This window comes from Trachemys scripta, chromosome 11 (assembly GCF_013100865.1).
Source record: "Trachemys scripta elegans isolate TJP31775 chromosome 11, CAS_Tse_1.0, whole genome shotgun sequence".
Classification (NCBI taxonomy): domain Eukaryota; kingdom Metazoa; phylum Chordata; order Testudines; family Emydidae; genus Trachemys; species Trachemys scripta.
Genome location: NC_048308.1, coordinates 38,854,822 through 39,143,179, shown reverse-complemented (window position 1 = coordinate 39,143,179; position 288,358 = coordinate 38,854,822). Strand labels below are relative to the sequence as shown.

The 288,358-nt window shown below is 41.1% G+C and overlaps 1 protein-coding gene and 1 pseudogene across 3 annotated transcripts; one reads left to right on the top strand and one right to left on the bottom strand.

Moving 5' to 3' along the window:
• Positions 1-66,276: 66,276 nt before the first annotated feature.
• Positions 66,277-261,276, top strand: LOC117884984 (annotated as a pseudogene).
• Positions 261,277-266,254: 4,978 nt separating this feature from the next.
• Positions 266,255-278,837, bottom strand: CDCA7 (cell division cycle associated 7). Of its 3 annotated transcripts, none has more exons than XM_034786230.1 (10): positions 278,666-278,837; positions 275,178-275,300; positions 274,662-274,772; positions 272,998-273,246; positions 272,506-272,583; positions 271,365-271,553; positions 270,696-270,836; positions 270,316-270,465; positions 268,980-269,116; positions 266,255-268,611 (listed from the first exon to the last, which is right to left on the bottom strand). In XM_034786230.1, the coding sequence occupies exons 1-10, from the start codon at positions 278,729-278,731 to the stop codon at positions 268,581-268,583; spliced, it is 1,275 nt and encodes a 424-aa protein (XP_034642121.1). In that variant the 5' UTR covers positions 278,732-278,837; the 3' UTR covers positions 266,255-268,580. The 3 variants fall into 3 exon arrangements, with proteins under 3 accessions (XP_034642121.1, XP_034642122.1, XP_034642123.1); XM_034786231.1 differs by lacking the exon at positions 278,666-278,837 and adding an exon at positions 278,380-278,431; XM_034786232.1 differs by lacking the exon at positions 274,662-274,772.
• Positions 278,838-288,358: the final 9,521 nt, after the last annotated feature.

Here is a 288,358-nt window from a genome sequence, read left to right as displayed (position 1 = left end):
AATTAAATTTGAAACTGAAAACCTATGTTAAGGCATTAAATTACCTATTAAGATCATTTAAATTAAATACAAAAATAATATTAAGCAGTACAAGTTTGCTGCCAAGTTTTAAAGAAAGTCAAATCACTAAACTGGTGAAAGTCACTGGCTAAGCACCTGGAACCGGACTTGTTTGTTGAAGAGCTCAATCAGCATTTGACAGGAGTAGCCTGTTTTCCTCTTCCAATCTATGAATAAAAGCTAGGTATGAAAGGCTGAGATTTACTAGTTCTAAAATCTTGAAGGGCATAGGGAACAGAACCAATCAGTTCAATTTACTAACTAGAGATAATACTTCCTTTGTTTAATACATCCATTAGTTTTAAATGCACAATATATTTTAATAAGGAAAAAAGCTTATGTACCCAATACTTTTAAGATAGTTTTATTTAATAAAAAAATACTGTCTTATGAATTTTAATTTAATTTGAATTTCCACGTGAACAGAGCTTGGGGGAAAAAAATCACAAGTAAAAATTTCATCATCTACTAAATAAGAACCGTATTATTCACCATTCTCTAACAAAAATGTAAAAATTTAAGAATCTGAGTAAAATGTCAGTTAAACTATATAAGTGCTTCAGTAAGTGTATACTTATAGTGTATCCTCCTGGTTAGCAAATCAGAGCAGTAAATTTAGGGCTTGTCTACACAGACTTGGCTACACTTGTGAGTTACAGCGCTGTAAAGCCACCTCCAGCGCTGTAACTCACTCCCTGTCCACACTGGCAAGGCATTTGCAGCACCAGACAGGACATACGTGAATCTGTGATTGCACAGTTCCCCACTCCACCCCCTTGCCCTTTCTGATTCCCAAGCAGTTGTTTCTTTTCAATAAATGGATTTTTTGCCTTTGAAAACATTCTTTATTATTGCATAAAGTAAAAGATTCCTTAGCCCTGCAAGTCTGCTTAGCAAACACTGATTCCTAAAAATTGGAACTACTGCACTTCACTCCCGTGCAGGGCACCAGATATCACTGCACAGCCTCAAATTGCTCCCTCAAGACATCCCTAATCCTTGCAGCCCCGCGCTGGGCCCCTGTAATAGCCCTGCTCTCTGGCTGTGCAAATTCAGCCTCCAGGTGTTCAACCTCAGAGGTCCATGCCTGAGTGAAGCTTTCACCCTTGTCTTCACAAATATTATGGAGGGTACAGCACGCGGATATAACCGCGGGGATGCTGTGTTTAGCCAAGTCCAGCTTCTCATACAGAGATCGCTAGTGGCCCTTTAAACGGCCAAAGGCATACTCCACAGTCATTCGGCACCGGCTCAGCCTGTAGTTGAACCGTTCCTTGCTGCTGTCAAGGCTCCCTGTGTAGGGTTTCATGAGTCACGGCTTTAACGGGTAAGCGGGATCTCCAAGGATCACAATAGGCATTTCAACTTCTCCTACTGTGATCTTCCGCTCTGGGAAAAAAGTCCCAGCCTGCAGCTTCCTGAACAGTCAAGTGTTCTGAAAGATGCGTGCGTCATGCACCTTTCCGGGCCAGCCTGTGTTAATGTCAATGAAATGCTCACGGTGATCCACAAGCACCTGGAGAACCATAGAGAAATACCCCTTCCGATTAACATACTTGGATGCTAGGTGGGGTGGTGCCAGAATAGGAATGTGTGTCCCATCTATCGCCCCTCCACAGGCAGGGAAACCCATTTGTGCAAAGCCATCCACTATGTCCTGCACGTTACCCAGAGTCACGGTTCTTCTGAGTAGGATGCGATTAATGGCCCTGCAAACTTGCATCAACACGATTCCGGCGGTCGACTTTCCCACTCCAAACTGGTTTGCGACTGACCGGAAGCTGGCTAGAGTTGTCAGCTTCCAGATTGCAATAGCCACCCGCTTCTCCACTGGCAGGGCAGCTCTCAATCTCATGTGCTTGCGCCTCAGGGTGGGGGCAAGCTCCTCACACAGTCCCATGAAAGTGGCTTTTCTCATCCGAAAGTTCTGCAGCCACTGCTCATCATCCCAGACTTCCATGACGATGTGATCCCACCACTCAGTGCTTGTTTCCCGAGCCCAAAAGCGGCGTTCCACGGTGCTGAGCATGTCCATGAATGCCACAAGCTATTTTGTGTCGTACACGTTACGCGGCTCGATAGCATCATCGGACTCCTCACTCTCACTGTCACTTTGGATCTTAAGGAATAGTTCAGCCAAACATGATGTGCTGGCGAGGCTCGTCAGCATATGCCTCAGCAGTTTGGACTCCATTTCCCGCAGATAGATCACGCTGCACAGAAACTGTTGAAAGATGGTGCCAAAGGTGGATGGAAACAAAGGGATTTCTGGGATGCAAAGCGATGCATCACGGGGCGCTGGGACAGGACCCAGAATCCCCCGCACCCACGCCCCCTTCCCACAACCCACGGCGCCAGAATGGGAAGAGGTGATCTGTGGGATAGTTGCCCATAATGCACCGCTCCCAATGGCGCTGCAATTGCCGCAAATGTGGCCACGCCAGTGCGCTGGGCAGCTGTCAGTGTGGACGGACTGCAGCGCTTTCCCTACTCAGCTGTACGAAGACAGGTTTAACTCACAGCGCTGTACATCTGCAAGTGTAGCCAAGGCCTAAATCTGTGGCAAGTGTGTTGTGAATCTACCATGCACTAGTCTGCTGCAGACTATCCATGTTAACCCTATTGACACACATTAACAGTTTGTTAATGCACTTTGGTTTAAAGGACTAGATCAAACCACATTAACAAACTGTTAATGTGTCAGCCAGTGCATACAGGTAGTTAGTCCCTGGCAGGCTAGTGCTGGGATACACATCCCAGCTTTGTTCCTGTAGGCAAGCCAAAGTGTATAGGCTATGTTTAGTTGCAAATCAACATATTTTAATAGTTCTCAGCTAATGAGACTCAACCGTTCTTCAGGAAAATAACTAAAAACTACAAATGAAAATCAAAGTTTCCTGCTTGCTGATTTAAATTAATCCACCCTGCTTGGAACAGGCTACTGTTTATACATATCACATCTCTGTCAGAAATAGGCCATAACCGAAGCCCTGGGTCTAAACACTGAACCATTGAATAATCGTTTTGTTTTTTAAAAATATGGATCTAAAGTTTGCTGTGTGAGTTAAATGTTCCTTTTTGGGGGTGAGCTGTTGCTTTTTGGCTTATTTAATATGTGAACTATGCTAGATCCGTTATGTATCTATTAGAGTGAGAATTCATGGTATACTGTTAATAATATAAACACATTTTTCAGTTTTATGATACTGTAATTGGAGGAATGAAATCCAAACTCTGTTTATAAAATTTTTTAATAGAAAATAAGGTTAAATCTTTATTTGTTTTCATTATGAATGGTGAAAATCTGGTATTTTTGTTCCAAGATACTTTCCATTTAAACCACTCCACTATATTCTATTGGCATTATGGTAATCCAGTGGAGTCATCAGATATGTGATGTTTTAAGACAAGATTCAGCACAAATTATTTTACCGGGAGAAACCTCTGGATCTTCTACAGAAACAGAGATTTGGCAAATCCAAAAGGAAAACTTATTTGGTTTTTATGATCAGGTAAAATATAACTTTTCAAAAGAACTTGCAGTCTGCTTTGGAACTTTCATAACAGTAAAATAATAAACCATGACAGGGATTAATTGGCTTGATTTGAATAGGAAATGTGCCAAATTACCAACTTGATGAGATTGATGTTTTTGGTTAAAACTAGAATGAATGTACGATTGACTCCTAGCAGCAGTAACTTTATTTTCCAGGATTACAGCATTAATACTGTGAAGTTTCTTAATTGTTTTAGCCATGTGTGGCCAGCTCACCAGTTCTACATCACTGGGCAACTAAACAACAGAGTCTGTGTTTCATACAGTATGTCTCTCTTTGATCTTTTTATTTTTTACCCTCAAAGCACAGATGACAATAATTGTGTAATGTAATCCCCAAACTAAAATGACTTGCACAGTTGGAATCAGTGCATCTGCGCTGAGTTAGGGCCCAATCCTGCAAACACTTGTGCACAGGCATGACTTTGCTCATGCGTGTTGGCAGGAGCAGGCCCTCGGAAAGTAGGTCTCTGAAATGTCTCTTCTCAGTGATTCCCATTGCTCTGCACAAGATAATTGGTTTCAGTAGTGGCTAACCACTGCCAGCTTGCCTTGTATCAGCAGACACGTGCTGCAGCTCTACCTGCTATGTGATATTTGGTTTTCTATATACCCCTTTACATTGCATAGACCAATGAGAATAATAGTGTTATGTATGCATGTTTGTATCTCAGTTACTGTGTGCAAGGCTGCATGACATACAGCAAAGTGACATACATACAAGGTATACCCTTGTATCTGTCGCTTTGCTATACTAAATATCTTTTTTAACAATTTTACCATAGTTATAAAATCCAAAGATCCATAAGATAAGGGGGGAGATAAGGGAGAAGGAATAGCTCAGTGGTTTGAGCATTGGCCTGCTAAACCCAGGGTTGTGAGTTCAATCCTTGAGGGGGCCACTTAGGGATCTGGGGCAAAATCAGTACCTGGTCCTGCTAGTGAAGGCAGGGAGCTGGACTCGATGACCTTTCAGAATCCCTTCTAGTTCTATGAGATAGGTATATCTCCATATTATAATAGAGATCCTAAAAAGATCAAGAAGCAGCTATTATCTCAGTTTCAAACAATTTATCTTAACGGTTGAGAAGATATGAGGTATTGATTTTTTTTTATATATACGTGCTCATTTGCAAAGCATACAAAGGAATTTAGATTACATATTAAGAGTTGATATGTTTTGATGCTAAATTTCATTAATCTTTCTCAATAATACAGTTGTCTGAATCAATTTAGAAAAATGTTTTCATCCCTATTATTCTTTTTTACATCTTTTAGCAGTTTCAGAGGCTCAGGATATTGATTTGTATCTTGGCCTTAAAAGGTTACATTACCTTCTTGGAAGAATCAAACTTCCCAGATATTGAAAGTCTCACTGAACCCCTTTGCCATGCCATCTGTCTGGTCTGGACCCATTCCAAATACTACTGCTTTCCTGAGAGAATGGTTGTCTTGCTACAAGAGTTTTGCAATCTTTTAATTGACAAGGTAAGGAAAATGCACTTTGTTTCCGCTAACAAGTCGTATGTTTCTTTCATAGAGGATTTAAATACTGACATATGCCCACATAAATTTGCAGTTTATGGATCCCAAGTTGCACACACAAAATCTCTCGCTGTTCATCAGCAATTCCAAATTGTACTTTATCTCATTGAAAAGCTGACATTCATTGATAAAAAATGTTTGTATTTTCTGTCAGTATGTTACATATTACTTTGTTTATGATCACAGTGATTTTATTATGGTATCTGTTTATTCTTACAGTACAGATGTTTTGAAATCTGGTTGGCTGATTAAAGAAAAGTTCCAGATTATATGCAGCCTGATAAAAATGTTAATTAAATACAAAGACTAATGGCCATAATTTTCAAAAGCGAAGAGTAATTTTGGGAGCCAACTTGAAACACATTAAGGATAAGCACCTGGCCTCTGGAAATTGGGGCCCTTTACAGGTTTCAAGTTGGGTACCCAAAATCACTAACTTTTAAAAAACGTAGCCAACATCTTGACTATTCAGCAAGAAGCCTTAGTCTTATTTAAATGGTATAAAGTAGGCCATATATCACCCTCAGCTGGTGTGCAGCATTTCCATAGATATCCAGGGGAGATGTATGAACAGAGGAAAGGTAGCACATAGATCTAAGAGAATGGGTTGCACCATTAAAGACCTACGTAAAGGAATACTTACACGTGAAGTAAACTCACTATATTTTTATATAGACAAAAAACATGAATTATTTAAAAGATGAGGTCTTATTTACATTCCTGCCTCTTATGCTGAAAGTGCTTCCAGACTAGTAAATATAGTGCCTTTTACATTGAGCAACTATAACATAGGCCCATCAGACACACACAACTTCCTGTAAGAAAAGCGTGCTATGTTACTGTTCAAAACTACATAGATTGACTCTGGACTATGTTAGGATTTCTTGGCAAACAACAACTCCACAAATCCCAGTAGACCCTAGACAAAATCTTTTTCTTCTGGTTTTCTTCTTCTTTTTTCTTATCTATCATCAGTTTAAGAGAACCTAAGTCTGTCTTCTTGGCTGCAGTCTGAGAGAGAAGTACTATAGCATTCTAGGCTGCTTGCTGTATTAGCAGAGCTTTCTATCCCTAGAATTTACAAAGATGGGTAAATATTAGCAGGCAGGCAATATTGTACTGATGGTGAAACTAGGACGGAGAGAGTTTGAGTGACTTGGTCAAGGTCACTCAGTGACATGACTAGAACCCAGCTCTCTGGTTTCCCATTGTGGGGCCATGTCCATTGGATCATGCTGCCTGGCGAGGGACAATTCCAAATTCCTGCCCAGGGATTTGAAACAACTAACACAGGCATGAGATTGAACCTGTCCCAAGAGAATCAGTCCCAGTGAGTTCACTGTATGCTGGGACAGAAGATTGGGAGCTTAGTCAGCTCTGTGTGAGTGTACCTATGTGGTGAAATTCACCATGATGCACAGGGCCAGTCACAAGGCCGCTCTACCATTTAAGTCTCACTTAAGCCCTGTTTTGAGGATAGAATGCCTGACTTTCTTTTACATTAAGGCCACTTGCCACTGCTCTGGCAGTGGAAAAAGTGCCTGAAAGTGTGTGCAAATGTAACTTCCCCCTGCTTTAAGGCAAGTAGACTTCAGTGTAAATGAGAATCAGGCCCTGAAGCATTACATAGGTGGTGCTAATGCCTTGGGCTGGCTCTTTGCAGAGAGGCGAATTTCACCCAAAATGCAGACGTGTTCAATAAAACTCACAGGTTAAATATTTTGCTACTGAGTCTCTGTGCCTTGATGAATGAAAGGACTCCCTGATGACATAGGACATAGTATTCATTTTCTGTTCTTCCGCTTGAATTGCAGAAAGGCATATTTCTATCATTAGTGTTGGTTTCTGTTACAAGAAAAATCTGCTGTTAGTGGTGAATATGTGAAGTTTTAAAAGCATTTTACAGTTTTCTGAAGTTTACTCATTTTCATTGGTGCTGTGCTGATACAGTATTTGCAAGATTCTTTTTAAATGAGTGGCATTCAGTGTAACTTGATGGAGTCCTGTCTGGATTCTATTTGATGGAGTCATGATATTGCTTTACTGTGTTTTCTTAACGAAATAGACATTCAACACCTTATGGTACAGGGATTGTATTACAGCCAATGCTGACTACCAGATGATATTTGTTGCTCTAAAAAGCTATTTTGGGGGTGGGGGAGGGAGGGATATTGTTTTTATTGTTTTTTATATGAACTTGAATATAGTCTCATGCAAATTCCACAAAGAGAAATTGGCAGAAGTAACAAGTATGAAAATATGGAGGAGAGTCTGTTTTTGCTCCTTTTGCGCACTCTGCCAAAGTCTGTCCCCAGGCCTCAGAGCAGATTTGTTGCAGGGTAGTATTTTGTTTTTACTGTGAAACAGATGTATGTTGCCTGACCTGGTTCCCAGATACTGTATGTATTATGTATGAACAAAATAGGATCAATCTTTCTCTAGCTAACCTCAATGAGAGATTTGCCATTGGCTTCTATGAGAGGAGAATCAGGTCCTGTATTATAAGAGAATCTACTTTATTTTGCTGATATGAATATGATCTAAGAGCACAAATCACTGACGTCTGTGTATTGACAAATGGTTGAGATGGAGTGGAGTAGTGATTTTTGAATGTATTGTTTTAAGGGGTAGTCAGTAGTGTTGTAACACAGTCCTGATCCTTATTCTTCATGGGACAAATCACGTGATTACAAAAAATTTGCTTACAGGGGAAATTTAGCTGAAAAGGGGTTTCAACCAAATAAGTATTTTATCTTTTATTTTGCAAAAGGGAGTGGAGATTTTTTGGGGGGGGGGGGGGGGGGGGGGGGGGAAATAGTGGTTTAGTTAGTTATGGACTTGTAACAAATGCAGACATTTACCAGTGTTAGATGCTTTTCTAGGATCCTAAATGTAATGGAATTTGACAAGTGATTAATCCATAACATGGTCTTCTTGCTGTATTACTGCTATGGTAGTGCTTGGAGACCCTGATCTGTACTGGGGCTCTGTTGTCCAAGGCCTTACAAAAATTCCTATTTATTTTTGGAAAAAGACTTCCAAGTGGGGAAGAAGTCCAAGTGCCGATGGGATTTTTATATGGATTTTTATTGCTGAAGATGTAGCCTAAGTCAATGTGCTGGAGTAGTGGGTGTGGAACTAAATCCTCGCCCCCAGGTTGTGTAGTGGTAGTAGACCTGCTCTCAACAGCTATTATTACAGCCTCAGGTAATAGTCCTGCATCCATCCCCGGATGGGGAATTCAGCATGGTTCCATTGTTCATTACCCCCACTTTCAAAACACCCCTTCACTGCAATGGTTGAAGCTCCAGGGAGCACCGTTCTGCAGCAAGCAGGGTGTTGCACATCCCTGCCCTCCTGCATTCCAAGTCCCTCCTCCTCAGCAGAACTTTGTTACCTAGGCTAGGTCTACACTACCCGCCTGAATCGGCGGGTAGAAATCGATCTCTCGGGGATCGAATTATCGCATCTCGTCAGGACGCAACAATCGATCCCCGAATCGATGCTCTTACTCCACCAGTGGAGGTGGGAGTAAGCGCCGTCGACAGGGAGCCGCGGAGGTCGATTTTGCCGCCGTCCTCACAGCGGGGTAAGTCGGCTGCGATACGTCGAATTCAGCTACGCTATTCGCGTAACTGAATTTGCGTATCTTAAATCGACCCCCCCCGTAGTGAAGACCTGCCCCTAGTCAGTTGTGTGTGCTGCTGAGGCAGGGATCTTCACTAGGAGCTCAGTCATACCCTCTTATACCAAGAGAATACAGGTCTTAGGTGCATTTAACATATGTGATTTCAGCTTTACGCGGTCGGCAAAAACAAAACAACAAAAAAGAGAAAAATAACAATTTAAATACTGTTTCTGTAGTGCGGGCGATTCTGCCCGCCATTACACTCAATGTAATTTTGACTATAGGCGATTTTCGCTTTAGACGCTGACTGCGGAACGTAATCCCAGTGTAAGATGAGACAGACCGTACCTGTACTTTGGGCCCGATCATGCAAACACACATGCACATACTTTAAGCATGTGAATAGCCCCACTGAAGTCAATGGGATTGCTCACCATGCATAAAGTCCAACTCTGCTAAGAGCTTGGCGGATCAGGATTTTCTTTTTAAAATCAGCTGTGCTTATGCTTGGTTTGGGTTCCAAAGAATTCTTAGAGAGAAATGCCTCTCACAGCTGGAGCCATTGCTGTGTATCATCTGAAAAGCCAGCACAGCGCAGCAAGTCAGTGCTGCTGACATCTGTGAAAATTTCACACTTATGCAAGCAGATCCTTGAAAGGGCAGAATTTGGCCATAATACTCTTCCATACTTTTGTTCTCCCATCCCTTGCCTTTTTTGTTTCTTTAACTGTCTTTGGTAAAATAACATTTAAAACCACAAATTAAATGAAGTTTGTAAACAACAGGAGGGGGCAGGCTTAAACTAACAAGATTGGGAAATCAGACTTGCTTTAAGTCTGAAACTCACTGTACATGCCAGAAATGCAGTACATATTGCATGTAAAATTACCTAGTGTTAGTGATCCCTGGTGCACCGTGGCACAATGGAGAAAAGGACAGAGATTCAGATTGTAACCCTCAGTTGTCTGGTATAGATTAGTTTTAAACCAGACCCCCATGCTGGTTTATATTTTACAATTGAAAGATATTAAAAAATAGGATTTCTATCAATTGCTATCATGTTAATACAAAAATTTAGTTTGGCTCTGAAAAGAATTACTATGATGTAAAATGATCACTGTAGCATAAAGAAGAAATATACAGTGATGTAATTGCCATATTTCCTACAATAATCAAAATCAAATATTGTTATAGTGACACAAGGCTACATACAGCTCTTTGCTAAAGATGTTTCTGATCTAACGCTTTGCACTGATCACTGTAACAGGGTGGCTGGCCTGGGGCTAAGCCATCCCTGATTACAGGATGAGCCACACCTGGGTTGAATCAGGTGATGCAGGGTAAAAAGAGCAGGCAGTTGCAGTAAAGGGGGAGGGTTGCCAGGTGTCCAGTTTTCAACTGAACACCCAGTCGAAAAGGGACCTTCCCTAACCCAGTGAAAATGGGCGAGAGAGTGAGGGTGGGGGAAAGCGAGTGACAGAGGGAGTGGGCGGGGCCTCAGAGAAGGGGCTAGGCAGAAAGTTGGAGAAAGCTCTTCAGGCAGGGAGGGCGGGGGACCTTGTCCAAGCATGGAGAGAGACTACAAAGGCTGAACTTGAAAGGCCTATGAAGAAGGACAAACTCCAGGTGGAAGTTACTGGGAAGCAGACAGGCAGACCCTCAGGAAGGAGTGGCTGAGTCCAGCTGAAACTGGGGTAAAGAGTGTGAAAAAGTTTGTTTTATTTTCAACTTTGTGTTATTTTGGACTCTTGGAGGGGGGGAGAGTGAACTAGGGTTGGAGGGGGAAGTGTGTTCAGTGGCCTAAATAAATAGGACCCCTTATGGAGAGTGTTTGAATGACTTTTGAACTGTGAGTTCTTAGAAGACCCTGTAGAAGTGAGGGGGAAAACAGAGGCAGGGTGCTAATAGACCAGTGGTCTGGTTTTCAACCTTTTTGTTTTTTTTTTTTCATTTGTGGACCCCTAAAAATTTCAACTAAGGTGTGGACCCCTTTGGAAATCTTAGATATAGTCTGCAAACCCTCAGGGATCCATGGGCCACAGGTTGAAAACCGCTGCTGTAGCACAACCTTTGGCCACAAGTGGGGCTGGGGTGGGGCGTGGGGGGGACTGCACTGCTACAATCACCCTTTTAAGTGAGCATCTCAGTGTGCTTTATAGACATTAAATAAGCTTCACAAAACTCTTTTAAGATGAGCTAAACCATATTATACATATTTTACAGTGGGGTAAATTGATGCACAGGGAAATCCAAGTGATTTCCCCAATCTCTCACGCAGAGTCGTGAGGGGAGGTAGAACTCAGGAATTCTTAGAGCCTTGAAAAGCCACTACACATTACTACCTCACAGCCATTAAAACTTGGACACATTTCCAGTCAGTTTTTCTGTTATGATTTTTTTGTATGTTGCATGCACTTCTAGGACAAAATATTAATGATCTTAGTTATTGTGCATCAAGCTCTGAAGCACAAAACAACATATATTTTTGTTTCATCTTATCATAATATAATCACAAACATGACACTACACAGCCATCCGATTAAGTGATGTAGTATCTTTTAACTATGTTATGTTAAAAGTAAGATTTCAAAATATGGTCTTAGAAATAATTAAATTTGTTTTGTTGAAACAGGAATTAGAAACATGAAAGCCTGAGGAGATTTTCAAAGGGGATCTAGAAGAAGGAATGGAAAAATCACAGCAAACAATACATATGTTCAGAAGCTTTAAGAAGACTTTCTTTGTTTATCAGGAGAAAACTGCTCAAGATCAAAAAATGGCGAAGATATAAAGCTATGGGACTTTCCCTCTCAGCTGTTTACTTCTACGACAAAATCCTTGAGTTGTTGCACATCAAGGTAGCAGCTTAATTCTGAAGACTGATTTATAGCTAAACAATTGAATAGGACACTCAATTTAATTTTGTTCTTATTTTTAAAAAAGTAAAATGGCAGTGAACAAGGCGCACAGTACACCGTCAGTCACCTGCATTGTGACAGGGGACAAGTATGTTCAGATAACCAAGATTTTTTGAAATTGGGGGTGTTTTTAGTATGATTAACTGAAGCTGTAGGGACGTAATTTATTTCTGCGAATGGGCTGTTTTAAGAGAGTTGAAAATGGATAATCAAAGTTGTGCTGTAATCAGACTGGCATCTAGCAATCTGTTTTTAAGAGCAGCTTCAGTTCATGCCACGTTGGTTTCTAAGGTGCTCTTAAGGGTTTGAAGACTAGACCCCATTTCAGCAAAGCATTTAAGCATGTGCTCAACTGTAAGCAGGTGAGTAGTCCCAAGTCAGTCTAGACTGTAAGTCTGTTGAGTTTTGTGGGACTACTCACCTGCTTACAGTTGAGCACATGCTTACTTGTTTTGGATTGGAGCCTGCGTGCTGGAAATGAAGAAGTAGTTGGTTCAGGATTATAAATGATGAGCATTTTATTTGCATTTAAAATGATTTCAAACATTTCATTTTAAAATGCAGCTATTGAATAGATATCTTTGGGAAATAAGAGCAGATACATGCAAATGTAAATAGAAAACCTAGAGAGGAGCCAAACCTCAAGCCTCTGATCACAGTATTTCTAATTTTGGTGGGGATACTGGATTAAAATTCTTGGATCTGAATCCATCATTAGTCCATGATTCCATGTCAGATCCAAGTCTGGATGGGCTTGTTTTCTGGTTCTGGTTTGGATGTAGCTGTAATCTTCCTAGAATATCTGATTTTGTGAGACTTCCACCAGACCTTGACACCAGCGAATGAACTCTGAATGAATGAAACCTGAACTCTGGCTCCAGTACACCTGCAAAGCTACACCCCAAATCCTGGTCTGAAACCAGCCTGTCTGAGCATAAGCGCCTTAGTTTATCTTTCATGAAATCAGATAAACTAGAGGTTCACACACTTGGTTGCTTCTATTGGCTGAGCTCATTGCACATTCCATTCCCGCACTTGCCCCGCAAGCTCCTTGCTTTCTTCCATTCTCTCATAGGCTGCCTTCTGCCACCTTCCCATCCCTTTCCATTTCTGGTACTACCTGCAACCTCCCCACAATGGCAGGGGCTCAGTGTACCACCTGGCAGGCAGTTCTATGTCCCCCCTTCTACCATTGTCTCCCTTTCTTCCTCCTTACACCAGGCATTCTGTGTGCCCTCCATTCCTCTTCCCAATCAGGCACGAGGACTTGCAGGTGTGCCTGCTCAGTCTCTGGGTGGCCTAGGTGCACAGCTCAGCCATAGCAGGGCTGCCTTATTGACCACTTTGCCTGGTTGCCCAGGGAAGTCAGCAAGCCTGCTCTTAAACCCAGCAGTGACCACTGATCTCTGGCTGCTCGACGCACATGCCTGCAGCTGCGAACTCTCCTCTGCTTACCTTGCTTTAGTCCTGATCCAGCCTTGCTCCTGTCCCGCTCCCCTGCTTGGTTCCTGACTCTGGCTTGGACCTTCAGTGCTATTTCTGGCATCTGACTCCAGTTCTGACCACTAGGCATGACTGCCCAGTCCTGGTTTGTGACAATTCTCTATCATACTAGGGTCCCCCATTCTCTTCCCCCAGCCAGGGGCTCTGTGTGCCTCCTTCCCCCATACTCCCCATTTTCTCCCCCAATCATTCAGAGGGCTTGTCCCTATCTTGAATTAGTGCACGGCAAGCCAGGGGGTGACTCTACAGAGCACCAGCTTGCCGCTCACTAGCTCGCCATGTAGACAAGCCTTTATTTCTTTTCAGTCTGGGAGGTAAGTCATTCATGGGCACAGCTGACGTGGTGGTGTGCATGTGTTTTGCTGGAAGGTGTAAGGGCCGTCATCAACTGGTTCTTTGATCTGTAGATAGTTACAGTTGTGGTTGAAACTGCTGGGTCTGCTAGCCAGACGCGAAGGGCTGTGTGTTGGCATCCCCCCACCACCAATTTTTCCCTTCCAGTGCTCACCAAAATCAATGAGGTTCTGCTCATTACTGCCTAGAACATGCCCTGAAATTTTGGAATTGGTTGCATGCAGCATTCCAATTATTGTATCACATACAAACAGAGAAATGCAGTCGAGTGTAGGGCCTCACTTTGCTCAGCCAATGAAAGATATTTAGTGTACAATACCTTCAAGTCCATTTTAATATAATATTTCTATAACGGACTTCGCTTCTGCATTAACATCTGAGCAACTGAACACTGACACATGTAGAGTTCATAACATACAACCCATAAAAAAGGACATCACTTTCACTTATAAGAGACAGAGGAAAAAGCCTAGAAATTGTTTTGGTTTTTTTTGTGCCATGATTAGAACTAGTAGATTGTTTTCAGTAAAAAAGCTATTTCAGTGGTAAATGACAATTGTAGAAATGGATGAACTCCTGTTTTCAATGAAATTTTTTGGTCACTTTTTTGGAGAGAGGGGACAACTGAAAATGGCAACATTTTGGATGGTTAGGTGAACTTTTTGGCGTCTAAAAAGTATTTTTTCTTTAATTTCAGTTTTTGGTTGTCAAAAACAGAAAAAAACAAAAACAAACTGCTTTTCACTGAAAACTGAAATTTTGATGAACACAACAAATTTTCACTGAAATCTTTTTTTACAAGGAGCAATAAATCATTTCCGGACCCATTATAACTATGATATTTGACATGATAGCTATTATTGATATGTAAGAATTTAGCACTTGGTGCATACATAAATAGGACTAAATAACAGTATGGAAGTGCAGTTAAGTGTCAGAAGTCCCTGGATAGAATGAAGAGTGTGTGTGTGTGTGTGTGTGTGTGTGTGTAAAGTTATGGAACCCTTGGGTGAAATTCTGGTTTCATTGAAGTTAGTAGGGGTTCTGCCATTAATTTCAATATGGTCAGGATTTCACCCCTTGATTCCAAGACAAAACTCTAGCCTCAGTTATGAAATTGAGCAAGTTATTCATAAATAATAAACCTGAAAACCCTGGCCTGACTCCCAGTATTTACAGTAAATTGTAACTTGTGTAGTAAGCTCAACTCAAGGGTAGGAGAATTGAGAACTTTGGTGGTAAATGGGTGAAATTCTATGGCCTCTGTTATATAGATAATTTAGTAGTCTTTTCTGGCCTTAAAATTTATTAATCTTGTTTTTTGTACGATCATTTAGTATATAGAAATAGAGAACCATTGATTCAAACTCTTTTTGTTTAAAGGAGCCCACTGACTTTCTCAAGTTATAGAAAACAGAGGTTGGGGGGGCTGAGGGGAAAGATTCTCCGTGAAGAAATCACTGCATGAATCAAGAATTTCATGAAAGCTTGGAGGGAAGCAGTGCAAGTACAGCAGTCTTGTCCGGTACACCATATCAGCAAGATATTTATAGCCGGTACGCTGTACTGGAAAGACACAAGAGGAGCAGAACGGCTCTGCTCCCTGCCCTTCCACGGAGCTACGTCTCCTCCCTCTGTACAGCAGCAGCCCCACCGGAGGAGCTGCCGGCGTTCTTCTCCTTTTCCCGTTGCGCTTAGCGAGGAAAGGAGCAGAATACCGGCAGCTCCTCTGGCACAGCTGTACCAGCCCTACCCTCCTAGCTCTGTCCTCCAGTGGGGCTGCTGCTGTATAGACGGAGAAGACACAGCTCTGTGGAAGGTCAGGGAGCAGGGTTGGGGGGCGATAGAGCTGTGCCGGGGGAGCTGCCCAGTGGCCCCACGTTCTGCTCCTTTCCCCACTGCAGTTCCAAAGTCTCTGGCACAGGAGGAGGAGGACAGTGCCTCCCCCACCAGGTAACATAGGATGGATCATGGGGAGGGGAGGAGAAGAGCGTGGGGGGCCCGGGCTGGGGGCGGGGTGGGGAGGAGTCACATGGAGAGTCACCTGCCCCTCCTTTGTCTGTCTCCCCCCCCGCCACCAGTAAGAAATGTTGGATGGTCATGCAAGAAAGTAAATACAACTCACTGGATTAAAGCAATATGGTAAATATACACGTGCAGTACTTCAAGATGATGCTTTTTGCATTGTACTAATTTATCATTTTTAATTATAATTACTTTAGCTACCCCTTTGTGCTTTCAGCTTGCTTTGCAAATATTAATTAAGGTTCTTCGAGGTAGGTAAAATCGTTAAAACAGATTAAGATTAATTAAGATTTCAGAAAATCTGAAACAGATGTCCAAGATCAACAGAACAAGTCAGTCATTGCCACAGCTGGGATTAGGACTCAGGAGTTTCTAGCTTCCAGCCTATGCTCAGAAGACTAGGCCCTGGCCTTCTTTATAGTAAACACTCTTTCATCTCTTAGGACTAATTATGCATTTATGATTAACATCACTTCTTTAGCTCACAAGGGTGTTGAGAATTAAGAGGGCCCCTCTAACTCCCAATGAATTCACATTGGCAAAACTCACATAGACATCACTGGGAGTCCACCCAGGGCTGATTTTTGTAAAACACTTTGGGATCCTCTGATGAGAGGCCCTATATCCGAGTGAATTGCTGCTGCTGCTAGTTGCATATGGATAATCTCTGTGCATTGGGGTGAAAACATAACTCAAAGTGTTTCTTTAACCTCTTGATGCCAGGATTTGGATTTTCTCAGCTTGCAATCTGTTGCAGATAGAAAATCAGTCTGGGCACAGGGAGTTGAAATACTTTTCTCTTTGCAAGTGTCACATTTTCTGCTGCTTTTGTTATACACCCATATAAAATTGTAAAAGGTTAAATAGACACTGTCAACAATACAAGGAATATCGACATGAAAGAATAAGCTGCTGTACCTGAGCACTTTTTAGATACTTTATTATTTCTATTCTGACAAATTCAAGGGTGTGGGTTGGCAGATAAACTCACAGCCAAATAAATCGATCTCCTAGCTGGCAGTATTTCATATCTCTGAAGTAGAGTGATGAGAAGAGGGTTACATCTTACAACCTCCCTCTTCACCATTGAAGTAATTACATTAGAGGAGTCTTATTTAGATGGAAGGTAAAATAGCAAAATATTTGCTTAAAGTCAGGCTGTTCCTCTAGGAGGAGACCAGTACAGATTAATGGGCATTTTCAACTTTCTCTAACGTCCTAGCTGGCAACCTTATTTGTGAAATTGACTAGGTGCAGTTATTAAGTTTGATGGCACTACAATAATACACATAGTAATAATAATAGCACACAGGTGCAAGTTCCAGAAGTGAGAAAAAGCATGATACTACTTCATTGTATCCAATATAATACTAGCATGTCTGCTTTTTCCCCACCAACACATTTTGTGATACCAGCTTACACCTAAAAGCAAGAACCCTTAGCCATAACCCTTTATTGTAAGAGTCCAAACTTTTCAATATTGAGTGCTGTGTAGGCAAATTGCCAGGACTCCAAGAGGCACACTGAATTTTCATAGGTATTTGCATATTGCTTTTATCACAGATTCATGCACAGTAGCATATTATTTGTTTGTACTTAGGTATTTACTGAACGATGAAAGGAAATTCGTTTTTTTTACTAGCAACAAAAACCTGCAGTTGATTTCTCCCCACCCCCACCCCCAGATCCCTTTCATTTATGGGGAGAGGTTTGTAGGATTCTGTGAGACACAGTTAGCCCTCAGACTTTAAGCATTCCTGGACAGCTGTGCCAGTACTCATGCCCCTTTATACTTGTATAGTTGGTAAAATAATCCAAAATCAATTTAGAAAGATACATTTCCATCTTTTGTACCAAGACCAGTTTGAACGTACTCTAGTTTACTATTTATTGACATAATTGACGCTAGTCCACTTTTATTCTGTAGATTTTTATCTATGTAGCTTGTAACAACTCCTATGAAGCTGTCACACAATCTGTTGTATCAAAACTTACTTACAGGCGCTGTCGTTCAGGGATCATTAAAATGATAGACTGTTACGGTCTTTCCTAGTAATGTGTGCTTAGGGAGTCCTTCATTTACATGATACACTTATGCAATTTTTGGTGAAAAGTAGTTATTAATCCTGCACAGAAGACACATTTTCAATTTAGATAAGACTTGCTATTTTAAACAAAATGTCTAAAAGGTAATTTATCCATCTCAGGATGGTAGTATGCAGTACAGAGTTCACCCTTAAAAACCCTAACACCTTAGATAATTAAGTACTTTTACCTCAGTATTGAAATATAAGTACTTCATATAAGCCTAGAGTGTGGAGCTACCATGAGCCCTGAGTCAGGGGCAGCTGCCTCAGAAGCAAACCACCACTGAATAGTGTCAGAGTTGTGGTTAAGTCCTTGCTCCCCCCATGTGCTAGTGTGGGGAAGTAAGCGCTGACAGCTCCAGATTACTGCCCTTTCTGTACCAGCTCAGTCTGCTCACGTGTGCGGGAGTGGGAATCCTCTCCTATCTCAAGCCCATGCAAGAAAGTAAGGGGTGTCTTCTGAGCCCCTTAGCATCTCTATTTGGGATGATAACACAGCTTATTATGAGTAATAAATATAAGACTATTCGAGGTCAGTGCTACTCCTATTGGACCAGTCAATAATATTTTCAATTAACTCCCTCTCCTAGGGTATAGTTGGTTACAACTATGCATAGGTGCTGGAGCTAAGGGTGTTGGGGGTCCTGTAGCACCCCCTGGTTTGAAGTCGTTTTCATTATATACAGGTTTTACAGTTTGGTTCAATGGCTCTCAGCACCCCCACTATACAAATTGTTCCAGCACTCCTGCAACTATGCAGTGCTGGTTTTAGAGCCCAGTTCTGTGGGGCATTGAGGTTCCTCTACATCCATTGCAGTCTGTGACAGCTGAGAGCGCTTGGCACCATGGACTTCGGTCCATAGAGTTTTTTCACTAACTCATTTGTAAAAAGGAAACTGGGGGCCTGATTTTGCAACCCTTTCTCACCTGAGTACTCCTTTGTCAAGCAGATAGTCCTCTTGTCTTTAATGAGACTACTATCTGAGTCAGCACAAGTGTGATTAAGTTGCTGTAGGATCAGGGCCTTCAGGGAGAAACCTAGACTAGTAAATTATCGGCCTGGTCCAGCAACTGTCATCTCAATCTCATTGCCTCTAATGGGACTACTCATGAATACAGCATATTTGCCTGAGTAGTAATTGTAGCATTGGGCCATATAACTATATGTAGTTATTGCCCTAAACAAAGATCTTTGCTAATTTGTTTAATAGACATAGCATCTTCCATTTACCCCCAATGTCTTAACCTTATCTTAACAATGACTGGTGCCTTAACTTTTCCAGAACTATTTTGTTTTAATTTCTTACCAAAAAAATTAGGTTTTCTTTTTGTAATTTAAATATGGCCAAGGATGACATTTTCTTCTAACATTGCAATTGAAATTCATAGACAGAGATCTTATATGCCAGGTTTTTTTTGCTAGACTCGGAGCGAATTTGCGTCTCAAATTTCAAACCCCATTTAAGGTAATTGGACTGGCAAATGGCTCGGGACCAATGAGGAGAGGGACAGACATCTAGAATTTTGGCCAAGCAGCTACAACTTATTTATCTGTAACTCAGACAGGATAACTCTTGGAAGGCAGCTTGTCCTGACAGCAGAAGGAGAGGAGGAGAGTGGATGCTGCCCAAACTATCCCTGTCCCTCCTCAGTAGAGGCTTGAATCCAGAGCCTCTCAAATTCTTAGGGCATAACCAATCCACCTTAACATTGGCTCATGCAAGCCCATTTACTCTGGGATCTTCCAGGCTTGCAACCTGGTTAGGCTGCTAGCCAGAAAACATCACTGAGCCCTGTGAAAGTGCTTGTGGATCTCTGACTCCAATCTCTTCCTCCCCTTTGGTGACCATGGTCCTTACTTTTTCGCTCTTTGACCCATGCACCACCTGTTACCTGCCATCCCTGAAAAAGGGAAAGGCTAAAGCTCCGTTGCCAGGATCCATCATTGAAATCCTGTGACGTGATAAATGCGTAACAATGCCTAGGACCCTCACCAAATCTTTACCCAGACACAAACATATAGACTGACCAGATCCATCCATAAAGTCAGAACATGAAGCCAGGGAACTAAACAGACAGAGGATTCAGGTAAGTTAACCTAGGACATGCTCCAAAACTCATCGTGGGAGAGGAGGGCCCTTTGGGAAAGCAGTGTAGTGAGAGATGCAGGATTCATGTGTGGGTAGTTGCTATTTTTATTAGCTTAGCTAACAGTGTTCTATGGAGTGATGTTGTAGCTATGTTGGTCCCAGGATATTAGAGACATAAAGTGGGTGAGGTAATATCTTTTATTGGACCAACTTCTGTTGGTGAGACAGACAAGCTTTTGAGACGATGCAGAGCTCTTCCCCAGGACTGATATTACCTCATGTACCTTTGTCTCTGATAGTATTATGACAGCCTACAGCAGATTTGCGTTGAGCAGTCTTTAGATTCATGCATGATTTTCTATATTTTGTTGGCATAAAAGCACCTAGAACTACAGAGAGGAGCTTCAAAGACATAAAGCAAATGGATGGTATTAGTCAATTTTAGTGAATACATTGAGCCTATCTTGCAGTCTTTATTTGCATGAATAATTCTTAGTCACACAAACAGTCCTATTGATTTCAATGGGACTATTTGCATGAAGAAGCGTTATGGGAGTATAAGTTTCAGAATTGGCTCATATTTTTAAAACGGGTGTATACAGCAACAGAGCATGCAATAATTTGGTTATACCTTTAAGTGTGATCTGAAATTAAAACGCTTTATTTTGGAACTGTTGCTCTGAGTAGAAAGTGTGGATATTTGTAAATGAATTTTGAGATAGAACATCCAATGTATCAACATGTAGGAATTTCTCTCTGACTGTGAGATACACTCAGCAGAAGAATGACTTTGATCCCCACTCTGGAACAATATTAAATCATTCATTTCAAGAGCCAAAGGGACTGGAATCTGCTTTTTAAGGTAAAATATTTAATTCATTTTCTTTCTCAACATTCAACTTTCTGTAGTCTGAGGTGCCTAAACTGAGAAACATTTCAAATATTTGAGTATGTGACATGATTAATTTGTATTTTAATCGTACTTTGATCTAGCATAATTGACTTCAGGGGGACTACTTGAGAGTAAGGCCCCGATCCTGAAAACTGTTCCACGGGCACAGACTTCCAGTAAAGGCTTCACCTGCATGGAACAGTGTGCAGGACTGGGAGCTAAAATACTACTTCGTGTGAGGAAGGGTGGCAGAATGATAGTAAATCTGTCTTCTGCCAACATAATTTCCATGCCTACAACTTTGGAAACGTTAGGGTTTTTTCCGCTTTGTACATATGACGCTGGAATTTCTTCTTTGCACTTGGTTCACTTTCAGTTTTAGCATTCAGATAATTGAATATAAAATCAGGGGAAATGAATTATTTCAGAGGATATTCCATTTTTCGGTCCACAAGCTATTGGTTATGCATAAAAGCTCTCAGCATTTAAGATGGTAGAATGTTCTCATGTGAGTGTCCTCTGAGACAAGAAAAATTGCAAAGCAGGAAAAGAAATTCTGAAAAATATAAACAGATGAATGAAGTGTCCCTCCCAAAAAGCCAAAACTTATGCTAGCAGTTGAAAAACGTTCTGCATCAGAGCTGTATAGTAGCATTAATGCACGTTGGCATAATAAGTATCAGTCAGGAGAAGTGCATTGTGAATGAAACTCTCTCCTGTTTACTTCCAGGGACATTGACTTCAATTAGATCCTGTTTGAGTAAGGCGTGGGTGCAACTAGAGGGCTAGATCATGCTATTTGCACACAGCCCATAATAAGGAACGTGCATAGGCACCCCACCCCAGGGGGAACACACAGAGGCACAACTCCTTCTTGGGCATCTGTGTGCTCCACCCAATGCCTTTATGGAGAGCTGCTTACTCTCCTTCATGGCGCGCAGCTTTCCAGGCTAGCATATAGAAGGTGAAACTGTGGCTCTGCCTAATCTCTGCTCCTCCCTACTCAATTGCACCTGGGGATAAAACATCAGGGCTGCAATTTTACCACATCGGGGGGTAAATCCTTACTAGTTCCTATTTCCCTGTGCAGTTGCATAAGGGCTTGTCATAGTCTTGTCCTAAATGAGGATCTAAGGGTTTAACCTGCACTCAATATGGAATTTCACATTAGGAATATTCAGCAACCACCTGGCTTAACCTGAAAAACAAATGTGGTAACTAGCTAAACACCATTGTTTTCAGTTCTAGTGGCTTTCACAAATCCATAGTAAAAGGTTAGCTGTGTGGAATGAAAAACAGATAATAAAAATCACTAGGCTTGGAGCCGCTACCTTTAGGTTCAAACCAGGCTAATTTGTAGCTTAAAACCACTGCTAGGAGAAAGCAGATTGCTTAGCTGACTAAGTACACCAATTAATTGTAGTCCTGATTTGGTTGGGAAAAATTGAACAGAATTAAGATATAGAAACACTTGTGGAAAATGACAGAAATAATGTCTGACACTTTGAGTAAAAATGGGAATTTTCTCTTGAATGAATTAACGACAGTCTGGCAGAGTTAGATAATAGTCTTAGCTTCATTATTAATTTCTGTTAGAATTTAGAGAATTTAAATTGATATGTCCAAATATTGTAATGAAGAACTAGATTTAGATATTTTTGATAGCAAAGTCATACATTCTTCAAGATTTGTACACAGAATCAGAAGGCAGGAGACCACTGGATGTAAAGATAAAACCAAGGGCAAAATCTAGCCACGTCTCAAGGGAGGTAAATGACTAATCTTTATCAATTTCTTATAAGACAGGAAACAGGGCTCAAATGCTCAAACTTACATGAAAATCTCTTCTTCCACCCCACCAGGTATTCGAAGCCATAATGGTGTGAGATCATGAAAGAAAGAGTTTAGCCTTGAATATGTTCTTCTTTTAAAGAAGAGAGTCTAGATTCTGTTATAAAGAAGGAACAAAACATAATTTAGGGTCTCGGCTATTATTATTTATCAGAGTTGCCTGGGATTTAGCCACACAACTCCCATTAAAGTCAGTGGGAGTTATGAAAGTCTATGTGCCTAGATGTCTTGCAAACTCTGAAAATTTAGAGGAAAATGACAATCCAGATAATGGAAAATAACAAATATAAAGTAGCAGACAAGATATTACATGAGAAAATGAGCAAAATGTCTAACAAAATGAAAAAGCTGATGGAAAAGAGAAGATGGATGGAGAAGAGATGGTTGAATACATTGAGTTATGTAAGATTGTGAGAGAGAATTCATAGGATTTCGGAAAATACAATTTCATCAGAAGCTGAAGGAAAATGAAAAGGAAGACAGCAGGTGTAATTGCTGTGAGGAGCAGCTTCCTGCTGAGACAGGAGAGTTTTACCATCAGCTCTACAAGAACACATCCAAACAAATACATTTTTTGCTATGTTTGTCGTATAATAAAATCAAGAAGGTAGGACAAAAGGGCATAAGCAGACATGCCATATACACTGGAGAAGAAGCAGAGCAAAGGTTGACTAGAATGACAGTAGGCAGAGATGTGAGAAAATGACCTGTTCATGGATATTGTACAGTAGCAGAGGAAGAAGACAAGTCGAAGATGCTCAGACTATATAAGGATAAAGAATATGGTGAACTATGTAATATATGTGCACAAGAAAAATGATGCTGGAGAACTAATCAGCATGTCCTCTGCAGTTTACATTTTTTTTTACCAAAGCATCAAGAATTTGACTCATTGCAGCATTGCATTTTAACCAACAATGGGGCTCTATAACCTTACCATTTCTATTAATCTGGGAATCTGACCTGCAATCTTAAACTGCAACAGGGGAAATTAAATGTGAGAGAAAACACTGCCTAACTTTTGATAGTTAATGTAACACATTGCAAAGTGAAGATGTGGAATTGCTATCACTGAGGATGGTCAAAAGTAGTCTAGACATTCACCATTTAGTCTAGATTAGGAATAGTGAAACCAGTGCTTCTGGAATGCCACTGGCTGGACTAGAAGGTCTACCAGAGTTTCATTCTGACCCAATGATTCTACTATTCTAGGAATCTCTGAAGAGATTTCAAGAAGCAAGTAACAAAGATAGAATGTAGGTAAATGGAGAGGTGCTGAACCACAGACCAGTTCAATTATGAAGACACATTGGATTTACTTTTAGACAACATTAACGGTGACATTTTAGACATGAAGACGAGCTCCGTGGAGCTTGAAAGCTTGTCTCTTTCACCAACAGAAGCTGGCTCAGTAAAAGATATTACCTAATCCACCTTGTGTCTCAATTTTATTGATTAATTTAACCACCGTGTTAACCTGGCTTTACACCATAATGAGCAACTCCACAAGTCGTGCTTCACAAGTAACTAAAAACAGGTGATTTATAACTGTGTTTATCACTGGCAGTTATCCTATGGTCAGAGAGACCATTCATCAAGAAAATAGGAAATAATTTGGTGTCACTTGGCGATGGCAAAATAATTGTTACATAACGGCCTAACTCTCTAAACTAATGAATTGGGTAGCAAAAAAAAAATAAGAGACTGTTAAGGTTATAAGGCAAAACAAACTGCAAAAGACACAGAACAGTTTGCGAGAAGGACAAACAGCAGGGGACACAGGTAAAGGTTTTGAATAGATGCCAAAAACTAGTAGGCACAACAGAGATAAATAAAATACACAGTGAAGATGCAATATAATAAAATACTGTAATTTGGACTGTCAGCATGAAGGTAGAGAGTTCAGAATAGAAGAGACTGAGTTAGCTTTTATGGGCTATTTAACCATGAACCACCAGAAGTCGAAGCTGCCGCTGGTAATACATATTCAGATAAAACAAACATATTATTGACAGAAATGTTATAAAATCACCCTATAAAGTTTTTGGTTGCATTTGTTGTTTGTCCACAAAGTATCTGCAATTTATTTGTTTGAAGACTGCATTTATTGACATCAGAAAAAGTGGTAGCTGGCATGCTGTGCCCCACAATATCCCAGACAAGGACTCTACTTCTTCCTACTAAGGGACATTGTTTTGACCTGTATACACTTACATAGAAGTATATTGGATTATCATAGGGCCCCTACAGAGGAAAGACTAACACAATGATCAGGAAGCCCACTGAATAGCTCTTGCAACACTTTGTCTAAATTGTCCTATTTAGGAGCTGAGGTTAGCAAACTGTCCTGAAGAAGAGATGTGGTTCTGTTCTCTAAACCCATCAAAGATTTCTCAGGGGATCTCAGGGACAGGCACGATCTGCAGATGTCTGGTGCCTTAATACAGCTGCCCTGCTGGCCCCACTCTTCCCCTGCCAGCACAATTTCTTCTGGAGCCAGGCTGCTGCTGGCTGGCTGCCCCCATGGTTATGGAATAGCAGTCAGTGGGAGGCCCAGTTAATGTTAATGCAGTCTGAAGCAGCTTTAATTCCTGATCAAATATCCACTTGGAGATACAGAGGGCCAGCAAAAGATGCTGCTGCAAACTGTTTTTGCTCCACTATCCCACAACTGTCTGTAGAGACACTATTAATCATAGGAACACAGAACTGCAAAGGATCCCCTATTCCAGTCTGCAGAGAGTAGATCTGGACTCTCCACCACAATAATGTAGTCCATGCAAATTAGAGATGGGCAAAATTTTACAGCAATAGTCTGTCTATTCTCCCATTTCTCCAGTTAGTCTAGAATAGCTCTCTGATGTGTGTCTTTGAGTATTTTGTCCAGTCTAGTTTTAAATAATTCAAGTGATGGGACTTTCACCATTGCCACTGGGGGACTATTCCATTGTTAAGAGACCCCACTAATAATCAGCCATAATTTTTTTTTCTTGCTCAATTTTCTCCCATTATGCTAGTTATATATCCTTATAGTAAAGGTAGCAATGTTTTTTTTTTTAATATATTGGGTATACAATAGCTGACATTTAGTTTCATTCCATAGTTAAGTGCTTGTGAAAAATTCTGGATCATAGTGTCTACAACCATTTATGAAACACATTAATAATGAGTGTAAAGAGGCAATGAATTCTGTGATAAAAATAGAATGCCCCATAAAATCTATAAAGATAATCCCCCATTTGCCTTTCAAAGTTGCATATCAAAAATACTTTTCAAGGCTAACTACACATGGACACACACAAAGTATTCAGCAACAAAATTAAAAAATTGTTTTCATTTTAAATGTGTATAACAATCTAAATGTGCAACCTCCTTTCCCCAAAGGAGATAGCAACTGAGGTGGTTGTTCCTTAATGAGTTCTGTGTAGGTTGTGCTGATTTTTAATACTCTTTTGGAAAGGTCTGTCACCAGTTTTTGCCTTTAGCCAAATTTTGCTGCTGTTCTTTCAATATCTGAAGAGGCTGCTACGAACAAATACCTGCTACAAACAAATTTTTGACAATCAAAGAGAAAAAGTGGGTGTTCTTCTGTGCTCTTAATTGTTATTGTATAAGCTGTGTGTGTGTGTAATTTTTTTTTTTTTTTTTTTGGAGAGGAGTATTATAATTTTATTCTGTTTGGTGTTTTACAGAGGCATATGTCATTAATGATGCACTTAGCACTTTTTAAAAATAGGTTTTATGCTCTCTGTAGTTTGACACGCAGTCTTAGAAACTTCCTTCACAAACTGGAAACCAATTCTGTAGACTGGAAGTGTTGGTAAGGGGATTGGGCTCTTTTCACTTACAACAGAAATCCTCAAATAGAAGAAATTTGCAAGGTGAAGTTGTTTCTTACAATAGAAGTCTCCATCCCTCTTGCTGGCAAGGCATTGCTTAGTAGAGCGCTTTTCTTCCCCCAGACCACTCTGCAGTTTAGTTATGTCCTCATTTGCGTTTGCTATCCCTTCCTCTCTGAAGTCATCCATAAATGTGTTCATAGTTGAATTCATGCCAAAGGAACTTCCAATAAGACTTAAAGCAGGTAGCTAAGGTTCAGAGATGTGTTGTCTTTTTCTTCAGTAGGCCAAAATAGCTTCTGCAAGCCCAAGGAGAGCCTTGTGCTGGCCTACAGCCAGCAGAGAGCCTCACTGCTTCACCACTGTGACAAAAGCAGCTCCATGAACCAACTGAAGTGCTTCTGTGGACCACAAGTTGAGAAGCATTAAGAGTCAAAACCTGGCTTTGAAGCCAATGGGAATTTTGCCCTCTCCTGTAGTATTGTGGGCCTGAGCTTGTTCCCACTGAAGTCAATGGGCGGGGGGGGGGGGGGGGGGGGGTTACATTGAGTTGCAGATGTGGTGCAGATGTGGTGCTTTATTTGCAGGTTCCATGCAGCACTTGAGTTGTACCGGAACGTTCCAGAGCTCCGTTCCAGCACTTCTTTTGGAAGCCAGAACAGCGTTCAGGTACTTCTGATCATGACAAAGTAAACCAATTATTAGCACTTTTTCAAAAATCTGGAACCCTCCCCCCCCTGTTAGTTCAAAATTTTCTTCTTGTTGAAATGGTTATGTCCCAGCACTTCTTTTTCTAGGGCTCGAGCACTGGTTCTGTGATGGTAAAACTGGCAGCCCATCACCATAACTGCGGCTGCTTGTTTGAGTTAAGGAATGAATGTGCTGCACTTCATGAAAACATGCCAGTGGCTGCAGGCAATACGAAATACTCTCAGGAGTATTACGAGAAAGGCTGCTGAAGCACAGAACACATTTTAGGCACATCAATCTGTACGTATTGTTGTAAAACATTGTACAATGGGGCTTAAAACACTTTGTGCCTTCTAAAGTTATAGTCACACCATGTACCTAGAAACGACATTGAGATGAAATCTCTGCTGTCTCTCTGGAATTCTCCAGATGGCGGAAACTAATTTTGTTTTCCCAATATATGAGAGCATGTTAGCATGTTGTTGGGTAGATATGATGAAGAAATTTACTTCCTGGGCACAAGATCTGAACCTTCTCTGTGTATCACAACTTAATCAACCCAGTCTCAAATGTGATGAGACTGGATTGTCCGAAGTAAATTTTAATCAAAAGGTAATACAGTGGTAAATCTTATCTGTGCTGATTTAACATTTATTTTATTTTTAACAGCTATCATTTGTATAGCAAAATTTTCCCTTGCACTACAGATAAGAGCTCCACAGTGTGGATCAGACTTGAGGATTTTGACCACAAAGTATAAACAATTATATACATTTCCACTAAAAATATTTCATGAGACACATACATATGAAAATACTTATTCTCCTGGATGCATTTGCAGATTATTTAGTTTAAAATTAAAGAAACATTGTGTAGCTTTTCTTTTCTTTTTAAAATGCGTATTATACATGCAAATATAAATGTGAATAATTTAAATATAAAGTACACTAACGGCCAAGTCTTGCATTCCTTACTGTGAGAAAACTTCTGTTGAAATCAATGGGTACTTTGCCTAAACAAATCCTGCATCATTTTACCCATGCGTGGTAATTTGAAACAGTTTCTTACTTTGTTAGATACCAACAGCTATCTTTTGAATAACAAAACGTTCAAATCTTATATATCTGTTGTAGCTTTCTGCTCTTCTCTGGGAGATGAAACATCCAGTTGTACCAGAAGCTGCAATGCACTTATATTCCAAGAGAGAAACCCTTTACAAGGTAACTACAGAAGATTCTGTATGAGAAATGTATGTGCATATAAAGACATGGAAGACAATTGACGTAACAGCACTAATCTATTTAAGTCTTCAAGTACCCTGAACCAAAACCAAAGTGTGCTCAGCTATTTTTCTGAATTATGTCTGATGGATTATAGTTACACTGTAGTTTGTAGCTAATCTTATATTTTAGTCTTAACTGAATATACCTATGTGTTCCTTTTGAATACAAAAGGGCCTGTTTCCCCCTTGATGCATTAGTTTGTGGATGTAATGGCAGAACAGACTCCTCAAATCAGCAATTTCCGAAGTTGAAGGAGCAGATGGCTTATGGAAGTGCTTCTCAACCATGGGTCTGGGGCCCACTGGGGGGCCATGAGCAAATTTCAGGAGGTCTACCAAAATAAGTCAGAGAGCAGGGCCAGTATGAGACTCACTGAGGCCCAGGGCAGAAAGCCAAATCCCAAGCCCTGATGCTTGGGGCTGAAGCCAAAGCCCGAGCCCCTCATCCCTAGGCTGAAGCCAAAGCCCAAGCAACTTAGTTTTGTGGGATTCTCTGTGGCATGAGGTCTTGGGCAGTTTCTCTGCTTGCTACCCCTAACGTCAGCCCTGGCTTGTAATCTACTGAAAAACAGTTGTTGTGCAGTGGATAGACTGTGGAATTTTTATAGCATATTGGGGTGCGGTCGGGGAGAGGGGAGGAGGGGCTTCAGAAGGAAAAAGGTTGAGAATTCCTGGCTTATGGGACTTGGGAATGAGTGATGAAGCTGTTCTCCATCACTAGTTCACATTTGGTCTAGGTCAACAGTTATCACTTTGGTCATGAAAAGCTGATTAGTGGTCTGTGTGAAATGAATTGATGATTTTAGTCCACCCACATGACGGTAGCCACTACTATGGAAAGTAGAAACTGGCAGCCTTGCTGGCAACTTCTGTTGAGACCAAAAATATGACATTTCTTAACCCTGGTCTGCAATACAAACTTATGTTGGTATAACTGTGTCGCTCAGGGGTGTGGAAATCGGAGCTATACTGACCTAACTCCTGGTGTAGACGGCACTATGTTGACAGGAGGACTTCTGCTGTTGACATAGTTACTGCCTCTCAGGGAGGTGATGAGAGAAGCTCTCCTGTGGGTGCAGATAGCATCTTCTCTATGCTCTAAAGCTGCTGCAGTGCTGTAAGTGTAGACAAGCCCTTAGAAACAGAACTTTTCTGATAGTGGAAGTTGCCCCTCAGAGCCTGACTGAGACACATTGGACTTGTCTATGCACACAAGTATGCATAGTGTGATTTTTGTACTGATTTTGCTGAACTGGTGTGACTTTGTGTATGGACATTGTTACATAGGTTTAAACTGGGCATACATTGATTCAGGGACAAGCTAAACTGATATAAGCCCAGTTTAAACCAATGTGTAGTGTCTGCACATTATGCTGCACTGGTTTAACTAAATTGGTGCAATATCACGTCATCTTTAGTTAAACTGGTACATACTTGTGTGCAGACTATGCCATTGATGAGGGCAATGTGGGGAATCACTTATGCAAAAGCAGGGTCTTATGAATAAACAGAAGTCTTCAGTTTCCAAGCTATCAATCTAGCACTTTTTGCTACCAGTAAGGGCCAGATTTTTAGCCACTGTAAATAGATGCATCTCCATTGACTTAACTGGAGCCACATTGCTTTACACTAGCTGAGAGTCTGGCCTTACATTATTTTAAAATACAAGCTGAAGTGTTTATGATTCTTGCCTGTTTTATATTTTGAGAAGATAAAAAAACCACAGTATATTTAAACATTGCATGCGAATCTACATTTCAAAGAGCGATGGAATCTGTGGTCAGAAACATTTCTGATTAATTTATAAAGAAGAATATGATATTTCTCCCCTCAGTATATTGGAAATTTAAATTTAATTACCAAGAGGTACAATAGGTTATTGAAAATCATTCTACAAGTGGAAGTAGAACTCACATTACAACAAGTAAAGCCTGCCCTGGCAGAATGAAGAACTGTGGGATTATATGGAGCAGATTAGGGATCTTGTTCAGAATGTGGACCTCAGAATCCAGAAAACCAACTGTAATTAAGTATCAGGGGGGTAGCCGTGTTACTCTGTATCCACAAAAACAACAAGGAGTCCGGTGGCACCTTAAAGACTAGCAGATTTATTTGGGCATAATCTTTCGTGGGTAAAAAACCTCACTTCTTCAGATGCAACGGATGCATCTGAAGAAGTGGGGTTTTTTACCCATGAAAGCTTATGCCCAAATAAATCTGTTAGTCTTTAAGGTGCCACCGGACTCCTTGTTGTTTTAACTGTAATTCAGTGACTGCTGTACATACTGAGGAGAACCTCCTTTTGTGTCAGGGAAAATTGTGGAAATTCTTCCCTTCTTTGTCTTGATGGTAAAAAGAGAATTTCCAAATTGCACTGGATGGTCCAAGAGACAGGATCTACCAGCTAGACCAGGTGATAATCGTTATAAATCCAGTACACTTTTGGCACTGGGAGAACCAATTGTTAATAAATAGGTTGAGATAATTGGGAAAGCTGGGATTCAGTAGTTTACAAAACTCAAATGTTTTTAAATACACTTGGCTAATGCAAATCCAACTCTAAAAGGAAATAGCTTTTAGCAATTGGTTCCAGATGTGCTTGTAAAAGTTACAATGAAAAGATAATGAAGTTGTAAATAGTGGGAAAGCTTTTCTTCATCAAAGTGAGAGTTCCTTTACTCCTGAACTGATCAATTAGCAGGGATAAAGAATCCACATAGGGAAGAGCAATTCTAAACCCTGTTGCCCATTCTGTAAATTACCTGTTTCAGGACAATCAGACCTTGCTCCAGGCAGATCCTCTTTCTGATGAATGGAAAGCCTACACTGAGTACATAGACCACATGATTTTAGATGGGCTGATCAAAGCTATCAAGTGTTCTCTTAAGTATCTGATTGAAAACACCAAGACATCATTTAAGTCCACTCCTTTATTTGAAGTGCAGCTTGTCCTTAATAGCAGTGAAACAACTTTTAAACCTTCTTTGGACCCTAATGTCAATGGCAATTTCTCTGATGTGGAGGGACTAATCAGAAACATTTACAGAATTGCATCATTTATTAACCGAATTGCCAAACAACCCGGAAAAGACACTTCCCAGGCATTATTACTAGCTAGTATCTTTCCTTAAAAAACAACCGGTTGACCCTTCCACCAGGCATTTAAATGTGATTGTTTTCCCCACCCAAGTCACCTGCATTCAGTGACTTATGGAGAAGTGAAAGGCTTTTACACGTGTATTTATTGTGAGCTGTCATTTTCTACACGCCTTAACCTCTTCCTCTTTCCTTCTTGGATTAGTGCATCCAGTACTTCCCTTCAGCCACCAGAAGGTGCTCTTGAAATTGCACTGCATGTTTGTATTTATTTAATTATTTTAACCCTCTCTAGTTTGCTTGCCCAACTTACAGCATTATGGCCAGTTCACACTGAAGTCTGGAGCTGGCTGACCTATTTGCAGAGGACAATTTCTTTAATGGATTTAGCATCTGCTTTTGTTTGTGAAGAATGCTCCTGCGGTCTTGGTGTTTACAAATGGATTCATTAATTAGACTTTTGTGAGCAATAGTTTATGCAATCATGTTTCAGCTTGTATAAGTCTTCAGAACTATTTGCTTTGCTACGGTTATTAGTGTGAGTGTGCTCTCTGTGCTGTGATTGGTCGCATAGGTCACCTGATGTTGTTTCTGCTCCCTGCTACCCACAATCCTTATTAGCATGAATGTTCACCACAGTTTCTCTTCCTACAGATAAGTATAGGTTTGTGGGAATGTTCACAGACAGTAAATCAAACTGGTCTGCAATAATATTAAAACAATTTTGTAGTTTTAATTTTAGTGAACATTTACATATGTTTTGTGCCCAACTTTGGCTTCATTTCCTTTTTCCACAATGTATTTATGGTAGTCACAAGCAAGTGCTAAAGTCCAATCTCAGATATACAGGCCACCGAGAAAGAACAGATAAAATGTAAGTAGGTTACAGCCATATAAACTGTACAGAAGCAGCAATGTTGTGAAATACATCGTGAAGGTTAAACAAAAAACGTTTAAAAAGCAACTAAATCAAGCAAAGCTGATGAGAATTGATATTTTAGGGACTAACCCTTGGTTGCAGCTAAGGAGCTTCACAGCTCAGGTTGGGCTGGGGATGTGCAAAGGTGGAATAAAGCTCACCTTTGCATTTCCCCACACCTGGCCCAACTATGTGCTGGGCCAGTCCCCTGAGTAAATTAGAACAACCTGTTTGTTGTTGTTTGGAGGCTGTTTGCGCTGAGTTGTACTGGTTCCGGAGGCCTGAATGTCAGTGGAATTGGTGGAATTTGGGAAAGATCTGGCCACATCTCCTGTTCTGCCACAATTGCCCTGATGTTGGCTGAGGTGGGAGGGATAGATGACATAAGAGCCAATAGACCAACTGTGCCACCAGAACATCCTTCACATTTTGGCCAGCTCCACAACCAGATTTCATTTGTTGAGCAGCACAAAGAAGCTGTACAGAACCCAAGAACAGTATTTTTTATTAAATTGACCTTATGTCCTTTGCTGCTGATTTGGGTATTATTTATTTATGTATTTACTTAATATATATATATTACAGTAGCCCTGAAGGGCCAGTTGAGAATAGGGCCCCATTGTGCTAGTCAGTGGCTGTTTCTGCCCTGAACAGCTTAAAATTGAAATAGATAAAACCAGTATTGCTAACCCCCACATTCAGAAATCATGAGTCAGACCCCCAAAAGTCGTGATATTGACTAAAAAATCATTTGATTATTGACAAACCCCACACACATTAGCTTCTTTTTATTTGCTGTCTGGTTTCTGAGCCTTTAGGGTGCACTTAGTCACATTTTCAAGGGTTTCTCTGCAACCATGAAGGCTTGACATTTTTTTTTAAAAAATCAGAGCTGAGATTCTCAGGCAATCTCCAGCTACCAGCAACTGGGGGTTTAAGAAAACCAGTACATGTAAAGAGATGCATTTAAACTCTGAGAACTAGCAACACTGAAAGAGAGAGACAGGGTGGGGAAAGGGCCACAACATACAAGTAGGGTAAACAATGTGATGGTTTTGAAAAGCCACATCAGTGCCAAGTGGTTTAAAGGGTTTTTGGAGGCTCTTGGAGGTTTTTAATTTGGTGGGGTGGGGTTTTGTTAGGAGAGGATGAGGTAACCAGAGAGAAGAAAGGAAAGGGGACATTTGGGAAGGGAAGGGCGGGGAAAAGAAGGGAGGGCAGCTGGAGCGTGAGTCTGAGGAGAAGAAAAGGTGAGGGAAGGGGCTTGAATACAGCCTTCAAAGCCAGTCACAGAGCGGAGCCTACAATATGGAGAGACTGAGCTTTATGGTCACCATTGTACCTGCCGTTATCGCTTCAGTCAAAATAATCTCTCACCAAGATGATGTCACATCAGTCACCCACTTTTGCTGTCTGTCTGCAGGGACTTAAACCCTGTGCTCGGGCAACAGGGAATTCTTGGTGCGGGGTCCGAGGACCCTGTCTCTGGAATTCAGTCTCTTGAGATCCAGCAGAGGCTGACTCTGGCGGCATTTAGGACTTGATTGAAATAAGGCTTTTTATGTTTTATATAGGTCAACAGCTAGGTGGGTAACATCTCAGTAGGTATTGGCAATAACAGCGGTATGTTTTGTGGTCAGTTGATGACAAATCGACACTAACTGATTTGATTTTTTTCTAAGCACTTAAAGATATTGGCCTGGTGGATAAAATAGAAATTACTAAACCCCAAGCAATCACGTTCAGTTTATTCAAGCAGCAAACCGCCAACCTGATTGCTAACTGGCATGTTAGGTTATTCACTTGCCACTGGGCTAACTTCTTGGGTCCTTGCAGGGACCTTATGGTTTGGCTTCCTGCCCACCTCTTCTTCATTTAAATTAAATCACTGGCTCCACTCACCCTTCAATTTTATTTGCACTTTAGCAAGATGTGGATCAGATGGATACCCTAGAAGAAATCATGAGCAGAGTGCAATTGGTCACTGTTAATGTTCAGGAGAATCAAAGCCACTTTAACAAATACAGCTACTTATGGATGGATGATAAATCTGAATTTATGAAGCGGTTCTTGTTCTGTGAAAGATTTCTTAATACCGAAGAGCTGGAATTGTATGCAGAATATGAGCTTCAGAAATGCTTGCCCAAGTTAGCACACTTTAAAGAACAAGTATTTGTTTTTGTGGTTTGTTGTACTTCTCTTTCTCGTGCCGATAGAACAGCTATGAAATCATTACATTATTTGGTAGATTAAATTAAAAATGCTAATTATATTTTTTCTTTAACATCAATATTTATGTAACACTGTACAAGGAAGTTAGTGAATTTGAAAATCAGACTTTCAGTGGCTGGTTCCTGGTTGATATTAAGCCTTTAGAAATATCTTGGATGAATATTATTAAAAATGGAGTTGGATATTTAAGGAACATCTGCTCAATCATGTAACTCACAGGTAAACTACTCTGCATTCTCTTAACTGGTTTTGTTGGAAATTTGATCCTTTGGCCAAAGAAGGGAGAGGAAGACTGGAAGCAGAAAAACAGAGTGACCCCAGCTCTGTCATACACTTGGTATATGACCCGAGGCAAGGGACATAACTTCTTTGTGCTTTGTGCTACCTCACCGAAGTTACTTCTTATTTATTTTTTATTCTAATGGTGTTTTAGCTTGCCACAAGTACTATGGATTTCTAATGCTTCTGCCATTTGCCTATTATGTGTTTATGGCTGAATTAATACTTAAGAGGCAGAGCCATGCTGGTGAAAGAGCGGGGGTTCACCACCTGAGCAGCAGCGGATGGAGGCATGCTGGCTAGGTACAACAAGAATACAAATAATAATAAAGGCATAATGAATGCTTTGAGTAACACAGAGAAAAGAAGTATGAGCTGACAGTTTTAAAAGGTGTAACTTGCATTCTCCCCAGCTTAATCATTCTGTATAGGGAATGGACCCTGATGTTGCACGTCCCCTCTCTAGATGCCTTTCTGGATCATTCACCACAACCGGTAGTGCTAACTAGCTCCTTCGTCCTCCACTGGAGGACTTGGAGCTAGCCCCTGGCTGCCACCTGAGCAGGTACACTGGGAGAAGAAAAAAGGGGAGGCAGGGCCAGATGGTACCACATCTTGCCCATTGAGAGAGCTGCTGTCATGCATGCGAAATGCCGTTCTCATCTTGTAAAAACTTAACACAATGCTTCTACATTTGATTTGATTGCATTTACTTGTTCATTAATATAATTGATGTGTGTGGCTTGCCTTAAGTTTTCACAGGCTCCATGCTAATTAACTGTTGACACTTTCTCACATTATATATCATTAGTGTTACTGAGCTAGAGAAATTCATTCATGAAACTGAAAAAGGTTTAGCTAAGACAGTGGAAGAAGGAGGCTACCCCATTCTGGTTGAAATACTGGGGCGTCTGATGGCTATACAGGATTGGCAGTCCACATTATAACATTTTCAAACCTTTAAAATCAACTGCTGAGCTACTCAGAACCTATGGGCAGCAGCTACCAAAACAGATCTATACAGAATTGGAGGTAAGGACTCTGTGTAACACACACAACACTTTTTGTCATACTTGTACAAAACTTTTTGTTATTTTCTACCATTGTTAGCCTAACTTTGAGAGAGATTAAACTTGGATCTGTATTTTTAAAAACCAAACAACGGATCATAGGTCAAAATGTGCAGTCCTTTGTCACAATCTGTGCAAAACTCCCCCTTACTTCAATGGGTTGGTATGTATGGGGGAGAGGGGGAAGATTCACTCCAGTGAGGATTTCCAGGATCTTGCCCTATGTTCTTCAACTTCCTTCGCCATTTTAACAGTGACCTGCTTTCCAATAGTGTTATCAGTGTATTCCAAGGATAAAGTTCAATGAATAGGTCTGTGGGTGGGTAGGTGGGATAGCTACCCAAAACAGTTATAAATTAATGGTTCACTAAAGAATTAATATATCTATTTAAAGGTGCTGTGCTCGTAGTATTAACAATGCCTCAAGTTACAGAAACAGAAAGGATTTTGAAAATGTAATGTGTTTTCAACCATTTATGCTTTTTGTTTCCCTTCTGCATTTCACTCTGCTGGAATAATTAAACTAGACTAGGTGGTTCATGAATACATAGATTTGAAGGCTAGAAAGGGACCATTAGATCATCTGACCTCCAGTATATCACAGCCCATAGACTTTCACCTGTTATCCCTGAATTGAGACCATTCACTTTCAAGTTCTAGCTCTCATGTAATCAGACAGTATTATTGTGTCTCCATTTCCAGGGCTGCAGAAGAAATTTTACATTAAAAAGCCATTGGAATTTTTTTTGTAAAAGCTGTGGGCCACTGCAGCCTCTACTGGTTGGATGGGTGCATGGTCAGTAGAGTCAAAACTCTGCCCCCCAATGCATCAGCAAGCACAGCTAAGTCTTCGCCAAGTTTGCTCCAGCTATAGTGCTGGTGCAGATTAGTTTCCCCTCTGGAGCTAAGGGGGAACCAGGAGTCCCAATCTGGTCAGCTCCTGGGGCAGCACAACTACATGGTGCCCCTTACTCGGAGATTGTACAATGATGCTCTTGGCTTTAGTGGCCATGCTGTGAACGAGGTGGGCATCTCTTCACTGTCAGGGCTGGGAGGAAGGAATTCTTCTCCCCATGACTCCCTCAGTCATTAAAGGCAGCGGAACTACTCTGAAATCCCTCTGGCTATCATGGTAGCCTTGGTATCTGGTGTGCTCCCCATCACAGACTGTAATCCATAGTGGATCTGCTTAGTCACCAGCCCTGCCAACAACCTTTCGTACACTGTGGAGCAGACAGGAAAGAACAATTCACAGCTAAAACTTTTGGACAGACCAAGGCTGCCGTGTTTGACTGTGAACTTCCCAAAGTTCTAATCAGTTAGAATAAAACCACCACAACAAATAGTTTATTGAGTTTTATGGAATTTTATTAATTCATGTAATAACAATTTTAGATTAAAAACAATTTTGATTGAAAAAAGAAAAGAGATGTATCTAGCTTTTTGTCCCCCCCCCCACATGTTCTGATTACCTCTAATAATTACTCCAAGTAATGCACTGAAATTATTACATGTAACAATAGTGTATTCAGTATAAAGTCATGTTTCACTTGTGCTGAAGAGTTTTAAAGTTCAGTATCTTAATTGTTCTGTAGTATGTTTATCAAAATAACAAAATCAGTTATTTCAAACTGAACACAAACTTTTGTGGTATTTATGTAAAAAAACTAAAAGAATTTTTGAGTTGCAAAAATGTAGAGAAACACTTGAAAAATTTAATTTCCATTTTTGTGTTTATATTTAGGTTTTAATTAAATCTTGATAAATAGGGAAAACATTTTAAAAATGTTCCAAGGCTAAGAAGTTGTGTGTTAATTTCATCTCAATGTTAATTTTTATGATAAGACACCTAGAACTCCATTTCAAAGGGGTTTCAACTTTGCTGTGGTTTTTGCAATGGGAAGTTTTCTGTGCACAACTGTTGGATTGGGCCCTGATCTTGCAAAGATGAAGTTTTGCAGGATCCGGGCACCACTTGTTTGTATATGCAAATTGAGTAAGTTGGTGCCTGATTATCTCATTTGCATGAACAAATATCTGTTTGAACACACACATGCAGAAACTGTGGATAAATGATCTGATTTTACGTGTGCTAATTGAAAGGCCACTATTTGAAAAGGTGGGCCATATTCTGTAATATAGGGGTTTGTTAAGAAAGTTTTGTGTACCAAAAGTTAAATCAGTGTGGATGTCATGATTATAATATTAGATTGGGTGTTTTACAAGTTAGAACATTCTCTGTGGAACTGGAACCTTGCTTTCATCCTCATTTTTCAAAAGATCAAAGCTTTGTGCATGAAACAGGTTCCCCCTCTCCCCCCCAGCACAATTTCCAGGAAATTTGTCGATCTGTGCTGGGTATGAAACTGAGAGACCTTTCAAACTGATTGCTTTACTTTTCAATTCTAATCTTTCAGGCAGTCTAAATACTTGTTGGAAAACATGATTTTACTATGGAAATGTGTTCTTTAATGTGCAATTTATAGACAGATTTCTTTGTGTCCTTATTTATGGATGTATTGTCAATAGATTGCTTGTGTTTATTAAGCTTGTAGCCCAGGTAAATGTCAAATCTTGCATCAAATAAGAATCAGAAACTCATTTTTCAGCAATACAACTCTGGAAAGGCAATGTGGTCTAGTTACAGTAAAGAGCTGGTAGTATGGGGTTCAAGCCAAGGTTGCTCTCAAGAGCATTGTCTGTGCGACCAAAAAAAAAAAACCCCAACAAAAAACAACAATTTGCTTTTGTGTAGCTGCCTTTAACCTGCAGGGGTTGACCATACGTAATGAAACAGTGCTAAACATGTCTCATCCTTGGGTACACTTACAGCTTATCTATGTTCAGCATTACTTCAGCTGCACCTGTTTGCTGACATCTGTTGTCAGCAACGGGTATTTTCTGTAGTGAAGATAAGGTTTGGGGATCTGTGGAACTCAGGCAAGTTATGTGACCTCTTTGGGCTAGAAGAAAAATTGAGAACAAGCAAATCGTTGCTGAAACACAGGTGAGTTTCTGGATATGGGAGGGCCAAATTCTGAAAGCACTTCTTATTGGATGTAGTGCTTACTACTGGGAGTTCATGGGAAGTACAGTAACATCCAACACCAAGTGTTTGTAGCTTTGAGCCCTAAATTATATAAACCAAATAAGTAAAAATCTGTTAGTCTTTAAAACCAACCTAATGAATAGTGTGTTGTTGTAAAATTGATGTGTTTGGTACTGCCAAAGTTTATTTTCAAAATTAAAATACATAATCATATTCTAACTAGAAAATCCAGAATATTATAAATACACTTTATTTTTGCCATAATTTATGTTTTGGAAATTACCATGAGTAATGAGTCCATGTTTGGTACTAAATAAGAAGGTGAAGAGTGAATGATCCAAAGTCAGCTAGAAAAAAGAAAAGGGGTTGGGGAGTGTGAATGTGTGTGTGTGTGTGTGTGTTTCTGTGAGGGGAGGGTTATTTGAGGTACAAACTGACACACAATATCTGTTTGTAATGTGGTTAGGCATTACCGCAAAAGTGGAAGCACCTTAAAAAAGATTGCCTTCACTGTAAAGCATGAAGTGGCACCTCTGCAGTCCAATGAAGTATCTGTTATCAGAAGAAAATGTGTACTTTTTTGAGGTGAGATCAGTTCTGTGCTCTGAACCAAATGATTTTTCGTTTTTTGTTCTGATAACAAGCTGGTGGTAAGCTTCACTGAACTGAGAAATTGTAAACTCTTAGAAAAGGCTGTCTAAAGATAACAATTCAATGTTTCTTGGTAATGTATTCTGGATGAATCTGATAATTTAAAGCCCACTTCACCAAAATGGGAGTGACGCTTGCGTCCTCTTTATCTTCAATTATGTCTAATCTGTTTCTAATTCAAACGTGGTGCTGCTGTTGTCAGATCAAATATAGATTTTAAATGTTTTATGCTTCTCCACTGGGAATGTTTTAAATGTATGCGGGCTGTCTGTCAGGGCTGTACAGGCTGAATCTAATAAAATTTTAGGTAAATTTAAAGGAAATAAAAGTGTGCTTAAAAATGAAATGATTCATGGTTCATGAGATGGAACATATTTAATGAATGGCAGCTAAGGAAAAGTTATGGGATAGTCTCCATGGATCACCTCCTTAACCTCTAAGGAGCCCTACTTCAGTAAATACATTGTATCTTTCATGTTAAACAGCATGAGTTTAGCATTAGATTTAAACATGAAGTCCTATTTAGGTTTTGCTTACAAGTATATGGATAAGGTAAAAAATATCTATTGCTTTTATAAATTACTGTGACACTTCCATCACTGTAAACAGTCTGGAAAACATAGTTGCAGCCTGCAGTCAGTATACAGCATACATTAACATCTATTGATGTACATAGCCCATTCTTTCAAGCACCCAAGTGCTTTATAGTGTAACAATAAATAATATGACACATAATTGGGTTTATCATTTAAAAACAGACCTTTAAACAAAGGGATTTACTCAAGTATCTGTGACCAGGAATGTCTGTCCCCAAGACCCTGTGGGAGAAACACTGTCTTGAAGAAGATTCCCAAATCTTTTTCTGAACTTGACAATCAGTAAATTAAGGTGACATGAATTTCTTCCTCAAAATACTGTAGTCTGTAGATTTGGAGAGGGAGAGTCTAGTTTCATTCTTTTAAAATGTTGCTATTGAAGTATGTTCCTGATTTTTAAAATAAATTTTAATTACAAGGTTGGTTGTGATATAAAGCCTAAAGGTGGACGTCTGTTATCATATCAGCGTTTCCCGCCCCCCCACCCCCTTCCAATTGGTTTGTTGCTCCAGGGTTGCTTGGGAGAATTGGGCTTCAGGTCTTGATTTATTTTTTTTTCATTGGGGCGAGGGGGGAAAGCATTTGTTTAACCCCACCCCTTCCAAGCTCCTGGGCCAAATTCTGGTTCAAAGTAGGTAAGAATCATGTATCTGCTTCTAAAGGGACAGAGTGACTGGCCCTTGCAGAGAAACTGGGAGTTGGGAGGGACAATACTTCTTGTATACTCAGTGCAAGGGTCAGTCACAATTGCCATCTCTGCACTTGAAGGGAACAACTCTGACTGTAAAAGTAGCCTCTGGAGTTGGTGGGTTCTGACTCAGCTGCATGACAGGGATGAAACACTTTGTGTCAGTGACCTGTATCATGTGGCTGGGATCTGGAAATAAATATCCATCTCTTACTGGTACTCTTGAGTGTTACACTTTTGTTAGACCCTCTGTATATCGCTATAGGTGCACCTCTTGCCAAAGGGATGAGGAAATGGTGAGTCCCTGTCCCCTTTTTCCCTCCTCATGTTTGTGTGGACCACGCCCAGTACAGTGGGGAGGCCATCTACCTCCCACCCCATAATGTTTCTCCCACTGGCAGGCACTGAATATATTGGAAGAATGACTTTTCCTGATGAAACACCTCAGTGTGATGTTCTGATCTTCCCTTTTACTCTGGGATAAGATGCAGGTCATTTTCCCATCCCCACCATGACACCTGCTCATGACATAGAAAGGTAGACAGATGGAGCAGAATTCTGGGCAAACCAATCTAGAGTCTCTTAAAAAGTATATGCAAAGCATTAGTCCACTGTTGGTAAGATGTTCTAAAATTACATCCTTATAGACCCTGAAAGACATTGCAAAACTGGAGGTTGAGTTGAAAAGTCTTCAGGAAACTTGCAGACCTTTTTGAAATAAGCGTGCCAGAATATAAACAGCTGAAACAATCCATGCTGATGTCATTCTACTGAAGTCTGTGTGGGACATGGTGTTTTTTATATACAGGTAAGGCCTCATCTCTGCAGTTGTGTTCATAATGGGAAATACAGGCGCTAATCTTAATTCTTACTTCCTGCTTCACTTAACAAAAGAGGAGAGAGAACTTCATGATATGAGTTGTGGTTTGATTTAGTTGGAATTAGGGGCCCTTTAGACCATTTTCTTAAGAATTAATAAACAAACCCTTAAATTAATCCCATTTTATTTCTATTTAGTGCCATATGGTTACTGCATGTTTTTTAAGACCATTTTTCTCATTTGAATAACGGTATATTTTTGAATGAACATGTAATCAAAAATGATTAAAAATAGATGGTGGAGAAATAAATCAATATGCTGTTTGATGATCTGTTTTTTACCTGATTTTAGAAAAAGAGGGATTCTGTACTTCTTGGTAATGAACATTCAGGAAGGAATTAAAAGAGAAGTTTTTATTTCCTTCTGTCTTTGCTTCATGTGTCTGTGCATATCTGTACTGTGTATGAGTATGTACATACATAATAATTAAATGGAAGAATAAGGGGATCTGCCTTTAGGGCAAAGCCCTCACATAGTCTGATACAATTATCCCCTTGCTTGGTCTTGCTATGGTGAGATGCAGGCATAGCTGTGTGAAGAAAGACTGTGCAGTGACTGACTTCAACTTCCAGCGTCTTTCCTTCACTTTCATGAAGACTCAAAGATTCTGACTCCTAAAAACTGATCTCTCAGGGTAGCAATAGTAATGGTATGAGGGAGACTCTGGGTCTGTTTGTCAAACTGTTTAGAGTGGCTCATGACTGAGTGCGCCTACCTCAGGGCAGACTGTCAAAGAACGGGGCACAAACTGCAAACTGGTTGTATGTTCTATAATTAGATTTCACCAACCCATTAACAAATGTGAACTCCTAAATTACTATAACAGCCTTAACATAGTGTCCCCGGGGGCACTCTGGTCTATCTTGCCACCCTGGAAAGCTTGTCTCTGTGATAAATGGTACCTTACACCAAAAATCACAATAATATTCAGGATACTCCCAGTCACTTACCCTAGGTCACTGTACTTCAGATTTCAAACCAAAGACAACGTTTGTGCCAATCATATAATAAACAATCTAAAGATTTATTAACTAGGAAAAATAAATGAGTTATTTACAAGGTTAAAGCAGATCAACATACACACAAATTAGTAGGTCTCTACCAAATTCGTGGCCATGAAAAACGTGTCACAGACTGTGAAATCAGGTCTTTTGTGTGCTTTTAGCCTATACTATACAGATTTCATGGGGGAGACCAGAGTTTCTCAAATTGGGGGTCATTTACTGTACTTTAGGGCTAACCCAAGCTAACAGCTGGGGACCCCATGCTTATGCTTACATCTTTGCCCCTCAGCCTTCATGCAGCCCAGGGATAACAATTTATCTTTAGCAGGCATTTTTATTCCCTTTCCCCAGTGTTCAAGCTGTAATGGGACAAGGGCTTGTGCATGTATCCTCTTCAGGGGTGTGGGAGAAGCAATCAACAGAGTCTTTTGTCAACAATGGCTCGGCTGATGTCTGTAGACCTTTTTTTTTGTAGGGGAGGCGATAATACCGCTTGTGGAAAACTAGTATTTCACACGTGGTAATGCTTCTCCCCTGACTGTGGGGGATTTACAGTCTTAGTGAATGTTTTTATAGTTACAGGGCAAACATTTAAACATTACCTTATAATATGGGCTACCAATGTTGTAAGTAGGCTTAATACATGCAGCATCCTAAAAGCATTTCATAAAGTTCAAACACACTCTTATAACTTCTAATATCTATTTTAACAATACTAACACTTGGGTGAGCCAGACTGGTTTCCAGCTGTGCATTTGTTACTGTTCAGTGAGGCCTGGAGACTTGGCATGAGCTGGCACCGGGTCTGCCAGCGTCACACTGTTCCTTTTCTCTAATCTATTTATTCTTTCTGACAAGAGTGGGAATGCTGAATAGGAAAAAGGACTGCCTCAGGTAGAAGCAGCTACTACTCCAGGAGCCTGATTCTTCAGCCATAGGATACAACTAACTCCCTTTGAGTTCAATGGGAATGACTCGTACCCTGTGATTGGAGAATAGGGCCCAGATGACTACATAGTGGTGTGATGTGGTCAAGACAGAAAAGAACCATATTGGTGAGCTTCGTTGAGCTGGTTTGGGTTACCCTGGCCCTGGCCCTCCCAAGGTTGCGCTCTGTCTAGTCCTATATAGCTTTAAGACTGGTTGCGGTAAGGGGCTTTCCCTCAGCCTTAACCATAGAAGAGCTGCTACTCTGCTATATGGGCCATGCAAGGCCAGGGCAGTAACTCAGAGGAGTGCAGGGATATGCCTGGAGTGCACATTTCCCCAAATAGAAGAGGTTAGAGTAGGTCATAGCCCTGCTCCCTCTCCCCCAGCACATGCACCAGTGAAGCAAGTCTGTGGCGTGGGCTGCATCATCTGGAAGGACTGTGCAACTTGTGCAATTTCTCTGTGCAGGAGGGGAGTGGCATGAGCCCTAATCCTTCCTTGAACTCCCCGTGAAATGGTGCTCACCTAATCCGGGTTGTGCTGGTTTAACCCAAAATAGCTAAACAGTTTAGAGATGGATCCAAACCAGACCGTAGCTCTTTACATCCCCAAACTATGGGACAGTTCAGATCCAGATCCAAACTCTCTGGCTTGGCGCTCTTCCTGCTACAATCCACGTTATAGCTTCTCCTCTTCTCAAAAAAGCTAGGTACATGCACCTGGCTGAGTTCTGCAGAGATTAATAATGTCTGCAATCCCACTAATTTCCAGGGCTAATTTTTTTGAAAGGACTCTAAGGCTGTGCCGTTACTAAGTAAAACATCTGTTCTTAACTCAAGTTAGCTCAGTTGAGGTAAAAATCCGAGTAGACACATGGCAGTTTGCAGGGCCGGCTCTACGTTTTTTGCTGCCCCAAGCAAAAAGATGTTTGTCTGTCCCCCACCCCAGCCCTGGGCTCTCCCCCTCCCTGTACCCCTCTGCCGCCCCAGCTCTGGGCTCCCTGCCTTCCCCTCCACCAGTACTCCCCCCACACACCTACACCCTGCTGCCCCAGCCCTGGGCTCTCCCCCCTCCACCCGCACCCCCTGCCGCCTCAGCCCTGGGCTCTCCCCCCCCAACCTGCACCCTCCTTCTGCCCCAACCCTGGGTCACTGGTAACTCGCTCCCAGGGCAGGTCGTTCAGCAGGAATTTTGGATGTGCACAGAACACAGACAGGATTGGTTCCCATATGGTTACAGAACTGCAGTAAAGGGGAACAATTTTCAGCTTGTGTGATTGGAGGATATCTGGATGCATATTATAAGACTGTCCTACATACATGAGGAAAAGTTGAGGTGCCTTTATTATTCTTTTGTTCCACTCTTTGTTTCTATGGGGAATTTGCCAATGCAATATCACTGTCTTCCTTTTAAACAAACAAAACTAAAAAAAAAAAAAAAAAAAAATGGCAATGGCAGTTGAAAATAACCACTGGGAAGCATTTCTTGCTCAATTTTATCCTACTTTTTCTACAGCAAGTTACAGTGGATCAATATATTTGATTTGGGAGAAATGAAGTAATAGCTGCCCAAATTGAGCCTGAGCACTCCTGAATTTTGAGGGTGTTCAATTCTGGAAGGCAGGTGCTAGATTCCCTTTATGAATATTAGCTAAATCTGGAAAAGAAAAGTCAATTTCTGCTTCCATGGCTCAGAAGTGGAAATCCTCCTACATGCCTGGTACTGTATCTAAAGCTGACCAGGTCCAGAGCCTCCCCTCCCTTACTTTTCATTTTAAATTCTAGTGGGATCCACCTACCTCCCTTGCTAGGCTTTGGGGGCACTGTCCATTTAGTCCACCCAATTCCTTTTTGGGGGGCTGCCAGGCGAGGTCACACCAGCATCCCTAATCCAGGCTGGGGATGTCTTCTGAAGAGGATATCTGGGGCAAAGCCTTCTACTCCTTGGGCACACTTGTTCCCCATTCACAGTGCCACCCCCTTCTAGCAGTGAGCTCTCCATTCATAGCAAGCTGCAGCATTAGGTTTCAGCTACCATACTCCCTCCCCTTCCCTTTCCCATTGATAGCGGCTAAGGGAATGCTGGGAAATGTAGTTCTTTCCCTGCTCCAGTGCTGGCTCTATAGGCAGGAGCTAATGAAGGAACTACAGCTCCCAGGGCCTCCTGTTGGTTCTCAGCTCCCTTGCTGGATCTCTGCCGGCTGCCGCCCCTGCAAATGGGCTGCCCCAAGCACCTGTTTGCTTTGCTGGTGCCTAGAGCCGCCCCTGGCAGTTTGTGGTTTTCACATGTTAGCAGGCCGAGTTAAAGACTAAGCTTCCCCCATAGTCTTTAGCGCCACCTGCTAACTCATGTGAAAACTACAATTTGCCTTGTCTTTTCTAGGATTGTTAACTCAACTTAGCTAACATGAATTTAGCTAGTTCTTTTTCCTAGTTAAGACGAGTCTAAATGTGCTTGCATAGTTATTGAACACTATCATTTCTATACTGATGATAGAATCCAAAACCTGTTTACACCCCATATGCACACACACTGAGGGTTTTATGAATGTATAGTTTATATGTAAATTTATTTGTATGCACCAGTGATAGTGAGCAAAAATTGCCCATGCAAAGCTGTGCATGTACAGATGCTACAGCCTAAAATAAGTGGTTTTGTAACCCCAAGAAATGAAATAACATAAATGAAACCCGAAGAAAAACTTTTTGTATAATTCTTGACATAAAATAGCAGTTGTTGTTTCCATTATAAATAGTCTTTCAAGATGTAATGCTCTCTGACATCTGTGATTCAGGGCCAGGCAAACTGAAAGTTTTGCACTGTTCTTTACCTGCAGACACATATTTTGGCCCATCTAATTTCTCCTCTTTGGAACACAGGATTTGCTGTTTAGGAATACACCATTGGTCCAACTTCAGTGTTCTGTGTCCAGCAATTAAGCCTACATCTGGTGCTTCATAGAAAGACAAAAATTAAAACATTTACCCACCTGCATATTGTCCCAAGAATAGATTTGGTTTCATGAATAGAAGAAGAGCAAGAATGTATTCAAAGCCAGTTAAACTCTTGTTTCCATAATAACTTTTTGCCCTACATGTCTTGTCTAATTCAAATAGCTCTTAAAAACTCACTTCTGCAGCTCTACCTGCAAAAATTAGTCCAATTAAAAGAAACCCTTTGGCCCACCAAGGCATATGTACAGTATGCTTTAACAGAGTAACTGTGTGTTCACACTTCCGTAATCTGTTTCCTTCTTTCTACTCCTCCTTACTGGCGTATGCTATAGCTTAATTTGTCTGTCATGTTTATCAATTAGATTGGAGAGCAAGTCCTTCAGGGCAGGGACCTCTCTACTCTGTGTTTTCTCCGAAGTACCTAGCACTCTTCTGGGCACTATAAAATAATCGTCTAATAGAATGTTTGGCTACTATAATAGTTTTCCAGCAAAAGTAATACAGCATTTTAACTGTGATCAAACTTTATATATTTGCATTAGAAAATACTCCAAAATCAGTGAATTGCATAGGCCTAGTCTTCACAATCTCCCCCACCCTCCATTATCTTTATGCATTACTGATCTCCACAGGCAGTTTAGGGAGTATGTAGAGTGTGAAAAGGGATGAGGGTCGGTACAGAAAGTATTATTCCTTGTTCGGAGAAGCAATGTGTACCTGAACATGTTCCATATCTCGTGCCATTTTCACCTATGAGGCTAGGCTGCTCTTCATATGAGGATTTTGCTTTCTCTAGGATTATCCGCTTTGTGCTGCTCACTCATAATATCATCAAGCCAAGGGGCATTGATGAGTGGGGCACTGACTATCTCCATTGAATCTGATTGGAACAGGCTCCAATCTTGCTACAGTACCGCCAACTTAAAGTGTATGACCCGGTAAGACCACACATAACATTGAGCTGCTGGTTTTTTCCAGGTGGGGGATTTTCCAGTTGGAAGCAATAATTTTGATTGAACAAACAAATATTATCCATGAAGATAATATTACTACTGCTAATAATACTTAGTTCGTTTGTATGGCGCTTTTCATCTGGAGATTTCAAAACAGTTTACAAAGGAAGAGGTCATTATCCCACTATTACAGATGGGTGGGGGTCACCCAGTAGGCCAATGGCAGGGCTGGGGTGTAAAAGACTAGACAGGGTTAAGCCTAGTGGATGTGTGATTAGCACTCTGTGTTGTCACATAAAAGAATCAGGTTTGATTCCTAGGTGTGTAGTCTCACTCCTTGAGTTGACAGGAACTGGGAATATTATGGAGGCATTGGAATAACTAGTAAGTATGGAGCACTGGACATATAGAGGATTCTGGACATACTGTATACCAGATGTGTAAGGCAGCATGAAGCAATTAAGGAGGTGAACATTTTTTCTAAGGCGATATATTGTATGGCTAGTTAGCCATTTCAAGTGGCCAAGGTAAAATACTGTCAAAATACAAGGTACTAAAAACAGTGATACGGGTGAAGAAGGAACTTGGAAATATGCAGTTCAGGTTTTATTCAAATATTCTGGACCTTTGGACTTAATTCTGAACTAGTCTAAGAAGCAATTATGGATGATTCCATCTGTGAACTGTACACTATTACGAGTGAAGAGTTCAAACTTGGTTGAACTTACCTTGCAAAATAAGCACTACTAGTTCATTATCGTAACCCTGGTTCAGATGAAAATGCAGTAGCGGTGTCTGCATTTGCGGCATCTGCATGAATAAGCAATGAAGAGCATTGAGAAGAAAAAGCTTCATACAGTACTGTATGCTCTTTTGGTGTCATACCGCCTGGCTGATTTTGAGCCTTTTTGGTACTTGATAGTGAGTGATTTTATCATTGCAATAGTATTCCCAGGCACTGCTAGAGTTTGGGGCATGTCATTTTCTGCATTTTGAACCACTGTATATGGCTGTCAATAGTGCCGAGGGCTGTAAAGTGTCAGGGAGGAAGCAAATTCTTTTGACCAATTTCTTGAGAACCAGTGTAATCACTTTGAAATTTAGAGAAGTTCAAAAACCAAACGCATGTTGTTATGGATTCAGACAGATAATGTTTCCCACTGGGGCTGGCTTTCTTAATGTGTCTGTTGAAGTTGTTAGGCTCTCTTGTTTTCCTGTGTGTCCAGTAACATGCATTCTTCTAGCCAGGGGAGAAGACGCTTTGAAACTCACCAGCACCACAGGAGGAATAACCTTTGCAGCACTCCAATTCTGAAGGACAAGAACTATGAAATCTGGGATTGGGCATGTTGGAGCAGAGCCCTGTAGATCTCTGTAGCGTACTGCTAGGTCACTGACCTGGCTCCCAACTTTGCGTTTATCCTGGGTTAGGAGAGACCCTATCAGTGACTCTGAGGAACCTCCTTTTCTCTTGAATTACACCTTCAGCAATCAAAGCCATACACAATCCCCTGGATATCCAGCAGTGGAAAAAACTGATTCCCGTGCCCATGAATTCTGCTCTGTAATAAGGTAGAGTTGTTGTTGTAGAGTAACATCAAACAGTCTCTTTTCTGCTTCCCATCTCCTGATGAAACAGCATTCTGCAGGTGTAGGGAGCAAGAGATCCTCCTGACTTTGGGGGAGGGGCAAACCAAACTGGTTCATGTAATTATAAGCAAGTCTGAACTTCAAACCTTTCTTAAAACTGAACCCAAATCTTTTTAAAGCTTGGTTCTCAAAATTTGATTTTCTGTAACATTCACGTATAATCATAACCCTATTGCTATTCTGACAGCAGAAAGTCAGAATTGCAGCCTCCATATACCCAAGCTGTTAAAACTCATTGGTTTTGGTTTGTGTAGATTTGTACCACTTGATTTTTACTTTGAATTTTGAATTCAAGCTACTTCTTAATCGCAAAGCAAAATTCAGCCCAGGCCTCTAACTTTCAGGAAGAATCTCCAAATGCAAACCACCAATTTACATGTGGTTTCACACAAAATCATAAATCAGTTAAGACTCACTTAAAACTTGGTCCAGGTTTGCCAGCACTAAATATGGATCCAGACAGTAACCCTGGATTGGAACACATTGACTGGGCCCTGTTGGCAGGAGGCAACCAGGACACCTTCAAAAGATTTTTAGATTAGCATCTGATGCTGTGCATTCTTATCTGACCCAAGCCTCCAAACATTTTGCAGCTTGCCCATTATGAGCCATAACTATACCCTTGATTGTTGTTGTTATAAAACCAAAAAACAGTAGATTCCCAGCTGGCATGTAAATTGGCATATCTCCCTGGAGGCTGTTGGCAGTAGCAGGGGATGTGGCCCTTATTGTGCAAGTGCTAAGTTGTGATGTTGATAAAGAATGTTTCTGAAGAAACCATTATAGTCAATCATGTCAAGAATCCACACAAGGAGTGCATAAGTAGGCCTTGATAAAATGGAGAGCATCAGCTCTAAGCCTGGAATCGTTATGGTCTATTGTGTTAATAATCTGCATGCTAAGAAGTAAAATTCCTAGGCCATGACAAAACAGATACAGATTCAGAGCCATTATGGCCTATTATGTCAATAAGACATTTGTTTGAGTCCCTAAGTATTTATTTGCATTATACTGTAGATTGCAATGGACCCTGAGGAGCTGTTATACTCTCTTGTGTGGTTTGAATCCTAAGAAGTCCTTTTGGTGCACACTGATAGGTAGATTTTCTATGGCATTGTCTACAAAGGGGAAATTGACTGGCATAGCTATTTCAAAAAAACAATTACACTATAATTCCACATAATTTAGCTATTCCAGAATAATGTCCTGGTGTGGATTTTATTCTGGAATAATTACCCCACTTCTAGGGTACATCTACACTACAGCGGGGAGTCGATTTAAGATACGCAAATTCAGCTACGTGAATAGCGTAGCTGAATTCGACGTATTACAGCCGACTTACCCCGTTGTGAGGACGGCGGCAAAATCGACTTCTGCCGCTTTTTGTCGGCGGCGCTTACTACCACCTCCGCTGGTGGAGTTAGAGCGCCGATTCGGGGATCGATTGTCGCGTCCCGACGGGACGCGATAAATCGATCCCCGAGAGGTCGATTTCTACCCGCCGATTCAGGCGGGTAGTATAGACCAGGCCCTAGAGTAGAGTAATTATGCTGGAATAAAGTCACTTTTATTTTTGAATAGTCTCCACCTGCGGAGTTATTCCAGAATAGCTATAGTGGAACATTAATTCTGGAAGAGCTACGCTGGTTAATTTCCCCATGTAGACAAGCCCTTAGATGTTTCTAGCAAGAGCTTTCCTTTTTGTCAGAGTGTGGTTAAATAAGAAAATCCATGAAAATACCTAAACCCTACATTTAATTAGATTAATGTTTAATCTTAAGCAAGGAAATTAGAGTTGAGAGAATATCCATAATTCTCCTTATATCCCTCTATTTCAGGCTTCTCCAAACTGGGTGATACAATAGTATCATACAGAATGTGCTGCAGAAAGCAGGCACAGTGTAGAGTGAAAAGAGTATTAACACCTTATCTTCAGCTATGTAGATGTGTCAAACTTTTACCTTAATTTTTTTTAAAGCTATTGGGCCAAATTCAGCTCCAATATAAACGGGAATAACTTTTTTGACCACCATGGATTTAAGCTTGCTTACATCAGTGTTGAATTTTGGATCATTCTCTTCTGAAATGTAGGCAGTGTTCTCTTTCTATAACACACAGAATATTCTAGCACACAGAATCAAGAATATAAATCCTCAGATTATATTTCAGCATGATTAGGTTTTAAATTTTGAAAACTATTTTGTTGCATTTGCTCATTATACGTATTTATACAGAAATCCGCTGAAGAGTTGGAAACCCTGCTTTCATCTTCAGCTGCCGCAGTCTGTGTTTATAGCCAATAGTGTGTTGTGGTGCTGTTTGTTTATTTTTATTTTTTTATTTTTTACACAAGTATTAAAGACTGGATGAAAACTCCATGGAAACAAATACATGTTGAGCAAATGGATAGGTAGCTAAGAAGATTTGTAAAGGGGATCATTTCCCTAATTACTATATTGCGTTACTACTTGAAATAATCTCTCGCATTCTGAGGGCCCTATTTTGTACCAGTAGCTAGCTCAACAGTGGTCCTTAAGGGGGAATTTTTGAAAGCAACTAAGAAATTTAGGAGTAAGAGTCTCAATGACTTTCCACAAGATTTGTGATTCTAAAACCATTAGGTACTTTTGAAAATCTCCTCATATTTTGTACAGATTATCAGGAATACTACACAGACCTCATAGCAGACAAGCTCCAAGATACACATGCTAGCTCCACAAGAGCAAAACATGGGAACCTTGCAAAATTCTGTATACCAATTCCTTGGGGCACATTGAGGGAATAAAATCTCTTTAGTTTTTTCATTATACTGATAAGTGCAAATGAATAGAATATGTCTAGACTGGTTTTACATGTTTGTTTTGCAAGCCTGTCAAAGGCATCCAAAATTACAAGAGACTATTTACTAGTTCTTAAGATTTCAATAATTTTTATTTACTTGATATTTTCCTATATATGATGCAGCAAACAAGTGTAGTAATTAATTGCCATAAATATGAGCCAGAAAAAGTGTGCTGAGCACTTTTGAATATCTGCCCTTTATGTTGGTGTCTAGTGGGAATTGGAGGTCTTTCGAAAATCTAAACTCAATTGTGGGCACTGAGCTCTTGAAAATCTGGCCCAGAATAATTCTGAAAAATTGACCCATAGGGTATGAAGCCTTCAGAGTCCAATAATGTTTATATTTTTTCCCTTTTGTGATTATGTCCTAACAAATGAAGACTCTTGATAAAGAAATCCAGACCTGGGATGTTAACATGAGTTTAGAATCAACTGTTAACATTTGTTGGCTTCCTTAAGGGCTGTGAATCCCTTCAGAACCCTGCCGTCAGGAACAGGCATTGGCAACAACTTATGAATTCAACAGGGGTATATGTTCTGGCATTGCAAACTGAAAGGAACATTGACGAAGCTATAGAATTTTTAAGTGTATATTTGCAGCTCAGAAACACTTACCCTGTTTCCTTAGCTTTCCTTGGCAAGGGATGTCATGAATGAAGACACCACGTTAGGGGACCTGTTAGCTCTTCAGCTGCACAGAGTGGAAGATGAAGTAAAAATACTGTGGATGAAGCAGTGAAAGAAATGGCTATAGAGGATGTAGCTGTAGTTAGTGTTGTACAATAATAATTCACTTATGAAAAAGTAGATGACAAACTGAGCCTCTCTGATGTTTCAGAGTTGTAGCCATGTTAGTCTGTATCAGCAAAAACAATGAGGAGTACTTGTGGCAAATTTGTTAGTCTCTAAGGTGCCACAAGTACTCCTAGTTGTTTGATGTTTCACAGGCTCTTGTGGAGATTAATCCGATCTAGTGTGTCATGGACATTTCATATGAACAGTATCCTAGCACAGGCACTCCTTTGGTGTAATCTGATGAAAACCTCAAAGAGACATTACCAGACAGCCAGGCAATGGTTTGGTTTTTGTATTATCCAGGATTTTCAAGAATTATTGAATGTTATTTTCGTGTTTTGGATTGTCACCCCAGTATCAAAGAGATTGGGGATAATGAAATGATATTGCTCTTTAATAATCAATTGTAGTGAAGGACATGATATAACTATGGAACATCTTGCCCTATTTTCAAACAATATACAGTATCATAAGCTAAATCCAGTGCACTAAAACTGTTTTGGTTTCACATAAGTAAGATAGGATGTAATCAAGTGCCCATTGAATTGAATTCAATTTGTTGCCCAGTCTCCCAGCTTTCCATTGATTTCAGTTGCTTTGGATCATACCAATAATAAATAAATTATAGATTCTGCTAGAGTCTGGGTGCCCTCAGCTCCCCTTGATTTCATTGATATTCAGCACCTCACAGGAAAGGCTCAATATTTCACGGGGTCAAACTCCAAGGATGGGTGATATTGTGTTTTATAATCAGCAAGGGGTATCTTGAGGTGATCTGGAACTGGATCAAAGCCTTTCAATAATAGAGAAACTGCTAGATGCCTCTGTATTCATTCACTCTTTTTAGATCATATTTTTTTTTAAAAAGTATATGAATGAAAACATTTTGAGAATGCAAGTGACATAAGAATGACCATACTGGGTCCGACCAATGGTCCATAGCCCAGTATCCTGTCTTCCGACAGTGGCCAATGCCAGATACTTCAGATGGAATGAACAAAACAGGACAATTATCACATGATCCATTGCCTGTTGTCCAGCCCCAGCTTATGGCAATGATATGGTTTAGGGACACCCAGACCATGGGTTTGTGTCCCTGACTATCTTGACTAATATCCATTGATGGACTTACTCTCCATGAGCTTAGCTAATTCTTTTTTGAATCCAGTTATACTTTTGGACTTCACAGCATCCTCTGGCAATGAGTTTCACAGGTTGACTGTGCTGTGTGAAGAATACTTCCTTTTGTTTGTTTTAAACCTGCTGCTTGTTAATTTCATGGGGTGATCCCTGGTTCTTCTGTTACGTGAAGGAGTAAATAACACTTCCATATTTGATTTTTCCACACCATTCATGATTTTATTAACTTCTATGCTATCTCCCCTTAGTTGTCCCTTTCCTAAACTGAGCAATCCCAATCTTTTTAATCTCTCCTCACATGGAAACGGTCCCATACCCCTAATCATTTTTGTTGTCCTTCTCTGTACCTTTTCCAATTCTCATATATCTTTTTTGAGATGGAGCTACTGAAACTCCAGGCAGTAGTCAAGGTATGGGCATACCATGGATTTGTATAATGGCAAGATATTTTCTGTCTTATTTTTTATCCCTTTCTTAATGGTCCCTAACATTCTGTTCGCTTTTTTGACTGCTGCTGAACACTGAGCAGATGTTTTCAGAGAACTATCCACAATGACTCCAAGATCTATTTCTTCAGTGATAATAGCTAATTTAGACCCCATCTTTTTGTATGTATAGTTGGGATTATTTTTCCAGTGTGCATTACTTTGCATTTATCAACAGTAAATTTCATTTATCATTTTGTTGCCCAGTCACCCAGTTTTGTGTGATGCCTCTGTAACTCTTCGCAGTCAGTTTAGGAGCTTATGGCTGGGGTGACTGAAGACAAGAAAAGTGATAGAAATAATAGACTAGATGGGGTTGCTTGAAAAATTAAACATCTTCAACAAAGGTTAGATTCTCCTAGATTAAGTATGTTCCACAAATAGAATTCCCAGTCAAATCAGTGGAATACCTGCATATAAAGTAGCTGCAGAAACCAAGTCTTATATGTATAAATGGTAAAGAAATGATAGAAGATGCATATCTGAGAGATCAAGGCTGGGTGGATACCACAAAAGTTTTCCCCAAATATTTGCCCACCTTTTAAATGAGTTTTGTTTCATTCATATTTCAGCCTCATTTGGGTTTGCTTCATAAATATTTTGGTAGATGAGTTTACTGGCAGGAATTTTTGCTGAAATAATTAATTTTAAGCAAATAGCACATTGTTCATAGAAAAATCTCTCTGTCTTAGGTACTCATTGCGATAACATCTGGGCACCTCAAAATCTTTAATGCATTTATCCTCACAATAGCCCTGTGATGTAGGGAGATACTATTATCCTCATTTTACAGATGGTGAACTGGGACACAGAGAGACTAAGTGACTAACCCAGGGATCGGCAACTTTTGGCACGTGGCTCGCCAGGGTCGGTTTGTTTACCTGCTGCATCTGCAGGTTCGGCTGATCGCGGCTCCCACTGGCCGTGGTTCGCTGTCCCAGGCCAATGGGGGTGGAGGGAACTGGCATGGCCCGAGGGATGTGCTTGCCGCCACCCCCATTGGCCTGGAGCAGCGATCAGCCGAACCTGCGCACACATCAGGAAAACAAATTGGCCCAGCCCGCCAGGGGGCTTACCCTGGTGAGCCGCAGGTTACCAATCCCTGGACTAACCCAAAGTCACACAGCCTGTGGCTGAGCAGGAAATTGAACGTGGGTCTCCTAAGTCCTAGGTAGGGCTCCTAACCACTGGACCATCCTTCCTCTGAAAACAAGTGCTGGATTTGAAATCATAAGTATTTTAGTTCCAAGTGTTACACTCATCCAGTCAAGGAACAGAGTCATAGCATTTGATCTTTTTGCACAATCAAAATACTGAATATTTGCCAAGCAACTTCTCCTGAAAAAAGTACAGAGCAAGAGTTTTCTGCAGAAGTTATTAAGTGAATAATTTCAAATCATGTAAATCCACCTGAGAAAATGTACAAAATGTGTCTATTTTTTTATTTTTCAAAATTATTTGCAAAGTTTGCATAGAGTTCCATTTACAGTGCAGGAAGGAAGGAATTTTGAATTCTGACTTGTTGTGCATGCTTGGTCATATCATTTAACTTCCCTCTACTTCAGTTTCCCCATTTGCAAAATGGGGCTAATACTAACTACTTCCCAGGGCTATTGAAAGGATTCATTCATTATTTAATTGCTTGTAAAGTGCTTTGAAGATGTATAGAACTGTAAGGTAATGAAAATTCTTCGCAATTTTATAGTATCGTCTATCTGAGGAACTCAAAATGTGTTATAAACATTAAGGTCACACAGAAAGTTTGTGGCAGAGACATAGAAGAATCAAGACTTCCTGACTGCTAGACTAGTTTGTGTGCCATAATAACAATCCTCCTTCTTGAGGTGTTGTTACTAATAAGTAACAATAACTGGCCCTATATTCGTTGCTTTATGCGCATGTGTTTATGACTTATGCTTTGTAAGAAATCCTTAGCAGACTATTTGGAGGGCAAGAGATCAGCTTTCTAAGATTGTATTTTGTGTCTGCAGTGGATTTAGTGGAAACAGTTTCTGAAGGAACTGACCCATCGCAGGCAAACTTTTCATTCTTCATTATTTTGTTCTTGTATTGCTATTGGTGTCCAAATGAAAATTATTCTAGCTGCAATTTTTTAATGCATATCAACAGATTACTAGACATTTGCTGAAGCTATTTGACTCTGTTGGTGAGCTTAAATCTGATGATGAGAATGTGGAAATACAAATGGCAGTGGGAATGTACAATACAGAAGAGGAGTTTGTACACTTTTCAAAGGCCTGGGTCTGCGAAGGGCAGATAAGATAATTGGGCAGCATACTACTCACTTAGTGTTATTGTGACACATAATGCAGTGAAGCAAATTATTTTAGAAAGTGTAAGGGCTCCATCCAGACTGCATTCTGCTGCTTCTAGGGGGAGAAACCACTGAAGGAAGGGTAAATAAACAGGCTACATATGCCTGGCCAGGGTAGTTGGAGTCTGTCTGCCACCTGCCCTGAGGGTTACTAAACCATTTAGCAGTGAGGAAGCATTTACGAGAAAGAGGATGTCTTCTGGTCTTTCTGCCCTTTGCTAATCAGACAGGGCATGGTAAAAAAGTGTTCTTAAGTGCTTTTCCTTCCCCCTATTTCTGAGGGCTGATCTGCGCCTCATGCTAAATAACCAAAGGTTATTGCATTATATTTCACAATAATACTAAGTGAGTAGTATGCTACCCAATAACCAAAGGTTACTTAATTCTAATTATCACATAATTTGAACAGATTCAGTTAATTTGGTGTATGGAGACTTATGTCTAAATAAAAGCATGGATGTGCAGACTTGCACTGAAATAACTAAATCAGTTTAGGAAGCCAACTTAGTTTGATTGGCACAAGTGAACAAGCCTTGAATGGTTTAGTCACCCCAAGGCAACTGGAACATTTAAGAGTCTGACCTGCAGACTAAAGTATTGAGAGCAGAAGTGGGGGCTGGGCTGGTTCTATCTAATCTATCTAAAAAAACCAAACAAACATTTCTACATCAGCAAAGGGGGTATCACCAAAAATTTCTGCAGGAAAATATTGATTTTATTTTGGCTGAAATTTCTGTCAGGAAAATCAAACATTTCATTTTGGGTCGACATTAATCTCTGCCTAAGCCACCACAGTCCCTAAAGGGGGTTGTTGTTTCTTCTGCTCCACATTCTCCCCTATGGGCCCCCTTCCTGGTTGGACTATATTTCCCCCAATGCACTGTGCTCTCTCCCTGTGGTTGAATGGCTGAGATACATCATGGGAGTTCCAACCACAGAGATATAACAGTGAATCATCAGGGATGTAGGCTAGCCAGTGAACAAGGCCCATAAGAAAGAGTGGGGCACGAGAGACCTGAAACTACAATTCTCATAAGGCACAGCAGCAGCTCAGGCAGATGCAGAGATTAATGTCAATCTGAAACTAAATGTTTTGACTTTTCTGATGTTGAAATTTTTGGAACTTTTTGTTTTATAATTTTTTTTTATCTTTATCTATCTGTCTATCTGGTCCCCTTTCAGGATGAAATCAGATGAAATATTAGAATTTCCTGTGAGATGAAAATTCCATTTGTCGATCAGCCCTAAATTGGGGTGTGAAAAGAGAACGAGAACTTACAAGTAAGAAGGTAGACCTGACCCTGTTCTTTCCCTGATGAAAGTGTATTATTTTCTTTGGGAGATGCTGATCCTTGATTCCTGCTAACTTCCTTTCTTCCCTATTTTCTCTCCCCCCTACTGCTCTCAATTGTCTGACCTTCAGGCTCAATTTAAGAGATTCCAAGGGGAAACCAACCAAGGTCCTAACCTCATTTGCCTCCTGTGCTTTCATACCTGTCTCAGCAAGATTAATCACATCGAAATCTCTCAGGCTTTTAGCTAAATACGTGCAGTTAAAAGAAAAAAGTGGAAAGGCTGAATTTTACGTTTTCCCACTGTTTTTGTTTTTCACAGCAAATGGTTAATTTTTTGTTTACATTGAAATCCCCGCTGGCTGAGAAAATAATACATCCTTATCCATTAGTAACTGTAGGTGAGTCAGCTACAGTGTCAGCTTTCCCATGCTGCTCAACTAGTGATTTTGACCTTGATGTGAATGGATCACTCACTCGAATGATGAGAGTTAATTTAGTCTTCATAATAGCCAAGAGTTCAACCTTTTCAGAGCAGAGATTGTTTCAGTGAGGCCAAATTATATGCAATCGTTGAGTAATATGAACAGTGATCCACTGCTGTTGCCTTTGGATACAGGCCACCAAAATCATTTTCTTAATAATGGTAGGGATTATAAGGAGCTCCACTTGGTACTATACATTGTAAAGTGTGTGAGATGTACCCACATGTGCAGAAAGTGCTGAGGGAAAATTAAATTGAAGTGATATGTTTTTTGGTTAGTTCTGTGGACATTCCTCTCCCTTGTGGGATGGGTTGCCAAGGTGTAGCTTGAGCTCCTGTGAAAGTTCTGCCTCTTGTATTCATGAGCCCCTCTATAGCTTCATTGTAAACAAGAGGAATGTAGTTGCTGTTGGGTATCGTAGATGAAGAAATCATCTCTCAGATATCTAGGGCTAATTCCATAGTGGGTTTTGAATATCAGAATTGTAAGTCTCTGGACTTGTAAGTCAACGGAAGGTTTTACAGGGTGAGTGGATTTATTCCTAAACCTCAACCCTATAAGTCACAAATGGACAGTTATATCCAGGACTGTGTCCAGTAGGGTTGGATGCAATCTTCTGGCCAGTCACAGATGGAAGTGGGCATTGTGTCTATTTGGGCCGGATGCCTTTCTTTCTGCTGGAAAATAGACTTGAAGAGGTGTCCAGAAGAAGACAGATGCTTAGAACATGATAAATCACACCTCTAGCATGTTAAGGAAAATCAGCATTCTGCCTAACGGAAATGTTGTTTGAGGCGTTTAGAAGAAACAGTGTACAAAATCATGAAAGGTGTGGGCATACCATGGATTTATATAGTGGCAGGATATTTTCTGTCTTATTTTCTATCCCTTTCTTAATGATTCCTAACATTCCATTAGCTTTTTCTAACTGCTGTTGCACATTGAGGAGATGTAGCACTCTATGAAGACAAGCCATGAAACTAGTGGGTGTTTGATTATCCTACACAAGTGGCTTTGATGGACAGTCAGATCTAGTGGGCTGCTGATGTTGGAATTACCTTTGAGCTTCTTGAAGAGGGAGTTTGAAACTGCTCTGAAATATTACAGTCACAAACAGGTGTGTGAAAGTGATATGCAAGTGTAGAAAGTAAGATTATTAATAGTAATTTGACACTGTATCCCATAGTATCTGAAGGCTTTACAAGGTTTAAGTTGAAACTTTCACAATCTTAGTAAGGAGGACACAAAACAATGCTTGCAATTTTCTTAGGGAACAAGAACCAGGATTTAGGTCCTGATCCTGTAATGAGCCCTGCTTAGGCCTTGTATCTGCACAAACTCGCCTTGACTCCAGTGAGATTCTGCACGGGCACAAGGGTCTGCCTTTTCAGATCTCATTGCAGGGTTGGGGCCTCAGTACATTAGGAAGGCTGGGCCAAAGAGGTGTTTAATCATATTTTTGTAGAAAGCAGGTTTGAAAGCCGGTATGCTGAAATGTAAAAAGCTCTGCCACAACTGTTCACAATAGCCACAATTTTTATATTTCATAGAAACTATATTGTGCCAAGTCCCGGATTTCCCAACTGTGCAGTCGGTAGGGCCAGATGCTGGGCTGCTCCCAAAGAGCTCTCTCTGCAGCTCAGGATGGGGAGGGTGCGAAGGTGCCGTTAAACCACCTTATGCCCTGATGATAAGACATCCTTTGTTGATCTGGTTCCTTGGAATAAATTAGAGCAGACTGAAGACTGCTCTAGTCTATGCTATCTACCCATAGCCCTCAGGAGTTACAAAAGGCAGGGATTTCTGGGGAATAGGGGTGTCTGAGCGATTCCCTCTGTCCCCAGGCCACATCCCTTACAGCTGCAGGTGGAGTGGGGAGTGTCACAGGAGGTGTGGTGGGTCTACACAACCCTGAGATTCCCTTATACAAAGCAAATCTTCCAGTGGCCAGATCAACCTGCTTTTCACCATTCGTCTGGCACAAAGCAGACTTACTGTTAGAGAATCAGGGCAAAACACGTAAATTTTTTTTTATGGCAGCTGTGACAAAACTAATTCACATTCATTTCCAAAATAGTAATATTACTGTACATGTGCTATGTGTTAGATGTTAAACACCTAATAACTTAACCACATAGCACACTGGTGATGTAGTAGTGCAAATGAATCTGAAAACCATTGTTTGTTCATTTTGAAATGAAGTAATGGCCACTAGTTGCAAAGTGTATTTTTGTTACTAAAGAAGCAAAATTAAAATGGTAGGAAAACAATACCATTATTAGTTTCAAAAGTTATTTGCTTTGATTAAAAACACCAATAAATGTGTCTTGGTACCAGAACGGCTCCATTTAGCACTTGACATATAATAGGTTTTCTTTCCCCTCACAGTGTAATATCTCCATTGAAATATAATTATTTTGTAGATTGCTCAACTGAATGCCCTTATAAACATGCGGTTAGGGAACTCACTCCAGTGATCGTCACAGCATCATGACAATATGCACAATTGATATACATGTTAGGGATGTTGTAAGAGCAAAGAAGGTAATTTGTTGCACAGCAATTACCCTAATGCATTTTTAAAAGCATAAAATAAAGAATACTTTCATTTGTTGTAAAGGTACTCTGGATGCTTATGTATGGCAATGACGGAATATTTTGATTCAATCAATTTTATCCTTTTTTTTTTCTTCAGTTAGATAATTACATTTACCAGTTAAAAATGCCATTTTAAATATATATAGATATTTTGTCCAAATGTTTAAAGATGTCTTCAAAAATGTATGCTGTAATGTGACAGCAGGGTTCTCATTAATCTAGCTCCAATTACTATCTATTAACAATTAGTATAAACGTACATTTATTAGATAGCTTGAAAGTTTAAAAGTGTTTGGAAGATAGTACAGCAGTTGTGTTACGTTTTCAGACTCCATTTCACTTTTGGCCAGGTTGACCCTTAGTGTTTTCCCATTTCTCTTCTTGGAATAGCTCCCCCAAAAAGGGGAGGAAGGAAGAGAAGACTAGATGTAGATGGCTGTTGATCTAGGCCAGGGCTAAAGTCTGTGGGAACTTGGAGGGAAAGCCCACTATACTAGTAAATGGTTTTTTTTAACTTAACCTTTTCTTGTGCCACTTTACTGGAGCAATAACAGCAGAATAAAACTGCAGTAATGAGCCCCAGTCCTGATATAAAATCAGCCAATCTGAAGAAAGCTGCAGTTTTTCAGAGTGTTTGATTTAGAAGGCTGAATTTTGTCCTGACCTACATGGGGTTGAACCTGTTGTAGGTGAGGGCAGAATTTGGCCCAGTTTTGCCTCGCTAGTCAGGGGCTAGAGCAAAAGGAGCCATGGGGTGGAAAGGCTTCATGGGAATAAACATACTTTTTCTGTGAAATGCTGAGTATGGTACAGTTGGACACTTCAGATAGGGGAGTGTAATAGGAGGTGTAGTGAGTCTGCACAACCCAAGGATTCCCTTATACAAGATGAATCCTCCAGTGGCCACATCAAACTGCTTTTCACCACAAGACTTTTCATTGACCTCTCCTAAAAGGAATTACAGGGCTTGATCCTGCAAGGGGCTGAGCATTTTGGCCTTGAGTACTCAGTTGTTGCAGAACTGAGCCCATATTCTCTACAGATGGACCATTAGGTGGGATAGCCCTTTTTAATAGCTTCCCCCAATGAAAGCCATTATGATCTGGACAGGATAACCAGACATCCCAATAAAATCGGGACTGTCCCGATTTTGAGATGTTTGTCCCGCGTCCAGACCGATCTCTGGTTGGAATGCAATTTTTATCCTGATATTTTGCGCCGGCTTTTTTTTTTTTTTTTGCTTTCGGGCAGCCGGCAGCACTCGGCTTTTTGTTTGTTTGTTTTTGTTTTTGGCCCCCACCCCCGGTGTCCCGATATTTTCTTCATCTCATCTGGTCACCCTAGATCTGGATACAAAGAGAGTCCTCTCCTGTGAATGATGCAGGGGGATAGTCAGAAAATGTTTAGCAGTCTCTTGGCAGAACAGCCTGATTGCTGCATGGGCTGGTTCTGGATAGTTGTATCCAACAGGTTTGTGGAGGGAGAAGGGAATGCAAAATGTTGAAATCTGCCACAACTTCTAAGTTATGCTTAAGGTTTGCAAATGTAAACAAAACCCTGAGATCACTATAAATTAAATTTCAAATCACACTTGCTGGGCTACGTAATTTATGCAACTCTCATATTTTTACCCTGGAGATTTCCAGTGGACAAACATTCACTTGGCTGTCACAACTGTGCCACAGATGGGATGAGGACCAGGGAGACTGTCTTGTAAACATTTGTGATGCTCAGTTTCAGTTTGTGATTATTCCTCTTACTGCTAGATAAGGACAGCGTTTAAAGATCAGAACCCAGGAACTTTAACAAAGGGGTCATAGAACCTCACAAGCTATAGAGATTCCCACCTTGTGTATTCCTATTTAATTAAATAGTGCCTTATCAGATATTGAATATTGTAAGGCATGGCTGTCTGGGACACTTGGACCACTGGCAGTACTAAATTTCTTTGAGATTATAAAATTTAATAGAAGGCTAATTTAAAAAAAAAAAGAGTAAACGAAATCTGTTCTCTTCTTCAAAGTTTGTCCTATTTCATCCCTTATGTTGTACTGCAACAACGTGATGACCTATTCTTTCTGAGCGACAGTCACCCATTGGCAGAGGACTCCTGCCATGAACCTGTAGCGTGGAACACTGCTGGCCTGCCTCACCCCCGCCAACACCATTACCACACATAGAACACTACCCCCAGTACACTCCTGGAGGAATACTGATTCAGTTCAAGAATTCTATCTGTCAATCTGAGAACATGGGGAGCAAAAAATGGTGACATACATTAAATTATTAATTGAAAATGGTGTGCTCAGCCTTAATAATTGGGACTTGGGTTACTTATGTAAAAGTAAGGTTTTCTGAGAAACCTCAAACACTTTGTGTGTGGCCGGGTAAAGAGTGCAAGATGTAGCCCAAAGTAACTCTCGAGAGTGGAAAAAAATTTTTACTTAAAAGAAAAGAAAGGATAATTGACCTAAGTAATTATTTTAGTGTGTCTATAATGAAAGCTCTTTGTCCAGGACAATGGTCTTTTAGCCTTGTTAACTGGTATTCTGCAAAAATGCGTAAGATTGTTACAGTTGCTGAACAAAATCCATTTGACTGAGCATAATCACTTTGTTGTGGTGCGAGGCATAATAGCAGTTGCAGCGAAAATTTGAAGCAATTTTAAATATTCTTTTCACTGAAATTGTTTATCCACATTGCCAAAGCCTTTAAGGAAGTACTGATGTTTTTCACATTGTCAGGAGCAGCTGTGTTGGTCTGCTGTGGTTGTCTACCCACTAACTAGGCAGATGGTAGACAGTAGCTGAGGTGTGTCTGCTGTATTCAGAACTAACTTTTCTGGCTTGCAGAAAGCACAGCTGCCACACTATTATGATGATGATCCTTATGTATTTCAGACATGGGAGGCCTTATATAGAGCCATGTGCTTTGAAGGGGGTGATTAAGGTCTTTAGTGCATTGAATAAGCACTTACATACTCAAACTGCCGAGCGGTGTGAAAATATGAACTCCCGGTTAATTGGAATTTTGGATAGGGATCAGGGCAGGAGGTGTTCTCTAAGAATTGAGCAAGATTGTTTGTCACAGATAAAAGCATCTTACTGTTAATATATTAACGTAAAGACTTCTACAACAAACATTAGATACAAATGAGTCTGCTAAAAGAATTCATTTATTTTACCTCTTCTATACATGTCTTTTATTTAGAGTGACTGATAGTAGATGAAGACATGTAGAGAAATGAGTGGTTGATTAAAACCAGAGATTACCCCATGTAATTACATTTGGGAGGTGGCAAAACTCAGTTATCATGTATGAACTTTGCCAAGACAAAACCAGAGCCAAGTCTGGTCATGGATCTATGGCCTATAGAAATATAGAGCTTTACAGTACCCCAGTTTCTGCTGCTCACTTGATAGACTCATTAAAATAACGATTTCCTCATTCTCCTTCTGGTGTAGGGAGAGCTGGAAGCAGTTGAGCAGGTAGGGGTAATAAGTAGTGCTTGGGGCCCGAGGAAGCAATGAGACACTGACAAGATGCTCCAATTCCTGTTGATCTGAGGTGTTCATTCATTCTACCTCTAATTGAAACCATTTTCCTTGCTAATAAACCATTTCATCATGCTAGTGTTAGTAGAAGGGACATGCTGTTGCCAAGTAATTAAAACCCAATCCAAGTCAATGGAAAGACTTGTTGGGTTAGGTTGCTTATGACTGAATGCTGTTTATCAATTTGTGCCTTCACTATGTATATTTTTTCAACTCTCTCTGAAAACTCTGTCAGGTACAAAATCATATGAAATTAATATTGGCATTATTAAGGTCTCCATCATGTTAACATCATAAGCCCTGAGAGTTAACGTTTCAATTAATATTGTTAAAAATTAAATTGAAGCAATTTCTTCTGAGAGTCTTTACTGATAAGTTCCACCAGTTTCAAATTAATTGGTGGGTTCAGTTCAGTTCCTAGTGTGTATGTACTACCCCAGAATGACCATCACCATTAATTGTTGTCTAAATAAAGAGTCAAGTATTGAATGGACATGGAGACTGACTTATCCTCTTAGGGCAGGTCTTCACTACGGGGGAAGAGGGGGGTGTCAATTTAAGATACGCAAATTCAGCTACGCGAATAACGTAGCTGAATTCGACGTATCGCAGCCGACTTACCCCACTGTAGGACGGCGGCAAAATCGACCTTTGCGGCTTCCTGTCGATGGCGCTTACTCCCACCTCCGCTGGTGGAGTAAGAGCGTCGATTCGGGGATCGATTGTTGCGTCCCGATGGGACGCGATAAATTGATCCCCGAGAGGTCGATTTCTACCCGCCGATTCAGGCGGGTAGTGTAGACCTAGCCTAAGTCTTAGACTAATCCTTCAGATTAGTTTGAAATATGTTGCCGGGACAGCATGAGGAATCTTGCTCTGCTGGTGCCTATGCTATACCTTTTCTGGGCATAAAGGAGATGATTTCTGTCTCCTAAACTTGCTAAGAAGAAATGTTTTCCCCCAGCAATAAAAATATCTAAGGACATAATACCCCACAGTTCTTTCAGAGAAGTTAGATCTCTCAAAGCATTAACAAAAGTAACATGAACTTGGAATTGCTATAATAAAATACCTTTTCCTTCTTCATAATCTGTAAGGAATTTCAGTTGACCTTGAATTAGGAAGCAGTGGTGGGTGAATTTATTTCTGAAATGCCTGGTACATTGTGTTCATTGCCCGGCAATCTAACCCAATGCTATCATTCTCCATATGTCGATTTGTAAAATATAAGAACAATAACTTGCTTGTATATGATAGAAACAGCTGATAAGAAAAGACAGGAAAGGCTGGCCACTTGGTGCAATGTAAGTGGGAACAGAGAAATATGTTCAATTATATCTTAGTAGAGCTCTGGAATCAATGGCCCAGAGGAGGGTGTACAAGAGCAAACAAAGGAGGATGCCTCATGGAGCTGAAGAAAAAAGCTAGCGCATCATGATCAGGAAAGGACAAAGGAAATAGCCTGATCCCTCAGAAGCCGATGGAGGCAGACCTGCAAGCAAAGTACAAGGTGAGCAGGTTTACAGCAATAACAAAAAGTACTGTAGGGTTAGAGGATCATGTGGAGATGGTCACAGAAGAAAGCAAAAGTACTGTAGTGCTAAGGGAAAAGGTTTTCTGGAAGCCACAGATATCAGAAAGCACACTAAAGGCAACCATAAAGGTGAAGGAGATGAAGATCAAGGGTGGAGTAGAGGACTAATGAGCTGGAAGAAGATTTAGAGCAAGCAGGAAGACCCCACCTGAACCAGCTAACATGAGAGATGAAAGAACACAGGGTGGTAAATAGGAGAAGTGATTTCTTCAAGTTGGTGAACAATATCAGGGATAGGAAATGAAAAAATCTGCCTGAATTGAGACAGGAAAAAAGGTGCAGAAAAGAAATGGCCTGGGAAAGTGAGGAAATTGGTGAAAGTTCTTACAAGGACACCTATATTTGGAAAGAAAAATAATTCCTGTTTTCCTCATTGTAGAGGGCATGATGGTAGACATCGCTCTATAGAAAGTAAGTAGGATGGTTTTGCAGATCTAGAGAGGGAAAGCAGCAAGGATAGATGGAGTCATGGAAATATATCTAGCCACGGAGTATATACTGTGCTGTGGAAATCCTTAATAGGGCATCATGCTGGCATGTGCTTGCATTCAGCTCATTTTTCTATCAGAATGTGATGATTTAACTTTCTGTAGTGTTAAATGTATGTAGAAATATATGCTACCAGATGACCTATGAGTTCAGCTCCATCAGGGCTCTACTATATGCACTTCTAGTAGGAAGAGGAAGTCTGAGACAGAAAGTAGTGAGGGTGTTTGATAGTAAAGAATGAGTAAGAGAACTTCTAGGTCTGAGACCTCTAGCCCCAATAGTCTCCATCAGGCATGATTTATTTAATACACATGCATATATCAATTGAATATCTTTTCCTACAATGTAACCTCACTAATCCAATTTCACTGATCTACACACTTTGTACACAGTGTGTAGATTAGAAGGAAAAAAAGAGCTGTCTCTCCTCACTTCTTTATAAAGATTTAATAGCACGGTGCAGTAGTGAGTTATAATGGGATTAAAATTTGTTACTTTAGAAGATATATGGCATTATAGTTACTATTCTATTATGAAGCATTATACTTCTAAAAGGAAGCTAAAATTGTCAGACTACACAAGCAAAGTACATTGTGGTGCATTAATCTCCTTTCTATTGTATTTGTTCATTTACTGCACTAACCATAAAAATGGTGGAAGACTAGGAAGAAACTTCTCCCCCGGGTAGATCTATAACAATGTTTCTTGCATCATCTTTTGGAGCTTCTGGTACTGATCCAGCTTGGAGACCAGATACTAATTGGATGGATCACTGGTCTGATCTAGTATGGAAGTTGCATTATTGATACTTGCCAATTTGCAGCATTCAATCATTTGCCGGGTCTCTCAGTTACTAGTGCAAATTAGCTAGGTTCTACTGTAATTTCTACACATGCTTTACAGATACGGTGTCTGATATTTTCTGTTTCTGCAGGTGTGATATAACATTGACCCCGTCTCTTCTCTTAATCATGAACGGGGCACTTTTCAATCCTGCTATAACAGGAAAAAATGAAAGAACCAAAGACTTGGGACATTCTCTGGGAATTATGGTGTATGTTTTCAGCTGTTCAGAACAAATCGACAGAAAGGTACTGTATTGATTAAAATCATAGAAAAATCTTACAGCTTGCTAGCAATTAATGAGCTACAAAACTGGGTAGTATTCCTGCAACCCACAAGAACCCAGCACTTGTAAATTACTCCTTTCTGAAAGACAAAGTACAAATGAATCTGTCAACCTTTTACTCCGAATATTTGGGAAAAAAGAGTTTCTCAGTCTGATTTTGCCTTATTAGTAAGAGGCCTGGATATATTCAGTAATGTAGCCTCGGAGCCAAATCTTCATCTCTACTCTATCCCCTTTTGGTGGCACAGAGGGGACAGAAAGATGGCTTAAACAGCCAGCTGGAGATTCACCAAGTATTGGGGAATCTTTGATGGACATAGAGACAGCATAGCTGGCTCTGTACCACCTGCTTTTCGCCCATGCTCCCTGACATGAGCAGGCAGGAGCATGTGTTCATCAGCAAAAGGGAAGGGTCTGACATACACGCTGTGGGATATCCATGTTTTGTTTAAATTACTAGTAAATAGAAGGGTTTTTCTACACACGAGGCTTTGTGTAGTCTTTGGGTAGGTGCTTTGCATTGTTCAGAACTTCCATTTGATTTCATCTTTGTTTTCTAGCTTGAATAAATCCTGATTTTATTTAAAATAATTTTCAAATTACTGTTATTTTGGGATGAGGATTGTGAGCCATAAATGTAGAAAAAGAAAACCACCCATTGCGTTGTGCAAAATGCCCTCCTTGGGCACTTGGCCAAAGCATCAGGCTTGGGGAGCTCTACCCCAAATATGCTGCCAGAGCAGTAGCTATGGACAGCTGAGGCATGGGAAAACCTAAAGAACCGGGGCCAAATGCAGGGGAGATACAAGTTAGACCACCTCGTCCCCAGACTAATTTAGACCCTCTCACTTTTAGTTAGGCTCTCACTCTCAGATTTTATTTGACTGACTTGACTTAGGTCCATTTTACTGGTGTGTAATGGAGTCTACAGTGGTGTAGTTTGTGCTGAGAAGCCAGAAGAGAGGAAAAGCTGCTTTAACTTGCAACTTCTTCTAGTTCCTTGGCAAGTCCCACCAACTTACACCCCCTTAGACATCTGTAGACTCCGTGTAAGAGGGAGTCTAACATCAGTGTAGTGGACTCTGAATTAGTGTTAGGGGTTCAGTCTGATTCCTACCACCTTCTGCGTGACCTCTGGATTTGACACCAAGAGGCGGAGCAAGAATGAGGAACTGAAAGTGAGAGGCGAGGGGGAGCACAAGAGAGAAAATCTTTAGCTGTAGCAGAGAATAAAGTTTGATTTAAAGATCTTAGAAGAGAAATGAAGTGCTTGTGTGACATCTGGAAGCCCCAGGACTGCTGGGAGCTGTAGTGCATTGAGAAAAAGGAGTTTGTGGTTTATTTTGTGGGTGAAAACTCAGGGCCAGATGCTCAGCATAGCATGACAGTCAATGGAGCTGTGCTCATTTATATCTGCTGAGGGTCTGGCCCTCATATTGAAGGTTAAAATGTATTGAAGGTTAAAATGTATTAAAAACATGTTTAAATAATTTACCTTCTTTAAGGCTTTGTCCAGTCTAGTTCCAAGTGAAGACTCTCAAACAATTGTAATAGGTACAATTAAACCAGGAAAGGACACTTTGTCTTGTTACATTTCATGATGAAAGAGGATGTGTATATTAGATACAGGGATTTGATAACTGAATTCCAGAAATTAATTGGCAAAAATTACAAACGTCCCTGTCTTGCATGTTGTCAGCATAAAGGTGATCACTCATCCGTTATCAGTAAGTAACTTGTACAAGTGGGATCACAGTGCTATTAAGCAACAGCAAAAGAACAGGTTGTAGGAAATGCCAAAGAAGAACAGGCCTTAGGTCAGTCTAGTGGGGCATTCTCCCTCCCACAGTGTCCTAGATTTGTAGAAGAAGGTTAAAAACTCCACATGCAGTATAGCACCTGTCCAGTGGTGGGATGCCATGTCATTGGCAGTTGGTGGTGGTTGTGGAATCCCTTCCCACCCCCGTTAAGCCAGACAGTTTATGCCCTGAAGCACGAGGATTGATATGCCTTCTGTCTTTGTGTCCTAACTAGCGTTACTGCAAATGTAGCATGCAGTCATGGAATGGATTTCTGAGGCTCTTCCGAGGAATGTAGACAATGCTAGAATATTAAGATATGGCTATTGCACATAGTATATTGAAATCTGCTGGACAAGTGGGACCAATCACAAGATTGTACTAGGATAAGGTAAAGACGATTCTACTGTGCATGAGTGTGATGGGGTATACCAACCCCACTCTGGGCCTGCAGGGGTTAATGGGAGCCTGTGGGTGCATTGAGCCATGCCCTGCTACACATAAGTGTCAAACCTGGAGGGAGAAGTTAGAAGGCCTGAAACTGGCTCAGTTAGGGAGGAGTAAGGAAAAAGAGCAGATTGCTGACTCTCTCTCTTTCTCTCTCTCAGTGTGAGTGAAACCTGGCTGGAGTCAAAGATTTGAGTGGGACTGCTGGCAGACAGAGCCACTCTGAAGGAAGGTAGACCTGCAACAGGGAGCCCACGGCAGTTGGGCAGGGGCTGCAGAAAGTGCATCCACCCAGGACTCTTCATGCTGGTGGAGGGGTCTGCAGGGACCAGGAAAACTGCTGAGTCAGGGACTGTCCTGCAAGGGGAGCGGAGAAAACTCTCCTTCAGTAAAACCAGCTGGTTAGCAGAAAGTGCTGACAAGCTCTGCAATGAGCCTGTGCCAGGGGCTTAGCAGGAATGGAACTGATATAGTGGGAGCCCAGAAAGAGGCTGAGGTAAAGGGAGAAGTAGGAAGTAGCCCAGGGAGGCAGCCAGGGGTCTGGGTAGTCAGACCTTGACTGCCTATCCAAGGGTCCCTAGACTGGAACCCGATGAAGATGAAGGGCCTAGGTTCCCCTACCAGCCTTCTGAGGAAAGTGGAGTGCCCTTCCCTCCCCCCCCCCACTCACGGGGTAAGGGTTATTGAAACGTCTGACACTAGAGGTAAGGACTAATGAGTCTGGGCTCAGACTGGGGTTCCAATGGGAAGTTGAAGGGATATTGGTTTACACTGAGAGGCGCAGGCCTATAGTGACCAAGCTGGAGGGCCAAGATGCAAGAAGAAGCAGATCACCACCAGGCTGGGATAGTGCTGTCAGCAAGGACGCTAAAGGAGAAGAGCCTGCTATGCCATGCCCAGCCACCTGGGTGTGCCAGCTGGTGAGTCACACAATTGCAATAAGTCTAAAGGATACAGAGCACTGCCTTGTATAAACCAGAAAAATTCAGAGACCAAAGTGAGAGCTACACTCATCATTGACCCTGATGAAAACAGTTTCAGTTCTTTGATTTGAGTATGAATTCAGATTGAATTAAGTGGAGAGGATTGTTGAGTGAGAGGGGAAGTGTGTTTTTGGATGCAGTCTTATCCTTGCTTGCTGATTTTCCCTCACATAATTAGTTCATTCAGAAATAGTCTGATTGACTAATGGTATACCCTTAATTTTTATAGCCACTATTGCTGAGGAGATTATGTATGTTGTACTACTGTAAGCAAGAAGTTGCACTGCTTTAGAATCTAATTCATTGCTATGATGTGTGTCTTCTTTTTTACTGGATCTGATCTACCTTATTTTACTAACCATCTTGATTTTAAACTAATACTTCAAAAATAGAATAGTATGACCCTCTTGTTAGGCTGTTTCTTGTTCTTTCTTTTCCCAGAGACTATAAGAAATTGCCCCCTTAATGTCAAATGATAGGCATATTTGCCAATCAACTAAATAAAATTGCACGTATGGCTTAACCCATAAGTGCGTGGTGGTAGATAAAAATATAGGTGAGTGTTTTGATAGTGCAGTTCGTTTAGCACTAGGACTATGTAAGAGAGACTCGAAATGGAAGAGAAGCTCAGATTGTGCGCTAGCATGTCATGTAGATCATACAATACAGCTCCTCCAGTACACGCTTACTGTCTTGATTGCTGTGTTGATACAGGCATCGGCTCATAATGTGTTGAGGCAGCCAGAGATGTCAAAGAATGCAATTTTAGACTGTTTCTGTGTTAAAGTGCATGTTCTCAGCAGAATGGGTTTACCCTCATATCAAAGACGTAAGTTTCACACCTTGAAAAGGATGCCTGGCATATTTGGGTAGACAATACACTGACGGGCAAAAATTAAAAATCTGTTCATTTGGACCTGTTCTTGCTCTTGCTATTTTTGGGCCAGATTATGTCGCATTGTTCGACTGATGCACAAGGGGAGGGTGCAAGGAGCCCCCTTGTTGCATTCCTGTGCCCCAGTAAGTATAATTGCCATTCTTGTTCTCCCTACAGTGCAGAAATTGCTGATGTTGCGCACCCCCTCTGGCAGAAGACACCCTGAAAGAGAGAAGATGGAAGCAGGACCGTGGTCCTCCTGTCTTCCCTATGCATCAGGCAGCACAACTGGCTGGATGCATGCAGGATTAAGCTGCATCCCCTGAAGAAATATACTGATTGGTGCACCCTGCATGCCCCCTGAGAAGCTCTATGGGAATTTCTGCCTCCTTGAGAAATCACTTCATGGGGCAGTGCATTTCTAATGTGAGACTGTGCCTGAAAAGGTACTGTTAAGAGCCCTGTTTTTTGCAAAAGATCAGAGGGCCTGAATTGTGCTAGCAGGTGATACACTACTGACCTATTGGTGTCAAGTATCAGGGGGTAGCCGTGTTAGTCTGTATCTACAAAAACAACAAGGAGTCTGGTGGCACCTTAAAGACTAACAGATTTATTTGGGTATAAGCTTTCGTGGGTAAAAATGCTTGCATCTGAAGAAGTGAGATGAAAGCTTATGCCCAAATAAATCTGTTAGTCTTTAAGGTGCCACCAGACTCCTTGTTGCTTTTACTGACCTATTAGTGCCTCACAGCTAAAACACAATGTCCCGTGGAACAGCTCCTTTTGTACCAATCTCAAAAGGTACAGTGTGCTGTCAGGGACAGACTTAGCCATCACTTTAGCACTTGCTACATATACATATATCCATTCAATTTAATGAAATAAACTGGGCTGTAAGGAGTGAACCAAACCTACCTCCTGTATTTAAAACACACTACTCTGTTCTATCTTAGTATTCTAGGGCCAGATCTCACCACTTATACTTTTCTCCCATCTCCCCCTCGTTAGCCAACTGCAAATATCTACAAAGGTTTATGCCAGACTGGAGTGTGGGGTTGCTTTGATGAATACATTTCTGTGGAGGTGCTGTCTGTGGTAGCTGGTCAAGTTAAAACCACACAGGAAAAAAGGACCCAGAAACAAGGTAATTTTTCAGGTTTAATTATGTGCCATCCTATGGCACAACAACCTGTTTCTTAAGGTTTAATGTTTTAGGGGAATCCATTGAACTGAAAACAGTAGTGGGGATCTTCATAACACTTAATCTGGGATATGCAGAAAGAGCAGAACTTCCCGAAAACTTAGTTCTTTTTCAGTAAATATAAAATCTAAGATTTTTTTTCTCTTTGCAAATTAATGGCCCAGTATAGCAGTATTTAGGTAAAGCTCATACTAACAGGAACCCCACCCCCTGATGAAACTGAAAAGATTGAGGAACTAGCATCAGATCAATTTAACAATAAAATCTTAACGTGAGTCCTTATTTACAGTAGTGCACTTCTCCATCAGAAGATAGAGATTTTTGAAAACTGTGCAGGGGCTAATGTCAGGATTCTAACTTTCTTGGAATATAAATAAGGGAAGAAAATTTCCACATTTTATAACTCATTCTATAAGCTTGATCCTGCCTGTTAGCTATTTCAGGTATTCATATTGCTTAATAAATCTCCTGGAAAATCTATTCCAACAGTACTTTCTTTCTTGTTTGTTCCTGGAGAAACCTCTTCTTGTTAAAGACTAAAGTAAAGTGATAAATTGCATCTATAACGACTAGATCTAGACAGGTATGCCTATTTAAGATGACAGAGAAAAAAATAAATTCTCATAGAATTATTAAGGATTTTTTGTCTGAAAGTTTCAAGGGATGCTCATTCCCAGAAGTTCCCAACTCAGTCTGTGTTATCTCTTCATCTCTTGTATTATTCTATAGAAGGGTATATGTTTTCTTTTTGAAAATTGACTTGGTGTCAAATGTTTCTCTTGTGCTTATAAAATTCTGAGGTAGTTGTTTAATCTAAGGCAAGAATATTTTGATCTACAAACTTCTAGTGAGTTTTTTGGTTTTTGGTTTTCTTTTTGCTGCTTAGTCCTGTCTTTTTTCATTAACAATTTTTAGCTATATAATTTTTTGGTGCAATCCTGGTGAAGGATTCCTTGCCCAGAGAGTAGAGACCAAATTCAGACATGTGTATTCACATGTGTCTCCTCTGAAGTCACTGAAGCTGTGCTTGTTTACCGCAGGTTTGAATTTGGCTCTATGGCTATAAGGTATCAGCAGTGTGATTTATTAATTATTTCCTGATTCCTGGCTTTGGGTTGGCCTGTTGGGCTCTTCTTCCTTTTTTTCCAACTCCCTTACTCCACCAAATCCAAGTAACAGAAGAGTGAGTTAGTTTCCTTGCTCAGTGGACTGGGAGGGTTTACAAGGTAGAGTTTATAATGCATGTAGAGTTGTTTAATGGTTGGGTGAGAGCGCCAAGTTGGACAAGTTTAATCATAAGTGTTTATTCCGTTTCAACAGAGTATATCCCTTTCATAACAAATGTATGTAAATATTGAGATAAAATACCATTTGACAAGATAGTTGGATATGTTTCATTTTATTAACACATTAGTCATCTTATCCTGCTCAGAGTAATATGTGAATATCAGATACACGTTAGATTAGCATAATCTTTTCAGTCAACATTTGTTCTCTGAGGTTTTTGATTACATTATTTTAATTAAGCAATAAAATATGACAGGCACTGGATTTCAAGGTGAGTTTAAAACTTCTCAATTGATATTATAAAGCATGAGGCTGAAGGCTGAGTGACTTTAACCATTCAAAATGTGCATTAGTGATCACCTTTAAATGCACTGGTTGGAGTGCCCTCTGCCATTCTTAAATGGAATTTATACCTTACGTTAAAAGAAACAGACATGTGCATTTATTGGTTGTTGTAGTCATGGGCAGGACTTCATTGACAGCCAGAAAACTCCAGTTATGTTCTAAAGCCATTGCCTATTGCCCAGAAATAGGTTTGACTATGACTGCACAGTGCTTTCAAATATATTCAGGTCACGACTGTCCAGAAAGGAAACCGACTGCTTCTGTCCTTTGTGGAATCACATAATTAGGTGCGGAAGGATGAGATTTTTTTGTATTGGTAAAAGGCAGTAAAACTTGGATTTTACCGTACACACTCAAACTGATGAAAAAATGTTTCAATCTATAATCACTGAAATTTACAGATAGGCAACGTAAGAGAGATGCTGCTTGAGAACTTCTTAGAGTTCATATATTTTGACGTGATATTGACAATTTGTGTTGTGATGATTACAAGCTTTAACTTTTTGAATCTTAGCATCAGCTGTCATGAAATGACTCAGTGACCAACCCTCTTGTTGTCTGTCTACCTGTAATTTCAGGCCATTGTGAAAATTTAAATTGATAAAAATTGGAAAAAATGCTTAAAAACCATAATTTTGTGAAAATGTAAATAATTAAAAATAAAAAAGCTTTAAAATCGATGTAACCTGTCAAAATTATAATAAAAGTCGAATTCGTCAAACCTACACAGTAGGAGTAGGTGTCATATGTTAGGAATAATTAAAATAAATCAGTGTATAGATCCCAAAGAGAAATAATGTCTAAATAATAGGCTCCAAGGAAGAGAAGTTAAAATGTTGGTGTATTTGTATTTGGTCACTGGAAAAATAACAGGCATCTCTTGATTTGAGTATGTCTTTATAGTATTTCGTGGCTGGTTGCATAGTTCTTGGTACGTTAAGTTCGGAAATGCTTGTAATAACAAATGTCAACTTATTTTAAACAGTGATTTAAGTATATTTACTCAATTTTAGTTTACTATGCAAAATCAGGGGTTTATTTGATGCAGCGTGGTTTCTAATTTTTTAGGATAATTATGACTGGTGACTCAGTTATAAAGTCTACCTTAGTTGCAGCTGGATAACTGAAATAAGAGGGCCGAAGCAGACCTGAAGATCAGGTTACTTTTTCTGGAATTGTGCTATTAAGAGATTATTCAGTGGCGGTTTTAATTAGAGAAAAACTGCCATAAAAATATCTGGACCTATGTGTATCTTCCAGTTTCCTGACTTATCCAAAGACTTCCTAGCTTCCCAGAGTTTAAACAAAGAGGAGTCGAACTTTCTTACTATTTTTGGTTAAAAGCATATTCTTGTAAACATTTATTTTTGTGCATGTAAAATAATCCCAAAGAGTTCATAATTGCATAGGATTACTTAGACTAGCAATAAAAACCCATAAATTTCCTGATTCCCCTCTACCTGTTGTGTTCTATAATCCTGGTGGCAGGTAATGTTTGGTGGGTGGGAAGCGAATCCTCTCATTCTCTGGTACATAGGTTATCTTTAAGAGCATCCCCCTTCCTCATTCCAGTGTGATGATCTACTCTAGGGCAGACAGGCAGACCACTCTCCTCTCTGATGAACATAGAGACTTCAGGTAACATGAGTGGTTTCCTGTTCTGAACCTCAGTAAATTTTGGTTTTGATTCTGTTTACGAAAGAGGCAAAAGAAAAAGTTCAGTTTTGTTGCTTTTCCTGTCTTTCATTTAAGCTGTTTTAGAGAAATCATCCAGATGCCTAGCTGAACAATTGGAACTTTCAGAATGAGAGATTGAAAGATTGATTGATTGTTAACCTGGAATTCTTTGTAGGTTCAACATAAATCTAAAAACTCAAGAGATTGACTTGGCCCTTTATCAGGAAGTTGTGGTATCACAGTTTTTATAATTTATAATGACATTGGGCAAGGTGTGCTGTATGCACCAGAGAGGATCTTGAACTGTAACCCATTAAGGGGTAGGGAGAATGTCATATTCGAATTCTCAGATCCAAACCCAGACTGGATCCAAAACTAGAAAGGCGCATTGACAGGATCCAGTTTAGCTATGACTCGAGATGATGGAAATATCACATGAACCACTGATCTCATAAATTTTACACCATTTGGAGGCAAATGTAGAGTACGGTTTGCAAAATTCAAGAGCCACAGAACATAACCCTAGTTTAAACATAATCTGGATTTCATCTAACAATGCCTCCTCAATCTCTTTCTTAGTGGGGTGCGTGTGACTGTGGACTGAATATTGTATATGTCTAAAGGTAATATCACACCATGGAACAGACATTCATGCATTTTGTTTAACAGGAGATACTGAAGAGAACAATAAGACATGAAAGCATTGGCTTTTACACATCATTTTCTCATTCACAAAATTAAGTAATTACATTCTGGGGAAAATACACTGCATTGAGTACACAGTATCCAGTCTATGTCACTACAGGTAGCAGCTTGAGTTTAACTAGCCATATGGATTGTAATTGTCTAAGTATGATTAATTCATAATGTTTGTTAATTTTATGCCTCATATTATGGTTTGTTATTATTTCATTTAATTATAGTGTCAGTCTTTTGGGGGGTTTTGAGAGCCTTCAGGAATTCTAATCTTCCTAAAATAGTAACTAATGATGTCCCTATATTCCTGGATCTCTCAATGACTTGTTCCCATTGCTGGAAGTTCCATGGAAAAGGGATCTGAAGTTCGAACAGACGGTGCATCAGTCCATTGCAGAACTCCGTTTGCAGCCCGAGGAAAACTTTATACTGAAGGTGGAAATAATGGCTTTCTGCTTAGCTTATTGTAAATTCTAAATGGGGTGATTGAAGGCTATAATGATTACTGTTGTTTGATGCCTGGAGGTTTCAACATCTGGCTAATGCCTTTGCTTGCTGCAGCAATAAGCAAAGGCAGTACAGTGCTTTCTGTTTCTTTGTTTTAAATAGATTATATGTTCTATTGATTTAGATAGTAGGAAATTTAATTTTAGTTTTAATTGATTTGCTCAATATTAGCATGGCACATATTACAGTACTGTCCATTTCAGCTCTGGTCTTCTGCCTTTAGTGACCTGGATTTTATTACATGTTAGCTTAAGTTTTATTTTCTTTGTTAAGCCCTTTGTAGCCTCCATTAGACACAAATCCAAGTGACAAATGCAATTTAAATTTAGCAAAAGTGGCTTTTGTCCTCCGGCAAGGTTCAAGAATAAATTAGTAGGGAGACTGACACAGCTGAAGACGGGATCTTGCAAGTGACAAAATGTTCATTAGCCTACCCTTGTTGTACCTGCCATATGCGCAGATGACATACTTATGTCACCAATATGACTGGTCTATACTATCCTATTATCTCATTTAAAAAAGAACATTCTCATGAGCTCTCACTAGAGAATAATAAAATTATTTATTTGTCCCTATTTATGCTGTTTCTTTCCTTTTTTGCACGTCACTCAGATTAGATAATGAAAACAGATTGATGGGGTTCATTTCAGAATGTAGGTGCACTGTCATATGCTGCTGACACACTTGTTCAACTGCCTGGCATGTTGTCTTAGGGTGGCATTGCCAGAACACTACTGGAATTAGTCATCTAAGCCCTCACTCAGCGTTCCCTCCCTACTCAGCAAAGAACTGAAGTTCATGCTTATCATTAGGCATGTGCTTATGCCCCCTGGCTTTAGTGGGACTAAGCATGTACTAAATGCTATGCTGAATTGTGGCCAGATCACCTAATCTAAAGTACAATAAGAAAAATATTTGAGCAGGATTCTTTCTTTTAAATATCTGCTGCTTTTTGTCTTTGGTGATTCAAGGTCCGGCAATTAAGTCTAGACTGGTCAATTTCATTCTAGACTGTCACCTGTTCAGGTCAAGTACTGCCTTTGCTTACATAACTGCAAAATGCATGTACTATTTGTCATACAAATAATGGGGCCAAGCCTTGTGGTCCATACATTTTTATTCAATCCTTACTCAGGCAAACTCCTAAATAAAGATGACAGGATTTGGCACATCACTAATGATATTTTATAGATGGTATCCCTTTATTTCTCATACATTTCGTATAATGTTTGGAGTGAGAGAAAAATGCATGAAATACTTGTCTATTCACAAGGGTTTTGTAATTATTTTGTTTTATAATGAATGCTAAATTTTGGGCCTAAAACTAAGGGTACATCTACACTACAGCGGGGAGTCGATTTAAGATACGCAAATTCAGCTACGTGAATAGCGTAGCTGAATTCGACGTATTACAGCCGACTTACCCCGTTGTGAGGACGGCGGCAAAATCGACTTCTGCCGCTTTTTGTCGGCGGCGCTTACTACCACCTCCGCTGGTGGAGTTAGAGCGCCGATTCGGGGATCGATTGTCGCGTCCCGATGGGACGCGATAAATCGATCCCCGAGAGGTCGATTTCTACCCGCCGATTCAGGCGGGTAGTATAGACCAGGCCTGAGTGTCTGTTTCCCTTCAATTTATGGAGCTTTATTATTTCAAAACTTTCATGTTAAACCTCTAGTTTAAACATGTATTTGTCGTCTTTACAAGAAAATCCCCAGGAGGAGGATGGGTGAGGCAGGTACAGACATGAATTTACATACATAGAAAGCATTGCAAATAAATATATGAGAATAGAAATCTTCCTAATCCTATTGGATTACATATTTCTCTTTCTACTGGTCCTCCTAGATCACATTGACAATGTATTTCTAATTAACACTAAACCCAGGGTGTCCAATCTGTAGCCCTCAGGGCTTTCAATTGTGGCCTAAAGGACAACTGTGTGGAGAAGAAAATTTGTATTTGACTTCAGTGGTGCTATGCTGATTTATGGAAGCTGTGGGTCTGTCAGGATAATGCCGTCTTTGAGGAGTGGTGTGGGGTGGAATCCATCTTGCTGAATACATCGAGCTCTGTTGGGTGGTGACAGCTGTATTGTAACTGTTTGGTCACGCTTTGTATTGGATAGGTGGTTCTCTTCCCTTACCTTTCCCACCATCATTCTGGGTTTCTCCCTCAGAAGTACTGAAATTGACATCTAGTGCAGCAAGGTTTGTCTTGACATATATGTTACTGTTCAGGGCAACTGCATCCAGGGGCATGCGCAGGAATTTAAATTTGAATACTTTTGGAGGGGAATATTAAACACACACAAATGAAAGGTTCATGTGACCATCTCTGGAGGGGACACCCCTCAGCGAAGAGACAGCGACACTCTCCGTGTCCCTGCAGCCTGGGCAGGGAGGAAGCAGCAGATAGGTGGCTGCTGGCTGAGCTCCTCCTCCGCCCCCCTCTACAGCTGTAGCCTACTGCTTCTCAGTCCCAGCGCTGCTGCCGGCTTTGCTGACCCCCACTGAGGTGAGTCTGGGGCTGGAGGCAGCGGCAACCCCTGGGACTCCAGCCGTAGGGAAGGAGAAACAGCAGGCTATAGCTATAAGGGTGGGGAGAGGAGGAGCTCAGCTGGCAGCCTGCCACCCTGCTGCTTCCTCCATCCCAAAGCTGCAGGAACACATGGAGATTTGGGGGGGTGGGGGATCCTCTCCTTACCCCCCCCTTGTGCACGCCTCTGACTACACTTCTGTTTTCCCCCTGGTGGTCCACCAAGGGCACCCATTCTTGACTCCTGACTGCTCAGCCATCCCTCCCTTGGGCAGAGACATGCTTCTCACTTCCTTCTGACCAGGGTATTTCCAGGCTGCACGATTCTCTGAATACACTGTGAATTCTCCAGCAAGTAAACTGCCCAAGCAGACCTGCTATACCTTCTGTTCAGAGGCTATAAACAGGGTAATTGCCCATTGGTCTTAGTTACCACACAGCCCCTTTCTAAGCAAGCACATTCATTGCTAAGGTGAAAACACTGCAGAGAAAACATTACAACAATAAATGAGGCTGTACACATGATAATCAGCTTACCAATGATCAGCCCAACTCTCCAAGGGCTCTGACAGGAGTAGCCAATAATTTTAGTATATTATTGTGTGATGTTATGATTAATCAATATGTTATTACATATATTCATTGTATGTTAATTAGAATGAATTTGTAGGATTATAAAAGTATAAGATTGATCAGTATTTAGAGGAACCAAATATTAGACATGAGTAAGACAAGCTGTAGGTTGAGGCCTGCAAGACTTTAGCTTAGCTATTTTAGGCTTTGGAGACAAGAAATGATGACTTAAGCCAATGACTGAGAAATAACCCAATGCCGTAAGATTACGGGAAAAGAGACACCAATTGGTAATATTGTGCAAAATTACCCAGAAGATTAATATTAGATCATAAAAATACTGTTAAGGCTCATCTGTCTCAGACATGTGTCTTAACCATGGGATACAAGTTGTGCATCAATGCTAATGAGAACAAAGGGAACTTACACAGCCTATAGAAAATTGGGATCCCTTAAGTTTCCAGGGGAGACAGACCAATAAAAGAAAAGAGGATTGAACTTTTATGGACATGTGCAGAATTTAGGTATAGATAAAATCACATTATAAAAAGAGGATGTCCAGAACGGGAAAATTGAGCTCCCTATGGGAGATTCCAGCAGAAACCATCCCTCAGTGAGTATAACTATATTTGTAACTTGTGCATAGGTCTGTATAGAATTTCTATATGATAGGGTAATCATAACTTTAATTGTAACTTTAGTAAAACTTGTAAAGTAGACTAGACTTTTTACTGGTGAATGTATGTGTGGTCACTACCTTTTGGTCTTTGTGTTCCTAGAGACTCTAACTCTAAAGAAAGTAGCAGAGGTGACTTTCACTCTGTTAAGCTTGAAACTGTAGCCGTCAGAGCTGAACTCATGGTGGTGTAATACCACATTACAAAATTCACTTTAAATAAAATAGAAGGCTACGCAGGGGACCAGTCCTTCAAACCCCATCAAGGGATTTTCTGTGGTTGCAAGTTCATAATCACCTTGGCTTGGAACAAGCACACTGTTCAATATGAGAGTCACTTCTGACTGATGGAGAGTTCTGTGTACGCTTGAAAGCTCGTCTCTCTCACCACCAGAAGTTGGTCCAATAAAAGATATTTCCTCACCCACTTTGCCAGTCACTTCTTTATACAATCTGGGGCTCTGATCTTGTTCTCAGGTAACAGGTGATCAGCAGACAAAGGGTGAGGCTTCAAAAGACTGAGTTCTTGCATAACTGGAGGGCATACGTTGTTTCAAATAGTCCTTTGATGCTCATAATACTTCCCAGGGTTTACATTAGTCATAACTCTCTCCAGAGACTTTACATACACTCCCTCAATAATACATAAACATTTTCATTCTTAATACAATGAGCTCCTAAAATACTTAAACTTAATTCAATCAGGTTTGTCCAAGACATTGCAGGCAGGTGCCCTATCTGTCAGAGTATACGGTTTTCCTCTGCAGGATCATAGGGAGGATAGCACAAAGAGTAGCAGTCGAAAGAGGAATTTCATATTCCCACCTTTCAATAAAATAAAAATGTTCTACCAATTCCATGATCTAATTCTGCCAAATTAGGTCTCACTTTGACATATAGCTATGTTGCTAGAGAAATCTCAGAATTACATCAAATATAAAACAATAAATAGTAGAGACTGAGTTGTAGGCAGTTCAGTGAGTTATGTAGCCAGTGGCACAACACATGGTATCACTGCTTCATGTGTATCTGCACGGTGGGGTAATCACTTGTAAGCTGATTATCGTGTGTGTAGGCTCTTTTATTATTTTTAATGTTTTCTCTGTAGTGCTTTCACTTTAAGAATAAATGTGCTTGCTTTGAAAGAGCTGTGTGATAACTTTTAACAATGAACAATTAGTGCTAGCTAATCAACCCCCGGTGTCTTCCCCCTTAACTTCGCTATTCCCTTTTACAGTGTTGACCACAGTGTTGCTAACATTTCAGATGATTCCATATCAGATGCAGTGAATCCAGGGCAGATGACAAGTTGGAACTGGTTAACTGAGTAGCTCAGTGGGATGCAAAGTAACAAAAGGGAGAAGTGTCAGAGGTGCTGATGGAGGGCAGCTAATGCTGGGAGTGAGAGCAGAACAGCAGCCAGCGCTACTGAGAGTGGCTAAACCAACTGATCATCCATTTGTAATACAGTTTTTAAAAACTAGACTGAAATCAAGAATAGGGGCATGCAAAGCTTGGAATTGTCCTGGTTTCTCATGACCCAGCACCACACTGCCAGGTGGTGAGGGAATAAAGATCTAAATAATGTATAGTGTGACTAGGGACTAATTATGATTTTGACACATTTTGCCCCTTTGACTGCTTTCCTTTCCTCTTTCTGAACTTCATGTCCCTCCATTGTCTCTCAAACCTTTTCTCTGATTTCTGACACATGAAAGCGCTATTGGGGTTGATCTCCTCCCTGTAATGTACATCAGCTATATGTTTTCAGAGATCACTCTTAAACCTGTATTGGGCTGTTCTGGAAATGTAGGAGTAATTTCTAACTTAAAAGGGTTTTCTGAGTGATTTAAATGGTGTTATGGTGAATAACCCATCTTGTGTTTAATGGATTTTCATTCGGTTGAGGAACAGACAACTTTGAAGTGCATCTGCAGTAAGAGGTGTCTGTGGACCGTTAATCAGTTTCTGGTATGGCAGTTTCTATGTTCTCACAGTATGATTTCAGAGGGAATCTTTGTTCTGGTACAAATGCAGATGAACATTCTGGAAACAAGTATGGAAGTTATGCTTGGCCTGGTCTTAGCAGGGGTCCCAAGGCTACCCACTATATGTGAGCATCTGTTATATGCTGTTGCTCAGCGTTTTTTGGCTGTAGAAACAGGATCAGGAGTAATAGAAGCTTAATTCCTGTTTCTCGCTTCCCTGGTCCCTATCCCTGGTATGACCTGGTGGGGAGAGACACAAAAGCAGTACACCTCTACCCCTATATAACATGACCCAATATAACACAAATTAAAGCAGCACTCCTGGGGGGGGGCTGCGCCTTCCAGTGGATCAAAGCAAGCTCGATATAACGCGGTTTCACCTATAATGCGGTAATGCGGTAAGATTTTTTGGCTCCCGAGGACAGCGTTATATCAGGGTAGAGGTGAACATATCTGGAACAACATGCCCACCCGCTGAAAAGCCCATGCCTGAGCCCACCAGGAAGAGCCCCATTTCCCATATGGTTAATTGGAGGAGGTGGGAAGAGGGGGAAGAAGAAACTTCTTCTGCCTGTGAGAGGAAGACAAGAACATTCTCTCCTTCCTCACACCCATTTAGTTAGCAAGAGCTCTTGCCTCTGCCTCAAGTAGCCACATGAAGACCTACAAAAATAAGACTCTGCCAAGTGATGGGGAGGAGAGGGAGTTTTGTTGTTGTGAGGATGGTGGGTGATGGTAAGGAGCAAAGAGAGAGACTGGGCTTGGGGGAAGAGACAGGTGGGTGACTATGGCAGTGAATCTCACTGTGTGTGTATGTAGATTTTTTTCATTGCTGACATTTGTTAGAGAGAATGTTTGAAGTCTTGTCCTGATAGCATAATTCCTGTCAGCTCTATCAGTCTCCAGAATAGTAAACTCTATGTAGTAGTAGAGAAAAGAAGGAACGGAAAGTGGAACCCAGTGGTGTGTTGTCACTACGATTAGTTTTCTCAGGTTGGCAGCCAGCACTATTAGTGTGACATAATGTGGGAGGAGGTTTATGGATGGAGAGTATTCTAGTAGCGCTTGACAAAGTTGTAACAGCAGCAGAGCATGCTCCTCTAGGTTGGATATGCTTAATGAAGCAGAGAAATCTTCGTGGACTATGAGACTAGTGTCCATGAGAGTGACTGTAGTTTGCTTTATGAGGCTGAGTGAGCTTTGTGGTAGATGAACAGGGAGCTGAGGTACGCTATGGAAATGACAAAGTTCTGTTTCTAACTTACAATTGTGCAAAATCTATTATATTAGTTTCAGAAAAATGTGCCTAATTTTCCTGGACATATTCAAATAGAACTTCCAAAAATAGTCACCAAGATGGCTTTCCTTCTCTATGTACTCTGATAGAAACCTTGTGTTAAACAGAACAGCACCACTGTAATTTTAGTGGTTTGCTATAACTAGAACTACATTCTGCACATTGTAATAACAATATGGTGATATTTTGCTTGCATAGCTTCCTTTCCTCACCAAAGTGTTCAACAGAAAAAAAATCAACATAATAAAATACCACCCTCCTAAAATACAATTAGATACCCAAATGAGGAAAGCTCATCTTAAAAAAGAGGAGAAGGGGCATCCAGATCAAGTAACAGCTTGAATTAAGTTATTAACTATAGAGTCAACAGTGATTCTAAACTCAACTTTGAAAATCAAATATATTCAGGAAAGTATTGAAACAATTTGGACCTTTCATTCTACTTTACTATGGTCTAAGTGGAGATTTACTACACATAAGTTAACTATAAATGTGTTCCACTGTATTTTGAGACCCCAGGACTTTGCTGTAAATGCAGTTGTGATGTGTCTTACCTCAAAGCCATAGGAAGCTTCATTCCTATGTCTTTCATTCCTTGAATTTATCACATACCTGAATTCCTTTTTGATAGTTACTGCTGTCAGTCAAGAATGATGTTAGAAAGTGCAGAGAAAGAGTATAATAAAGGCTATACAATTATTACTGTGAGCGATTGCATGTATGTTGTGTACTGATTCTGAGTTAGGAATGGCTAACCCTGGCACAGTTAAACACATCTGAAGTTTTCCATAATTTGACAATGTTCACCTCTTCTGGATGATTACGTCTCTAGGGTGGTTCACTAAGTTAACTGTTGGGCAAGAAAATTCGTGTGTCTTGTCCCACGCTTTATCCTACCCCCACTGAAGAACACATTCAGGAATAATTTTGTGAATGGAGAGGAAAATAAAATCCTGAATATTAGTTTGTTTGTTACAGTCCCCTAATTATCTAGTGATGCCAGTAAACTTCATCAGCCAGTGTATCAAGTGTATTGCTCATTGTCACTGTTCATTTTTAGGTCACACAATTAGAAGAGCTGCTAGCTGTGAGACCCTCCGGCTTTGTAGTTGGGAATGGTAGACCAGGTTAAAATCAGGTAAACTACACATTGAAGTACCTCCCTAAAACATCTGTTCTGCCTGCTAATTGAATGCTTTTAAAGGAAATATTTTGGTAAGACGTTGTGTGTAGCAAGTTCATTAGGATGCATTAACAGCATGAGGCCAGAATACAACAGATTCTATGAACCATGCTTTAGTTCACACTCCTGTTAACGTGAATGAAATTGGTGTATTACGCAAATGCTGAGTCTTTTGTGGATATGTTAGTGATCTCTAATGTTCTGGTATTGAAATGTCTCATTTTATAATTGATTTTTGATTGGATCTTCAGGGTGTGGTTTTTTTTTATTTTGCTTTCCTGTCCTTTCACTTTTGCTGTGTTATATCACTGTATGTTCCGTCTCATATATTGCCATTGTTGCTTCTTAGGATTTTCTGCAGCCAAACAGAAGCACTTTCTTTTTCACTGAAATACCCATTTGCTGTGTGTGAGGTTTATGATAACCATAGTTTGCACTTTTATATCATCTTTCACCCAAGGGTTTGAAAATGCTTTACAAATATTTGATTTACTTTTTTTTAATATAGTCAAAACCAACAATTAAAATTAAAGCTGCATCCAGTGAGCCAGGCAGGACCACTTCAATGCCAAAAAAAAAAAAAAAAGAAAAGAAAAAGGAAAGAAAAGGGTGGACAAAATCATCAATGATGAACTAACCTAACTTAGACCAAGCCCATGATGACATCTACAGATAATGCCTACGTGTCTGGTTTATGGTACATCTCATTGTTCTTTATACATTCTGTAGTACGTTTGCAGAGGAGGAGGCCCATAAATGGGATCTCTGAACTGTGAACAGCTTTTTCCTGGCCCAATCCAGATGACACCTAGGACCTGGATGACATTAGCAGCATTGGAGAGACATGGCAGGAATCGGAGGAGAAGACACTTCCTTCAAATATCTCAGTCCTACATTAAATAATTTGAGGGGAAAATTAAGCCTCAAAACATCCTTAAGAGGTCAGAAAGAATTATTTTCTCAAATTTACAGGTGGGTAAACTGAGGCACAGAGCTCAAATGAGTTATTCAAGGCCACACAAGTTGTTCATGGCAGAGATGGGAATAAAGCCCAGGAGTCCTCATTCCCAGTCACCTGCTTGAGGGCTGATGATCCAAGTCAATAAGGGTTTCTCTTAGGTTCTTGTTCTTTTTGTTTACTCAGCCGAACCCTCTTAAACAAATGCTAGTAAAAGAGAAAAAATGATTAAAATTTGTTTCATGTGTTGGATATGGGTTCAGTCTTACAATATCCATCTTTGGTGGCTACTGTCCCGTTCAAGCTCTGTAGTTGCTGAGGTTACTCCCAAGTCAGAGAGAAGAAAAATGTAACTTCCGTGTGGCTGCGTTCTGTCTTTTAGATATTAAAGACGTTGCAAAACACCTATTCTAACATGAAGCTGAACCCATTCTGGAATGATATCAACCCTAAAGCTGTCACCACAGATGAACTTCTTGGGTTTCTTTATCCATCAACAAGGGAATGGGAAGATGGTATTGCCAAGAATATACTCAAATGAAATTAGCCAAATTTAAGATTTACATTGATTGCATGGTTATGGTAAATGGGAACTTAATTTCTTTCTTCAATAACTGGAAGGCTTGTTTTCATCCACTGTGAGGGAACTTTCTGTCATAGCCCCCGATGCCCCCAAATGGACTGTGCTAGATGAGATATTGACCCTATGTGGATTGAATCATGGATGACAGACAGGTTTGTGTGTATCAAATTACTAATAATCCTGATCTACGGGATGGAAACATATGTATCATAGTCTTTCAGAACACCTTTCCTTTAAATCAATGTTACAGACTATACAATGAAACTGGTCTCATACAAGAATTCACGTATGTATTTAATTCACTTACTGGGAAGAAATTAATCTGTGTGTGTGTATATATGTGCAAATATATATTTTTTTATTACGATGTGCAAAAGTAGTACAAAAGTACAAAACTTATGTAGTACAAAAGTAGTCTACATAAGTAGACTGTAAAAGCCAAATTCACGGTCAATCTCCAACTGGGTATTCTGCTCTCTCTAGATGCATGTTTGGTGTTTTCTGAGAGGTGTCTGTCACTTTAACAGAAGTGAAATGTAGAGTAAAAGTGTAAAGGTCGTGGTTCAACCTGGGAAGTGGGTGGGGCTGAAAGCTGAATTGTTCAGTATTTTTTGTATAATCTTAATTGATTAAAATATCACCTTTTGTTCACTACAGAGGCAGTCTTTCTTTATGATGGATACAGCAGCAGGAGAGCAAACTGTTGGAATTGAGATACTTTGTGCGGATCTGAAAGGAGATTTTTGCCCTAATTTCGCACAATAGTAGAAACTTCCTTTAAATCACATTTTCCTAACCAGCGCCTAGAATAGCTCTTGTTGTTAGATTCTAAGAGTTCCATTGTGACTTTTAAACCAGAGCTCGCAGTAGGAGATGTGTAGAGATGCACCGCCCCCAAGGAGCTCTTGGAGGAATTGTGCCTGAAGACGAATGTGATCATAGAAGTTAAAAATGGAACAGACTCATAAAAGATCATCTAGTCCCTCTGTCTGCCAATGTAGGATTGCTCCCTCCCTTATACTCCTAGTTCTTTGTCCTTTCTAATTTTAAAAGTCTCAAGTGTTGGGGTTTCCAGCATTTCCCTTGGGAAACTTTTTACTCTTTTTTCCACTATGGGAGAGTACACAACAGCAACCACTACTTCACCTGTTACTATGGTGCCATCTGAATTTCCTTGGACTGGCATCTGCCTGCGAGCTGGTGCAGAAGGAAAGGTGAGGAGCATAGCTCTTCCCCTCCCAAGATCTCTACTTGCACTAGACTTTCCTGTTGTTCACATACACTAGACGCTCAAGGAGTGGTATTTTGACTGTCCTCAGCCATCATCTGGCCATTACGGAATGTCTCATTTTGTTAAGTGTACTAGCTGAAGTGTAATTAGCCATCATCTAATGCTATATAATTCAGTGAGTTTAATTTGCGGTTAATTCAGAATATGTTGTCCTGATTTTCTGGGTGGTGATTATTCTCCCAACCAGCTAAGTTGTCTTCAATGTTTTGGGAGCATTTTTGTTTTCTATTTAAAGGCTGATGAAAATCCCCAACTGCATTATTGTTACAGTGAATGATAATATTGCATCAATTTTGATTACTTTTGATATTTCAGTCTTACAACAGACTTCCAAAAGCTTCAATTATCAAATAATTTGTAACACCATTGTAATTAGTTATTTAGCAGCTAGTGAATAGTCACTGTTTATTCAAATCTGTAGTGTAGAACCCAATCCTGCAAAGATTAACTCACATGCTTAAGTTTAAGGATGACCCTGTGGACCTTGCATAAAGAATGTCTGCAGATCTTTAATGATAAACTCAGAATTTACAAGGTCCACAGGATAAGCCAGTAAACCTAAAATGAGTTAGGATGTCCTTGTAGCCTCTAAAGCATCATATGCAGACTTTGTAATTTCTATAAATGTAGGATGACTCATATGATGAGCGCAAAAAGGATTTGGCCCTATAATGAAAAGCATGGAGTTTGCAAGATGTGCAAAACCTCAAATGTTGATTCATAATATTCCTGGAAAAAGAAGTTTAAAATTGAAGACTCCATAAGGATTACACTACTACCGTGGGGATATTTACTAGTTTTTTGTTTTTGTTTTTTGAAGATCAATGTATAAAACAAGTTAGAAGTCTTTAACCTAAGTAATTTTGGTTATTAGAAGACAAAATGTAGTTCAAAATGGTGTTTTTTTCATTTTTTGAAAATGGTTCTAAGATTAACAATGAAAAATAGCTCGTTTGATTATCCTCAAATTTAAGAGAAAAAGGGATTTTTCTCTAGCCTGGGACTGGCAGAGAAAATGTTAGACCAAAGAGCTTTGTTATGCAAGTTAGGGGGAACGGGAAAAAAATCAGGGTTGGTAAGAGTGGAAAATGGCTTCCACTAGTTACAGTTCCCATGGACCCATGATACGAGAAAGAACTGAAAAGTCATTAAGACATGTGTGGTTCTTTCAATGTTTGTAGTATAGAATAGCTATGGTGAAAAGGTCTACCTGTAAAACTGTTAAACTGACAGTTGTTTGTGGTGATGTAGACGTGTTTGTACCAGGATATGAAAGAGACCAGGTAGGTGAGGTAATACCTTCTATAGGACCAACTTCTGTAGGTGGAAGATACAAGCCTCTGAGCTACCCAGAGCTCAAAGTGGCACCAGAACAACAGATGCAAAACCTGCAGCCATTTCCACTACTATAGTGATCAATACCCCCCACAACATGCCTTTCAGGATTCATGGGTCCTACACATGCTTATCACAACATGTGGTGTACCTCATCCAGTGCAGTAAATGCCTCGCTAACAACTATGCGGCTGAAACCAGACAATCTCTATACTCTCCAATGAATAATAAGACAAAAACACCATATCACTTGTGGGCAAGCATTTTTCACAAAGTGATCATTCTTTATCTGATCTTTCAATACTTTTCCTCAAGGGAAGCCTGCACAACATCTTCCGAAGATGAGCCTGGGAACTTAAATTCATAACTCTGCTAGACACTAAAAACCATTAACTTAACAGGGACACTGGTTTTATGGCTCATTACAACAATTTGTAACAAACCACACTGCCTGCTGCACTTCATTGCCCTCTTCAAACCCTTTATTTGCTCACCTTTGCTCACTTCATTTCAAGCAACTGCCTCCAACGTGTGTTACCTTTTTTGCTTAACAATCTGTCCCAGCTTGTATTTAGCTCAGACACTTTGCTTCCTTCCCGAGACCTGAAGGAAAGCTCTGGGGAGCTTGAAAGCTCATAGCATACACCAGCAGAACTTGATCCAATAAAAAAAAAATTACCTCATCTACCTTGTCTCTATCAAATCACTTCAGTGTTTCACAAGTAACATCATATTCTTGTATCAGTTGTAGTTGATATAGCAAAGAAGTGTGCTACATGAGACTTTTATGTATGCAAATACTACATTCATTTTAAAACATCATGGAATTGTGACAGTGAATTCTGAAAGTGATTTTCTGTTTAGATTTTAACTCTAGCAAGTAATGAATGTACGTCATTAACAATATCAAAGCAACTAAATGTTTGCTATCAACCATCTTCAGGCAGCGACTCCAGCTACAGTCTCCAGAGCTGGCATCTTCTGTGTGAACAAACAGGACCTGGGTTGGAGTCTGTGAGTATGGTTATCAGATTAATAATAGCTACTGATTAGTCTTTTAGCAAAGGATTGTTTAATTATTGACTGATATATATCTGCAAATTTAAAACCACGCACAGATTAAAGGCAGAAGGCCCAAATCCACATAATCTTCAGTGAAATTACTTCCAGATTTACCCCAGTGAAATTACTCTGGATTTACAGCAGTATAACTGAGATCAGAATCTGGTCCCATATGCTCTGATTCAAAAGGGCTAGATTGTGTGTAGCTGCAGTGCATCACGAAGAGTACTGACAAGATCATGCCTCAAAGAGATGCACAAAATCTCCCATACTGCTTCTGGTGCATGGGTGGTGAGAAGAACCATCTTCTCCATCCATTTGATTGCTTCTTCAACCCCACTCTTCAAGCTGATACAGGAAGGAGAAGGTGCTATAACATGATCCCTCCCCAAACTTTGCACTGGTCAATGTGGCTCCCACCTTCCCGTATTGGGGTTAATAGCTAAATGCCACAATTTGGGCCTGTGTGTGTGGGTGGGTGTTATGACATTCCGGGGTGCAATCCGGACCAGTGAGGGCCTGTGTCACCCTTGCCCTGCAATCCAGGGTGCCTCACAATGTTTTGCTGCTGTGGCTCCCACCTGGGCTGCTCACAAACACCCTGCCAGCATGCAGGTCACACCCAGAGTGTCTGTGTATAGCCACAGCCCTGGTCCAGCAACTCTAACCCCAGCAACCCAGCAGCAAACACCAGCCACACACTGGCTTCTAGCAGCCATGATTGCTCTTTGCAAGGTGACCCCAACACACTCCAAGTCTCAAATCCCCCTCCCCCCGCAACGTGTTCTTCACTGTCCATTCCTTTCCTGGTCACTTCAGATATTTTAGGGCCATTGCCCCTCTAAGGGAATCAATATAAAACAGTCTGTTACCCCCACAGTTCACAGCAACAGATTAGTTTTGATTAAAGAATAAAACAAGTTTATTTAACTACAAGAAAATAGGTTTTGAGTATGTACTAGTATAAAGCATTAAAGTCAGAAATGGTTACAAGAGAAATAAAGATAAAACACTAGTACTAAAACTTAACAAACTAGACTTGGTTTAAGGTGAAGTCCCTTTCTACATGTTTCCAGTAACATTGCTGACCAAATTCTGAGGCCAAGATCTGCTCCCAAAGTCCAACGGCTGTTTCTTTTGTTTTCTTTGGTGAAAAAGACCGAGAGATGGATAGGGGGAGAGAACTTGTTTTTCCCATCGCTTTTGAAGTTCAGTCACCCTTTGAAATGCATTTTCCTGAGGAATACCCCTAGATTCCCGTTGTGAGTTTGGAGTCATGCAGTCTCATGGTGAAAGAGCTTTCATGCTTGTGTTTGCTAAGGTGCAGATCTGTTTGTTCCTGCCCTCCTTCCTTGCCAAAAGAATGGCTGCTTCATTGGTGATTGCCCATCACCTTTGATGACAGCTGGCTTGTCCTTTGTCTTTGAGAAACTGGTTTATCCAGACTTGTTTGGTAAACATATTTCAGACCTAATTTCATCTTATATTTATAACTTTATATGCAATGTTGCAACACACATTTCATCGTGATATTATTGACTGGTGAGTTATTAATTTTCAATAATACCTCACAAGGCATATTTTGTACAAAGATTATTACAATATTGTGTACCATGTGAATACAGGAATGCATTCAGCCCCAGATATACTCCAACATGTATACATATCTGTATATATTCTGTACATGGCATAGGCTTGAATTCACCAGGATAGGATATTTTGCGAGTATATTCTCTAATTTATACATGACTCTTTTGGTATTCTGTATCGTTTAATTGTGTAAAACACTTTTGGATTCACTGTCCATGAATTATACACACAGACACTTTAATAGGAGATGCATGGTTACATTTTTTCACGCTGACTTGAATATTCACACCCATACTGACTTTGGTTAAAAATTCACTGTAGCCACATATTATTATTTACAATGTTCTCTGATATTTATTAGGATTATTTACCACAGCTGGGCATAGTTCACAGCCAGAGGACTCCTCATGGAGTCAACAAGAAAAGAATTATTTATGTCACCATGTGATTTCTACTGTAAGCTAATATTAGAACTGGTTTTCTGTTAGTAAGTTAAAATGAAATAAGAATGTTGAGCCAAGCTTATCACTGGAGCCTGGGAATGCAATTCCATTGACTTGCACCTTCTTATACCAGGTCTGGATTTGTCCTACTTAGGTTTTCTGCAAGTAAATAAAACGAGAGCACATTTTATCTGTAATGCAAATGTGCAGTCACAAATATTGCTCAACTCAAAGCTATACGTTGATAGCAAAGACAACAGAAAAGATGTATTAAGTCACACAATTGTTGCTGGTTGATGACGTTGTCTGCCAGCTTTACAGCTGGTTGAAAGTGAGCCACAGGTAGCTCCATTTTTATTTGAATTTGAAACCAGTTTTCACAGCTGATAAAATGTGAAAATTGTATTGTATCCTGCTGGTACCTTTGCTTTGGTTTGTAGTGAACTGGTTGCTGTTGGCAGGTTTCAAAGTCATCTGAATGGTAATAGACTTTTAAAACTGTGTTAATGTCTTATTTGAGGATTTAATTCTGAACAATCCAGTTCACTGATGTGGCAGGAAAGCTGCTAATTCAGCAGGACTACGTAACTAATACTGCAACTACCAGAGCAGTGCTCAGATTAAAATCCCTACAGATTGTCTGCAATGGTCGAGATAGTGGTTCTCAACTAGGTTACAGCCCTCCAGGTGTTCACCAGCAGTTGTGTGGGAGGGGTAATCGCTCAAGCAAAAACCATCTGGACTATTGAGTAGGAAATGCTGATATAAAAGAACTAGCAACAAAGTGAGGCAGTGTAGCAAATTGCATGCCCAGTGCTGAGCACTGTCAAATCCCATTGGGAAGTCAATGAGAGTTAAGAGTGTATCACACTTTGTGGTTTCCGGACATAACTCACTAACAATATACGAAGTTGAACATGTTAAACCAGAAGAGAATAAGTAAATCCCTCTTGGCCAAGTTCTGCCCTAGGATGTGAGAGCAGGGTTTCCAGCAATAGAAGCTATTCATGCTATCAGTGTAAATTCTTGATAGCTAACATTATTTTTATTCATTTCATTGCTCCTGGCAATTTTAAAAATGTTTTATTTCTGTAGATATGTAACTAGTTGGATTGAGACTGGCAAGGCAGAGTCTGAAAGAACAAATCTGACCATCGTGTTTGTCACGTATGTTCCTTATTGTTTGGAGAAAGTTTTTAAGTTGCACCAGACTATCACCCCAATTCCACACCAAAGCAGCATGGTTCAGGTAACAACAACAACAACAGAATCTTCACTCTGATGTTTTTCATCAGTTCTGATTTTTAAAAGAACATTTGAGTATTTCACACTTGGTGGGGTAGAACCTCATTGCGATGAAGCAATGGTTTCATGCACAGCATTTTGTAGCTATTTCTTGCATCAAAAAGAAGATGGCACCATTCTTCACCTGCACCAGTTGTTGGTGCTGGGCTGGCGCTGGAGGGACTGCAATATGTGCCTTACCAAAGTCTGTTGCTGGTGTGTTTATTCTCCCAATGCTTGAGACATTCTTTCTGCTTCAGGCACAGTGACTCTGAGAGCTGATACCAGTGCATGGCCTCTTTCAGCTCACTTTACCATGGACTGCCACAATCCCCACTAGTCCCCACCCTCTCCAGTTAAAAGTGTCAAGGCACAAAGACTGATCACTAACACAGCAGGTGCAGTTAAATATAATGGTAATAAAATATCTTATGGGAAACAGAAAATGTTGCTTCCAAGAAACTAAGTGTACAGTGCCGTGGAACATATGGCATATGCCTGTCTGCAGTCATGCTGTTGACTGGGGCACTGTCTACAGCATATATGCAGTCAGGTATGTTCCATGTGTGAATCCACAGAAATTGCTGGTTTTGGCTGACTGCCAGGGTACATATATTTGCAACCTTCTCCTCCTTTGTTGGGCATCTGCATTATGACTTTCTATTATCTACCCAAGGATTTTAGAATGTGTATCATTTGTTTTAGGGATGTGCAATACTCCTGATATTTGTCTGCGTATGTGAAGGCCTGATTTTCATTTCATTCTTCTTTGTATTTAGTCTGGATTTGCAAGTTCTGTGATATGATCTTTGACGTTATTTTAATGGATTTTATAATGTTTTAGAGAGCAATAGAGGAGTGTGATGCTGTCAGTAATGATAGGCACTGCCCCTGGCATGTGGAAAAGGTCAATTTCCATGGGCTACATTTAAGCTGAGCCTGGGATATAGCAAACAGTTATGCGTGCAGGCAGTGTGACATGTGTAGAACACTAACATGCCCCTGCCTAAAAGCCCCCTTCAGTGAAGTCACTGTTCCTTCTTCCTTTCACCAACACTCTGGAGCTCAGTGATCATTTATTTAATGCCGCGATTTTTTTCTTGTGTAAATAAACCTTATTTATCCCCCACCAGCAACCCAACTCCCGTGCAGAGGCTGGCAAGTACACGGGCAATCCTCCTGCATGCCATCTAAGGATACCCGGACTAATGTCCAGATAAGTAGTCTTCTTGCATTGGCAGATAGTCTGAGTACTAAAGAACAATAGCTGTTCTACCTAAAATAGTTAGATAACAAGGTTTCATGTTGTTTTAATTACATACCAAAGTATGTAATTTTGCACATGCGCACGCACACACACACACACGCACACACAATGTGCAAACCACTACCGAGTGAAACTGCAGTCAACGGTAAGTTAAAGTATGTCCCATCTTCTCCATCTCTTATTGAGTTTCTAGGGCAGTCTCTTGTTAGTCCTATCCATTTGTATTAGTACATTCTCTCTCTTTGGGCTTTCCACCTGCCTTTGATTGGTCTCTCCTATCACTCAGTATTAACCAGATCTACTTTTGGACAGCAGGGCTGTCTCTCTAATATTCATATAATTCAGATTTGCCCGTTTTTGCACTCTGATCCAATGAATGTTCAGGGACATGAATATTGCCCAAATAGCCAATGACACTTAAGCACCAAAACTGAATTATGACTCCCTCAATACCTGTGCTGAGTTTGTATAAATACATATTCCTATAACATACTCATTCAATATAAGCTTCTCTAATTTAAAGCTCTACCTTTTACTGCCATTTCCTCTCAGTAATAGTGAAGAAGTGGTGTTTGTTCTGAGCCCAAAGAAGACTTAAGAAATAAGACTTAAGAAATAAGATGAAAATTTTACCCAGCCCCTATTTTTGGATTTGGGATTTATGAGATCAATCCTAAATGAAATACTTTGATGTTTTCAACCCAATTACCAAACATCAATCCACATTATAAACAGCATCACATGGCTCAGTTTGCTGGATTTAGCCAAAAAGGGTAGAGCAGAAGTAGGTAGTTGAAGAGAAAAGCCTTTCTGTCAGTGTGATGGTAGAATTTTACTACCACCATCACTTCACCACCACCACTCACCTGTGAGATGCTTTTTTAGCACAGGCTGACCTTCACACATTACTTACCTAGAAAAAAAACAGTAAAACTTACACAAAGTGTGATTAACACAAGCTGCCATGCAATCATATTACCGTAGCTCATGTGGAATCCCCATGACTGGAGGTTTTTGAGAATGGGATGTACAAACATCTGTCAGGGACAGTCCTCAGCTCTGTGGGCTGGACTTGATGACTTCTCAAGGTCTCTTCCAGCCCTGCATTTCTATGATTTCTATGTCTTTCCATCCCATATCCCTCTAATGTTCAACTGTCATCACCTGCCATGCTTAGGTTGTGAATTCTTTAAGAAGAGAGTTTCCCTGTTTTCCGTCACCTAGTGTTGCTTCAGAGCAAGGCGTGCAGGTTAGTGTCATTCATGTTCAGTTGTTTTCTCTCTGTGAAATATAATTGTTTCTCTTCAGCCATCAGTTTCTTAATTAGAAATTTTAATACCATTTGTTCAGTACTATTACAGAATAATAGACACCCCCGACATAAAATATTATTGTGTCAGCCTGTCCAGGTTCTCCAGAGTATTTTGCTAAAATGCTTGTTTCTTAACCTCATCTCATTTGCAGAACATAATATGAACGTTGCTTTTTTGAATCACGTGAGAGTAGTTAGAAAACAGCCCTAAATCTATATTTAGGATCCAACCCTGCCCTTAGCAAATGGGAGCAGAGGAGGGAGTGGCTCTGGCCATGTTTCTGGAGCTATCCTGTCAATGCAGGGCAGGATACTACAGGAGGGCTCGTGGAATAGGCCGGTGAATGTTGTTCTTTTGGAAAGGAGCAGTGTGCCCTCCCCATACTGCTGCCAGCAGCCATGATGGCTAGCTGGTTAGGAAGCCTAATTGCACCCTAGCTGACAGACCATGTCCCCTTAGGGCTGTGGTGCTCTGAGCCGGCATTTACTGCTTGCCTAACACATCCCCACATCACAGGGCAGGATTTGGCACTAAGATCACACCACTTAAAGAAATGATGTCCTGTGTGTCAAATATCTATCTGTACAAATGCTGGAATGCTTGGGAGACTCTGAACATTTATAACAAACTACAGCATTCCTTTTTCAAATTAAAGTCCATTGTTCTGCTCTAGAATCCATGAGAACTCATTACAGTATGCAAGTGTACTGCATTTTAATGGGAAGGAAAAAACCCAGTGATTTTTGTGATCTGGTGCTGCCGTTTGTCAGATGATTCTCTGCTTCTGAGAAGCACAGTTCACTTTCTGCCATCTCTTGTGAGGGCAGCAATTTGTTCCTCATGTTGAGCAATGACCCTTTTTTGGGAGGGAAATTCTCAAAGAAAAAAAACCAGATTATTAAATTCTCATTGAACTAAAAAAAATCTGCTGGAGTCGTAAGTGGCTTGCTGGCACAGTTCAGAAGCAAGGAAGCCTGCAGTTGGTCAGTTTTACCCCGATCAGTAATGATCATGGCAAACAATGGGAATTGCTATAGAGAGGGCTTCTGGGACGTATGGATAATTAGACCAAAACCTCAATAAATTAAAAAAAAAAAAAGATTTCTTGGACATTTTTATATGAAAGCGCAGGTGTTACACTCTGTAGTGAGTTTCAGAGCAAGTCAGTGAGATTTTTTTTTTTTTTAAATACTCTCTGGATCAAATGGCTCAGTTGTGAAAAAGAATGGAAAGAAGTAAAAACAAATCTTTATGAATAACATACTAGTGCTGGGCTCAAGCTGCAAAATTCAGATCTGGTCCAGGCTTTTGAACACTGCAAAGTTACGTTGTGTTTGGATCCAGGTTTTTGATTCAGGCGTCCCTGACATGTAAATCCCTTACACTCATTTAATGTTAAGTGTTTGTATTTTTCTTTGAACGGAAACTATTAATCCTAATTTTATTTTTAATTTTGTAATAAAATACTAAAAGTTTATTCATATAGGTCCTGATCCAAAGACAGTGGATGTCTTCTATTGACTTCAATGAGCTGTGGCATAGGCCCTAATCATTAGCATTTCCGTATTATATTTTTGAAACAGCTATTGGGGGAAGAGTGGTCTGCTGGTTAGTGCAAGGACTAGGTGTCAGGATTCCTGAGTTATATTCACAACTCTTTGCCTCTGAGGTGCTTCTGTTTATCGATCTATAAAGTAGTTACAATTACCTCATGGTGATGTAAATGTTTAATATTTGTAAAGACATCTTTGATGTCTCAATAAAAGGAGCGAGAGAACTAGAAATTTATTATTTATGATTTAATTTAAATTAATAATAATTTCAAAAAATCTGTGGACTTTAACAAAGCCTCTGACCTGTTTTCTTTATTGTAGACTTTATGCTTTTTATTGGATTGCCTTCTGATACCAGAATACTCCCCAGACTCTCCTTGTGAACTCTATGAAATACATTTTGCATTTGCAAGCATCCAGGCTTTCAGTGGAGCTCTCTTCCAGGATCAGGTGAGTGACTGAAGCCAAAGAAGGATACAATATTTCTGTAATTGCTCCATTCTTGAAATCCTTGCAGGTTCTTCATGTCACATGCACATTTCATTACTCAGGACTGCAAGCTACAAAGACATGGTTTCAGTCTGGTTACAAGGGACATATTATTTAAATAATAAGTGCCGGAGACTGAATCTCTTGTGTACATCTTAACAATGAAATAAATGGTGTCTATTTGCTATGTTTGTTTCATTTAGCCAGCATTACAATAAATATTAAACCTACATTATACATTGAAAAGTAACTTTAATCTGATAATAGCTCCCTTTCCCCATCTGCATGTCCTCTCCAATGGGCACACCATCCTACCTAGACCCTTCAATTCTCCCCACAGCTCAGTGCCCTCTTTGCTGAGTGCCAGCAGTGATCACATGTTTTGTGGTGTTTAGACCTGACCACTGAGAACTGGCCTGAACTGACCAACTTATTTCTCATGCCATAGACCAGTGGTCCCCAACACGGTGCCTGTGGGCGCCATGGCATCCGCCGAGGCATTTATGTGTGCCTGCCTAGTGCCCAGCAGGGGAGAGAAGGTGTGGCCCCGTGCCTGCTGGGGACAGAGAACTCCGGGGCTGCTTGAGGCAACAAAAAGCCGGGAGCCGGCCTTGGCCAGAGCCCTGCCGCTGGAGAGCCAGAGCATCATCCCCTGGAGCTGAGCCCAGGCTGTGGCGGCGAGAGGGGCTCCCGGAGTGTGTGAGGAGCTGGGGAGGGAGGGAAATGGGGTCTGGGATGCAGGGAGGGAGGAGGGATCCTGCTGTCGCTACCGCCACTGCTGCTGCTCTGAGTCTGCCCAGGACGGTGCAGCGTTTCCCCGCCCGATTGGGCTGTGCAGGGCGCCGCTGGGCAGGGGGTGCGGATCCCGACTCATGTGCTGATGGGGCAAGTGGCTGGGCAACCCAAGCTGCCAAGGAGCTTGCCCCCTCCTGCCCCCGGACCCAGCCTGCCATGCACGTCCCCTGCCTCAGCCCCGCGCTGCTTGCCCCGGGCCCCCACAGCGCCAGGGGCGGGGAGAGGCAGAGCCTGACTCCGAGCGGGGCAGCGGGGGATACTGCCCCGCCGGAGGACCCCTGCGGCTTGGGCACCTGGTGGTCAGTGACGTCCTCTCGGCTCTGCCTGCACGGGGCTGGGGAAGCAGCTGTCAGCACCTGCCCCTCTCAGCCTTTGCACCCCTCATCCCGCTCGCAGTCTCTTCACTTGTACCTCCCCTCATTGCTCCTTTGCCGAACCGCTTCCCCTTGTACTGTCCCTTCACTTGCACCTCTCCCCTTGTACCCTCCCCCAGCCCTCTCCTCCCATACCTCCCCCTTCCCCTGCACCTCTTCTTCCACAACCCTCCTGATACCCCCTCTCCTCCTCCATCCTCCTCCGTGAGTACATCACACCCTGCTTCTCTGCCAGTGTAACGCCCCCAAGCAGCCCCACACCCGCTCCTCTGCCTGAACCCTCTTTACTAGATCGCCATCCCTTTCCGGGTACAAGGTTTGAGGGTTAGACCCTGTGCCTTCCATGTGCATTTGTGTGCCGATGGGGAAGGGCACGGGGGGAAGGAGAGCCCAGGGCTTGGGGGGGAGCCAAACATTTTTTTGCTTGGGGCGGCAAAAAACCTTGAGCTGGCCCTGTCCCAGCAGGCGCGGGGCCCGCCTAGTGCCCAGCAGAGAGAAACCAGGGGCCCCGCGCCTGCTGGGGACAGAGTACTCCGGGGCTGTGGGCACCGGTGTTCTCTGTCCTCGCGGCTTCTCTCTGGCTTCTCTCTTCTCTCTGGATTAATATATTATGTAATATTAAATATGATGTTTTTCGTATTATTTAATGTACACTCTTCTGAAAACATGAATGTGCTCCTGGCCACAAAAAGGTTGGGGACCACTGCATAGACCAACCAATAGCTGTCAGGTGTTAACAGCTTCTTGTTACAACTAACTATCATTTTGGGGATATTTACTTCAGATTCCTCAGCAGGACTTTCAAATAACCAAAGGAGATTTTATACCCATTTTGTTCAATGAGTCTAGAGCATGCTGAGGCTAGATTTTGAGAGTTTAATAAGCTATATAAAATTTCATAGTTTATGTACCTTGGTATCAAGTCTTAGTTCTTTGATTTAAGGAACTTTTGTAATATGGGACACAATAGTGAATGGAACTAAATTTGAACCAGCAACCACGGAATGAAAGGGTTCACATGCAAGCACCAACCTGCTAAGCCATCCAGTCTCCCTTTGTTTGTTTGTTTGCTATAATTCTCATGTAATTCTGCACTTTGTGATTTTTGTTTGAAACGATAAATGACAAAATATTATGAAAAAAGCTATATTCTTGCAGAATTTCTACTATAGCTGAAAGCAGGCTGCACAGGAGACTTCAAAATAAAAAAAAAGTCTGATCTCATGAGTGTTAGCCAATTTTCAGAGGATAGTGGTTCAGATGAGTTTTGGGGAAGTATTGGGAAAGCACTGGATGTGGAGATGAGCCCATGAACCATTTGAGATACCTCTCTCTATTGCTATTGTAGAGTAGAAATATATAAGGACTAGTCTTCCTTTGTTTTGGTTTTTTCAGCTAATTGATCATGTGGAGTTTAGCGGGTGGTGGATCAAAGAAATGAGAACAATAACATTTCCTTCCCAAGGGACAGTTTTCGATTACATCATTGACCCTGATACAAAGAAATTTTACTCTGTGGGCTGGAAAAGAATTCCAGACATTGAAATGGAACCAGATGTCCCTCTCCAGGTATGATCTGTAATTAAGTAATAAGAGAAACTGCATATATCTGGACAGTAGTTGTATGATTCTGGGTGGCTTGAAAGGCAGAAAGTTGAAGTTCAAGTGATATTAATCACCAAAGTAGCTCTGTAGTCACTAGAAATACAGTGCACATAGAGCTGTATTGCTATTATGAAACAGCATTTACAAGTGTACAGTTGTACAAGTGTTTAATGAGTTGTGAATGACACCACAGCCAGTCTGAATCTAACTTTCTAAAATCATATTAATACCTCATATTCATGTGCCATTTTTGTGTAGAAGGATCCTAGTGAGCTCTTGCTCAGTTAGCACTGAAATGCAGCAGCCATTCGGCATGATTAAAGGTAATTTCTCCATTGATTTTAGAGGAGTGGGAAATATGTAGTAGGCAATATATAGTTGTTCAAGCTAGAATTTGGACACTGAACACAAGTAGAACTAACTTCCCATGTGAAAAATGGCACCTTTTCAACACATTGTACTACAGCACTTTGCTGGAGCATTGGTTGGGTATCTTGGGCGGGGGGGGGCGGGGCGGAAATGTAATCCTCATCATCCCTTTCTGCAGCTCCTGGGTTTTTCTGAGTATCTTCCATCTAAGCACTTAATTGTCCTGACCCTCCTTAGTCTGATAGCTGACAACCTCAGAGCTCTAGATATGGCGTGGCATCAGAAAGGTAACACAAACACATGGAACAAATAGTATGTGGTGCATAGGCAACACAGATTAAGCTTTGTAATATAATTTCTTAGCACTTACTAGTTTTTTTTCCAGTTTCATGAGCCAGGTTGTCCCTGGCGCTTATATAGATGTGCAAGAGGGGAGTGCAGGGAGCCTTCCTAAGCACGCTTTTGTGTAAGGGCCAGGCGCAGTCACAGTCTCTGTGTTTGGAAGATTACAGGGACTATTTTCTCCCTCCTCCCCCTCCTCCATTGACTCACTTTGCCTGCAAAAGGGGCAGGGAGAAGGCAAATCTATGGCACACATGCTGGGATGGCTGTCAGACATTGTCCCAACTACAATTTCCTCTTCCCTGCCGCATTCTCCTCTCCAAGGATACAGCCCACAACTGATGGCATGTGGGAGTTTGGGGGACTGTGATGGGTTGTCTATAGGGTTGCTAACCCTCCAGGATTGGCCTGGAGTCTCCAGGATTTAAAGATTAATCTTGAATTCAAGATTATGTCATGCAATGAAAATCTCCAGGAATACCTCCAACCAAAATTGGCGACCCTAGTTGTTTACCCCACGAGGTGAACAAAGGAGTCTCAGAGCTCAATTAGCCCACTTTGCTGCATCTGGAGGGTGAATCAAACTCGATTTGTTGTTAGACCCCGTTGAGCAGGAGCTGGGTCAACTTAATAAAAGAAGGCAGTGAAAGCTACAGAAGGACCCAACACAGAGAAACCCAGGAAAGAGGAGGTAGGCAGTTCCCTTTGTCTGGGAAGGGTCTGAGGAAGGCAGACTGAAGAAAGCTACAGGGATGGAATTATTCCCTGTGTTGAGAGGCACAGAGAGGCAGTCCTGAGAGGTCAACATTCCTGAAGAGAAAGGAGGAGCTGGGAGGACCTAGGGAGAAACCAGAAGAGAGGCTGTGTTAAGCACAAGCTTCAAGGAAGCAGCACAAGGGGCTCAGAGGTAGAAAGTGGCCCAGGGAAATAGCAGCATGTTTGAAGGAACAAACTAGCTGCTCAATACAGGGTCCCTGGGCCAGAACCTAAAGCAGAGAGTGGGACAGTGTTCCCCATCCAGGCCCAAGGAAAGGTTCAAGCCTGATGTAGGGACTATTTAGGCTGAAGACTGAGCTTAAACTTTGGGCCAAGGGATAGCCCCAAAGGGAGCAGAAACCGCTTTTGTATTAAGACTTTTTTGACTTTGAGTTGTATTTTTTTTACCTCAGAAGGCATGGAATTAAAACATTACCTGGCCAGAGGGCCAGGTCACTAGAAGAGGGGCCATTAGTGAGGGGTGCTAGACAAAGAGAGCCTGCTAGACTGTGCCCAGCCATAAGGGGGTGTGCTAACAGTGAGTCTACTCTTCTTCAGGGACCATTTAGGTATGTCTATACCGCATTTTGGACTGATCTGGAGCGAACCTCCCAGCCTGGGTCTACCTACTTGGGATAGTGGGACTCATGGTAGCTCTTGAAAAATAGCTCTATAGCTCAGGCTTTGAAGTTCCAGCTCAGACGGGACCTTTGGCTCTGAACTGCGCTGTCTCTCCCCCCTCGACTTCAGAGCTTGAGCCATGACTTCAAAACACTGCCTATACAGCTATTTTAGAGCGCTAGTATGAGCCCTGCTAGTACAATTCTGTCTACCCCTGTTGGGAGGCTCATTCTAAAATGCTGTGCCAGACCCAGGGTCCCAGAGCAACCTGAACCTGAATGTCTACACTGCAGTTAAACAGCCCCATGAGCCCGAGTCCTGTGAGTCGGAATCAGCTGGCATGGGATGGCTGTGGGTTTTTAATTGCAATGTAGACATACCCATTAACTCCCCATCACAGGGCCTGATCTTACAAACCCCTAACTTAATAATCTTTCCTCATATCATAAGTCCCTTTGGTTACTTTTACGAAAGATTATTGATATGATTAAGTGTTGGCAGGATAGGACATTATATGCCACTTCTCAACAGGTGTTCAGAGATGGGGGTAGAGCCTTTCGTGTTCTCAGCAATCCTGGGCTGAAACTGCTGCCAGGAATTGGCTCCTTTCCATGCTGCCTTTTGCAGCGTGGCAGCATCAGCATGCTCTCACTACCTGCTCCTCTGCTCTAACCACACACGCCTCTGAGAGGAGTGGGGAGGGGATCATGCTGCAGTCACCACCAGTAGGAGAAAGGAACTGGCTGCTGGCAGAGATCCCATATATGACCTTGGTAAAATGGTCAAAGTGACAAAAGAAATGGACAGATATAAACTAGATATATTAGGCCTATGTGAAATGAGATGAGTAACATCAGCACAAATAACTTGGTCAGCTGGACACATCCTGCTGTATTCTGGGGTACTGAATGTCAGTGATGTACACAGAGGTGGTGTGGGTTTGACAGTTTCAAGAAGGGCAGCCAAAAGCCAGAGAGAATGGGCACCAGTTTTGAAACAATTATAACAGTATGATTTACATCAGAGTTCCAGAAAGTTTCCATCATTCAGTGTCATGCTCCATCAAATCAAACTAACCAAGAGGATGGGTGGCTACATAACGTAATAGACAAGGTCCTGAAAAGAGAGGTCCTCCTAGTAATTAGAGATAAGATTGCTGAAGTAGGAAGCAAGACAGGGAAGTAATTATGGGGAAACAAGGTCTTGGTGAAATAGATTAAAATGATTAAATGTTTGCTGATAAAATAACTTGGAGGTCACCAGAACAGGGAACAAAACTGACCACATTTCAATTCCATACAAATGGAGAAGAACTGTAGAAGATGGTTCGTAGCAGGAACAGAGCACATGTTGGAACAGACCACACACTAATGGTAGCTAAATTGAGAAAAAAAAAAAAAGATCTGAACAACAAAGATGCTCACGTTATAACATCACCATGCTAAAACAGATGACAACACAACAAGAGTTTAGAATTGCACTAGCAAATAGATACCAGGTGCTTGAAGATGATGGAACAGTAAAAAGGTAATGGAAACATGTATAGGAAATTTTCATTAGCACTTGTGAAGTGCTGTGATTCAGGAAGAAACAGCACAACAACTGTGATCTGAGGATATATGGCAGAAAATACAAAAAGACTCAAAAATTAAATGTATACTAAATCAAGCAAGAACACAGACAGAGTGACTTCTAGAGGAATATGCTGAAAAGAACAAAGAAGCCAAAAAGAATGTTAGGAAAGAGAAATGAGACTTTTAGACAAAATGGAAACAGATGGACAGATTGCTGCAGCACAAAATGACACAAACATCATTAGACAGTTGTCAGGACAAAAAACAAATACCAACCAAGCAGTTCAAGACAATGAGGGCAATTTAACAATGAAGACATCAGAACAATTAAATATATGGAGGTGATACTATAATCAATTACTGAATGGCGAGCCAGTGGTCAATCCCCCAGATACAGAAGAAGGAGAAGATGTGGACATTGAACTAGGGTCCAACAGCAGAATAGAAGTAGAAAGGGCAGTCAATTGGTTAAAAAATGGAAAGGTACAAGGTCCGGATAACATTCCAATGGAGGTTCTTAGGGCAGACTTAAAGAATATAGTAGACATTTTGCTAAGCCTCTCACAAAAGATATGTGAAGAAGAAAAAATAGCAAACGAGTGGGAAAATTGTAGTGAAGATGTCAAAGAAAGACATCAGTCAGCATAAAAACTGGACAGTCATTCAATTGCTGTCCATTCCAAGTAAGGTATTTACACACATTGTTCTAGACAGAATAAAGAAAGCAGTAGATTAAAGGTTAGGACAAGAACAGGCAGAGTTCAGACTGGAGAAATCATGTATTGATCAAATAGTAACCTTACATAACATCATAGAACTATTGATTGAATGGCAGTCACCATTTTATATTATTTTTATAGATTTCCAAAATGCCTTTGATACAATGGAACAATTTTATGGAAGTTGCTGTGCCTCTATGCATCCCTTAGAAATTTGTGACTGTCATTCAGACTTTCTATGAAAATATGACATGCCATTTAATACATAACAATGAACTGATCGAGCCATTCAAAGTTACTACAGGTGACTTATGTCACCCATGATCTGGTGGTGAATTGGATAAAGAGAGATACCACAGAAGAACTAAGGGACACACAATGGACTTTGACACAGAAGTTACAGGATTTGACTTTGCAGATGGTATCAGCTTGCTATTCCATACCTGTAGAGACATGCAAAACAAATGATCTCCAGGCTTATGCACAATTAATAGGGTTGAAAATCAACACAGAAAATGAAAGCCATGAGAATCAATGCACAACAAAAAATACCAGTAACATTTTCTGGGACTGACATAGAAGATGTCTGATGTTTTACATATCTTGGAAGCATTGGAAGTACAACAGGTGGAACAGACTCCGACATTAAAGCCGGACATGCCTTTGCTACTCTAAATCCAATTTGGAGAAACAGAAATTGTGTTCTTCAAACTGAACTTTGAATATATGACACCATTGTAAAGTTGGTTGTACTATATGGCACTGATAGGACAAGACATTATGGAACAAAAATGGAGATGGCTAGGACATACATGGAGAAAAGGCCTGAATGATGTAAGACAGGCATTGGACTGGAACCCCCCAGGGCAAGAGGCAATGAGGTAGGCCAAGGATAACTTGGAGATGCACAATAGAAGCAGAATTGAAAGCTACCAGAATGACAATGGAAGAAGCCAAGTCTGCAGTAGGAGACTGGTGAAGATGGAAGGCAGTGGTGAACACTCTTATGTTCCTCATGGAATAGGGAGGTATGAAAGCGAGAGAGAGTGAGAATGAACATAAGCAGGTACAGTTCTGCTGAATTCAATAGAGTTATACCAGGGCTGAAGTTGAGCCCCAGTGTTTGTTTAGTCACTTTGATTTAGGAATCTTTCCATTATTGACTTGTCTGCAAAAATTATGTGTTTGGCATCTACCTGGAGGGTTGTGGTTTTGTGGTTTTGTTTTTTCTCTCTCTCATTCTAAAATTTGGCTAAAAGAAACCCCTCAAGGTTGACAAGGACTGGGATTGACAGAGCTATGGCTCTTTGAAATCCCTGTTGTCCATTTAAATTTTAATGTTTCTATCATTTGTTCCTCAGTGTAAATTAACAGCCATGGCAGTGTGTTGGGTTTCTTTTCCGAAGTCAAGACTTTAAATTTAATTCAATAGCCTAGATTTACAGCTATTCTATATTTCACAAGGCAGAATCAATAATGTGACTGAAGTGAAGAAGATAAAAATTTATGGTATCTTGCAATTTAATGGTTGAAAAGATGCAATTGGAGAGATCATAAATTGTGAAGGAGTTTATGCTTCATTGCTCCTGATTCAGTGCTTGCTGTTAGAACTTGATTTGTGACTATTCACAAGGTGTGATTAATGGTGTGATCGATGCTTGCTTCAGTGCAGTAAAGCAGTTGTAATGCTCTTCATTAGAATAAATAAAATAAATTGACTGAAGCTTTATAAAAACTGTGTAACATTTAAAATCTAAAATGTCAATTTTTTTTCTTGTTACAATTTAGGTTTCTTCAGGCAGTTTCCACCTACATCACATCACTCATTGTCATTCTTTTTGGATATTATAGAAATCCATGTGGGTTCGGGTTAGCTTTATGCAGAGCTTACTGAGAAGGAAAAAAATAAAAAGTTGAATAGGACTGACTGGAGCCTAGGATATCTGGTGGCCGTGTTTTGCCATCCTGCAAATGTACATTTATCCTCCTTTGACACGTGAAAGTTTAAAGGAATCAAGGCAGAAAATGACCCTTCCGTATACAGCTTGACTAAAAACAATAAAAATTAATAGTTTTCATTGTTTTTAAATGGGGTGGATGTATGATCAGCACCGTAGCAGAGACAATGAAGATAAAGGAGCATATTTTTAGTATTTCTTTGGTGTGAGAATGTATGTTGCATAAGCCAGTGCTGTCTCTCACTATGCTCTAACACAGGCAGGGGGATGTGAGAGAACCTGAACAGCCATGAAAGGCAGTGGGATGGAATGATTTTGATATTGTCATTTGAAGAATGAGTTTCAGGAGATACAAACAAGGAATGGTGGTGAGAGGGCCGTAGGATGCCTTATAAATGTCACTTAAGCCCCCCTCAATATAGGATAATTTCAAAGTTTTAAAATGTCCAAACCTCAACATGTTGTGTAAAACCGGGGGAGGGAGGGAGGGAATCGTGCTGTGACATTTAGAGAAAATCTCGTGTGGCTCAAACTGCTCTATCTGTTTCAGTCCTATTTGTGTTTTATCAGTCTTGTTGAGAGATTAATCTTGTAATTAGCAGGAGAGGCTCATGAGGTTTCCTCAGGCTTCCCTTGTTCTGCCATGCATGCAGTTACTGATTTCAATCTACAAAGAAAATGCCAAATGTAGAGATGCCATTTTTGAGCTGTTGTAGATATATAAAAAGTAGTGTTTCTACTGTGGCACATGCTAGTTAGTCTAGTTGTCATCTCAAATGTTCCAGCTATTCTGCCGTCTCAGGATAGTGCACTTTGTCTTTTTCACAAATGTGGCAGAAATTCAGGCGTTAACCACAGACCTCTCCTAAATCTAACCTTTGGTGAAATGTGACATTCAAATAGAGGAGTCTTTCCACTGAAGATGACCCCCTCAGACTATTATTTTAGGGTGAAATCCTAGTCAATGGGCTTTGGGTGGGTGACATACACTGGAAACAGCGTGCCTGGCCACCATCCCACCCCAAGCTGTGGAACACCTGCATAGTCGCTTGATAGCTGTAAACACGGCCACTTGGCAGCCCCGGGCGCGCAGTGGTGCCTGAAATTTGCAGTGCTCTCTGGCCGTGGTGCTTTGGTAGTGGATAGATGTAGCTGGTAAACCCATTGACTATGCCTCCATCTCCCCTGCCCATAGGCGCTGCTTGGGGAAAAAAAAGTGGGTGCTCAGCACCCACTGGCAGCCCCACAGATCAGCGCCTCCCCCTCCCCTGGGGCCCCCGCCAATCAGCTGCTTCCCTCCCTCACAGCACCTCCCACCCACCTCAATCAACTGTTCAGCAGCGTGCAGGAGGTGCTGGGGGGGGTCAGGAAGAGGGGGGGAGGGAAGAGGTGGGGTGGGGGTAGGGGCTTGGAGGAAGGGGTAGAGTGGGGACAGGGCCTGGGGTAGAGCAGGTCTATTATTCCCCCCCCCCCCAGGATCTGAATAAGTTGGTGCCTATGCCCCTGCCCTTCCATACTGCTGCAGAGAGGGGGTGCAGAGTGCTCCTGCATGGCCTTTCCGGGCCTCAGACCATTGGCCCATTTTGAGCCTTCCATGCTCACATAACGTGGAGAGGGGCAGGAATTTCCCTTTAATGACTAGAAGTGTTTCCCCTGAATGTATTTGTCTCTGGCTATGGAGGCTGGCTATACGTGCAAGCTTTGGGAGAGGGAAATCATATGGAAAGGTGTGTTCAGCTCATGCTGCGTTTGACCCAAAAGAGGGTTGACAATGCCTAGGATGAGGAGCCTCTACTGCCTGCATGGCAGGGAGTACACCAGTCCTCTGCAGCCTCTCATCTCTGTCCCTTTGTTAAGGAGAACTTCTGTACCGTCAGTGCTCTGAGCCTTTTCCTTTCCTATCGCTACAGGCTTTGGAGATGGTAATTGCAATAGGAAGGCATCTGTAACAAGCTGGCCTTCTCTGCAGCTCCCAAAGCACCCACTGTCATACCCAGAGTCTCTTTCCAGAGTTTATTTCCCAATATAGGCAAAACAACAGTTCCGCAACCCACCCTGGGATACAGCTCCCAGGGTTCCTTCCCCCTTTACCTTGTACAGGAACTTCCAGCTGCTCTCGCTTCTTGCAGCACCAGGTCTTCATCTCCTCCAGGCAAAGGTGCCCTCTTTTAAACATAATTGGCATCAGCTGACCAGGGACAGGGGGAACTTGCCCTGCTCCCTCTTAGTGACAGCCTGTGACACCCTTCTCTTTAAGACCTTGCCCACCCCAAGGGGAAGCCTTACAGTCCACAACCTAGCCAGGGGACAGTCAATAGAGCCTCGTTTTTTTTTATTTTATTCGGGTCTTCGAGGTCTTTGCACGCAGAGTCACTAATTCTCCCTCAAGCTTATTAACTGTCAAGATCAGGTGGCCCCTTTTTTCCTGAGTCACCTGATGTTCTGCAGTCAGCTGTGCTTTCCGGATTGTCAGCAGCTGCTAGTTGTTTTGGCAGTCCCCCTAGTCCATAAAACAGGTGCTCCCTGAATCCCCTTCCACAAAAAGCACTGCTTTCACCCCTGGCCTTTTACCTGGGCCCTGTCTGGGCCCCCACAGCCTGCTGTTTGGTCTGCAGGCCTGTCTGGGCTTGCACTGCTTGCTGTTCATTCTGTGCCATGAGCTTTTGCTTCCTGGTACCCTTCTGCATCTGGAGAGTAGCCAACTCCTCAGTCACGCACTGCTGTTTCCCACACTGTGCGTCCACCCCAGACCATACTAATTCTTAGTCCAGTTTTAGCATCGGATTGATGATCTGCTGAGAGGTGTTGACATCCTCTATTCTTGTTGATACTCTTTCAGCAGCTCTTATAAGCGTTAAAGAGTTCTGTGACACCTTATAGACTAACAGACGTATTGGAGCATAAGCTTTCGTGGGTGAATACTCACTTGGTCAGATGCATGTAGTGGACACACAATAGCAGATTTAAAGGTAGACATCCTGCAGCAAAAAAACTTCAGGACCAGACTTCAAAGAGAAACTGCTGAGCTTCATTTCATTTGCAAATTTGACACCATCAGCTCAGGATTAAACAAAGACTGAATGGCTAGCCAACTACAAAAGCAGTTTCTCCTCCCTTGGTGTTCACACCTCAACTGCTAGAAGAGGGCCTCATCCTCCCTGATTGAACTAACCTCATTATCTCTAGACTGATTCTTGCCTGCATGTTTATACCTGCCTCTGGAAATTTCCACTACATGCGTCTGACGAAGTGGGTATTCACCCACAACAGCTTATGCTCCAATACTTCTGTTAGTCTATAAGGTGCCACAGAACTCTTTGTCGCTTTTTACAGTTCCAGTCTAACACGGCTACCCTTCAGATACTTATAAGCTTTGAAGATGACTGAGGATTTCCTCTCAGTCTGTCTCAAGTGGATGGGTGAGGTTCTGTGGCCTGCAACATGCAGGAGGTCAGACTAGATGATCATGATGGGCCCTTCTGGTCTTAAAGTCGATGAGTCTATAACTCAAACTTCCAGCTCCCTCCACTCCTTTTCTGATCTACTGTTAGTTTTCTCTGTCTTTGGCCACTGATCTAGGTTCACAAGACCTTTCTTGTCTGCCAGCTCTTGCGCTACTTTCCTCTGCATCAGGGCTGGGAAACCCCACTAGTGTCTTCCTAAAATCACTAGTCATGGAAGATCCTTCACTACCCTGACACGTAGCCAATCTCTCCACCCAGGACCCCTGGCTCAACCTCTGTTGTGGGGGTAGAATCATGTCTCTCCATGTATACATGAGACATGTATGGGGGAGATGCTGATATAGCTTCTTTGCCAGCACCTCATTTTCCTGGACAAGGGTGTACCCACATCCTGAGCCCACTAGATCTTCTACAAACACTCCTCCCCAGTCAGACTAGTACCATGTATGGCTGAGCCTCGGTGCCATTCAGAGTGACCGCAGGCTTCAAACCTGGTAGTAACAGCAACCCTGGTAATCACACTCCTTTATTGGTCATCCAAATATACCCAGGCCTGCTATATCTGAAGCACATCACTGGACTTCCCTGGCCCAGCTCCAGAAGCACTTCCCCCTGTTTGGGCTACTTCCCATTGATAGCTTCCTGGCAAATTCCAGATCGTGGTATCCCCTTGTTTGGTCTCCTGCAATGGAACATTCCTAGTGTGACATGCCATTCAGGCCACATGGTTCTTTCAAGCCTCAAAGGCTTCTGCCTGTTCAACTGCCTCTTCCACTGGGGCAGGTTAGAATCTCCTTACCCCACTCTGGGATCCCACTTGGTCCATCTTTTTCTCTATGGAGCTATCTCTGAGCATAATGCCAGGCAATGAAGTCTCATAATCTCTAAGCCACTACCCATGGTTGTACTCCCTTGGGGAACGGTTCAGCCAAAAAGTGGTGCCACTATATCTCCAGAGTCAATCCCAGTTTATCCAAGATGGCAGCCTTCACTACAGGAAAGGAGCCTACCTGCTTGTCATTTGCTGCTCGGGAGGTTGCCTGTACCTTGCCTGTCAGAAATGGTGCTATGCAGGCTGCCCAAGTCAATTCTTCCTATCTGCTGCACTGGCCACTCACTCAAAAGTACAGAGGAAGGCCTCCAGGTCATCCTCTTGCCCCAGCTTCTCCAAGCCAGAGACCAGTCAGCCCAAACTACCTTCTCCAGTACCAGTTTAATTTCCCAGAGTCCCTTGGTCCAGCCGCTTCTGCAACCACTCTTGTTGCTGGAAGTGAGCCTCCTGCCATTTCTGTGGAGTGGCAAATTGGACCTCTTGCTGTTTTCTGCAGGTGCTCCATCAATTTCAGGAGCACAGTTTGGATCTGTTGCTGCTGTTCCTACTGCCACTGTAGCACAACTGCCTGCTGCTGCTGTGTGGCTGTCTGCTGCCGCTGCGCCATTACCCACAGGATGTATCACATACCCCATCTTTACTGATCACCCAAACTGGGGTGGGGTGCCAGTCAGTGCTCAGCGGCTTCAATTTCCCCTGGATTCTGGGGACTGATTGCCTACCCGCATTCTCTGCCACATTTTAACAAGCTGGCCTTCTCCCCAGCTCCCAAAGGAAGAGAATTTTCACTCATTCCATTTTACAGATGGGGAAACTGAGGCATGGAGAGGCTTACCCAATTCCATGCACCATCAGCTGCAGAGCCTGGTTTTTCTGACTCCTAGTCCTGTGCGTTGCTTATTGGGCTAAGCTACCTTTCTTGCCAGTGGTGAAAACCATGCCTTTTACACATGGTTTTATTAGCCATGCAAGTAGGGCTGGCCAGAAAACAAGAATTCCATTTTGTGAAAAATGTCCAGGTTTAAAAATTGGTTTTCATTCCAGTATGGAAGAAAAAACTAAAACATTTTGGTGAAAGAGAGAGGGAGAGGGGCCCACCTCAAAATAGCCGATCATCAAATGGTTAGGTTACTCACCTGGGATGTGGGAAGCCCAAGATCAAGTCCCTGCTTTGCCTGATTCAAGTCTCTATCTCACGCAGTCCCTCCTGTTGGAGCTGTTCCGCTTAAAATAAATAATTAATATTAATTGGGTCTGACAGATTGACTGACCATATAGCCTGGTGCTTAGGGAACTCAACTGGGATGTGGGAGACAAGTTCCTGCTCTGAATCAGGTAGAGCAGGGACTTGGTCTGGGGTCTCAGGTGAATCCTCTAAATCAACAGGCCATTGGCTATTCTGTGGCTATTTTCTCTCTCTCTCCTTCTCATTCATATATATATATTACATTCTGTAAATGAGAAAACTTCCCAGTGAAAGTTGTCTTTCTGCAAAAATTTTAGTTTTGATGAATTGGCATTTTCCAACAAAAAAAAAAAAATGTAGTTGAAAAAATTCCCAATCTGTTCTACATACAAATATACTACAGTAAAACCTCAGAGTTACGAACACCAGAGTTACGAACTGACCAGTCAACCACACACCTCATTTGGAACTGGAAGTACACAATCAGGCAGCAGCAGAGAGCAAAATAAAAGAAAACTAACGCAAATACAGTACAGTTCTGTGTTAAGTGTAAACTATAAAAAAAAAAGGAAAACAATATTTTTCTTCTGCATAGTAAAGTTTCAAAGCTGTATTAAGTCAATGTTCAGTTGTAAACATTTGAAAGAACAACCATAATGTTTTGTTCAGTTACGAACATTTCAGAGTTACATTCCCAAGGTGTTTGTAACTGTGAGGTTCTACTGTATTGGCTATGTCAGCAGTAACTAACAGAGAGTATGTTGAAGAACACCACTACTGAACCTGCTCTTGCTGCTTTTATGGTAGGTGTGGCTGTTAAGAGGGATGCCCTTTCTTTTGCTGCTGCTGCTGTTGTAATCTTGAGGTGGGCTGGCAGGTTTACTGCCAGAGTCTATTTCTTTGTTTACCAAGGAAAAGGAGCACAGTTTCAGTCAAAGTGCAGGTGTGGGTAGTCATTGGATTTTTACAGTTCCTGTTCGATAGCCACAGGCCTCATGAAAGAGCCTGCTATTGCTACTAGTATATGATCCTGCTGTTACCTTCTGATGAAGTGCTTCTTCCCAAGTGAGCAAATGATTGTAGAAACATGTGTTTTGTTGGTTTTTTCCCAGAAGAACATAACAGCCACAGAAGAGAAAACATCACATCTGTGCTGTAACCCCTTATTCCTTTAAAACCTTTCTCCCCTGGCTGTGTTTTCAGTGACTGGGAATGTACAGTCCTCTTTGCTAGTCCTTGAATTATAGGTATTCCAGCGGACAACGGAGGCATTCACAAACATGTACATACATATATAGGCATTGGCATTCTGCAGCAGATCAGTGGAGCTATTCTAGTTTTATTTTACATCACTGGGTCATTCATGTAGATAGAGAACACAACCAGTCTGAATAATAGTGATGATGTGAGGTCATTTAAGAGGTAGAACCTCACCCCTTTCAGAAAAAAAATGCAAATTCTTATTTCTTCAACTTAGCTTTCCTGCACTCAAAATCTCCAGATAATGAGGTGGAAGAACAGGAAGAAATAAACAAAGCCCTTATATTTAACCCTTGACTGGCACTCAGATGCCCCAGTGGTGGGTGTAGCAAATATGGAGAAAGATTAGATAAACTTAAAAGGAAGGAAATTAGACTCCAGAACAGCCTTTTCCCAGAAATGTGTTTGTACAACTCCCAGTGTACTTCAGTTGAGTAAACATGTTATGTGACTAAGCCTAGAAACATTAGTAGTATTGCTGAGGCCAAAAATGACTCATTACCTGCCTTGGGAGCAAGTCCTGTTTAGGTTGCTGAGACATGAAATGTGTATAACACTCCAGATATTTGGAAAGGAAGTTCTTGGTGTTACCAGAGCTATAATATCTGCTGTGGCCTGACTTTTCATTTCAAATAGCTTCTTGATGTGCAAATTGTTAAAATGGCTATGCCAAAAATGCCAGCAGCTTGTCTAAGCATTGTATCCTCAGTGAAAACTGAAGGCAGGCATTAGTGTATGGACAATATTGACATTCAAGGATTATAGGAGACAAGTGGAAAAAGTTCATATGAACAACTGCTTTTTGGAGGAATATGAGAGATGGCAAATTTCAGAATAACAGAAATACCAGATGGTCACAATAGTAATCCATAACATAGACTTAGAATTTAGAGATGGAAAAAACTCATTCTAATAATTCACTATTAATCTCTGCAGCATACTTTCTAGTACTATAGTTTTAAATGTCCTAATGTGATGGGGCTTTTACTACTTCCACTGAGGGGAATTATACATCCTAATATATCTCACTCAACTTTTTCCTAATATTTAGTTTTTCCCTTTCTTAATTTAAAATCATTACTTCTAATTATACCCCCATTTACCTCACAATTTTTTTCCCTTCCATGGTATCAACCTCTTTCAACAGCTGTGAAATACTCTGATCATGTCCTCTCTGTTGTTTCTTAGCCAAACTAGGCACATTACATCTGTCCTCATAAAAATCTCACTAATCTGATCATTTTTGTTGCTTTTCTCCAAATCCATGTGCGTGTGATAATTGATAATATATTTTTGGTAATGTGGTGCTCAGAACTGAATGAAATAGTCCAACAGCAGACAAACGAGGGATGGACAGAGAGACACTGTTAGCTCCCTGCTCCAGGGCATGATATATTTGAGTAGCACAGTCCCAAATCACATCAGTCAGACTGGTCATGCCTGTGATATCCACATTTTACCTTTCACTAGCATCCACTTTCCCCACCCAAATTCCTAATAATTTCTCCTCCCTAACTCTGTACACCCTCCTGCTCAATATCTCTAAGTTAGCAATGAGTTATGCAGTATGTGATGCACAGACGACAAACCGTTTGAAAGAATATCTTCCCCTCCTTATTATCTCTTTTTGTCTGGTTCTCTATGTCTATGTCTAGAATCTACCACAGTTCCTTCTAGATCCCTCACAGTTCATTAGGAGGTTGCTCAATTTATTAGGAACCAATCATGCATTCATACATTCGTCCATCTGAAGTGCACTTTTAAATGTTAGACTATATACTAATCAAGTTGAACATGATAATGAGAGCACGTTCACATTGTTAAGGTAAATGACCCAATGCACTCAGAGTGAAGACATATTTGAACTACAATTTGTGCTTTTCATTGGAATATTGAACATTCCTGGGAACTCTGAGAGCGTTGTTTTGTAGCTGCCTTGCAAATGTGTGATTATCATTACACTGCTGGTAGGACACTGGCCATTTCATTATTGCTTTGTGATACATTTCTAGTTGCTGCTGTCTGAGGAGGATTCTGTGGTGAATTGTACGTAAATTGGACTATAAATGCCTCAGTGCTGCACGCGCGCACACACACTTCACATTTTTACAAGTAGAAATGTCACAATGGTGAGTGGTATGGCCCACGTGCAGAGATTGGATGCTCTAAGCCTGCGCACATTGAAATCAGCAGGTGTTTTACCATTAAATTCATTGCAAACAAGATTGGGGCCTACGGCTGTGTGAAATGAAAAAACAAAAGGGTTGGAAACGAAATCTATTGTCAGAGACATTGGGGCATAGGGCAGATAGAGTAGGCTGATCAGAAGTTTCTCTTCTGCATGTTGAATGGGATCTGTCCTGGGATAATGATTTGACTGTAGAGAAGTGAGATCTCAGAGCAGATATTTCAAATTACAGGGGAGAACCTAAAATTGATTTGTGTTAAATAAGGAATTCCTCTCTGGGAGTCTCATGTGAAACACTGGGCTACTTAGGTGAGTAATGGGCCTGATCCTGCAGCCCATGGATTGCTCAGGTGAGCAAAAGTGGCAGGATTGGGCCTTCGGGTCTGTGGTCTTGTGTCAGGAAGCTCAAACAGATAGGACTTGCACAGTGTGTTCTGTACTTTGGGTAGTTTATTACTGAGCACTTTTCACTTGGGACAATTTCAGGTGATCCCGAGACTGCCTAGTGTCAATAAATTCTAATACAGAACAGGGACTTAGTACAGTAGTCGCTTGTTAGTCCAGGGGTCTGGATGGTGTTCTCATTGAGGCTTCATGGCCCCAAGGGGGGCGTAGGGAGTTGGGGTGGAGGTTGACATGGCTCCTGAGCCAAGCTGCCCTGCTCAGGCAGGGCATGTAGGTGCTTCAACTTAACCAATACTCCTCTGTTCTTACAACAACACACCTTGTGATAGTAAGGCCAGAAATTTTATCCCTTCATTTTAAAGAAAGCAACTGTACAGGGAATTAATCTTTATTGTGGCCTCAGCCCTTGTGTGACTTTTGAATACAATAGCGACAATGATTGGTGGCTGGTTTTTGTTTGTTTTTGTTTTTTGCAAATGCTATAATTTACAAGATACTTTCATTGGTTTATATTGTTGTAGCTGTGCCACTTGTAGTCTTAACTGGAAATGACCTAAGAAAAATAGGTATTGTGCCAAAGCTCCTAGGGATATTTATATGTCAGTAAAATCCAAACTGGAGGAGGCATTCTCAAACAAGCTTAAAATGTTGATGAAGGTGATAGGAAGCCAAACCCAGCCTGGAGTCAGTGAGAGGAAGAGGGTGTGGAAGCTGGGATGCAGATTGTACATTAATAAATATTAGCTTGCTTGGTTGAGGTGAAAGGATTTGCCCAGCAAAGTAAAATAACTTTATTTGTGATATTTCCAAGGAATGGGGGCAGTATGCAAAGCCCAGATGCTCTTGTCAATGTCCCCTCCCCGGAAAGCCAGAAGCATCCATAGTGAGCAACTGCAGTGCTGTCAGTAAGCCATATTTTCCCATATAGCTGGACTGAAGAACAGTTTTATATAAGGGGCTGTGCTGTTCATGAGGCGTGCAGCCCCATTTCCATAGATCAGGATAAACTGAAGCTCAAGAAGAACTAACATCATTCACTCTCTCTGCCTGCCAATACAGGATTGTTCCCAATAATAATTTTTCTAGTGTTTCTAGATTTAAATGTCCCAAGCAGTGGTGCTTCACCACTTTTCTTGGAAGACTGTTGCAGTCATCTGACTGTCAAAATATTTCCCCTGATAGTCCATTTGCATTTTCCCTCCCTTAATTTCTTCTCAGTAATGTAGCTATCGCCTTTCTGTTTACATCTTTCCAATATTTTTAGACTATTATTTCCTCTTTAATCATTGCTTAGCAAGCTTGACATTTTTCGCTTTTTAAAAAGACTATCATGTACCATTAAATTTTACCCATTTCCTCTGTATTGAGCCCAATAACTTGTATTTAACTTAAGCGTGTTTTCCAGAAAGACATCAAGTCTTGATCTGAAGTCACCAAGAGATTCATGGATCATAAAATTACAAGGGATCACTGTGATTATCCAGTCTGATTCATATAATCCAGGCCATAGGGCGTCCCTGAATTAATTCCTATTTGAAGTAGAGTATATCTTTTAGAAAAACATCCAGGGTACCACTTCCCTTGATAGTTTGGTCCAATGGTTAATTAACATCACTATTTAAAAAATTGTGCCTTATTTTTCATTTGAATTTTTCTGGCTTCAACTTCCAGCCATTGTTTCTTGTTATGCCTAAACATATGTATTTTCTCCCCATAAAGGTATTTATACATCATAATCATTTCAATTCTCAATCTTCGTTTTGATAAACTAAACAGATTGAGCTCTTTCAATCTCTGATTGGTAAGGTATTTTTTCCATTCCTTTGACCACTTCGGTGGCTCAGAATGTATTGGGGGAAAACAATCCCTTCCAGACCCTTGCATGTGGCTGGCTGAAACCCCAAAGCATGAACTTTTAGGAACATAATACAAAAACCACAAGTGAGCCCAAGGATTGCCGACCCCTGCCTTCTATAGTTGCTTGTCCACGTAGATCTTTTTCAGAGCTACTGTTTTCTAGGATCCAGTTCCCCCAACCCCCATTCTGTAGATATACCCTGCATTCTTTGTTCTTAGATGTATGACTTTGCCTTTGGCTGTATTAATACTAATTTGTTTGAATGGGCCTATCTTACCAAGGGATCCAGATGGCTCCACCAATCTTTGCGTTATCTGCAAATTTTAACAACAGATTTCATAATTACTTTCAGATCATTGATTAAAATGTTGACCAGTGTCATTCTAATTTAGAAATGTGCCTCATCAGAATTGTAGTTTGGTTGCCTCATGTCCCCATTCTCCTGTATGGGCTTGGTTCCTCAACTGTACTATATCTCCCAGGACACAACCTGGCCAATTACTCCCATGATGCAATGCTTCCTCTTTCCAAGAGAGGAGACTGTATATCATGGTAGCTGTAGTTCAACCAGGGAGCCCAGACTATAGAAGAGAATGGGAGCCCAAAGCATCTGAACTACAACTCCTGTGGGGCACCATGGCAGCATTTTCATATCACAATATTCAGTTCAGCTGAAATTTTTCTGTATTTGAATTTCTGCTGAAAAATCAAAGGTTTTCCCATTGAAAAAAACACTTTTCAACCAGCTCTACCTTAACCATTATTGCTGCTCTTCACTGAACTGCCTCAGATTTGATAATGATGACGAGGGCAAAATTGGGTGTAGTTTTCCATTGTGGTTGCACCATAATCATGGATAGTAGTGAAGGAACTTTTACTTCCTTGGTCTATGGTGCTCTTTGTTTATAGCCAAGAGCCTGTCTTTTTTCTTTCCTGCCATTTGTATTGCAAACTCAAGTGTAATTTACTGTTTTCTATCTCCACCAGTGCTTCGCTAGTGTTCCTACTTTCAATTTTCTCTCTCCTGTTGAATGCATGGTTCATCATTATTCCATATTTGCCCAGATATTGTAGCTTGCATTTTTCCAAATATGAGTCAACAGTGTGGAAAAAAAAGAACATATCATTCTGGGATGTATTAGGAGTGCTGTAAGCAAGACACAAGAAGCAATTCTTCTGCTCTACTCCACGTGGATTAGGCCTCAACTGGAGTATTGTGTGCAGTTCTGGTGTGTGACATTTCAGAAAAGACATGGACAAATTGGAGAAAGTCCAGAGAAGAGCAACAAAAATGATTAAAGGCCTAGGAAACATGATCTATGAAGGAAGATTGAAAAAATTGGGTTTGTTTAGTCTGGAGAAGAGAAGAGTGAGAAGGGGACATAACCATTTTCAAGTACATAAAAGTTGTTACAAGGAGGAGGGAGAAAAATTGTTCTCCTTAACCTTTGAGGATGGGACAAGAAGCAATGGGCCTAAATTGCAGCAAGGATGGTTTAGGTTGGACATTAGGAAAAACTTCCTGACTGTCAGGGTGATTAAGCACTGGAATAAATTGCCTAGAGAGGTTGTGGAATCTCCAACACTGGAGATTTTAAAGAGCAGGTTACATAAACACCTGTCAGGGATGCTCTCGATAATACTTAGTCCTGCCATGGGTGCAGGGGACTGGACTAGATGAGCTCTTGAGGTCCCTTCCAGTCCTATGATTCTATGATTGTTTAAGAGGTGTCCCTATCTCTGAAATCCTGTAATACAGCTACCTGGAGTTCAGTTCATAGATTCACCGGTCACTACTCCATTGTTACAGTTTCTATATCAGATGACCTTTTTGGTAGAGCTGTTCTATAATCATTATTCAGACAGGTACTCCAATCACTCCCCTCCTTGAGGGGCAACTGCAAGTCGCTTACCTACAGTGGGATCCATGTGGAAGAGTGCTCACAACAAAGAGAGGTTACTTACCTTCTCGTATCTGGTGTTCTTTGAGATGCCTTGTCCACATGGATGCCATGACTTGCCCTTCTTCCCCAATGATATTGAGCTGTTATCTGGATTTCTGTGTTAGTTAAGGAAGTGTGTGGCAGCTGGCGCTGCTCTGCCTTTTATACCCACACTGTAAGGGCATGAAGGTGTACAAGAGGGTGCTGGCTAAAAGATTCTGGGATTGGCTGCACCAGGTGAGTGCTCCTGCACTGGGATCCTTGTGAGTCTAGAAGAAATCCAGTTGCTGTAAAGTTAGTACTTTTGCTATTTCTCCACACTTGGTTTATATCCATCCATTTTCCTTCCTTGTTTTACTTTATTCTGCATTTTGTATTTTCTCACTTCCTCTTCCTGGTGTTATATATTACTAGAGCAGAGCCCTGAATCTAAAAATCTCTCCAGTTTGGGGACTGTTGGAAATCCAGTCCAAAATTTAGCAATTGGAGCAGATCTTTAAAGTTTTCTTGTATGTGCCCTTTGTCTTTTTTCAGCACTTTTAAAAAATTGTTTAACTTCATAACAGCCTTTAAGATCTCTTCCCAACACCTTTTATCTGCAGGGGTTTTACAGTCTACTTTTCCACTTAAACTTAGAACAAAGCATTCCAAGTTCCCCACCCTCTTTTTCCTTTGCCTTTTCTTGTAGTTAGCTCTCCTGCAGTTTCTTATTGCTAGGCCTGACAGCTCAGTTGAAGAAAAATGGCAGTACTGCAGGGCATGATAAGTGCAAAGGTTTGTGGCAAGGAAAATTGTGCTGTAATGTTACATTAGTCTCCTTGCTTGATGAATAGAATATACTGGTTGCTGGACAGGAGCTTTGTTCTGAAAGATCAGGGTGGCTGAGAGTCTGCATTAACATTGGTTGGGTTGTGATGAAATATGGATTTTAATACTTAATAAAAATATTTTTGTTACGTGGGCTGTGTAAAATGTAGGATGTCCTTACCAGAGTGGTATAATTAACAGTTTTTTTGTTCAATGGCCAAACCTGGGGGGGAAAGTCAGGTTGGCCCAAAACAATTCTTTTCTGAATTTTTTGATAAAACAAAAACATCATCGTTTTGTTTCATTTTGTTTGTGAGGTTTTTTTGCCTTTAAAAATAAAATTTAAGCAAAATTCTAAATGAAAAGACATCTTGAATAAAAAAATCAAAACGTTTTGTTTGGAAAATTTAGATTTTATTTTTTTTAGTCACAATTTGGCACAAATTCACGAAATGCTTCGATCAACTAGTATATTCATTTTTTTGTCTGAAAAATTTCACTTAGCACTAGTCCTTATCTATTAATTTCCTTGCTTTTTAAGTTACTTGAGTTTTGAAAATACTATAGGTCAGAACATTGTTGGCTCTTAGCAGATTTAATGGGTTTTTGAAACCAAATGTTTTAATTTTGTAATTTCCCAAATTTTGTTGATTGTTTGGTTTGTTTTAAACATATTTTATGGTTTTATTTTGTGTAGTCCTAGAAGATGTAGCCTTTTCCACCAGTAAGATCAGAATTCTGTTCAAAACTCTGCCACAAACGTCCTACAAAGTATGATCTTTGGCAAATCATTTAAGCCTGTGTTCCTCAGTTACCCCATCTGGACATTGTTAGTGGAGGATTTTGGAGGGAAACATAGGAGGAGGAGTAATTTTACCAGATCCTGGAGTTTCTTTTCACTTTTGAAAATAGTCAGTGGAGAGACTGATGATGAAAATATTTTTGTCATCTTATATTGGGTGAGTTGTTTTTTTTTTGTTTTTGGCTCCTCAGTCAGTTTCATTGACAGAGATAGAAACACGGTCGGTTACATTCAGAGTAAACATGGCAAATTTTAGGTCAAGCCAAAGCTATAAAGAGAAAAAGCTTTGTACAATGGAAGGTGATTGCAGGCTTAATTAAGAGGAGTCTACCATTTTTCCATGTTAAAATACTATGTGCTTATCTAGCATCTTACACCCAAGGATCTCAAATAAAAGACCTTAATTAAGCCTTGCAACATTCCTGTCAAGTAGCTATTTAGTATCTATTATGCTGGTTAACTGACTAAGGACAGGTCTACACTTAAAACGCTGCAGCGCTTCAGTGAAGGTGCTACTATGCCAACAGGCGAGCTTCTCCTGTCAACATAGCTACCGCCTCTCGCTTAAGTCGGTATAACTGCGTTGCTCGGGGTATGGATTTTTTACACCCGAGTAACATAGTGATACCAATGTAAGTTTATAGTGTAGACCTGACCTTTCTCAAGAACACATTTCTCTCTTAATGGCAGATGCAAGAAAAGAACTCAGACCCTGTTTCCCATTGCCATGTTTTAATCGTTAGACATGCTGTTTTATGCCTAAGCAGTACTGTTTTAGCACACATAACCTTTCTACTCATGACTTGTGTTAATATGTTGCATATGCACAGCCAGACAGTTGGAACACAACTGAAGGTGTGGAATTTATTCAATATGAAAAACACATCACGACATTTTTCTATCTGCCTCCTCCAGTTCACGGGTTTGTATAAATAATGGTGTATTACAGGCCCTATGTTTTATTTTTTATTTGGAGCCTTGTAGAGAGAAATCTTTTTTCTCCACCACTCACTAGATTCTAATTTTATCTGCTATAGAAGCTGGCTTCATACTTCATTTCTGCCAATGATATGGCTATTTTGTACAGTGTGAATGAAGTACCTGGTGTGATAAATATTAAAGTATATCTGCAATTTCATTTTCAAAAGAAATTGGTGCTTTTCTGAGAATGAAACTATTGCTACAGTATTTACTGTGTTTCCCAATTTTAATTCAGATCTTCTTGGATAGTATTTCATTCAAACTAGCTGGTAAGTCAATTCAACATCATTTTTCTTCATTTATATCCATGTTATATTATTTCAACATAATCATACAGTAGTGGAATGAGTTATGTTTATAGCATGCCATTTATATTTGAAAATGTGTGTATAGATATTGCAATAATTCTAATATTATATTTCACTATCTTACCAGTGACAGGAAAATGTAGTATCCTACTACATTGAGTTATAAATGCCATATAATGTAATCTTACTAGACTATCTATTTCATTTCTGATCTTTGCAGTGTTAAAAATAATTTGCTGTTGTTACAAAATTAAGATTATGATGAATATAAATTCTGCTGTATATTTCCACTTGTTTAATCTTGCATATTAGTTCACTTTCTTGTCACTACATTGGAGTATTAAAAACAAACTATTTGCTTTATAGTAGTGTTTAAACTCTTTTAACTGCATAACATACATATTTTCTTTGTCTCTAACACACATACGCCTTGATTTTTTTTCTTTGCAAGTAGACTGTCTTGATTCATACTGCTGAGACAGTTGCCTGAGATATTTTGTGGATTTACTTTTGGAGAAGGGGAAGCCAATTATGCTAATCGGAAATGCTGGGGTTGTAAAAGCAGTCCTTGTGTCCGACAAGGTTAGCAAGCTATCAGAAGATTACATGGTGGCCAAAGTCCCTTTCATTTACTACACAACATCTGTTATGCTTCAGCGTACATAATTGTAACCATTCCCCACTCCAAGGACCTGATTCTCCTCTCACTTAGCCTGTCTCTGTACCAGTGGGACTCGATTCATTTCGATAGAGTTACTATTGATTAGCACTGGTTTAAGGGAGAGGAGAATCGGGCCTTAAAATTGTAACCCCTCCCCCCCCACCGTGCCATTTATTTATCATAAGGACACATGCACATTCAGTTTTCGCCTAAACAACCCAAATAGCTCAATTAATGGTTGACAGTAACGCTCCAAAATAAATGTTATCCTTTCTAGTGGAAGAGTTCACATAATGTTTACCATTTCCTTTTCCAAGCTAGACATGGTATTCATGTAGCAAATCACTAATTTAATGGTGAATAACTATCTTTCACTATGGTAAATGTTGTGCATGAAGTATTAGATTTTTATAGTATATGGCAGGAGAGTGGGATTGCAATTAAAGAAATGCTATTAGTCTAGGCTCAATACCTGATGTAAAACTGTTAAGCTCTGGTGGAAAATGTCCTGATTCCAAAAGTTTATTTTTACTTTATTGTAATAAAGAATTTGAAAAATACAGCCACTATTTATGTAAGTTCTACAATATTTTGCACTATGCTACAACGGAGCCAGCAGAAAGAGCACAAGTTCATGAAAAAATCCTCTGTATCTGATATTCTGCTATTGCTGATGGTGTGCAACCAAAGAATTAACCAAAAGAAAAATGAAAACAAGAGCTAAAAGAGACTAGGTGGCTCAGAAATTGGCAATGGGATAAGGAGCATTTAACTTCCAGGTCAGTGGTTCAAATTGATAATGTGAACAAATCATTACCTGACCATTCCATTGCCTATGAAAAATTTGAAGCCCTCAGTTAAGTTTCTAAGATATGTGTCTGAATCACGGAAGCTTTGGTACCCATGCAGGCAGACTCAGCTAAAGGGGCAGAAGTATAGTGTGCATATTTAGACTGAACTTTACCCTCCACCCTAGCAGAGGTCCTTCCAGGTCACTGTGGGGAAAACATAAGCTTCCTCTGCCCGTATGGTACCAAGTCTGCAATTCTGTGACTGACAAAGAGAAGAGGGCTTCATTCCTCAGAGCAGTCAGGCTGGCATCTTCTCTCTACTAGCCCTAAATTCACTTAAAATAAATGTAGGGAACTAAAGGGAGGAAGTGCCAAATGGTAACCAACAATATTTGTTGGGCAACATTTTATTTCAAAATTTTAAGAGGCTGTTTAAAACAATGGAGAATATAAATAAACTGTAAACTATATGAAGTACTTGAGGCTCCCTTTTAAGTTTATTTAATGGTTTGTCATAATCTCTTCTGTTGTGGTAACCATCAGATATTAAAAATGAACAGTCTGTGTCCATAAATAGAGTGATACCTGATTAGGTTTTCTGGTTTAAGGGAGGGGTGTATGGAAAGCAATTCATCTAAATTATTATCCAATGAGCAACATTTGGGCTCTCAACCTGCAAACACTTCAGCAGGCGCTTCACCTTAAGGACATGATCTGTCCAGTGGGAAGTTTCATGTGTTTAAAGAGAAGCACCTGGTCAAGTGTTTGTAAGCTTGAGGCCTTCTGCTATACCAATTCCTCAACATTTATCCTTACACAGCATCTCTTCCATTGACTGGTGTTCTCAAAAGACCCTTGGAAAAGAAAGCTCGAAGAAATTATTTGCCCCCAGGTGCTAAAAATATATTTATTTAATTGATTATCTTAATGTGCTTGAGGTTGATGCCTCTGGTACTGTCCAACCTCGTGCTCTAATTGCACAACATCTTGACTACTGTCATTGGTAAATGTTTTAAAAGTTGTCAGTGTTGTTGATATTTATTTGAAGAGCTCCTATTACAGCAAGTCACTCAGATCCTGGTTTTATGCCAGAGGAGCCAGATCTCTGAACCAATGTGCAGCCTGTGTGAAGCTGAGCATTTGCGATCCCCATGAAAGCACTACGAAAGAAGGAATATGTCACTGCTCCAGGCTGTAGAGTAGGGGAAGGAATATGACCTCTAATGAAAGAAACAAGGAATTTAGGTGCCCTCTCCCCCCAAGCCATGTATCCTCCTAAATCTGGGGCAGGCCAAGAGCTGTCTGTGTGGCAGCATAGCTGTACCATAGCCCTGCTGTAAGGGAAACCCCTAGAACCATCCTTCCTGTATGGAGAGGGGCTGTGGGAAAGCTAATGAAATCTTAGGCTGCATTCAAATTTCTGTGATTACCTTGCTGCGGGTATCCCTGTCATACTCCCTCTCCATGTACATGCCTGAGACTCCTAGAGAACTCTCTCTGGTGATCTGGAGGCAGGGATGTGAAGGCAACTGACTTCTCCACATGAGAGGTGATAGGTCTGTGTGAAAAGGAGAAGCTTTGCGGGGTATCTTGTGGAGATTATTTCCCTCCATTTCACAGAAATGTTTTGTAAAAAGCTGGTGAAATCACCTCACAGACAGGGCTTGTATTCTTGGCATGAACACAAGAGTTTGTGCATCACTGTGGTGATGGCTGGTTTTACTTTAGATGGCTGCATTTCTAAATTTTGTCCACTATCTCTGGGGTGGTGGCAATGAGTGTATGATAGGAGCTTAATGGTGCGGGCCCAGAAAGAAATACAGGCTCAGATTGAAAAATGCATTGTGGAAGCTAGAGATGAATTCTGTTTTTCTGAGGATTCCATATTTGTTTGCTTGTTCCAAAAATGCAAAATTAACAATCTTTTTAGAAGAAGAGCTATTCAAAGTAAAAGGAAGACCTCAAATAAACTTCTCTCTTATTGATGCTCCTGGACAATAAGAATACAGAAGTGTTATTGCTTGTGCAGAATGCTTTGTAGGAAATTAAACTACAGAACTTCCATCTTATTTCTACACTAGGCAACTTCCACCAGCTACCAGCATAGCCCAGAAAGTGCTGTATTATAACCAGCATAACCAAGACACACAATGTGCGCAATGTATCCTGCCCAATCATATAATAAGCAAATATCATTGGACTGGGGACTCTATTTCCATCCAGTATTACTGACCATCTGTAATCCTGCCCAGTGTCAGTCCAGTGTATGCCCCCACAGCTCAGTTAAAATAAAGGACTAAATACTGTACAGTACTTTACTGATCTTAAAATGATAGTGTTCCCTTTAGAGATACCCTTTAAGGAGATCCATAAAATGTCAGATTTACCAATTTTGATGAGAAAGAATGGTCTGCCATAAGGATGAGCACATTTTAAAAATTTCTTACAAAAAGTATTGAGCCTAACTGAAGTCGTCTTATGACGATGTCTTATTTCTGGCTTCATTGAGGTTTCTTGTGAGGTAGCTGTTCAACATGTTGTCTGTCCGTCAGTGATCCATTAGGCAACAGATTCTGTCTGTGTCATCTGCTCTCCTGGATCCATTGATAAATACATTTGAAGCTGGGGTGAAGCCATGCTCATTTTTATGCTGGACTCTAGCTTCTCCCAGCTATTTGTCCCATTTTGTTCCGTGTGCCAGAAAACGTATCTGGGAAGAGTCTATTTTTGACATTCAGTATGTAAAAATCATCACTTTTCATCTCATGCAGCCTTAACATTAAAAGTCAACTCAAAGTTTTGATTTGTTCATTTGAAGGCACACAGCATGCTGGGTACAATGGGACAACTTGAGTGTGACAATTCTGTTCCATCCTTCTGTTGCTGCTGTAAATATGCAGCAAAACAACTAGCAATGTTTACATGAAAAATGAGCCTCCTAAAAATCTGATTGGTAAACATGAAATATTTCCCTTCCACTCATGTCATTTTCCATGTAGATGGGTGTATACTCACCTAAACCTAGCACCTTATGCATCTATGGCAACAGAAAGCGACAGAGTCCTGTGGCACCTTATAGACTAACAGACATATAGGAGCATGAGCTTTCGTGGGTGAATACCCACTTCGTCAGACGCATGTAGTGGAAATTTCCAGAGTCAGGTATAAATATGCAGTCAAGAATCAGTGCCAGCAATGCCCCTCTGCTATGTACATCAGCCAAACTGGACAATCCCTACGTAAAAGGATAAATGGACATAAGTCAGATATTAGGAATGGCAATATACAAAAAACTGTAGGAGAACACTTCAACCTCCAGGGGCGGCTCCAGGCACCAGCGCAGCAAGCGTGTGCCTGGGGCGGCAAGCCATGGGGGGCGGCAGTTGCTGTGAGGGCGGCAGTCAGGCAGCCTTCGGCAGCATGCCTGCGGGAGATCTGCCGGTTCCGGTGGCGGGTATGCTGAAGCCGCAGGACCGGCAGATCTCTCGCAGAAATGCCGCTGAATCCGTGTGACCAGCAGACTGCCCGCAGGCGTGCTGCCGAAGGTTGCCTGACTGCCGTGCTTGGGGCGGCAAAAAACATAAAGCCACCCCTGCCAACCTCCCTGGACACACAATAGCAGATTTAAAGGTAGCCATCCTGCAGCAAAAAAACTTCAGGACCAGACTTCAAAGAGAAACTGCTGAACTTCAGTTCATTTGCAAATTTGACACCATCCATTCAGGATTAAACAAAGACTGTCAATGGCTAGCCAACTACAAAAGCAGTTTCTCCTCCCTTGGTGTTCACACCTCAACTGCTAGAAGAGGGCCTCATCCTCCCTGATTGAACTAACCTAGTTATCTCTAGACTGATTCTTGCCTGCATATTTATAACTGCCTCTGGAAATTTCCACTACATGCGTCTGACGAAGTGGGTATTTACCTACAAAAGCTTATGCTCCAATACATCTGTTAGTCTATAAAGTGCCACAGGACTCTTTGTTGCTTTTTACAGCTCCAGACTAACACGGCTACCCCTCTGATATACGGCAACAGAGAGATCCTTCTGCATTTTGAGTCAGGGATTTCACATACCCTCCATTTTTTGGCATAAATTTCATTGGGAAGTTGATGATGATAATATTTTTCACTTTTATAGTAACTTTCATCCAAAGATCTCAAAGCATTTTATGTAAACATGATGGGGCAGTCATGAAATCCTTCTCAGTCCTTAATCAAAACTACTGACCTCAGTGTGTTTTTTGTCTGAACAAGGATTCAGGATTAGGCTGGACAAAGTAAACCACACAACATCCTTGTGAATTGGGCAAATATGATCAGATCTAGTTTAACGATAGGTAAACAAGGATCTAAAGAATCTAAATAAATTGCACAGGGTCATAGTACAGCAGTGGCATACTTCAAGACAGCTCTTAGACCAGAGCCCAAGAGTTCTGTGCTATAAGTTCTATATAATATTCCCTTTTGAAAGGACACTTACAAAACTGTGATACATTACTGAAGAGGAGATCTGTTCTCCACTGTAAGAGAAAATGTTGGAATTAGGCCAAACATATGAAGATCTCTCCCCTGTAGGTGGATAAGGTAGCCTGGCAATTTTGAAATGTCTGGAGAGTAGAAGAGATATGTGACATTGCTAGGTACAATCCAGACTAATGAGCAGCTGTGTCATCCCTTTCCTGCAAGCTTGGGTGCCTTACAATGACTTGCTGAAGTGTCTAATTGCAGCCTGTCAGCCACACTTGGGTTACACTCTGGCTCTCGCCAGCCTTGGTTATACTGCAGGGTGGCCCCAACACACACTCAGTCTTAGATTTCCCCCCAGAAATGTTTGTCCTGTACTGCCCAGCCCTCTCCTGGACAGTACAAATCATATTAAATTCATTATTCATAAAATATGTCAGCTGATTATCTCAAATAGTCATTCAGAGACTTCAGTTTAAACACACTGGATTAGATAAAACAGCAAAACAAGTTTATACAAGTGAGTACAAGTAATGAGGCATAAAAGTCAGAAATAGTTACAAGAAAAATGAAGATAAGATGTTTACTAATACTGAACTTAAACTATATCAGATCCAAGCAAAGTTTCTCGCCATGTTTTCAGCAGCCTTATTGATGTAGCCTGATTTGGGGTATGTTAGTAGGGTCGATTTAATTTAGCCACTTAATTTAATTTTATCTAATTAATTTTTAATTAATTAATTACTTTAATAATTTTGATAATGGTTAGTGGATACTAATTAGTATGGGTTTCGGCTCGCCAATTTGTTTGATCAGAAGATAAAGTTCGTCCTGAATCAGGCTTCACAGAGTATATAAAAGGAACTTTGGGGGTATGACAGGAGGTTTACACTGAGACAGATATAGTCATAAAGCCCTTTTATTAAAATCAATGAAGCTAGTAAGCAAATGGTAAAACAGTTAGAATTACAGAGTTACACTTATCACAGTTCTTTAAGATATATATATATATATATATATGTATGTGTATATATATATATATATATATATGTATGTATATGAATATAAGATTATAAGCTGCAAAGTTGATTAATACTCACACCCTGTTTTAATAACCTGGTGGTGGCTACACTGACCAAATCTGGTAGGGCAGGACCCCTCCTCCAGAGTCCAACAAATGCTTCCTTTGTCACTTCCGGTGCAGTGATTGCAATGGGCTGGGGGGGGAGAGAGGTGTCCCTTGGGGTGTTTGTCCCTCCTTTTGATAGTTTCAGTCCCTTCTCTTGAAAGCCATTTCCAGTAGGGCACTAGGAGACAAAGAGTCACTGTGGAAGGATATTTCCTGCTGTTTTTTTCTCACTTGGTTGAATTTTCTTTGTTTCCATCCCTGCTTGATGACTGTGTTTACTGCTTAAACGCAAATTAAGCAGAACACAAATTCCTTTGTTTAGGACAGACTTGTTTGCCAGCTTCTGTTTGGGCAGGGCCGGCTCTAGGCACCAGGCACCCAAGCACATGCTTGGGGCGGCACCTGGTAAGGGGCGGCGGGGGGAGCGTGGTGCGGCATTCCACGGGGGGGGGCGCTCCGGCGGCGCGGCGCTGTGCTGCGCTGGGGGGGCGGGCTTCAGTTGGTTCCGGCGGTGCTCGGCGGGGGGCGGGGGCGGGCTCCGGCGGGGTGGGGCTCGGCGGGGGGGGGGGGGGCGGGGCCGGGTGGGGGGGGGGTGACGCTGCCCGGCGCTCGGCGGGGGGTCTGGAGGGCGGCGCATTTTTTTGCTGTTTGGGGCAGCAAAAAAGCTAGAGCCGGCTCTGTGTTTGGGCAGGGTGGTAGAGTTTGGAACATGTGTTAATAACATCATACAGGGAAATCTTATAACTTTATATACAATGTTGCCACACACATTGTATCAGGATGATACTGACCGGCAAGTTGAGTTTTCAAATGTTACCTTACAAGACATGCCTTCTACAAAACTTACTACAATAGGGTGTGAACCTGGGGGTACGTTCTGTCACTCGATGACATGGCACATGTAGATCAGCTCTCGTTCTGTGCACCCAGAGTTCTGATTCTCACCAAGCACCAGGGGCTAACTGTTGCTGGTTCATGCTCCCCTGCCTGGAGTTGGGATGTTTAACACTGTTGCAGCCCTTTTTTTGGAGTGGCTGACAGCTGGGTTTTTCCCCCTACTTGGTGGTTATTTTAAATCTGCCAATATAATTTGGAGCCTGTCAACCTTGACAGTGTCCCTTAAAAGATTCCAAATGGTGTGTAAGGGAGTTTTAACAAAGGAGGGTTTTTCAGTTCTTTTAACACAGGGCTACATAATCAGCCTTTCTTGTAGCAGCATTCAGTGTGAACATCTGTCAATAGAAATCTCAAACTGTGAATATACAATTGAACTTTATTATCCCTTTGTTATTTTGTAACTACATAGGTATGACAGACAAACTGATTTTAAAAGAAATCCACAACTGTCAGTATGGCATATGCCTGAATCCTACTGCTGGAAGTTTTTCAGTACATCAGCGTCTTCAGGTAGGTGCTATAAGTGCCACATTTTGTTAAAACGTGTTTCCTTTCAGTGAGTAAATGTTTCTCATTTGAGCTATTTTAATTTGAGTGTGAAAGGCTTAAACTTTTTATTACATGCTTGCGAAGCCGTCATGTAGAACTAGCTCTTGCACTGCACAAGTATGGATTGACAAACGTATAAGCACCAGATAAAAGGTGATGAGTGGGCTGGGGAGCACAGGGAAACCTGATCCTGCTTTAATGAAAGCAGCTTTCAAGTTATCCCCACCTAGTAGCAGAAATAAGGCCACAGGGATAAGCATTTGTTTAGCATGATGAGGCTCCTGTTAAGACCTATCTACAACGTTGTCACAGAGTCCCCAGGCGATGTTCTGGAACTGCTCCCTACGAAGCCAGTCAGGACTCTGGTGAAGTCTCCTCTCTGTGAGCAGACTGTTTTCAGGGCAAGAAGCTCACATGGCTTCCACCTTCCTGGGTCTGACCTTGGAGCATTCAGCATCTTCTGCCCCTCCGTGCGCTTCCCACAGTGAGTCCACCCAGGCAGAGTCCTGGGGAAGCCAGAGGGTCCTGCACCCCCACTTTGCAGTCAGACGTGACTCTCAGCCAGCCGGTAAAACAGAGGTTTATTAGATGACAGGAACACGGTCTAAAACAGAGCTTGTAGGTACAGAGAACAGGACCCCTCAGCCGAGTCCATTTTGGGGGGCAGTGAGCCAGACACCCACGTCTACCCTCACTCCATGTCTCCAGCCAGCCCCAAGCTGACTTTCCCTCCAGCCCCGCCTCCTATGGGCTTTTTCCTTTCCGGGCCAGGAGGTCACCTGATTCCTTTGTTCTCCAACACCTTTAGCTATCATCCTGCAGGGGGAAAGGGCCCCGGCCATTAGTTGCCAGGAGACAGAGTGTCGGCCATTTATGCACACTGGCCTTTATCCCACCACCTAGAGACTTAAGAAATGCATAGGGGAAACTGAGGCACACCTACAATATTCAGAGGAAACATTAAGAACTGTCCCACTTCTTCATAGACGTTCAGCACAAGTTTTGCTCTTTTGACCCTGCAGAGAGTAAGAGAGGCTACCCTAGAGAGTTTACAGCAGCGCAGTTGCACCGATGGAGCTGCGCTGCTGTAAGACCTCTAATGTAGCCGCTCTAAGCCAATGGGAGACAGCTCTCCCCTCAGCTTAATTATTTAAGCCCCCGCAAGCGGCAGAAGCTGTGTCAGTGGTGGCGCTGTCCACACCAGCACTTATGTTGGTGTAACTTATGTTGCTCGGGGGGTGGTTTATTCACACTCCTGAACAACATAAGTTATGCTGACAGAAGCTGTAGAGTAGATGTAGCCGAACTTACTTTTGCTTAGCATGGAGAACTCTTTGTTTGCCTTGCCTGCCTTAGGGTTTTAAACTGCTGCCCATCATGGTAGTATCTGAGCACCTTCTGCATAAAACCAATGGCACAACAGTGAAGGCCCTAGTAGACTTCATGAAGTCTCTGGAGTATTTCCTTTTTCAGGGTAAAAGCTTTGCTTGGGGCAAAGCTTTTGTTTATAAGATGGGTAATTTACTTTTGTTAGGGCATTGGTTGTTTGTGGTTAGTTTCAGGATTGGGCATTGGTTTGTTTTTTTTGTTGGTTGGGTCAAAGGGGCTGTCAATGTTGTGAGGATTTTTCCTATGGCTGCTTCCCCCAATCACCGTAGTATTTCTCCACCACAGCCTTCTCCAGGGCTGTTTTAAGCCCTTCAGGGCATGAGCAGGGTGACCACCCTGCTACAGGGCATAACAAAATCCAGGCGGAACAGAATCCAGCTCCCTAAAGTGGCCAGTCTACCCTCTGACAGTGTATTTGTGTGTGCAAGCAGCTGTATGTGTCAGCAGATTTTTCAAATTTCACACCTGTCCATCCATTTGCACTGAAATTACAAACTCAAATTACTATTTGCTGTGCATGTAGATTGAATAATTGACATGCAGAAAGGGACATAGGTGCACCATTAACTAATTTGCACATGCAAATAGTTTTTTCCATACAGATGTTTATGGGCTGAGCTACTGCACTCTTTTTTGAAAATCTGGTATTTAAAATGGGATTACAATCTGCAAAGTGGCTCTAAAATAACAGTGTGGAGCTCTATAGTTATTCTTTCTGTGATTGTTCTAAGTCATGCTCTTCTAACTTACACTGGCTGCTAACAGCCTCAGACGTCTGTTGTGACAACTGAGGGTTACAGGGCATAGAGATACCACCCCACCTGTAGGAAGGGGGCATGGGAATGGCTATATCCATTCTACACTATAGTTCCTATCTTTAAGAAAGGGAAAAAATATGATCCGGGAAACTACAGGCCTGTTAGTTTGACATCTGTAGTATGCAAGGTCTTGGAAAAATTTTTGAAAGAGAAAGTAGTTAAGAACATTGAGGTCAATGGTAGTTGGGACAAAATGCAACATGGTTTTACAAAAGGTAGATCGTGCCAAACCAACCTGATCTCCTTCTTCGAGACGGTAACAGATTTTTTTAGACAAAGGAAATGCAGTGGATCTAATTTACCTCTATTTCAGTAAGGCATTTGATACGGTTCCACATGGGGAATTATTAGCTAAATTGGAAAAGATGGGGATCAATATGAAAATTGAAAGGTGGATAAGGAACTGGTTAAAGGGGAGACTACAATGGGTTGTACTGAAAGGTGAACTGTCAGGCTGGAGGGAGGTTACTAGTGGAGTTCCTCTGTTCCCAAAACCGATCCCTATCTTATTTAATCTTTTTATTACTGACCTTTGCACAAAAAGTGGGAATGTACTAATAAAGTTTGCAGATGACACGAAGCTGGGAGGTATTGCCAATACAGAGAAGGACCGGGATATCATACAGGAAGATCTGGATGACCTTGTAAACTGAGTAATAGTAATAGGATGAAATTTAATAGTGAAAAGCGTAAGGTCAAGCATTTAGGGATTAATAACAAGAATTATTGTCATAAGCTGAGGATGCATCAGTTGGAAGTAACAGAGGAGGAGAAGGACCTCGGAGTATTGGTTGATCACAGGATGACTATGAGCTGCCAATGTGATATGGCCGTGAAAAAAGCTAATGTGGTCTTGGGATGCATCAGGCGAGGTATTTCCAGTAGAGATAAGAAGGTGTTAGTACCGTTATAGACACTGGTGAGACCTCATATGGAATACAGTGTGCAGTTCTGGTCTCCCATGTTTAAGAAGGATGAATTCAAACTGGAACAGGTACAGAGAAGGGCTACTAAGATGATCCGAGGAATGGAAAACCTGTCTTATGAAAGGAGACTCAAAGAGCTTGGCTTGTTTAGCCTAACCAAAAGAAGGCTGAGGGGAGATATGATTGCCCTCTATAAATATATCAGAGGAATAAATACCAGGGAGGGAGAGGAATTATTTAAGCTCAGTACCAATGTGGACACAAGAACAAAGGATATAAACTGGCCATCAGGAAGTTTAGACTTGAAATTAGATGAAGGTTTCTAACCATCAGAGGAGTGAAGTTCTGGAACAGCCTTCCAAGGGTAGCAGTGGGGGCAAAAGACATATCTGGCTTTGAGACTAAGCTTGATAAGTTTATGGAGGGGATGGTATAATGGGATAGCCTAATTTTGGCAATTAATTGGTCTTTGACTATTAGCGGTAAATATGCCCAATGGCTTGTGATGGGATGTAAGATGGGGTGGGATCTGAGTTACTTCAGAGAATTCTTTCCTGGGTGTCTGGCTGGTGAGTCTTGCCCACATGCTCAGGGTTTAGCTGATTGCCATATTTGGGGTTGGGAAGGAATTTTCCTCCAGGGCAGATTGGCAGAGGCCCTGGGGAGTTTTCGCCTTCCTCTGCAGCATGGGGCATGGGTCATTTGCTGGAAGATTCTCTGCATCTTGAAGTCTTTAAACCGTGATTTAAGGACTTCAATGGCTCAGACACAGGTTTGATAAAGGAGCGGGTGGGTGAGACTCTGTGGCCTGCGTTGTGCAGGAGGTCAGACTAGATGATCATAATGGTCCCTTCTGACCTTAAGGTCTATGATTCTATGATACACCATCCAAGGCCCTCCTTGGACCAGGAATATCTTACAATAGACAGTTTTCAGGTTGTCTTCTGCCAACAGAGTGACAAAAGCAACTCTACTGAACTTAAGAGGTGAGTTCTTATTTTTGATGGCAGGATTTATGCCTTGGGCTCTCTTCTTACACTTCTCAAAACCCAGCTGGATACTGTGAATTTTGCTTAACAGGGTTTACCTTCTGCTATGTGATATTCCCATCAGAGGCAGAAATTTTATCTCAATAATCCCAATACATGTTATGCTTGGAGATACATGGACTATTTGGGGGGAGGGGACAAGGGGCATCTAACTAGAATTACCTTCCCGGCAGTTGTAAATTGAGGTGTTTTCTGTTTCTCCTTTCAGCTTATCAAGTTTTGGTTTGGAAATGGATAAATAACTGAGAAATATTTACTCCCAAATCCTCTTCCTGGGGCTCCTGGCTTTCACTAAGCAGAAGCAGTCAGAGTCCCAGAAATGTATGTCTTAGTATACTTTGAACTGCATCTGAAAAACCCCGCTACACATTCTTGTAATTTTTCTGAACACTTTTGTGGCTGTCAGGCACTTGTAAAAAAAAAAAAAAAGACTATAATTATATCGATAAGAGCTATTAGTGTATTTTATAATAAAATAAATCATCAATATAATGTCCTTCCTAAGAATTACAGCCACTCCTTCCTGCCACTACGCTGTTGTGCTAAGGCGTTATCTGCATTCTTATGTCTGGCATTTGCAATTTGTGATGGCATTCAGTCCTCAAACTATCCCTACTCCATGTGCATACATTAAATAAACCTAGATTAGCAAGCATTTTGGAGAGAAAACAGAGCTAGTGCAGTGCAAAGGACTGCACTTCCCTGAGGTCAGGCTCATTTGATAGTAATTATGATCTCCATAGAGTGAGACAAGGAGTGAATAAGATATTTAACACCATGTGCATTGGCTGTGAAAACCTTTTCAACTCTTGCTTTCATCCTCAAGGTTTTCAGTTTTATTAAAAATATATTGGTGTATTTTTAAAGAAATAATGACCCTTCTCTCCATTCACTTTTTTTCTTTTCGTTCAGAAACTTTTCTCTGTGTTTTCTCTCCACTTTCCAAGGATGGATGCTCTAGCACCATCTACAGCAGCATCATAAATATCCATTTCCATCACTGGGGCTTCAGTTTCAGTGTACTGAAATCTATCAGCACACTCACACAAGCTGCACTTTGTCTGCATCAGAAAATGGCCCAGAATTTCCTACCCACAGCTATTAGATTCCATTATGTTTTTAATTTAAGAGGTACTTCCTACCTACACATATTCCAGGAAACAGTTTCCTCTGCTATGTATAGGATCAGACCAATCACCATTTTTCTCCACCCATGCATTGTAAATGTTTATATGATTTATGTTACGCTTCTTAAAGTCTCTAGTCAAACTGAGCTGGGGATTGCCGTCACATAAATACATACACATAACCCCTGTTAATGCCAAAAAGGAGTTGATAATCTCCAAAATATTGTGCAATAGGGTTCCCTTAATTGACACACAAGCCGTAGAAAATAGTTCAGCATCATGAGTCCCTGAACATCCCCATCAGTTGAAAGATATGGAGGATGCAGGAGCTTCTTCCTGGGAGATAAGAAGATACGCTCCCCACCAGACAGAGAAAGGGTTGTAAAGGTACCAATAGAATAGTTTTATCCACATTCCACACACTGACTTAAACTCTTTATGCAACCCTAGAAGAGTAATTTTTTTGTTTTTTTCAATTGTACTGCAGCCCAGTGCTTGTTTAATAATGGACACACCCTTATTTATAGCATCAGAAGTTTTTGATTAAAAGTCTAATAGAGGATAGTTATCTATGTAGGTATATGCAGTAAACCAAGCTTTTGTCCGCCATGAAAACTATCATATGATGAAAAGAGATTCACATTCCAGACCTCCTCTAAACTGAATTTAAAACCCCCTTGCCATGGGGTGCTGTGTTCAGGGCTGAAGCATTTCCTTCTGACTGCCTCTGGGGATTAGCTCTGCCAGTCCAACACCCCTCCTGTCATTACTCAATCCATCACTCTCTATCTCGCTCTCTCAGGACTCAACTGCTCCTGCTTCATGCTTGGCCCCACAGCAAGGTCATTGCAATCCTCTCCTTGCAGGACATCAAAGTCTCTGGGAACCCAGGCAATCTCTCCTCTCCCTGCTCTTTAATAACACCACTGTCCAGTGGCTGGTAGGGGAACCCAGGCACACCCCCTTTGCACGGGGTTCCAGCGCAGCAGAGGTAGATTAGGGGTTTTTGGGGCCTGGGGCTAGAGTATGTGAGGGCCCCTCCCCACCTCTTCTGCCTGCAGTTCCCCCTGACTGCCTCTGGCACTCCTGCTGGGGAAATGGGGTCAGGGCACAGGGGCTTGCCCCGCTCCCTGGCAGGAGCGCTGGGTGACTGCCCATTTTTCCAAGGGCCCCCCAATTGGCCAGGACCCCTGGGCACAGTCCCCATTGGCCTAGTGGCTAATCCGCCACTGCAGCCTAGGGACCGTACAACCAGCAGTCAAGGTCTGCATAGTCTTACTGCTAGATCCCTGAGCTACTTCCTCCCTTATTGTCTCTCACCTTGATAGTGAGTGCAGTTTCTCTCTCTCTTTCTCTCCAGCCCCCTTCTACTCTCAGCTCCTGGCTTTATATAGGCCCCTCCTGTTCCTGTCCAGCTGAGCATCATCTCTAATTCATCCCTGTTAACTGGCTCCTCCTCCAGGGGCAGCCTAGGGGGTTAATTAACCCACCTGCCAACTTAACCCCTTCAGGTCTTGTGTGGGGTGGACATGCCATCACTTCCCTGTTATAGTCTGCTCCTACCTCCTGTCTTTGTAATCACTATACATGGTCATAGAATATCAGGGTTGGAAGGGACCTCAGGAGATCATCTAGTCCAACCCCCTGCTCAAAGCAGGACCAATCCTGAGACAGATTTTTGCCCCAGATCCCTAAATGGCTCCCTCAAGGATTGAACTCATAACCCTGGGTTTAACAGGCCAATGCTCAAACCACTGAGCTATCAGGTGATCAGGGACAATATTATGCTGCACATTTCTTCAGGTGAATCTCAAGAGGGATGATCTTGCAAGGCACTGAGCATCTCCTAAGATTCCCATTGATGTCAGTGGGAGATGAGGGCTCTCATGCCCTCTAAGAAGGATCTTGGCACCTTGCAAGACCTGGTTCAAGTGTACCAGTGTCAGTTTGAACCCACAAGTTTGAATGCCCACCCCAGTTAGCCAGATGTCTTGGCAGGAACTTTCAAGAGACCAAGTTTTCTCCTGAGATTTCTAATGCTGCCTCTGCTGTGTTGGAAGCAGAAAGCACAAAGAGGCATGGAAATAGAAATTAATGAGAGCACATATCAGAAAGTTCAGTGTTTGATTCTAAAAATGGGGGAAAGGGTTTGTCGTGGAGGAAGAAGAGCGTACCTATTTTATTCTCAAGGTGGTTTCCCTCCCTTTATCCTACCTATTCTGGTTGGCTTTGGCAGACTCACCTACCACTATTTATTGAAGTGAGAACCTTTTTGGTATTGTGGGGAAGGTTCATGGGAGGCTAGAAAGAGTCTGAGGCAGCATGTAGGGAGTCTGCCAGAGTGCGAGGGAGATCAGCAATTTGGGCAGCCTGAGCAGAGCGGGCAATAGCACATGCTGTTGATAGTGTGACTTTTATTTACAGGTACTTAGGCACCTGACTCCTATTGATTTCTATGGGAGTTAGTGCTTAAACACCATTGAGGATCTGTCCCTTATACCATTTTTGGTCAGTTATTGGTCGTCTGTAGCTTTTGTGGGCTATTTTACATTTGCAAAGCCAAGGTCCCTGACCACCTGCTTTTTCTGCAACTGTTCAGATGCAAAAAGTGCTGGATGTGAGTTTTTAAGACCTCCTAGTACAACTGGATGAAAAGGTCACCAAAGAAGGAAAAATTTTCCCAAGAAACTCCCCTGATGTCAAAAAATGCCCAGATAGGTTCCTAATCACTCCTCACACCAGGTGTAGAATTCTGGTCTTAATTAAGTAAGCTGGGATTAACATGTCCCTGAATGAGAGAGTTGGGGAAGGTATGGTTACATGAGCCACCTGCTTCATGTTTTCAAGACGTAGACTGACGTGCCAGGGTGACATCATGGTGTTAGCTGCCCAAAGTTAATGCGTTGTGTGCACTAGCACTGTGTGTGACAGAATTTCAGCTGCTGAAGCGTGGAGATTAATGACCTCACAACTCTGGAGACTCTGTAGAAATTGTCGTGAATAGTGGCTCTGCTGAAGTTATTAGAAGCTTTGCCTTTGACTTCGGTGGGGCCAGGATTTCACCCCAAATATTGTTAGGCAATGGTGACCAGTCAGGAAAAATGGAGGATAGAAAAGTGTTAGGCAACAAGAAGTACCATGAAGGAGCCAATCAAACTGTACAGCGATTTGGAGTCAAATTTAAGCGAGATAGTAGGGGACTAAAGACTCACTTATTTGTAACATCACTAGTAGTACTGGTGCTGAAGTCCTTCAGGTGTGTTCCCAGGTCAACTAGGAATATGTGTTAGAGGTAATGAGAATGCGAATGGCAGTGGGGGGACAGTGTGGTCCTGGCAAAATATAGTGAGGCTGAGTTGAACAGAGGGAGAGAAGCATGTCAGAGACAAATAAAACAGGAAACATTATCTCAGCAAAAATGAAATAATAGTAGAGGATGGGAGAAAAAGGAATCACTGTTCCTGAAGCAGGCACATGACCACATTATATAACTTCTGCTGCTCTGACGTCATTAATTTCTTATTAAACACACATATTATGGAAAGCAAATATTCATACTGATATGCATCTAACTGGATGGAGCATTTTAGTTATTAATCAGAAATGGATAGTATAATGTTCATAAAAAGTCAAGCGTGGAAATGAAATTTGAAAATATTTTTGCAGGGAATGTTTTTTGCATTTCAAGAGTGTGTGAGATTTCCCATTGATTTGGTTTATTTATGGCTTCCATGAATCATTCTGAGTCTAGTCAGATGAACTTATGGAGAGAAAGGATATTGAACATTTTAACAAAGATCTTATTGATACTGTAAAAAGATATTTTGAGGTATGATTTCAATATATATGAGATACCTATGAGTAATACGTGTGAGTGCTTCTACGCTGTTTCATGCCGTATTACCTCCCATTTACCAAAATTTAGGATAGTTAAAATGGGATTCGTGATTTTAAATAAGAATATACCTGACAGCTCTGTGGATCACTATATAACAGGTTCCTTTTTCTTGTTTCTATGTATTAATATGCCTAATTAGACATGATCTGAATATTATGAAAAGGATAGTATTAAATACCCCCTGTTATATTGGAAATATAGTTATTCCAGTTTCTCCTTTGAAATGAGATTGTTTACCTTCCATTCTGATCAGCTGCTTGTATGTTACAACCTCATGGTGAATGCTGCAATGAAAAATCAGAGCTTTATGGTATTAGTAAATGGGCAAAACTATCTATCTATCTATCTATCTATCTATCTATCTATCTATCTATCTANGGGCAAAACTATCTATCTATCTATCTATCTATCTATCTATCTATCTATCTATCTATCTATCTATCTATCTCTCTAAAATATGCTTTTTGAGTAGCGGCCTCAGTGAAATGATCTGGTTGTGTTAAATCATTTCCTCCTGAACAATTGTGAGTACAAAACTGTCACACAATTGTCATTAACTGGCACCCTTGTTGGTAGGCTCATCAGAGAAGACAAAGACTGAATTACCATGAAAACGAAACTTCTGGAAGGAGTCCCTCTAGATTACGGTTGTGGCTTGTTGGCAGGGAATGATGGGGGAAATGTAAATTGCCACTGTGTATGCTGTATCTGTTTTGTGGATAGAGGATTTCAGCCTCCAAAGATGTCAATTCAGCAGCTTTCACAAGCACTAAAAATTCACTCAAAACATTAAAATTAGGAGAAAAAATGTGATAAAGGGTTAATATGCTGTGTGAATGCTTGTTTATATCTCTATATTGTTACCATCAGGGTGTTGATGAGCACGTATTTATCCATAAGCCACTAATTTACTGCCACTTTGCCCATGGTGTTGGAGAACCTTGTTACTTTCCAGTATCTGATTGGGAGAAGCTGACCAGAATTTTAACAGATTCATTAGAGCACTACAATGAGCTTCATGCTGCAATGAATCTTGTTCTTTTTGAGGATGCTATACAGCACATGTAAGTTTCCTTACTTTCAGTTGGTATAATGTGTGCTCTAACAAAGATAATCACTGAAGTGCAAATTCGTTTAAAGGTGACCTGCAAGGGTATTAAAAATAACCTCACATATCTTTAGAGCGGTGTGCTGAGTGCCCCAAGTGACCAGACTAAGCCAGGCATTTAGCACTGTTTTAAAATAAAATGTAACAGTTTTTACTTTTAAAGGTTCCAAGAAACCTCGACCCACTGTGAATTGTTGGCTTCCTCTCAGTGTGACCCACCAAGCAGGCTGCTGATCACATCAAATCCACAGTAGAGCCCTGAGGCAGACTGCAGCTTTACCCGTTACGATATTTTAAGACTCGTTATTACAATATTATATTGATTTCAATATTATATTGAATTACAATATTATATTGATTGATGTGGGAATGAAATAAAGGCTATTTAAAAACACTTTAGAAATCTGCACAATACTCTAGGAAGGGGGTTTAATTAACTCCCCAGGCTCACTCCAGTCTGAAGTAGGGTTCTGTGGTGAATATGACATCTCCTGTTTAGTCCATGCCAGGAGATCATCTACAACAGGAGGTATTGATCCAGTGTGTCTAGACTTTGCAAAGGCTAAAAAAGAGGGGTGGGGGAAAGGGAACTAAAGTAAGATTTACATTTTTAAATCCCTTTGGGGGGATTTTCTGGGGGCATCCCTTGCATGTTTTGTAAGATGATTGTTTATTGATAAAATTATTTTACAGGCCATTTTTAATACAGACCTAGGTTTTGCACCTAGGGAGCCAAATTTAGCTCTGTTTTAACTCCATTGTCTTCTGCTTTGTTAGGTTTATTTAATTCTTTTACATTTATTTTAGCCCAAACATGTGCTAGACACTCACTGCATGTGTAAGTTAGGATTACTCACATGAGCTAAAATTTGCAGGATCCGTTATTAAAATTAAGCGTTCACAGATTTTGCTGTTTGTTCACTTTTTGCATTCCATTTAGCTTAAATAGTAAAACTATTTTGCTTTGTATATGATGTTTCACCTTCTGGTTCTTATATATTTGTACAATGCCAGTGTTTTTGAGCTCACAACATTATAGGTGAAATTTAAGTCCCCATCCCCTGTCAAATCCCGCCCTCCCTCCCCCCCCTCCCGTCACTAAAATGTGATACAAAATAAGAAAATATTTCTGTTTGCTGGTTTTTGGAATCCCTGCCCTCCCTTCCCTCCCCCCATCCTCGAAGCCTAAAATGGGGGTCTGTATCCCTCGGCACAGCAAAAAGGCCTCTCAAAGATACCTATGAATTGTGAACAATATGTTCCATTTTGAGAAATGTCATTAGATTCACCTTGAGACAAAACTAGAAATACAAGTCAATGGTGGAGGATCCCCAAAGGAATGTAAAAATTCTTCCACTGGGCCCAGAGCAAAAAGCATATTAGCTCTTCATCTTGTTTGGATTTTGTTAATCAAGAAAAATGTACTTAATTACTCCGACAGGAAGCAGTGCATGTAGAGGCTGAACTGAGCCTGAGACCAGATGTCACGTAGCCTGAGAGAGCATAAGTTTCTTGTGCTACTTCACTGTTAATAGAGTAGAACCTCATCAATTATGGTAGCTAAAAGAACTCTATATTTTACTCAAGTGGGAATGTAATTAAGCCACATGATAGAGGCTTTGTCCTTTTACTGCTGTACATAGTTGGTTTTGTCTTGACAATCTTAAATGATGTTTTTGTTCGACGTTTTTCAACATGGAAATTACAGGAACGGGCAATTGGGGAATATATTGACTGGTTCATATCTAGTTCACCAGTTTGAATGCAGTCAGTGACAGTAGTGACCAAAAGTGACTGCCATCTGCTGGCTGTATTTGAAGAAGGTCTCAGTCCAGTTCCTAGTAGATAGGTGTCCACATCCTACAGATTACCACTGGCACTAGCTGGTAGTTCCAGCAGAAAAGCCAGAGGCATACATAGGGACAGGAGTACTCTGAGGTATTCTCTCCAGGTTAGAGTTTAGGCACATGGGAGGGCTTTGTGACTATGCCTGCAGTAATCCAGACCATGACATCGCACATCTGTTCTGTGAATAAATTAAGGGATTTACACTACGTGGGAGCTTTCACAAGCATTACATAAAAAATAACAGGAATGACTTAATTAGTAGAGGTGGGCCCAAAGCAAAAACCTCAGATCCAAGTTCCACCCCCAAATACTAGGAGGATGGCAATCCAGACTGGGACTTTGCAGCTTGGATCTTTCTGTGAAAATCACACTAACATTTTCTAGCCCATAATCTTTGATAGATTACATACGATGGAAATGTCTGCTACCAAGCAAAAATAAAAACACTGTGATTTAATCTCATTTCCATAGGTGTCATGTCAGCTGCATTCTTGAGGCCCCATAATTGGAGTTGGAGGTAAGGGCAAGCAAAGTTGGTGCTGCTTAGCAGCCTTTCTCAGCTCCCTGGCAGTTTTCCAAATAGCTCTTGGTAAAGGAAATGCTATTCATGATCTCAGGGTAAAAGTTTTAATTTCTTTTGACATACTGTTTTCATTTCACAACATTCATTGAATTACCCACTTTCTGTCAGTCAATGATGGGAGATTACTTGCTGTACATGAGCAATGAATAACAGATTATTTTATATGTGTACACATGTCTGTACATAGCGATGGAAGCCCTCAACACGTGATTGTGGGTTTTGCCTCTCCCCATCACTTCTGTAAAGTTGTATGTTGTGAGCCTAGACATGTATTGATTGGTTTCTCCCTTACCAGAGGGAACATCCAATAGTTTGTGAAGATGACTTTCTGGCTGCTTTGTACTGAGTGGTGCAAAGCAGCTGAAACAGGGGATATGTCACACTGTATACATTTTTTTTGTGTGAATTGTTTTCTGTCTCCTTTTTTGTCTTTCATCTCACAGTCTCTGCTAAGGAATCACTAACCAAATCTCATTTAATTCTGAGTTTAACTTTCAAACTCTGTGTTTGAGAGGATTAGAAATTAGGCAAGGTAAATTCACCCAGTTTAGCATGGACTAAATCACTAAAGCACACATAATATCTTAAGCTTAACTGTGGCCAGCTTTTGTTTGTGACCTAACTGTGGCAATTGTTCATATTGGCCCGTAGCCATAACATCTCGACTAAGGGCCAAATTTACTAGCTGGAAGTCAGTGGACTTGTATTACAGAGTAATTTAGCCTCGAGAGAGAGAGTGTGTGTGTGTGTGTGTATATATATATATATATATATATATAAATCAGTGGATAACTTTATTTCATATTGCTGTAGTTCCTTAAAAATAAAAGGGGCTTTACCCCATTGTAACTGACAGATTAAAATATAAAATTTATAACCTTAAGAAAATACATGGTCAAAACTATGATGTTATTACCAATTTCCTAAATGCTTATTTCTATAAAAGAGTAGAAGAGCTCCAAAGAAGGCTCTAAGTAACTAAGAATATGGTCATAATTACAAAAGTAAAAATAAGTTTTACATTTATTATACATAATATAATATAAGTAATTAAATAATATTATGTAATAGAGTTCAGATAGCAGAAACTCAAGCTACAGAAAAAAGATTTGTTAGTGTTCTCATCAGCAGAATCTTGCGATCGAGAAACTTACTCCTGTATGTCTAAGAGGAAGGTGGTAGGTGGTAGTTTTCTCTTTCAGTATTTCATCCTGGGGAGCAGGGCCGGCTCTGGCTTTTTGGCCGCCCCAAGCAAAAAAAACAAAAACAAAAAACAAAAACAAACAAAAAAAAAAAAAACCAGGGCGGCCAGAACTGCAAAGCCAGGGTGCAGGGGGACGTGCCCTGCTAGCGGAGGAGAGGGGGAGGGAGCGAGGGGGAGAAAGAGAGAAGGGGGGCGGCCAGGGCTTCAGCGGGGCGCTACCATGCGGCCCCAACCGCTGCGCCGCCTGCCACTCCGGTCGGCTGGGAGGGAAGGACATGGACTGCCCTGCCGGGCTTGCTGGAGGGTGCTCCCATCCTCCGCGCCGCCCCCTACAGGGTGGACGGAGCAGCACAACAAACCAAAAAAAAAAAAAAAAGCGGCCGTGCCGCCCTAGGATTGGGCAGAATGCCGCCTCAAATAATCTGCTGCCCCAAGCACCAGCTTGCTCAGCTGGTGCCTGGAGTCGGCCCTGCTGAGGAGATGAATATTTCAACATTGTCTGGCAAAGAATTCCACAGGGTGACTGTGTGTTGTATGAAGAAATACTTCCTTTTGTTTGTTTTAAACCTGCTGCCAAATTTCATTTGGTGACCCTTATTTCTGTGTTATAAGAAGGAGTAAATAACACTTCCTTATTTACTTTCTCCACATCAGTTATGATTTTATAGACCTCAATCATATCCCCGCATATCTCTTTTCCAAGCTGAAAAGTTCCAGTCTTATTAATCTCTCCTCATACGGAAGCCGTTCCATACCCCTAATCATTTTTGTTGCCCTTTTCTGAACCTTTTCCAATTCCAATTATCTTTTTTGAGATGGGGCAAACACATCTGCATACAGTATTCAAGGTGTGGGCGTACCAGGGATTTATATAGAGGTAATATTATATTTTCTATCTTATTATCTATCCCTTTCTTAATGATTCCCAACATTCTGTTCACTTTTTTGACTGCTGCTGCACATCGAGTGGATGTTTTCAGAGAACTATCCACAATGACTCCAAGATCTCTTTCTTGAGTGGTAACAGCTAATTTAGATCACATCATTTTATTTGTATATTTGGGATTATGTTTTCCAATGTGCATTACTTTGCATTTATCAACATTGAATTTCATCTGCTATTTTGTTGCCCAATCACCCATTGTTGAGAGATCCTTTTGTAGCTCTTCGCAATCTGCCTGGGACTTAACTATCTTGAATAGTTTTGTATTCGCATATGATAGTCAAAGTACTGTTGTGGTTTTTTAAACAATGTGTTCTGCACTGGATTTATGTATGCCTTTAGTGTCCATACTTCCCCATGTAAAAAACAAGAATAGAGTATGCCACATGAAGAATTTGTATTCATCTACATTTCTCTGTTTTTAACTTGGATTCTCATGCCTGTGAAGATTTGTCATCTTCATACATTTTTATGTGGAGTTTCAGGGGCGGTGCAGTGATCTTCATGGCAACATAGCACTTTTTTATTGAGGACCCAGTGGTATCTAAGCAATGTTTGGAAGACAAACTGATGATGGTTGCTCTGAAATTATTAGATACATTGTCCCTAGGTATCACCAAAATGGTGGCACAGAAATAAATGTTTCAGCTCTGGCCTATTGTAATCCTTTCCTTGTTTTCTGTATGCAATAAATAAAGTAATAAATAGAAATGTGGTTTTACTATAAAAGGACATTAACATTATTTACCATCTGTAACTTATTGTTGGGACAAAATGATCTATAGCTGAAAAATTACAAATGAACAGGCCATGTTTCTCTCTAGTGCAACTATACTGAATTTAGTAGAGTTATTCTAGGGGTTAACTTGGCCCCATATGTGATCTATAGAATTACTGTAGCTCTGACATTCCCAAGGGCCTAGAAAATAAGCAGATGTGATCAATACAGTTGACCTTCAGTATTTTCCTCTCATCACCTTTTTAAAATATATCTCCCTTTTGAATGTTTCCATACCATATTTGGCCCAGATTTTGCATTGCAAATTCCACAGATGCAACTCAGAGTCACACAGAGATGACCTATTGAAGTGAATGGGGCTATATGTGGGTGCCACCCATGTGGTTCTCAATGCTAGATCGGTGCCTGACTGAATGAACCAGCTGTACCTCATGTTCATCTGCTCAGCCTGCTCTGAACCGTGCATCTCAGTTTTGAGTTGCATGCCCTTTGGGGCTTCAGCAGATGCACAGATATTGTATGTATGTTAGGCCTGGTCTACACTAGGCGTTTATGTCGAAGTTAGCGCCGTTACATCGAATTAACCCTGCACCCGTCCACACCGCGAAGGTATTTAGTTCGACATAGAGGTCTCTTTAATTCGACTTCTGTACTCCTCCCCGACGAGGGGAGTAGCGCTAAATTCGACATGGCCATGTCGAATTAGGCTAGGTGTGGATGGAAATCGACGTTAATAGCTCCGGGAGCTATCCCACAGTGCACCACTCTGTTGACGCTCTGGACAGCAGTACGAGCTCGGATGCTCTGACCAGCCACACAGGAAAAGCCCCGGGAAAATTTGAATTTGAATTCCTTTTCCTGTCTGGCCAGTTTGAATCTCAGGCCTGGTCTATACTACCCGCCTGAATCGGCGGGTAGAAATCGACCTCTCGGGGATCGATTTATCGCGTTCCGTCGGGACGCGACAATCGATCCCCGAATCGGCGCTCTAACTCCACCAGCGGAGGTGGTAGTAAGCGCCGCCGACAAAAAGCGGCAGAAGTCGATTTTGCCGCCGTCCTCACAACGGGGTAAGTCGGCTGTAATACGTCGAATTCAGCTACGCTATTCACGTAGCTGAATTTGCGTATCTTAAATCGACTCCCCGCTGTAGTGTAGATGTACCCTCATTTCCTGTCTGGACATCGTGGCGAGCTCAGCAGCACTGGCAACGATGCAGAGCTCTCCAGCACTGATGGCAGTGCAAGCTCAGAATAGAAAGAGGGCCCCAGCATGGACTGATCGGGAAGTCTTGGATCTCATCGCTGTGTGGGGCGATGAGTCCGTGCTTTCCGAGCTGCGATCCAAAAGACGGAATGCAAAGATCTATGAGAAGATCTCTAAAGACATGGCAGAGAGAGGATACAGCCGGGATGTAACGCAGTGCCGCGTGAAAATCAAGGAGCTGAGGCAAGGCTACCAGAAGACCAAAGAGGCAAACGGACGCTCCGGATCCCATCCCCAGACATCCCGTTTCTACGAGGCACTGCATTCCATCCTCGGTGCGGCCGCCACCACTACCCCACCACTGACTGTGGACTCTGAGGATGGGATAGTGTCCACGGCCGGATCCTCGGACATGTTAGCGGACGGGGAAGATGAGGAAGGAGATGAGGAGGACGAGGCAGTCGACAGCGCTCACAACGCTGATTTCCCCGACAGCCAGGATCTCTTCATCACCCTTACAGAGATCCCCTACCAACCCTCCCCAGCCGTTACCCCGGACACAGAATCTGGTGAAGGATCATCCAGTAAGTGTTGTAAACATCTAAACATTTATTTGTAACAGAACATGATTATTAACAATGTAAAAAATGGGTTTCTCATGATTACTTTGAATAACTTAACGGTTCAGTCATGGGCAGTGCAAGTATTTCAAAAAAATCTAGCAATGTCCGGTTTTGCATGATTGTCCTGCCCAAGCCGCTCTACTGTGTAGTCCCTGCTACTGCAGCTACAGTAAGATGCGGTCTATATGTCCGGGGATGGAGCAGAAATCCTCCTGGGACATCTCAAGGAAGCTCTCCTGCAGGTAATTTGAAATCCGCTGCATTAGGTTCTTGGGGAGAGCGGCCTTATTGGGTCCTCCGTAGTAGGACACGTTGCCGCGCCACGAGACTAGCAAGTACTCCGGAATCATTGCTTGGCACAGCATGGCGGCATACGGCCCTGGTCTTTGGAGGCTTTCCCGGAGCATTCTCTGTCTGTCGCTCTCAGAGATCCTCATGAGGGTGATGTCGCTCATGAAGACCTGCTTTGAATGAGGTAGGGGAATGTTATTAGTGTTGGCTGGTTTGCAGCCACGCGGTGGAGGCGGGAAAGGGTCAGCCGAAAGGGATCGTTCCCGGGGACAGCCGCGAGGGTGTGGGACAGGAGCAAACTTCCTGCTTGCCGGATTGCTGGCAGCAGGGACCGACATTGATTTCAATGTGAAATGAGGCCATTGCTAATATTAAAGTTTTAAGCTGCCACGAATCTACGGCTTACCATGTCTGCCTGCAACAGAAATTCCGTTGTCCTGACAGGGTTCTCAAAAGTGCTCTGCAAAACCACAGACAGTGAATGCGAAGGCCGAGAATTCGACCTTGTGCTGAGTGCGCATGTGATAGGTGCTGTGCATGGTCCTGTTCACAGAGAAAGACTATGTTCTTTGTTCACAACTACATTTATCTTTCTGAGGAATTCACTCCCTTTTTCCCATTCCCACAGCCCCATCTGCGACTGTCTCACAACCTAGCCTGTCATCACACTCCCAGAGGCTAGGGAGGATTAGGCATAAGAAGAAGAGGACACGGGAGGACATGTTCTCCGAGCTTATAGCCTGCTCCAGAGCACAGGCAGCACAGCAGACCCAGTGGCGGGAGAACTTGTCCCAAATGCACCAAGCCAACATGGATCGGGAGGAGAGGTGGCGTCAGGAAGACCAGCAGGCGACTCAAACCCTGCTTGGACTACTGAGGGAGCAAACGGACACGCTCCGGCGCCTTGTGGATGTTCTGCAGGAACGGAGGCAGGAGGACAGAGCCCCGCTGCAGTCCATCTCTAACCGCCCTCCCCCGCCACCAAGTCCCATACTCCCTTCACCCAAAGTGCACAGAAGGAGAGGCGGCAGAGTCCCTGCTAACTCTCACTGCACCCCTGCAGAGAGCTCGAGCAGCAGAAGGCTCTCAGTCCCCAAAGTTTGACAAGTTCTTTCCTTCCCGCCTGACACAAGCCCCCGTCCAAGTTTCACTTCCCAGTCCCCTGTGTAGTTGTTAATAAAAAATATGTTTCTGTTAACTACTGTTTCCATCATGTTCTTTTGGAGGAGGGGGGGAAAGGGGGTTGGTAATTGGACAGGACAGTCACCTTTGGCAGGGTACATAGTCGGGGGCAGGCACAGCAGCAGGGCACATACATAGTGCAGTGATGCAGTGACTACTTACCCTGGTTAGTCTGGGAGGTTCTTTTCATGTTATGTGGTGGGAGGTGGGTTGCTCTGTGACTTTGTGGCACGGGAGGGCAGTTAGAGATCTGAAGCGGCGGTCCTTAGGCAGGATCACAGAGCCACACAGCAGGGGATCTGTAAGCGTCCCCCCCCGCCACAAAGTCACATAGTACCCCCATACACACAGTCCCTATCAGGAGGGGTGACAGGCTCCGTTGAAAGAACCATCCCACCGCACCGGAGCCTGTCAGTCCTTCAGTTTAGAAGCTGCATTCGCGCGACTACACTACACCCGCTCCGCACCACAGTCTGCGTCCCAGTTTTAAAAAATTCCCGCGAAAACAGTATTACAGAAAACGGTGTGCTTTAACAAAGTAGAACTATTTTTATTTTGAAACGTGTGTTGGAAGTGGGGTGAAGGCTTCTCTGTACACAAAATTAGAAAGTCACAGGTTACCCTGCTCACTCAGGAACTTTGCTTTCAAAGCCTCCCGGATGCACAGCGCTTCCCGCTGGTCTCTTCTAATCGCCCGGCTGTCTGGCTGTGAGTAATCAGCAGCCAGGCTAATTTCCTCAACCTCCCACCCCGCCATAAAGGTCTCCCCCTTGCTCTCACAGAGATTGTGGAGCACACAGCAAGCTGCTATAACAATGGGGATATTGGTTTCGCTGAGATCACAGCGAGTCATCAAGCTTCTCCATCTCCCCTTGAGACGTCCAAAAGCACACTCCACCACCATTCTGCACTTGCTCAGCCGGTAGTTGAAGAGTTCTTTTTCAGTGTCCAGGGCACCTGTATAGGGCTTCATGAGCCAGGGCATTAGCGGGTAGGCTGGGTCCCCGAGGATGACTATAGGCATCTGCACATCCCCAACAGTTATTTTGTGGTCCGGGAAGTAAATACCTTGCTGCAGCCGTCTAAACAGACCAGAGTTCCTGAAAACACGAGCGTCATGAACCTTGCCCGGCCATCCCACGTAGATGTTGGTAAAACGTCCCCTGTGGTCCACCAGTGCTTGCAGCACCATGGAAAAGTAGCCCTTTCTGTTAATGTACTGGCTGGCCTGGTGGTCCGGTGCCAGGATAGGGATGTGAGTTCCATCTATGGCCCCACCGCAGTTTGGGAATCCCATCGCTGCGAAGCCATCTATGATCGCCTCCACGTTTCCCAGGGTCACTACCTTTGGCAGCAGTACATCAACGATTGCCTTGGCTACTTGCATCACAACAACCCCCACGGTAGATTTGCCCACCCCAAACTGGCTCGCGACTGACCGGTAGCTGTCAGGCGTTGCAAGCTTCCAGAGGGCTATGGCCACTCGCTTATGGACAGTCAGGGCTGGTCGCATCCGGGTGTCATTGCGCTTCAGGGCAGGGGACAGCAACTCACAAAGTTCAAGGAAAGTTCCCTTCCGCATGCGGAAGTTTCGCAGCCACTGTGATTCATCCCAGACCTGCAGCACTATGCGGTCCCACCACTCAGTGCTTGTTTCCCGTGCCCAGAATCGCCGTTCCACGGCATCAACATGACCCATTGCCACCGTGATGTCCTCGGCGCTGGGTCCCCTGCTTTCTGAGAGGTCTGTGCTACTCTCACACTTCAGGCCATCACCGCGTTGACGTAGCCTCCTCGCCTGACTTTTCTGCATCTGCCTCAGGGCAACCTGTATGATAAGCTGCGAGGCGTTGAGAGCGGCCACAACTGCAGCGATGGTTGCAGCGGGCTCCATGCTCACAGTGCTGTGGCGTCCGCGCTGTCAATGACTTGAAAAGTGCGCGAAATGATTTCCCGCCGGCGCTTTCAGGGAGGGAGGGAGGGCGGGAGTGAGTGATGGATGGATGACGACAGTTACCCAAAAGCACCCTCGACACATTTTTTTACCCAGAAGGCATTGGTGGCTCGACCCAGAATTCCAATGGGCAGCGGGGACTGCGGGAACTGTGGGATAGCTGCCCACAGTGCACCGCTTCCAATGTCGACGCTTTCCCCGTTAGTGTGGACTCACAAAGTCGAATTACTGTCCTTAGTGTGGACACACACGTTCGACTTTGCAATATCGATTCCAAATATTCGATTTAAGTAAAATCGAACTACTCTCGTAGTGTAGACAAGGCCTTACTTATCTAGAAACAACAGTACAAAAACATCCCGTTGTTCTTCTCTTTCATACGACCATTCTGTCGATCCCAAAATACGAGTCAGAGTTTTTCATGAATTGGTCCTTAAATCTGATTTATGTACTCCATAGCATCATGGTTTGCTTTTCACAAAACACCATCTACTCAAGTTTTACTTGACTTTTATAATCTGTCTGAAATGTATCTTCCTGATATTCACAATGATTTAAATTCCTGCTCCCCCCGCCTTCAGAAATGCTTGTTTCACTGCTTCTCTCTTACTAGTTATAGACAATGTGTCCTGTCTAGAATCCCAGCATTTTACTGGAAAACTAAACAGCATACAGGAAAACATTTGTGATGGAAAGTAGGAAAATACAGTCTGAGGAACAACCAGCATGGGCTTATAGGGTAATCAGCAAGCTGATCTGAGAGAAAAATGATTGTTCACTTTTTTGGGTAGCCTTCCCTGTCTTTCTTTTTGACGGTGGCTAGATCTTCAAATTGTTAATTATGTACTGCCCTCTAGGGATTTGTGTTTTGCTTGTGGCAATCTGCTTGCAGGCCTTAAGGGATCCATTTATTACAGTCTGTATTTCTCATATGGAATGCTTACTTCTCTCCTCTTCACCTTTTTTTTTACCTTGATAGTAACTTTGAATATCTCCTGTTCCAGATATCATTATTTTTAAGTTGCTTTTTAACCTCTTTCAGGTTGTGTTTTTTTTTTTTAATTGACTATTGGCATCTTGCTTGTCCTGTGGGTTTGTGTTTTGTGTTCAGTAGATTTTAAGTAGGCATGCATGTGTGTGTCTACACAGGGAATGTGTGCATATATATGAGGAAATATATATCATAAATACAAATTCCTTTCATATTATTTTAATAAAACAGATTTTTAACTTTTAATTTGTGATATTTCCAAGGGAGTGTTTTTCTTAATGTTTATGTATATTCATATTGTGGAAATGACCTATTGTATTTCCTATCTCCGAGTGATGTTTCCACCCTTTATTTTAAAGTTGTAGTGAAGAATATGAGCACTGTTCCTTTTCACAGGTGCTCAGATACCCTATGAGTCTTTTCTTGTTTTAATTAATGACATGCAAGCATCAGGTAAAAAATAATAACAACAATGAAAACTAATTTTTGTTGCACTTTATAAAGTAATATATAAAACTCAAATCATGCAGGTTAAGAAGACCACCGGAGAAATCTTTGCAGGTTTAAAATAAAGAACATTGACAAATATATTCATGATCGGAAATATAACATCTTAAAATGAGCAAAGGGCAGCAGGATTTGAATAGGCTTCATCAACAGAGGGGAGAGGTCAGCTGTGGAGATTAGTTATAGGAGCTAGCTATTAAGTCACCTCTGTGACACCAGTAGAACAATCTGCTTAACATAATCATGTGCAATCAGCAAAAATGCTGTTTATTACAAAATGTTTTTCCCTTTTAATATTGTTATTTAAAATGGCGCAATGTAAGGTGCTCACATTTTCATTTCATGAGTACAAAGTGTCATTATTAATGATTTGTGGTGCTTTCATGACATTGTTTTTCAAAGTACAAAGTTGTTGGGAGATAGCTCTCCAAACCTACTTTTGCTTAAGTAGTTGAAGGCTTGCTTTTAGATGGGTGAGGCTTGGTCCTTATATTGTCCTCATAGACACTTGTGAGTGATAAAATGTTTAATGATACTACATCAAGCAGGCTAATGTGCAGTCTTACATTACACACCTGTGTTTGAGTTCATTTGGCCTTCTTAACAACTTGATACCAGCCGTCTCTTTGAAGTGCATATTACTGAGTTCTAAGAACTGGCAAAAGTGGGTGAGGGATTGTCTAATAAAATACTTTAGCTTAGACTTACAGTATGCAATACTTATACTTTGATTTGTCACCTGTTTACATCGTTGTTTCTCCCTGTTGATACGAAGGGTGGTCTGATGAGGTATCCGAATCTTGATTGATTGAAGGCCAAAGTTTGGAATTTGGGTTTCAGGCTGAACTAGGAGTAGAGTTTATATTCAGGTTTGAGTGTGCTGAAATTTCACTAGCTGTTCCCATAAGACTTAGATCCAAATTAGTATAAATCTCAAAAGATCCGCTCCCTCCACCCCCAAGCTTTCCTTCATCTTTGGCAAAAAACTTGTGAGAATGGATGTTCTTGTAAGATTTCCCATATCCTGAGCATATCCAGACTGGATTTGGTAATAGGAGTTTCGATGGGAATTAAGTACTTTTGAAAATCCCACTAGGCAACTAATACCTTTATAAATTTGGCCCAAAGTGTATGTGTTTGTGCATGGCCCAACAACTTTAATGCAAAATAACTATTGACAAGCAGTGCCTTATTCCCCTCTAGAAATATGTTTCAGCTAGGGCTACCCTATTATAAACAGACCTGAGGAACTAAGTAAATGGGCCATTTTATGTGGTGTACTGTATTCTCTCATTTGTCTGCATGAACTCCACCTGCCCTTCCCTGCATTAGTGAATACTGCTGTCCATAACATAGTGATTATTGGCAGCAGGTTGCCACAGCTCATACTGTGACATGAAGAGAGGTGGCTCTGCACCCAAAGGGATCATGGACCCCTCGTTTCTGTGCTGAGTTATGTGGGTTGTGCAAACTTGAGGAGCACAATAGTCTATTCTTGCAGTGGGGATTTGCAGCAGTCTGGTAGCAGGCATGACAAAGCTGGGATAAGTGCAGATGTTGTTCCAGAGGGAATCCGTTGGACAAGGGGCATGGGATGGTACCATCAGGCAATTTTGGGGGGTTAGTGCATGGTAAGTGAAGTGGTCGAATAGAGGCCAGGTGTAGCTAGCTGGTGTTCTCTAAGGGAGGCCACCTAAAGGTGACCTCTCCCTTAGTGAGGACATGGTCTGACAGTTTCTTTTATTTTATCCATAAGCTGTGTCTCTGCAGTGCTCCATCTCTGGGAATAAGAGAGTGCTAAAATGTCACTCAAAAAGAATAGTGTGGGTGTGTGCTGTGACTCTTTATTGCCTGATTTTCTGTGGGTTAAGCATCCATGCATTCAGTGTTCTGGAAGGGTGTTTTTGGGCAGTGAGTTTTCCTTGTCTTGAGGAAGTGGTGGTATAACTGAAGGCAGAAGGAGGCTTCCTGGGAACACCTCACTAACTCAGTTACCAGCTCTGCCCTCCTCCTGAGCCTTTCATCCCCCCCAGTAAAAGTTGTGGAGAAAGGAAGGTGGCAACCAACAGGCTGTGAGGAGCACATCTATCAGCTGGAGGCAGCACAGGGGAGTGAGGGTAGCCCATACGTTGTACTCCCCTTTGGGGGTTAGGATAGTGGGAAGGGGCTCTGCACAACCCTCTGTAGCATTGTAGAGGTGCAAAGTGGCCCATTCATTTCAATTCATCTGAAAACCCCATGGTGATGAATACAGCTTGACACAATAGCCCATTCACCTCAGTGGGTGTTCTCCTTCGACTCTCCCTCAGTCTATGCCAGCCCCTATTGTCAAATATCAGTTTTCAAGACAGCTTTGGTAGGCACATAGGTTTTAGAGCAATTTGAATATTAAAATCAGCTCCTATTGCAAGGTGCTACATTTGAGGAATGCCTGCACCAAGAGAGACAGGCATACCAATATTCAACATAATCTCACTATGCACTTGGATTTTGGAGCATTTTGAAAATTAAAAGCAGGTCATAATATGGGCAACCATATATTGGACCTTTGATCAAATGAGCCCAGATTTGCACCACAAACTCTACCCAGACCCTGTGGTAGCATAGCAATATTGTGCTGGGGCAGTAGAAACATGACAATTAACATTACACCAGGATTTTCATTTTAACAGAAATTAAAATGATATAGAAAAATTCTCTCGGGGTTAGAATATTATTTCTAAGAGTTTATTTTAGTTTGGATGCTGCTTGAGATCCCGTCCCCCCCCATAGCAGTTTGGGGTGAGGGAATATCATTTGAGATTTGCTTTAAAAAGGACCATGTGTCTAAGATTTTTCTACTGTCTGACATTTCCTTCCGAACCCATTTTCACAGGAACTACTGCTCTATGAGGAATGAAATTGATAGGGGTGATCACTTGGGCCTGGTCCCCACTAAGCCCCCCCTTCGGACTAAGGTACGCAAATTCAGCTACGTTAATAACGTAGCTGAATTCGAAGTACCTTAGTCCGAACTTACTGCGGGTCCAGACGCGGCAGGAAGGCTCCCCCGTTGATGCCGCGTACTCCTCTCGGCGAGCTGGAGTACCGGCGTCGACGGCGAGCACTTCCGGGATCGATCCCAGAACATCGATTGCCTGCTGCCGGACCCTCCGGTAAGTAAAGACGTACCCTTGGTTTGTGTCGATTGGATGGAATTATTGTAGAATGTTGAAATTTGTTTTGTGTGTTTTATTTTTCATGTTTTGACTGATGACTATCCTGGTGCTGAAATAGTCAATAGCACCTTACACTGGTCCTTAGAATAAAGTTCTGTTTTATGGGTGCATTTCCTAATGCTCAACAACCCCTTTGATCATGCTAGCATTGATGAGAATCACAATGACTTGCTTTGCTTTGGTTTCATGTTATGGGGGAGGGGGCTGTATCTTCAAAACCCCTTGTTCAAGCAGCTTCAAATTTGGCTCACTAATCCTACCCCGGATTCCCATGAGACACAGCAATTTTCAAGATGAGTCAACATGTGGATTTTAGAGCATATAGAGAAATGGGCTGTTAAACAGTAAACTAGTCTCAATATTAACTATAGTGATGCTACAGCCCCAATATAAACTGAGAGAATCCAACACCTAATAGTATAACTATGAAATTAAAGGAGACCATGAATCCATACCTCCACCATCTAGATGCTAGACCATGGTCTGACATGTTTTATTGTCTTCCCAATAATGAGTTTGCAAAACCATAGAGAGCCACATCAAAAAGGAAATGTATGTATATCCGTAAACTTTCCCAATCAAGTGTTTACCTTTTATATTGCCTTTTATTTGTCTCTCTCTTTTAAATTTCAGTTATAAAAAAGAAAAGCTCAAGTTTATTTCCGCTATTTTTTAACTGCAAGCTAGTGATTTATTAGGATTAGAGTGAATTTGCTGTTTCTCACAGCTTTTACCGGCTAAACGGGGAAAAAACCAAGACAACTAAAAAGAGCTAAAATTAAGTGGCAGTCCTATTGCACTGCATACTTTTAGAAAGTGTTCTGAGGCATAATGTATTAAAATTCTCTATAATTAATCCTTGTTTGCCAGGAAAATATTCAACCATGTCAGGAAATTATCTGTGAGGAATAAGCACTTTCCTTCCCCTGTTCCAATTTGTGTTGGTGGGTGGGGGAGAGAGAGGAAAAATAGCACAGATGCATTCAGTATTGTACAAAGAGCATGTATGGGCATTTCAATCGCTGATATTTCACTATGTTCTGATGCTAATGTAAGATATGTTGTGTTTGCATTTATAATTAAGATGAACAGATGGTGAAGACTTAGTTTAGAGTACTACTGTACATCCATTAAAATAATCTCTGCTGACAGTGATTCTTCACTATAACAGGAATTTAATTGCATATATATCACATACACATTAGAAAGAATTCTGTCTTTAGCCATTTGCTCCATTAGGACAGTAGTAAGACTTCACCAGAACAGGATTTGTGCTGGAGACGCCATAGAGGAACAGATGCAGCTCTGCAGACTGTATTGAATTGCATTAATTCATGAACACTCTGTGATGACTCAAAGAGAAAGCAATTTATTAAAATATGGGATTTCTTATTAAAAACACATTTTGAAAGGGGGAGGGGAATCTGGAATCTGTCTGATGTGCCTGATCCCGATTCTATTTCTATTATGAAGTAATGCCACTGACTTTACTGGAGTTACTCCTGACTCAATTCCAGTTCAGAAAGGTACCTAAGCAGGTTCCTGATTTTAAGCATGTGTGCTGTGTCTCAGACTTCAATGGGACTACTCATGTACTTAAAGTTAGATACATGCTTAAGTGCCTTACTGAACTGGGGCCTTAAACTGGTGTAAGTGGGAGCAGAATCAAACCATTGTCCACACGTTTGTTTTATATGGAAGCTACAAACAATGGCATTTTGCAATTCATTATTATTATTATTGATTGCATTATAACATTTTGTGCTTTTCATTTAAGGATCTCAGGGGTTCACAAACATCAGTTAATAAACAGAGACTCACAACACCTCTTTGAAGTGGGCACCATTTCTTAGCCTTTGTATAGACTGGTAAACTAAGGCACAGAGCTGCTAAGTAGTAATTTACCCAGCATAATACAGCAAGTCTGTTGTAGAAGTTGTAATATATAAAACTCTGTTTTTTTTAACTATACCACATTCCCTCTTATATGATTGCCGTTCTTATGAAAGTAAAATCAATTGAGCTCAGATTTAGAGGGGGGATGGTCAGAAACCATTATTTGTTAGTTATATGCCACCCCTGACCCTGCTTTTCTGGGAAGGGATGCTCCCTCCACAGTCATTGTGGTCTATAAAACTAAATTATTATGGTAAAATCAGGAAGGCCAAAATATCCCCATAAACACTAATTGATCTAAATTGGTACTGTTTGCAAATCAAAGGACTATAAAGGGGGTGGGGGAGAGAGACAGGCTGGGAGCCAAAGGACCTAAAAAGGCAGCAAGTTTTAGAAAACATTCATTTGACTAATTTGCTCAACTTAATAAGGAAAGGATGGTTTTATTTTGAGATATAGAAGTAATGATTGATTAGATGGGCATTATATTTACAATATGTGGGATGAAGAATGGCTGTGAATGGGTATAAAAAATATCTCACTGAGAGTGGAATAATCCATGAATCAGAGGAGGCAAAGCACAAAATACCAGAACACGGAGAAAGGGTTTAAATAACCACCAACCAAATCTTGGAAGTGGTCCAAAGAAGCAGAGAACAAAAAAGGAACTACATGCAGAATAATGGTTTTACACAATAGAGAGCGAGAGAGAGCTACAGATGCTTTTGAATGGCATATGAGATCTTTAATTATAATTACCTAAGTTTAAGGTCAAGACACCTGTGTATTGCTGTCTCTGGGGAACTGATTGAAAAATCAGAAGTAGCACTGAATCTCGGTGATATCAGTTCTGAAATTTCTTATAGAAATTTTGATATTACTAAGTAGGTGTCTTCGTTATTATTTCTTATTTGTATTACACCTAAAGATTCTGACTGAGATTGGGGCCTCATTGTGCTGCACTGAAATCCATGACAATAAGATTGAGTCTCTTATCACTTAAAATAAAATGTAAATTAAAATCCATGAATCCCCATAGGGGTAAATGAATTACTGACCAAAAATTAAGACCATCCCATCTTAACTAACTCTGATCTCCCATTCATTTCATATTTTGCATCTTAATAATTCAGACAAGTGAATTATGTCTTTTCTTACAAATTAACTTTGTAGCTAATCAGGTAATAAAACCTCAGATTTGTTGCCAAGAGTGACACCCTAATTAAGAAGCAGCAGGGGTAGCAGACTCTTGATTCCTAGACTAAGGGCTTATCTTCACTACTGCGCTACATTGGTACAGCTGTGTCTGGTGAAGACACGCTATGTTGATGGGAGAGAGCTCTCCCGTTGACATAGCCCAGTGTAAGTAGACATGGCTTCCACACCCTGAGTGACATAAATTACATCATGTTTAGCGGTAGTGTAGATTAAGCACATACCTATGGTGATACCAAGTGTCCCCTGTTACTAACAATGCCACTTAATGTCACTCCAGTTAGTTTATTATCCATCATAAGATCTTGTGCTGATTGTTGGGCACAGGAATATGCCGATATATCCGATGCTTGAACTGAGGCATTGTATGCAACAGTCTGGTATAGCAATCTATGCTCTTGTTGTACCATATCTAGCTGACACATCAGACCAGTGCAATGTTAACCTTTTGATTCTTGCTTGTCTGCCTTGTTGTAATGCTAGCTTTGAGCTAAAGAAAGCGCATGGACAGCCCAATAAATGTTGGGCTACACAGAGAAGAGATCCCTGAAGGAGAGAGACCTTTCAAAGAAAAAATCCCATACCCTGGGAGCCCATCCTGGAACATGAGTGGCAAGAGCCAATCCCAAAGCAAGAGCAGTGGAAGTAGATGCCAGAGTCTTCTGCTAAACATGTAGTTAGAGAGGAGCCAAAAGAGAGAATGGGATGGAGGGAGGGAAATGAACATGAGGGTAATGAAGAGCGATTGTGGGGTTAAAGAAGGTAGTGAGGGGAAAGGATGTTTTGAGGTAAGATTTCAGGGAAGAGAAAATATTAGAAGTTGAAGAGGGAACCAGGAATGGAGTACAGCCGAGAGCTAGGAAAGGACATAAAGCTGCTGGGGGAAGGGCAGAGGTAAAAGATCCTCTGGAGAAGTGGAGCAGGGAAATGAGAGAGAGACAGGAAAAGAACACAAAGGAAGGAAGCAAAAGAGAAAATGGGATGAAGAAAGTGGAAGATGGAAGTAGAGACAGACACTTGGAAGAAGAGAACAAGAGAAAGGAATAAAGAAATAAAGAGAGAAAAGCTGAAAGAAATGACTTTGAAGTTGGATGATTTTGTGTGCATTTGGTCCCGTTAGAGCTGCTCACAATTTTTTGACAGGAAAATTTTTGTTTAGGTTTTTAAAAACAACAAAAAATCAACATTTTGAATTTTTTTCCCTACCTCTCCACCGCTCCTCCCCTTTTTTGGCCACTGAATCAATAGAATCATATCTAAAGGTTTTGCTTTTTCGCAGTTTTGTTTTCCACTCTAACTTTTCAAAACTATTCCAACTTTGAAAAAGTTACAGAGTGCTAAAAGGAAAAATTGAAACACTGTAATATTGCCAGTCCAAAATTTTTCAAAAATTGAGGAAATTATGTCAAGTTAAAGAGTAGTAGAGTTATAATTAAAGTGAGGGAAAAAAGGAAGGGAGGGAGACAGAAAATCCTTAAATTGACAATAAAAATAAATAATAAAATATAAAAATAAAAAACCCAAAATGTTTGTTTTCAAAAAATCAACTGAAATGAAGAATTAAGAATATAAGAATAAAAAGTTTCAACTGAATGGTTTTTGTTAGAAAAAATTTCAGGGAGTTTTTTTTTTTTTTAACCAGCTCACATGCTTATTTTATTGTATTTCAGGGCAGAACAGAGGAAGCTCAAAGGCCAGCAAGTCCATTTTAAAGCCAGGGCAATCTTTGGACCCACTGTGACCCTAGGGGGCAATCATAGCTGTGGTTGTGGAGTGGGGTGTTCTGTCCAGTTGTTGGCTGGAGGGCATAATCAAGCCTTTTGTGCTAGAATTTAAGCTTTGGAGACAAAGATATCATGAAAGAAACCAAATGAATTTTTGTCACCATTGTACGTACTACAACTCCATCTAGTTCATGGATCAGTGTTTGCATTGACATTTGAGGTAATTTGGGCTGGTGATAATGACTGAAGAGAGCAGTGGAGATGGATATACTGGGAAAATGAGAGAGGTTCCCGTGGTGAAATTCTGGATAAAAGCAAGAAATTAACTGCTGTCCAGGCCAAGTAACTCGGAGTCAGACCACCATCATTTTGATTGAAGTAGCAAGAGACAGCAAAAGAGCCTGTTCTAGATGAGAACAAGCACAAAGGTGGAAAGACAGACGGGGGGGGGTGGGGGGCGTTTAGTGAATCAAAAGCACCTACTAACTAAAAATAAATAAAACGAAAGGAGAGGATTCAAACTTCATTTCTTGTAAGTTTTACTGAGATAAAAGAAAGCTTAGGAGATGCAATGGAGAAGTATTGCTTGATTTGTTTGAGAGAGAGTGTGAATAATGTAGTAGGAATAGCAGAAAATGATCGATATAATAATTAGAATTTAGATAAAAGAGTATCCAAAGACATGTACAAAATCTTTCACGTGCAATATGATTGGTAAAGCAGGCCGTGTGGCTAGAGCAGGAAACTGAGAATCAGAAGTCCTGGATTTTGTTCCTGCTACTGACTATATGGTCGTTAGTTATTTGTATGATAGTAGTGCCTATTGAAGACCAGGCCCCGTTGTGCTAGGTGTCTAGTGAGAAGCTGTCCCTGCCCCAAAGAATTTAAAAAGACAAGACAGGGTGGGAGGGGAAATAGAGGCACAGAGCAATGACATGACTTGCTCAAGGTTACACAGCGAATCAGTGACAAACCAGGAATCGAGCGCAGATCTTTTGACTTCCTGGCCAGTGCCTTATCCACTAGACCATGCTGCCCTGCTAAGGGATGTAGCGTGTGTCTACACAGCTGGGAGGTGTAATTCCCAGGGGAGGTAGACTTACCCCTGCTCGGTCTGCTTGAGCTAGCATGTAAAAATAGCAGTGTGGCCGTAGCAGCACAGGCTAGCTGCCTAAAAACAATCCTGCCCAACCCACCGCCCATGCTGCTGCAGCCACACTGTTATTTTTAGGCACTTGCTCAGAGTGTAAGGACCAGAACCCAGGTCTGCAGAGCCTGGGGCAGTTGATATTCCATGTGATATTCCACAGTTCCATGAAGAGGCTATGCAGAGGTACAGCCAGGGAGTAATGTGGAGAGTAGGTGTTCCAGGACATACTGCCCACAAGACCCAGAGTGACAGTACTTTGTGGCCCTCTGGTTGGCCAAGTGACCCTATTTACCCTCAGGGGTTGCCCCAGGAAGTTGTCTCAGCAACTACAGAGACCATGGCCCCTGAAATGCCAGACTTTGCCTTGTCTCCTAATCTCTGGACTCTGACTCCAGCCTGAGTTTGACCCTGACTCCTCCTGCCTCTCGAGTTTAACCTGGTACTGCCTCTGATCTCTGTCTTTGACCCTGGCCTGACTCTGACCCTGACTCTTGTTTATGGGACCTGGCCTTGCGATTCCTCCAACTCCTTCTTGGCAACTCTTGGCCCTAGTAGGAAGACCTCAGCCCAGCTGTGACTGGTAGGCCAGACTGCCTGAGCCCTGATTCCTTACACAGAGCCAGTGTGTATATGTCTACCTGCATGGGGAATTACACCTTCCAGCTGCTGTGTAGACATCCTTAGTGCATAACACTAGGCATGTCACTTCAGGCCAAATTGAAAACTCTTTACTCCCACAAGCAAGCAACTATTTGTACAAGTAGCCCCATTAATTTCAGTGCTACTACTTGGGCAAGTAACTGCTCACCAATGGTGGTAAGGGGTTCACCATTTGGCCCTTAATCTTTTTCTGGCCTAGATACTTCATCTGCAAGAAGGTGATAAATCTATCTCACAGGGGTGTAGAAGCTTACGTGATTCATTTTTGTAAAGCACTTTGGGATCTCTAAGTAAGAGGTGCTGAAAAATCTATGACAGGTGGAAAAGGCTGAGTTCATATTGCTAAGCAAAATGCTTGTGGTTTGAAGGTGATATCCCTGACTTGTTTGTGAAGGCGAAGTGGATAGCATCATTTCTTCTGTAAGGATGGAATTACAAGGGGTTGGTCAGGCAGATTTGAGACAAAACGGCTGGCAATTTTTTATTAACAGAATTTTTCGACAGTTTAAGGTGAGGAGGGCTAATAAATAGGAATGATGAGAATTTTTTTCTTTTCCAATTGACAAATAACTGCTCCAGGCTGAAGTACAGCAGAATGAATTCACATAAGCACAGTGTTTGTGGTAAATTATTTTTGTTAGTGAGGGAAAATCAATGTATTGATGACTTTTTTTTTTTTTTTAATGTGAAGAATTTACTTGTCGGAGGCCTGAAAAAAAAAACATCTTTTTAATCCTCATATTACCTTCAAGAGTAAATTAGGGAAACTCTGCCTAGAATCACTGTGTTTTGCTCTCTTTTTACTGAGGGAGGAAGAAGTTTGAATGACAGAAATGACATCATAACATTGGCATTGATTTTAAGGAATACTTATGTAGCAACTCCTGCAGCTTCAAGTCAGTTACAACAGGTTGGGTGCAATTACTGGACCAGACCCTGGCAACGTGCACGTGGGTAACTTTTCTATGTGGGTAATCACATTGACTTCACAGGACTATTTGCATGAGCAAAGTTACTGATGTATGTAGGTGTTTGCAGCAGCATTCTGTGAAACATTCAAATGAGAGAAAACGAGGCAGTTAGAGTTTAGCATCAACTTGAATTAGACTTTTGATACTGTGTATGAAAGGCTACTCTAAACATGATGCTGTTTTCTAGCTCTCTCACTATGCTCTAGCAATATTTGAAATGATCCATTTTCCTCCATTCCCCAAGTCCTCTAATGCCATAACATTACATTCCAAACGTAATTTTTGTTGACAAATGCTTAACATCCCTAAAAGTACTTGCCACAGTGTAAATCAGGAATTAGTATTAAGTCAAGGGAGTTATGCTGGTGTAAAACCAATGTAAATGAGAGGAAAATCATGTCTGTGTGATTCTGCAACACATACAGCCAGATTCTGATCTTATTTACATTATTATGCTGGTGGAAAGAATCCAAACTTTATGGCATGCTCATCCCTGGTGTGTGTCTCCCCCTTTTCTGAGCTTTTAGCCTGGGGCAAACACAAAGTGTGGCTCTTTGTCCCCTGAATTTGGAAATGAAACTGAGCAAAAATGATGCTGCCTTGATTTTAGGTGGCTTTATTTTCAACAACCAGATTTATGTAGAAAATTAGAAGAATGGAGTCATGGATCCACAGGGTCTGGTCTATGGTTGTCTTCCTTGCCTATCCGTTCTTTGAGTTGTGACATGTCAGGACATTAGTAAGTCTTCCTTGAAATATGTAATACAGGCTCCACAGCACTGCACCCATATTGTAGAATATCCTATAATAATAGCCAGTGCAGACTGTTATGTTTTTCCCTATGATTATGTGTTAGCCTGAGTGGTGGCAGCTAGAACCAAAGGTTCCTGCCCTGATGGTTTTAGTTCAAGCACCAAGGGGCAATGTATTCAGTACTGGATCACAAACGGGAACAAATGTCTCCTGAACCTAAAATGAGAGTGCAATAGGGACAGCATCGTTCTGTCTTCATGCCTCTAATTCCCTGAGTTCCTTCCATGCAGCTTTTTAAACTCCTTTCTAGAAGCTGGGTGTTTGCTGCCTATTGCTCGTCTGCACTACAGACAAAACTCTATGAAATTGTGTGGTGGTGTAAGTCACAATGTCAGTTGCTATCATGCTTTTATATTTAGATTCTGTTCATCAATTGATAGAAGCTGCAGATCCAGTCTGTGTTGCATAGAATTCTGATCCAACTACCAGCTCAACTAACTAACTCATTAAGATGATCATGCATAACAACCAAGGGCTGTATTATGGCTTCCCTTTTCATTGTCTTTGGGTCATATCTGGACATCCATGGGCCATGTAACACATTGGATTGGTATTTATTGCAGTTCGTAAAACTGCCCTTCAGCTCTGCTACAGCTAATATGTTGTGTATAGTACATTGATTCCCTGGTTTCATGACTGTCACTTGATCTTGATTCCACTTCTTCCACAGATCTTGTATGACCTCTATGTAGTGACCTTACCTCTTCCTTTCAACCTTTCTCCAGAAAGGTGATCAATACCTGCTGCTTTGCCTTTATTCAGATGATGAATAGCTTCAGTAACTCTTTAATCTTTATTGGTCTCCTATCTGCCATCAAATTCCTCAAGCACTGACCTTCAGTTCCGAATTCTTCGGCTGGCATTCCGGATCATGCCAGTTTTCAAAGGGTTAAGGAACATCCTTTTCTTCATCTGTTTTTATTCAATTTTTAGCATTGCAAAAAATACAAAATTAGAATAAATTATTTTTATCTTATGTTTTGACCTTTTTGGGGTTAAACAGCTCTTTACAGAGGTTCTGAATCTCACATTGCAGCATACAGTGCCTTTTGATCAAGCCCTACGTTACTTAGTCTGTGCTTAACCCAGTTTTGAGGGGAATCTACAGCTTTCCAACAGGTTAGCTCCATCAGAAGCATATGACTGAGAGCTCAAGCACTTAGAGGTGGTGCCTTAATGGGATAATAAGAAAATTACTGTCCACAGGATACCAGGCTGGCCTTGAAGCTTCATTCTGGTCTCCTCACTGCAATTAGTCACCCAAGACTGGCCCCTGCTAGCTGACTTGGGCTCACGGGCTCGGGCGAAGGGGCTGTTTAATTGCTATGTAGGTGTTCTGGCTTGGGCTGCAGCTTGAGCTCTGGGACCCTCCCACCTCACATGGTCCTAGGACTAGGGCTGGGGCGTGGGCTCTAGGACCCTAAACTGCAATTAAGCAGCACCTTAGCCCAAGCCTTGTAAGCCTGAGTCAGTTGGCACGGGCCAGCCGCAGGTTTTTAATTGCAATATAAACATACCCCAAGTGAGTCTAGATGAGTGTCCCACTCCCATAAAGAGTCAGAGATAGGAGTGTTCTTAGCTGGAATTTTTAATAATTCAAATGTAAGTTTCCAGATGTTCCCCCTTCACTTTGAAGAGAAGATGACGATGAAAGCACATGCTCTCCCTGCCACTTTGTTAGGCAGAGATTAACGTAATTCATATGAAACTGAAGGACACAATTTACTTCCTAGTGGTTAAAGCTGGAGTCACAATTAGACAGGGTCAACAGGCAGCCACTATTTTCAACTGAAGGAGGAAGAAATACATAGTGACTTTTTATTTTGTGAGCGAGCAGCGATGCTCCAGAGTGCGGTAAATCTGAATGCAAAAGCATCGAGCCTCCAGCAGAGAGACTGCTAGAGTTTCTTGCATGTTGGGCTGGTAACAAGGAGGGAGCAGGGGATGAAGTCAGGAAGCCTGAAAAAGGGTGGATAATTTTGGATAAGCACCAACACTTCACCACCAACACTTCTGAGGATCACTGCTTTTGAAGTATCATCTTTAATTGTCATTCAAAATGTTTTCTGAGTTAAAATCTATCTAATCCAAATTAATTTTCACAGTTCTCCATTTATATTGCCCATCGCCACAATATGCAGTGTGTGTGTGTGTGTTTGTATCCAGCTGTGTACATGGTTGGGTGCACCATGGATTGGCCTACATAGTAGAATCATGAAGTATTTATGACTGTGTTTTAGTCTCAAATGAATAAAATGGCAGTAGTATCTTATTGTAAAAAGCAAATAGCATTAAGGAAGCCCAGGCAGTGTATCATAAATGTTAATGCATCTTGCTAAAACTCCAAGCACCATTTTAACCATTTTAATTTAATTATAATTAATTTTAACTGTCAACTTAATTTGTTTCTAATGTTCCAATTTTTTAAAATCCAGTTTCTGATAGAGCAACCTTTAAATAGTCTATCTTGATATTTTTTCTATACTTTTAAAAGATAGAGGTTGCAAAGCTCCCATATCTGCTAGTGTTTATAAAAATCTGGTTGGCCAGGGGCTGACTGACTGTTCAAAGAGGAAACAGAGAAACTGACTAGTCATAAAATTCTGAAAAATTCACAAAGTAAACAAACTGAAAAAGTAGAGAAACTCTTCCCCTTCTCCCCACACCCCGACATCATCTTCAATTTTTGTGTTACTAGATAACTATAGTAGGCGGTAAACTTTCAAAGAAGTTGTGATTATTTTTCAAGCTGCCCCTGCCCCTTTGAAATGACAGTAAAGTATATATGAAAAATAAAATGATCCTTTAATCCTTAAAGATTTTATTGTTCATGCTAACTACTCATATCTACTGAATGCACATGTTGGGCCCAATTAATCCCTGGTATAACTGCACTGAAGTTAGTGGAATTACACCAATACTGAATTTGCCAAATTACTTCTGGTCTGTCTCTATGAGAACATTGTTTGTTACACACAGAAGAAAGGCAGATGTTCAAAATCAAAAATGAAGAAAAGAATATATCAAGATTATCTTTTTAATGCTTTTCTTTTTGTTGCTTTGCAGCCTCCTTCTTTAAACTGCTCCTCTTTTAAATGGATGTCTCTTTAAATCAATAGAATATCTAGATTTACCTAGCATATTTGATAGCATTGAAGTGGTTAAAAGCTTGATATCCACCATGTTTCTCTTCCCTGAGTTGGTGAGCAGCTCTGATGAAAGCAGAGGACAATGGTTGATCTGCTCTGGTAGAAAACAGTGGTTTCTGGAGTGATGTGTTATGGTAAAAGAAATATCCCTAGTAATAGGGTGAGCACTGAGGGTTCCTGGTGGCAAAAAATGGAGTGGTTCATAAGACAATAGAAAAGAAAAAGGAAGCTGGGGTGAGAATAAAGGAAAGGAAGGGGAATTGAGAGGGCTCATCATAAGATCTGGGGATTGGAAGCAGAAACCACCATGCAGTTAAGAGATGGAATAAACTACTCTTACAGAGAAGAGACTTGAATATTTTATTCCTGTGAGGAAGCTAGCAAAGCCTGATGAAACATAAGTTACTTTAGGAATAAAGATGTGAGTAATAGCCAAGGTTATGCATGAATTAGGGCAGTGCCTTTTGTAAAGTCCTATAGAAACAGTTGCACATAGTGTTTTGAATGCTCTCTACTGGTAATTCTAATTCTAGCAGACTATAATCAAACATTGAATCCCTTGGAGAAATCCTTTAATAAGAATACCCAGAATGCTTCAATGGGAAGTTGAGTGGCTCTGAGTTTGAAGAATGGAAACATAAAGCATGGGAATTGTTAGCAATAAGCCATCAGACATCTCAGTCTTTTTCTTATTCAAACCCCTCAATGACAAACCAATTACCTCTGTATGTTGCTTCCATTTGTGAATACCAGAAATGAGTAATTGAAATTGGAGAGCATGGCTATAGTGGGACTTTGAAGGTAGATGATTGTCCTATGACCCCCTCTTATTGACGGTAGAGTGGCTAAACGTTTTGAGGATAGTACAGTCCATGACGCATGCCTGTTAGAGAAGAATGTCTGTATGGGGTGTTTGATGATTTTTTTTTCTTTTGCAGAGGCAGGAGGATGGGGGGAATACTGCAATAGTGGATTTGAAGTTTTGCTGGGTGTGGGAGGCGGGAACTCCAAAAATCATTATGCCCTTGGTGCTAATACTGTTCTGAATATAATTTGGCCTGGGACAGAAACTTGTTTTATAGACACTTTTTAACATCATGTGCTAACCTTTTTGCTTTCCCGGTTATGTTATGCTTCTCCCCTGTGGGTTTTATACTGAGAGCAAGAGGAAGGAAATTTCTAGCTCTGGTGAGCTGCACAGCTGTTGACTGGTTTCATGCCTAGCCACTGGGGGCTCTGCAGTCTGTCAGCAGCAGTTTCATTGAGAAGGTGGATCTACCTGAAGTAAGTTCCAATTGGTTTGTTTCTCTGTTTACAGGAATTTTTCTTAATATTGTATTACTTAGAATGATTTCAGACTAACTGTTCAACGTTATACAGTAAAAGAGCTTTAAACAAATGCTGATTTGCTAGCAGGCCTTGTTCTTACGAAATATAAGGCATCTCAGTGATTCAACTTGTGGGGGGCCGTTTACGGGATTTTCTTTTAGATTCTTTCAATTTTTATATCTGTTCAGCCTTTTTGAAAGGTGCCAGACTGATAGCTGTGGAGAATGAAAGCTAATCCACAGATTATGTACAACATGGAAAGTAGAGTGCAAGTTTCCACATGCTGCCCTACAAATGTGCCAAAACAGGCCAGTCTTGCCAACTCTTAAGACTTTATCATGAGTTTATCATGAGTTTTCCTTAAAGACCCAGATCTTAGAATCAAGAGACTGTATGACAATCTCATACAACTTTTTATTTATTTAAAATAAAAGTCTGTAGTCCTTATAGTTGCAGAAAAAAACCTTGAAAACATGAATGGGTGAACCATAAAGACTCAGAAAACAGATGGTAAATATAAAGAAACCAACACATATCATTTGTTTGAAAAATCTCGTGATTTCTAAGCAATCTCGTGATTTGTGGTGGGTTGACTCATGATTTTTGAATGCCTGTAATTGCGAATACTGCAATTCTATTTGAGAACATACACAGATGCTCTTCCCGCACATTCCACATCAGGGGATCCAGCTTCTAACCCTGGTACCAGAGATCTGTGGATATGGCTCTTTCCCCACTCTGAATCCCAGATCTTAGGGTCCACTCTCTTCCCATGCAGCCCAAATGTGTAGTTCAGAATCCATGCCCATTCTGTACCCTGCCTCTCTGCTCAGATTGCTAGTGTGTGCCAGATATAATGGTGGATTCTGAGGTCCACAAGGAACTGGAAGGTTTACAGTATTTGAAGTTTGACAATGATCATTTGTTTTAATCCATTCTATACCAGCTCCCCTCCAGGAGTTGTCCAAAAGTGTAAGGAGACAATATTACAAATAGTTTTCTCCTCTCCCTTACAGCTCTCTGCTTCCCTTGATTCAAACCAGTCAAAAGGTACTATACGATATTTTACTTTTGCATGTTATAGCAGGGGCTTAGGACGGAGTTGTGACAGAGAATGCCTCCCCACTAGACCCCTAGTTGCAGCATTAGGGACTGTGCCCTTTAAGGGCTGAGCTTCACCATGCCCCACCTAGACTCTGTCTGGGAAGCTCAGCCCTTAAAGCAAATAGTCTCCAATACACCACACTAGCTGCCAGGAGGAAGATTAGAAGACAGCTAGGCTGTTTGCAAATTTTGTCAAAAGGGAAAGAGCCCTCCCAGAGCTTGAAAAAGGTGATAACATGAGCCTCTGGCATTCCAGGAAATCCACCATGTGTATCTCAGAGGGTGAAGGATGGGGCACTAGAATGGGCTGCTTATGGTCAGGGGTTCTCAATATAACACAGCTATGCCCATCCCATTGAAGCTGTGAGCCTGTCCAGCTTCCTGTTTCTCCCAATGGGGCCAGAAAGCGCAGTGGAGCAAAGGTGCAAGTTCCTCACACCACAATGCCAGCAGCATGTACGCCACCCTTTCATTGTAAGTCCTGCCTGAACTGGGGACGAAGGGAAGGGGATGGAAGGTGAGGGGAGCACTGCATAAATGAGAGGAGAGAGAGAATTCTGGCCTCCAGCCCCTGCTGCCCAGTCTCGTCAGATCCTCACCCCAACCAGTGAGTTGAACATTATATAAATGACCCTTTCTTTGTGTTTAGGTGGCTGAGAGGTAATAGAAGTAATTTTTTCTCTGAGTCAGTCCGAAACAAATGTTTAATCCCAGAGGTATCAAGTTTTGTGAAGCCAAAAATTTGCATTCATTATAAAATGATGAGCTGATTTTAAGGGGAGACTCACTTCAGTAAAAACAAAGTAAAACACCCACACACCCCTTTTTTATTGCAACTGAGATGAAATTCCTCATTAAAAATGGCAAAATGATACTGCAGTGGGATTTCTTCCTGGGGAGGATTCAGCCATGGTGGGTGGCTGGCAGAAACCAATGCATTTCGGACTGGATTCATTTTACAAATACCACCTAAAATATCAATTTTTGTTGTTGCTGTGATTATTCTCAAAACAAGGAATGGACATTTACACACAGCAGGACAGCAGCCACAAGCAAATTGTGATCCACATAAACCCATATGTATTATCTGTAAAGTAGGCAGACTATATTGCAATATAAAAAGTATTAGACACAAAATCATTGAAATGTCATACCTAAATTTACCATAATAAATAGAAGCATTTGTTTTAAATCTAGACTGTGAAATGAGTAAGTAGCAGTTTTCGTCTTTTAATAAATAATCACTTTACCATCCTAAAGGAGAATTTTCTTATTCCACGTAATCCACATTTATCAATAGTGGTAACATTGTAAAAATAGAGCAGTTATGCTTAAATGACAGAGCTAAATATTGTGACACTAATATGAAACAAACTGCATTGTTACTCATTTCTTCAAGAATTATTTGCTTCATAAAAGCTACCTTTCCAGGTTGTGGTACCCAGCAGGGCCTTTTTGTCAATGAGCTACCATTTTCAGTTAAATTAAGTAATCCTATGCATACATCGGACTTCATATTTCTGTATTTAGAGAGTAACTGCCTGTAGGTATACATTTATATATATATTCCTGCACAAAAATATATTGTTAGTTTAGCGTTAAGATTGTGAAACTGCATATTACATCAATGTAAACCACAAAAAACAAGAAAATAAGCAGTTAAGATATTCAACAACCCATCTACACTCATCGGTTTTCTTTCTCACACTCAGCTATCTCCCTACTACCCCCCTGCACCTATATATCTCCACCTTCAACCCAAGGAACCAGCAGGCACTCTTGAACTCTGGCCATGTTTGTTATAGGCAGAGCTGGTAGCATCATCTATTATTACGGTTGCCTGAGTCCATCGACTCATTTGTTGCAAAAGCTAGAAGTTGTATAGTGAATGAGGCAGGGAATTTCAGGAAGAGAAAAGATATGTATTCTCATAGTTAAGGCAGTTGAATGGAAAATTGGATTCATCCCTGCCTCCGCCACAAAGTTCCTGTGTGATGCTGGGCATGTCACTTGAGCCAGGCTTTTCACCAATGGTCGCTAATTGTGTGTTCCCCTTTTTCTGGGTGCCTGATTTGAGATCCTGGGGTCTGATTTGCAGAAATGTTGACCACCCACAGTTGCAAACTGAAGTAAATGGGAGCTGTGCTTTGAATGTATAAAATGCTACATAATGCTAAGTACTCTGCAACATCAAGTCCTAAATGTGTCAAATTGGGCACCCAAAATTAGTGGATATTTTTGACCTTAAACTCTTTGTGCCTTGGCTCTCCATCTGTAAAATGTGGATAATACTGCACTCTCACCTCACAGGATTGTTGTGACAATAAATTCATTAATGTTTGTGACGCATTTAGATACCATAGTGAGGAGCACCATAGAAAAGCCTAGGAGGAAATTAATAATTCTATCTTTAGAGCAGGGTTTGAATAATGTACAGTAATAAGTCCTGGAGTGTCACTCTGTACAATGAGGATAAAACAAAATAAAGAACAGCTGCTTATTAAGTGAGTACCATTTATTCTTTGCATTGAATGAGGTAAAGGTCCTGAAGTTTTTGGTGGAAAGTTTCAGATAAAATGGTTCAGCTGTTTCTGAAAATGAGGTTGGGGGAGGGGGGGCAGAATTCTTTCAATTCTGTTGTTGAGAAGCTGTGGTGCCTTATGCTTTGGAGCAAGGGTTTGAAATCTGGCCAGGCGGTCTCTGTGGAGTCAGTGCCTTTTGGTATACCTGTGAAAATCCCACCCATATTTGGCAGAATGATAAGGCCCTGAAAAACAGCAGTTTGCACATACTTAGCAGAGACTTGTTAAAGTCCAGCAGCTAAATTCTCTGAAGATTCTATCTGCACTGAGCAAGCTCCAGTCCTTCACAGCTCCTGTCTGCCAACTGGGCCATCCCTACAGAGCAACTAAGCCTGCTCCATCCTGGCCTGCAGGGACTGAGAAGGACTTTTCCTGCAATTGCTCCTGCTAGCAGCTAGAGGATGAACACAGGCACTGAGAGGAGGGAGGCTCTCTCCTGTACTTATGGTGTTCTCCCTGTTGATGCTCCAGTAGCATAGAGGAGGAGGAGAAGGAAAGAGTCGGACTGAAATGCAGAGTGGTGAGGAAGTGGTGATGGTGGTAGAATGGGGGAAGAGATGCAGGGACAGGGGTTAGGAGCAGGAGCTGAGAGGGGGATTTGGGCAGGAGCTGAGAGTGATAAGATGGATGGGGGGAAACCAGGAGCTGTGGAGAGAAGAGAGTAGGAACAGAGGTGGGGGGAACGTGGGCAGGAGCTGGAAAGTGAGGATAGTGGGAGGTGGAAAACAGCACTGAGAGGAAGAGGTCAGATCTGGGAGGTGAGTTATAGAAACATGAGTGGGCTGGGAGGAATGGGACAGTAGGGCTCTAACACCTAAAGAGCACTCCCCTCCAGAACCTGGAATTGAATCCAGGAGCCCTGAATCTCAGCAGTCATTTGCTGTCTAGAAAATAGCTATGAAACCTACTGACAACATATGTATGTCTGTCTGCTTTAATGGCAGGTAGCCATCTGCTGCTACCAGTTACTATGTATTGTGCTGATGGCATGTGGGGGGCTCAGTATAGTTCCATATGAGGCAACCTTTGATTATTCAGTTTTCTAAAACCTTGGGAAATTACATTTTTTTAAAACTAGGTTAAAAGGACATTAAAGTTGCAAAATCAACCTTAGGTGGGAAATGCCAGATTTAAGGTTGTCTGTGCAACTTTTATAGGGATCCCTTGTGCATATTCATTATAATACAGTCTTAAATTACATGATCACATCCTGTTTTTTTTCACAGAACTCCTGAGTTCTTTTTTCTTCACTCCCCCTATTGGTGTTGTCTGTAGACCCCTGTTCAGTTGTTGTGGAAGTTGGAATGTGTGTAAGAATGAGGCAAGGGATTGCAAGAAGAAGAAGGAGGATCCCATGGTTAAGGCAGTTGGATGCTGCCCTGGAGGAATGGATTCTATCCCTGCCTCTACCACAGAGTTCTGATGTGAATTTGGGCAAGCCACGTAAAGCAAAAATTTCACAAGTTGCCACTGTGTATTAGAACTGGTCCAGTTTTTTCTTCCAATGGAAATTTTCAAGTTTGCAGCTGAAAACCAAAGGATTTTTGGCAAAATATTTTGATGGAAAAAACAAAATTTTCCCTGGGAAGCAGAGACTTTTTGCAAAAAGAATTGTTTAACTTTAGACAGAAACCAATTCCCCATTGAAAAGCAGTTCAGATGGAAAAGTTTTGATCAGTCCTATTTGTGTATTCCTCAAAAACTCAGGTCTGATTTGCAGAAGTGCTGAGAACTCACAATTGCAACTGAGGTCAACGGGAGCAGTGCACCAAACATATAAAGTGCTACAAAATGCTCAGCACCAGGGCTGGCTCCAGCTTTTTTGCCGTCCCAAGCGGCAAAGAAAAAAAAAAGATAAAGCCGCGATTGGAGGCACTTCGGCGGCAGTTCTACCGCACCGCTTCATTCTTCGGTGGCAATTCGGCAGCCAGTCCGTCCCTCCAAGATGACTGAGGGACCTGCTGCCAAATTGCCCCCGAAGACCTGGACATGCCGCCCCTTTCCATTGGCCGTCCCAAGCACCTGCTTCCTGTGCTGGTGCCTGGAGCCGGCCCTGATCAGCACTCAGAAGAATCCGGCTGTCGGCTTCTCAGATTGGACACTTCAAATCAGTTGACACTTTGGGCAGTTTTGGCTTTAACCATTGTGCCTCAGTTCACCATGTATAAAATGGGAATATTAATACCCTGTCACCTCACAGGAATGTTGTGAAGATTAATTAATAATTATAAAGAACTAAATTACTAAGATCACAGCATCGCAGAGAAGCCCATAAGGACATTAATAATTCTGTATTCAGGGCAAGGTTTTGGTGCTATGCAATAAATTATCATAGAACAGTAGGTCTGGAAGGGATTGTTAAGTCAAGTCAAGCCAAGCTCCCTGCGCTATGCCAAGACCAAGTCAACCTAGATCATCCCTGATAGGTATTTGTCCAACCTGTTTTTAAAATCCTCCAATAATGGGGATTCCACAACCTTCCTTAGAAGCCTATTCCAGAGCTTAACTATCCTTATTGCTAGAAAGTTTTTTCTGATATCTAGCCTTGCTGCAAATTAAGCCCACAGCCTATTGCTTCTTGTCCTGCCTTCAGTGGACATGGAGAACAAGTGATAACAGTCCTCCTTGTAACAGCCTTTAACTTATTTGAAGACAGTCCTCCTCAGTTTTTCTCCCTCAAGACAGAGTAGTCTCTGGGTTTTTCTTAACCTTTCCTCATAGGTCAGGTTTTCTAAACCTTTGATCATTTTTGTTGTTCTTCTCTGGCCTCTCTCCAATTTGTCCACACCTTTCCTAAAGTGTGGCACCCAGAATTGTACACACTACTCCAGCTGAGGACTCACCAGTGCTGCATAGAGCAGGACAATTACATGCCCTGTCTTATATCTGACATTCCTGTTAATAAATTTCCAAATATTAGCCATTTTTGCAATTGCATCACATTGGCTCATATGCAATTTCTGATCCATTGTAATCCCTCAGATCCTTTTCAGCAGTACTACCTTGTAGCCAGTTATTCCCCATTTTGCAATTGTAATTGATTTTTCCTTCCTAAGTGTATGAGGCCACACACATAATGAGGATAAAAAGAAACATTGAATATTCAGTGAGTACTGTTCACCCTGTGCACTGAGGCAGGGGCCCTGTGGAAAAAAATATTTTTGTGATCATGTAATTTAAGATTGTTTCATAATACATGTGCATGGGGGAAGCGGGGGGCTGAATTAAGGTTGCATGGACAACCTTAATTGTTGCATTTCCTATTGTTTGAGTGGTTGCCATTGCAATCTTAACATTCTTTAATGTGTTTTTATGTACTATAAATAAATATGCATGGATGTGCATATGTGTATGTAATAAGACTATGTACGTATCTTAAAATATTTAAAGAGAGGTTTGAGTCATAATTTGCATCTGGATTTTGAACATACCAAAGTTCCAGAATGTTGAGCTCTGTGATTCTGGTTCAGTCATTATAGAAACAGGGAAACTACAAAGTTTTCAGACTCATGTGGAATGTTTTCCTGCTTTCTGAGGGCACGTCTTCACTACCCGCCGAATCGGCGGGTAGCAATCGATCTATTGGGGATCGACTTATCACGTCTAGTGAAGACGTGACAAAGTTGATCCCCAATGGCTCTGCTGTCGACTCCGGAAATCCACCGCGGCAAGATGCGGAAGCGGAGTCGACGGCGGCGTGGCAGCGGTCGACTCGCCACCGTCCTCACAGCCAGGTAAGTTGACCTAAAATACGCAACTTCAGCTACGCTATTCACGTAGCTGAAGTTGCGTATCTTAGGTCGACCCGCCCCCCCCGTAGTGTAGACCTAGCCTAAGACAGCCTGAGCATGCTATTAGTATTTAGCCACTGCTTAATTAATACTATGAGCATCTTGCTGATTGTACCACTAATGGAATAGGGCTACTAGTGACTAGATTTCACTGCCCCTACTGGAGTGATTTTGTAAGTGAAATTAGAGTGACATGTACATGATGCAAACTCCACTAGGTGAAATATCACATAGTGTGAATGGCAGTCTGACAGAAAGGACAGACAATTTCTGACCTACTATAGTCCACTCCAAAGACCTGCAGATTCAGGAGATCACAAAGCAGCATTGTTTCTGCATGAATGAAAAATTATTTTGCTAAGCTCTGCAAAATGCCATGGAGGGAGGGGCAGAGGGGAAGAGAACCCAAAATAAAAGAGTTATTTGGACTTTGAAATGGTTTACAGGGGAGTTAAAAACAAAAAGCAAGCAAACAACCAAAAAGATTCCCAAGCAAAAATATGGAAGTTTAATACTCCATCTTTCGTTTTTCTGCTTAAGTATTGATATATTCGCCTACTCGGACCACATACCCTTTAGAAAACTTGGCAAACAGAAAGCGAGACCCTTTGGCATATGATTAGGAACTCATTTATGGAAAGATGTAGGTTTAGATAACCTAGAAACTGAAAGAAAACTTGCTGTTTACTTTTGCTTGCTTCACCCACGGACATTTGTTCAAAGTACTCATTATATGCCTAACCTTCAAATTACCTCTGGGACTGATCAGGGCATAGCTTAAGCTGTGCAGAAGTTTCTGGTCACCAAAAAAATTATTAATATTTCTAAAGTTATAACACTTGTAAATTACCAGGCTAAAGTAATAACTGGTATGGACTTCAGGGAGGTTAAATGCCGTGCTAATAAATGGTCACTGCCACTGGTTCTCTCTCTTGAGTTCTCAGGCAGCTGATTCAGTTCTTTGTTTGAACAAATGTCACACTACTATGACAGGTTTTTCCTATTATTTTAAAACTCCCAGATGCTGTGGTAAACTGAAGCAGATTCAGGAAACTTGCTGGATAGTCCCTCACTGCATATAAATGATGTGTGTTGGGTGGCAGTGTGCAGTGCAGCACAAATTATATTTATAACTGATAAATATTTTAATAACAGAGTCCAAAGAGCCCATTTGGAATTGGGGCCCCATTGTGCTGGGTGCTGTACAAACATAGAAAAGAGACAATTCTGGTCGTGAAGGGACTCTCTCGTCACTTATTTTAGTATCGGGTGTGATTCCAAAGCAAAGATTTTTGCAAAGGAGCTGCCACAGACAGAATTTGTGGGGATGACTTAACATGTCTGCAGATGACTTGTCACTTACCACAGAACTGTGCCTTGGATTTCAAAAACTGGAGCTGGACCTCGTAGTTATACAGGTGTCAGTTATTCCCTGCTTGTCAGCTCTGGGGGAAAAGATGGCAATTATTTTGTGGGGGTGGACAGGGTAGCTGCCAGACTTGCATGGCAAAACAGGAGGTATGGACCTGGGAAGGCATCATACTGTTCAAAGGCACACGTATACACAGGAAGAGACATTTCAAGTCCATAAAACATTTTTCATTGTTTTTTTTTTTTCACTAAAATTTTAAAACGTGGGTTCCCAGAGAATAATAGTAATATACTGTAGGCGTGTGTGTCTTAGAATGAGATCTTTATTATGTTTGTCCCCGAGCAATATTTCACAGTGGTGGGGTATTGGTCAGGAGTTGCTTTTCAGGTATCCTTGGATATGTGGGTGTTTAGAGCGCCATGACTCCAGAGGGTGGGAGAACTCACTGTAAGAAGCAGCCATTTGGCTAGAAGAGCCCCAGGAATCCAGCTGTAAATCACAGGTTGCAGGAAAAGATAGAGGTTAAATTCCCTTCCTTAATGTGATTGAGTAGCAAATAGAGAGAGAATCTTGGAAGGCAGGAAGGAGAAATTGTGGGTCAGAGGAAAGAGACACATACAATGGGAAGTCAGAGATGGCAACCCACTTATTCATTCAATCTGGAAACTAAAAATAGTCCCTGCTCTGGGCTCCAGTTTACTTACAGCTAGTTTTGCAGCTGGGAGTATTGCTCCACCATTGTGCAGAGGAAGAACATGCTATGGCTTGGGGCCACGTCGTTCCCCTGATTTGTGTGAGGGAAAATATTTGGGTTGGATATGGGTACATGGAAAGGGTTGGTTGGGAGGTGGTGCTAGAGGGAATCTCATTACATTTTGACCACTCTTTTTATAGGTCTGAGTGGGACACCACATACCTGAAAGGAGCGCTATTTAGCTTAGTTTCAAACAGAGATGTTTATCCTCACAAATTCATGGGCAATATTATAACATGTGAGTGATTCTGTCAGCAGTGTCTTCATGGTCTCACCCACAACTGTGGGAGAGCAACAGAGAGTCCTGTGGCACCTTTAAGACTAACAGATGTATTGGAGCATAAGCTTTCGTGGGTGAATGCCCACTTTGTCGGATGCCTTCACCCACGAAAGCTTATGCTCCAATACATCAGTTAGTCTTAAAGGTGCCACAGGATTCTCTGTTGCTTTTTACAGATCCAGACTAACACGGCTACCCCTCTGATACTAAACTAGGGGAGAGTAACACTCTCTCTACGTGAGGCAGTTGTAGCTACTGCTTGCATAACAGCACAACCTTCTTTGGGTGCCAGAAGTGCCCAAACCTGCATAAGTTTCTTTATTTTCACTCAAGAGGTACTTCTCCTTCCCTTCCTTTTCAGCTCCCCTCCAGAACTTCAGGATCAGCTGCTGCTAAACCCATCAGATTATATTTTTACTGCATTCTTGTCCCCTTTCTGTTCCTGGGATCTGACCATGCTAGCTCTTCCTGTGCCACCTTTGCATCTCAGAATAACTTGTCTCTCTGGTAATGCTCTAGCATCCCACACAATTATTCACCCAGCCACAGTACTCCTGTCACTACCTCTATAGCTCATGCACCCCTCCTTCCCCTTTAGGCAAACTTATCTTCTGATGCTTCATTGGCACTTCAGTGACCAGGACTTTAAAAACAACATCTTTTAAAATCCATGCAGGATATGCCTACCTGCTATGCTTAATGTCAGAACTAGCATTATCATTTGAAATACCACAACAATTTCCTCCTTCATCTTTTGCTCAAAACTAGTTTTAATCACAAAAGCAAAGTTCAGTTTTCTCCCCCATTTCCCTTCCTGCCCCATCCCGCTCAGTCAGAATTCCTGGTCTTTGGTCCTGCGTTAAATTGATTCTGCACATTCATGAACATGATACAAACGTGTTGGTTTTTAAAAAGATTGCCTGTGATGGCATCTCCTGTTACTCTGAGCTGCTTTGGCCTTCTTATAACAGTATCCCTTTTAGAGCTCCTGTGACCTTCTCTACTGTACTTCTTGGGCTCTGTACTTCACTCTGCAACTAAATCATCCAATAATTACAGTTGTAAAACTAAAATCCCTAAACACATTTTCTCCTGTTTTTCTGGGGTTTATTTATCATGTATCTCAAAAAACAGAACTTTTCAAAAATAAATATAAAGCAGAACACTTTGTAGATGATGTGAATGACATTTTTGTCAAAATCTTGTGAGATCAGTCAAATCTATTAAGCACAACTCAGTAACACCCTGAATAAGACAGCACACATCATAGGTCTAATGATATTACAAGCAAAGTGTGATTACTATTATATGGGAAATGTTTGATGTGTGTTTGTATAGTGTCCTCTTTCTGTTTACTTGTACTGCATGGTGGCTTTCATTATAATAAAAGCTAGATTTAAGTTTGCAATGTTATTTATACAACATGATACAGTTCCAGAACACCTTTTTTAAAAAAAAAACAGTTCAAAAGTGAGGTGGGTGGGTCTGTTCATTGCAGAAGAGCAATGAGGGGCAAAGTGTGCCTTTTCCAGGTGAACTGTAAGTTAGAAATGTGAATCAAAATGTTTCATATAGTGTTTGTACAGCAGCATGTGGAGAAGATATCCTCTCATTTATACCAGGAGAAGCAATGTCACCTTTGTCCGGCTTGTCCTTGTCCATCCCTCCACGAACACAAGTTGACATAGCCCAGTGGCTAAAGTACAGGATAGCGAATCAGGAGAGCCGAGTTCTATTATTGACTCTGTTGCTTACTCACTGTTGTCCTGATCCTGTGCCCACTGAAGGCAAAGGCAAAAATCTCTTTGAATGCAATGGGAACAGGGATCAGGACCTGTGTGACCTTGTGCAAATAACGTATACCTCTGGGGATAGTATCTACATAAGAGGGCTCTTGAGACTTAATTCATTAGTGTCTGTAAAATGCTTTGAGATCATCAGATGGAAGGCACCATATAAGTGTAAATTATTATTATTAGTAGTAGTAATATTAAGTCTGAATTGAAAGATATTTAATGTAGCTGCATCAATAGTTGCTTAGAGACAGCCCCAGCTCTTTGAAATCTTATACTGTTGGCCAGGAATTTTGTACACATAACGAGAGGTACTTGACTGACGCCTCTTTTTGTCTAATAGAATAGTCTATCTGTATTATCAAAATAACTATTTGCACTATTGAAATGACATTAGAAATCACTGCTATCATGTCCCGCAAAATCTCATAATTTTGCCCATTGCAGTAGCAGTTTGCTTTAGGGCATGAAAGAGGCAGGAGTGGAGAGGAATAGTGAGTAGGAAAGGAGAGAAAAGGCAAGAGGAGGATGGAGGAAAACAGGAGGGGAAGAGAACCCAAAAGAAGAGACAGGAACTAGAAGGATGGGAAGAAAATGAGAGAGGTTTATTTTTTCTAATTAAAATAAAAGTTGGATTCATGTGTTTATGGGGAAAAAAGCAACTTAGAAAAACAAGGCTATAATGCCATCTTGGGGTTTCTGGTGACATCTCAGTCCATTTGAGCTCTGCTCTTGTGATTTATGATGTCAACAGAAACCCCTTGATGCCATTGAAGTTCACAGTTGTCTCTCATTGATTCTGTATTATTTCAATAGTAGAAAAATAACACCTTTATTTTCACAGTGAAAGTAACCCCCACTGTGACCAAAATGTACATATGCTTCCTGAATATGATCTCTCTATCTTTTTTTAACCAAACCTCTATGAGACACCACTTTGGATTAAAATCACACACATTCTTCTTTAGATTCTACTATGCAAGAATGTCTGTCAGATGTACTGTACAAATTCTTTATTAGTCTAGGAGATGAGGCTATTCTGCCCAGATAGCTCATTGTAGTTATTATTCTACATTCATTAATACAAAAAAACCTGGCTGTTGATCCTTCTAGGTCTTGTAGGCATTTTGTTTTACAACATTTTATAGACAGGATGATTAAACAGGAATAAAACCTATTCTCTGACTGACTTGACAGGATCAGAGAGAGAGAGAATAGCAGCGTTTAAGTGCAGATGCATATGGAATACGCTCAACTTCAAATGATGGGCCCAGCCCTGCAACCACTGTGTGCCCCATTGGCGGTACAGAGTACGCTCGATACCTGCTGAGGTTGATCAGAGTTGCGTGTGCCCATCACCTCCCAGAAGGCACATAGCACCTTTGCAGGACTGGGCCCTAAACAAAGAAGGCAGGGAGAAAACAATGACATTGGACTATACTGTACATAAGCATGATTCATAACAACTCCACGTGTCAAAGGTGTGGTGTAAATTCAGTGGTAATGACGGTGGGGTAAAACATCATCCATTGCCTTGAGCAAATTGAAATGTAACATTATACCAAGTAAAAGTTATATATATATATATATATAACACATGTACATATATAAAATTTGGAACTAATTAAACAGTTTAATAATAAACCATATCTTTTCAGCAAAATTAGAGTTTAGTCTTTAAATAGTAAGATACAGCAAGGTATTTTATAAAGGGGTTTATATAATAGTATCTAAGGTATAATTTATTTCTGATTAGGGTAAATCATTTTGTGGCTCTTACAATTTAGCCTTACTTGGAATTAGGGTTAATTCAATGTATGTCCCCATTAACTTGATGATCTATCATTTGCCTTCACTTAGTCTTGATACTTACAACCCAAAATTTCTTGCACTGAATGGGAATTTTGGATTTGCAAGCACTGCAGAATCTCACCATGAACTCTTATCAAAACCACTGGAACCTGTGGGTCGGTATTTCGCACCCTTGAGCCCTAAGTACCTGTTCATTTTGGATCAGTCACCTGATGACTGGGAAAAAACAAATGTGTCTCCAGAATTTAAAGCCATCCTGCAGTTTTGTTTTCTATTTTTTAATTGTTCCTCGAACTTACCAGTCAAAACTTCACTGAAACTGTCAAGAGTTCGACTAGGATACACTTGACCTGGAGTAAAGTATCAGGAGTTTTTAAACATTTAACTTATAGTGTATATTAGTATGAAACTAAGTTGAGCAGAACCCATTAATGTCACAGTGATCGGTTACCAATGGAAATAAATAATTCATGATGAAGGGAATTAGTCTAATTAGCAGGCAGTTTGAGTCCTTTGATAAAACCCAGCTCTAATTCCGTGAAGGGCAGGAAGTGCTGTCATCAGTCAGCCCTGAAAAGATTAGCATCTATTATGAATGAGGTTAGACACCCTAGTGAAGTCATGTGTGTCCTGGAGACAAACTTAATATGTTCCAGGATGGGACACAGTTTGTCTCACCAACACATCATGATTCCTACTGGGCTATTGTATGTAATAACAAGCAAAGATCAGTGCTCCTTCCTATCATTCTCTCCCTGTCCATCATTCTGACAACTGTGCAAATACATTTTCCATGCAAAGCAGGGAATGTGCCCTGAATACTTGTAAAATTGCACAAAAATGCCAAAAAAAAAAAAAGTGTGTCACCTTTTCAGCAACTAAAAACCAACCAACCAACCAGAATATCAGTGAGGAACTGGAGGATTTTAAAGTACTGCTGGCAACTGTATGTGAAGTGTAATATATATTGTTTGAGTGTATTCAAATGCCATTTGAAAAACTATTGTTATTTGTGAGTATATCTGTACATACACATGACACTGAAGTTTTAAGATCAGTTGCAATACTATGAGCTTGTAGAATTATACAGGTAACTAGCAATAAGGAATTAGAAAACCGGTTTTCTAAAATACCAAAAGTAAAGCCTAATGAAAAGAGAACCATGTATTTTTGTATCAAGCGATGACTTAGACCTTAGTTTTAGTTTAGAAATTTTTACTGAACTGGCTTATCCAAGGAGGCTGGTTGAGAGCTGTGCAAGCCTCACATTTTTTGTAGCCTGCATGCTGACGCAACATCAGCTGTGTTTCCATTTTTACTTTTGAGCCTTTTGAAATTATATGTTTCCGTTTTGCAATTTGATGCAATAATGAAGAAACTCTACATTTGTACGTTATTGTATTGCCTGTTTTTATTGTAGGAAATTAATTGCTCCTTTTATTTATGTTATTAGGGTGGGGGAGAAAACAATTTTGCAGTGTTTTATCATTTGCTGTAATAATTAACATACTACTAATGCAATGGAAGCCTTAGAAGCGGGGTATATTATTTTCGAATGTCTGAACAGCACTTAATATGCTGACACTTGTGACTGAGGAGCGCTGGTATTCAAAAGTGCATTGAAAAAAGGTAACAATAAGTTACTAATAATATCCCTGATGATCTTAAGTTGATTTATAATATAGAAATGAAGTGGAAAAGAATAAGTGTAGTCAACACAAGAAGTGATTTTCATAGAAACAGAACAATATAGTGCTCCAGAATTGTAACTCAGCTGTCCAAATACTAAGTAACAATGGAGCACTGATATCACATAAAGTGCCAGATTCAAATGCTGCAGTAGCTTCAAGTAGATGCCTAAATTAGATTTTGAAAAATAATGAACTTTCCCTCAGTGTTTATTACTGGGAGTTGTGCATTAAAAGAAGGAAGGAGTTAAAGGTAAAGTGTGCCTTGATTTGTGCCCAAAGCAGCCCCTACTATAAGTCAGGGCAGAATATGGCTAATAGATTTAAAATACTTACACATGTTTACGGTTTGACTGTACCTTCTTTTATTCAGAGTGCCTCAGCACCTCTCTTGGAAATGATTCAATTCACCAGCAAAGAAGCATGCCAGCTAGTAGGTGGGATTGAGCCATTAATCCCATTAGAACATATTTCTTATTACATATGTACACATTAAACTATGCCACATTTTTTAGTTAGTTATATAGCTTTGTTGCTGTGCAGGGGGTTATAGAGAAGGAAGAAAATAAATTCCTGGCTCTGAAGACCTTGCAGTCTTAGGATATGTTTACACTGCAAAAAAAAGGTGTGTTCTTAACTTGGGTTAAAACAGCAGCGAAGACACAGCAACTTTGTTTTTAACTTGAGTTAGCAGCTAGAATTCAACCCCCCTCGAGGCTTTATGGCTCCATCATCCTTAATCCTTTTGAACTACCCCAGACTCCAAGAGTATAATAATGTGGTATTGCCGTGAAAGACACAACCTTTTCCTTTTGTGTCTAAATTTGTTTCCCTTATTATGAACCCTGTTGCTCATTTTATGGAGGAAGGTATAAGTGTCTTGGGTGAATCAGTTCTTATTAACTATTAATTATTCAGTACTATTTGTCTATTCTTGCTGCGTTATCCATGGGGCTGCTTGTCGTGAATATCAGTGTGAGTGACATCGTTCATAAACAGAAGACTGTTTAGATCTTCTTTTGAACAACAAAGCAAATTCTAAAACTGTCTCGAGCAAATATATGACACATTCCTGAAATGGCCACCCTCATTCATGTACTTGAGTCATCATAGTTACATATGCTATTAATCATATTTGTGCAGAATAACAGTGTTGACTAGCATCCCAGCTAGAGCTGGACAGATCTCAGGTGAATTGAGCATTTTGTTGGACCCCAAATAAAATGTTTCATTAGGATTTTGAGAATGTTATTAAACAGCTTTTAATTTTTTTGGTTAAAATTGAAGAAGCGGAAGGGTCCCAGAGCTCTGGCTCCAGCCTGAGCCTGAACATCCACAATGCAATTAAACAGCTCCGCAGCCCGAGCCCCGCGAGCCTGGGTCAGCCACGGGGGTCTAATTGTAGTGTAGACACACTCATAGCAGTGTTGGACTTTGTTGTTCCTTTTATTTCAAGCTCTCTCATTTCTATTCCCTTTCTCACTCTGAATATCTCTTTGACATGGCTGTGAAGTCTCTCTTCCAAATGCCGTTCCTATATCCATCATCTGTTACAATGATGCAGCTTCATTGTTTTACCTAGTTCAGATGCCACGGTAGCTGGAGGCTTTCCCTGAAAATGTATTAAAGATTAGAATTGGGCATATACTGAGATACTATTATTATTTGTTGTTTTTATATTGCTTCAAATCTGCATCGGGGCTCTACAGAATCACATCTGTAGGAAAGGCCTACCTCGAGGAATTAGTGATCTAATTTTAGAAGGGGTGACAGAGTAGTGGGGAAAGGTAGAACAAGGGTTAAAATAATATGCATTGACCTATTTTGGCTTATGCATATATTAAGATTCTGTAGCAAATTGTTAAATTTTTAATTGTACTTCTTGTAGGTAATACAGCAGAAATAAATTAAGGGACTGAGGTAAGTGAGCTGATATAAGAGGGTGTTCCAAGCCTAGGAGCAGTGCTGTAAAAGACATGCAGACAGGGGTGAGACCGACAAGAAGGAAAGGTCATGAAGGCTGTCATCAGTGGAGGAGGGAAGAGGCATTCAGTAGGAGATGAAGTCAGAGAGGTGTGCTGGGGAAGAAGTTTGAACTGGATATGCAGGGCAGTGAGGAGGCAGTGGAGGGATTTAAAGGTGCAAACTCATGGTTGTGAATCAATGTCTAGTAGTAATAGTTTCAGCACTAGGAGGAGAAGAGCGCCAACAGCTGCCATGGTTCTAACCAGTGGTCAGTATCTGCAAGAGGGCCACGAACTGTAGGTGTCCGTATGCTGCCCTGCCTGCTGGTGGGAAAGCATCTCTTATCACTGGGTATGGAGGTGAAACACACTGATCAGCACTCTGCTCAGGTGTCTGAATCCCGAGGAAGTAGTGCGTTCCTCATAGGAGTATTTCCTATCAGCTGAGCACAATGGGAAGCACTGAATAAATGGGTCAAGTGGGTGTGGGGACAGGAGGAGCCAGGGCACCCTCCACCATGCAGTAGGATGAGACACAACACACTTACTTCACATCTGCATAAGGAATTAACTGGGCTATCAGAGTGGGGAGTGAGTCTGGAGACAGGACGTGACAGCCCTGAATTAGATGCCAGTGAAGGGCTCTGAAAGCAACCTAGTTTGAGAGGAGCTGGACTTGAAAAAATGATACTTGGTAACTTTGTCCCCAGCTCTGTTCTAACATGTTTGAGGGAGCCACTGTTGAAAACAATCCTCACCAGAGTCCTGCTTCATATCCACTGCCAGTCCATCATCTTCTGATGAGACTCATGTGGGTTCCTCACATGGCATTGGGCACAGACACACCCTTTTCATGGTGAGCAGTCTCAATCACAAGATGGCTCCCTTGAAACTTCGGGGCCAACTTCTGCCATCAGATGCACGAGCAGTGTTCCCAGTCAATGGGAAACCTCTGTGCACAAGGTCAGAACAAGGCCCTCAGAGACTTTTTATGAATTGTACCTAATCCCTGCTCTGATATGCAACACAGGTGGCAGCATCTTGACCCAGCTGTGGTGTTTGTCTCCAACTGAGTAATTACAGTTACAACATGACCCTCTCTCGTAATATCTGTTTGAATGCAAATTGTATTTTACCAATGCATCAAAAATTTGACGCTAAGAAGCCTCCTCCTCTTAGCACTGTACAGTACCTTCTGTTCCATAATTAACCTAGATTCCTTCTCCTGGACAGATTCTTTCAGCAATGCCATATTTTGAGTAATACACCTTCGGACCAGTGCCTTGCTCTGATGTATTGCAATGATAGTGTAATACATCATCACAGTCAGCTGTTGCTGGACTCCACAGATTGAGAGACTGAACCAGCTGATTTTCTGATGTATTCATGTAATGCATCACCTAGTATGGTACTCAATGATGTATTACTCCAGAATGACACCAGCCAGAAAAGAAAGGGTCTAGGGTGCAGATTCTGTATAATGAGGCAGCCAAGTACTACACAGGTCTGCAAACTCCTGGCACAAGGTGCTAGTAATAAATCAGGTTCAGAGGGTATCGCATTAACTGTTTTACTAAGGAGGTATGGATAGTCATATTGTCATTAGTCATCTGACTTTAAATGTCTGTTTCTTTGCAATGCTCTGTCTCTCCAAAATCAGACATCCCTCAAACACTTTTATTTTCTCCTTCATTTAGGGTAAACTGTGCAAAATACAAACAGTCCAGAGTAAAAAGTGCTGCCACTGGGGAATTCAAGGAGGCAGATTGCTCCCCGTCTTGGCCTATTGTTACATCTTTTCACTGGGTGCAACATACCCCCTCTGGTGTACTGGGCCCATTCTGCAAACCTGGTCCCACCTCTTTCCCCTGTCCCTTTGGGGTGGATTGTGCTCCTGGAGTCTCAGAATAGGAGCAGTCCCTGTGCTACTTGAGAAAAGCACTAGAGTTGTGGGTGACCCTTAAGCTGGCTGCCCAGGTGGGAAAGAAGACTGCTTATACCATCTCACCTCCTGCAGCACACGCACACAGAAGCCAACCACAAACTGGCCCTTAATTGTTTGCGTCATCTTGAAAAAAAGAGATTAAATCAACTAGTGATGCTAAACATTGCTTGCAAAACATCACCTTGATTAGAGCCTAAAATAGGGGATTTCATTTGTATATTACAAAGTATTCTTTTCTGTGTATTTGCTTTTCAGCCACTTCATTACTTTTGCACATACAAATGTTAATGAAGTAAGTGTCAAGTATGAGCAGAATGAAAAACATCATAAGTATGCAGCTCCTAAGAGCTTTCTGGAACTTCTCAAACTACCAGAATCTACTTGGGACGAAGAGAAAAGAGTTGGTTCAAAAAATGCAAAGACTGGAAAATGGTTTACAAAAGCTCCAGACGACAGCTTCACAGGTAGCTCTTTCAAATATTTGTGTTATTGTTAGCTATCTATACAGAGCTATTATTATCAATGACATTATACAGTGGGTGAGCAAACAGCAGCGGCGAGCAAATAGGTCCTTACCCTGAAAACCTTACAGTCTACCCATAGCTGAATAGCATTGGAAACAAAACCTGAACATTTTAAACAGCAACAAACATATTGTGCATTTCTGCACTTTGTTTTAAAACTAATAAGCAACAGTGTCTGAGTGATAAATCCATAGTAGCATTTAGAGGTGCATGCATTTAGAAGTTCAGGCACTCAGGTAGTTCGATATCTAAATGCTGTGATTTGTGCCCTTAGTACTGTATTCTCCAAGATACTGAGCATCTTCATGTCCCACATTCGCATTGCAGGAGACACTTAACACTTTGTAAGGATGAGTCCCTTGGAATCGCATCTGCAGTTTTGTTCCTGAGGTTGGTTGTGGGTGCAAAAGTACAAGTGCAAACTTTCTCAAACAACTCCCCAAACATTTGTCCATTATAAAATCCTAAGAACTTCCTGGACTTTGTTTTATAGGCAACCTAATTCCTCCCCTCCCCTCCCCCAATATTATATGGTAGCCAGTTTGCCATCAATCCTTTAATTTAACAGAAACATTTATCTCAATCCTTTCTTGTTTTAATCTTTTTACTAATCCTTTAAACATTCTGATAAGAGAATAGAGGTTAAAAGATCACATTGCAGGAGTTATGCTTACAAGGAACAGCTGAAGAGTGTCATTTGGACTTTCCCCCTGTGATACCTTTGTGTTGCAGCTCAATAATGGCCATTAATATCTCCTTGAATGAGGCTTCACGGAAATGGTAGTTGTGAACATGCAATCAGATCGTTTCGGGACTAACAAGTGTTGCCCTATGCCAGCAGTTGACTGACACTCAGCATTTTGCATAAAATCCACCTTATCTGCTAATATTAGACACTGTACATTGTCACTTTTTCATTTAATTTTGGCACACAAAGTACATCGCAGTTCTACTGTGTGTGTGTGAATCAAAAAACGCCTACATAGGTCTCGCTGTAAAGTTGGATGATAAGCTATATATAAGCTTAAAATACAAATAACTGTTTAAGATTATTGCTTAAACAATGGTAGTGACACTACATTATTTTAGTAGCCAATAAATTAGTTCCTTATGAAGATAAACTGTAAACCCAATGAGTTTATTGTCATTAAGAAAACTGGATTACCATTAAGTAGAGGTCTAATTCTGCAGTCCACACGCAAGAAAATCTCTCATTGATTTCACTGTGTTAACTGAATGTCAATGAGAGTTTGCCTGCACATGGGCTGCAGGATTGGATCCTATATTAGTATGATCCTGCTATTATTACTGTTTTTTTAAAAATCTATATTTTAAGTGGGAGATTTTCAGAAGCACAAAGTGCAGATAGGCACCCAACTGACATTAACTTTCAATGGGAATTAGAGTTTGTGTCTTTGAAAATCTCTTATGGACATAAAAAATGAATGTTTTATAAAGTAACAGGCAAAAATAAGCAGGGAGTGGAGGTCAGTGGTGAGTCCCTTTTGAAAATTTGAAGAGGAGATTTCCAGTGTAGAGCATTTTGGACCTTGACCGTTCCTGATCTCTTCTTGGAATACCAAAGTTCACATTTATCCATGTGGCTCCAGAGCTTGACCCAGAGCCCCTCTGCCATTGCTCTGGTGGTGCAAATAGTGTGTTGGTTCAGAGCTCCCTCCTTCACCATTGCTATCCTAGTTTTTAAAGACCATTTTGAGGCAGCAACAAGTAAAGTCTGTGTCGCCCCTTAATCTCCTCAGACTGGAAGACTGGAGGGCATCCATGGTAGGGGAGATAGGGTTTGAACAGGAGACTCCTACCTCTCAGGCAAGTGCTCTAACCACTGAGCTCTGGGATATTTTGATGTGGGTCTCCTCTCTCTCTCCTTTTGATGCTGTTCCACTGTGGGGAAATAATGAGACTCATTGGAGCAGGGGTACTGGACCCGGGGTCTCCCAGCTTCCAGATGGGTGCCCAGACCACCAGGCTACACAGTCATTCTCTCTCTATCACCCAGTGAGTCTTTAAGTATTTATCCAAAGTGCAACAGCTTCAACAGGGGAGACTGAGGGTGCCTCACATCAAAATATCCCATAGTTCAGCGGCTAGAGCACTCACCTGGGATGTGAGACACCAGGTCCAATTCCTCCCCTCTGCCTGAGGGGAAGAAAAGATTTGAACTCATCTCAGGAGAGTGCTCTAACCCTGGACTAAAGTTAAAAGGTGGGCACTGCCAGCACCACCAGCTAGATGCTGAATGCCTCTGAGTATGCCTACCAGCTCAGGTCCCATGCTCCTCCACCTGACTCATAGATCGCTCTGGGGCTTCAGTAAGTGTCTGGATGCATAGAGTAAGGCATACAGTGCACATGCCCAGAGGCAGAAATGTAGGCACCTAGGAAACTCTTAGAGCAAAAATTTAGATGCTTATAGGGTTATGTGGCAGCCAAGTGTGGGTTTTGTGGATGTCAGTGGAGCCTAAAAATGAGACTGAGGCACCTAAGTCTGGCGTCTAGGTGCCTAAGTACCATTGTGGATCTGGGCCTAAATATTTAGCTACACATGCACAAAAGTAAACTGAGCCAAAAACATTAAATCATGAGATAGAATTAAACTTTACACTTGTATGTTCTCTATAGTTTTGGTATAGATATAGTTCTCTATACATTCCACTATCTATCTGTTTTTCTGGGTTTTTATTCCATGCTTATCACCATGGTATCTTGTTCTTCCTCCTTTTTACATTGGGGAGCAGTTTTTTCAAAACCAGGGCAGAAATATTGTAAAGTTCTTTGGCCATTTTGAAAGTGGTTGTGAACATTTCATTGTTAGGAAAATATCTGACACAAGAGGAACATTAATATGCAAATCAACAGACTGTAAAATTCATTTTGGTACCTCCGGGGCAGTATTTTTATAAATACAGAAACATAATTATGCATTCTCTAGAGGACTAAAAATAATTATACAAATTTACAATAAAGCCCAAAGCAGTCTCTCCTTTTAGCTGTCTGTTTTTAATATAATTTAAATCTTGTTAAAACTTAATTACCAGTTCTCTCTTGTAATAATTTGGTGGAAGATCTGAAGTTCTATTGCTTGCTGTTCAAGCAATAGAACTTCATCTGAGAAGCAGCAACACTGAGGTGCTCATTGTCAAAATAGGACAATAGACAGAAATAGCGAAGAAAAAGCCACAGTGGATGATGAGGAGCAAACAAGACTGAGCTGATCGCTCATATAAACACATGTAAAATACCAGAGCAAATATACACACATGAGTATGCATACGTATATAGAGCTTGATTAACTCTAGCTGGCAAAATCCAGGCTGTGGGCCCCAATAGTGGAAGGTCCAAATTGAGGGAGAGCAGGGGATCCCAGTGGTTCGAGGCACCCTCAAAGCTTGCATTGCCAAGGAGCCAAGAGCTGGCCAGTGCAGCTCCAAAAGCAGGTAGCACTACTTGGGAGATGGCATGGGTAGCACACTCAGTGTATTTCCTGCAGAACAGCTGCTGGTGGGATTCCTACAGAGCCCTGGCCATGTTTTAAAGCTGCCTTCCCTGAAGAGTTCATCTACTGCCTCTCTCAATGGTGAGCCATGCTGGGCTGTTGCTGCCCCATCTGATGCATGTGGGTGCAATTGCTACCCACCTCTTGCTGGGGGGAATCGATCTCACAGACTTGTTAGTAACGTGAGTGTCCCATGTGAAGAGTCCCTGCTAACAAATCCTAATCTAGTCTCAGACTGGCAAAACACTTTTATCTTGTTATTTCACTAGGACTAATTCATTAGCTAAGAGATTTTACCTGTGACAAGCACAGACTGGAGTTTTATACGTCCATCAGAAAGATTCTAGCAAAACCTTTTGCCCCTACAGCACTGTCTTTATAGTAACAGTTAAACCATGAAGCAGGATTGATTCCCTGAGCCTTTTCTATTTATTTGTCCTGTCTTGCCCAGAGTAGCTGGGGACTTTGGGAAGCATCCCATCTCCTTCTCACGTGCCCTCACCTATGTGGTTTCCAAGAGCATGAAGATCGTTGCCTCGGGTCAGGCCTAACATCATTCCTCTCCCATCTGCATGTGGTATTTACCAGCTAATGTTTAAGAACAAGTAGTATTTGTTCTACTCCTGTTCTTTGAACTTTAACTCATTTACGATTGCCTTTACATCCAAGCGAAAGCAACGTTGCATTGATTTATTTCAGCTTTTTTAGTATGACTGTATCCACAAAGAAGCATCCACATCCAAACGTCCAGCAAGTGAACAATTGGTACTGGGCACAAATTCAAGTGACTTGGCATGGCATCTGGTGGGGGACCAGTTGTGATTAATGCTATCAAATCATTCGTCTTCCTTTTGATTGATATGCTAGATGCTTGTTAGGATTGTTGATGCTGGTGACAGCTGTCATCACTGTCCCTTTCTATTCTTTCATATTATGTATCCAGGGGGTGTTGATGGAAGCTGTGAAATGTTAGGGAATTCAGTATTTTACATATTTCATATATCTGCCTCATTCCGTTACCTAAAACCTGTTTGTTTGCAATACACATTCATAGACTTAGAATGGACCATCATGATCATTTACATGAGATTCATCATATTTGTTTCTGGTGCTCCTTATGTACCCCATCTCTGGCTTAAGTGCTATCCTGGAAAATTTCTGAATGCCAGCATAATGCTGTTTTTAATTAAGCAAATCATTTATACAGCTTGTATCTTTTATACAGATATAGTATCCTTTAGACTGTGGAGAGATAAGTATGCCAAATACAATAAACCTAGCTAATTGATAAAACCTAGACATTGAAATTAAGGGATACATTCTGCCCTCATTTGCACCTGTGCATACCAAGTCATAGGATTTCATTGACTGAAATTAACCATAAATATGTCTGTTTCCTGACATTGTTTACCCTGCAGCAACATCACAGTGTGGTGTGGAACTGGTTGTGGGATGTTTTCCAGGTTGCTGCGATTCAAGCAGAAGTGACAAAGCAGAAGCAAGATTCTGAAGATGATCTTGCCAAAGCTGGACCTGCTCTTATTGCCACAAATGCAGGGTAACAATTCTGCTTCACTCCTCTAAACTGGTGTGAATAGAATTTTTTCTCTTGCTTTGCAGTTCCGGAGCTGTCATTGATACAATTCATAGCTGTAACCTTCATGTGTTGTTTTAGTTCAATTTGACTGAGTTGAGAACTTCCCCTGACTCACCTGCTCTTGTAACCAAAGTGACTGTTGCTGTTCTGGTCCTTTTGTCTCCCAGTGGCAAAATTCCAAAGGATCAAAGCTGGAAGAGTGCAAAGATGTACATGAATAAGGTAGCAATGTGTTAGAATGTTTAGAAGTATTATGTATTGGAGCAATCCTAGTAAATAAGTCTGTGTGCTGGCTTATTTGTGATATTTGCAGCAAATGCCAAAGATCACAGAAAAGTCAGGAGTTTGTCTAATGAATTCAGAAAATGTTTCAGGATAAATTACAGACACCTTTACTGTTTTATTTCTTAAAAATGATAGGACATAGTTGACGATTTCCCAAGAATATACTTGTTAAATGTAGACTCCAAGATGTAAATTGCAAGTCCAGATTCTACAGTGATGAGTACTGTAGAAAAGTCTTCTTGCTACAAAGGAACCTAAAAAAAAATTCAGTCTAATATGTACTTTTAATGTAGTGCTGTGACAGCTCTAGCTAAGGCTGTCATTATCAGACTAGTTCAGACTGGACTAGTTCAAGCATCTGCACCCTTGAAACTTAAGAATATTTTAACCTTGCTGGCTGTCAAATACTGTCAACAAATAAAGCCAGAAGGGGAGGTGCTGGGGTTATCTACCCCTCATTGTGCTCTATGTTTTCAACTTGATTTGGATGTCTGTAATTCCATAAGTAATGCACATGTGTCAAGAGGAAAATAACCCCCACTCACTGTGTTTGGGGCTAAGAGGGTATTAACTCTCATCATTTTGCTGAGCAGGATTGGTGAGAGCATTGCTGACACCCCAAAGAGGGAGGTAGAGGGAGGCTTGTGGTATGCCCATTCACCGTGTCTCATTTCCTTTATGCCAGATTGCCTTCTCCAGCTTCCCCTATCACACATCCTGTCAATTTGTCTGCAAGTCTAGTGAACTAAGATACAGTGACTGCAAAACAGTTGCAGTTGGTGAAGGATTAATTTCATACTACATGAGAAAGGCAGCCATTGATATTGCATAAGAGGAACGCTTATCATGCTGATGAATTTCATATAGTTAGTAGCGTCAAGCATCAAAGGTTTGGCCTCAGCATTGCATCCTAAAGCTTTATGGCCCAGTCAAGCATCAGCACAGCACTAAAGTGGAAGTCTTGTCTCGTGGGACAGTATGAATGCACTGACTACTGCTTACGGGCCCAATCCTCAGTCAGCCTTCAGGAGTTTTGATTAAAGAGAGGCTGTAGGATGAGGCCCAACATCTTTAAAACTGCTTGTATAGTAGTTATTCCATTGAGGCTTTGTTCACAGAACTTTTGGAGGAAGGGGGATTTTTCATTGATGATCATATTTTTAAATCGGGGTATTAAGCTTGATATATTTTAGAGAAAGAATTCTGTTTGCACCTCACACTCATAAAAAGTATGGGACAAATACTTCTGAAAGCGCAGAAGGCACAGAGGTGTATAGGCAACGGGAACTCCTTATGGATGCTAGCAAATTTCTTATCTAATTTTCATAAACACTGTGGCAGCCCCATTCCTACCAATGAGGTAAGCTGTAATATATGCTGAGAGTAGGGCTAGATGACACAGTGGATGCCTATGAATGGATGACGAAAGTGTGATTGTGAAGGAAGTTGTGTTAGTCCTGTGTAGCAGACTAGCATAGTGCATAAAGATTGTGTGCCAACTTCCGTTCTGTACCCTATTTTCCGGTTGTGCATAACTTTTCCATACTAATTCTGTGAAGCTGAAATTTTCCCTTCTTGATCCAAAGGTGAATGTTTCTGACGAGTCTGAGCAAAATCAGAGGTTTTGGAGCTAGGGCTATATGCACGAGTGTGAGAGAGAAAATACTCTTCCCTTTGTGCCGTAATTAGAAGTGTTGTGGGTAGTTAGAAAGTAGACGCATCAGACTTGGCTTGAGTTAATCTTATGGACTTCTAAGCTACTAAGCAATCATGAAAAAAAAATCATTTGGTAGTTTTGAGGTGAAGAATGGTGATGCTGGGAAGTTTCACACATGCAGAATAGAATTTTCCAGTTTGCTTTTATTCAACTCAAAAGCTAAAGTAGCTTAGAACACTGGTGACACTGAACCACTTAGGTATGAGTCTGTCTGTTATTTGGGAGTGAGAGAGCTCCAGCTCAGGTTTCAGCCTCCTTTAATGTCACCAACCATGTCCTCCAAAAATATTACCAAAATCCTCCAGTACAAATGAACTAATGGAAAATGGCTGGTAGTTATACAAAGCTACCTGTGCTGGAATGAAAAGGTAAAATCGTTAGCCTATTTGTCTGACCATTTAGTCATAAAATTGCTGAAAGCCCTGACTATAGGTGGACTTTTCAAGTGCTTATCTTATAGTCATCCCTCAATAGCTGCTAAATAGGTTTCTCTTTCAGAAGAATGCCTTTAGAGTCCAGTGCTGCACAAGGTTCTCAGTGGGAATGGAGGGCATTCGGCCCTATGCAGATTAAAACCCCAAGTAAGACGACTAGGTCATTAGACTACTGTATATTCAGAGTTTAAGTCTAGCCAGAATTAGTAATTATTAACCTTTCTGCATCCAGCTCTATCACTTTGGTTATTCATCTGACTACTTGGAAGATTCAGTTTGTTTTGCTACAAAGTTGTTTATCAACTGGGAGAATGAACTGAGTAATGTTGTTATATAATACTGAGTTAATGATTGACCATTAGGCCGTTTAGATTAAGCATTTATAAATTACATTTTTGCAAATTAATGAACTTTAAATATTTAGTTACCTAGGTTTCTTATTATTCATTATAAAACAATAACAACAAACTTCAATGATGTCTGTTACAGCTGTCCCCCTGCTACATTCCTTTTCCCCCTCTCCTTTCTGTTTGTCCTGTGTGGCCACCCCTCCCGGCCATTGTGCTAACTAAAGTCACAGCCCTATTCATAGGAATGGCTTGTACAGACTAACTGGAGCCATTGCTCTGCCTAGGGAGGGGGCTTCTTGCTTCTTTGTTTGGTTCCTTTGTTCAGACCCGGGCTTGGTGTGGGGGACACTGCCCAGAAATGCAAAACCTGAAGTGGCCAACTAATTAAGCATATGAGTCATACCTGTGGCTCAGAACTTGCCCAGACATGCCTATGCTTCCCTGCAGCCTTTCCCTGCCTTCTCTCCTCCCCTGTATCAAGAGGAGTCAATCAAAAGTACTGGTGGGAAACTGCCTGATTTTGCCTTTAAAGCCGGACATTTTCTGATCAGACCTCGGAGAAGGTCCTTGCTTTGCCACCTGGTCTGATCAGCTAGGGGTTTTTGGGGGGCCCTCTCCCCGCTCTCATTTGTTTTTGAGCGTACCCCCATTTTTAAACTCTCCTCCCACGAACAACAAATTTGTGCCTGGAGATCTCCTGATTATTGTAAGCGAATCAAGTCCTCTCTCCATCCTCCAATGCCACTGCCATTCCCGTCTCTGTGCTTGCTGCTGTCCTGCGGATTGGTAAGAACTCCCTCTTGCAAACTCCCCCTGTCCTACCTGCTGGCCTTGTTTCCCCAGCAGACAGACCCAAGCTAACTCCTTGGTCTGTATCTGTAATCTGTTTCTTGCTCCGCAGCGCCTTTGCTGCTGGAAATAAGCCTGTGCTGCTGCTAGGCTGTGCCTTCCTGGACTGTATCCTGGGCTGCCGGCTTGCAGCTACCCCACTGCTGCAGCCACCACTAGTTAACCCCCCTCTCCCCCTCCCGGGCTGTACCCTGGGCACACACCACTCTGCCCTCCGGAACTGCTCCCCCTCCCGATCAAAGAAGCGGCATAGTGTAAGGTGCACCTATTAGAATCAGGTTCTTAGTCTAGCTAAGTTGTAATTTCATTTTGCATAGCTGTGGTTAAGTTAGGCTTAAAGAATTGTTTGTATTGTGCTCTGTAAGTTAGGTTTAAAAAAAATTGTTGCATTGTGTTCTGTTACTTGCTAATTTGTTTAGTCTTGGTTAAGTTAGATCATAGATAAGATTTTACTGTGTTCTGTATAATTGAGGTTAAGTCTGTCTTCCCGCTGCCCTAACCCCCCCCCCCCCCCCCCCCCCGAGCTCCCCAGTCACTCGTTGCAGTCTCTCTGCTGTTTAAACTTGCAGCCTGTCTGCTCTCTGTGTCTCCCTAAGTTTAAATCTCCCTCCACAGCGCCTCTGCCTTTGGTCTCTGTTCCACCATGTGCTCCTCTTCCCCCATCCCCCAACCTCACTCCTCTACCACTGCCTTTCTCTCTCTCTCTCTTTTAATCCCTTCCCCCACGTGCTCACCCCGCTCCTGCTGCTGCCAAACCTCAATTGTATTACTGAAGTCTAGCATAAAACCCCATTGGTTACCCTTTCTCTCTCTAACACACCTCACATTTTACATTTACACCACTGTCAGGGCCGGCTCCAGGGTTTTGGCCGCCCCAAGCAGCCAAAACCAAAAAAAAAAAAAAAAAAGCCGCGATCGCGATCTGTGGCGGCAATTCGGCGGGAGGTCCTTCACTCCCAGGCGGAGTGAGGGACCGAATACCTGGAACTGCCACCCTGTCCGGAACGGCCGCCCCAAGCACCTGCTTGAGAAGCTGGTGCCTGGAGCCGGCCCTGACCACTGTGACATATTTTTACCTAGAGTTGTTGGTTATTTAACACATTTTACCCATAACCATTAGTTGGTTATATGCTGCTATGACACACCCTTTACAGAGGAACTGTTAGCTACCTGTTACATTTATACTTCAGTGTTAATTGGTTACCAACTGTATTGGACCCCACTGTATTGTACCCCACTATTGAAACCCCCTATCCTATTTACTAAAAGAAACCCCTCCCCAATTATCTACCTTAACAAACCCCGTACCCCTCACTATTGAATTTTCCCTGTTTTTGCATTTTCTTAATAAAGTTTATTTTGCACCCCACCAGTGCAGTAGTTGTCCCCCAAGATCCCCTACCTGCTGGCAGGGTCAAGTGAATAAAAGGAAAATACATTATTTTAAGTTTCAAGTAGGGTTCGTGTTAGTGAATCGGTCATTACCCGGATTAAATATTGATCTTCTCCAGAGATGAAATATATTCCTGTATTCTGGAACAGCTAGAATACCTCCATGATCATAGATATTTAAAGCTGTGATTATGAAACACATCATTGAGAGACACTGTATTTGCATAGCTTGCATGTAGAATGAAAGCTTTGTGTTATTTTTCTTTGAGGCTGTTGTTAGCAAATTGCTAGATTACCCAAAAGACTTGTTGAGATCAAAGAACAGGCCTGCACAAAAAGGTCATGTCTAATGCCCAAGATACTTAGTAATGTGAGTTTAAAAAAGCAGCACTACCCATCTGCAAATAGTAATAGGAGCCAGGGGAAAACACTATCCTACAGTCCTCCTGAACGCTAACCTCCCATTGACTTCAATGGGAATTCCTCATGTGGAATGACAGCAGGATTGGACATTATGAGCCATGTGTTGCCAGCCAGACTCATTTAAACTCCCATTAATTTCAGAGGGAGGTTTCTTATTTTAATTTTTTTTTCATAAAGATTCCCCCCCATAAACATGCGAAAATACAAAGCCAGAAAAAACATACAAAACAATCCATTTGGACTCATTTGGGATTTTTGTTTTTATTTTCTCTTTATTAACTTATCTGTTGTTTCTCACTAGTCAGATGTCTCAAGCTAAATTTGCCATGTACAACATTTATGGATCATGATAGATCCGTTTGATAACATGGAAAAGGAAGAGGAAGTTTGTTTGGGGTCAACCTGGATATTCAGGTCGTGATTAACCTCAATGAAAAGACTGTTTAGAAAGAAGAAGAACAGGTTTCCACAAATAAGAAATCTTTATCTAAGTTAACATTCAAAATGATTAACAAAAGTAGATTCAAGCCATTTGTTATCAGTCTCTAGTATGTGGATATACCTGGAGGTTTGTGTAGTTTCTTAAGTGTTGGTAATTTATCTCTGTTTGCTTCACTCTCATAGCTGAACTGTGAATATGACACTCTTCCCAGACCTTCTCTAAGTACTGGCTGCATATGTGGAAATACAGTTGCAAACTGACCCAGATCTACTGGGTTGGTGCTTTGTGGCAGGTGCTAAAAGCTCCTCGAGTTTCCTGTACTACATGATTAATACATCTTCACAGTGTTTTCTCTTTGTTTTCTAGGTAAATGGTTTCCTCCAAAATCTTGTACATTTTGATAAGGAACACACCTGTGAAATCACTGTTAAGACTATAAAAAAAGATTATCTTAGTGACCCACAGTTCAACCAGAATTTGTGTGTACAAAATCTTTAGCCACCGTCAGACTCTGTGCTTGGGTTATTAATATCATTAGAGTCCACAAGATAGGTTTTAAACTAGTATTAATCTATTCAGTTTAGAGTTTAAAAATTTCCTTTCTTTCAGCCATACTCTTCTGAAAATGCAAAAGAATTCACTTCTTGTCAATAGTCATAATAAAGTATATGAGAAAATGTTTTTTTAAAAATGTCATAGATTATCTGTAAATCTAGATTCAAGCAAAGTGGTAACTTTACCATCTTTCTTTATTTGGAGGGGTTTGACCTTGTAAGTGTAGTCAGACCTCAGGAGTCCCTAGCGTTTAGTTCTGCACTCTGGCTGCTAGACTATTTGCATGCTACTCTCTAGCCTTTTGTAGTGGTAGTATAAACAGTTTGGAGGGTGAAATTGCCAACCATATCGTGCTCAAAACCAAAGTAAGCAGTCTTGATGCTGGGAAGACAGCAAAGGTTGGGGGAGGCCACGATTCTTCACTCACTTTCACTAGTATTCCATTGGCCTGGTGATCCTCCCATAGGTCCCCTCATGGATCTTCCCTTTCTGATCAAAGCGGTGGGATTAGCTGTCTTGGTGTGGCAATCTTACCATGCTCCAAACTCTACAGAGGGCACTCCATGGCCCCAGAGTCTCCCCTGGAGGAGGGGGCAGAGATTGGGTGGACAAGTGGCAGAAGTTGGGCCAGAGTTGAAATTGAAATATATGAAACGTCTGTTTAACGGTTCAAAAAACCCACCAATGCCCTTGTATTGTTTGAACAACCTGCAGTAAATTATATTTAATCAGACGAGTGGATAGAACAGCTCCACATTAGCAATGTTGAAATAATTTTTTATGCTTACTCTGTGTATGGACTTTGCTTTGACACTGCCTCTGTTGGTTTGGTGAGGGGCCAATTGTTGCTATTAGTGATTTCACTAAATAGCATGTTTTAAATATGCCAATTGAAAGTTCAGAACGTTTCAAACTTTTTAATAAGTAATCACTGGTTTTATTGCTCTAGGAGAAGGGATTTATGTAGCTAAATGTGATTAACGTTAATGAGAATGTTCACCCACAGAGAAGAGAGAAACCCGTTGCTCTGGTTATACTTGTGCTGCGATGTGGAATTCCAATGGGATGCCGTAATGCACTGGACAATGAAGAATGCAAGTTTTCTTCTTGTAGGAATGTACAGTACATAGGGCAGTAGTTCCCAACCTGTAGGACACAGGAGACCTCTCCAGCAGTGGTTCCAGCTGTGTGTGGCTGCTGATATCACTCTGTGTGCAGGACAGGTTGTGGAAAAACAAAGAGAGGCTCTGAACTCCAGTGGCTGCCTTCTCCCCATCCTGTCTTTGCCCTGCATGAGATCGGGGCAGGAGAGTAGTGGTAGCAGCTGGAATAGCCCACATGGATTGGAGGAGAGGAGCACTTGGTGTGGAGAAACTGCCAGACTCCTGCTCTTACTGCAGAAGTTCTCTGTGGAGAGCAGACAGTGGCTGGTGGCTCCTTTTAAGCCACCTGCCTACCTTCTCTTAAAGCAGCCACCCACCCATGGTACCTGTTCCATTCCCAACAGAGCACAAACATATCAGAGCCATCAAACCATCCTGCCTCCCCCTCTTCCTTGGCTTACCGCATGCACAGATCCTTCTAGTAAGTGTGGGAGGGGGAAGAGACGGGAAGCCACCTGCTAATATGCCTGGTTTGGTCAGGACAGGCCAGGTTTGGAACCCATCCCTGGAAAACATCTGTCCCCGTCACTGATCCAGGACTACGTGTCAGACTGCCCTTCCCACTACTGCCTGTCAGCTACTTCTCCCAATTTTAGCAGCTGGCTTCCAGCTCTCACCCCCTAAAGCTGCCTCTAGAGCTGGTGGAAGAACTGGGAGCTACACCTGTGCAGTAGAGAGGTGCCAGCAGATGACAAAGAGGAAATCACTGAAAGCAGAGAGTCTGGAGATAAGCCTGCATTCTCTGTGGGCAGGGAAAGGTCAGTCCCCTGCTACATAGGCCAAGCCAAGCATGAGTGGGGGTGGAGTTATGAGGAAACAAGAATGGAAAGGCTCCCAATGACTTAAATGGGCAGTAGGCCTTATCAAACTTCTTTTAAAATAAATGGAAAGACTCTCAATAGGAGCACTGCTGGAGAGCCTGGTTTTGTATTTGGTTTTCTTATAAGTGTTTCTGAGTCTCTTTGCGTTGGCATAGCATGGGGTCCTGGAAGTGACCCTTCTCATCCAGTCCCTTAGATATTGCTTCCTACACCTCTGTATTTCTGTGTTTCCTGGCAAGGGCTGCCTCCACCCTTACCTCTCCCCAGGGGGATAAGAGATCCAAGCCCTCTGCACGGCTCCTGGGCCTGCACAGGGTGTGCTATAGTGCTGAAATAGCAATGTAGAATATATACGACTCCAGGGGTGTGCAGCAACAAATGGACCAATCTTGGCTTTGTGCCAACATTTAAATGGGGGAGGCGACATCTGGTCAGGATGACTCTAGAGCAGTGCAGGGCACACAGGTGAACACAGGCCAGTCCTGGCATAATGGAAAGCATTGTATGATGGCATTTGGAAGGCTGCCAAATCTCATGCAAGGTAGAGCTGTGCCCCTGTGAACAATAGTCTGCATTAACCCAATACACAATGAATTAAACCACCTTCAAAGTGGATCATAGAATACATATTAACTGGCTAGTTAATACACGTCAAGAATTGCGCTGTGTGGATGTAAGTCATTTTAATTTGCACAAACTAAAGGTAGTTTGAAATAAACCCTGGGCATAGACAAGGCTTCACAGAGTTCAATAGGAGCTTGATCTGGCCCAACGTGAGGCATGTCTGAATATTCCCTCCCTGTCATGTGAGAAAGAGTCACTGGGTATTTTGTATTGAGCCCCACCCTTTCTATTCAGAGATGATCATCGCTCTATAATTAAACCGCCCGAATCTCTCCTGCAAGTGTACTCTGTCCAAACTATCTAATAGTCTGGATTATAAATATTTGGGGCAATAATGTGAGGTTATCTCAATATAACCGAAAATAAGATTGTAATGTTCATCATTCCCATTTTGTTTGATATATGCATAAAAGAAAATTTGCTCTTGGGTGTGTACAGTGTTTATGATTAAATGCTTTATTCATACTTGCATGTCAATCTATTAGTGTGCTGTTAATTCAAATGTTACTATGATGAATTTTATCAGCGTTAGCACATTTATCACAGGTAGATGTGAAACTTAGACAAAGGTATACATTCTCATTAATGATGAGCAGCCTATTCATCTTACGAGAGTGTAATTAATGTTAGTTACAATACTTAATTTTTCACTGTTTGTCATGGTGCATATTTAGCATTTCTTCTGTCCTTTATCAATCTGCTCTCCTGCCACGTGGCACTTCAAAAAGATGTATGTATTTAACCTGATCTGGGGCCTTGTTATTTTACAATATTTTAAAAACAGGCATTTTTTCTCCCTGTGTTGTATGTAGCACAGTTTGTGAAAACCTGGATTTTGTAGCATTACTTGCTATAAGATTCTTGGTTCTGAACTGGTGCACTTTTAATATTATTAATAAAGTAACCAGTTAAATAAAGCACACAGTAAAGAGGTTGATGATCTCTTGCTGCCATATTTGCTGAGCTTGTATAAGGGTTTAATGTTCCTAATTGTTCTCTTGTTTTTTTTAATGACATTTTACTGTGTTACTAGTAGACAAATAAATGCATTCATAATATAATTCTGTAAACTAATTGAATGTTTGAAATGTATTTGTTAAGATAAATATGCAGTCGTACAAGCCTGTTATGTATTGTTGAGCATTTCTTTGTAAGGTAATATTGTCAGCTGTCATAGGGCCAAATTGTGCCCAGTTAGCCTGGTGATTTAGGGGGCGGAAGGAGGGGCAAGGCTAGGGTGGCAGCACAGGAGAAGGGAAATAAATGTACAGGACCATTATGACCCCCCCTTGCACAAGGGAGTGGTAGGGGGGCAGGGACCGGCCAGTGCCTTAGCTCCACTCTCCAATGCACCAAGGAGCATAACTGTACAGGCTTGCTGGGAATAGTGCACTGCACTGCACTAGGAGTAGACCTGCTGCAGTTTACTTTCTCCCTGGAGCAGCAGATGAACAATCGCCTTGCTGGGCTGATCCTGGGGCAGTGCAATAGTGCTGTTTCTTTGAACAAAATTCCTTATTTTTACTCTACTTTTCTGTGCAAAAGATTAAAAGATCTTAGTAAAAGGCTCAGTACTATGAACAAGTACAGAATTATATTCAGTATTGTTTTTATTATAAAATATAGACAGCCAAATTTAGCTCTGACTTACTCCGTGCAACTGCATGGAGGCCCCTGGTGTCACGTGATGGTAAATGAGAGTAGAATTGGAACAGAAATAGAATCTATACAATAGGTTCGGGCAGATACTACACTTCTGAGTTAGACAAAACTCCCACTCAAGTCAATGGGTGCAGGAATGGGAACTACTGAGACTGCTGAGATCGCCAAGTCTCATTGAACTAACTAACGTCCTCAATGGGAGCTGAGGGCGTTCAGAATTTTGCAACACTGAGGCCTTAAATCATTGCTTCTAAAGGGTCAATCCTTCATTCTTTGGACATCCAAAATGCCTATTAACTTTGATTGGAGGGAGATTGTGTGAATTGTTGGTGAAACACCTGGGGACTATATGAGCCAAAGATTTCGAGTCCAGGGTTCTATGGCTTTTGAATCTACGTGGGGTTGCTTTTTTTTTTTTCCTTCAAACTTTTTGCCTCTAGGAGAGAGGAGATGAATTCCAATTCATTATTTACTATTCCCCATTATCAACCTCTTGGTGTGATCAAGAATATAGGTGCCAGCCATCCACGATCTTTTCAAACAATGACTTATTTCACTTTTAAAATGCTGAAACTGTTTTACAGTTTAGGTGTATTGTGAAATGGATCTAAAACTCCAGTCCTTGCCTCAAGCCAATAAATGTACAATACCATTCTGCTATTGCAGCAGAGAAACTCAGTTATTCAAAAGAAGTTTGAAATAGGTTATTTTATTGTTTGAATTGACTATGTTTTCTTTTGTGTTTTTCCCCCTTATGGGTGAAGTGTGCCGCAACCAAATTTGAAGACTCAACATATATTTCAGACTTGAAAATTACCTTTGACATTGACCATAAATATCTATAAGTGTAGACCTGGGGTCGGCAACCTTTCAGAAGTGGTGTGCCGAGTCTTCATTTATTCTCTCTAATTTAAGGTTTTGCATGCCAGTAATACATGTTAACGTTTTTAGAAGGTCTCTTTCTATAAGTCTATAATATATAACTAAACTATTGTTGTATGTAAAGTAAATAAGGTTTTAAAAATGTTTAAGAAGCTTCATTTAAAATTAAATTAAAATGCAGAGCCCCCCAGACCAGTGGCCAGAACCCAGGCAGTGTGAGTGCCACTGAAAATCAGCTCTCGTGCCGCCTTCGGCACGCATGCCATAGGTTGCCTATACCCCTGGTGTAGACCAACTAGGCTTGGTTATTATTTGACCGGATCTCTGTACTAACCAGATAGTAGTTAAACTAGTAGTTAGCTATATTCCACTGTGGTTGATACAGTGCCATAAGTGTTGCACTGTAACAGGAACACTATTAAAACTATCTTTACCCCACAACATAATGTGCTCAAATCAATGTGAACAAATATAGCAAAAGATTCAATTTCTGTGACTAGAATAAAAGTATTTAGAGAAAAGGGACTCCTTCCCGCAACAAACAGTGAATTTTTCTAGCTTTAATTTTTCCTGAAAATTAAAGCTCCAAATAACTAACAACCCCACCCTCACCCCCCAAAACAAACAAATTCAGCCACCCTCCAAAAATTCCCTTTCATGTTAATATGATTATTTTACATTAAACTCAGGGAATTGCTAACACAGCAGTATTACAGAACAACAAACTTGAGTGTGTGCCTGTTTGGACTGATAAAGACTACTTAAGTACAAAGTTGCCTTTAGCCTCTGTAACATTTCTAAGTAACAAAGCAAGTTATACAAACAAGCTATAAAACACACCAGAAGATGAACATTTCACTCCATTTTGATTTGACTATTTAGCTTTAAAAAAGGAATTTTAAAAAACACCCAGGAGCAATGAACATTTGAACTCAAAATTATCTAATGCATGGGGGGTTTTGTTTGTTTGTTTGTTTATTTTACTTCAAAAGAAAGTGTCTCAGAAGAGAGGTTGGTTTTTCTAACATTTGTCCAATAATCCTCCAAAAAACTAACCTGATCATGTAATCCCTTGGTAAAGCAAATAAGCAGTCCTTACTCACACAAGTATTCCCATTTATTTCATTGGGTGCATGAGTAAGGGTTGCAGGGTTTGGTCCAATGTGCTGTTTACAATAATTAATTTAGATCCAAAAGGGTGTGGTTATCTTCCCTGTTGTATATTTATTCCCCAATCTTGTTTCTCCTATACTGATTAGTGAACCCTTCCTAACATTGTGATGAAGAACTCCAATCCATGATCTGTCTTGAATTTTTTTTTCCCTACTGTATTTTTGAATGCCATTCTGAGATCTGGATTAACCTTTGCCATACAAAGAGAAAGGGAAAGGAATATAGCCTACAAGCAGTGTGATTAAGTGTTTGTACAGTGCCTAGCACAACTGACCCTGAACTTGATTAGGGACTCTGGCTAATTAAATACAAATAATTAATAATTTTCCAAAGCTTGTGGCCTGTTTTTATTCTGGACTGACACCATTAGCACTTCTATGTCTTTCATTGCACCATAAAGCTTTAGTTCAAGAACAGTGACAACTGAACATTTTTGTGAGTGATACTTTCAAAGAAATTAAATAATGAAATGTACAATATATTTCAGTTTGCTATGATCATTTTGATGTACCATTTGCAATGGAAATGAGTATATAACATATTCATGTGTACAGATAAGGAAAATGACAAACACTAGCAATCTTTGTTCAATTCATTTATAATATTCAGTACAAAAACATTTTCTTCCATTCTATTCCTTGATGAATTCTGTTTAGTTTTTAGGGGCAAAACACACACAAAAATTAAAACAAAGAATAACAAATTACTAGATACAAATATGCTTAATAGCCTTCTGTCTATAGGTGAAGTTTTGACTGAAAGTGACTGCAAATCCTAAAGCAAAAATTCTCTGGATTTTGTCATGAGTTACTGAAATGTAAAGAACTCCATAGTGATTTTTTTGTGGAATTCATAGATCTGATGTTCTCCTTACTATAAAATACTGCTTTTATATCTGTAGATCAGACTGAGAAATAAAACAGCATATGAAATCAGATAAATGTGTATGTATTCAAATATTCCTGTGTACATGTAAAGCTGTGATGCACAACCCACACCATGTTTAAGTGGTTGTTTTTTTCTTCCCAGCTAGTGTCACTCATTTTCTGCCCAATTTAATCTGCCATCAATGAAGCTCCTAACCCTTATGCCTGTGAAATACCCTACTCCAAATATAAATCGATGCTGGGTTTGCATTCCTTAAATTTGTTGATGCAGAGCTTGAACCAAGGTCTTTAAGAGAGATGGGATAACACTGAAACCTAACGATCACACATTAAATCACATGTCAACTCTTTTATCGTAGAGTATAGGTTTTCAAACTGGGAGGGGCGGGGCATGATGAGATTATCGGGGGGGTGCAAGGAAGTAACTGATTAAGAATGTTTTCTTGTTTCTTCCAATTATTGTTGAGGATGTAAGCAGTGTGTGAATGAGCTCTCCCCTGACAACTATCTGGAGAGGGGAAAAGACTTCAGGAGCAGATTGTATTTACATGAACATACCTACTCTGCGTAGGTATCCAGCAGACAGAGCTGTGTTGCCCAAAGTGATCAACTTTGGTTGATGTTGGGTTACAAATAAGTCAGGAAAGTAACTGAAATACTTTCCTCATAGATTGTATTTTCTAAATGGACAATTTACCTAATTCTCAATTACTGAGGGACAATCTCCACTCGTATATTTTGCTTTCCACAACCAACTCTCTAAACAACTTTTCATGAGTGATATACCTGAGTATTTGGATTCTAATATCTATGTATTGCTAAATCTATTCACCTAAATGTGGGTTATTGCTGGTTATGTACTCTATGTATCATATGACTTTAAAAACAAACTTTGTATTTGTGGATAATCTAAGCACTATACCCAGATGTACAGACACTTTTCTCAACCTATGTATTATATAATTTTTTTAACATTAGCTTTAATAAAAAATTTAAATCTGAATGCAGGGGTAGTGAAATGTTATCTTTACTGCATAAGTAAAGGGCACTAGAACTGTGCTTAGCCTGTCCTGATTGAGGGGGTCACCCTCAACTGAAATGAACTCCACTAAACCAGGGGCTCAGATGCAGACCACTGTGAAAGTAAGCAGGGGTGGAGACAGGTGTCCCTGCTAGGAGGTGTGGGCTCTATCTCAGAGCCCCAGGCACAGTTTAACCTGCCCCTCCCCACTGTTCAAAGACAGAGCTAAGTAGGGCTCCATTAGGAGTCTTTTCATTTTGTTAAGTGATCATTAGAGCTGGAATCACTTGTTGTGGAACAGGGTTTCTTCCCTACAATGAATTTTCCCCATTAGGATCTGACAATCACTGAGAGCTGAAAATCACATAGAGCTGTGGGGGAACCTCAAGAGACTGACCTACAGAGGTCACAGTGGAGAAGCAGGTGACAGCAGAAGGGAACTGTGGGCATCGGAGTGGCTGGCAGGGTGGCCAGCGGAATGGCAGCTGGGAGGATGGCCAACAGAGCAGAACGGCGGCTGGCGGGGCTCGAGCTGGTTCTGTGTTGTGTTGTTTTGTTGAAAAGGAAACCCTAGATATTGGACCTGGCCCTGGTTGCTGTTGACTCCACCTGGCAGAAGGGTTACAATAAAATAAGAATTCCTCCCACTAGCTGAGTCTCCTGCCCCAGCTTCTGCTGTGGAAGAACAAGGAGGCAGGAGGGATGAGGAGAGAAGGGAGTGGCCTCTCTCTGTTTGGGAGGTGGGGGAGACATTCTAGCTCGCTCGCTTCTCCAGAGGCTGATGTGCATGTTCTCCTTGGGGAAGTAGTTCCTGCCTACACAGGCTCTTGCTCATGCATGCTGGGGATTGCACCAGGGCTGGAGGAGCCTGAGGCCTGTGTGTGACTCTGGGGGGTCTATGGGACAGAGGCACAAGAAGAGGGTGCAGCTGAGAGTCCTGCTGGGGCTGCCAACCCAGAGCATGTCCTGGGCGCGGGAGGAATGGGATGGGATGCTAGACCCCAGGCATCCACGGAAACACAATTTCTGAGAAAGAAGGGACATGAATCTCCAAAGGGGGACACAGCAAAAAAGTTTGAGAACTTCTGCTGGGGAGCACTTGAGCAGAAATATCCAGCTAAATATCCATACTGATGCACATGGCAACAGTTAACAATGGCAAGGACATGTTGGGTTTGTAGCATACAGCCTGCAATTCCTGGCCTCTGTATGTCTGGAGGAGCGGCATAGTGCTAAGTGTGGGTGGAGGAAGAAGAATAAAGAACATTTATGTGCTAGACAGGCCGAGCCAAATCCAGGCGCTTCAGCATCAGCCTTCTGGGAAGCTAGTGAAAGGCTTATTTTGCAGTTCACTTTTCAAGGCTTGTCACCACCCTCTGCAAGGCTTGGTGAGGATTCTGTTGTCCGCAAGCCTGATGATACTCCTTTATTCACAGTGGCTGACAGCATTATATTTAGATACCTAAAAATATTGAACTTTGGTGTGGAGTGGTTGTAAACAACTGCCAGAGAGAGGAGGGAGCAGAGTTTTATTTCTCGCGGCTGCCAAAAGAGAAAAGTCCATTATTTGCAGTTGATAGGGGAGAGGAGCTGCAGCTGCCTGGGACTGGAAGGAGGGCTTTGTCTTTAGCTGTTTAAGGGGGCGAGCAAAGGGAAGCCTTTCCTTCGATCTCCAGGCGTTTTCCAGGGCAGCTTCAGTGGAGTGACCTTTTCCATTTTTCAGATACTCCAGAAATATGATTGTGATAGTTACCCTTCAGTGTGCTGCTGCATGGATCAAGAAGCTTCAGATATTTTTTCAAAGAGACAAACATGTTGTTTTTAGCTGGACTCAAAAAAGCTGAAGCCAAAGTTCAGCTAGAATTGATTGGCTTACAGGCTCCAGTCCACAAAAGATTTGTGCAGGAAACTTACTGAATGCCTAGAAATATATGTTGAGTGACAGAACACTGCCATTTGGGTAAGCTTCTGTGGAAATACTGTCTGAACAGATATTTTCTGGTATGATCCTGAATAAATCAAATCACATCAATCACCTTTAAGATTCAAACCAGCATTCCATCATTTCTGAGGACTGTCAAAGATAGAGCTGTACACACTAGCAAGTTGGTTTTACCAGTCTTTCCATTGGTGGTACTCCTTCTGCCACCCTCAATATTTATTTTATCTAGCTGTATTTTTAAACATGTTATGTGAATAAAAATTACATTTATAACACTCCACAAGTAGAAAACTACTGTGGGCATTTACCTTTAATAACAGCGGCATGCTTATTTATTTAGTAGAATATATTAAACTAGTTTATCTCCCAGTCTGATTTAAATACTATTCATTAATTGTCAGTAAACAGGCATGGTAGATTTTTAATTTTGATTGTAAGAGGGGTTCTTAACACCGTCTCAGAATAAAAAGGAATAAATGTCTACCTAGAATATTTCAGACCATAGGAAGAAATGTCCCTTGTACGAGCAAAGTTAGTGCCACACTGTAGTTTTTTTAAATGAGTATTTCACACAGTCTTTTTTTGTATATGTTTCTAGTTATTTATTGATCACTACACACATTTGTATCCTGGTTCTACACTGCATGCAGCATTCAAAGCCTGGCTTTATTAGCCCTTACAAGAGTAAATATGCAATACATAATTCTTGCTCCTAATTCGAACAATACTTTTGAGGTACAGTGAATGACTTTGTGCAAATCCTGGACAGAGCACATAGCCAGAGTAAATAGATTGTGCACTGGAGGAGGGAGGAAGAGAGCAAAGTCTTCTATCCACCCCATAATATGGAGCAGCGGCAGAGCTCCTCCTCTAGGCTGTGTAGACCTCATAGCTGCTACGTTCTCTTTTAGGTATGGGTGTTTGGCCAGTGAATCCACTGGCCCTGCTTCCAAGGAAATCCTTATCTGACATGCAGAGGCTATGGATATCCTGCAGGCTCCCCAGATCCTGCCCCTCCTCTCCCTCTCTCTCCCCCCACACAGAGAAACTGCTCTGAATTTGTCTGTGTTCCAGGCCTTCCATTCCCACATAGGGTAGGGAGTCAGAATTGTCCCCATAGCAGTTGTGTTTATGCTAATTTTGTAGCACTGTATATTACTGTCTTGGTGTTTGTTGGAGTTGGCTGATATGCAGCACAAGTCCCAGTTAGGTGCAGAGAATGAGGCAATGACCGACAGCAACAACACAAGGGATTCCTATCACAGTCACTCAGAATTATACAACACAACACAAATAGATCTTTTGCATAATGGCTAAAAAAACTATTAATAATGGCCATCTTTAGTAGCGTAGCAACAGCCAAATCCTTCAAAAGAGCAAGTTTTCATTGATAAAGCATTTCATTTAAACATTGAAATTTGGCATAATGTGGACTATGAAATAAGTTTTGAAAGGACGCTGATGATTAAGAAGAAATGCAGTGGGCATTTAATAAATGGAGGAACCGCAAGATAATTAACTGGCATGCATAAAGATTCATGCTTTATACCAAAATTTTAATTTTGCACATAAATGTGCCTGATGTAGGCAGCATTTAATCACCTAGCTGACAGGAGTAACTACTTTCATTTAACCTTGACTGAAGATCATGAATTCTAACAGGTTTAATTGGATACATCATTTAACAGAATGAACAGAGCAAATTTTTCTCAATTCATAGGTTCTGATTGACATGCACCAGCAATAAGGCGTTGCACAATTAAAGCTGATCTGTATTCCTGGCCTGGGCAGCAATTGCCATAGTGATGTGACACTGTTTGATCACTGTGGCACTGAAACTATACTGAATTTCCCCTTGTTTTGAAAAGGGCAATGCTTTAAAAAGACAGAGACACAGAGAGAGATTTTGGCACTTTATTATTATTATTATTATTTAACATTAAATCACATTGATATGCAGAAACTGTAAGGGAAGGAACTTGTCTTGTTATCTGTAACTTGGGGAAAAACAAAAATGGGATCTTCTTTTATCCATTTAGTACATTATTTACAGAAAGTCAAAAATGTGGGTAGTCAAATGAAAGGTAACACATCAGGGGCTCTGACTGTCTTGGACTTCTAATTGACTAGGAAATAGTGCTGCATGGCTTTCTAAATTCACCTGCAGTTTGTTGTTCTCTCCTTACTAGAATTCAGCCACAACTTACCCGGTCTGTGTGGGCACGGGAAGGGGTGCACATGTCAAAAAGGAGTAGAAAACGGGGGAAGGGGGAAAGTGGTACCTAAAAGCGAGTTCCATTTTCTTGCATGTAATATTTCATATGATGAAATCTTGAGAAAATTGCTTAGGTAAGTTAATACTGCCCCCAGGCAACTTCCAGTTCCCCAAACAGCTCTTATTCATAAGCTCACCAGCGGTTCACTGGCTCTGGCAGCAGTCCATGGGTCATATATTTAACCTACATGAACTGGAACTATTTCTTTCGTGGATTAATCACAAACAGGGGTTTCTTCTCTATCTCCTCACTGTCTGCCTATTTTTTCTCCTTCAGACAGCTGCCTTTTATTAAAAACAAAATTGCCAAAAATTACATTGCTCTCACACTGAGCCTCAGACCAATGACCCAGTTATTCCAGGGGGCATGCTGCTCCTGCTTCTAACCCTGGAAAGTTCAGAGACATTGAACTTCAAAATCGTGATTTTAGAGGTCTCTAAAATTCAATTAGCCATATATTTCTGCATCTGAGGGATTTACAGTTTGGTTCATTGTACTCAGTGGGCAGAGAGAAGCAAAATTATTCCAGTAAAAAAGTTCCAACTCTCCCTAATATTTTTAAAAAGTTTGTTAAATATACAGCATAACCCTTATGGCCATATGCTCAGCCTCTCCAGCAAAGGGGGTGTAATGCTGCCTGAGGTTTCTTCCAGTATATGGGGAATGCCTAGCTGGTATGGGACTGGTATCTTGGCCTCTCCAGTACAAGAGGTGGAGCCAGAGATCAATAGGTATTTAGGCACTTAATGCCCATTGATTTAAATTGGAATTAGGTACCTAAATACCTAAGAGGAGCTGGGCCAACGTGCCTTGGCAATCCTTCCTGAGCCTGAGGCTGCGCTAACGTGCCCCATGCAGGGGACAGGAAGGTAGCAGAAAACCACCTTTACTCCCAGCCTCTTCACTCCTCTGCTGTGATATACCTGGGGCTCTGACCCTAAATATGATGGTGTGATATAGAAGTTATATTGTTCCTTATCTAAAATAAATGTAACGGCCCTTGTTAGGAATGTTTGTGTTGTATAACTCACTTGGTCATGCCAATAAAATTTCTGTACCAGCCACGTGTTCTGTATTATATACATTACCCTCCTATAATGCCACAGGGATTTCAACGAGACCATTAATGAATGAAGCTTTACAACACCCCAGTGAGGTAGCTAAATAGTGTTATCATCCTCATTTTGCAGAGGGGCAAACCACAGCACAAGGAGGTTTTGATTTTTCCCATGGTATACAGAGCAAGTGAGTGGCAGAACTGGGGTTGAAACACAGAGCTCTTAAGGCACCTGATTTAACCATCAGCTACAAAGGCCAAAATTCTTCATAAAGTTATAGTTATGAAATCTCATACTGGACAATTGCAGTATTTTTAGGGTTTAAATCCCAGATCACAGCCAATGGGAGTATGCACATGTTCCAAATTTCACCTCTGTTTAAGCGCTTCACTGGATCTGGGGCCTTGCAGTACATTTAACATTGCCTTTTTGGCTTTCAAAATTCTCTACACATTTATTAATGTCACATCAATCCATTCACTAGCCAAGTCATTCTGCGCTTCTCCTCTTGGAGTCATTTGTGTTCCTTTGCTGTGATGCTCCTGAGTTGGAAATCACGTTCTCACTAGTGCTCATGCCCAACCATCTGTGCTGAACTCGCTGTTCCGCTCCGTCCTCTGGGAACAAAAGAGGCTCTGATCCAACGGGCCTACTCACGCATACAGTTGAGAGTGTGTTTAAGTGCATTGTTGGATCATGACCCAAGCTGCTTCCTCTTGCCAAATCTGAGGTAGAATGTTCAAAAGCACCCGACTGAGAAGCCACTTTTCAAAAGTGAGTTAGCGACATACGAGCCTAAATCCCATTGACTATTTATTTATTTATTTATTTATTTATTTATTAAAGCCATGGCTACAGCTACAAACTGTGATTGACGCAAATTACAGCAGCAATCAGCCACTGAAGTTTGTGCATATGCATCTTGGTTGCTTGCATGGATGCTGCAGGTATTTACCAGGCGCGCTTGTCAATGCACCATGTGGAATACCATGTGCCAGGCACTGCCATCTGACACAATGTCTTTTGACACAACTGTGTTGTGGGGTAGAAATGAGTTGCCCAGGGATCTCTGGGCACTAGAGGGTCAATTTCCCAGTATGCAACTTTCTTCATCTGATAATGTCAGCCCATAGTTTTTGTGCCTCTTTTTTAATCCCACAAACCCATGTAGCACTTTTTAGTGTCCACCATCTCTGACAGAACCAGGGCGCCCACAGAGATGGCCCTATTCTCATGAACATTGCAAACAGGACACATGATTTTCCTGATTTACAGACCCTTAGGAAGGATGGAGGATATGAGGATAGTTTATTGAGGATGTGGTGAAAAACAATTTGAAGGTTATCGGTAAAATTCACAAAGCAGCTACAGATGGTGGAGTGCTGCTTCTGGGCCCAAGAAATGAGCGCTGAATGGTGGGTTCTCATCGTAATGCAGGTTTGGGACACCAAGCAGTGGCTGCAGTGCTTCTGGCTCTGAAAGGCAACAGTCCTAGGGTTTGTCAGCTGAGCTCACCCCAGCCCTCCAATGCAGGGACACCAGAATGAGAGCTGCACTGACAGTGGAGACCTGAGTGGCAAGTGCAGTCTACAGATGCGCAATGCCATCAGGGCCGGCTCCAGGCACCAGCTTAACAAGCAGGTGCTTGGGGCAGCCAAGGGAGAGGGGCGGCACCTGCGGCAATTCGGGGGCGGCAGGTCCCTCACTCCCTCTTTTTTTTTTTTTTCGCTTGGGGTGGCAGAAATGCTGGAGCCGGCCCTGAATGCCGTGTTGCTTCTGGTCAATGGGAAATCATTTTGGGGTCACAGTGGGGGACATTGTCATGCAAGTATGTAGGGCCATTAATCAATTCCTGCTATGCTGCTCTTCTGCCCCAGCTATGGTGACTATGGCCTGCCAGGGGCATGGTTGTTTGCAAGAAACAATTCAGATTTGGTTCCTATTCCCTGGGTACAAGTATAGGGCAATGGCACTGTCACTATTTTTCCACAACTGTGGTGGTTTTAGCTGATATCTCACTGCTGATGATAACAAAGGCACAGATAATGCAGCTGCTCCTGTGTCTCAAAGCTATCTGGGTCTATATGCCACTAGCTTGTTTACTGCCAGCCAAACTCATTGCAGAGTGGTATGGGGACGTGTCCTACTCTGGAAGAAGAAATAAGGCAGCTATTCCTCTAAATTTTCCAGAGAGAACTGCAAAGCATCTCCATGAAAGTTGCAGCTCGATCTTTCAGGAGGATACAAGGGACATCCCTATGTAGAGTAGAACCTCAAACTCCAGAGTTACAAACACCTGACTAGACAACCACACACCTCATTTGAACTGGACGTACGCAGTCAGGCAGCAGAGACCAAAAAAAGCAAATACAGTACAGTGCTGTGTTAAACGTAAACTACTAAAAAAAAAAAATTAATAATGGAAAGATTTGACAAGGTAAGGAAACTGTTCAGTGCTTGTTTCATCTAAATTAAGGTGGTTAAAAGCATTTTTCTTCTGTATAGTAAAGTTACAAAGCTGTATTAAGTCAATGTTCAGTTGTAAACTTTTGAAAGAACAACCGTAATGTTTTGTTCAGAGTTACGAACATTTCAGAGCTATGACCAGGTTCCATTCCTGAGGTGTTTGTAACTCTGAGGTTCTACTGTACGTACACAAACTGCTCTCCATCCACTTCCCCTTCCCCCTGCCTAACCCAACAAGGGAGTGAAAAGCAGATACCAACTCTACCTCTGATTGTTGTACTGCTACCTCTTCTCACACGAGTAAAACAAGGAAAAGTTGATACCTGTGTCTTGTTAACTTGGGGATGGACTGGTCACCATCTTTACATTTAAATATTGTGAGGAAAAATGCATGCTACACTTACTGAGGTCCCTTCCCCTTCAGTGGACTCGTCCGTGTTCAGCTGGTGCCAATGGCTAGACTATGGTTGAATCTTGAATGGTATCTCTACACAGTCTGACGCAAGCCTCCCAGCCTGGATCAATAGACTTGGGTTAGCAGGGCTCATGTTAGTGCTCTAAAAATAGCTATGTAGGCAACTCTTGAAAGTTGTGGCTCGGGCTCTGAAGCTTCCCCCACTGCATCCCTAGGATTCAGAGCCCAAGCCCCAGCCTGAGCCACAACTTCAAAGTGTTGTTTGCACAGCTATTTTTAGAACATTAGTTTGAGTCCCACTACCTCCAAGACCATCAACCTGGGCTGCAAGGCTGGTGTCCATGAGCTGTGTAAACATACCTGAAATGGCCCTGGCTTGTGGCATGCTGGAGCCCCCCTACCCACTAGATGTCCCTTTCCATCTTCATAGCAGGAGTCTCTATCTCAGGCTTCTCCATGGTCTGCGGGGTGCTGATGGAGTTTCCAGCAAGTATGACATGCAGCTTCTTGTGAACATGGCCCCTACAGCACAGCACCAGATCTATTGAGCCCCTTGGTCTTACAGTACATCTGCCACAGTTCCTTCACTTCCACACAGCACTGATGCTGATCCCTATCTTAGCCCTTTGCCTGCATCCCCCATAGCGATCAGTGGCAGCAATTGGAAAAAAAAAAAAAGCCGCAATCGTCGGCGGCAGTTCAGCGGCAGGTCCTTCACTCCTAGAGGGAGTGAGGGACCTGCCGCCCCCGAATTGCCGCAGGTGCCGCCCCTCTCCCTTGGCCACCCCAAGCCCTGCTTGTTAAGCTGATGCCTGGTGCTGTCCCCCATGCAGTCTGTTCATAGATGTCCATATTTCTATGGCTGGTCTGTGGCGGTGCCTGCACAGTCCTTCTCCCCACAGGCCCAGGAGGTACAATACTGCCTGTCTACCCCAGGTGGGAATGCATCTAGTACATGGAGTTCCATCGTGGGTTGGGCAGTTGCACACAAGGGAGAGCTGCTTACTGTGTCACTGTAAGTGGGCGCTTATGTCAGCCAAAGACAAATTTGAGCGTAGACACACACACTAACAGTTTGATGCAAGGCAACTTTCCCTCTTATGAGATCAAATCTGTGGTTTCTTTTTTTAATGCTGTTTTGAACAAATATCAAAAATTACAGGAACTGACACTTTTCCCTACTGCTTTCCAACTGTACCATCTGATGGTGTGATTTGGGAAAGGATGCTAAGAGCAGTCATGTTTACATCTTTCTCACAGTGTATAATTTAACTTTCAGAAATATAAAATAAGACAGCAGAAATATTTTTACTTGTTCTTACAATGTCCAAAGTTGTTTCTTACTGTTTTTATTTGAAGGAACTAGACACAAACCTGGCTGCCTTAACCACTGCCTTTCAGAGAGCTACAGCTGAGCAAGTCCGCTGCCAGGAAGAAGTGAATAGAACTAACAAGACTATTGAGCTGGCCAACAGATTAGTGAAAGGTCTGGAGGTGAGGTCCTACAGGGCAGGCTAATGAAGCAGCCTCCAGAAAGCATTTCTTTGTTATACACTATTGATCTGGCAATAACAGAGGCACTTAGCAAAGAACCTGATGAGCTGAAAAAATTATGTCATTATCATTCATTTTTTTCATAATAGAAGCATGTTTTTGACCTTTACATTTTCTTATATTTTGCCTCACGGTGGTATATATTAACTGTAAGATTACTAGTAACTAACACATCCAAGAACATTAAAAGAATGGATCTAGTGAATCGTAGGTATTGACAATGACGATGATTTAATAAGATGCAATGGCTTTATTTGCAACAATTAAACAATGCTAATGATACTGCCCTTGCTTCGGGTACATACAGAATAATACAGTTTGGGCTACTTAGTTAAATAATATGATAATTCCCTAATTAGCTCTCTGAGATGTGCAGTGGGTATTACATGAGAGAGAATAAATAATGGCAAACCAATGAATTATCAAAAATCCATATTGTCTGTTGATTTAGGTTGGCTCAGGGGAATCCATATTCACTAATGGATTTTTCATTCATCATCCAACTAGATTTTTACCTTATATATTTTTTTCAGCTATTTTATTCCATGTTAAAATTCATTTGGGGAATCTCTTGCTATAGTTTACTGGCATTATAGGTGTTGTGCAATTTGAGCCAGTCGTTTGAAGCTGACGTGGATAACCAAATATGTGGACAGCAAAAAAAAAAAATCTATTTGTTATTACGTAAAATTATATTGCTCAGTCTCTCTGGCAGAACTTAAAATAAAGCACAGCATTTCCAGAAACCATAGATAGGATTGACTGACTGAAGGAGAATGCAAAAGGCCCACTGTTTCTGTTTAAAGAAGCAAAATCAAATAATTTAAAATGTTAACATCCCAACTGAATTGAAAGTTCAGGGGGGAGGGATAGCTCAGTGGTTTGAGCAATGGCCTGCTAAACCCAGGATTGTGAGTTCAATCCTTGAGGGGGCCACTTGGGGATCTGGGGCAAAATCAGTACTTGGTCCTGCTAGTGAAGGCAGGGGGCTGGACTCAATGACCTTTCAAGGTCCCTTCCAGTTCTAGGAGATGGGATATCTCCATTAATTATTTTTATTATTATAAAGTATAGTATATTTTTAGTGAGAAACTAATGCCTGTAAAATTAAACCACATACATAATACAGAATAATAAAGGCTCCAATACAGCAGATCTTTCAAAATTATTGCAATAAATGGTTATTCTGGAGCATCAGATATTATTTTCTTCTGCCTAATGTATCATATTGTTTGGTTCCATCATGACCCCCTGCTGTGGTTGACAAGCACTGGAATAGCAACAGAGAGATGAAAAGGGGAGGCGTATAATGAAAATAATCTAAAGGAGGAGACGGAGATGAAAGGAAAGAAAAGTTGAGTCATTCACTAGATGAAGATGACAGTCAGGTGAATTTTAATGGCAAGTCCTTCACCAGGCACCTCTCAAAGCAACAGTTCAGTGAAGAGACTGGATAGCTCAAGGGATTGGTGGTGGGATACTAAGTCTATCACCTGTACATAATTGTATCAAATTTGACCAACGTCAGTAATGACCCAAAGCTGTTATCATTGGATGGTTGTTGCATAGCCTGTATGAAGTGAATATGCGTAGACCATATCCCTAGTGACCAAGAGGATTGATTATTTTTCATCTTAATTTTTGCTGAGAACATATTATTTCATTAGCTTTATGCAGCCTTGCTGCAGTGATAGTTGCACATTGCACGAGCAAATACTAGAAAGGTAATTGTTCCCAAAATTCCCTTTGAGCAAGTGCTGCACAAGTGGATCTTTCTATTGCATTAATATGTATATTAAATTTTTTAGACTAAATGGAATTTCATCCTGAAAATCATCAGAAGAGAAAACACAAGCACTGGTTATTTGTTAGTATACTAATTCCTGGGGAAAGTACTTCCACAGTCTTGGAAGCTGAAGTTGTCTAGCCACAGGAAAGAAACAAGGGATCAATCAAAGTCAATAGCAAATCTTCTATTGACTTTAGTGGATGCAAGATCAAGAACCGGAAACAGGCAATGGCAGTGTAAGTTTTCCCTGCCACTCCACCAGTGTCACTGAGCCCTGACACAAAAGATCATCTCTAGGGCCTGAGAAGTTAGTTCTGTCTCTGTATCCCTTCCATCTTTGGCCTCTGATTGGTGCCAATAATGCTGTGGTCATCTGCTTGCTAATCACAGAACTGAGGCCACCAACTCATTTCATATAAGTTACCAAACAGCCATTTTCAACAACTTTTCCACCACTAATGCCCTGAGTTGATTTTTCACAAGTCATCTGGATATCAGAGATATTACCAGTCCCCAAAGCCAACCAGACTCAAGACAAAGCTTTAACCCTTCCCTAGAAATTTCTGCATCTATGCAGCATAGCTATCCCTTTACTACCATGCTGTTGATTAGATCTTGTCCCCCCCACTGCCAAAAGCAACCTGCAGTAGAGCAACATAACATTGAACATAGGCTATTTTGTGCAACATATTTTGTGCGAACTCCAAACTATTTGTCTTGTTTCTAACACGTGTGAGTAACCCCACATGTTCCCAGAGCAATAACAACTTCCTTTTAGCAGTTTGTTTGTAAACAATTAATTAACAAGGATCTTTAATCCTTGTATTCTAGTCCGAAGATGTGAGATGGGTTCAGTCAGTCCCTCAGGATTGTAAACAAGAGCAAACTCTATGTGGAGATATGCTCCTACCTGCAGCTTTTATTTCTTATGCTGATTCATTTGCAAAGAGATATAGGCATGAGCTAGTTCAAAACCTGTGGATGCCTTACTAGCGGGTAATTCAAGACTTGCACACACCTTCTTAATTGAAATGCTTATACTGTTTATTTTTTTAAAAGCACAGTTAATCAGAAAAATCCAACATCTGCTGTATTTCCTTTTTTACCTGTTGATTCACCAGGTAGCTTAAATGTACTTTCTGCAAATGTCTCATTGTATAGGAAGGTAAATTTGAAAATAATAAATCAGCCAAGTGCACTCCTGAACAAGAGCAAATTATGCCACTGGTTAGTGCTTACTGTTGTTTGAAACATATTCACTAGGTGACGAGAGCTGGCCATGCAGACTAACCCAAAGACCTGGGGGAAATGGTTTGCAACCCAGAGCAATTGCCAGGCCCAGCCAGTATTCTGCTTAGTGCTGTGGCGAGAAGCTTCCCTACTGCTTGTATGAGGGGACAGGCTGTTAATACTCTATTCTCGCCCCTCCATTGTGCACCAATGGTGCACAGAGCAAGATTTAGTGTTCGGTTATAACACTGGTTTCATGGTGAATGCTATAGTTAAGGTTGCATTGAGACTTCCATCTGAACCTGCTGTTGTATCGTGTTCATAACTTTCCTTCAGATGAAAATTTCCTTTACATCTGAAATTTTTCATGCTTGGTTTCAGTTGAAATGTGATTTTTTTTTTTTTTGCAAGCCTGAGTAAAATCCATTCACTGGTATTGAATTATGCAAGGATGGGGAAAAAAAGATATTTTTTCTATTGTAAAAAAGTCTTTTTTGCACATTTATGACTCACAAAAAGCTGAATGTTACAAGCTGAAACTTTCCAGGTGGCTAGTTTTGACTGAGGGCCAGTCTCCAAGCTAATTACAAAGAAAGAGAGAAAGAAAAAGTTACATATAGTGTTTTATATGATTAACTAATTTGTTTGAGATGTTTCTATTATGAATCACTTAGCGTAAGTTTAAAGTAATAATCTTATTTAAGATATTTTAAAATATTATAATTACATAATACCAGTGTTTTGTGCTGCAATTTCACTGTGGCATTCCACACAGTAGCTTTTGTCTATGAAAACGTGGAAGCTCACAGTGAAAGCAGTATAGTAATTAGTGTTTTGTGAATCATGTGCTTTGACCAGAGAGAGTGCTAGGCACAGCTCAGGAGGAGAAGAGAGTGCAAAGTTGGCATTAGACTGCTTTTATCCTCTCCTGATCCTGGGGCTGTCTGGATGCCAGGCTGGCCTCAGTAAATTAGAGCAGTCTGGGGGCTACTCTAAATTATTATGCAGGCTCCCAAGAACACCAAGGGACCATCCTAGCAACTAAGGACTTTCGGTGTATAAAGAAAACAGTCCTCCATTTCCCCAGATATACTCTTTGCAACAATGGGTGGAATAGCAGGTGTCAAAGGAACAGTACAGTAGCTCTGTGGCAAGGGTAGTTAATAGGCAGACTGTGGACCAAATCTGGACCTCCGGACACTTTTGAACAGACCACAGAATCTTTTTATTCTCTTAATCTTAATTTTATTTTTGTATTATTTTCTCTGGAGTTTGGATCTTGACCAAGAAATTTAGACCTTGACAAAAAAGAATTGATTATGTCTCGTCTGTGGGCTGGTTTAGCCTGTGTTAGATCAACTTTGTGCTAATACAGGGCAAAATTTGGGCCTGAATCCCTTTTTTCTTAAAAACGTGGAAATAAAATATACACATTTATATTAATGTAATAATGTTAAGGCCATAATTTGAAACACTCTACAGTCAGGGTGTACAAAAAGCAGGAGGTTTTCATGGTAATTTGCCCACATGGCATGTGTAGAGCTAAATTCTGCTCTGTTATACCACCCTAATCTGCAGTAACTTATTTGAAGACAAAGGATTTCTTATAGCTATGAGACAGTGTAGCTGAGAGTGGAAATTGGCCAATCGCGTCCTGATTATACTGCTAAAGGTTTAATATACAGCCCTGTCTTTTGACTGTTTAAAATTATAACCCAATTTCTTACATTCATGTGTTGATTAGTAAAAAGTTAAGAAGCGTAATGCATTTTTTTTTCTGTTGATGCAGTTTGTTCTTTACAAGCATTACAAATATGTGTGAAAAGATATTGTGACACACAAGCCATTGAAACTAGCAATTTAAAAGTTAACCTTTATTACTTTAGGTCCCCATTCCAATGACGGCAGGTCTTGATCCAATCTCCATGCTGACGGATGATGCAACAATTGCTAAATGGAACAATGAAGGCTTGCCTAGCGATACATGTCCACACAAAATGCCACTATTCTTACAAACGATGAACATTGGCCTCTATTGATTGACCCCCTGCTCCAGAGGGATCAAATGGATAAAAAGCAGATATGGCTCAGATTTGAAAGTCATCCATTTGAGTCAGGCAGGATAAAAGCTAGTTGGCAGCTACCAGAATTAGTAGGAATAGGAACATTTATTTGTTGAGCTGCTGAAAAGATGCGGGGGCTAATTTTATCATGAACTGTTTTCTTTATATCCCAGGAAGCATTAAAAACTCTAATAAACTGTTTTCTTACTATATAAGTTTATCGAAGTATCCAGTGAAATAATTAACTGAGTTGTCTGCTAACATCTTCAGCACTCTGTCCATGTCTCCCCCGACCCCTGTAGATTTTTACAGGTATGTTGACATTATACAGTAGGTAGTTGTTGCTGGAGATCCTGTTTTGATAGAGAACTCAGATGTAACCATTGAACTGGTACCTGACCCACTACTTGGAAGGCATATGCTAAAGAAAGGAAGGTAAATCAGTTTGCTATCACGCCATCAGCCATCTCTCCACTTACGTTTATTTATATTTACTGTATCGTTTCATCAAAGTTCTCCGGCACCTGTGTGATTGGGTGTGCTACCATCTGGGTACTGCATTGCCCCTGAAAGGTTGGGCCCAGCTGCATCTTCCAGCTGCTTAACCCTTCCCTGTATATAGGTATATAAAATCATGAGTGGTGTGGAGAAAGTGAATAAGGAAAAGTTATTTACTTGTTCCCATAATATAAGAACTAGGGGCCATCAAATGAAATTAATGGGCAGCAGGTTTAAAACAAATAAAAGGAAGTTCTTCTTCACACAGTGCACAGTCAACCTGTGGAACTCCTTGCCTGAGCAGGTTATGAAGGCTAGGACTATAACAGGGTTTAAAAGAGAACTAGATAAATTCATGGAGGTTAAGCCCATTAACGGCTATTAGCCAGGACGGGTAAGGAATGGTGTTCCTAGCCTCTGTTTGTCAGAGGTTGGAGATGAATGGCAGGAGAGAGATCACTTGATCATTACCTGTTAGGTTCACTCCCTCTGGGACACCTGGCATTGGCCACTGTCAGTAGACAGGATACTGGGCTGGAGGGACCTTTGGTCTGACCCAGTATGGCCATTCTTATGTTCTTATGTGTGGCTTTACACACATGACAGGGGAAAACTAAAGTGTGGGCCAGGGTTCTATCTGCACAATCCTGGCTGTACTACCCGGGGACCTTGTGAGACCCAGCTGAGTAGTGTTCCCCAACACACTGTGGAAGCAGAGAAAGAACTGTCATGCATTGCATCCCCTTCCTGTCAGTTCTTTCTCTGCGTCCACAACACCAATATGGAATCTTCCTCACTTCCCTACTGTAGCACCGGAGGGGTTATGCCAACATATGTACTGCCATGCAGCGATCAAAAATAGGCACCATTTAGCAATGCTCTTGTCTCCTCTCCCCAAGAGGAGGAGTGGCTGGAAGGGAGCCATATCCTCCACTTTATTAACTTGATTTCTTTATTTCACTATTTTGACATAGGGAGGTGTATCCCCCTCCATTCAAGTCGTGTACCCTTCTCTCTGAGATAGAGACTGGCTGATATAAGTGGGTTCCTCAGCTATTCACTCCCCTTTTATCGAGTGGCATTTCCCCCTCCTCCCCATTACAATCCTCAACCCTTTCCCTCCCTCTAGTTTAGCTGCACCTACAGCCCTTTTGCAACTACCAGGGATTCTCCCTTCCATCCCATGGCCCTGCCAGAGACTGAGAATATCCCATCTCTCTTGGTCATTGCCTCTATTGCCCAAGATTGTTTCTGACTATAGGGCTCATGCACGCTAGCTTGTTATGTTACCCGGCTTGTCTAATCTCTTTAACTCGCATAACCCTGGGAAAGTTGCCATAATGCAGCTCTTACCTACAATTTAGGCAAGAGAGAACTCTATTAATGGAATAGCATAGAATTCCTTCAGTTCCTTTTCTCTACTCTTTAATCATACTAGGAGAAAGTAGTTAGTGAGCTACAGTAACAAATTCCTGACTCTTGAAATTTAGTTCTAATTACAGCAGCTCCCGGATCCCTAATCAAACAGGTCAAACTGAGGAACAAAGTGGAGTCATCACAATCCTCACATTCCTGTCCTGATCCTTTCACCTTTTTTCTCTTGTTATCTTAATTTCCCCACTTAACTTTAAATCTTACTTCTCAGTTTGTCTACCTATTGAGAACAGCCTTCTTAAGGGCTAGTCTACACTGGCAACACTAAAGCGCTGCCACGCCAGCGCTTTAACATGGCTTGTGTGGTCATGGCAGAGTGCTCTAAAAAAACCCACCTCCATGAGGGGCGTAGCTACCAGCATTGGTGCACTGTCTTCCCTGGCGCTTCACAGTGCTGAAACTTGCTGCACTCAGGGGAGGGGGTGTTTTTTCATGACACCCCCACAGCGCAACTACATGCAGAATCCTCCCTACTGATACACTGGTATACTGATACTCCTTCCCCAGCAGCTTCTCCTCAACTTCTCTACAAGTGTGGGATTCTATTGGCTGGGGGTTGGAGGTATCAGTCATCAGAAGGGGCCTGGAGAACTGCCTGTAGATAGCATAATCCTTTCAGAACCCCACGGATTTGTCACAGATAAGTGCTGAGAAGTTCATGCTCCTGGTCTATGGATTGTACTCACTGCAAAGTTGCAACTGGAGACCAGGGACCAATGCCAGCAAGGTCATTAAGCTGCTTCTGCTGCTGTTGGTGGGGTAGGATGCCACATGAATTCCCTCAGACTGACATTTGGGGCCATGATTCTTTGCAAATCATCAAGGGTCTGTACACTTAAGGCACACCCCAGGCTATGTCTGCTCAGCTACTACCCCTATGAACCAAGGGGATAATGCCTCAAGTTTTCCATATCTTTGAAGCTATTAATGTTGTGTATGACTTCTTCCCACTTCTGCATGTTTTTGCCTGAAAGAGGATGACATGACTGGTGTGTGGTGTACCCAGAAATAATTGTAAGATATGGTCAGACATAAATCTGGATGTTCAACTCAGATTTATTAGGATGGAATCTATAGCCAGTAATTAGCTAATTTTTCTTATTTAAATCTGTTTAATAATAATCAGAAAAAAGGTCACCATTTATACATTTTCTTCCTTTTAATGTTAATCCAAAACTTAATTACTAAAATCTAGTAATCTAGGTTTATAATGAAGGCTTAGGAGATCAGTGTGTTTGAAGCAAAGAGATGCGATATTTCCTATATTAACATTGTTTGATTTATAGATTTGCAAACTAGCCATCTTCATTTCAGTCTGAACTCACAAAGCAGCAAAATTATTTTAAAATTGAGTTGAAAATGCTTGAGGATGAATTACTGGCACGCCTTTCAGCTGCCAAGAGTAATTTCTTGGGAGATACACTTCTGGTTGAAAAGCTGGAAACAACACTACACACAGCAGCAGAAATAGAACTAAAGGTAAAATATGAAAAGAATCAGATCAGCAACAATAATGATCATTTTGATAAGATGAAAATGGCTCTTTTTGATCAAAACCAGATGTTTTTCTTTCATAATTATACTTATTGCATCGCTTCTTTTTTCAACTTATTAATCTGTGAGGATCTCAGTGTGTTTCAGAGATTCTTTTTAATGGCTCGGTTACGTACATAGGTGAAACCGCATATGTATGTTGTGTAGTAGAACCTCTCTCTAATTTGTACCCTGATAATGCTAAAATGTTTTCATCACAATGAAATCCTTTTATAAATTCAAAATAAAAGCTGCAAGAAGAAGAGAATTAGACTGATGTTTTACATTTCACATGTGACTGTTAACTGAAAATTAGCTTTTCTTTGACACATCTCTTTTCATAGTTTCTTATGAGCCAAATGCTTACTGATATCTTTCTATGTTGTTTGGTTTAGAATTTTGTTAAGATTGCACTGTATTGAGTTATTGGTTGTTTTGACATTGCTCAATCATAAAACTAAGGGGCCAAATTTTTAAAGGTATTTAGGCACTGATACAGATAGGCACAGAGTGGGTTTTTCAAAAAGCACCTAGGCACCTAACTCCCAAGGACCCGAGGAGATTAGATAAAACAACAGGAGGGAACAGTGCAAGAATTACTCCAGTGAAATGCAGGCAGGCAGATTCAATCACTTGAGCTGTTTTCTCTGGCTCTAAGTAGTCAGAACTGACTGTAAAAACATATGTCCAGTATGGAAAACCCTTTCAGTGGATGCATAATGAACCGCATACAAATTGAGGAACTCAAGAAGGTAACAGGAAAGTGATGAATGCAATACACATTTTGGAGCTCTATATTAATTTCTGCTATGCTGATGCACATCATTGCATCTCTTGTGCAAACAGTGCTAAGTATGCAAACCAAGAAGCTAATGTAAGAAATCATTGCATTTTAAAGTCATGGTTCATATGCAGTTTAGAGAGAAATATTACATTCATAAGTATAAAATGTCGTGTGATATCAGTAATAAATACATAGCACTTACATCTCCTTTTCATCTGCAAAGTGCTTTACAAACTAATTAATTCATCCTCAGTTCATCCCTGTTAGGTAGAAAAATACATACTTCACCCCTGTTTCACAGATAGGGAAACTGAGGCGATGATTAAATGACTTGACCAAAAAATCTGAGGATGTCAGCATTCAAGCCAGATCAGAATACAGAGATGCTATTATCCCAACCCTTCCCCAACTCAGAATAGATAACATCAACAAACAACTACAGAAATATCTTGGAACATTAATCATGTGACAGTGTCTTTTTAAAAGGAAGACGCTTACTTCTGAAGGTCTTGCTTAGGTGGAGAGGATTCAGTAAGTGCTGTGAGACTAGACAGAGCTGAAAGCTGTGAACCCTGCTGGGCTACTCTTCCATCAGGCTTGTCTGAGCCCTGAAGTCAGAGGGAGGAATGAGAGAATGTGGCTGGAGCTGATTACCCTGTGTGTATGCATCCTGCCTGGACTCTCCTTAGGGGACTGTGAGTAAGATGTTTCCAAGGAACCCAGTAAATTGTGAATCTGCACATTAGCTGCAGGCTTGTATTCATCTTACTGTGGGGTCATCTTTACCCATCTCCTAGATAACTTTAAACTAACATAAATCATTGCCAAAGTTTCCCCTATAAAAATCCTCAGGAAACAGCCTATATTGATGAAAAAGCAGTAGATAGCAAACATTCAATTAAAAGCCTCATTCAAAAGAAGCCATCAAATAAACTAAAGCATCAGAACTCTTTATAAACAGGTTGTATATGACAGGCTGGAGTTTAAAAGAACCTTTTAGAACACTTGCTTTTAAAAATGGTTGAGTGTGAATCCTAAGGAAGAGAGTTTAGCTGGGACTTGTAAAGGAACCAGGGAAGGGGTTGCCTCTTACTCTACAAAAATTCACATCTGGGGGCCTGATTGTCTATTTCCATGGACCTTGTGCCGTCATTTACAGCAGTGTAAAGTTGGAATGGTAACATTTCTACCACTTACCTTTCACTGATGTAAATGACTATGCAAGGTGCAGGGGAATAGAAACTTGGGTCCTTGTTGCCTAGTTTCTGTGGACTAGCAGTGCCTCTTACAAAATGTGATCAGCTCTGCCTGGAATGAGGTTAGCTGTTTCAGTTTCAGATAGGCACTGATGTCTTCCGCCTGTTATTCTTTTGGTAGCTTCATGCCTCTCCTGAAGAGATATAATTACAGAGTGGCTATTAATGCAAAAAGGGCCAACTCCTGAAATCCCTAGTCATTTTTTACACAACATTACTCAAACTACTAAAGACTGAGGAAAAAATGATGAAGGACTTGAGGATTTGTCCCATTATGACCAGTTTGACAGTATTCTTCAGTTAAAATTATGAACAGAGAGCAAGGGGAGGTGGTGGACAAAGCTATTATAAAATAGATTTATGTTGCTTTCATAACTAAACTGTTCTCTCGATAAAGCTATATTCTAATGTGTGTGATTCTGCATGAATGTCATGTTCCTGCAGATGTTCTAGCACGTTACAAGCAGCTGCATTTGCTATGGGCATATATAGAAGCTGGATACTTTCTGTGTCTTCTCTCTATTCTCAGTTCACAAAACCCATTGAGGGAAAGTAATCACTGATTTATTTTCTTTCTTTCTTTTAAAATGTTTGAGCAGTGAGAAACAAATGGGTTGAAATTAAATATTTGCGACTCAATCCTGCAATGTCTGCACTCAAAACTCCATTGCCTTATTGGGAGTGCTGCATGTAAAACAATTTTAGGATGCGGCCCTTTGAATTTCTAATGCCCTAAAATGATTTGAAAAGTAACTGAAGCAGGGAAAACAAGTTCAAGTTGTTCTTAATCTTGTGGCTTCCTCAAGGGCCTGATCCTTCAAAGGGTGAGCTCCTCCTGCTGGGTCCTGAATGCTCTCAGCTCTCATTGACTGTAATGGGAGTTGAGAGTACATCACATCTCGAACCTTGCAGAATCTAAGGCTCTCAGAACCTTCCAGATCCAGACCCAAAAGTTGTTGCTACCTCCATTATTTTCCAACCCTCTGGCTTCTCCCAAGGCCTCTGTTGCAGGGCTGCTCACTGAATCCTGTCAGTCTTGTTCAGGCCAGGTCCAGCTCTTCACACATAGTTTCTCTATCTCTGGTATATTGCAGGTTTTGGAAGCAAAAGTCAACAAAGTAAGGATCAATGAGGCTTGTGAGCGTTATCAGCCAGTAGTGGCAAGAGCTTCCCAGCTCTATTTCCTCATGGAAGAGCTGAATAAAATCAATCCAATATATCAGTTCTCACTCCAGGTTACTATTCAGGAAGAGATCAATATGTTTGTGTGCTGCTGTTTTAATCCAGTGTTACCATTGGCTTAGACCCTTGTCTCCCTTCTGTCACAGGCTTTTTATGTTGTATTTCACAAAGCAGTGCAGCAGGCAGAACCCTCTGACAATGGGTGGGAGCGCGTAAACAACCTGATTGAGTGTGTGACATACTCCAATTTAATTTACATCAGTCGTGGTCTGTTTGAAAGAGACAAGCTTACCTTCACAGCCCGGTTACCTTTCCAGGTGCGGTATGTCTGTTACGGACACACCTTTGTATGTTGTTGGGTGGGCGTGTGCTCATGCACGTATTTGCTTAGTCCATGATCTCTTTCCCCCACAACACTTTGCTCCATAAGTCTTTAGCTCTGCAGAACTAACCTTACGATGTGCAGGGCCCCGATCTGCTGAGTGTGAGGAGAGATATCTCCTCCTCCTCTCTTCCCATTGAGGGAGGGAGAGATTGAACTGGTTTGTACATTTACTAGCACTTCATACTGGTGCTTGAGCTGCTTATGCTGAAGAACTGTTCTACTGGGCCCCTGGAGAGTTGGTCTTTGGTCCATCAGTGTCACCCGGAGTCTAAGATGCTCCCTGGGGCTGTGTGTGCAATTTCCACAGTACTCCCAGCCACTCAAAGTTGCTTTCTTAAGGACACAAAAACAATATCATCCCTGGAAAGTTATCCCAGTGAAGACAGTTGATTTTCCCATTAGCTATCCTGGGAGCAAAATGTGGGAGCTGGATTCATTTTTAAAATTATATACTGGGTCATCCAAGGATGGCATGGTTTTCACACACACAGAACCCAGCGGGGGAGGAGAAAGTAATTAAGGAAGTGTTATTTAAGGGTACTCCTCATAATACAAGAACTAGAGGTCACCAAATGAAATTAATAGGTGGCAGGTTTAAAACAAACAAAAGGAAGCATTTCTTCATACAACGCACAGCCAGCCTGTGGAACTCCTTGCCAGAGGATATTGTGAAAGCCAAGACCATAACAGGGTTCAAAAAAGAACTAGATAAATTAATGGAGGATAGGTTCATCAGTGGCTATTAGCCAGGATGGGCAGGGATGGTGTCCCTAGCCTGTGTTTGCAAAAATCTGGGAATGGGCGACAAGGAATGGATCACTTGATGATTTCCTATTCTGGTCATTCCCTCTGAAGCACCTGGCATTGGCCACTGTCAGAAGACAGGATACTGGGCTAGACTGACCTTTGGTCTGACCCAAATGGCTGTTCTTACGAGGCGTGGGAAGAGTATTGTGTAATGTTTTCTGATTTGGTATAAAATGCTTTTTTTTTTCTTCGCACGGCTGGAAATTTCTCTGTTATGTCTTTGCTTCTCAACCCAGACATTGCTCTCCTGGGTTCATGGAGGGGGTTGTATGATGGGCACAGGCCTTAGCACCCTTCCCCACAAGCTACAAGTTCCTTTTGGAAAAAAAACAATAACAAATGGGGACAGAGGAGAAGGGCCGAGGACCTATTGGGATGTTAGCTGTCATGTCCTGGAGGAAGGTGGTAAATTTAGGAGAGGAGTTGGTTTGGCTTGTTGAACATGTGTTGTGGGGAAGAAGGAGGTTGAGTCAGTGCTTAATTTGTGCCAGGGCTTGGCAAGGCTAAGCCCCGGTACCTCTCGGCTTGCTGTATCATTTTTTAATGTCAAAAATATTGCTTGAACCCCAGCACCTAATTGCTTGAGCGCCACACCTCTTTCATTCAAATTAAGCACTGGGCTCCCCGTGTGGAGAAGGGGAAAGTGGCCGTGAAAGCTGATATTCAGACACTGCTAGTATTTACCAAATCCGAATATCAGTCCTTTAGCTGTGTCTTGCCTCAACTCCTTCCGGGTCACCAACAGGTCACTGTGAAGTCTATCGCATTGGGAGATGTATTACGGGGTTGATCCAGCAAGGTGCTGAGCACCCTCTGCTGGCTTTGAGGGGGCTCAGCACTTTGCAAGGGTGAGCTCTGTAATTTATTTTATTTTACTTTCTAACTGAACTGCCGAAAAAGGGACCTGCATTCCTAACTCATGTCAAAAATAAAGCATGTATTACCTAAAAATTAACTGGAGCAGAATAAAACGTCATTGTCAGAGATGCTAACCATTAGAACACATCTAGCATTAAATCAGAGGTATCTACTGGGAGTTCCCTTGGATCATTTGATCAAATTAAGCTCCTAAAATATGGTTCAAAAATGTCATCCGGGTGTAGGATATAAAGGACAAGAATAGGGCAACTGAATTACTGGAAATTTGGGAAAATGAAATGTTGACTCATGTATTTTGACATAATGTAGAAATCAGGAGGTTTGCCAGACAGATCTGCTTCAGACTCTGCTTATGCAATATTTGATTTGCACAGCTGCATTGTAGATTGCCCACCACCCTGAGCATGAGCAGCTGGGCTTGGGGTAGGCAGCCCTACAGGACACAAGGAATTCTTCCCAGCCCCCTCAGCAGTTGCTCTGCAGCGTCTACTGCAGCCCCAAGGCTTTGGTAGCCTTTGCTCTGATTAACTCTCTTCTTATTCTGGTAGATCCATGGGTACATAATCTTGGATCTATTCCATCTCCACAACTCCTGCATCAAAACCCCAGCTAGTAGCCATGTATAGGGAGGTCCCCTGCAGCTGAACCACATAACACTGCTAAGCTGATGCCTTCCCCCTACCTCCACCTTTTGTAAAAAGCCTCTGATTCTTGTGATTAATTAATAGCTATACAAAATAGCTACTCCGAAGCACAAGTATAACTTCCTGGAGTTCCCCTGCGATGACACAGCCTGTGTTTCAGAAATTTTCCTGGCTGTATTCCCCTGTCTTACCATGCCAGTTAGTTCCACAGTGTGGGAGTGCTGCCCATACAACTCCTGTGCTCCAGGATCTGCCCCACTCCTGGCTCTGCTCCCATCTTGCAGTGGTGTGGAAAGGACCTGAACATATAAGAGCTGGTTTAATTAAGCAAGTAGGCAGGAAGAAGACGAAAGCAGGAGGAGGGTGAGGCGAGAGGAGGCAGGGAAAGGAACAGAAAGAAACAGAAGAGGGACAGATAATTTAACCATGAGAATAATTAACCATTGGAACAGTTTACCAAGGTTTGCGGTGGCTTCTTTATTGCTGACTATTTTAAAATCAAGATGGGATGTTTTTCAAAAAGATCTACTTTAGGAATTATTTTGAGGAAGTTCTAAAGTCAGACTAGATGACCACAATGGCCCCTTCTGGCCTTAATATCTATGAATCAGGAGTGGAGAGGGAGGGGCACAAAGTGAGGGAAGAGGAATGGGACAGAGGTTAGATCATCAAGAAATTTGGGTTTAAAGTGCCATTCTACTTTGAAAAGTAATTAAGTCAAATTGGCACCAGCTGTCTCAGCAGATATGCTCCATGAATGTATCTTGTCATGTCTGCTTGTCTGGGTAACAAAATGCATATTCCTTTCTTTTCTTTTTAGCACTACTTCAGGATAACCACAAACTGGCCTCAATTGAACCATTAATTAAAGTCCAAATGTAGAGCCATGCTTTCATGAGGTGGCACCAGATGTAACTGAGGGCAGGATTTGGCCTACAGAATCATTAGCACTGGTAACAAGATAGGAAGGAAAGAACCCAGCTTGACTTTAAGATCCCAAGTTGAGTTTGCTGACCAGGCAGTTAGGAAAAAAATCTATTTTTACTTGTAAACTGCACAGATTGGAGATGAAGTCATTGAGCTACACTAAACATGGAACCCTGGGATGACTTTTGTACAGTCGATTTTTTGAGCCACATTTTTAATGGTGACACCCCAGCTACAAGGTATACTGATTTTTGCATCACTACAAGGTGACATTGCATCATGCAACATTATTACTTGGTAATGATGTATTCTAATGCAGCATTTTGATAGCACAGCACCCAAGTAATATTGTTTGCTATATGACTGCAAGCTAGAACACACAAAACTATAAACTAAACATCCTTCCTCTTATCTGGGGCTCCCAAAACTTTCTGACTTTAGAGCCTCATATTTCCTTACTGCAGCCATGTTCTGTACCTTTGAATATATGGTCCCCTACCAGAGAGAGGAATAATTATAGGCAATGACAGCACTTTTTGTCTCTAAATCTTTGGAGGTGCAAACAAAACACATTGGATGGGAGAGACTACTAATGCTGATGAGTGCTTTAGATCGCTTGATAATCTCTTTTTCTGTTAGCTATTACTGAATGGAAATCAAATACATGCATGTTTGGGGTAGGAACAGATGGCACTTCTGTTATGTGAGGAAGAAATGGGGGTGAGAGGGCAGTGAAGTTGAAAAAAAAATGACCTCCCTCCCTGACTTACCAGGATTCATTGTGTTGCCCTCCTATTACAGTTGACTGTGACTCTTTATTGTCATAAAGATGTGTCAGAAGTTAGACAGAGAGACAGATGATAACCTTAAATCCTTTAGTGCATTTTACCAGGTTTCTCAAAAAAAAAAAAAGGCAAAAAGCGGAGGGAGTTGGGAAATGTCAGTGAGGCACTTCACAAAGAGCTCAATACATTTGTTGACCCCCCTCCCCCACGCTTTAAAATGGATTTAGTTGTAGTCATCATAATGCCGTGGGTGCTTTTTTAAAAATAATTTAGATGCTATTGTCTGTCTGCCATTTGGAAAATGTAGCTGCTTCAATGCGCCCCTGCTGAAGTTGAAAAAGAGGGATTTATTGAAATGCCTCAAAAATCCATCAGACTGTCAGTGTATTACTTGCCAGCTGAACTGCATCTTATTCCTGTCTCTACAGTGCCTGGCTTCATTTTTTAGAAATATTTTTGTCTTCTCTGAAACAGTCGTTTTTCTTTCTTACCCCCCATTTTGCAAATGGCATCTGCAGTGTTAGATTTGAGGGCTGAGATGAGAGGAGAGCAGTGTTTTGAACTGACTAATTTGCAGGCAAGAAATAAAGCCCTTGTAAGGTGGTCCCGGGGGTGTCTTCCCCATGAACACTCTTTGAAGCTACATGTAATCTGGTGCATTTCAAAGGCAAAACATTCCTATTCTCAAGTATCTACATGAGCCAGGGTTGGTTTACCAGTTTCCGGAGAATAATGACCTCCACCAGGGGCAGGGACGCTCCCGCCCTCCCCTCTCCCCCCAAAAACATTCCTGTTCTGTTTGAAAGGGGCAATTGCAGTCAGTTGTTTATTTGTCACATTTTTTGCTGCTCTGATGGCAGCGGTGGCTACTAACACTTAGCAGAAATGCTTCCTCAGTAAATTCCAAATGTTGGCAAGCAACATATCCTTGCACAAGACAGTTAAATACTATAGTGGTTTTAGGTTTACTTTTGATTTCTAAAAAGTAGTTGCCAAAAGCTAGCAATGTGCTAACCTTAGATAGTTCGGATTCAGATTTGATAACCATCCAAAAATTTGGTTGCTTATCCAATCCTCTCAGTTCTGGAAATGTAATATGACATTCCAGTACTATTTGGTTTTGACTGAGCCAGGAACACCATAAAATTTCATTTCTCCCCACATTTTAGTGTTTCTATCCGTGGTCCCATATAAAAAAGGCACATCGATGGGAACAAAAAATTAACAGAAAGAGTTAAATGTTTTGAACTTCAAAACAGCTTTAGGTTTGGGGTTTGGTTCAAATTTTGTATGAAGGTTCAGGGTCTTTTTTGTTTGATTCAAACGGGCTCATCCAACTGCTACCTTTTGTCCACTTATCTACTGTGAATCCATTCAACTGCAGTAGGGAACACGTCTATATTTAAATCAATATTTTATGGTACCCATAGACTGCATGTTTAAAAAAAGCTGCTGGAACTTGGGATTTGGTCATGAATGAGGTCCTAAGCTCTTACAAATGTAAAGAGCTGTAGGCATTACATGGGGAATTGTTCAGTTAATTATGTAAATGTTTTGTCTTGCAGCTTTTACTTATGAATAAGGAAATCGATGCTTGGGAACTTGACTTCTTACTCAGAGTTCATATTGACCACAACTAAAATAGGCTACTGGATTTTCACTCCAGATCTGCATGGAGTACAATTAAGGTGATCAAGTGTGTCTCAGGAACCTGGGTAGGCTTTCAAGGAAGCCCACAAACATTGTTTTAAAAAAAAACAAAATTTGTGCAAATAATTTGGGATCTTTTGCTGTTCAAAATATACATGGATACAGTCAAATGTGTGCTTAGGGTTTTTTTCATCTCTAGACAATGCGTTTTAGGGATGAATTTTGTGGGTTGGATAAAGATATTGAAGGCTCCCCAAAAGGAAGGAAAAAAAGTGGCGGAATCAGAATATCCAAAGAAAGAGAAGTTTTCACAAGAATGGAAAATGAAACGTTCCCTCCAGAAGCTGATTACTATGTGAGCCAGGAGACCAGATCAGATGACGTATGGTGTTAGGTTGGATTACTAACCTGAACACTTAGAGGGACCGATTTTTTGCCTCCAGAGTGTGGTGTTCTTGGATTTCTACCAAATATGAATCATGATTAAATACTAGTAGTATAAATGTTTTTTCTATAGCTTTTAAATGTTGGTTTCCCTGAAGCTTTATCATTTTGCAACTCTTAATTTATAGGAACTTTGTTGAAGAGAAATTTGGAACCAAATATGTAGAGAGGCATAAAACTGAGTTTGCAAAATAGTTTTAAGAAAACAGTCCTGCTAGTTTTCATTTATCTTCTGGAGTTGACCCACTGAAAACCATAGAATCATTAGGTAAGTCCAGGCCAAACATGTCTGTTAATGTTGCACAAAAGGGAATGCTTACAACTAACAAACTTTCTATTGAATTGGAGTGGAACTCCTACTCATTCACATGAATACCAAAAGAATTCATTGTAATTAATACCTCTAGAGAAATAAATAAGGAACCTCCATTATTGTTGAGTACCATCACATGTTAATTCATGAAATATATGACATTCGGAAAACATACTCCTTTATGACAATTATAGTGCTTGACTCAGACAGAGTACAATGCAATTGTTGGTGGCTCTCTGGTGAAAAAATAAAGGGCCAGCATCTGTTTTGATTAGATGAGTGCAAGTCAATAGTTTTGCATGAGGAGAATTTGGCCCAGTTACATTGATAAGAGACAAATGAGTTAATTTCAACTCATCCTTCCTTATGCCATGACTCTCCCGCCCCCCCCCTCCAATTTCAATGTAATGACTACAAGTTAACTCCTTGTACTGTGTGTGTACATAGATAGGATGTGCAGCTGCTTAACAGATACCGTAGTCAGTTCTTGTTATTTTAGTCAGAAGTTTTTTTTATATTTGCCTTTACATTACATTACCAGCAGTGCATTTTTGTGGTATAATTGTATTTTATATGTGTAGTAGGTAGTGATTTCCTTAGTGGGAATTAGTTGGTTGTTCTCCTTCTGGATTGCCTCTTATTGTATCTGCAATTTTATATTGTAAGAAGCACAAAAGAAATAAAACATATTAGTACATCTGATATAATGAAACTATATTTTGGAGGGTTTTTTTATTGTTTCTGTTTTGTTTTGTTCTCAGTTTAGTGACTTCTATGATGTGTTCCATTTAAATGCTCTGTGCACAGTACGTGATTCTTTGAACGATATTAATTATTTGGGTTGAAGTGATACAATATATTGTTCTGTTTAGGGAGCAAGCTTGAATTTACCACTGACGCCAGAAAACTTCACAATGTACCTCTGGGTCAAGGACAGGAAGCGGTAGCAGAAATAGCTATGGTAAAAGCATCAAAAGAAGGCCACTGGGTTATACTTCAAGTAAGTCAAAGCTCTTCGTTACAACAGTGCTACATTGCAGTGTTAAAAACGGAAGCTTTTCAAAATAATGTGTGTCTAGATAAAACAGCGCTAAATAATGATTACCAACTTCCTTTGTCTCTTCTAAAAGAGAAGCTCATAACTTCATATCGAGGTATGAGTGTTAATGGGTCATTGAATATCACATAAAATGTGAACTGCATCTGTCTTGTGTGGAGTTGACTAAAGTATTTTACCAAACACATGCTATTTGATTTACTAATTTATTATCCATAAAAAAAATCCTTTAGTAAATAAATGTGTAGCAAAAAGAATTGTTACTCTGTATAATCAGATGAATAGATGCAAACAGGGAAGATTGCTGTCATTATGCAGTATATTGTGCTAAACAGATGCACATGATTTTTTCAAATATTGTGCTATATCAAACTGCTTCCTTATGCCTGGGATTTGCTTGTATCAATAAAATGTTTCATATTTCAAATCAATAGCTCACTGGGAAGCCTATTTCTCTCTCCTACCTCCCCACTCCCTTGCCTAGAAAATTCATCTTGTAGCAAAGTGGCTTGACACATTAGAGGAATTCCTGGAGAAACAGTGAAGGAAGTCACCCAGACTATCGGGTTTTTATGAGTACTGAATCTGCCCCTTCTCCTAAAGATCATGTCATTCCAAAGGGAATTTTTGAAAACTCTGATTAAAATAACCAATGAGCCACCCACTGCAATGTTGGCTAATCTTTATGCTGCACTGGATAATTTTGGCCAGGCAAGTAAAACATCACAGGAGTTATAAAATACAAAAATGGGATTATTAAATTTATCATTGTAAAGTCATTTAAAATTGAAAAGTCACTGACAGCTCCTGCAGGCTGTGAGATAATAAAATAGAATAAACTTCATTACATAAAGATCCATTCACAAAATTGTCTTATAGCGGCATAACTGTACAGCAAACAAGAAATTAGATCTTCTCATTCTGAAGCATGAAATATGGCTTCTGATTAAATATATTCCTGTGTGTATAGGAAACAGTTTGCAGACATTACAGATAATTACTGTAGTGTAGAAATGAGAAATTATTTTGGTCTGGTTTCATTTTGTTCTTTAATTCAGATGCGAGAACATGAATTTTTGTGCCCTGTGCCATTGGAGTATTTTGTACGATTACTGTGTATGCTGTGACTAGGGTCAGATCCTCAGCTCGTGTACATCAATTAACCTTATTGAAATCAATGGGGCTATGCCAATTTACACCAGCTAAGCATCTAGACCGAAGTGTTTTGATCATATGTAATATGAAACATCACTTTGGTTGTACTAGATCATCATCGTTTTTCTCTTAACTTGTTCCCATTTTGTAGAATGTGTTTTTAATTAAAATACTTGTATTGATATTTAAAAGATATACAAACACTGATCCAGTTAATAATTGCAAGCAACGTTGCACAGTCAGTCATAGAAATCTATTAGCTCTTTAACATTAAAGGGAGACCATTAACTTTAATTTTTTGAGAAATTTCCTAATAGCAAAAAAAATCTATTTTCTGATAGCTCACATCTTAAACAGTATAGTGCGCAAATCATCTTAAAAAACCCTTTAGAAATTATAACGTCTTTTTTGTACCCCTGTTGATGTTTATAGGAGTCTTATAGCAAGAAAGAAAACAGGTAGTGGACGGTACAGGGGAAACAATGACACAGAAAGTGCTGACAAATGCACAAAGTAAACAAGCTGCAAAAAATAGTGAAGATACTTTTGTCACTAACTTTAACTATAACTGTCAGTTATAGTCATCTGTGGTGTTACTGATAATTATAGGAGGTACAAAATCTTCACACAGAAATTTTCAAATTGATGGAATCTCTTGAATAAGTGAAATCTCTCTGATCTTTCAGAACCTGCTTGATCAGTGTACCTGTGAACAGGAATTCAAGATGATTCTGTTTTTCACTTTGCTATTGTCATGCCTGTGTGAATAAGTGGCAGAAATTTGGACCTCAGGGCTAGAACAGAAAGTACCCTTTTAACAATGGGGACCTCATAATTTCTGTCCGTGTTCTCTACAACTACCTGGAAGCAAATTCTCAGATATTTTTGCATTTCCTTAAACCCATTTAAGTAAGTATGTGCCATCCCTAACTACTTTGATAAATGTGCTGAACCTAATCCTGTTGTTTTCTATATGTGCAAAACTGGGTTTTTATTTTTAATACGAATTTTAAAGATGATTAACACATTCTACGAGGGGTGACTTTGTGCGACCTCTCTTGTGTGACAAGTAGAATAGTGGAAATTTTCTGCCCCATCAACTGTTGTTCTGAACCTGACTGGCAAACAGAATTGAATCTTTCTTCACTGTGGGTAACAGTCCCAATACACTAACTAGCCTCTGCTCTTTGGCTGAATATAATTATTTCATTTCCTTTAGAATCAAACCCTACACTTAAAAAATACCTTTCTTGTTGTAGGTACCCTGGGAAGATCTCCGTTACTTGTTTGGTTAGATTATGTATGGTGGTCATATTACAGACGACTAGGATAGAAGACTTTGTCGCACATAGTTGGAAGAGTATATGCAACCCAGTCAGGTAATAAAAGCTTCAGCAACCACAGAAGTGTTTCCAGAGTTAGAGCTCCCCCTGCTGGAAGCTGACACATTTTTATATGTAAACTTAACACTTTTGAGGAATATAATTTTTCTTAAACGTGTGTTATTTGTGATAAGTTCACTGCTGGACATGATGTACTATTTCATCTTTTAATTCCCCTAGATCTTCCATCCATTTTTACATTGGCAGTGAAAATTATGTCTTTTCATAACATTATTTACCTTAAATTGTTTCATTTTACAATAAAACAGAATCTTCTCCCCTATATATAAAAAAAGAAAATGTTACATTATTTTACAGTAAGGATCCAAAAGGCTAAAGCTTACAATAGTAATTCTGCAATGTTTTGGACCGCTGATTACTATTTTTATAAGGGTACTGCTTAGCTGCTTGTAATTCAATTATCAATGGGTAAATCTCCATAGGGTAGATTAGGATACATCCTCCAAAAGAATGTGGGTGTGGCTGTTTAGCCCCAAATCACTTATGTTAACAAAACTGGATTCAAGCAGCCTATTTATTCAAGCAGGCTTCTGATGCTTCCTGATTCCAGTTAAGACAGAACTACCCTGCAAAGAGTTCTTTCTCAAGATAGTTTCAACTTCCTGCTTTCAGTCTTAGCTGGGAATCAGGAATTAAAGGGACATATGAATATGTAAGATAATATGTGAAGGAAGTTACCTGAACAGTTAGGAATTGCAGAAAAGATTCAGTCAATCTTTTTTATAAAAATGTTTGGGTCATTTATTACTGTCGTCAGACTGGTTTACCTCACCCTGACATAATTTAGGTTGTGTATTCAGTTCTATGTTACATGGTCTGTGCTTTGGGTTCTTCCCTTTCAAATTCTCAGACAACTAATTAAAAATAGAATACTAGTAACATCAGCTTTTAATAACTTAGTACTTTTTATACATAAAAAATTATATGGTTAAGTTGACTAAACATGGATAACTTCATGTATAACAACTCTAGATATGCTGAAATTTTAGAGACATTATTCACACACTAGAATAATGTGATATCAAAATGCAGTGGGTATATATCCTTCTGTCTTATATTCATGAGCATCTGACATAGGAATCTAGGAACTGTCAGACTTGATCAGAACCATGGTCCATCCATCTAGTCCAGTGTCCTGTATCCTACAGTGGCCAGAACCAGATGCTTCACAGGAAGGTACAACAAACCTCAGAGTAGGATTGCTCAGTGTGGTTAGATATGGTTTAAGCCCTGAAGCATGAGGTTATATCTGAGTGAAGTTAATGGGACTGGAGTAAAAGCAGAACATCTGTAAGTTTTGCCAGGGGAGATGCCTCAGTGATTATCCAGCCTTGCATCCATCCATCCATTGGCACAAAGTTCTATGGTCCATGGATTTTAGTTTTAAGCAACATTATTTTTTTCTCCACCTAGACATCCTTAAATGTACTCTTCCACTTCTACCCAGGTAAGCATCCTGGGTTCAATTAAGGACTTAGCTATTTTAGCTCATAAGTCTATCTGTCCAAACCCCTGATGATTTTTGTTGGTCGTCTCTGATCTCCCTTCAAATATCCAAGATGTCTGCTAATGTAGTACCAAATGTGGTATAGAGAGGGTTATAATATTTATGGAATTCCCTCAAGTTCTAAAATCACATGGTAGGAGGCAGTGGCAGCAAAAGCCCTTTTACTTCATGCTGTACAAGGGAGTTCCTTTGTGCACAATTATTACTATTGTTGTTTAGATGGACACAGATTCTGTACTGAAGTCAATGGGAGTTGTGGGATACAGAATCAGGATCATTCTGACCGTTGTAAACAAATGGTTCCCAACCCTTCTCTTTGGGATCCCTTTTGACATAGATGAACCCTAACCTCCTATTGCGATTCCCCCATTCTATCCCATGAAACAGTATATTTGCCACCACACATAGTCCTTTTATATCTATCTTTTCTCATTCCCCTCCTCGACAAGCCGCCTGTGCAAAATGGGTATACCACACTTCCAGATCAGATTGGTAGTGTTTTATACACACCGTGCACATATGTAAATGGCTACACAAAGTGGGAGGTAGTGGAGAATCAGGCCCCAGATGTATACAGCTGCAGGCTGAGGCAGCAGCCCACTGGCTCAAGCTTTTCTTCCTTTCTCCCGTCCCATGTGCCACTCAGCTCAGCTGTGAGAGAACACACCCACAGAGCCTGTAGTGTACATTCCCTACCCACCCTGAGCAATATGTAACCTGCTCTGAGTGCAAGAACAAGAACAAAAGAACAAGAGCAGGAAAGGATTAAAAGAAAGCCAAGGAAGAATGCAGTGAAAAGAAACAAGAATTTTTAAAAAGAGAGTAGAATATAGAGGGGCTGCAGGGAGGAAAGCTGTAACTCCTTTCAAGGAGCTACCCATATTTGCAGTTGGGGTTGCCATGAATCTGGGGTCATTCAGCTTTCTCTGGCCCTACTAGCGTGGTGCATTCTCTCTCAAAGAAACAGTGGGAAACCCTTTTCCAAACAGATCTGGTGAGGCACTGAAAAAACTTGAGCCCCAGCAGGAGGCACATCTGGAATAATTGTTCGTTTGTTCAGTATAGTGTCATTTCTGAAGATGAACTTTTTTGCAGTTTCTCTAGAGGAAGCCTTGCATCATGGCACTGCACGCTGCTAACATGTCCCTCATTATAAGGGAGGGTGCCTCATTTTAGATTCAAATGTATCTCCATCCCACACAAACCTGGGGTTATTTTACTTTCATTATTGCAGATTACTTGCATCACAAATGCTGAATCACAAAACTGAAGTTAGAGAAAATGGTATTTATCTTTCAGAAATGAGCCCCACATTATTTTAAGGATCCTGCACTACTGCTATTGTTGTTATCATCATCATCATCATCACCATCATTATGTATCTTGGCAGGTTGAAAGGTATCACAAAACTGTAAGATTTCAGTAGTAATTTAGCATCCCACAGTAATACTTCAAAAGCATCAAATAGCATTTTGAATTTTAAGTCAGTACAAATGTAAATAAATAAATGTACTCCCACCTGTCTGTTGTTTTAAATGTCTAGTGAGCCTAAAATATTTGCATAGCAGTTTTGAGATACAGCAGAATTATAGCTTATTATGAATATATGATATTGAATTAAACAATTTTGCCATTCTTTTCCATAAAGGATAAAATCTGGCTCTCAGCAAACCATTTGAAAAGAAATGATGATGATGATACCATAGCTCCATTTTATTTTATGGAGTGTATTGATTGTCAAATAGACAATGCATGTATTTTGGTAATAATCTGAAGAAAAAAACGTGCCTCTTTATTTTGCAAACCTTACACTATTACTCACTTTCATTTCAAGAAAGGATGGCATTTTTCAGAGATACTACCATAAATTGCTTTATTTAATAAATTGGCATACAGACCAATAATGTTACTCCAGAGAGCAGCACTTTGTAATTTGGAAGAAATAACATTTTTCTTTTAAAATATTTCTCTCTATTTTTTAAATTAAAATTATCAGTATGTTTTTTGCTAACTGAAAAAAAACCTGATTTTTTTGCAAATTCATGTAGTTTTTGTCTTTTGAACATCAGTATCTGTATGGGATATAAAGAAGCTAAATAAAATATGGAACAAATGTGATTAATTTTCATGGACATAACTGTTAAGAAGTCATGTCATTCTCAGCAATAACTCCATAACAGAATAATTTGATTTATAGGTTGAAGGTTCCTTTTTCTGACTTAGCAAGGATTGTCACTTGTGGTTTGGGTGTTTTTTTTGTTTTGTTTTTTTGACAGTTTGACAGGAAGCTAGATCTTGCTCCTGGGTTTGTGGTCCTGGATTATCAACGTTCCCATAAATACACTGATGAAATGTTACCTCCTGAAAGACCCCATCCAGTGTGGCCTGCCCCCCAATGCAGAGATTGAATTCTTGACAGTGACTTCAGACAAACTGTTCCATACGCTGTTGGAACTGCAATCCAAGGATTCGATTACTGGGGAAGGAGTCTCGCAGACTGTGGAAGAAAAGGTTAGTAAAAACAGATTGCAAATCCTTCACAAGATGGTGTAGCACTTGTTTGTTTTTTCTGCTGGCTCTTTGGTTTCAAAAGTAAAAGCTATTTTGTATGGCTTTATAAAAAGCTTTGATTTGAAATTTGTAATGCGGGAAAATGATCTACAGTCTAAGTGATACATGAAAGAAATCTGAATACATTAAACACTGTTTTGAATCATACAGCAATCCCTTTTGAGTCTTATTATGCTTTAGTAGGACTCAGCTACTTAGAATCCTTTGTCAAGCTGCAGTATCCCATTTTTCCATGAACTGTACCCCAGAACTTGCCTTCCTCTAGGAAAATCCTGTGAAGTGTTCTTGCATCATTTCCTCCAAACTGACCCAGAGAAGGAAGAGTAGGGTTTGTTTCCACTCCCTTCCCATTCCTAAAGACAAAGCCCCCAAATTCTGTGGAGAATGCAGAGGAGGCCAAGTATATCTATGCAGATATACCACCATACTCTCATACTGGGAGTGCCTGATTCTCTTAAATATTCCAGCTTCCCCTGTTAGTAGCCTCCCCTGATACTCCTGCCCTCTTCTAAGGAGGAGCTGGAAGAACTCCTGGGAAGATTTCTGGTGAGGCTGGTTTTCTTCCATCCTACGTGCCAATTTCCAGACACACCAAGCGCAGAGACACAGTGGGAGATGGTGCTACAGAAGCAGCTGCAATTCTCCATCCCACACACAAATACAATTGTGTGAATGGGGCAGATCGTGCAAGGGGTACAATTGAGTACCACAATATAGAGTGGTTAGCAAAGTGGTGACCTGAGCACCTCTGTGAAGCTCAAAAGCTTGTCCCTTCTACCAACAGAATTTGAGCCAATAAAAGATTTTATCTCACCTACCCTGTCTCTCTCATATCCTGAAACCAACACAGCTACAACATGACTGCAAGACGCAAAGTAGTAGTCAATTGTCAGACACTCAAGCTGTGACTTTCTTCTTTGCATTCAGACAATCTTTCCAATTAATGTAAGCATGCACATTAAGAGGTCTTATTTTCCAAAGGTCATGCTGGAGTTTTTCCCAGGTAGTTAACATTTAGGTGTTGGCCTGCTACGATTCCTGCTAAGATTTATGCATGTACTTAATGTGATGCACTGAGATTAGAATCAGTGGAACTACTCAGTGCATAAAGTTAAGCATGTATGTATGTTTGTAACTTCCTCTGCATGTAAATAGCTCCCTAAATTCTACAAATGCTCACAGAATTGGATACACAAGAAACTTTCAACATGAAAAACATGAAGGTAAAAGCATACTAGATGACGTACAGGAGAAACTTCTCAAAGAATATAGCATGTCTGACATTACCTCAAAACAGCAGAATGCTCCCCATGTATACTGGTTTGTTTTCGAGAATGAATATGCTAATACATGAGATAAGGCATTTATTTAAGGGACTTGATTTAGTTCTGGAGGTATGTCTGCTTTGCTTACCTGCCTTGTGGGATGATCCAGTCTAAATAAAGACTCGACTGTGTATGCATAATAGATGTCTGCATTTTGGGGGGCGTTCTGGCATCTCATATTGCACGGACCTTAAAAAATATTATTACGTGGTTTGTCAACTCTAAAATGGCTTGTTTGGTTTTTAAATTGTGTGAAATGGGTGATCACAAAAGGTGCTGCTCAGAAGACTGAAAGCCTCCATTTATCCCCAAATTAGGACGTGACAGTACAACCTTTGAATATTGCCTTGCCATTGTGCCTCAGCCCGAGCTTGGAGCTGGTGAGAGGGGAGTTAAGTTCCCATACCCATTCATTCCCTCAGCCTCTCTGCTGCAACTGCCACCAAGAGGGGCTGTGGTGGTTATTTTGGGAATGCCCCCATGAGGCAACCCTTAGGCTAGAAGGCAATACCCACTTTGGGAACTCTCTGGGAGGGGAAAAAATGGACCCACTCAAATCCACCATGAGGTCTGCTCACCGAGACAAAAATATCGAGTGGCCCACAATATATACGGCTGTTGGAACACTTAAATGTGTGCCTTTGACCATGACTAGAAGATAATCATTAGCCATACCCAGTACATACCCAGGTTTAAAATGAGGCTGATACGTGCTGTCCTACCTGGTCATATGTTCAATAATTGCTCCAGGAATACTAACATAAGTAAGACTGTAGCAATATTTTCTAATTAACCTGTAGGGATTTGTGATATAATTCTCTTCTTTATTTGTAGTTATTATTCATTGTGTATGACCAGAGTGTGTAGATAATAACATTCACTAATCTTGAATATTTAGGGCCAAATGTTCACAAAGAGAAGCCTGATATTTGGATACAGAAATGTCAATGCAGTAACATACCTGCTGTGTTTGGACTTAATGCACGTTCAGATCCCATTTGTGCATCTAAGTGGCTTTCTAGATGCCTAACCAGCAGTTTGCATTTATGATCAAGTGCTTTGCGTGCAAAGCTGTGACAAATGCACATAATTCTACAACTGACTTTTGAAGATATGATCGTTGTTGTCAAATTTGGAGTCCACTTTCAAAATCTGGCACTAAGAAATACACACATTCCTATTTTTAATACTTATAGAATTGGGGCACTCAAATAGCCATTAATACAAACAAACAGTAAAGCTCCTAACCTGTTTGCCTGTGCAATTTTGTGTGGGCACAGAAAGAGACGGCTCTTAGGATATTTAGTATATACATATGTCTTTCCCCTACATAATGTAATTTGAGTTAATTTAAGAAATACAGAACAAGCAGAAACTACACTCGTTTTTCTGACAATTTCACCTTTTTTATTTTTAATAAATGGCTCACCCCAATTCAAAGAGCCAAGATATTCTTTACACTTTATGATTTAGCTACCGTATGTGTTTTTATTGGGGGGGGAAAGCTCTCTATCATTTATCATGTCATCTTATCACAGTCTCTTTGTGAGACGCAAATAGCACACTAATGTTTTCTTTTGTTAGGGTGAGTTGGCAATCTCCTCAGAGATGGAGCAACTACAGACAGCTCTTTTTTTCCCCCCGTATAATCTTCCTGACACTTGGATGAGACTGGCTTATCCATCAACATACAGTCTAGCTCAGTAGTAAGTTGCATGCCAACAGTCAATCAGAATGGACGGTGCCTCTTGCCCATCAGAAAAACAGAATATGAACGATAGGATTTTTTTCCGGCAAATATCCCATGTCTGTGCGTAATTCAGAATAGCTTTTTGTAGCTTGATATTAACAGCAGTGAAAGGCAAAAAAAATTTGCATTTACCTTGCTCTGGTTGGAAACATTGGACAATTTCTGTAATGTTCTTGTTCTTACTTTTCTTTCTTTTTTCAAATCAAGCTGTAAGTGCTCTCCAAAGTGACTGAGCAGAGAGCTGTAACGTGTAGTATCTACCACTCAAAAGACTAAACTTGGACTCAGGTCTTTTGTTTGGGTCATGATTCATAATAGATAATAAATACCTTGTTGGGTACATGGAGGAGAAAGTGTCAGACTCCAGTGGTAACCGTTCCCCAGCATTTTGTATTAAGGGCAAAGAAACTTGGAGGAGATGTTTCAGAGCTAGCAGACAGCGCTGACCCACCCAGTTCTGCCACTGAGATGGGTAGCATTAATGGGGCATCATTTCCAGAAATATACATTAGTCTAGCATCAGTCGTGGGTATCTTATTGCACAAAGGAGTGAAAGTCGGGAGAAGAAAAAAATTCACTGATGATCAGTTGTTATTTGTTGATTAAAAACATCTGGTTAAACACCTTTGAAACACTCCCAGGAGCAGACAGAAGGGGAGAATGAAACTCTGCCAGCTTCCACTGCCACCAACTAGTGGAACCACTAGAAGCCACCCAAGGAGTTCTGGGTGCTCTCATCTTGTACTGATGCCATCCTGGGAGCGGGGGGGGGGCTCATCTCTACCAGTCTGCACTGTGCCATCTCTGTAGAGCCACCCAAGGGATAGCAGAGCTCTGCCAGGAACTGCCAGGCATAGCATGAGAGAGTGCCAAAAAGCAAAACATGTCCAAACCAGATGAGTTCATCTGAGGCCATTTCAGACCCCTGGAAGAGGAAAAGGGAAGGAGGACATTTTGTTGATCAGAGGAGGGAAATCATAAAGCACCAGAGGTGGATTTTGGAGTAGATCAACCAAAGCATCATGAGACTTTAGCTTCCCTTGATGGAAAACTGGAGCACCATATAGATCCTGTGGAGCCACGGATAGACAACTGTCCTGAAGACAGTAAGCATTGCCATGGGGAAATAAAGCAGTCATGGTAAATTACAAGCTGTTCTCATGAAGGACAACACAGCTGCTCTTTTTTTAAAAAAAAATGTACGGAAAGTCAAGCTAGACATAATATTTGTGTTTGGAGAGGAGGGCGAAAGTATGCACTGATTGTTTGAAACAGATTTGACAGAAGTATTAGGATTTAACATGAAGGATTATCCTTTGCATAAGGTGCAATGTACAATGAAATCACTGAAAAGCACACTGCAGCGCAAGGGGGACTCTGTGCCATAGCTGGGCTCCGTGCCAGCTTTCTCTGACTGAGCATAGGGGAGGGGTGGGGTTGAGGATGGCCCATAGGATATGCATGGGTGTGGCTAATGGGATGACAAGCTGCACTGATCCATTGGTCAGAGAGCCCACATGGGTGAGGGAGACCAGTAGCTCACTGTTAGAGCCTGCAAATAAAACCTGATTGACTGTTGCATGTGAAAATCCTTTCTGTAATAATTTTTATTATTGCTATCAGTGGAGGATAGCCTCTCTCTGGCACACACACTGCAAGGTAAGATGATGCCTCACTCATCCTGATTTTAAAATCTGCCTCTCCTGTATCCCTGCCTGACATGTCACCAGCTGAGACACCAGATAAAACCCTTTGCTTTTTTTAAACAGATGCTGTTTCAAAGTGGGGTGAGGTGGGATAAGGAGGTGAAGGGCAAAATCTGAATAAATGCACAGTTTGAGCTTCATGGGCTCAGCAAATATGTCATAGAAACAGCAAGTATGAGTGATTAAATTAAGGAGATAAATGTCAGACTACCTAGTAACTGTATTATCTCAGGATCTTTTTTACAGCTATCTGAAACTAATGCAAATCCTGTCAAATGCTTTCTTACAAGAGCTAGCCTTGTAGCCCAGGGATAGTGTTTTACTTGGCCAGACCTGGATTCATTCTCTTGCCCTTCCACCAGTAGTCACTTCCCTGTGACCCATGGGCTAGAGACAGCATGTCTGCCCCTCGGGTGGAAGGTGTGCCTCACATTACCTAATAGTGATCTATTATGAAGCAACATTGAATGGCTCCCAAGAAGAGAAGAGACCTGTGAAGGAAAGATGGTGGTTGAGTCTTAGATGATGTTAAGTGGCATAAAAGGAAGAAATGTACTGATGCTTTGATTCGCAGGTCACAGCAGTTCAGAGAAATCTATAAGATCCATTTGAAAAAAAGCTGATCTCACATGCCCTTCAACCCTGGCTTTCAACAAATACAGCAAAATTCCACAAAGAATGCTGCAAAATACAGAAAACTGCACCTTGGAAAATGTGACAGTGCTATACAAGATAAGCAGAGGCAGGCACAAGAAAAAATATCCCATGAACACACTGTCTCCCTCCCTCACAGAGTGGAAAACAACATGCTTAAAAGGAAAAGGCCTTTTAAAAAATGTTTATAGTGAATAACAGAATCAGCTGCTGATGTGAAAAAGTTGGCAGGTGTTACTCTTCTGAGAAGGAATCCTAGTTTAAAAAAAAAAAGCGAGGAATACTACAATAACGGGAGGATGGGGGTGAGGGATGGCATAATGGTGATAATCATGGCGCAGTCCAGGATGAAATGTACTGTGCATTCAGGAAGATGCCTATCAATCAAGTGGAAGGGTGACATTACAACAATATCAGTTACACAGAACACCTGAGGCACAGATTTTTTTTCTGTGAAGCCAGCCAAAAAACTGTAACATGCACTGATTTGGGATTCAGTTAAAGTGCACCATACGTGTTACTTGCATAAAAAGGGAGTGGAAGCTGTAGCTGGAAAGGCAACTAAAAGAGTTTCAGATTAAAAGAGCCCTCACACCCTTCTGCAAGTTTTAGTACATGCCACACCAAAGTGAGGCTCTATGATACCGCTAGAAACAGACCAAAAAAAATTAACCTGTTTTAGATGTCCCTACAGGTACACAGTTTTCTGCTCTGACTGCTGTCTGCTCAGAAATAGTTAATTAACAAATTCAATTGCAGATCTATGCTGAAATAAAAAAGCTACTTTGATATAAGAACTTAATGTGAGGAGGTTGCTGTTAAATTGAGAAGGATTTATTGTTCAGCTGCATTCAAAACAAGAAAAACCCATACATGTGTGCCATGGTGAAAGTATCACTGTTTTGGGAAAAAAAAAAAAAAAGACAAGTTTTCAAGCTTCTGAGTTGGCATTGAACCAATGAGGAAGATAATGAACTATAAAAATTGCTTGATGGGCTCTGGGGAAAAAAATGCTGACTTTTGTGTTACATCGTGTCAGAATAAGATATTTTGATAGTGAAAAAAACTAATACTGTAAGATGCCTGACCAATGGGTTATAAATAAGGAAATAACAGAACACAGAACTGGCTGAACTTGAATGAAATGCACCAACTCAAAGTGCAAACATAAAATCAGTAATCAACCAATTATACTATCAGTTGCCTGGATCCACAATGCATAAGATGCTGAAGAACAAATCCAGCTTTTTTCAAAAAAACCTGCCTTTCCAATCTATGCAGAGCAGATATGTGCTAAGCACGGATAACAGATGTACAATGGGTTACAAGAGCCAATTATTACAAAAAGAAATAAATCAAATATATTGTAAAGCTTCAATAAGTTTCTAAATCACAGCAATGAGAAATAACAATGGGGTTCATAGTGAAACTCATGTGGAAATCTAATATCCACAAATTTAAAATCTTAAATCTGAACAGCGCCAACTTAGGCTGAAAAGCAGGGCACACCACAGGCTACTGTGTTGAAATCTATTGTGTGCTTTTCAAATGCCTATCAGTAGAAATGGGAACAGCCTATTAAGGTCATCAAATTCAACTCCACTGTAGCACTGGATGGTAGTGTTTAATATTTGTATTGTGGTAACACTCAAAGGGCTTAACCAGGCCAGGCCCCATTGTGGTAGGTGCTGTACAAACATACAGCAAATGACAGCCCCCTAAGATCTTACAATCTAAAAGACAAGGCATAACAGCTGGATGAGATAAACCAGCAGGTCAGAGCGAGGACAGGGGAAATAGAGTAATAAAAAATAGGATATATGCAATTCTTAGTTGGGAACAGTAATCACAACTCACTACCTGCCTAGCTGTTAATTTGCGCTATACTGTATTCATTAAAGAGGTAGTGAGTTTTGAGGAGGGACTTGAAGGATGAGGTAGTGTCTTTAGGAATTTTGACTAAAACTTTTCCTACTCATGAAGGGTGCGAAAAAGTGCTTGTTAGAGAAGCAGAAAATTAGGTGATCATAGCTGCCATTGCTGGTGGCATCTTGCATTCCCAGATCTAGTAATTTTAAATCTTTCATGTAATGGATTTTCCAACAATTCCCTTGGGAGACTATTTCATGAACCTGACCAGTAGTGAATGTTGTCTAAGTCAACCCAAACTGATACGTTCTTAATTTCATTCCAACCTTTCTAGTTAAATCCCCAGAATCAAAGTTTGCTCCCTTCTTCAAATTCTTATAGATGGCGAGCAGATCCTGTCTCCTCAGAATAACTAAACTATAAACATGCATTTCCTTTTAATCATTCCCCTAAGTCAATCAAGTATCATCTGCATACATATTTTTAAAACATATATGAAGATTTTTACAGTTGCAGGAGATTCACGCCTTACTGGATCATATATAAAATGGGAGGTGCAAGGAGTGTGTGTAGACATGCAAGTGTATGTGCATATGTACTTGCATGCATTGCACTTGGGTGCTTTTCAGGTGCCATGATGCATGACCTTGTGGTTTCATGGTGCTCCTAAACACTTTTGTTAAGAATCATAGTCCAACCCATTAGTGAATGCATTAACTGTACGCTAAAATTCTTAGACACCGAGCATACAATCTTCTGAATGGTATTGGCTAGGAGAAAGCTGTGTCATATGTAGAAGAAATACTGATAATATACAGTGCATTATGCGCCAATGAAAATGACTAATATCAAAGATAAATGAAAAGATATGTATGGCTGAGACAAGTGGAATGAAATGTATTTTAACTAAATCAGTTTTCTGGCACAGGTTAATCTTTTATAAATATGTTCACAGAATAGATTAGACACCAGCCCGCCTACACAAAATGAATGCAGCACATACTCTGAAGTGTTTCAGAGGCAGGATAAATGAGGGAACTCTTCTGTATTTGATCTGGTTCTGCTCTGTAATTCAGAGCTAGTGGAGATGGCTGGTGAATTTCTCATTGATCCCAAAAGAACCAATGCTGTTGAATCCTGTGAGTTGTAAGCTTTGTAGAGAATTGGCGGCTATGCATGAAGGACATTGTAGCTTTAGGATCCTGTTCTGTCAGGAATCCATGTAAATGGCATGCACAAGAGTTATACACCTCCAGAGGAGACAAGACCCCGTAGCCGTGACAATAGTAAAAAGACATTTTTCTCTCTCTCTTTCATCGCCATATCTACACCCAATTGTTAGAGGATTGCTTTCCAGCTGATTAAATGGAGTTGGAAACTAATCTCTTGTGACCATTGAAACAATGCTATATTTATTACACACATGATGTATAGAAATGAGGAAACACGGTTAAGAGCGGGCGTAGACCTGGGTTTCAGGAAAATTGGAAGTGAAGTAGCATGATTAGCGCATTAGGAGTTCTCTGCCCAGTTCTTCAAGTGACTTAGGTCATATCTTAACTTCTCTGAGCCTCAAACAATGCATGGCTACCTCACAATGGGGCTGAGCATTTTAGTTCTTTTAAAACACTATTAGAGCCTCAGCTGAAAGGCACCACAGAAGTGCAAAGTATTGTTACAAACTGGTGAGCATTTTTTATAAAAGCCTGGACACAGCATAAACATATCATGGCTGAAGCTCCCTGCAGAGGGTACAAGGCTTACTCCTGAACCAGTCAGTGGGGGGAAGGGTTTATAAGGTGTTTCCATATTACTTCTATTTCATGCCTACCTCAGGCAGCAGGAAGATGGGAACCTGACCTCTGACTCCCCCATGAACAGCTGAGCCATCCTAATAGACTGTCACTCCAACAACTATGCAGTAAGCAACAAATACCAAGTTAATACAGGGCATCTTGTTTATTATCACTGCACCTACTGCCTTTGGTAAGTAAAAGAAATACCACAAATACTATGGCCAGTCAACCAGTACATCCTGAGTGTCTAATGCCATGTGTGTGCATGTGGTGGTGTCAGAAATCTGGTTATCGTTTCTGATCATTCAAAACATAAAATGAAAAAAATCTAACTCTTGTTTCGGCCATGCTGGTCACTGATAATAAACAAATTGCCCTGATTTTAAAGGGCACATTTAAGGCAGCCTTAGCTTGAACCATAATTTGCATGGTTGGGGAAAGGACAGCTAGCATAATGCTACAGTTTATGCAATGACTTGACAGCAATTCAACACCACTGACTACATGCAAAAAGCATATTGGGTTATGACAGGGCAGGAGTTGCCAGTGGGGAAGAGGGACCAAGATGCCAAGATGGGCATGGGATCTATGGGAATGTCTGAGAGAGTCATTATTCTAACTTGTTTTTTGCCTTAGTGGCTAAGGCTTTCCGGCTAGTTGCCATACTGCACTGGTCACGCTTTCACGCTTTGAATGAGCTGTAGCCCCTCTCTAGTTACTGTAGGCTCCTTTTTCCACCTTTGCTTTAAGAAAATGTTGACGCTTCACTTCAGTTATTGTTTGCACTTGTTACTTAACATCCCAATTTGAGCAGCTTCTGTTGTAACCATACATATGCCCAAGTTCAAGGGAAAACTGAAAAGAGATTGTTTACACTGGCACCTTAATGGCTTCAAATAACTAAAACTAGCTACCTCTCACACACATCTTCTGATCCAGCCCTTTGGTAAATGTATTCTGGCAGTCCTAACTTACCCCCTTAAGAAGGACTGGTATGTTGAACCAGATGGCCTTTTGCTAAACCTTTTTCTGTCATATTCTGCTGCTTCAGTTTCTATGTTTGCCTGCATTTCACACAGCAAAATGGAGAACTTTAAAGGCCTGTTTGTGAGACAAAACCCTACCGCTAAGTATAGTATTAGTGACGGATTACTGTATTTGTGATGGGTTGGGTCACAGAAACCCCCTTAGGAACTGCCAACTGATGTGCCAAGACTATTTCTGTCCCTGCCATCTTGGGACTCCAGCACCCTGTCTTGTTGAGCCAGACATGCCAGTCTGCTCCACCACCGACCCAGGGTCTGAACCACGTGCCCCAAAGCTGCAGACTTAACTGAAAGCAGCTTACAGACGTGTTCCTGTCTTTAACACTCAGATGTCCAACTCCCAATGGGGTCTAAATCCCAAATAAATCCATTTTACCCTGTATAAAGCTTATACAGGGTAAACTCATAAATTGTTCACCCTCTGTAACACTGATAGAGAGATATGCACAGCTGTTTGCCGCCACTCCCCCCCCCCGCAAGGTATTAATACATACTCTGGATTAACTAATAAGTAAAAAGTGATTGTATTAAATACAGAAAGTAGGATTTAAGTGGTTCCAAGTAACAACAGACAGAACAAAATGAATTACCAAATAAAATAAAATAAAATAAAATACGCAAGTTTGAGTCTAACACAGTAAGAAAATGGAGTACAGATTAAAAACCTCACCCTTAGAGGAATTCCAGTAAGCTTCCTTTTACAGACTAGTCTCCTTCTAGTCTGTGTCCAGCAATCACTCACACCCCCTGTAGTTACCGTCCTTTGTTCCAGTTTCTTTCAGGTATCCTTCGGGGTAGAGAAGCTCCCTCTTTAGCCAGTTGAAGACCAAATGGAGGGGTCTCCCACAGGCTTAAATAGACTCTCTCTTGTGGGTGAAGACCCCCTTCTCTCTCCTATGCAAAGTCCGGCTCCAATATGGTCTTTTGGAGTCACATGGGCAAGTCACATGTCCATGCATGACTCAGTTTTTACAAGCAGCAGCCATTGCTCACATGCTAACTTGAACGCCCTCATGTAGACTTCTTATGTGGATTGGAGCCTCCCAAGATCCATTTTCCCTTAAGTGCTTCTTGACTGGGCACTTAACTTGCACATTCCTTTCTCAAGAAGCTGACCAAATGCTTTACAAAGGCTACTTGAAAATCAAGCCAGTACACAGCCAATATTCATAACTTTGAATACAAAAATGATACATACATACAAATAGAATGAATAGATTCAGTAGATCATAACCTTTACAGAGATATGTTACATGGCATATGTAGCATAAAACATATTCTAGTTATATTATATATACATTCATAAGCATATTTCCATAAAGCCTTATGGGGGGCACCGTCACAGTATTAGTTTAGTGTAATTGAATTATAGTACTAATATACAGCAAGTGTCTTACTACTTATTGGATTGTTGAGATTTGTGACATTCTCTTGAAAGCATCAGCAGTACTGTTTAACTTGTATTCTTCAGTACTATGGTAGTCGGCTCCACTTAAGTAACATCATAAGCTGCAGAAGTAGACCATTGGGGCTATGTGCTCCATTCCAGCACAGCAATTTGAGGTAGTGTAAGAACTCACAAAGTTAAACCACCATCTTCTTTGTATTGTAAGGCAATAGACAGGCTGCCTGATTTGAAAGCCTGTGACTCTCTGAGTGGCTGTAAAGTCCCAAGACTTAACTGTTTTTAAAAACATGGAACATCTCACCTGGTCTACACTCTTGTATTTACCTGAGGACTTTTACTGTACATGCATTTGAATTTACACTTTTGTATTTCTGAAGTGCCTTCCATCTGCACATCTCAAAATGCTTCAACAAATATTGGTTTACCTCACAGTAGCCCAGAAAGAAGATTGAAAAATTCTGACTTTAAATTGTTTTCCCCTAGAACTCTCGCCCCATGGTAGAGCCTTCACAATGGAGTGCTCCCCATCTTCCTAGCACCAGGAAGCAGCCCAGATCTTTGCTCTGACCCTGGGCTTAGGGCCACACCAGAGGACACTCGATTCAGACTCCTTTGCCTCAAAAACTGTGCAGATGGCACAGTCCAGGTCAGTCTTTAGGGCATAGGTTTTCCTGGGATTTGTAAAAGAATTTTAACTGTATTTTTCTCTATTTCTTCATTAGCTACAAGGTTTTCTCCTTAAAATTATGATGTTAAAAAAAAAGGTTTCATGGCTGTCTGGGAAGGCCTTTTTGTTTTTGCCCTTGTAGATGCAGCTAAGGGAAGCAGGGAAGGGAAAAGAAAAAGGAAAAGCCTTGTTTCCATGCTTTGGTAAGGAAAGAGAGGCAGAGAGAGAGAGTAATTTACCCAAGATCACAAAAAGTGTGTGACTGAGTAGGAATTGAACACAGGACTCCTGTATCTAAAGCTATATCATCTTACAATGAGATAACTATCGTGTATTAGCAAGCTTGCTGTAACACTGTAGTGAAGACAAGACTGTGACGTTTTCACTGTGAGGTAGGTAAATGAGGTCACTCCCAGGTGGGAAGCTATGCTGTTGGCCTCTAATACATGTTTTAAAAAATACCCTTTTTTGGCAGTGAGGACACCTAGTTTCCCAGTTCTGTTTCTTTAGCCACCGAAATCCTTCCGCTCATACACTGAACAGCTATTCAAATTCATATGTTCTTCCAAAATGTTCCAAATACCTCATTTTTGTTTTAAATTTACTATTTTAAATTGAAGCCAAAAGCATTTAAAGGGTTACCTCTTCTAGTATGATCTTATGCAGCATATGCTCCATTGTCAGTATATGTATGACTTGTTTAGGTTTTCTATAAGAATTAAAATTGAAATGCTGGGGAAGAAGGCTCAGCCCAAACAACTAGGGTTGAGGAATAGAATAAAAAGACTGAAGCAGCAGTTCTATTCCAGGATACGGGCCAGAGCTGTGACCATGCATCACTGCTTCACCCACAGACAGCTTTGTGAGCAAGCACATCTGTACAGTTCATGACTCCAGCAACAACGTCCACCCCTCTAAATGCAGTAACGTGCTGTGAGTCATCTGCTACCCCCACCTTTAATCCATAATGAGTCAGTTCGCAAATATATTTGTCCAATTATCATAATCACCAAAAAGCAAGAAGTCATTCCTGGCTCGAGATATACAGGTGTGGATCAGCTCACCTCAGCTGTTGAGTACGTGGGCAACTGCTCAACAGCTGATTTTGTCCATGGGGCTATGCACAGCTGAGAAATTAATCTGCCCAGAACAACTAAAATAATCAACTACTGGGGCCAGGAGCCACCTCCACTATTGATTAGCAATGGGATTGCACTCCTGACCCTGCTCATGTTCGAACAGCATGCAGGAAAAACGCTCATTCTGGGAGAAAAAAGATCAGTATAACATCAAGACCTATTGGGTCATTTAGACTGTCCATTACGTACATGAATTATGCTCCTCCTGCCATTAATAATGTTATGCCAAATCATGTTGTTGCAAATGCATCTTTGTTCAGAAATGAACACAGAGATTTACTGCCGGTTTAAAGTGACCCTTTGAATACACTTGTTTGTGAGCCTTCTCCCCTCTTTATATTGCCGCTAAGGTACAGTGATGGTCTGCTGCACTGCCATGAGCTCTGCTCCTGGTCTCAGACTCTCTCCCTCCTTAGTGTTGTCTGGATATCAGGCTTTTTCAACCCCCAGTCCTGCCTCACAGGTAGGAAGCACATCACAGCTCATTAGTAATTTACTGCTACAGTAATTTTTATAATTACTGCCAGGAGGCCTCATTAAATTTGATCTAATGAATAAATATTGTATTTTTCAACGTGATTACCAGAACAGCTTAAGCTGAGTGCCATAAACAATTATTTTCCTCAATACGCAGTATGTCAGTGACTATTGATTTTTATTTTGTAAAGAATTTACTGTATTCATATCAATGGCTATTCAGTAACAGCTAGACCTCTAAAGTGTCAATTGTCAAGGAACAGATGGTTGAAACAAAAATTGGCGTCTCTGTTGCAAAAAGTAAAATACTGCTCATTAGAAAAGATAAAGGGATCATAGCTGTGTATTTTGGTGTCAAAGAAGCTCCACTGTGTTTGCACTCACTCTGTTCTAGCCCTGACAAAGCAGTTTGGTTTAGTCTATTTTTATTTTATTTTAGCTTGTAAATCAGTGAAACTAAACAATGTGGGGCCTAACACTGAAGGCAGAAGACCAACACTTGTGGGCTAACAATAACATAAGCTGTTTGATTACATCTAAAAGCTAACTAATTTAATTGAAATTTTCTGCCTTGCTTACAGATTTAGAAGTACAGAAATATGGATCACTACAACACATGTCAAGGCTATAAAGTAATCTTCTCTACTTTCTGCCATCATTTGAGCCCATTTCAACAATCCCTTTACAAGCCAATGCCCACAGTAAGGACATGTTAGTATATATGTCAAAAGACTTCAGCAAAGGAATTAAACTTAAAAAGATCAGTTTTCATCTATAACTGAGAGACAAATTGAAGAATATTTTCCTGTTTTCTTTCAACAAAGCACTGTCTAATGCAATTTTAATGTTGCCTCATGAAGTCTGTTACTTGCATCAGTATTTCATACAGCAAAAAAAAAAAAAACACAAAAAAAACCATTTAAAATAAGAAAAATATTACAATAAATCCACAATAAATTAGCAGGGTGATGAGATGCAGCTGATGTACCTAAAATTTTGTGTGTGTGTCAATTTCAAATTGATAGTGTCCCTTTTATCCACCCATTGGGACAATTTCAAAGTTGAGTCCAAGTAAATGCGAGGGAGTTTAAAATGATGCCTCTTGATAACTTCTACAAGCCCCCTTACTGCCAATGTTACATTAAATTAGATTTGATTCCTGTGGGCCAGATTCTGATTTAACTTATATTCCATTGATTGCAGTGGAGTTACTGATTTCTAAGTCAGAATTGCCCCACAGCCTAACTTACCAGCGTGTAAGTAAGAATCCCTTAGCCAAATTCAGAGGTGTTCTCTATCTATATATTCCAGCTCATTTGGTGCTACTTTTCTGAAGATACCTAAGAAGCCCAATTGCAGGCAGGATCTTAGGCTACACTCATCTACCTAAAAGTGTTACCCTTTATTTGCACTGGGGAAAAGGTTGAACTTAGGTCAGGCTTAGCTACCCAAAATTCAACCCCTTTTCCTAGTCAAGATTTTTCCTCACAGTTATGGTGCAAAAACAGATTATTAATATTAAAGTGTGACACAAATTTACATGTTGTAGAAGTCTAGGAGACCAGTAAGACAAGTAGGATACCTAGACAGAGTGATTCAATTCAAAAATCTTGTTTGTAATGCAGAGTCTACCATATCCCGTAAAAATGAATTGTTTTTAGATAAAACACACTGAACAATGGAGGTCACTAAGAAATACAAAGATGAGTTTATTCAGCTTGCTAGAGACGGGGAATAGGTACACGGCCTGTACTTGAAAGGTGAACAAAATATTAAGGGCATTATTTCCAGGTTGAGGGTGGAGGGACTTTCAGCCTTGACAAAAATATCATTAAGCTGAGAGGGGCTGATTTTAAGAGAGCCTCAACTCTGCAAATACAAGTTTGCAATCAAACTGTAAAGCAGGGGTATTGGAACAATTTTGGCAGGCGGAGGGGAAGGGTGCTGACAGCCACTGAACCAAAATTCTGTAAGATAGAAATGACACCAAGCCAGGGCATGCATCAGCACCAGCACCTCTGCACAAAACAGGAGAAGAGCTTATGGAAGATATGCTTTAGCCAAACACAAGTTACTGGGGTCATTACAGGGTGAAACTGGGTGAAATTCTAGGACCTGTGTTATAATGGAGGTCAGCCTAGATGATCTAACAATCTCTTCTGGCCTTTAACATCTCTGAATACATGATTGTACTGGCAAATCAGGTTGGCATCCCTGTACATAGCTGCCACTACTGTAGTATCTGAGCATCTCACTAAATTTAATTTAGTTGTCCATACAACACCCTTACGAGATAGGGACGTGCTTATTTTCCCCACCTATAGCTCGCAGAGCTGTGAAAAACTGTCCCCCCTTAACATCGTAGTTAGGGCAACCTTGCCCCCAGCATAGCTGCAGGTAGGTTGCTGGAAGGATTGGCCTAGCTACTACCTCTCAAACAGATGGATTAACTACATCAACAGACAAACCCTTCTGTCAATGTAGGAAGCATCTATACTACAGCAGCAAAGCTGCAGCGCCATAGCTGTGCCATTATAGCATAAACATGCCCTCAGAGACTTGCCCAAGATCATGCAGGAAGTCTGTGGCAGAGCGGGTATGTAGACTGTACCCAGAATTTTTTGCGGGCCTAGTCAAGAGACCGTGAGCTTGCAGGAGCAGTTTTGTACCCACAGACAGACGGACAGACACACACACAAATTAGAGCTTGATTACTTAACCAACCAAAGTTATAATTGTAGCAAGAGTTTTGGACCCTCACAACTGTACACTCATTACAATTTCAGCATTATAACTAATCACCTTCATTTCCAAGAAAATTAGATTAAAAAAACAAACAAAAAGCCTTCACCAGATTAAGACTTCCCTGCAGGAAAAAGCAGGAATGTACATTAAGATGGCAGATATGAAAAACCCTTTCCTAAATCCAAAGGAAACAACACAGTGTGACCATTTCTCTAAGTGTACAAAAAAGAAAACGTGACTTTGAGAGTATTTTTTTTCTTGGGGATTCCCAGTCAGCACCAGTATTCAACCGATCACCTAGGGGTGGCCAAACGTACGGATCCTTCAAGCCACCTACCACAATCTTGCAAGCTGGGGCACCCTGCCAGGGCTAGAGGCTTCAGTCCCGCTCCTGCTGAAGCCCCGAGCGGTGGTAGGAACACCCTGAGAAGCTGAAGCCCTGAGACCCGCTCCTCCCCTCTGGGCAGAAGCACCTATCCCACGGCCCTGCTGCAAGGCAGAGGTCCTGAGCTCTCTAACCACCTCCCCGCCAACATCTGGTAGGTGAAGGAGAGGGTATGGGGGTGGGTGCTGCAAACTGCACTTTAACTGTATAAGAGCCACTCGCGGCTCACAAACCAAAGGCAAAAATAGGCTAGAGCACTAAGAACTGTAATTTCTCCCATTGTAAATGTGGTTAATAAGCTTTATGGAGGGAGACTCCAGCAAGATTGCAGCCAAAGCACTTAAAAATTCATTCTGGTTTACAGAGAAGCTCTGTTTAATTGGGGACTAGCACTAGAACAGATCCTCTCACTAGAACTAGATTGAATTGTTTTAAGTGCCCGCTGTAACATCAAATACTTCACATTACTTTTGGGCTCGTGCCAGAAAAGTTGCAAGGCTGAGTTTTGCAATACCCAATGAATAGTTATAAATATTATATTAAAGTTAATGTTTAAAATTAAATATACACAAGTTAAGAAGGTACTGTACATCTGGGGTCCAGCTTGAGTTATGAGAGATTACAGGTATCAATTATAAGGATCACGAGATACATACATATCACACAACCAGTACAGACCCAGATTTGGGTGCGGGGGTTTTTAAAGCTTCAGTGGATAAGTGGGCTCGGGTACACCACCCATGGAATGTATAAAGAGTACCAAGTGGAAAAGCTTCAGCAGGAGAGAGGAACCTACCCCACAATACCTTAGTCGTTCTGGCACTTACTTGAAGACCTGGGTTCAAGCCCCAGCATCAGATCAATCAGAGCAGGATTTGACTTTGGGTCTTCCACATATACTCCCAGGAGTGCCTAATCATTAGTCTGGGTGACACATCTCACGCCTGACAAGATAGGCAAGGGGAACGCCAAGTTTGAAAATCCTGCTTCAGGGGCTGTGGGGCTTTGGCTTTCGCAAGAGCTATGAGCACCTCATTAGCTGTGGGATACTGTCAGTGCTTAGGAGACTTTATACAAGCCTACTGCTGGAGACAGGCTCAGGGAGCAGCTGAGATATCATTTTGAGTACCACAATGGCCCCTACTTTTGTGGAGCGGGACCTTAGTAACTAAATAAAACACGAGATATTCAGTTTGTTTTTGTATGTTCACTTCAGCATCACTGTCAAAAACAAATGCAACTTTAACTTTGAAGTGATAAAGAATCCATACAGCCAAAATTAAAATATTTAGGGGCAGTCCCCAGGACATTCAAGGGGAACATATAGCTGGAACTCATTCTGAAAGCATCAGAACCAGAGAGTCCTGTTATTTTTGTGAGCACTATTTCCAGTGACAGAGAGATGCTAAGAAACATGTATGAATGCCCAGTTTATACAACAAAACTAAGAGGCTCCACTTACATGTAGGCATTTTCATTTAAAAACTAAGGAGAGGTCCAGAGAACATTGGATGTGTGAAGAAACTGAGTTAGCTTGGCACAGACTTAATTAAAACTTTTTAATATGTGCTGCAGCCTGCAGTGAGTGTGGAAAGAGGTCACTTTTAAAGTGAATAACAGGGAACATCTACTCAGAGTATTAGCGCACAGCAAGCTGAGGGGTAAATCTACAGCACTGTACTGGGCTTTTCTCTCACTGGCTGTGTGGACCCTGGTACTGCACAGAGTAAGTTCAATAGTATGCTTTGACCTACGGGTATGGAACTTTTAGTGTGCAGTAGCACACCAGACCTGAAGAAGAGCGCTGTGTAAACTTGTCTCTCTCACCAACAGAAGTAGGTCCAATAAAAGATACCCCCTCACCCACCTGGTGTCTCACTGCAATTGCAGTTATTCCCATTCCACTTCTTTCTATACTGGGCCCAGTTTCGCTCGTGTTGGGGAGGGGAAACACTATACTAATGAGCAGTGCCCAGTTCTGGTACAGCACTCATATATTCCTGTTTGCTGGATGCATACTGTACAAACGCACTATTACTTAAACGGTCTAGCAATCGATACACAAGTAGCAATAATAGTCTTTTGCATACAAACTAAAACAATGTCACCTTCTACTACAATAAACAAAGCCAAGACTTGTATTGGCTTAAAGATCGGAGTTTATACAACTTGCAGCTTTATATACAAGCCACGAGGGAAGCTGCATCTTTGGGGGCAATGTCACTGCATGTATAATTAGGAAGACTTCTCTAATCAAATGGCTCTCACACCTATGGCTACACATGATATCTTATAAAAAGTGGAAGCAGTTCTGTTTTGAGAATGAGTACTTGGGCCATGTATTTAGTTGATATTTTTCTTTAATTCTGCAGTAAACTAGCATAAACATTAACCCAATCATCAAAAACAACAACAAAAAAGCAAGCATGCACAAGACAACTTAAGTAAGAATGAATGTTAACAAAAATGAGGCAGAAACTCTTGGCAAAGCTTTTATTATCAAAATAAAATTTTGTACAGAAGCACTTCATAGATCAGATGACCCAGTTACAGCATTTATTCACATGACATGTTTAAGGTGGGAATTAAGGACTTGTCTTAATACCAACCTTTCAGACATACTTACACAGATTAGCAACCCAAAGGCAGGTATGGAAATTAGAAGGTCATCTGAATTATCACAGCACATATATTTCCAAAGTTCCCTCTTCATGAAATGCAAAAGTTCAACCTTAGATTTTGACCAAGAAGGAAATATTCACTCTATTTAGGATGAGAGTGTTATCCACCTTAGACTATACATCAGTTCAAACTTTGATATAATTAAAAGAAAACGTTTGGAAGAGGGATGGAGATTTTCAGAGATACACAATGACAGTGGGAGTTGTTGGATGCCTAATTGCCTTTGAAAAGTCTCATTCTAGCTTACTATAGTTCCTTGCTGCAGTATGAGGTGCTGAATTGTGGTCAGGGGCAAAAAACACTAGAGAAAAAAGTTGTTGCATAAAATATCCCACTAGCAGAAAGATCCAAGACCATATCTAGTGCTATGGCTAACAAATCCAAGATGATTCTAGTTGGGATTGATCTCATTTATAATATTACATTCTAAGTCTTCATTAACTGTACAGGTTCAGACGATGTAGCGCTCTTTCCATTGCTTTGAGTATACAGTGGTCTCATCCATTCAGCACACTAGATCTTTTCAACATTAAGTCCTTGCTTTTAGCTGTACTTATCGTTCATTAATCATGTCATGCAAAATAACTTTCTACAGCTAGGCCGAGACCACTTTAAGTGGGAATACAGCTAGACTGTGCTCAGAAGCAGGCAACAGCATGTGTGAATGCTACCAAAATATATTCAACCATTACATCTGCACTCCTAGACTATTACTTTTTAGCCATTAGGGAAAAGGGTTGTAAGTCTCATTTAATACCCCATCAGTCAGGATATTTAATTTCTTCTAAAAAGACTTTGTTATCCGAATCTGAGCTGCACTACACGGCTAGATGTGTTACGTACAAGACAGGGTCCAGCCTAACTATGGGCTTTGAAACCACTGGCGCCTAAAAAATAAATGAAAATTCAGGCTCCAGTTCCAAATGGCTAAAGACCATTTGTCCATAAAGTTCTAAAAGCAGTACATATGATTTATTACAATTGATCTTGAAACCTCATTTGTGACTGATTAAATAAGCTTCTCAAGCTGATCTTCTGCCTGTATGCCAAATTGAGGTCTTGCACTTACATACTAGTACTGTCTCACTATTCACCTTGCACTGATGCAGCATCACTATTGGCAGCAATAGAGGAAATACTAATATAAACACGGTGCAGTCATTTTCCATCACTGTTGTCAACCCACATTATCATTGCCACTATTGCTATTATCAGTGGAGCTGCACCAGTACTAGTTCAGTGAGGAAAAGCGCAGCTGCCCTAGAAGTTTTCAGCAGTGTTTCATGCTCACATCACAAAGGAAGATACAATGAGAGCCCATCAAGATTTTTGACTACTCAAAATAGTCTTTCAGTTGTATTTTTGCCCATTTTGTCACACTGGAACCTTAAACGTTTAGATTAATTCCTTATTTATGCAGTATTTTTGGCCCCACTGTTTTGCACTTCTGAGCACTCTATAAAACCAAATGCTGGAAATCTAAGCATTGTAAAGAAGTAAGTTTTTCCTCTTTAAACTTGAGGGACTAGTGATGATTTTGGAGTTGCTAATTTTAAAGCAGATTTGTCACCGCGCATAAAAGTTTTTAGCTTCTATTTGCTACTGTTACTCTTCCTGAAATAATCTTAAATTTTAATGAGACAGAAGTTAACCAGACAAAGGAGTAACATCTATATTTCCTCTTGGTTCCATGAGTGAAACAGCTATTAATATTTTAAATGCATTTAACATTTTCAATAACTGTTAACTGTAGATAAAAACTGCAACAAGGACAACTGTGTGAACGAGACACTATCAGTTTAAAGCCAAGTCAAGTCTCTCTTCCCGTTCCAGGGAGGAGTTGGAGGGGGGAAGGATGGAGTGGACACTAGCCAGACTGTGTAAGAACAGGAAGGGGAAAGAAAGAGCCTATCCAACAATATTTAAAGGACTCAACATGATTTGCGGGAAACCTATTGATTATCCTGGAAAATCTTTGTCCCCTTTTACCTGAAAAAAACAAAATGCGGATCACCCTGGGATTAAAACCCTCAGATGTTTGAACAATTAACTGCACACGAAGTCTGACATGGATGAAAGACCACATGACTATAGAAAGGTGCCCCTGACAACCCATCACAACCTCAATCTTCCATTTCAAGTTCACGTTTCAGACTGCAAAATAAAAAGAGGAACCAGTTTTAGTTTCAAGAAAAGCAGATTGGTCCATTAAAGAATTTTATTTCTATTCAGTTTAGATACAGTTTGGAAGCTGTGGGAATAAGTAATAACTGAACTTCACTGCCAGCAGAATAAGTACTTAGTGTTTACACTGGATACCACTTTACACATTAGTAAGTGGTAAAAATCAATTCCCGTGAGATCCTTCTGAGATCATCTCAATTTCACAGATGACAGGTCTGAGGATAAAGAGATTTACCTAAGACTTCAAAGCAATTCAGTGGAGAAGCCAGGATTTCTCCATTCCTGACTTTCAGACCCTCGCCTAACCCACAAAACTGGACCAATCAAAAAGCAATTACCTGTTTAAGTAAGCATGAACATTGTTAAAGCCATGATACTTGGCCAAATAAACCAGCACACCAGTAGCACACCGGCCATCCCGCTGTCTGCAGAAGCTACAATTGCAGATTCCACGACAAGGTGGGCAGCGCCAGTTCTAAAGAAAAATAAGACATCTTTTAAAGAATCTGAAATCTCAGAGATTCCTCACCCCCCCCCCCTTTCCCTCTCTGGCACTGGCTCAAAACGATTCCATGCTAGCACAAATGCTGCCAAGAGATGCCAACAAATGCTAGTGTTTGTGAGTAAAGAGTAAGTTTTCCAATGTGCTAGCCATCTTCTGTACTTTCAATGGAGCCATAAGGAGCACCCCAATTTCCCCCACTCCCTTCCAGACCCAACATAGTGACAATTATCTCTCTGTTCAAGGCAACTGGCTGAACTCCTGTGCTGTAGCTTTCTGTAGGTTGAGAGGCAGCATTCTTTTCCCTACAACACGGACACTAAAGCCAGACAAAAGTGAAACCACTTTGTTTTGATAATTCAATAGCTTGAAGTTCAAAAATATGCTTTAGTGGCTGCACTGCTTCCATAATTGATAGATATTACCATAGTAGCTACAGGACCTGCATGGTACCATGAGGTAGGAGTGGCAAGGGGAACTTTAATGGCACGGGCATTTGCGAAACCCCTGCTCTGGGACAAGTCTTTCCCAATCTGTTGGAGCTGTGCCACTATCTATAAATGTTCTCTGAAGCAAAGAAACTGGACCCTGACTCTCCCAACTCCCAAGTTAGCACTGTAACCACTGGGCTCTACAATCAGTCTGTCTCTCGCCCAAAGACCATTTAATTATTTAAGCATGGTAGAACAGATCCAAGAGGAGAAAATGAGAGGGACCCACCCAGAATACTCAACAGCCCAGTGGTTAGGCACTCATGTGGGAGGTGAGAGACCCAAGTTCAAGTCCCTGTTCCATCAGACAGAGCGGGGATTTGAACTTGGGTCTCCTACACTCTGGATGAGTGGCTCCCCACTCAGCATGCTGGTATTTGTGAATCCCATTCTCCCCATGCATTGTATAGAGAGCCTGGGCACTAACTCAGGATTGTGAATTACACAAGGTGACAGGATGCATACAAGCTCAAGTCTCCACTGTGAACCCCCCCCCCCCACGATGCTCTGACATATATTTAAAGGCAAAAGTGTGCATGTACGACAGTATTAAAAGGCATTAAAACACAGCTCAACCTCCAACATCTTATCTTCAGTGTTAACTACGATTCATCGCTCCATGAACAGGGCTCCCACTGTATTAAGCATGATAAACCCTGTGCCCACATTAAATTATCTTACTGGATCCAGCAATGCAGTCCTGACGTCTTCCCCATATCGATTGCGAAGACAAGGTCCACAGAACTGACCTCGCACACCTACACAGTCTGGGTTACGACAGTTTGTTTTTGTGTCTATAGTTTTTTGGCGACACTGATGACAAGTGGATCCCTACAACAACAAACAGGAGTTCAGGAGACAAGAAAGTCAAGAGAGGTAGTTTAGTTAACAAGAACGCACATTAAACAACCAACCCATCCCTTGCAACATGGTTTGGGTCTTTGCATTAGTACTTCTTCCAAGACTTGACATTCTTAAGGACAACCCAAAAGAGGGGTAAACAAAGAGAAAGCAAGCCTAACATACACAATCTGCATTTCTTGGATTTGCAATACACTTACCATCACCTGGTTATAGACTTTATCTCGGGCAGTTTCACAAATATTATCCAACTCTTCCTCTGTTATTTCTTCGACTGGACGCACTATGTGAGGAAGAGCCATAGCACCAGGGCGACTTCTCCTGGGAGTTCGAATCTCTTGCTGGAGGGTGTGGAAGAATCAAAATCTAAGCTTTTATTTTATGGTCATAACATTACTGCCAGCAGAAACCCCACACAAACAAGGGCAGAGAATTTCAAAGCCGTCTAAGGGATTTAGAGGTGTATCTTCCACTAGAGTTAGCAGACGAGTATGGAGTTAATGGGATGCTTTGAAAAACACAATTCAGGTCTCCAACTTTAGTGCTAGAAATGTAACAGAACAAAAATCAAATGCTATTTGATCTTTTTTTTAGCTCCTAGTACAGTGGAGAAAGTGACCATTCCTCCACCGTGATAATCAAAATAAAATAAAAAGGTAATTGTGCAACACACTCCATTTTTTCCCATACCTCCCATTAGCCTCAGGGTGGACTGGAACACCAGATAGCTCTGCATGAGCTTTCAACTCTGTCAAAGAGACCAACAACCAGGCTTAAGCTGAACTTATTTGAATAACCAATACTGAATTATATTTTTGAAGTTTCCCCAATTAATGTTCTACTGTAAAAGGCCAACACATTAAACATACCTCTGAGTATTCATCAGATAGCTTTCTTCTCCTCACTAAGCTGAACCGGTCATCATCTTCCTCCTCTTGTAAAGGAGTAGGTGGCCCATCAATCAGGGACCTGGATCTTGTGTGAGGCCGAGAAATTCGGTCTGGGTTCCTCCTTAAAGCATTTTGGGGAAATGAGCTTCTTGGAGCCCGTTTTGGTCGCTGGAAGAAAAAGTTAGTTAAACAAAGCCCTTTGCCCCTAAAGGGGAACAAAACCAAAATAACGTAGTTTCTAGCATGGAAAACCGAGTACAATTACTACATTGCTGGTAAATTCACCTTTGCCAGTCAACAAACTGTAGAAACATACAAAGCTCCAAGCAGCAGTCAGTGCCTATGTAAGGTAGAAGGCAACAATTCACTTGTGTAAACGTGAGAATCTCAATGAGGTTAGACAGGTTTGTCTGTTTTATGGAAAAACATGTATTTTCAGTAGGATTCTAAGTGCCTTAATAATCAATCAAATAAATACCACTTTAATAGTACTTTTCAACATGTTTTATTTAGAGGCATATTATCTTTATCCCCATTTTACAGATGGGGAACTGAGGCACAGCAAGGGAAAAGGACATGCCCAAGGTCATACAAGCAAGTCGTTGGTAATGCCAGGAGTAGAATCCAGGTACTCTTGACTTCCCATCCTGTGACCCACTCACTGGGACATGCTGCCTCCTTAAGTAGATTGATATTGCAGCCCTAAAACATATAGATGGACCCAAACTAGAATCTGGATTCAAGCACTTTCAAACTGTAGATGACATTCAGACCTGACCTTTGAAGCTTAAGCCCTTCCCCCCACCTTTCTCCATTATTTGTGTAAATACATATTTAGAAAGGGGGTTTTGTTTTGTTTTATGGCTTTAATTTGCCTTTGATATGGACACTTCCAGGTGCCTATGACTCGATATGTTGTTCAGTTTTTATAGAACGGCAAATCAAAAGGGAATTGCACAACTAGGATGATTGTTTTAACAAGTAATAAAATTCTGAACAACTGGACTTTGATTTACTTGATCTATTAAGCTTTTTATTTTAAAGGGTTTTTGTTTTTTTAAATCAAAAGTAGATACACTCAGATGATTGAAGTATAAGATAAACAGAAATTTCTACTTACTGGGCTGGTAGTTGTCAATGATCTTCCGCCAGTGAAAATACCAGGGACATTTTTTAATTCAGCCATTAATTTTGCAAGCTAGGGAAAAAAAGAAAAACATACTGTCTTAAAAAAGAGTTTATGTGCTATTACAGGCTATTAGATTAGGGCAATTGCCTAGAAGTACAATTACAGTCATATTCTTTGAATTTTACTTTTATGTCTTATTTTTATCTCCTGGTGCCTGAAAGTGGGTTGAAAATGATGCTTAGGCTTAATAGGCTGCCAGCCTAAACATGGAATAAGGCTTTAGAACACAGAGATATCTGCTGAAGAACCTATTTCAATGTGTGGCTTTTCACATGCCAGTGAATGTGCAGTATCAGGGCTCTAAATTTCTGTTAATGCATTCACATCACTTCCATTAATGTTAACTTATATAAGAGAAGAGAACTGCATGGAGATTAGAAGTCAAGGAGAAAAATTAATTGAAGAACTTTCCTGCATACCTACCATTGCTTTGTTTTCCTTTATATTTAAAGCTCTTTTCTCTAAGAATTTTGGGCCCTTTTCTTCAGAGTCAGAATCCAGAGCAGATGGTTGTATTTCAGGGGGTGATGCTATTTCGCTCTTTCCCCTTTTAGACCTTCGAGTTGGAAACTTCATAGCCACTTTCAGAGGAATCGAGCGTCTCTCACGTCTCCTATATTGCAACTTCTCCTTAGCACGTAAGTCATTTTTCTTAGAGTCTGACTCCAATTTCTATCAAAAACCAATATTGTTGTTTATGAATGACACTGGATTGCTGTATGGTTTAGTTTGACAAGTAAGTTTATTTAAAAGAAGGACACCTGAAATCCAGGTTGGTATATTTTTTTTTAAAGGTTGGGCACTACTACCCATGAAACCCCCTGACAAGTTTTGTGGTTTTACAGAGTGCTCAAATACACAGAAAGATAGAAATTAGTTTCACTCGTAAGTCTAGTTAGTAAAAATATTTCAGAGAAAAATGTCATTTGAGTTGGAATGCTTTAAGGGCCCAATCCTGCAAGTTAGTCGGGGATTTGTACACCCATGTGGACTATGGTTCTCAGTGCTGGGTCAGGCCTAAGTTTGTAAACTACAAAGAATTCAAAGGCTACAGAAACAAGATCACTAGCAAATTCTAACTTACTCACAGGACTAGCCAGTGAGACAAATACAGCCCAAACTCAAGTAGCCATTGAGACAATTATGGTCCCAAATCAAGCATTTTATCAGCTTAGTGTTCTGATGCTGTTCAAAACTGTAATGAGAATTTACTAGTGATGCCAATGAAGATAGTTATTCTATTTTTTGTTTGCTTAATTATCCACTTGGTGACATGTCTTATCTTACTTTAACCAAAATAAAGTTGCTTCCATCTAGGACTAACCTGTCTAACAGACACCCTGCTGTGGACCATTAGTACTTCTTTTTCTACTTGTCAAGGCTCAAACTGACAATCCCATTTTCTATAATTTTGTATTAAGCTTGATATGTGGTTCTTGCTCACCAATTTTCATGCTGTTATTGCTTGTCCCTGCCCTTTTCTTGAATATCTGTGCCTGCTTTGTCACTGTTAGTTCTCTTTTTACTATTTATTATTTAACTTAGATGTGTACTCTTTCCACAAGAAGAGCACCTCCTCTTTTCTCTGGACATCCCTTGACATTATACTCCAATAACCCATGTTACATGCAATATGAATATATTGCTCTCTGCAATGCTCAATATTTACTCTTGGGCTATTTTTAAGCAATAAGCCTGCTATAATGTTTTGCAGTTGATTAAAAGTAGAATTTCCCCCCTTCTACCACCTATTGCTATTTCTACATTGCCTACAAAGTGTAGAATTTCCTGTACTGTTTCCTGTTATGCTGCACAAGTGCCATGAAGACCTGTATCATGTCATGATAGCTCACAGATTCCAGCAAATGATGGCCATCTTGTCCAAACAGTTTTAAAAGAAAATACAAGATGCTCATGAAGAGAGTACATCCAATAAACAATGTTTCAATCTGTACTAGCAATTTTAAAATTAAGTAAAGTTATCTGGCAAGTGTCCTAGAGGCTGTAACATTTCAGTAATTAGTAACATTTCAGTAATTAGTAATTACTTCAACTTTAAAACTAGTGAGTTAATTTGCATATCTCACCAATACATTTTGAATCTCACTGTCTGAAAAACCACAGAACGAATCATCATCCGAGTCCTCACAAAAAATTTTAGCCAGTTCTTCTGTGATATCTGACCTAAACTTTCGTTTCTGTAAAAAGAATAAAAACACTTTTTTTTTTAAAGACCCAATTTTTCATGAACCATGCAGACAGCAAATCACATTTACAAGTGCACTACAAGAGAATAGCTATTGTAACAAAGAAAACCAAATGGTTCAGGGATTTACAAATGGTTTCAGAGCTGTTACGGCAAATCATCAGACATGTTAGTTTAAGCGACATTTCAAAGAATAGAATAAATAGCTAATCTGCCTCCAACAATTACTACCTAGAAGCACAAGCAAAAAGTGAAATAAAATTATAGTGCATACTGTAGATTCATAGCTACTGTATAGAAATGTAAGCAAAGCAAGCAGTTTTAAATCACACATAAAGCATTTGGGACATTTTCAACACAGCACATTCAGTTCTGTTTATTCGTGTACTGTACTTACGGTGTTTGCAAAATTATCAGAACCAAAACTGTCACAACTGTCATCAGATGATGACGTTTCCATGGGGATCAATTTCATATTTCGGAATGCTATGAAGTTCTTCTTTCCTGAAAGGTCTGCTTGCTGCAAGGGGAGGATGACAATACTATTAAAATGTGAAATTTACTACAGTACACTAGCTTTTAAAAGTCTGTTTATAAAGCTTAATGTGGTTGTATTTTCAGATGTGCAGTACACTTGTATCCATTCAGTACACCATCAGCACTGAAAAGAGACAAGAGTTTTAAATTAAAACAGAGTAGTTTCTGCTCTAATGCATTTCTGGTCACTAACTTAAGTGATTTATCCTTGGATATTAGAAATGTTTCTTCTTCTTCTGACAAATAATAGCTTTTGTCAAAGTCCTTCAAGTTTTACTTTGTGTTGAATCTTAGAAATCACCATTTTAGCTTGTAGTTTAATTTCTGAAATCAAATACTAATCAACTAAATTTCTTTAAAGCATAAAAAAAAAAAAAAAAAAAAACCACACACCAGAACAACTGCTTTAGGGACAATGGCTTCTTATTTCATTAGGTACCATCATTGGGTTGTAATGTCTTATCTTTTGGTGGCCTTTAAATTTATCCTTTTCCTGGGAACCTCACATATCCTCAGTAAATATGGTTTAAGATTTTGAGTTGTAAATGGAGACCCATATTTGTACCAATATTTATACACACTACACCACACAACAGTTACTGCACCATGATCAGTGATTGATGTGGTTCATGCCAAACTGAAAGAACTCTTATGGTTACTAGCAATTCATAGGCCAACCTCATTGAGCCCAAAATATTTAAGAAATCTCTTTAAAATGTAGCATCACAGAGAGGTTTAAAGATATGTGCTGTCTGCACATGTTGGATATTGCATACTCTTGCCTGAGCCATGAGATGGTAATCTAATTTCTAACAGCACTGTGGAAACTATTACCACCACCCCCCAGTTCTGAGTTTGAAATTTGCACCAACATGTAGACCAATCTCTCTCTTTCCTCACAATTAGACACAGCTATTTGCTTCCACCTGGATAATAGCTACTACTTTTCTAATCCTGCCAACGGAGAGAGTAAGGCTATGTCCATGCTACAGCAGCCCAGCTATGGCACAACAGCTATAGCACTGTAGTGTAAACATGTGATACAGCAATGGAAGGGTGGTTTCCATCACTTTGTAATTAATCCCCCCCCCCCCACCACCACCACCAAAAAGTGGTCAATGGAATAATTCTTCTGTCAATCTAGCAGTATCTACCCTGGGGTTTAGGTCACTTTAACAACATCTCTCTCACCCCTGAGGGACATAGCTAGTCAATCCAAATGTTAGGTGTAAACCAGCCTAAAACTTCTTCCTTTAACACTCTATTAATCAGGTTTCACAGTGGTAGCCCTGTTAGTCTGTATCAACAAAAACAATGAAGAGTACTTGTGGCACCTTAGAGACTAATAAATTGGTTAGTCTCTAAGGTGCCACAAGAACCCCTCGTTGATTTTACTCTATTAATCATCCTCCAATGTAGTATGCTTCCACCCCAATTAGACACTTTGCACTTCCACCAAAAGCCCACCCTTTAGAGACCCTACTGTCTTTCAGTAAAGGTAAAAGTAGGTTTGCAGAGAAAAAGCAAAGTAGGTATCAGCTAAGTATCGAGTCAGATGTGAACTTTTTACAAAACCCCAAGGGCAATATTTTTAAGACCAGCAGCATTCCAAAAAAAACTTACATTACACTCTCTGTGGTGCAGAGCTGACACTGCACTAGATAAGCATAGGACAGCCTGAAAAGTCCACAACAATCAACACACTATTCTGTTTGAAGGGACCTGAGTTTCAACTGTCTCCCCAAATTGTGCCTGAAGCACACTTTGCAGACACATCAGTTAGGTCTCGTTTACACCACAAGATGGAACCCTACTGCGTGTCAACCAGGTCACCCCAACATGGTAGTGGCTGCAGTGCTATGAGAAAGAGAAGTGAACCTGACCATCTTCACTGTAAATCCTTTCTGTTTTAACCATCCCAGAGTAGTGAGGGCTTGTTTGACAGCAATGTGGTGAATTACAAGGTTATAAACCACAAGTGACACTGCACCAAGATGCAGAGCAAGACCAGGGAAGCCACACCAGTGCAAAACAAATCTAGTAGACATAGAGAGACTTTATAAAGAACAGTTTTTAACCTGGCAGTATTTCTTCCCAACACAGTGGGGAACTGGGGACACTGGGCTCTCCTCCAGTGAGCAATCCCCGGGGCTTTAGCCTGGAAAGCTCTCCTCCACCCAGACACTGGGAAGGCCGCAGATTTGCATGGAGACACGTCCTACTCCAACTGGGAGACTGCAGGCACCCTTGTTTTGATGGAGAGAGTCTCCATTTTAGATTTCGCAAATCTCAGGGACCCCAGGCAGCAACCCCTGAAGGGCAGAGGCTGGGGCAGAAGAGAGGAGCAGAGCCTGGCGGGAGGCGAGCTGGGAGCAGGCGCCGCCGAGCCTGGCAGGCAGCACAGCACAGGGCGGGGTGCAGGAGCAGACATGCGGCCCCAGGCTCAGCGTGCCAGGTTTCCCGGAGGGTCCCTCGTGCAGCCGGGAAGGCAGCAGGCCAGGCCACGGGGCTCTCCGCCATCGACGCGAGTTTGGAAGGGTCCAGGCGGGCCCACGGCACAGACTGCCCCGGAGGATCCGCTGTCGGAGCGCCGCCGCCACGGCCCCCAGCTGCAGGGACACCCGGGCCGGTGAGCGGCATCCTCCACCCCCACAAAACAGGGTGTCGCGTGTTTCCACGGGGCCACGTGTGTGTGTGGTGGGAGGGGGGCGGGAATTGCTGGGCCGCCACATCCAGCCGGCGCCCGCAGCCCACCCGCTTCCCCCTACTTCACCACCTACAGCTTCCTACATCCCGCCCTGCTCAGCCCCCTTCCTCCAGTCTGCAACTCACTGCACCTCCCGCCCCTCAGCCTCCCCCTGGAGCGCCTGCAGCCAGCCCGCCCCGCTCAGCCCCCATCCGCCAACGTGTGCAACTAACTGCATCCCCCACACACCTCATTCAGCCCCCTTCCTCCGGCGCGTGCAATTCACTGCAACCTCTGCGCCACTCAGCCCCCTTCCTCCAGCGTGCAACTCACTGATTGCACCCTTAGCCCCCTTCCTCCGACGTGTGCAACTCACCGCACCCTCTGTCCCGCTCAGCCCCCTTCCTCCGGCGCATGCAACTTATCGCACCCTCTGCCCCCTTCCTCCTGCGCGTGCAATTCACTACACTCTCTGCCCCGCTCAGCCCCCTTTCTCCGCGTGTAACTCACTGCTCCCTCTGTCCCGTTCAGTCGCCTTCCTTCAATGCCTACAAATCACTGCCCCCCCCCCCCCCGAATCCTCCAGAGCCTGCAATTCATTGCACACACACACACCCTTTCTCCAGCGCGCGTTCAACCCTGGACCCCCGTCCGCCACTCACTCGCATGCCGAAGGGATCCATGCTACCAGCTGCAGGGCGCAAGCGGTTCTTGTAAAGGCTAGTCATAGTCGGGTAGCCCGGGTGCGATCCGGACAGCGTGCGCTGGACTGGGAAGGTCGGGAGGAGGCTGCAAGCTCGCGCCAAACCAGCTTAGGACTGTCAGGGGGGCGGGGATTGGGGGCACCTTTCCCGCGTTTGAGCCCGAGTCCTGGAAGGTGTAGGCAACACGCCTCTAGGATGGGACCCCTTACTGCTCCCCCGTGCAATAGACAGCCTGCCCCCTGTGCAGAGAGCAGCACAGGGCTCCGTGGAGTGCAAAGAGGGGACGAAAGCAACCTCTAGTATTTTTTTCCTGCAGTGGAGTTTGTGGCACTGTAAGGGCCTAATTCTGTGGCGCGAAATGCTCCCTGTAGCAAAGCGGTAGAATTTGCATATGGGGAGGGGGAGGGCAGAGCCGTCTGCAGGCTCGCCGCTCGTGCACGTGGGGTCTGGGTGGTTAGTCCCCAGTGTGTATGGGAGGGGGTCAGGTCAATGCACAGGGGGCAGGTCTGATCCTGCTGCCCTGCAGAGCGTTTAATCAGCCACAAACGAGTGTGTTATGGCACGAAACCAACAGTGTAGGCACATTTCCTGCTCCGGCCAATTCATGTATGGCTAGCAGAGAGATGATGAAAAACCACTTCGGTCCATGGCTCTTTAGCACACAGGGAACCTGACAGTTTATGGCCGAGTAATTAATTAAGACTTTACTGCAGTGCAGGCATCTTTAGCACAGAAATCATGAGGAGACGATTGAGAAGTTAAGCTAAAGTGAACAAAGTATTTTTCTCACGAATAAATGTTTACTCATAAAAAGATGGGGGAGGAATAGCTAAGCAGAATAATTTTCAATATTTTGCATAAACCACAATACATTTTGGAAGGATTGTAATTATTTTAACAAAACATTCTGGAAATCAAAAATCCACCATACAATTTGATATAGAGAAAAACGTTTGCTTCACAGTGTTCTCTGGGTCCTGTTGGATTTGAAGTTTGTGCCCCGGGTTGGTGCTGTACAGTATCTGGGGTCTTCTTCCAGCAGATACCCTGCACTTTCTGTGGATCACACAAGCTTCAATGAAAAAATATGCACTTTGAGAAAATGCAGTGAAGAAGGGTCAAGAAATACCTTTTAAAAAACAGGTTTTTTTATGTCAGTGAATAATGCATTATCTGAATCTCAACCAAGAGTACAATTAGACACTTGCAGCATAACCTGAGAATAAGGTCACAAATCTGTTCAACTGCAAATTGCAATCTGTATCTCTTTGCAGGAAAGGATTGAAATAGGGCATTTTATTTGTGCATAGGGATTTTAAATAGAATAAACTTTGTGTTAAAATCAAAACATAGTTTGGAGAGGAACAAAGAGAAAGTGGATTCTTTGCTATTAGTTTTATGTAACGTGTAATATCACATTAAATCAAATAGTTATAACACCTAAAGAGAGCAAAATTACTGTAACTTACCACTGTTTGACAATTGTAATGAGGGGAATGGGAACTTTAAGAAGCTGTATACCTGATTGCTTAAGATTCAGATATTCCTAAAGGGAAAAGTCAGATATCTTCTGTTTTCTGTAATATTTCATTTACAATCACCAACCTAATGCACACTGGTTTAGGAGAGGATTGTAACAGAGAAACTGTAGTTATAGCTGGTATTTCCATGATAAATTCCTAGTATTTACTCAAGGCTGGAAATTCCCATTTACATCAGTAGTGCAGAATCGGGCCCTGCTGCACGTGTATGGCACACACACAAACCTGATACTGTGTAATTGAACCAAGAATGAGCTGTAAACCAAACACCTTAAATAGGCCATAACACAATAGAATACAACAGTGCTAAAGCAGTTTTTATACTTTTTGGTCATGATTCCATTTGAGAATGCTGCAGTCTGTCAAGTAAAAGAATCTCCATTTTAAATAAGCCCTTAATTACATACTTACCTGCACCACTGGCTTCACAGACTGCACACAAAAGCAGATGAACTAAAAACAGTCCTCCAGAGACCAGACCACACTTGATTTTCCTAAAGCCACATTAGTTGAGGGTTGCCACCCAGACAGTTCTCAATCAACTCAGTGAGGTTTTTGTTTTTTTAAACTTTCAGAAAACTTATCTAGAGGTAAAATATTAAAGAAAAGCTTCCCACCAATATCAGAGTTTACTGACATCCAGAATCCTGAAGATCATCAGTTGCCATTAGAAAAATGACAAATATGTATAAGGCAATTTTACTAGCTTCATACCAAATCCTATTAAGGAATGATGACTAGCTGGTTCTATGAGTAAGATTGCAGCTAATCTTCTGTTTCCACGTGAGTTTTGTCTCTCTTTAAAATTAACTTAAATCAGATTGGCTTAAAAATTAGTATGCCAGATCAGGGGATTGGATAGAGATTGTGGGGGAAATTTGAAGCTATTTGATTAGAGGGTTTCTGAGATTTTTTTAAAAGTTGTAAAAAAAAAAAAAAAAGTGGAACTGTTTTCAAAGTCACATTTTCAAACACTTTTTGTGCAGAGATTTGGAATATCAGAGGAGAGGAGAAGCGGAGGCCCATGAAACTTTTATCATGGGCCTCCCCTTCTTGAGATCCAGTGCATGATATCAAAACAAGATCTAAAACTTAAAATATACATACTACAGTAGAACCTCAGAGTTACGAACACATGAGTTAAGAACTGACTGGTCAACCACACACTTCATTTGGAACCAAAAGTACCCAATCAGGCTGTGGCAGAGCCAAAAATAAAAAAACAAATACAATACAGTACTGTGTTAAATGTAAACTACTAAAAAAATAAAGGGAAAGTTTTAAAAAGATTTGACAAGTATAAGAAACCGTTTCTGTGCTTGTTTCATTTAAATTAAGATGATTAAAAGCAGCATTTTTCTTATGCATAGTAAAGTTTCAAAGCTGTATAAAGTCAATATTCAGTTGTAAACTTTTGAAAGAACCATAATGTTTTGTTCAGAGTTATGAACATTTCACAGTTACAAACAACCTCTGTTCCCAAGATGTTCATAACTTGGATGTTCTACTGTAGTAGCTTGGTTTTGGAACTACACAGTAGAGTCAATCAGTGAATGGATTGCAGGCAGAATGCACAATCTCAGACCTGAGTTAATCCTGGCTAAGGAGTACAGGGAATTGGGAAGCACGATGGGAACCAACAGCGGTGGCTTGCTGCCACAATCTTAATTTGGAATGCAGCTTTCCAGAGTCCTCCCAAACTCACTGCAGCAACTTGAGCTTAGCATGGAGCTGGATAGAGAGCCCCCCACAAGCCCTGGGAAACCATCCAGCAAAGTAAACTACCATACATTCTGTGGACTGCAGTCACCCACAGCAGATGGGGACATGTTGGGCCCAATTCTCTGTTCCGCAACAGTCCCTTTATGACCCTCTAAGTAGCAGCATAAAGAGGCAGACACAGGACCCACGGGGAATATCCCCTGTATAAAACGTCTCTCATGCCAAAGCAGCTCTATGTTGGCCCTGCTTCCGTCTCTCAGGGCAGGAAGCAGGACGTAAGAGAAAAGAGTCACACCAGGGGCATGGCATGGGGCGGAGGATGTGGCCAGAAAGTACATTGCTTTAACTGTTCTCTGCTCCCTGAGGCTACTGTAACTGATGCTGGGGCCCATGTCAGCATCTTGAATTGCTCCAGAATACAGGGAGTGCAAAGGTGGCATAGGGCACTTAGCCCCACCCCCACCCCTTTGTTTCTATGCAAAGCACAAGGATAGACTAACTGACACTCAAGGCAAGTGTCTCAAGGAAGTGAGGAGGGTGGCAGAACAGGGACAGGTTAAAGTCCATTTTTACACTGAACAATAGCTATATTCAGCTGCTCTGCATTAGTGAAAATCACTATTTTTTTTTCATGGATAGCTCTATTTTTGGTCACTGACACTGAGGCCTTGTCTACATTTCCACTTTATAGAGCTGCAACTTTCTCACTCGGGAGTGAAAAAACACCCCCCCTGAGCGCTGCAAGTTTCAGCACTGTAAAGTGGCAGTGCGCCAGCCGTGCTCCCAGTGCTGGTAGCTACACCCCTTGTGGGGGTGGTTTTTTTTACAACTCTGGGAGAGCTCTCTCCCAGCGCTGGTGCTGAGACTACACAGCCAGGGCCTACATTTCCTATCCTAGAACATATAGTCCCCCTCTGCTTCTAATCTGTTGTGAAGGCCTCCACCCCATGCTGATTCCTTGACTCCAAAGTAGATAGACAGGTAGGATCACCCCTACCAGTGTCATCATAAAATCCCAGAACAAACCCTATCCAGGTTTGGTCTGTAGTGAAGCTTGTCAAGTGTTTTCAGGGATGGGAGAAACATTTTCAGATCTCCATGTTTCTTGAAATGATTTTTGTTTAAATATATGAAGGTAGCATTTGAGGAGTCTGTTAAGACACATGAGCTGGCTTACACTGAAATCATCAAAGGCCCTATCACGGATAGTTATCTCAAAAGGAGCAGTACCCTGTCAGAAGTAAAACGTGCTCCGAACAGTGATCAGCCACTGCTTTTTTCTACTGCAGTAGCTGTTATAGCATGACCCCTACTAAAAAGTTGCATTCCATCACATTGTTTCATCTTGCTGCAGCTGCTGGTGTTTCAAGTATTTACTTGTTAGAACACAGCTGAAGTACATCCAACATTGGTGGTATGGCTGAAACAACTAAGTTATTATCCTGGCAGCACATTTTGCATTGGCCTATAAGAATCAAAGATGTTTCCCTATTAGTAGCTTCAAACATATGTCCTCAAGAACAATAGCGCCATTCTCAGAAACAATAAATCCAACCTTTAGTCCCTGTGAGGCCAGCCAGAAGGAGATCGGTCCCCTAAATTACTCCAGCAGACTTCAGCTGTCTGGATTTTTACAAAAATCCTCACACACAGTTGTGCAGTTTTCTGAACGCTTAGCAGGCCTGTGGTACAGAAAATGCTAACCAGCAGGCAATGATCGTGTGAAGCCAGTTCCTGGCTCTGCTACAGACTTCCTGCGTGATCCTGGACAAGCCACTTAATCTCTGTGTGCTTCAGTTTCCTGTCTGTAAAATTAGGGCTAATCCTTCCCCTCCCTGATGGGTGTTGTGAGCCTAAATTCATTCATATTTGTGAGACACTCAGTTACTGTAATGATGGGAGCCCTAGACATAGATAGGTACAAATGAAGTAATGAATCAATGTAAGTGATAAGTTTAGGATTCTCAAACTCACAGTGGTGTTTACCTGTTGCACAGAGAAATCTACCAAATACATTGGATCCTTAGAAAAGAATAAGATTGCAAATGCTAATTGCCATAATTAAAAATTACTTTAAGAGCTGCCCAAACCTCTTCCGCTCAGTAAATTATAGTGTATTATTACAATTCTTACTAGTGCACTGAAATGAGTCAGGAACTATTTTGCAGTCATTTCTCAAACATTGATTTACTTGTAATTCGATAACCTGTGACACTTATTTTCCCCCCTTTTGTAGTGTATATGTATAATTCTGCCTTCTACTAGACTGATATCATATCTGCTCAGGCATGTGTGTGTTCATGGTTAATACTGCTGCACAAGATGTAGTACTAACCTCAATAAACTGTGTATGATCTTGTCACTGGAGTGGTTGTAAACTATGGAGGACATTAGTCCTAGCGAAACAAGAAGCACACAACTGTTTCAATGTTTGCACCAGTAATATTTTAGAACTCTGCAGTTTTTCTGTGTGTGTGTTTATTTTTGAGGATTTTTTAAATCTGTGAAAAAAAAATTTGATTTTGCAGAAAAAATAAACACAAATTTACAGGACACAATGAATGTATAAAATAAAGCAAATGTGAATATAAATATTTTCTAGAGTATTTTATTAGCTAACGGCAATAACTAGGATAGCTAACAGTTACTATACCAGCTCAGCAATGCATCACACAGCAAGAAATATGATTAGTATCTCTCATGCATAGTTTATTTCCTTCTCACTCTGTCTTCTCCTTCTCCCCAGGAAAAAAAATTCATGTGCATTTTAAAATTTTAATTTTAAAAATATTTGTGTGCTTTATGTGTTATTTAGTAAAGGCAAGGTGGAAGTACATTGTGCACTTAGAACTGAAAGTGGGAAGATCTGATCCTATACACAATAGCATGAACTGGAGATTTTTGCAAGTCCGTAAGGGAGAGTACAGGAGGAGAAAGAGGCCCAAAGAAATTAATATAACCCAGGTGGATAAAGAATAGTGGTTAATAAATGTCTTTAGTGCCCTGTGAGACAAGATGGGTGAGGTAATTGTGACGGGTTGGATCACAGAAACCCCCCTGGGAGCTGCCACCAGATGTGCAAAGACTACCCCTGCTTCTGTTTTCCCTGCCAGCTCAGGACTCCAGCACCCTGTCTTGCTGAGCCAGACACTCCCATCTGGCTCCAGACACAGATCCAGGGTCAGAATCTCCTGTCCCAAAGCTGCAAGTTTACCTGAAAACAGCTCACAGAAGTGTGCTTGTCTTTAGCACTCAGATGCCCAACTCCCAATGGGGTCTAAACCCAGATAAATCCGTTTTACCTTGCATAAAGTTTATGCAGGGCAAACTCATAAATTGTTCGCCCTCTATAACACTGATAGAGAGATATGCACAGTTGTTTGCTCCCCCAGGTATTAATACATACTCTGAGTGAATTACTAAATAGAAAGCGATTTTATTAAATACAGACAGTAGGATTTAAGTGGTTCAAAGTAGTAACAGACAGAACAAAGTAAGTCACAAGCAAAATAAAATAAAATGCGCAAATCTATGCCTAATCAAACTGAATACAGATAATCTCACCCTCAGAGATGCTTCAGTAAGTTTTTCTCAGACTGGACACCTTCCAGGCCTGGGCACAATTCTTTCCCCTGGTGCAGCTCTTGTTGCAGCTCAGGTGATAGCTAGGGGATTCTTCATGATGGCTTCTCCCCCTCTCTGTTCTCTTCCCCCCTTTATATATCTTTTGCATAAGGCGGGAACTCTTTGTCTCTCTGGGTTTCCACCCCCACCTCACTGGAAAAGCACCAGGTTAAAGATGGATTCCAGTTCAGGTGACATGATCACATGTCACTGCAAGACTTCATTACTCACTTGCCAGCACACACATATACAGGAAGACTCACAGGTAAATACAGCCATCTGCAGACAATGGGAGTCATCAAGATTCCAAACCATCATTAATGGTCCACACTTTACACAATTACGATAGGCCCTCAGAGTTACATTTTATATTTCTAGTTTTGGATACAAGAGTGGTACATTTATACAAATCAGATGATCATACTCAGTAGATTATAAGCTTTGTAATGATACCTTACAAGAGACCTTTTGCATGAAGCATATCCCAGTTACGTTACATTCACTTATTACCATATTTTCTCTAAAACCATCTCAGTTACATTATATTGACTTATCAAGTTTTTATAAAACCATATAGACTGCACAACGTCACAGTAATATCTTTTATTGGGCAAGCTTTCAAGCTACATAGAGTTCTTCCTCAGGTCTGGGAAAGGTACTTAGAGTATCACAGCTAAATACACCATCATCAGGCTACTACTAGATCAGCTGACATGTAGCCATAGGGGGCTGGAACAATTTTTATAGTGGGGGTGCTGAGAGCCACTGAAGCAAACTATAAACCCTGTATATGATGAAAGCCACTTCAAGCCGGGGGTGCAGCAGCAGCCCCCACACTCCTACTTCCAACACTTATGATGTAGACAGGTTTGTTGCAAGTCTTAATATTTTTTCAAAGCATGCAGCATAACAGGTCCATCAGAACATCAGGTCATTATGATGTATGTGTAATTATAAAAGTCTCTTAACTTTCCTGAATCCATAACATATCAAATTCATAGCAAAAAGCCTGATCAAAAGTAGCCACTGTGAATGTCCTATAGCCATTCAAACCTCAATATTTCAGCACCTTTTACTCCTTCCTGCCCCAGAATTTGCATTTTGTTTTACATATTTTTTTTAAAAAACCACCAAAATAGATTAGGCCAAATCACCTACAAAACTCCCTAAAAACTTGTAGTAGTGGACAAGGACATCTCAGAATACAGACAGTAAAACATGCAAAAAAGTGCTTGAGGACTGAAATCCATTTGGTGCAAATATTCACATCTGACTGCTAATACTCTCAGACTGTTGTAATGAATCTGTGGCCACCTAGGACTTTATAGGTTGCACTATGCTGTATCCCAAAGCCATTCAAAATTTCATGGCAACTGTGAAGAATGAATTTGTTTTCCTGCTCCAAAATTACAGGCCTCTCCCATTTGAGCTAAGGAAGACTCTCCATTAGTTGTCAATGGTAAAGGGCATAGATAGAGCAATTCCCATCCAAAAGGAGACTGCAGTGATATACATGTAGTATTTCAAATGGACATTTCTATGAGCTTTACTAGCTTTAGTGGGCCTGGTAACACCACCTTAATGATGCCATCTGCTAAAATAAGGATGTTTCACTTTGTAATTTAAGAGTTTAATGGCTCCCATGTACGTGTTAATTTGCATTAGGTTACTGCTTCCACCAGCAGCCTGGGTGCACTCAGCTAATGTCCTGGAGATGTGATGCTTGTAACTTGACATCCCGCTGAGGAGCTCTGGTGGGTAGAGTTTCTGTAAAATAGAATTCTCCCTTCCTAGCTCTCGCATGCACTTTCAGTGATGAACCACATTGGTATGAATCTCTTATACTTAATAAAGTCAGTTATTTTTCTAAGGCATCTCTGGGTTCTTGAATACGTTTACTCCAAACACAACAAGGACAGAAGATAAACGTCCTGCAGTGCCACAAGTGCTCTGATCCCTCTGTCATGACCCCCACCCCTCCAGCTCGCAGAACCCATAGTTTTTCATACAGCGTAAGTAAATTGGCACGTCCATTACTGCAGAGACTATTGCTGAAACTGACATTCTTGAAGTCATTTTTAAAGGCGGAAAGTAGTTTATCTTTTTGATCTCAGATAAATCTACCCAGCTTACTTTTACATATAACATCAGTAATGTTGGCAGTTAAACATTGACACTGTTATGAAGATACCAAAAACCTGTTCTATAATATACAACTGTCTGGAGAGAGATTTGTAGGGTATGTGTTATATCAGCAGACTTTGTAGGTATAATTAACTACTTGAGGAAGCTGTTTTGTAGATAGGATGCCAGTGTTTTACCACCATGTTGTCTCCCCAAGTCATGGGCTGCAATTGACTTTTAGCATTGTTCCCATCCTTTATGAGTATAACATTGGTCTCAAACTGGTTTTGTTTACACATGGATATATATAATCATGATGGACCTTTATTAGTGTTATTGCCGTAACAGACTTCTCCTACATAACCTCTAACTTTTTTGCAACAAACCGACAAACTTTGGCAGTTCATTAAGGAAGAGAATTATGCAAAACCGCTGCCATTGTGGACACATACATATAAAATAATTCTGTCAGATATAATTTTCAGCAGTAGCATTGTTATTTTGTTCCATTTTAGTGATACAGAATGTCAGGAGGTCTCTCGGTTTAGGTTTTTTCCACAATTACTAAAGTAGCAGCCTGCCTTTTCTGATCTAAAGTAATAATAATAATAATAATTGGTCAAAGTGCATTTACTAGCAC

What these genes read in the sequence shown, in the direction of transcription:
- CDCA7 (XM_034786230.1), bottom strand. Translation starts at nt 278,731, where the DNA reads ATGACTAGCCTTTACAAGAACCGCTTGCGCCCTGCAGCTGGTAGCATG. An exon ending in TGGATCCCTTCGGCATGCGA is followed by an intron (nt 275,301 to 278,665) that starts GTGAGTGGCGGA and finishes CTCCCCTTGCAG; the next exon opens with CAAGCAGACCTTTCAGGAAA. An exon ending in CATTGACAACTACCAGCCCA is followed by an intron (nt 271,554 to 272,505) that starts GTAAGTAGAAAT and finishes TTTTTCTTCCAG; the next exon opens with CGACCAAAACGGGCTCCAAG.